Source organism: Capra hircus, chromosome 6 (assembly GCF_001704415.2).
Source record: "Capra hircus breed San Clemente chromosome 6, ASM170441v1, whole genome shotgun sequence".
Taxonomy (NCBI): domain Eukaryota; kingdom Metazoa; phylum Chordata; class Mammalia; order Artiodactyla; family Bovidae; genus Capra; species Capra hircus.
This window is the reverse complement of record NC_030813.1, coordinates 25,219,297-25,496,275: the sequence shown is the minus strand read 5'-3', so window position 1 is coordinate 25,496,275 and position 276,979 is coordinate 25,219,297. Positions and strand designations below refer to the sequence as shown.

Sequence of the window (276,979 nt, the reverse complement as noted above, 5' to 3'; positions counted from 1 at the left end):
ATGCAAACATCAGTCTATATCAGGTGCCCAGTCATGAAATAATCAGTATAAAACAGAGGGTTGAGGTTTAGCAGGTGTAGAGTTATACCATCTCTAAGTATGATGAAGTTGGAAAGTGGCAGTGGCAGAATCCTAGCCAAGTCTGTTCAATTCAGAAGCCTATATTTTCCCCACTACTTTATAAAAATAAAGCAGGGCTGAACAGGGTTTGAGTAAGATATTTATCTGTCCAAAAAGGTAGCCCCCACATTATATAAGGCCTGAGAAAGAATACTTTATCTAGCAAGGAGATTAGAAATCCAATTCAAATTCCTTATTTTATAGGCCAAATGACTTGGCAAAGCAATGCGGTCAATATTTACTTAAAAGATATTTGGAAAGGAAAAAGATAACAATACTTCTCATTATTGCATAAATAATCTAACAGCTTCAACTACTGTGGAGTTTGAACAGATAAAGAGAAAGATTAGTAACAGCCAAACATTAAAGTTGCTATGGCAATATGTTTAATCTGCTCAAATCCAATACCATAAATCAATTATTTACTTAATATTTTACTTTGACATTGAAGCCTAAGTTAGTGAAGGGGTTAAAGTTATCTCTTTTTCCCCCAAATTAGAAAATATTTTGGCAACTTTGACCCCTGACCATGACCTAAAAAAAATGTAGAGAATGTTTACAATATTTGTTTGTAGATCTTGTGAAAAGTGCTAGGAAATAATCTCAGAGAAGTGTTAAGGCAAAGCCATGCAGATTTTCTTGACAGTTTTCCCTGAGTTCCAAACTTGAATGATCTTAATATGTAGGTGTTTTAGTGAAATATTGTGGATCAGTGTGCTGAAATGCTATGTAAATATAATTTTTGAGATGATACAGACAAAAATATTAAGCAATGATTTTTGAAAAATTAAGTATAGTTGATTTACAATGTTGTGTTAATTTCAGGTATACAGCAAAGTGGCTCAGTTATATATATCTATCTATCTTTTCTTTTTCAGATTCTTTTCCCTTGTAAGTTATTACAAAATATTGCCTAGAGCTCCCTGCGCTATATAGTAGGTCCTTGTTGGTTACCTCTTTTATATATAATAGTGTGTATCTATTAATCCCAAACTCCTAATTTATCCCTTTCCCCATCCCCCTTTGGTAACCATGTTTATTTTCAATGTCTGTGGGTCTATTTCTGTTTCGTAAATAAGTTCATTTGTATCATGTTTTTAGATTCTGCATATAAGTGATATCATATAAAAATTTTAAAGCAATGCAAAATAGTATGAATTCCACACTTCAATAATATGAAAGTATGTACCAGGGGAAGATGTGATCTACACACTGAAAACAGTTGTTTAATGATGAAGAAGACTCTATGGTGATTTTCCACAGGATAGTATTTTTATTGATCATCACATTATATAACTAATAATAGCCAACTGTTATTGAGTGATTACTTTATTAGTGCTTTCTTTACATTGTTTGGTTTAATTTTTATTAACACAGTATTATCATACATCACCTTTTGTAGATAGGTAACTGAAGATACTAAATTTAAAAAAAAGATTGAGATAAGTCTCTAAGAAGTTTTCTCCAAAGGTATTTTTTTTATGTGTTTATTGAGTTTGTTACAGTATTTTTTCTGTTTTCTCTTTTGGGTTTTTGGCCAAGAGGCATGTGGGATCTTAGCTTCCCAACCGTGGATGGAAAGGGAACTCTTAATCCTCACCCCCAGCATTGGAAGGACCTCTAGCAAGTCCCCAAAGTTTTTAATAAAGAATAATAATGATAATACTAGTAGTTAACAATTATGTATGTTTTGTATATGCCAGGCACTATTCTAAGTGCTTTATATTTACTAAAAATTCTCAAATCAATCCTATGCAGTGCTGTGTTCCTTTTTACAGATGATGAAATGGAGGCCCAAAATCAAGTTCTTCAACCAGCATGGGGCAGAATCAGGATTTGAACAATTCAGCTCCAAAGTCCACACTCATCTGTTTACTGCTCTAGTCCCAGGACTTAGTGAAAGTAGCAAAGGATGAAAAGAGAAATTACAAAGGAAAAAGTAAAGTACATGTGATAAAATCTGAAAAACTCCAGTGTTCCAGTGCGAATATGTGGGAGAAAGTGGTTTTATTGACTAACAGGGGAAGTTGATTTGAACATGTTGAATTCTAGATAACCTTGAAATATTCTGAGAGGAATGTCCAGTTGGGAATGTAATAAGCAATATAAAATGACTCAGTGTATAGATTTAAAGAGTATGCAAAGAGAGGTCAGAGAACTTCTGGTTTTCAGTCTGTCATGCAAGAAGCTTGGAAGTCACCACACCATCCTAACAGCAAGTAAAATGTTGAACAAACTGAGAAATCAACTCTTCATAGATCCATAAGAGAAATAAGGTCTCAGGGCAGAACGGTTCGCCCCAAATTGGAGAAGTCAACAGGTGAGTACAAAGCATCACAACTTACAGGTGTAGCAACTTCTGCAGGAACCAGCATTGTGCAAGAAGACCTGAATTGTAACTGATGAATTGCTGAGGCTCAGTTAAAAACTGAGGAAGTTAAACAACTTCAGGGGGGATCCAGTCAGAAGGAGACCCCCAAACTTTTGTGAGTTTTGTCTCCTGGATCTTGACCAGATTCTCAGTTATAGGAGTAAAATCCACTCCTGCTTCCTACAAGGGGAGAAGAGCCTTTTTGAAATAGGCCAGTATATTTTGTTCTTCTTAACAGGCCTGTGATCTTTCCACTAGTCATGTATTGATGTGAGACCCAGACCATACAGAAGGCAGAGTGCCGAAGAATTATGCTTATGAACTGGTGCTGGAAAAGACTGTTGAGAATCCCTTGGACAGTTAGGAGATCAAACCCATCAGTCCTAAAGGAAACAAACTCTAAATACTCATTAGAAGGACTGATGCTGAAGCTGACTTTGGTCACCTGGTGCAAAAAGCCAACTCACTGGAAATGAGTTCAATACTTTGGCCACCTGATGTGAAGAACTGACTCATTGAAAAAGAGCTTGGTGCTGGAAAAGATTGAAGGCATGAGAAGGGCAACAGAGGATGAGATGATTGGATGGCATCACCAACTCAATGGACGTGAACTTGGGCAAACTCCAAGAGACAGTGAGGCATAGGGAAGCCTGGCATGCTGCAGTCCATGGGGTCGCAAAGAGACGACTTGGCAACTGAACAACAAGAACAATGCCTTCCCTCAGGAAAAGCTAGTTCACCAAAGCCTAACCTTCTGGGGTTGTCATGAGAGCCTAGATTACCTGGGCAAAGAGAAACACCCAACCCCAGCCAGCTCTAGCCATCTTGTCCCACCTAAGTGGGGGTTGAGAGGCGGGCTGAGAAGCCCTGATGAAGTGCACAGTGCAGAGGCCCAGGCTCACTGAAAGACTGTAGAACCATAGAGTCCTCCCCTCTCTCACACCTTACCACTGCATTCCTATTTTCAGCAATTCCTTTTTACCCAATATAACATGTCCAGATATCAAGAAAAAATTACAAAGTGTACTGAAAGCAACAGAGTAAGCCTCAAAAGCAGACTTAGATATGGCAAAGATACTGGACTTACTGGACTGGGAATTTAAAACAGCTATGCTGAAGATGCTAAGCTCTCTCCTGGATAAAGCAGACAGCATGCAAGAGCAGATGGGCAGTGACAGAGCAGATGCAGAGAGATGCCTTGTCCTTTCCTAGAGGGAAGTTGGGATGAGTGGAGCTTGGCATTAAATAGGTTTAAATGTTTTGTGTTGGGACCAGCCCAGCAACGAACCGACCTGAGGGAGTGGTGCTGCAAAAGAATAAAGAAAAATAAGACTCAGAAATAAAGTGGGGATCATGGGGCTGATGCCATTCACAGGCAAAAGCCCAGATCCTAATCCTAGCATGCCTTTTATTGTTAACATCTACTTTCTGTACATGCTCTAGAGATATCTGTTCTTTACAATCTTAGATCGGGGATAAAGATACACAATGCACAGTCCTCAGTGTCAAACCTTCAGGCCTTTCATAACTTTGTTTAGTCCTTCAGCTAGTGATGCCCTTTCTCAGCAACTCCCTCAAGACTCTGGCTATGGGAACAGTCACTAAGGGTTTTCCATCAGTCACATGAGTATTTCAACATCTTGTTTTCAAGACGTCTTTCCAAGATGTACTTTTTACTGCTCCTAGCTCTTTGCCTGGGGTTGATGAGAAAGTCATTCTTACTTTTCAAGGAAGCCGTGTTAATACAGGCCTGTGCATAGCATATTCCCTACAGTTTTGCTCTTAATATCGATCTGTTGTCATGGTTACACTTTCATAGTCTGCTGTGTGATGTTGGGACTGTGCCTTTGCAAATTCAGTTTCCCCAAGTCCCTTGATATGTAGCTTCCCTAAAGTTTCTGTCACAGAGATCTGAACACAGGAAAAGGGGAAGGAGACTTTCTTTCCAGTTCTCATTACTGTTATACGTGTCACACAGTTGGGTCCATTGGCCAGGTGCTTTTAGGCACTCGGGGCTCCAGGCTTGCTTCATGCCTCAGAGGCAGCAACGGCAGTAGCAGTTGAGCAGCTTTCTTGGCAGAGTGAGCGTGAGCTTTGACTTCTGAGCAACCACTGTGCTGCACCCTGTCTTCAGAGGCCTAAGTCACAATCCTGGGGGGCCCTTTTGCTCAGGTTTCCATTCTGGCTACCCTACCTCATTTTTTTTTTTTTTTCACTCTCCCAAACCTTCTGAGGCTTAATGATCTCAGTATGCCCTTGCAGGCTTCCGACAACCCTATAACCTATTTTCTGTCTTAAATTTATTTTATTCGAAATGTAGAGTTTTCTGCTTTCCTAACTGGACACATTGATACAGCTCTTGGCACCAGGATTGATTCCAGAAGCAGACCCTCAAACAAATATTAATGCCAATTGAGTTGATATCATGTTTATGGTCTTAATTTGTTGAAACAGAAAGCACTGGGATGAGTGTGTTTAAGGGATGTGAGAAGAAAGGCAAAGACCTAGAATTGTCAACAGAGAAGCCCCTAGAGATGACTAACAAGGCCCAGTTGCTCTTTCCCGTGACAGATTTCTATGGGCCTGACCTGCAATGTTCTGTGCACCCTCCATGTGTCTACAAGTAGAAGTTTTCCAGAACACTTCTGTCAGGGGAGTTTGTAGTTTATTTGGTTCTGTCTTGCAAGAGCAAAAATTTGAAGAAATGGATGGACCAGTGTTACAGCTCAGTTTTATTCGGCAAGCAAAGGAAAACACATCCTCCAGGTATGAGGGGTGGGGCTCCACCTCCCATCCAAAAAACACAAAGAGAAGAGGGGCCTGAGGCTCAATTTTGGCTCCTCTTTTTATATGTTTCTTCTCGTCCCCTTGAGCCTGCCCTATGTAAACTGGGCTAGCCAGAAGGGCTGTTTGCTTCATCTGAGGTTCTCACTCTGGTCCTTGGACCTTCCTTTGTTTATTTTCATGGGCTTTTCCCTGCTTTGCCGTTTAGCCACCACCATTCTGGACTTCCTTTTCCTATTCTAACTACCTGACATTCCCCCTTCAAGAGATGGGAGGTCTAATTCTTTGGGAATAAGGGTGTCGAGGTCTCTCTGGCTACTTCCTGCTGAACTCAGGTGGCAAGGGGCATTGGACCTCCCCCTCTTGCTAGTATCAGGCCTCAGAGCCCTTATAGTGGTGTCCCTCTAAGGGCGAGTGGTATTTTCTGTGGCTGGTTGTAGTCTTGTGTATCCTTGTTGAACCGGCACTGCATGTTGTAGCTTGCTGACAGGTATACTGAGTGTTTTCTTCTGTTTTCTTTCATGCTTTACTCATGAGTAGTGAACCCAGGAGTCATGTCCTGGTGCTTTGACTGCTGTGGGGGCAGAAAGTATTACAGGGTAAGGGCCCTTCCATGTGGGCTGGAGTTGAGCCTTTGGGGACCCATCTTTCCAGACTTTAGAGCCCCTGGAGCATATAGTGGTGACTCTTTAGAATCTTTTGAGTCCTGGTTGACATCCCATAAGCACATATCTTGTTTGAATTGCCCAATGGCCATGATGTAAGACCAGAGGGTCTGAGCCTCTAGATCTAGGAAGAGGTCATTGACATAAACAAAAGGTCTCCCATATAGCATCCCATAAGGACTAAGATGAACCTATTCTTTAGGGGCAATACGGGTGTGGAGGAGAGCTATTGGTAAAGCCTTCTTCCATCCCAGGGAGGTCTCCTGGGTTATCTTTTTTATCACTGATTTTAAGAATTGGTTGGCTCTCTCCGCTACTGCTAAGTTGCTTCAGTCGTGTCCGATTCTGTGCAACCCCAGACTCGGGGCAGCCCACCAGGCTCCCCCATCCCTGGGATTCTCCAGGCAAGAATACTGGAATGGGTTGCCATTTCCTTCTCCAATGCATGAAAGTGAAAAGTGAAAGTGAAGCTGCTCAGTCGTTTCCGACCCTCAGAGACCCCTTGGACTGCAGCCTTCCAGGCTCCTCCATCCATGGGATTTTCCAGGCAAGAGTACTGGAGTGGGGTGAGGTCTCCAGGCACAATGGAGGTAATAAATAATGCCCAAGGCTTTAGAGACCTCTTGGGTGAACTTAGAAGTAAATGATGTTCCATTGTCATTTTGTAATGACCTGGGCAGACCAAATCTCAGAATGATTTCATGGAGCTGGTTTTTTTGTTTTTTTTTTAACCACCTCCTCAGCCTTCTCAGTCCAGGTGGGAAAGCTTTTAATCCATCCTGTGAATGTATCTATCATGACTAATAGGTATTTATACCCTTGAGAAACTGGCATCTGGGTGAAGTCCATCTGCCAGCCTCTCCTAGGTATGTCCCATGTCGTTGGATGGGCTGGGCCAGCTGGGGTCTTTGAGTTCCTTGGGAGTTGTTTAATTGGAAAGTGGGACAAGAGAGGACCACTTGCCTTATAGTCATTTGGAGGCTTGTTCCTCTGAAGGACTTTTTTAGTAATCTTTGGAGGACCTTCTTCTCTAAATGGTGGCATGCAAAGAGTTAACCAACTTCCATTGGAGGTTCCCAGACAGAAAAAGGAGTCCCTCCTTTAGGAACCACCCCATTTGATCGTCCTGAAAGCCCTCACTCTTAGCTTTAAGAGTCTCACCTTCAGTATATGAAAGAATTTCTAGAAAATTAGTCTGTGGAACAAAGGTGGCAACCCCTATTAGGTCATTATTCTGTAATGCTGCTCTTAGCTGCCTGATCAGCTGCCTGGTACCCTCATGCCCCTTCCATGCTCAGTTTTTGGTGTGCTTTACAATGGGAGACTGAAACCTCAGTGGGCAGATGGACTGCCTCCAAAAGCCTAAGGATTTGATTGATTTGGGACCTTCAGGTGGTCAAGTGGCCTCTTTCTTTCCAAATAGCCATGTGCATGTAGCACCAGAAAGGCATACTTGGAGTCAGTGTAAGTGGTGACTCTTTTTCCTTTTCCCAGCTCCAAATCTCGAGTCAGGGCTATGATCTCAGCTAACTGAGCTGAAGTACCTAGGGGCAAAGTTTAGCCTCTAGGGTCTCCAAATTGGAGACTGCTGCATATCCAGCTCTTCTTTTCCCATCCAAGACAAAGCTGCCTCCATCAATGTACCAGATTTCCTCAGCATTGGTCAGAGGATCTTCTGACAATCCCCCTCTGGGTTTTGTCCAGTGGTCCAAAGTTTTTAGGCAAGATTAAAAGGAGAGAGAGTCCTTGGGGGTAGGCAGAGGGTGGCTGGGTTAAGAACCTCACAAGGAGATATGGTAAGGCCTGGATTTTCCATCAGCCCTACTTCTTATCTGAGGATTCTTTGATCAGACATCCATAAATGGCCTTTCCCATTCAGGAGTTGTTTCACTTGATGACTGGTAAAAAATAGTTTGCCCCTGAGAGAGTTTTAAACCGTCTTCTATCAGGACTGCAATAGCTGCAAGATTTCAAAGGCAGGTTGAGATCTCTTCCCAATAAGGGAGTAAGGCACTCAGAGGCCACCAGAAACTGGTGGGGAAATATTTGTTCATCCCAGCAACATAGAAGTACTCAGGTGAAACTTTTTGTAGTTTTTTTTTTTTTTTTCCTATAGCAAAATGGTACAGGTTTGGGAGAAGAAGCTTCCAGAGTAGAAAGTCAGGATAGAACAGGTAGCCCCTGTGTCAACCAAGAAATTCTCGGACCTACCTGCCACATCCAGTTGTACCCTTGGCTCCAGCCCTGTCAAGGTTATCTGTGACAGGCAGGCTGGCTGAAGCGGACTGCTTCAGTTCTGTTGAACCCATTGTGAGGGAAGGCTTGGTGCTTGACCTCAAGGCTTTTGGGTCCCAAGGGAAGAGTGCCATCCAATTTCCCAATTGATGGCATTTGAAGCAAGCCATTTTAGGAGACTTGTCACAGTTTGGACACTCTTTGGCCCAATGTCCTGCCTGTCTACATAGTAGGCATTTGCCTTGTGCCTTGTCCTTCAAGGAGTTGGGGTTTGTGATAGGGCTTTCCTGGAGGGCAGATAGCATCTGAGCATGCCTTGTCTCTTTTCTTTTCTCCCTTTCTTGGGCCTTGGCTTCCCTCTCCTGTTCTCTGTTATAAAAGGTATGGAAGGCTGTCTGGACCATCTCATCTAAAGAAGCAGCAAGGTCCTGCTGCTGTAGCTGTTGTAACTTTATCCTGATGTCTGATGCGCATTGGGACAGAAACTTGTCCTTTAAAATCACCTGTCCCTCATAAGATTTTAAGTCCAGATTGGTAAACTTGGGGAGGGCCTCTTTTAGCCTTTCCAGAAAGGCAGTGCGGTTCTCGTTGAATTGCAAAGCTATTGCTGAGACCAGGCACAGCCCAACAACCGACAGGCTTCCTTCTATTTCCATGGGTGGACTTCCTTAGGAGTGAGTTTTTCTGAAGCTTATCCTACCCAATACTGTTGCAACCTGAGAGCCAGGTGTCCTTGGGTCAGGATGCAGATTCCCAGGCAGGCTGAAGCATGACAGCCTCCTAGAGATCGACTCCCTGGGTAGGTTGAGGCAGGTAGGCCTCCCTTGAATTGGATCTCTGGGCAGGTTGAGGCATGTCGACCTCCTGGCCTCCCAGACTGGTGGATCCCTGAGCACGTTGAGGCATGATAACCTCCTAGGGACAAGATCCCTAGGCAGGTCAAGGCAGGTTGACCTCCTGGGACCCCCGGACTGGAGTTGAACATCCCCATGGTCTCCAGCAAGACTGGTGCTGGGTAGGATTAAGGGGTTGTAATCTTAACTCATTGCTGATTTGCCAACCACAGATGGGAATAGATATCATGATGTAAAGCAATCCAAGTCTGCTGAGATTGGGAACCTGGTGAAACACCCTTATTCTCTTATTGCTCTGAGGGAAAGCAAGTCACTGATTTCCTTCCAGGTCCTCCATAAGAACAGCTTAGGGTGTTTCCAATGGTAAACATTTCACTGTCATCAGTTCAGTTCAGTCACTCAGTCATGTCTGACTCTTTGTGACTCCATGAACTGCAGCATTCCATGCCTCCTTGTCCATCATAAACTCCTGGAGCTTACTCAAACTCATGTCCATTGAGTCAGTGATGCCATCCAACCATCTCATCCTCTGTCATCCACTTCTCTTCCCACCTGCAATCTTTCCCACCATCAGGGTCTTTTCAAATGAGTCAGTTCTTTGCATCAGGTCGCAAAAGTATTGGAGTTTCAGCTTCAACATCAGTCCTTCCAATGAATATTCAGGACTGATTTCATTTAGGATGGACCGGTTAGATCTCTTTGCAGTCCAAGGGGCTCTCAAGAGTCTTCTCCAATACCACAGTTCAAAAGCATCAATTCTTCAGCTCACTCAGCTTTCTTTATAGTCCAACTCTCACATCCATACATGATTACCGGAAAAACCATAGCTTTGACTAGAAGGACTTTGTTGGCAAAGTGATATCTCTACTTTTAAATAAGCTGTCTAGTTTGGTCATAACTTTCCTTCCAACGAGCAAGCATCTTTTAATTTCATGGCTGCCATCACCATCTGCAGTGATTTTGGAGCCCAAGAAAATAAAGTCTCACAGTTTCCACTGTTTCCCCATCTATTTGCCATGAAGTGATGGGACCAGATGCCATGACCTGAGTTTTTTGAACTCTGAGCTTTAAGCCAACCTTTTCACTCTCCACTTTTACTTTCACCAAGAGGCTTTTTAGTTCCTCTTCAATTTCTGCCATAAGGGTGGTGTCATCTGTATCTCTGAGGTTATTGATATTTCTCCTGGCAATCTTGATTCCAGCTTGTGCTTCATCCAGTCCAGCGTTCCTCATGATGTACTCTGCATATAAGTTAAATAAGCAGGGTGACAATATACAGCCTTGACATACTCCTTTCCTGATTCGGAACCATCCCGTTCCATGTCCAGTTCTACCTGTTGCTTCCTGACCTTCATACAGATTTCTCAGGAGGCTGGTAAGGTGGTCTGCTATTCCTGTCTCTTGAATTTTCCACAGTTTGTTGTGATCCACATAGTCAAAGGTTTTGGCATAATCAATAAAGCAGAAATAGATGATTTTCTGGAACTCTTTTGCTTTTTTGATGATCCAACAGATGTTGGCAATTTCATCTCTGGTTCCTCTGCCTTGTCTAAATCCAGCTTGAACATCTAGAAGATCATGGTTCATGTATTGTTGAAGTGTCATAGACCCACTCTATGTAATAACAGAAGTAATGACAAAGGAGTGGGCTATCTGGTCCTGTCAGGGGCATTAAGAGTATTTTAACAATAAGCAGGATGGAGCCACATTGCCTACCAAGTGGCAGCGTCCTGGTTGTAGGAGTTAGTAAATGGCTTAAGAACAAACTGATAAGAAGGAACAGATCAGATGTTCCATAAAAGTGGAGTGAAGATTTAATCTGGGGATATGTTGGTAACTTTAGGAGAAGGATGGCAAGAGTTTGTGCCCAAACAGCCTGCAGGGCTAACTCCTGCAGTGGCAAACATTATCCCTGGAAGCCCACTTGCCCTTGAAGGAGGCCACCAATAGATGGACTTCTAGCAGGAATTGTGTGCCTGTCATCTGCCCCAGGGGGTTCACTGAGAAATGCTATTGTTGCACATGTTGTAGGAAGCATGGAAGATGAAGGCCTGAATATCTAGAGAGATTGGAGTTTGCTTCTCTCTGAATCTGAACAAATCTACCTCTTACCTGTCACTATGTTTCTCACTGACTTTTTTTCAATGAGATATCAAGAGCCTGAGCTTCGCTACTTCCTAAAACCAGGCACCATGGGTTTTGGCCAGCTTCAAGACCCAGTTGGATACAACCAAGTGACTAAGCATAACACAGAGTTCCTGCCACATGGATTTGAGTCCCAGACTTAGGTAAATGATTTCAAGCACAACTTTCAGAAATGGAAAGATGATGACTTGACCAATACTTTGTAAGCAGTAGCATAGATGGAGAGAGGAGCTGAAGGATGGGAGGAAAAAGCAGTGGGAAAAATGTGCTGAGGAATCCCCTTCATAACCTGCCAGAAAATCTGCTAAATACCTGACCTGTGCTCACAGTTTTCATTAGCCTGATCCTTGGCACAAAGAAGATTAAGGACAGAAGAATCCCCGCCCACTTGGGCAACAGCTACTAAGGAACAGCAAATAGTAAAGCCTTTGGGACACCCTAGGCTAGGGCGCCCACTGCCACTTGCCTGTTTGCAGGGGGTTTGAGGAAAGAAAGAATGAGAGAGTGTAAGGAGTTAAGATTTTGTTAGACATATGTCCTTCCAGCCGCAGCAGCGAGGACTTCCTACCCCAACCAGAGGTTTTCTGGAATCTGAGACTGAGCTGTGTGAGCTTTCTACCTCTTTTGTGTTTGCTGTTCCAGTTTCCAGCACTCTGGGCTTCTTGTCACTTCCACTGCACTGGGTTTTCTTCGCATTCAGATTCCACCGTGGGAGCTTTTGCTGAGTTGGGCTTCTGCTGTGCTTGGCCTCTGCCTTGCAGGGGCATCGTGTGGTTGTTTCAGCCAAGCTAAATCTGACAAATGACACCATATATGTCAGGGGAGTTTGTAATTTCTTCAGTTCTGTCTCGCTGCAGTAAAAATTTGAAGCAACGGATAGACCAGTGTTACAGCTCAGTTTTATTTGGCAAGCAAAGGAAAATACATCCTCAAGGTGTAAGGGTGGGCCCCTATCCCCACCTCCAACCACCACCCAAAAGATGCGAAGAGAAGAGGGGCCCAAGGCTCAATTTTGGCTCCTCTTTTTATGTCATTTTTCTCCTCCCCTTGAGCCTGCTCTATGTAAACTGGGCTAGCCAGGAGGGCTGTTTGTTTCACCTGAGATTCTCACTCTGGTCCTCAGACCTTCCTTTGCCCTATTTTTGTGGGCTTTTCCCTTCTTTGGCTTTTAGCCACCACCATTCTGGACTCCTTTTTCCTGTTTTCACTACCCAGTCCTAGGTGTTCTTTAGAAGGAATGATGCTAAAGCTGAAACTCTAGTACTTTGGCCACCTCATGCAGAGTTAACTCATTGGAAAAGACTCTGATGCTGGGAGGGCTTGGGGGCAGGAGGAAAAGGGGACGACACAGGATGAGATGGCTGGATGTCACACAGACTCGATGGACATGAGTCTGAATGAATCCAGGAGATGGTGATGGACAGGGAGGCCTGGCATGCTGCAATTCATGGGGTTGTAAAGAGTCAGACACGACTGAGGGACTGAACTGAACTGAACTGAACACATCCAAGGTGTTGCAACATAGTACCTTCTGAATTCTTATGTGATCCAGTCACTAAAAACATAACATTCAGCTACATATATCTATTTTTGTACATGCTATGAAATTGGTTTTAAAACATTCATTTTATGCTTATGAATTTTGGAATGTAACCAATTCTTCCTGTCTTCATCATTTTTCCAGTTTTTTATTTTTATTTTACCAAAGTGATACAGGAATATACAAATGCAAAAATGTTTCCTGCAAAGCCTAACCACAGCATTCACTTTACCACTTCTTCCTACATTTATTCCCCCCTAGAAGCCACTGCTTTCAACTTTTGAAACTTACTATTTTGTGTTTTCTCTCTGCATATCTAAGTAGCATGCATACATTCCTAACTTGGTTCTTCTTTGGGCTTTTGTTGTTCCCATTTTGATGGATGAGGATTTGGGGCCATTATCACCACAAAAAGACTATACCTCCCCCCATTTCCCAACCAAGTAATAGATGTTAAGGTAATTTATATTATAATGGCTATGTAAAGGCTACTTACACATGAGCCATGTAGTCTGCACTGCCTTTTTTCTTTTCACCTGAACATTTTTGCTTTTCCCTAGGATTAAATACTGACTTAAAAAAAAAAAACTGTTTTGTTTTTGTCTTTATATTTAACTAATTCAAAGCTCAAAGCATCACCAGTTGTCTAATTCTCCACTCAAGACATATAGATGCATCAGGAATCCCATGAATTTTGTCTTGATGGGAAGTCTCTCCTGCAGTGGTTGACTTGCTCCAGGATGGCCTGGGTGTGCTCTGCATCTGGGGTCCATCTGTTGTGTTGCTTTCTTGCGGCTGCTGTAACAAATTATAGTGTGTGCGTGTGTGCTCAGTTGCTTCAGTCATGTCTGACTCTTTGTGGCCCTAGGGACCAGAGCCCACCAGGATCCTCTGTCCATGGGATTCTCTGGGCAAAAATACTGGAGTGGGTTGCCATGCCCTCATTTCCCTCTATTTCAGGTGCATTCAGTGACTACTAAAAATATGAAGATTAACTCCCTCAGTTCTATAACAGTCACTTATGTTGCTTTGTTAATGTTCTTCCCTCTCTGCCCCCTTTCACTCTGCTTTGTCTGTTCTTTCATTCTGAAACTCCTACTACTCAGACATTGAATGTCTTGATTTGGTACTCTAATTTTCTCTCTCCCTGCCCCTCTCTCCGTTTTTCTCTTTGTGTTTTCACTCCCTCTAGCTTCAAATCCCCTCTTAAAATGAAGGTGCAGGTGGCAGTGTCAAGATTTGCAGAGCATAGCACTATCTTCTTAAAGTTGGGGGTATTTACAAGCCTAATGCTGGCACTTGGTTCTTAGTTCTAGTGGTGAGGACACAAATGGGTTGGAACAGAGCCTTAGTAACGTCATGCAGTTGGGTACCAGCTCAGAGCACCCTCCTGGTCTCCAGCAATGACAAATTTGATTTCCAAGATCAAGAAATTCTATTGATTTCCTCCAAATTGTCACAACTTATATTCAAGGAAATAAGGGCCCTAATTTTTTGCTTACCATCCTAGCTAGTCCCCCAATAAATTGTGAATGATATTTATATGATGATTGATAAGTTTATGGTTCATTAAGACTTGTGCTACTGCTTGAACATTTATAGCTGGATAATAAAAGATCTCAGTTTGCCAGAGACGTTACTGTTGTCCCAGTGTTATTCTGACGGCTCACTTTTCACTTTCGGGAGTGTTCTAGTGTCATTGTACTTACACCTAGATATAACTTAGGCTTATTCAGTTACAAAAGGCTTCCTTGGGATAAAGAAAACTTTCCAAGTTTCAAGAGTTAGAGGCTCATGTTCATTATTTGAGCAATAGTTCCTGCAGTGGTGACCTGTTCCAGTAATACTGTAAAAATTGAAGAAAAAAAAGAGTAATGCAGAAGAACGCTTAACTAATTTTTACCATTTTATGAGTCATACAACTAAGTAGGATTAGAAAGAGCAAAGGTTAATGTAGCTTAAAAAATTAGATAGACTCATAAGGAAACTATTCTCAGAAGCTATGTTAGAATGAGTCAAAGTCTATATTAATTAACTACAAAACATTTAATTTTTATAGGAACTGATTATTACAAAACCTCTGTTAAATATTCACTGAAAGATTTGAGTCATGACTGTGTTGAAGTATGTCAATTTTATTTGTGTAAAACTTACAATAACCTGGAAATGGGCCATTGCATGAGAATAGATAAAATTATTGAAATGAGAACGTGTGAAAAGTACAATAGTTATATTGTAGCTTTATCAAATTGGTGTGTGAATTTGAGATTAACTCAATGAGATTAATGTTCTTATGAGTGGACTTGATTTTCTTTTTTTTAACTGACAGTCCACAGGATGTTCTGTGTGCTGCTGGTACACACAATCCTACAAAACCAGAACTTATTAGTCTGGTTTTGAATAAGCTTCATGCTAAGGGGAAATTTTAAAAATGTCCTAGCATGCACATATGTGTGAAATATTATCCAGGTAGGCTATTTAACACATTAATAATTGTCAGCAAATATTAAATGTTCTTTTCAATGAAAGCAAACCAGAAAAAGAACAAGATCTTTCTTATGTAAGCATTCTGTTTTTGTTCTACCACTCACCAGGAATTGCAGGTAACCTTGGTGGTATCCAATTACCTTAAGGTAGATCGCTGGAGTCTCAAAACAGAATTAGTACTTGTTTATTCTAATGTAAAAAAATAAATATTCTCCTAGAATGCTTTGTCTGGAATCTGAATTGCAGGGAGGGCAACCAAAGAATGTCAAAAATAACTTAAGGACTGGTTCTGCAGTCTAAATTCAGGCCCTGGGAAAGTAGAAGTTAAAAGAAAGCTAGAGTGAAGTCTATTCCTCTATTTATGAAAGAGAGTTAAAAGCAACTGCCCAGCCCCCATCAAAGTGCAAACAAAAGTAAATAGGAAGAAGGGTTTGGAGGAATCATGACGCACAGAACCTTCCTCTCTTATAGAGATATTCCAGGGTACACAATACTGAAGTCACTGATTATTTCCAAGTATGAGCATTTTTAAGCCATTTTTTAAAATTTATTTAATAATTTATCATGACATTAACTTTATTGATATCAACTTTATATGCAAAAAAATGCACCCATTTCAAGTTTACACATTGGTAGGTCTTGCCTAATTAATATTCCTCTAAATCTACCACCACAAACAAAGTATGGAAAATTTCCTTAAAAATTCCCTCATGCCCTTTTGCAGCCAGTCTACCTACACACACCCAGCCCCAGGTAACCACTGATCTTTCTCTCTTAGTATAGATTGTTTAGCTTGTTCTGTACCAGTATATACATAAAATCAAGCCAGGACAAACTCTCACACATTTAGCTTCTTTCTTCAGCATCATGTTTTTGAGATGTAAACATGTTCTGTATATTTGTACTCTGTTCCTTTTTATTGTGAGATAGTAGCTCACTGTATGGATTTACTGGATTTATTTACCCATCCACCAGGGGATGGACATTTCAGTTGCAATTTTGGCTAGTGTGGAAATAGCCACTATTAAACACTTGTAGACAAGTGTTTTTGAGGACATATGTTTTCTTTCTTTTGGATAAATATCCAGGATTGAAATCACTGTGTCATATGATGGAGAGATGTTGAATTTCATAAAGAAATAGCCACACTGTTTTCCAAAGTACATTTTACATTCCCACTAACCATGTACATGAATTCCAATTGTTCCACATCCTCACCAACACTTGCTATTGACAGTCTTTTAAATTTAAGCCAATCTAGTCAAGTGCAGTGTTATTCCAATGTAGTTTAAATTTTCACATACTTCAACATTAATTTTTTGAGCATTTTGTTCTTATTGACCGTTTGTATAATTTCTTTTGTGAATTGTTTAAATCTTTTAGTTATTTTTATTGGGCTATTTTCATCCTATTTGTTGGCAAGAGTTCTTTATATATTCTGGATACAAGCGCTTTGCCAGGTATGTGCTGAGAATATTTAATTTCATTCTTTGTCTTGCATTTTTGTTTCTTTAGTGGTGTTATTAGAGGAGTATAAATTTTTAATTTCACTAAACTCTTAGTTATTAATTTCCTCCTTTATAAGCAGTGTTTTTGTGTTCTAAGAAATATTTGCATGAGCCAACATGCAAAAATTTTTCCAATGTACTCTTCTAGAAATTATACAGTTTTACCTTTCACATTTATGCCTATGATCCAATTTAAGTGATTTTGTGTGTGTGTGTTTATCAGTTCAGTTCAGTTCAGTCACTCTGTAGTGTCCGACTCTTTGAGACCCCATGAATCTCAGCACGCCAGACCTCTCTGTCCACCACCAACTCCCAGAGTTTACTCAAACTCATGTCCATCAAGTCAGTGATGCCATCCAGCCATCTCATCCTCTGTCGTCCCCTTCTCCTCCTGCTCTCAATCCCTCCCTGCATCAGAGTCTTTTCCAATGAGTCAACTCTTCATATGAGGTGGCCAAAGTACTGGAGTTTCAGCTTTAGCATCATTCCTTCCAAAGAAATCCCAGGACTGACATCCTTTAGGATGGACTGGTTGGACCTTCTTGCAGGCCAAGTGACTCTCAAGAGTCTTCTCTAACACCACAGTTCAAAAGCATCAATTCTTTGGTGCTCAGCTTTCTTCACAGTCTAACTCTCACATCCATACATGACTACTGGAAAAACCATAGCCTTGACTAGATGGACCTTTGTTGGCAAAGTAATGTCTCTGCTTTTTAATATGCTATCTAGGTTGGTCATAACTTTCCTTCCAAGGAATAAGAATCTTTCAATTTCATGGCTGCAGTCACCATCTGCAGTGATTTTGGAGCCCCCCAAAATAAAGTCTGACACTGTTTCTACTGTTTCTCCATCTATTTCCCATGAAGTGATGGGCCCAGATTCCATGATCACAACTGAGATAATCACGATGGTGTGATCACTCACTTAGAGCCAGACATCCTGGAGTGTGAAGTCAAGTGGGCCTTAGAAAGCATCACTATGAACAAACCTAGTGGAGGTGATGGAATTCCAGTTGAGCTCTTTCAAATCCTGAAAGATGATGCTGTGAAAGTGCTGCACTCAATATGCCAGCAAATTTGGAAAACTCAGCAGTGGCCACAGGACTGCAAAAGGTCAGTTTTCATTCCAATCCCAAAGAAAGACAATGCCAAAGAATGCTCAAACTACCACAGAATTGTTCTCGTCTCACAAACTAGTAAAGTAATGCTCAAAATTCTCCAACCAGGCTTCAGCAATACATGAACCATGAATTTCCAGATGTTCAAGCTGGTTTTAGAAAAGGCAGAGGAACCAGAGATCAAATTGCCAACATCTGCTGGATCACGGAAAAAGCAAGAGAGTTCCAGAAAAACATCTATTTCTGCTTTATTTTTTGTGTATAGTGGGACATAAATGTTGAGGTTCATTTGTTTTCATAAGGATAGCTACTTATTCCCTCACCATTTCTTGAAAACCTCTCCTTTTATCTGTCACATTACTTTGGCACTTTTGCTTAAACACATGCACACACACACATGGGTCTATTATTTTTGGATTCTGGAATCTCTAATATGTTGTATGGCTATTTGTTTATTGGTGTGCTAATGCTGCACTATTTTGATTGCCATAGCCTTATGATAATTCATAAGTCATCCAACTACGTTCTTATTTTTCAAAACTGTTTTGGAGACTCTACGTCCTTTGAAACTTCATCAAAGTTTTAGAACTAGCTTGTTGTATTCTACAAAAAAAAGCCCACTGTGAGTTTGGTTGGAATTGTATTAACTCCATAAATCAATTTGGGGTCAAATTATATCATAACAAACTTGAGTTATCTAATCCATAAACATGGTATTATCTATCCTTTTAATATCATCAATAGTATCTGACAGCACTCTTCAGCATAGTTGAGGGTATAATGCTTATATATATGTTTTGGTCATTTTACCCCTGAGTATTTCGTATATTGAATGATATGTAAATGAAATTTATTTTCCAACATTTCATTGTTACCATATTAAAATATAATTGATTTTTGTATATTGACATACTTATTCACTAACCTTGCTAAATTCACTTCCTAAGCCTAGAAGCTTTTTGTGCATCCCTTTAAGATGTTTTCTGTATACAATCATGATATCTGTTAATATAAGCAGTTTTACTTCATCCTTTCAAATACTGAGGGTTTTTGTTTTTTTGGCCTTAAGAAACTTGTTTAGACCTTCAGGACAATGTTGAAATGGTGAGAATGGAATTCTTTGCCTTGGTTCCAAACATAGGTATACAGCCTTTAACTAAGTATGCTACTAGCTCTAGATGTTTTCATAGTTCACAGAGATTTTTCTTATCATGCATGGATGTTAGATATTGTCAAAGTTTTTCTTGCATCTGTTGAGATAATCATATGAGTTTTCTCCTTTACCCTGTTATGAATTATACTTATTCTGTGGTTAATTACATCAATATTTGCATATATTTTAAAAAATTAATTATTTTTGTTGTTGTTGTGCTGGGTCTTTGTTGCTGCATGTTGGCTTTTTCTAGCGATGAGTGGGGGCTACTTTTCATTGCAGCACTTAAGCTTCTAATTGTGATGCCTTTTCTTATTGTGGAGCACAAGCTCTAGGCATGTGGGCTCAGTAGTCATGGCTCTTGGGTTTTAAAGCACAGGATTTAGTTGCTGTGCAGCATGTGGAATCCTCCCAGAGCAGGGATCAAACCAGTGTCCCCTGCACTGCAAGGAAGATTCTTCTCCAATGCACCACCAAGGAAGTTCAACATTTGTATACTAAAGCATCTTTTCTTTCTTAGGACAAATCCCACTTGATTATGACATTATCATTTTTACATATTATTGATCTGCTAATATTTTGTTAAGGATTTTTGTGTCTGTGTTTATGAACTCTAGGTTTGCTGTAAAATGTTTGTCTGGCTTAGATATCAGAGTAATAGTGACAATAAAATGGGTCCCCTCTTCCTCTATTTTCTAAAGTTGTGGAGTAAATTGTTATTCTTCCTAAATATCTCTAGTTAGAAGTGGAGTTTACTTTGTGGGAAGAGTTCTAGTTAAGAATCCAATTTAAAAGATAGACAGGAAAGAGGTGCAGGATTAAGCAAAGTGCCTGAGCCCTTACTCATAATGTGAGTTTGTGAAACTTTCAAAAGTAATAGGTACTTGAAAAGAATAGAACATGAAAGTAATATTAGAAAGTAGAATTAAGCAAAGGATTATAGTGTTTTCTCTCTCTATCATGAACAAACTTTTGAACTTGTTCCCATATGTTTATTTATTCTGTAATCTCAGAACTGCATAATTAGTGACTCTGAATTTAATGTCAACATTATATAATATTCCATAAAGAATATGGTGAATTTAAAGTTCTGTGCTTCTTGATAATCTGAGCACCTCCACTCTATAAGGTCTTTCTGACTCTAAAACCTTGTAGGAAGAAGAAAGCTCTTATTTTACTTGAGATTTTGTCACATTCAATGGTTGGATGGGATCCTTTAGTTTAAATTATTTTTATATGATAAAATTGAAGGTCCTACATGAGATTATGCAATTTACTCAGGTCATGTAGAGTTTGTGAAACATCTGGAAGGGGAACTCCATGCATTTCTTAATATACCTCACTAATATCGGGGTCTAGGCATTGCATCCCTGTGTTCAGTTATAGGGTTAACATGACAGAAAGTAGCCATGCCTGCTACCCGTCCATACAACGAAGCCAACAAAGACTAAAAAAAAAAAAAAAAAGTCATCCAGAGTAGAAATGCGAAAGGCCTTAGTAGATTTCCTGTCAAGTCAGAGTAGATTTTATATCAAATCAGAGTAGATTTCCTATCAAATCAGAGTAGATTTCTTATTTGTATTAAGAAGTGTAGACTTTGAGACACACCTCATACTTTAGCCTTTGAACTATATTGTAACTTAACAGAGGAAATAAGAATGTATTTTGTTTTACCTCTCTTCTCTGTGATTTTTTTTTCAACTTGAAGGGCTGTACAGATGACTGGGAAAAGTGGCCATCCCTGAAGTATGAAGTGTTGACTTTGTCCATTATAATTATTCTACTGTGCTGGACAGGTCCTACAACATTACTGCCTCCCTTTCTCCACCCAGGCTTTTCCATAAATGCTATGTATGGAATGAAAGGGGTCTGGAAAAGGCACATGGCAACCTTAGGTGCTTAGTGACCCAAGGAAAAGAGTTGCAAATGTGGATAGAGTATGGGAAGAGCTCACAGAAAGGTCTAGTCCCATGCATAATATTGTTCAAACAGAAACTGCACTCTGTATGGTAGTTACATTGCTAGTCTACCTAAAATTAACTAGGAGCTAAGCACCTAAATTAGCTTTACCTACAGAATGAGACTAAGGTAAAGGTTGGAGTCCAAGTGGTATCTGAGTGAGTGGGAAACTTATACAATAAGCTATAGGTACAAGTTTAAAGAGCTTCCCTGGTGGCTCAGCAGTAAAGAATCTGCCTTCCAGCGCAGGAGATGCAAGAGACATAGGTTCAGTCCTTGGGTTGGGAAGATCCCCTGGAGGAGGGCACAGCAACCCACTACAGTACTCTTGTCTGGAGTATTCCATGGACAGAGGAGCCTGGTGAACTACAGTCCATAGGGTTTCAGAGCTGGATATGACTGAAGTGACTTAGCACACATGCACAAGTTTAAAATGGCGTCCCAGGTGGCACTAGTATAAAGAACCCACCTGCCAATGCAGGAGACGCTGGGGATGCACATTCTATCCTTGGGTTGGGAAGATCCCCTGGAGGAAGGAATGGCAACCCACTTCAGTATTCTTGCCAGGAATATTCAGTCATGTCCAACCCTCCTACTAACACACATGCACACAAGTTTAAAAATCCCCTCAAAATGGAAGCAGTAGAGAGTAGAATGGAGAAGGCAATGGCACCCCACTCCAGTACTCTTGCCTGGAAAATCCCATGTATGGAGGAGCCTGATAGGCTGCAGTCCATGGGGTCGCTAAGAGTGGGACACGACTGAGGGACTTCACTCTCACTTTTCACTCTCATGCATTGGAGAAGGAAATGGCAACCCACTCCAGTGTTCTTGCCTGGAGAATCCCAAGGGCGGCGGAGCCTGGTGGGCTGCCGTCTATGGGGTCGCACAAAGTCGGACACGACTAAAGCGACTTAGCAGCAGCAGCAGCAGAGAGTAGAACTGATACTCTTGACAGTAAGTCAGTAACCTAAAGAACAAACTTGAGACACTCATCAAGAAACCCTAGAGTGGGTTAAAAGAAACACAAAACTTCTTTAAACAAAATGATGGTTAAAAACAAAAGAATAAATAATAGGTAATAATGATTTATTCATTCAGTTAATTTTTATTGAGCATGCTCAGTCGCTCAGGCATGTTTGACTCTTTTGTGACCCCATGGACTGTAGCCTGCCAGGCTTCTTTGTCCGTGTGTTTTTCCTGGCAAGAGTACTAGAGTGGGTTGCCATTTCCTCTTCCAGGGTATCTTCCCAACCCAGGGATCAAGCCCATGTCTCCTGCTTAGCAGGCAGATTCTTTACCACTGCACCTCCTGGGAATCTCTTTTATTGAGCATCTGTTGTGTTTTAGGCATGTATTTGGCAAATTCAAACAAAGAGAAATCAAGATCTTTTCATAAATATCATATAGAGTTCAAAATGAAGAAGCATGAGACCAGATAAAGAGGATCATCTTGTATTGATAAGAGGAAAGCTGAACTGTCAAGAAATATCCTGGCGTTAAATAATATTATGTTTTATAAGTTTTATTGTAGAGAAAATTATAGAAGCAAACAATGAGAAGTTGGAAGTGCTAATCTGCTGTAAGAAAGAGGAACGCATACAGATTGAAACACTTTATCCATGAGAATTCTTGGGCTCCAAATTACAAAATACAAATGAACAATGACTTTAACTCCGGCCAACTAATGTGAGGTCTATGGACCAACAGCATGGGCATCACCAGGGAGTTTGTTAGAGATAAAGAATCTCAAGACCCGCCCCATACCTACTGCATCAGAATCTACATTTTAACAAGGTCCCCACATGATACAAACACATGTTGCTCATTAATATTCACACATATACTTGATATGTAAAGATTTGGAGTAATAAAATAATAATTTTATGTGCGCATAATAAAGTTACATGTGCTATATACTCCGCTTACAGAATTAGCCTCTTTTATTGAACATTTATGGAAGACATAAAAAATTCATCACTAGGCTGTAAACAAAATTCCTATTTGCGCCAAAGAGTAGAAATTGTGCAAAACATACAGTCTGAGAACTAGATTAAAATTTAACTATACTGACTTGAACAAAAATCAGTCAGCCAAACAATCACAAAACTCTATAACAACAAACAGAAACTCTCATTAGCTATTGTTTCAAAGAAGTAATTAAGATTATCTTCCAGTCCAAGTATGCGGTATATTTTCCGTCTGTTGAGTTGTCTTCAATTTCTTTCATCAGTATCTTATAGTTTTCAGAGTACAGGTCTTTTGCCCCACTAGGTAGATGTAGTCCTAGGTATTTTATTTTTGATGTAATGGTAAATGGGAATGTTTCCTTAATTTGTCTTTCTGATAGTCCATTGCTAGTATATAGAAATGCAATAGAGTGCTGTATATTAATTTCATATCCTCCAACTTTGCTGACTTCGTTGATAAGCTCTCGTAGTTTTCTGGTGGTGTCTTCAGGACTTTCTATGCATGGTGTCTTGTCATCTACACACGGTGACAATTTTACTACTGCCTTTCCAATTTGGGTTTCTTTTGTTTTTTTCTTCTCTGACTTCTATGGCTAGGATTTCCAAAACTAGGTTGGATAAAGTCATGAGAGTTGGCATCCTTGTCTTATTCTTGATTTTAGAGGAAATGCTTTCAGTTTTTCACCTTTGGTATGATGTTACCTGTGAAACCCACTGTCACATATGGCCTTATTACTTTGAGATACGTGAGATATGTTTCCTCTACTGCTGCTGCTAAGTTGCTTCAATCGTGTCCGACTCTGTGCGACCCTATGGACAGCAGCCCACCAGGCTCCTCTGTCCACGGGATTCTTTAAGCAAGAATATTGGAGTGGGTTGCCATTTCTATCTAGACATACTTTATTGAGAGTTTTTGAAAGTAATGAATGGATATTAAACTTTATCAAAAGCTTTTTCTCTGTCTATTGAGGTGATGATATAGTTTTATTCTTCAATTTGTTAATGTGCTATATTGCAATGATTGATTTGTGGATACTGAAAAATCCTTTCATCCCAGATAAATCCCACTTGATCAAGTTATATGATCCTTTCAGTGTGTCATTGGGTTTGGATTATGGACTTTTTAGAAAGCTACATACCAAGAAGTGTCAAATAGGCAAATATGCTTATGGGGTCAGAGTTCCAGAGAGAGGCCTGGGCTGGAAATGTAGACTTGAGGGCATTAGCATGTAGGATTTGAAACCAGGGAGTGAATGAAAGCACCATCAGGGGAGGGATGAGGACAAAAGTATATTAAGGAACAACATTAAAATAATATTTTAAAATTAAAACAACAGGAAGTCTTTAGGTCAAGTCTTTGGTCCAATATATTAATAAGATTGATATTATAATATATTAATAAAATTGATACCTAAGGAGTAGAAAAATTTTCTAGAAAAGGTATAAAACATCAGGATATGACTGGTTTAAAGATCTGTGACTTTAACTGTAGAGGCAATAGTGAAGTCAGTTTGTGTAGCAAAATTGGCAGTTTCCTTCTGTAAGGCAGGAGAATTTAATAGTCACCAAGGATGATACAGGAGCCAAGATATGATTGAATGTAAAGGTTCTTGCATCCTAGTGACCCTTTTGTTGGAGAGGGGTCAAAAGCTCTATTAGTTAGCAATGAGATTGCTATCTTTTCCTCTCTTGTCCTGTAGACATTGCTTGCTTTGCTTGCCTTTCTGGTTTCCTTAAAATCCCTGTTGGTTAATAACTCATGTACTCTTCCAGTGATATTTCTTTTCACCTTCAGTTTGTCACTAATCAACCCATGCCATCTTTAATCTAGGGGTTTGGGGTGAAATTGGAAGGTAGGAAGGGGAAGAGCATGAAAGTAGAGCTGGTAAAGACAAGAACAGGTCCAACTGACTTTGCCAGAGAGCATGTCTGTGTGGGATATAGTGGTCTGTGCAGGAAATGTTTAGGTTGGGAGCTGTGGTTCTCTTTCATTAAAGCTTGTAAAGAATCCTGAGTGGATGGGAAGGATCAAACATAAGAGGAAGACATCAACCTTTTCTTTAAAAAATTCAGTTCAGCCAACTCATTGCTCAATGGGAGACAGATGCAAAAATACCATGATGAACTAGATTCCTTAAGGAACTTAAAGGCCAGAAGATTGTGTAGGGAAAAGTTTAACAAATCCTGCATTAGAAGTATAAAAAGGAGTTATCAGATAAATCCATCCAGAGTGATTGGGAAAAGTCATGGAGATGACTTTTAACCAGGCCTTATATATTTTGACAAATACACACATGGAGGGAGTATAATTTGCAAAGGAGGAATGCCTTAAACAGGTTGGGACAATGTTGGGCATGTTTTGATTGGATGTAAAGTGTGTGAATGCATGAAGTTTAGAGAAGGAATATTGAAAAGTGTGCGTGTGTCTGTTAGTCACTCAGTCGCGTCCAGTGCTTTGCGGCCCCATGGACTGTAGCCTCCAGGTTCCTCTGTCCATGAGATTCTCCAGGCAAGAATACTGGAGTGGGTTGCTATTTCCTCCTCCAGGGGATCTTCCCAACCCAGGGATCAAACCCAAGTCTCCTGCATTGTAGGCAGATCTATTTCTGTCTGAGCTACCAGGAAAATCCATATTGAAAAGTAATAAAGTCTAATTATATATTACTTCAAATGCCATATTAGAGTTTGCATTTTCTTTTTCAAAGGAAGGATGTTTGAACATTCTCAGTTTTAAGTAAAAGGATCAAAATTATGTTTTTAGATAATCTCTTAGCCTTGTACAAGATTTTGAGGTATGTGTGTAGAGGGGAGGAAGGTAAGAGTTCTTCCAGTAGAAATAATTCTTTAGGGGTGTATGTGTGTGACTGTGTGTTAGTTGCTCAATCATGTCTGACTTTCACGATCCCATGGACTATATCCCACCAGGCTCCTCTGTCTATAGAATTTTCCAGGCAAGAATACTGGAGTGGGTAGCCATTCCCTTCTCCAGGGGATCTTCCTTACCCAGAGATTGAAGCTAGGTTTCCTACACTGCTGGCAGATTCTTTACCAACTGAGCCACCAGGGAAAGCCTTTAACTAACTTTTATATTTATACCTTACTTAAAAAAAAAAAAAAAACAGTCATTAAGCTCTCAGCTTTATTACCAAAGACTTCCTTTAGATAGGAAGATGTAGATATTCCAAATTAGAGTAGCAAAATTCAAATGGAAGAGACTGTACTCAAGCCCTTAATTATCAGTGCATGGTATTATTGAGGTACAGGTAGCAGCACTTTTCTATTTCTGGTGGAAGCAATGGATGGCCAGGAAAGGGAACTAAAGCTTGCTGAGCATTTTCCATGTGTCAGTCACTTTTAACAACTATCATCTCACTGAGTCCTCGTAACAACATTTTAAGGCAACTATGACTTTTTCCATTCTACAGTTAAATTGGGGTTCAGATAGATGAAGTAACTTTCCAGAAATCACATAGCTGGAAAAGAAGCAAAGCTGAGAGTCAAACCTAAATCTGCCTGCCTGAATTATTGTTACCATCATGCTAAAAATAGTAAAGTTTTCTTCAAAAGGAATTTTAAGAAATTTAAACAACAGATTGAGGAGATGGAGAAAAAGAACAAGGAGATCCAAGTATAGTTAATTCTAGGTTTACAATAATTTCCTGTGGATGTTAGTTTACAGGTGGTGCAATTTTTCTCTTTAATAATCAAATACAGGATTAGCTTTCTCACCATAGGCAGTATTGATGAAACAGACTATTGTAGTATAAGCCATTTCTTGTGAAAGAGCTGTGGAACCAGCCAAATGTTTGTCTAAGCAAATAGTTTACTGCTCATCTTAGCTTGGGCTACCCTAACAAAATACAACAGATGTGGTAGCTTAAATAACAGACATTTCCCACAGTGCTGGAGGCTGGCAAGTTTAAGATCAAGGTGCCTACTGATTGGTTCTAGCAGTGAGAGCCCTTTTCTTGACTGGCTGCTATTGCTGTTTAGTTGCTAAGTCGTTTCCAACTCTTTACACCCCCATGGGCTATAGCCAACCACATTCCTCTGACCATGGGTTTTCCCAGGCAAGAACACTGGAGCAGGTTGCCATTTCCTTCTACCTGATGCAGGAATCAAAGCCAAGTCTCCTGCTTGGGAGGCAAATTCTTTACCACTGGGCCACCTAGGATGTCCATTCTCCTGGCTTAGCTGGCCACTTTCTCTCTATGTCTTCACAAGGTGGTGAGAAAGAGTGAACTCTCCAGGGTTTCCTTTTATAAGAACACTAATCCTATCATTTAGGGCCCCATCTCTGTAAATTCATTTGTTATTACTTCCTTACTCCAAATACAATCACACGGGAGGTAAGAAATCAAAATGAATTCAGTTCAGTTCAGTTCAGTCACTCAGTCGTGTCCGACTCTTTACGATCCCATGAATCACAGCACTCCCGGAGTTCACTCAGACTCACATCCATCGAGTCGGTGATGCCATCCAGCCATCTCAAAATGAACTGGGGGCGCACAATTCAATCCATAGCAATAACTGTAACAATATTCAAAAAAGTATTATCTGTTAAGTTTCAGTTCAGTTCAATCACTCAGTAGTGTCTGACTCTTTGCAACCTCATGAACTGCAGCACACCAGGCTTCTCTGTCCCTCATCAAATCCCAGGCCTTGCTCAAACTCATGTCCATTGAGATGGTGATGCCATCCAACCATCTCATCCTCTGTCGTCCCCTTCTCCTGCCTTCAATCTTTCCCAGCATCAGGGTCTTTTCAAATGAGTCAGCTCTTCAGGTCCGGTGGCCAAAGTATTGGAGCTTCAGCTTCAGCATCAGTCCTTCCAATGAAAATTCAGGATTGATCTCCTTTAGGATTGACTGGTTTGATCTCCTTGCAGTCCAACAGACTCTCAAGAGTCTTCTCCAACATCACGGTTCAAAAGCATCAATTTTTCAATGATCCGCTTTCTTCACAGTCCAACTCTCACATCCATACATGACCACTGAAAAAACCATAGACTTCACTAGACTGACCTTTGTTGGCAAAGTAATGTCTCTGCTTTTTAATATGCTATCTAGGTTGGTCATAACTTTCCTTCCAAGGAGTAAGCGTCTTTTAATTTCATGGCTGCAATCACCATCTGCAGTGATTTTGGAGCCCCCCAAAATAAAATCTGACACTGTTTCCATTGTTTCCCCATTTATTTTCCATGAAGTGATGGGACCGGATGCCATGATCTTCGTTTTCTGAATGCTGAGTTTTAAGCCGGATTTTTCACTCTCCTCTTTAACTTTCATCAAAAGGCTCTTTAGTTCTTCTTCGCTTTCTACCATAAGGGTGGTGTCATCTGCATATCTGACGTGATTGATATTTCTCCCAACAATCTTGGTTCCAGCTTCTGCTTCATCCAGCCCAGCATTTCTCATGATGTACTCTGCATAGAAGTTAAATAAACAGGGTGACAATACACAACCTTGACATACTCCTTTTCCTATTGGAACCAGTCTGTTGTTCCATGTTCAGTTCTAACCGTTGCTTCCTGACCTGCATATAGGTTTCTCAAGAGGCAGGTCAGGTGGTCTGGTATTCCCATCTCTTTCAGAATTTCCCACAATTTATTGTGATCCACATAGTCAAAGGCTTTGCATAGGCAATAAAGCAGAAATAGATGTTTTTCTGGAACTCTCTTGCTTTTTCCATGATCCAGTGGATGTTGGCAATTTTATCTCTGGTTCCTCTGCTTTTTCTAAAACCAGTTTGAACATCAGGGAGTTCACGGTTCACGAATTGCTGAAGCCTGGCTTGGAGAATTTTGAGCATTACTTTAGTAGCATATGAGATTAGTGCAACTGCGCAGAAGTTTGAGCATTATTTGGTATTGCCTTCCATTGGGATGGGAATGAAAACTGACCTTTTCCAGTCCTGTGGCCACTGCCGAGTTTTCCAAATTTGCTGTCATATTGAGTGCAGCACTTTCACAGCATCATCTTTCAGGATTTGAAACAGCTCAACTGGAATTCCATCACCTCCACTAGCTTTATTCATAGCGATGCTTTCTAAGGCCCACTTGACTTCACATTCCAGGATGTCTGGCTCTAGGTGAGTGATCACACCATCGTGATTATCTTGGTCATGAAGATCTTTTTTGTACAGTTCTGTGTATTCTTGCCACCTCCTCTTAATATCGTCTGCTTCTGTTAGGTCCATACCATTTCTGTCCTTTATCAAGCCCATCTTTGCATGAAATGTTCCCTTGGTATCTCTAATTTTCTTGAAGAGATCTCTAGTCTTTCCCATTCTGTTGTTTTCCTCTATTTCTTTGCAATGATCGCTGAGGTAGGGTTTCTTATCTCTTCTTGCTATTCTTTGGAACTCTGCATTCAGATGCTTACATCTTTCCTTTTCTCCTCTGCTTTTCACTTTTCTTATTCACAGCTATTTGTAAGGCCTCCCCAGACAGCCATTTTGCTTTTTTGCATTTCTTTTCCATGGGGATGATCTTGATCCCTGTCTCTGTACATATCACGAAACTTCGTCCATAGTTCATCAGGCACTCTATCTATCAGATCTAGGCCCTTAAATCTATTTCTCACTTCCACTGTATAATCATAAGGGATTTGATTTAGGTCATACCTGAATGGTCTAATGGTTTTCCCTACTTTCTTCAGTTTAAGTCTGAATTTGGCAATAAGGGGTTCATGATCTGAGCCACAGTCAGCTCCTGGTCTTGTTTTTGTTGACTGTATAGAGCTTCTCCATCGTTGGCTGCAAAGAATATAATCAATCTGATTTCGGTGTTGACCATCCGGTGATGTCCATGTGTAGAGTCTTCTCTTGTGTTGTTGGAAGAGGGTGTTTGCTATGACCAGTACATTCTCTTGGCAAAACTCTATTAGCCTTTGCCCTGCTTCATTCAGTATTCCAAGGCCAAATTTGCCTATTACTCCAGGTATTTCTTGACTTCCTACTTTTGCATTCCAGTCCCCTATAATGAAAAGCACATCTCTTTTGGAAGGAAAGTTACACAGCTCAAAATAGCCTGGAGTTAAAACTCCCCTTGGGTCCTCCCCACCATTCTATGCAAAACAAAGAACTCTCTCACCCGAAGGGAAATAATGACATTAAGGTTGATTAAGCTGAGCACCTAGCTGGTCCCAGCCTCTGGGGATCTCCAGAATTCCTTGCCCCAGCTGTTTGAAGAGATAACTACTCCAAACAACCTTGGAGAACATGCCCCCATAAGACAGTAGATTTCCACATATATGACTATGTATACTTACTCTTTTCTTGGGTTAGTGCTGCAGCTCACTAATCTGACTGCTGCCTCCTCTCGCCTCATTAAAGATGATCTGTTCCTGTAAAGTGCCAGTCTCGCCTTCTCTACCTCCCTTACCCTACATGAACCTCACTCCAGTAGAGGCTACAGGTCCCCTGACCCACTGCACCAGATTTTGTGTCTTTTCTTTATTCTTATCGCTCGCTCCCAGGCCATTAGAGCAACAACTGGCGCCCAACCCGGGGCTGGAGGGAAAGACAGCTATGAGCGAAAGTGGAACTACAGCGACGCAGAACCTGGGACAGTTAAGAGGCCTCTGAAAATTCCTGCGTGTAAGTCCTTCAGGCATTTAATCAGGGTTAAAGTGGGAAATGTTGAGAGTACAGAACACTATCGCCCGTATATTTGTTTATTAAGACAGCTCTTGAAAGTGGGGGGAGCTTCTATTAGTGAAGGGTGATTATTAGAATTGTTGCAAGCAGTGGATAATTATTGCTGCTGGTTTCCGTCAATAGGGACATTAGGTCTGAAAGTCTGGGAAAAGGTTGGAGCCAGGTTAACGAAAGAACATGCAAAAAGAACTCCACTCCCTTTTTCTATTTGAAATACATGGGCATTAATTAAATCAGTACTGGAACTTTTGCAGACTTCTGATTCTTTTGAGGAAAGTGATGATGACTCTTTAGAAAGAATTTCAAAGTCCAGAATATATGGAGTCTGAGGGAAAGGGCAAGCCATATACAAAACCTGCCCCCTTGGCTCCCCAGGAGGATGATGAGGGATTTTTTCCCTCTGCCTCCTTCCCTATCCTCCACTCCTACAACTTGCTTTTGGAGAAAACATCTTTAGTCAAGAGTCTATGCTCACTCCTCCTCTTTCATCCATACAGAAAGGAATTTTACAAGCACAACGGGAAGGAAATTTAGAGGCTTTTTGTACTGCCTTTGGAAATGGCAACCCACTCCAGTATTCTTGCCTGAAGAATCCCATGGGCAGAGGAGCCTGAGCAGGCTACAGTCCACGGGGTCACAAAGAGTCGGACATGACTGAGTTACTTCACTTCACTTCCCATGGCTATTCATGAGAGGGTAACCCCTGGTGTGAATCCTAACAATCCTAATGGAGTCTATGAGGTTGTTTATGAAACTTTTCCCTTTAAAATCCTAAAGAAATTAAAACAAGCAGTACAATATTATGGTGTAAATTCCCCATTGATGGTGGGAATAGTTCAGGGTGTGGCAGAGGGCAATTGCCTCATTCCAGTAGATTGGTCGACATTAGCAAAAACAGTCTTAGCTGTGGTGACGAAAGGAGGAAAGAGCAGATAACCAAGGAGGGTCTTGGAACGCAGGAATGTAAAACCAGACGCTTATGTCCTTCCCTCCCCCGTGTTGTAACTATTAATGGAACAGTATAACCTGTCTCCCCTCCTACCTCATATGGAGGAGGTTATTTGCCTTACTCTTCCCCTCCCACCAAGTATACGTGCCTCATCCAATTAGCAAATGACCCACAAGACCCCTATCCCACTCCTTGTACCCTGGGTATAAGAGTGGACTAAGGACTCCCATTCATGTTGGTTCTCCCTTGACCTGGCCTGCTGTTCTAACAGCATCTCCCATTCTAATAAACTTTATTTCCCTCTCATTCTGTCTCATGTCTGGCAATTCTTTTCCAACCCGCACCCAGATCATGACATTAGCCCTGGGGGAATTTCTCCAATTTAGAACTTGATGGCAAGATGCTGAGACTTTGACTGCACATAATCAGACTCATAATATCCCTATTTTGTTGGAAAAACTTATGGGGATAGGTCCATGGAGGAGAGTGCAAGATCAAATATGTATGAATGATTAAGCCATAGAACAATTGCGAAGATGTTGCTTGAGGGCCTAGTTAAAAATAGAGTCAAAAAGCCAGACTTCTGTTTCCTTTCAAAAAATTGTCCAGGGTCCTAAGGAGCCCTATACTGAATTTATTGCCTGATAATGAGAGGCAAACTGCCAGCAAGTTACAAATGTTGAGGAGGTAGATGTCATATTACAATTGTTGGTTTATGATAATGCTAACACTGATTACAAGAAAGTAATGAACCCTTTCAAAGGAAAAGCCAGTTTGAATGATTATGTTAAACTATGTCAGGGAGTAAGAACTGTTATGTAGTTAGAATAGGAAAAAGGAGTCCAGAATGGTGGTGGCTAAAAGACAAAGAAGGGAAAAGCCTGCAGAAATGGAACAAAGGAAGGTCCTAGGACCTGAGTGTAGGCCTCAGGTAACACAAACACCCTTCTTGGCTAGCCCAATTTACAGAGGGCAGGGTCAGAGGAAGAAGAAAAAACACATAAAAAGAGGAGCCAAAATTGAGCTGGGGTGGGGGTGGGGTGGGGTGGGTGCCCAGGTGGTGGTGGTGGTGTGTGTGTAGGGTGGAGGGTGGGGGTGGGCAATGGGAGGGTGGTTCTCTTCTCTTTGCATCTTTTGGGTCGGCCCTCCGTCATGCCTCAAGGATGTATTTTCCTTTGCTTGCCAGTAAAACTGAGCTATAACACTGGTCCATCCATCGCTTCAAATTTTTGCTGCTGTGAGACAGAACCGAGGAAATTACAAACTTTCCCAACAGAACCAATTCCTTTAAAGCTGATTTATTAGCTCAGGCTATGGCTGGATTATGACTTCCTAAATTCTCCAACTCTTGTTTTAATTGTGGGAAACTTGGACATACTAGAGTTGAATGTAAGTTCAAAAAAGGGAGCTTTCAAAAGAGTAATTCACAAAAGGGAAATGTCCCTGGCTTCTGCCCAAAATGTAAAAAAAAAAAAGAAGCCATTGGGCAAATCAATGCCATTCTGAATTTCATAAGGATGGCCCCTTTTGGGAAATGGCCTTTGGGGCAATCTCCCAGCCCCAAGAAACAAGGGAGCCTATCCTGTTCAGACTCCACAAATGTCTTTCCCAACTACTCCTGCCAGGAACAACAACAGTCAGAATTACCATGCTGTGTCATGGAATTAAAAGGTGCTTACTCCTTGGAAGAAAAGTTATGACCAAACTAGATAGAATATTAAAAAGCAGAGACATTACTTTGCCAACATAGGCCTGTCTAGTCAAGGCTATGGTTTTTCCAGTGGTCATGTATAGATGTGAGAGTTGGACTATAAAGAAAGCTGAGTGCTGAAGAATTGATGCTTTTGAACTGTGGTGTTGGAGAAGACTCTTGAGAGTCCCTTGGACTGCAAGGAGATCCAACCAGTCCATCCTAAAGGAGATCAGTCTTGGGTGTTCATTGGAAGGACTGATGTTGAAGCTGAAACTCTAATACTTTGGCCACCTCATGTGAAGAGTTGACTCATTGGAAAAGACCCTGATGCTGGGAAGGATGGGGGGGCAGGAGGAGAAGGGGATGACAGAGGATGAGATGGCTGGATGGCATCACCAACTCGATGGACATGGGTTTGGGTAGACTCTGGGAGTTGGTGATGGACAGGGAGGCCTGGTGTGCTGTGATTCATGGGGTTGTGAAGAGTGGGACACGACTGAACTGAACTGAACTATGGGGGTATGGGACATTCAGACAAAAAGTGGGGCTCTGGGGGATTTGGAAGCACAGGCCAGGCTGGTATTTTTCTCACTGAAAAGATTTTGGAATCCAGATCCACTTGTCAAGTCAATATAAGTGGCAAAAACTTTCAAGGTTTAATAGACACTGGAGCCAATGTTTCTATCATCAGCTCTCAACATTGGCCTAAAACATGGCCAGTGAGGCCTGCTCCAATATCTGTTGCAGGTCTAAGACAGACACAAGGACTAAAACAGAGTGCTATGGTATTGTCTTTTTCAGGGCCTGATAAGCAGCCAGCCACTATCCAACCTTATATCGCTGATATACCTATCAATCTATGGGGTCATGATCTTTTAGAACAATGGCATGCTGAGATACATATTCCTCCAAATAAATATAGTCACCAAATTATGTTCAGTCAAGGTTATATACCAGAATTGGGACTGGGCAATAATCAACAAGAAAGACTTTATCCTTTGACTACTTGAGATTTCAAACCACCTCCTTTTCACTAGTGGCCACTTCTCATATTAATCTTCCTCCACTCACATCCATAGCTCTTAATTGGAAAACTGGTCAACCTGTGTGGATAGAACAGTGACCTCTAAAACGAGAAAAATTAGAGGTTGTACATAAATTAATGAACAACTTAACAAGGGACATATTATTGAGTCCTTTAACCCTTGGAATTCTCCAGTGTTTGTGATACAAAAGAAATCTGGTAAATGGAAAACGCTTACTGATGTGAGAGCTGTTATGCTGTTATTGTTCCAATAGATGCTTTGCAGCCTGGTCTACCTAATCCTAGTATGATTTCAAGAAACTGGCATTTGTTTGTTATTGATCTCAAAGATTGTTTTTTCATTATTGCTTTACATCCTGATGATCAACCTAGATTTGCCTTTTCAGTTCCTTCCATTAATTTAAAGGCACCACATTAAAAATTTCAATGGATGGTATTACTTTAAGGTATGCTTAACAGTCCCACTATTTGTCAAAATTTTGTAGCCAAGGCTTTACATCCAATGCTACAATTCCCTCAAGCATATATCATTCATTATATGGATGATATATTATGTGCCTTACCTGAAATTGATAGCCGGCAGGAATTGTTTTAAGAGCTAAAGGAATGCTTAGAATGTGCTGGCTTACATTTCACTCCTGATAAATTACAATACACTGAACTTTTTCAGTGCTTAGAAAAAGTTTGTAGTACTTCCATACTACAATCAAACAACAAAAGGGACAAATACACAGAGACTCAATTAAACCTCTAAATGACTGATGAAAATTACTAGAGATATTAACTAGATTCAGCCTAAGTTAGGGATTCCAACTTATTCTTTATCCCATTTATTCTCTCTATTAAAAGGAAATCCAGAGCTTAATAGCTCCCAACAACTACTCCTGAAGCTGGAAAAAACAAAACAAAACTAAGAATTATAAAAGAAACTGTACAAAACTGCCAAATAGACAAAATAGACCCTTTAGAGCCTCTCTAGTTATTTGTCTTTCCTACCCTTCCTTCCCCTACTGGGTTGATTATACAAACTCCTTTAATAGTTAAATGGATATTCTTAGCTAATTCACAAACAAAATCTATTACCCCTTATTTAGATATGATACCTACTATAATTCTAAAAGGAAGAGAGCGTGTTCAACAACTTACTGGACATGGTCCCTGCCTTATTTGCACTACACTAACCTCCCAAAAATTAAAACATTCTCTTCAAAATTCATCATCTTGGCAACTAGCTTTAGCTGCCTGCGTTGGACAAATTGACAACCAGTATCGTGATTTGCCTATCTTACACTTTTTGAAACAAACAAGATGGATTTTGCCTAAAATTACTAATGTCAACCCCATTCCCTCCACTCCTTTCACTTTTACAGATGACACTAGCCAAAGAAAAATAAGAAATATAGGCGCGTTTACGTTATTTATTGAAACACCTAGATATTCTACACAACAAACAAAAATTCCAGCTATTACACACACATTACAAAATATTCCCCAAACAATTAATATCTTATCTGATTCTCAATATTCTGTGTATATCACTGTATATATAGAAACAACAACTATTAAAGATACTATCGCATCCACATTATATACACTTTTTACAAATTTACAACAAGTGATTAGACACCGACAGTTTCCATTCTACATTACCCATATTTGGGCTCATACTAATTTACCAGAACCTTTAACAAGAAATAATGCTCAAGCCTTTTACTTCCAACCTTTACAGAGACGTCAACTTTTCATGATCTGACACATTGTAATTCAAAATATTTTAAAAACCAAGTTTCGTATCACTTGGACTCAAGCTAAACAGATTATATAGACTTGTTCTACATGTCAGACTGTTGTGATAACCACATCTACAACAAAAGCCAGGGAAATTAATCCCCATGGCCTAAAGCCAAATCAGATCTGGCAGATGGTTGTAACTCACATTCCATCCTTTGAAAAGTTTGTTTATATACCTGTCACAGTTGATACTAACTCTAAATTTATCTAGACAACTGCTTGCTCTAGAAAATCTACAAAACATGTGATTTCACATTTGCATAGCTGCTTTGCTACTATGGGCCTCCCACAAAATATTAAAACAGACAATGGCCCGGCTTACACTAGTACTGCTTTTAGAGATTTTTTTAAGTCTTGGTCTGCAAAACATCATGCAAAAATCCCCTATAATCCCCAAGGACAAGCTATTGTAAAATAAGCTAACAGATCTCTTAAAAAAATATTACAAAAACAAAAAGGGGGAGATGGAATGTCAGCAAAAGTTACATAAAGCATTATTTACTTAAAAATTTTTGCATCGAGATGATCTCACTGCAGCAGAATGACATTTTACAAAGGAACAAAAAGAAATTCACCCCAAACCATCTGTTAGATGGTATGATCCAGTAACACACTCGTGGCATAGGAGGGAATCTGATAACCTGGGGAAGGGGTTTCACTTGTGTTTCCCCAGGTGATTCAGAAACACTTATTTGTATTCCTTCACCACCATCTGAAACCGTATCATGAGTGAACTCCCACAGAAGAGACACTTTGCATGGGACAGAGAGCACCCAGTAAAGAGTTTCAAAGGCCTGAGTCTGAAACAAAGATAACGATTTCCCTCCCTTCGACACATCGGAACAAGATCCCCAATTGGGGACAGATTAAAAGATTAACACAGAAGTCAGAGGAGATCTTAGAAAGTGAAGGGAAAGCTGTCACTCCTGACAATCTGGCTGTTGCCATGTTTACCATTATCACCACCACAGTGAGTATACCCCTAGCAACAGCTGAATCTAAAAATTATACTGTTTGGGCATATATACCTAACCCCCCATTACTAAAACCCATTGATTGGGGGGATTCTATGATCCCTGTTTATGTTAATGATACTTCCTGGATACCAGGACCTGAAGATACACATCTTCCTCTTTTTAAACAAGAGGAAGGGACTCCCTTCAATGCTACTTATGGGTATGTATCCTGGCCAATTTGTGTAGGACCAGCTACAGAATGTCTTAAATTATCTACGCAAGCCTGGCTGTTCACTAATTCTCTAAATAGTAACTATGCTAAGGTTCAGTTACATCTTCTTTCTGGTCTGAGTTTTGCTTATAACAACTCAGAACCCAATAATGACACCAACTCAGGCAGACCTTTATACGAGCATCACAAGCTGTGGACTGAAAAACAAGATCGTATTCAGTGGGATCATTGCCATGGGACTGAGGGAGTAATTTTGATTAATGGTTCCTATGGAATTGTAAAGGACTGGTGCCCTATTGGGTATGCAGTCTCTAACTGCTCTCATCAAAATCAGCACTGCAATCCTCACAAAAGGCTGTGTTGGCAGGTGCATAAGGTCTTTAACCATACTAATATTACCACTCATTCAAATCATCCAATTATATGACATGGTAATGGCATGTCATCCCCGCTTTCCACAACTGGATCAAGAAAGAGGGCAAAGAGAGATTTGGAAATTGGCTTTAAGTCTTAACAAATTCCAAATTTGGAATGGACATTACTCCAATAAAACTAATTATTCATTAACATTTAATACCAGTTCAGTTCAGTTCAGTCACTCAGTCGTGTCCGACTCTTCAACCCCATGAATCGCAGCATGCCAGGCCTCCCTGTCCATCACCAACTCCCAGAGTTCACTCAGATTCATGTCCATCGAGTCAGTGATGCCATCCAGCCATCTCATCCTCTGTTGTCCCCTTCTCCTCCTTCCCCCAATCCCTCCCAGCATCAGGGTCTTTTCCAATGAGTCAACTCTTCACATGAAGTGGCCAAAGTATTAGAGTTTCAGCTTTAGCATCAGTCCTTCCAATGAACACCCAGGACTGATCTCCTTTAGGATGGACTGGTTGGATCTCCTTGCTGTCCAAGGGACTCTCAAGAGTCTTCTCCAACACCACAGTTCAAAAGCATCAATTCTTCGGCACTCAACTTTATTCACAGTCCAACTCTCGCATCCATACATGACCACTGGAAAAACCAAAGCCTTGTCTAGATGGATCTCTGTTGGCAAAGTAATGCCTCTGCTTTTTAATACGCTGTCTAGGTTGGTCATAACTTTCCTTGCAAGGTGTAAGCGTCTTTTAATTTCATGGCTACAATCACCATCTGCAATGATTTTGGAGCCCAAAAAAATAAAGCCTGACACTGTTTCCACTGTTTCCCCATCTATTTCCCATGAAGTGATGGGACTAGATGTCATGATCTTAATTTTTTGATGTTGAGCTTTAAGCCAACTTTTTCACTCTCCTCTTTCACTTTCATTCCTCTTCACTTTCTGCCATAAGGGTGGTGTCATTTGCATATCTGAGGTTATTGATATTTCTCCCGGCAATCTTGATTCCAGCTTGTGCTTCTTCCAGCCCAGCATTTCTCACGATGTACCCTGCATAGAAGTTAAATAAGCAGGGTGACAATACACAGCCTTGACATACTCCTTTTCCTATTTGGAACCAGTCTGTTGTTCCATGTCCAGTTCTAACTGTTGCTTCCTGACCTGCATACAGATTTCTCAAGAGGCAGGTCAGGTGGTCTGGTATTCCCATCTCTTTCAGAATTTTCCACAGTTTATTGTGATCCACACAGTCAAAGGCTTTGGCATAGGCAATAAAGAAGAAACAGATGTTTTTCTGGAACTTTCTTGCTTTTTCCATGATCCAGAGGATGTTGGCAATTTGATCTCTGCTTCCTCTGCCTTTTCTAAAACCAGCTTGAACATTTGGAAGTTCATGGTTCACATATTGCTAAAGCCTGGCTTGAAGAATTTTGAGCACTACTTACTAGTGTGTGAGATGAATGCAATTGTGCAGTAGTTTGAGCATTCTTTGGCATTGCCTTTCTTTGGGATTGGAATGAAAACTGACCTTTTCCAGTCCTGTGGCCACTGCTGAGTTTTCCAAATTTGCTGGCATATTGAGTGCAGCACTTTCACAGCATCATCTTCCAGGATTTGAAATAGCTCAACTGGAATTCCATCACCTCCACTAGCTTTGTTCAAAGTGATGCTTTCTAAGGCCCACTTAACTTCCCATTCCAGGATTTCTGGCTCTAGGTGAGTGATCACACCATCAGGATTTAATACCAGTACAAAATATTATTTTCAGGCTTGCATAAGAGATCCTTATGTACTCTTGAAAGGAACAATTTGTATCAATGAAAGTGTCCAAGAACTTTCTTGCCAAGACTGCAAATTATATACCTGTTTAAATTGGTCACTTTATAGTTCTAATCACTCATTTGTTATATTAAGAAGGAGATTGGGAATATGGCTTCCAGTAAATCAAACCAGACTTTGGGAAAACTCTCCTGAAACACATGGTCTTTTAAAGGTTATAAAGAAAGTACTGCAATGTTCCAAAAGGTTTATTGGGCTGCTTATAGCAGCTATTGTGGAAATTATTGCTATAGCCATGACTCCAGAAGTAACCGGGGTGGCACTGATCAAACTATGCAAACGACTACATTTACACAGCAGTGGCACCAAAGTGCAGATTCTGCCTGGGGAAGTCAAACCCACATAGACCAAGAAATTAATAAACGATTGATTTAGAAGATGTGGTTCTCCTACTAGGGGATGAAGTAAAAAAATTTAAATTACAAATTCATCTTAAGTATGATTGGAATATCTTCATTTTGTGTCACACCTTATAAGTATAATCACAGTGCATATACTTGGGATCAATTATCTGAACATCTGAGAGGATATGTTCATCATAATCTATCCTTAGATATTTCCCAATTACAGGCTGCTGTTTCTAATATGCAGATTGCACACTTACAATTACTCCCAGAAACTGATTCATTTGAAAAAATTGAGGAAAGCTTACATAAACTTAACCTCATGGTGTGGATTAAAACTTTAAGAAGAGGATTGCTTGGTACTATAATATCAGGATGTATATGTTTAATTGTTTTATGTCTAGTCCTCAGATACACAAGAGAAACCATCCGAGAATTGATGAAGAAAGAAGTTGTGTCAGATAGCATATCTATTCCTGCAAAAACAGAAAGGGGGATATGTAGTGGGAATTCCTAACAATGTACTTTCACAGCCTTGAGAAATTCCACAGAAATAACACCTGGAAAAACAGCATATATTGAGAAACTATGTTAATGATTATCCTTCTTGTTTTTCTTAAGAATAATTTCCTTGTTACAAACCCAAGGCCAGACCCAGAAGGGACTATGACTAGGATCATGAAAGCATGGACCTTGAAACACTGGGTCGGCATCAGGCACGAACGCTGCCTACACACTTGCTGATTGTTCCCGAGACTACCCCAGAAGGGAATGGCCAGTGGTAAAAACAAGGAGATCTGCACTGTGTCATTGTAGTCCCTGACATTTAGTGATACGTGATTAACACAACAGGTGTGTTGAGAAAGATAAGGCCAAAGAAACTCTTGTAGTCTGCAATTAGGAATAAAAGCTGGACTCAGAGTGAACTCTGCACCTCAGTCCAATAGAGGCTACAGGTCCCCTGACCCATTGCACCAGATTTCGTGTTCTGTCTTCATTCTCATCACTTGCTCCCAGACCATTAGAATAACAATATGGCACAACTATGCTATGGAAAACAGTGCGGCAATTCCTCAAAAAATTAAAATAGAACTATCATATGATCCAGCAATCTCATTTCTGGGTATATACCCAAAAGAATGTAAAGGATCAAAAGCACGATCTCAAAGAAAATCACACATCCATGTTTATAGGAGCACTATTTGCAGTAGCCAAGAGGTAGAAGCAATTCAAATGCCTATTGATAGATAAGCAGATAAACAAGTTGTGGTATATACATACTTGGAATACTATGTAGCTTTTAAAAGGAATGAAATTCTGTCACATACTACAACATAGATGAACCATGAGGATACTTTGCTAAGTTAAACAGTAACAAAAAGAGAAATGCCATTTGATTCCACTTATGTGAGGTATCTTAGTAATCAAATTCATATAAATAAAAAGTAAGGTGATAGTTATGGGGAGGGAGGAGTTGTTACTCAATGGGTATAGAGTTTCACATTTGCAAAGTGAAAGAGATCTGAACATCTGTTTTACAATAATGTGTATATACTTAACACTACTGACCAGTACATTTAAAAATGGTTAAAATGGTAAATTTTGTGATATGTGCTTTTTACCACAATGAAGAAGATACAGCTTTTTGTCCCATTGAACTTTTAGATGTCTGGGGTGAAAAATAAACTGGATGAGATTAACAACAGATTAGATGTTGCAGGAAAAAAAAAATTGGTGAATTTTTAAAAACCAGTAAATAAGAGAAACTATCCAAAATTAAAAACAGAAAAAAAATTAAGAAAGCATTAGTGATATGTGAGATAACTTCAGGAGTGCAATAATACAAGTGCAATTTTAGCTCTAGAGGGGAAAAAAAAACAGGGGAAGATATTATATTTGAAGACGTAGTTGGTTGACAATATTCTATATTTGGTGAAAATTATAAAACCACAGATCCAAGAAGTTCAGTAAACCTCAGCTACAAGATACATAAACTATGCCAAGGCAAATCAGTCACATTGCTCAAAACCGGTGATAAAGAGAAAATTTTAAAAAGAGCCAGAGAATAAAGACTGATGCACTGCTCTTTTTTGGGTTACAGATGTGTTTTTATCTTGACAGTAAACATATGTAAAGTGTATCAACTGTACATTTTATATTTGTGCAGTTTATTTTTTGTCAACTATAACTCAAAAGAACTTTAGAAAAAGTCAACTGGTTGATCACAGAAATCTGTCTTCATTACTTCTCTAATAGTTATTGGGCTGGTTTTATCTTTCTTTTATTGAGCTATGTTCATGGCCCCATAGTAGGGAAATATTATTTTAAAAAACTGAAACTTTAGATTGCAGTAGGAATGTCTTTGATTAAAGGCATAAAATCATAAATTCATTTTTTTAAAACATAAAATTAAACATTAAAAGACAATCTCTCCTATTTCCTTTACAAAGGAAAAAAATATTTACTTTCCCACATGAATATTTAAAATTTCCCTGGGAGAGGAATTTTTTAAAAAATTCTCTATTTTTTAAATTGAAGTATAGTTGATTTACAATGTTGTAGGATCTTACTGAACAGCAAAGTGACTCAGTTATATATACATGTATGTATGCATTCTTTTAAAACATTCTTTTCCATTATGGTTTATCTCAGGAGACTGGGTATAGTTGTATGCCATACCATAGGGCCTTGTTCTTTATCCATTCTAAATGTAACATTTGCATTTACACTCTAAACTCCCAGTCCATCCCTCTCTTTCTTCCTCCCTCCCTCTCGGCAACCATGAGTCTGTTCTCTATGTCTGTGAGTCTGTTTCTGTTTCCAAGATAGATTCAGTACTGTCATATTTTAGATTCCACGTATAGGAGATATCATATGGTATTTCTTTTTCTGACTTATTTCACTTAGTATGACAATCTCTAGTTGCATCCATGTTGCTGCAAATGGCATTATTTTATTCCTTTTATGGCTGAGTAGTATTTCATTGTATATACATACCACATCTTTCTTATCTATTCATCTGTCGATGACCTTTATCCATATTTTGGCTATTCTGAATAGTGCTGCTATGAACATACAGATGAAGGTGAAAGTTCAGTTGCTCAGTCGTGTCCGACTCTTTGCGACCCCATGGATTGTAAACTATCAGGCTCCTCTGTCCACGGGATTTTCCAGGCAAGAGTACTGGAGTGGGTTGCCATTGCCTTCTCCAGGGGATCTTCCCAACCCAGGGATGGAACCTGGGCCTCCCACATTGTAGGCAGACGCTTTACCGTCTGAGCCACCAGGGAAGTCATGCAGATACATGTATCTTTTTGAATTATAATTTTGTCTGGGTATTTGTCCAGGAGTGGCATTGCTGGATCATATGGCAACTCTATTGTAAGGAACCTCCATACTGTTTTCCACAGTGGCTGTACAAATTTACATTCCCACCAACCGTGTAGGAGGGTTCCCTTTTCTCCACGGTCTCTCTAGCATTTGTTGTTTGTAGATGTTTTAAAGATGGCTGTTCTGACTTCACTATAGCTTTGACTTACCTCTATCTGATAACTAGAGATGCTGATCATCTTTTAAGGCGTCTCCTGGCATCCGTATGTCCGCTTTGGAGAAATGTCCATCAAGGTCTTCTGCCCATTTTTTGATTGGGCTGTTTGTTTCTTTGTTGTTGAGTTGTACAAGCTGTTTATCTATTTTGGAGATTAAGCCCTTGTCATTCTCATCATTTTCAAATATTTTCTCCCATTCTGTAGGTTGTCTTTTTTTTTTTTTTTCAATGGTTCCCTTTGCTGTACAAAAGCTTGTAAGTTTGATGAAGTATCAATTTGTTTATTTTTGCCTTGGGAGACTGACCTAAAAAGAAAGCAGTCTGATTAATGTGGAGACATAAGTGACTGATATAAAACACTTTCTAAGAACAACTCTTTAAGGGAGGAGAGAGAGAGTGAAAATCTAAAGGCAGGGTGACTATATGTTTCAGTTTTTCTGGGACCCTATTGGTTTGTGCTTTTTGTCACAACATAATTAGTAATAATACTGCCATTTTTTTCTTAAGATGATATTAGTTTAAATAATAAATTATATGGTCATCTACCAAGTCTGGCTAAGATGTAGGAGATGGGAAAAAGGCAGAAGTACATGGAGAAGACAAGTTAAGTTTTTCTGCACCTCATAGTTGCCTAAATCCTCTGCTTCCATATCAACCTATCAAGAGGGCATGAATCAGTGGTAGGAATGGTACTAATCCAAGTACATGGAGAAAACCAGACTTTAGTAAGGGAAAAAGAAGTCAACACACAAATAGAAACAGATAAAATGACAAAAGGAAGTCTGGGCTGAGGCCAAATTCCATTCCTGACTTCCATTATTGCCAAGGGAGTCCAGCTGTCTTCATATCCTGTTTATTGCTTAATTGTTTATTCTTCTTTGGATTACATAAGTTAACACATTCTTAATTTGTCATGGACATCTGCTTTATTTAATCTGGAACATTCTGTTATTTCTTCTTCAGTTAAAAAAATTTTTTTGACTGCTCTGGGTCTTCATTGCTGCATGTGGGCTTTCTCTAGTTTTCAGGATTGGTGGCTACTCTCTCCTTGTGGTGAATGGGTTTCTCATTGCAGTGGCTTCTCTTGTTGCAGAGCACAGACTCAGTAGCTGTGAAAAATGGGCTTAGTGGTCCCACACCATGTGGAATCTTCCAGGACCAGGGATCAAACCCATGTCCCCTGCATTGGCAGGCAGATAATAACCACTGGATCACCAGGGAAATCCTCCATTATTTCTTCTTTTGAAGTTAAATCCTTTTTCCTTTGGGAATTACCCTTTCCTGACTCCATGTTTTTCCAGTGAAGCTGCCTCTGCAACATCCTTATTGTGGGGATAAGCACAAGGCCCAGACCAGGCCAATCATAGCATTTCACCCTTCCGACCAAAGACAGTGACCCTGGGATGGGCTCAGGAACCCTGCCCCACTTGTTTGAGCTTTTCTTTGGGATTTTTGAGTGAGGATCCTTAGGGAGGAAAGTTTTCTTTCTTCTGGGATTTCTAAGCTGGGATAACTTGAGTTCTGAGTGGTTCACAGAGAGAGTTGTCATGTGTAAACCAAAGTAAAAATGGACTCAATTAAAATTAAAGTAAACATTCAAATCAGCATCACTGATTTCATTTTTTTATCTCCTCTTGTAGCACCTGTGGAGGTTTTAGTTAAGGTTACGGAATGTGTGTTAGAATGATTTTACCACTTAGTGACACAGCCTGCAGCTGAGCCTGTGATCTCATTGAGGCTGCACTTTTATTGCAGAGGTTTTATTGGAGGGCTCTTCAGGTAAAGAGCTAAAGAAGGAAGTACCATCCATCTTAAAGTCCTTCTCCTCACAGCCTCCTAATAATGTCTCCGCAGTTCTCCTTTATCCTCTCGAGGGATTTATTGCCTGCTTTTGACCATAAGTTGTATCCACTGATTATCCTCTGTCACTTCACTGCATCCCACCATTACCTCAGCAAGGAGATGGGGTGGTGTTGGAGCTGTGACTAGCAGGTGAATTGGGAGCTTCCAGGGGGAGGCAACTCCCTTCCAGCAGTAGAGACAGTCACCTGCTCTGGTCTCCCCAGGTCTTTGCTAGGGAGCCTCCAAAATCTCAAGGGATGGGGCTCTGGGTTACTCCATGGGCATAGCAGCTGAGGGCAGGGTGTGATGAGGTCTCCTAGTGTGCATTTGTGCTTTGGAGGATTCTAAATCCTTCCAAAGGAGATGCTCTTCTATACCTAAAGGCTTTTTTATTTTGGTGGCTGTTCTTATGTTCATGTAGTTTAAAATATGCAGGATGGAACTAGAAATGCTTTACAGGTAGAACTGGGGTAAAGCTCTTTGAAATATTTATTCACCCAAAAGGGCCTCTTGAGGGCTGAATGCTCCATGGTCTATATCCTAAGCATACAATAAACAAGGCAGGTTCTCCTACCTTCTCTTGCCCCAGCTCCCAGGGCTGCACTGATCAGCCCTCACCTCATTCACACTAATAATGAACAAATACTGAGATCAGCCAGGATGCTGTCTCACTCTCTCTCTCCATTGCTACACAGGGGCATCAAAGTAAGAGGCATTCAAAAGCTCAAAGGCCAATGGAAAGGGTCCTTCACCCTGACACAGAGTTGTGTGTGTATCTCCTGTGTGCCCCTGTGTTCTCAGAATGCCTCCCCCAGTTCCCTCCTCCCCCATCCCAGGTAACTCTTCCTTACTTAATGAAATCGATGTTTTCATCCAGGAGAAGGCTAACTTGTTTGTTGTGTACAAGCCTATTCAAAAAAAAAAAAAAAAAAAAGAGGCCAATTTCGATTTTTATCACAGTCTCTTTTTGCCACATGGTAGGCAGCTGAAGCCAGAAAGGACCCAAGGCACCCATATACACAGTGAGCACGTGTCACTTTTCCACTGTGACCAAGCGAAGGGACCCCTTTGGCCCTCCCGAGACCAAGGCCACATCAATGGAGACTATTGCAGTCACTTCTAGGACACTTCTTTCACTGTTCCTGAACTATAACATGACTTCAGTTCTGTACAGTTGAAAGTAAAGCTGCTCTTAGGTTTTCTTGAATCCCACATACCCACTAGGGAATACTCGATCTACAGAGAAGGCCCTTCTTTCAAAGGATCTCTGACTGGCAGGCTTCAATTTTCCCTTTGGGAACACTTGCTAAAATTGAGCAAAGTTTGTCCTGGTGATTTCCACTGTATTTCTGAACTTTGGGTAGATGAAAGGTGAATGAATTATACATAGGATTAGCCATTAAAAGTTTATTGTTAATGAAGAGATAGAGAGCAAACTAGTGGTTACCAGTGGGGAGGGTGTAGGAAGGGAAATTTAGGGGTGGGGAAGAGGGAGGTACAAATTACTGGGTGTAAGATAGGATCAAAAATGTTTTGCACAACATGGAGAATATAGCCAATATTTTGTAATAAGTGTAAACAGATAGTGACCTTTAAAGTTATATAATGTTTTTTTAAAAGTTAATTGTTAATGATGACAATAATTATGTCCTTGATTCTCCCTGAAACTGGTTTTGGTTTCAAAGTTCAAGAGAGAACCCGGCCAATGCTAGCTCTGAAACAGATTGCAAACTCTGTTACTGTATCTTGAGCCTGTAATAGCTAAAGGACACTGATAACTGAGTGTAGTCTTTATATCTACCCAGAATTGCAAAAGTGTCTTATGTGAAAGAACTAGCCTGAGGCTGATACTAAAAGTAGTGCCGCTAAATATACATAGAATTCTAACCTTGGTTTTCAAAGAACAAGATTTTTATTCCCCTTACACAGAGAAAGAAACTGTTACATAAGACAGATCCACTGACACAATGAATGGTGGGGATGATTGCAGAAGCTGTGGAGGCAGATGTCCTGTTCAGAGAACTAACTGTGTTTCATAGATTAGTAGGTTAACATAGCAGAGAAAATGGATTCTTCTGTCCCAGTACTTTGTCTTGTCAAGACACAAATCTTCTTTTAAGCACTGCATTATTCTATACCTCTGAAAAAACTAAATTTATATATAGAAATACATCATATATTCATATCATAAAAGGGGAGGATGGTGGTCACAAAGTCAATTGCAGATTTCATGCTGGCTTTAATTTCTCCCCAGAACATCAGTTTATCAAATTTCAAGACAATCTATTGGCTCTCCATCTTAGAGATCCTGGAACTGTGAGAACGGATAATAGGGGCAAAGAGCTACTTAGGATATTAAACAAGCATACATCTTTTCTTGATAAGACTGCAAAGAGGTCAAATTGCTTTTCTTTCAGTTGGACTATGTAAACTCAGTGTGGTAACCTTAGATATCTTATGCTGATCCGAACCTGGTGACAATGTATGGGTTTTATTGATAATAACTGCTTTAAAATTATGTTTGGTAGACAAATTGTTGTAAAACCTCAAGTCCATGAGGGGGTTATAATAATGTAAGGGGAACAGCCGTGAATCATCAGAGACACACTAGAAATATGAAGGAGCACTATAGTCAAGTCATCCAAGTCTTTGGTTTCATCAGAAATTCTCAGTCACTTTTGGATCAGCTTAGGTTGTCTCTGAATAATTCCAGAAGGAGTCATTTATTTACTAAATATTTATTGGTGAAACCCTATGATACTTCCCTGCCATGTCCTCAGCCTGCCTTTTGTCTAAAAAATATTTAGCCAAGGAATAAGTTTAGTCAGAGATGTGGGAAAATGCAGAAATAAAGGGAAACAGTCCAACAAGACCTAATAACAATCGTTTACTCATTAAACATAGTTGAGGATCTCCTCAAGGGCTATAGATAATATTCTGAGCCATATCCTGTGACCTGTCTATTAGGTACTGAAACCTGCACCAGGTGGAAGAAGTTAGTTACATGATGACTAGACTATAGCCATGACATAAGCTGCCACACGTCCAAGAACTGGCCTCAAGAAAATGGGAAAAAGCTGACCAAGGAACTGAAGACTAACTCGACTTTAAGCAATTGAGATGATGCTGATCAGACCACTGATGACCAACTTCACAATGACTGTCGGAGATGACTGTGCTGTTTCTGAATGTAGCCCCTTCCCTCTGTCTATAAAAGCTCTTGCCCACTGGTTGGCAATAGAGGGGGAATCAGTCTTTGGATAGGAGTCTGCTTTCCCCTGTACCCCCCTGAAATAAAGCAAACTTTCCTTTCCACGAGCCTTGCTTCTTTATTGGGTTTTGAGTGGCAAGAAGCTAGACCCCACTTTCAGTTGCATTGAGACCTAAGTGACAAGCACTGTGCCAAGTACTGGGGAGAGAAAGAAGAGTGAGGTAGATGCCCTATGCTTGTGATACCCTGCCTGACCTTCAGATCATTCTCTGTCCTGTACTGTGCTCTCAAGAGGCTGATTCCAACAGCTGGAACAATAGGCCTCCCTGGCCTATGGATTCTGGCTAGGTCAAGTCAAAGAGGTTACCAGCAGATGATCAAGGGTGAAGGAGGGAAAGATTGGGGTGTTTCTTTCCTGTCTTCCTCACCACCCATCCTGGTTGGGCAGGGACTGTGTTTTCGGCTCTTGGCCACTGCTCCTGCCAGGCAGCCCCACTGCTATGTCTCCAGCTCTTGCTGGGTTCTGGTAGGTCTTCCCTGCCCTTGCCCTTCAGGCCTGGATGTGATAACAGTTTCCCACTGTAATAAGACTTTGAATACTTCATCACCCCTTGCTGGAATGACTCATACTGCCTACGGTTCTTAAAAGAAAAAGAAAAAAAAAAAAAACCCTTCCTAAACTTTATTCAGTTAAACTCTAATTTGATTAAGTTTACTGTCTCCTGCTAGGTTCCTGACTGAAATTGGTCCTGCCCTCAAGTTGATTACCAAACAAGTCAATAAGCAGGAGCTATTCAATGTGAACATGACTGTGATGAAAATTCTAGTTTCTGGCTTCCTGGGTTAGAAATTCATCAACCTGTGGAAGAAAGACCAGAATATAACATGAAAATTATAGCAACAACCAAGGTAAACACTTAGAGATCACTGAAAGAAACCATCATTTCAACCTACCTTATTGGTTTAGAACCTATCATAGGTGAGGAAATGTAGAGGTAGGAGGTTTGAAGAACATAAAATAGGAGAATGGGGTCAATTCAGTGGGATTAAAAGCTAATATTAATAAAAGTAAATAAAGTATAAAAGAAAGACATGGAGTCACAGTGGGCATATAAGCATTTCCCCAATAGCTTCCTCAGTTTTCAAAATCATTTGTAAACTGGAAAATTATTTATATAATGATTAACAAATCATTTTCTGTACATTCCCCCTTATTTGTGAAGCAATCCCTAAATCAGGCATGATAAACATGGAAAGATTGCTTTGTTCAGGTCACATGGTGATCCAGTATTTCATTTTGGTGTTTTCATCAGGCACAAAATATTCAGCTGTTGCTTCATTTTCCTCAACTCTACTGCAAGAGAGAAATGAACAAGGCAGTTGAAAAAGTGTCCCAAAGTACATGTAAAAGGGAACTGTGGTTTCTGCTTTTTCTTCCTATTTTAACTATGAACTTGCTCATAACCCTTTGGCCTAGCTAGACAGTGCCAATTTCAGCCTCTTTCCAAGTCCTGCAGAGGAAACCAGTCCTCAGGGGATCTTTTTTTATACTTTTATTTAAGAATCTGTATGCATTTATTTAAGAAACACTATTGTATATCTGTTCTTGTTGGCCTCTCCTTTGGCAGCTGGAGACAGGCACAGAGACTTGTGAGGGAACAAACACACACAGAATACGACAATCTAACATGGCACACACAACGACCAACTCACACTTAGGCTATTGAGACAGCAGAGAGGCCCTGATGTCAGAGGACGTATTCTTGAGAAGTGAAGACTAAAATGAATCCTAAAGGAGATGTAGGAATTTGCTAAGACGAGGGAGCAAATTGGGGGAATAGTCTAGGAATAGGAATCAGTTCAGTTCAGTTGCTCAGTCGTGTCTGACTCTTTGCGACCCCATGAATCGCAGCACGCCAGGCCTCCCTGTCCATCACCATCTCCCAGAGTTCACTCAGACTCACATCCATCGAGTCCATGATGCCATCCAGCCATCTCATCCTTGGTCGTCCCCTTCTCCTCCTGCCCCCAATCCCTCCCAGCATCAGAGTCTTTTCCAATGAGTCAACTCTTCGCATGAGGTGGCCAAAGTACTGGAGCTTCAGCTTTAGCATCATTCCTTACAAAGAAATCCCAGGGCTGATCTCCTTCAGAATGGACTGGTTGGATCTCCTTGCAGTCCAAGCAACTCTCAAGAGTCTTCTCCAACACCACAGTTCAAACGCCTCAATTCTTCAGCACTCAGCCTTCTTCACAGTCCAACTCTCACATCCATACATGACCACAGGAAAAACCATAGCCTTGACTAGACGGACCTTAGTCGGCAAAGTAATGTCTCTGCTTTTGAATATACTATCTAGGTTGGTCATAACTTTTCTTCCAAGGAGTAAGTGTCTTTTAATTTCATGGCTGCAGTCACCATCTGCAGTTATTTTGGAGCCCCCAGAAATAAAGTCTGACACTGTTTTTACTGTTTCCCCATCTATTTCCCATGGAGTGATGGGACTGGATGCCATGATCTTCATTTTCTGAATGTTGAGCTTTAAGCCAACTTTTTCACTCTCCTCTTTCACTTTCATCAAGAGGCTTTTTAGCTCCTCTTCACTTTCTGCCATCAGAGTGGTGTCATCTGCATATCTGAGGTTATTGATATTTCTTCTGGCAATCTTGATTCCAGTTTGTGTTTCTTCCAGTCCAGCGTTTCTCATGATGTACTCTGCATATAAGTTAAATAAGCAGGGTGACAATATACAACCTTGATGTACTCCTTTTCCTATTTGGAACCAGTCTGTTGCTCCATGTCCAGTTCTAACTGTTGATTCCTGACCTGCATACAGATTTCTCAAGAGGCAGGTTAGGTAGCCTGGTATTCCCATCTCTTTCAGAATTCCAAAGAATAGCAAGAAGAGATAAGAAAGCCTTCTTCAGTGATCAATGCAAAGAAATAGAGGAAAACAACAGAATGGGAAAGACTAGAGATCTCTTCAAGAAAATTAGAGATACCATGGGAATATTTCATGCAAAGATGGGCTCGATAAAGGACAGAAATGGTATGGACCTAACAGAAGCAGAAGATATTAAGAAGAGGTGGCAAGAATACACGGAAGAACTGTACAAAAAAGATCTTCACAACCAAGATAATCATGATGGTGTGATCACTAATCTAGAGCCAGACATATTGGAATGTGAAGTCAAGTGGGCCTTAGAAACATCACTACGAACAAAGCTAGTGGAGGTGATGGAATTCCAGTTGAGCTGTTTCAAATCCTGAAAGATGATGCTGTGAAAGTGCCGCACTCAATATGCCAGCAAATTTGGAAAACTCGGCAGTGGCCACAGCACTGGAAAAGGTCTGTTTTCATTCCAATCCCAAAGAAAGGCAATGCCAAGGAATGCTCAAACTACCGCACAATTGCACTCATCTCACATGCTAGTAAAGTAATGCTCAAAATTCTCCAAGCCACACTTCAGCAATTCGTGAACCGTGAACTCCCTGATGTTCAAGCTGGTTTTAGAAAAGGCAGAGGAACCAGAGAACAAATTACCAACATCCGCTGGATCATGGAAAAAGCAAGAGCATTCAGGAAAAACATCTATTTCTGCTTTATTGACTATGCCAAAGCCTTTGTGTGGATCACAAGGAATAGGAATAGCAAGAGAGAAAGTAAGCAGGAAAAAGACACCCAAACATGGTGAGTGCAGGAGAAACCCAAGCATTTTAGTGTTGCCAGAGTGTGGTGGGAGGGAGAGCCCTTCAGGAAGGGCCTTAGACTCATGTTCATGTCCAGGAAGCAAAGTGAAGTTCTGGAATCACTTGTAAATAAAGGAGCAGCTTGTTCAAATTTGCTCCTTGGCTGTCTCATTCTGGAGACTATGGGAAAGACAAGAGGCAGTATAGAGAATTTCCCAAAGCTCTCTCTGTAATTACCATAGAGGAAGATAATAGGATATCAAAACATTTCTCTTTAAGTAGGTAATTTCCCAAAGATTAGGGAAAATGAAGTTACACTGACTGTGTTTTGGTTGAGTACATTCATCCCTTGATATCCATGGGGAATTCGTTCTAGTACCCATTGTGGATGCTCAGATTCCATCATCTTCCTTCCATATCCACATGTTTGACATCCAAGGATATGGAGGGCTGACTCAGAAAACTTACACTTAAAAACTCAGTAAATCAGCAACTTCGCTGGTGGTCCAGTGGTTAAGACTTCACGTTCCAATGCTGGGTGCCAGGGACCTAAGATCCCACGTACCTCCTGGCCAAAAAAACCAAAAGCATAAAACAGAAATGGTATTAAATGGCTTACATCAAAATAACAACAACAAACCCAAACTCAGTAAATCTAACTAAAACAATGCCATGATTCCCAAAGCATCACTAAGCTTGTTTTTGGTAAAAGATAAAGCAGTTAAGTCCATGGTATTTAGACTCAGAATCCTCAATCTTGGTTTTCAGGGGAAATAAACCAGTGAAAGATATATCTACTTTTTAAGAGAAAGGGAGCAATAAGTTCTTGCTCTGATAGGAAGCTCTCACACCAGCGAGGTGTGTCAATCGAGTGCACCTGAGCTCGGCATTATCCCCTCCCTTTTCAGGTGATGTCCATTCCTCTCACACTCGCCTAACAGGAGTCAACCAGGGTGGAAGCCAAGCTGCTCCACAGTGAACAGGCCTTCAGTCTCCCTGCACTTCCTGTCCATGCGGAGGCTGTGAAATATCCTGCTCTGAGCCTCAGGTAAGAGAACGTAGTACAAGGAGGTTGGTGCCACTTCCAACTTTGCTCTCAAAAGGCTTTTTGGTATTTTAAAGAACAGAAAAAGAGTGCTCATTGTGAGCCTTCCTGTGGATGAACTTGAAGGATCTGGACAAGTCTGTTCAAAGCTGTACTGTAACAGGCAGGGACTCGTGTTGATGTTTGTTGTAGGAATTTGGGCAAGAGATGAGGGAATAAATCACAAACTGGGGAAACTTGGTAGTAGGGAAGAAAGCAAGGGAATTGATTGGTTCATGGTCTCGGAGGTAAAATCAAGAGGTCTTAATAAATCATTAGCTGTGGAAGCTGGTGGAGAGGGAAGATTCCAGCAAGGGGCCTGGCTTTTGAGTTTGAGTGGATGGTAGGGCCACAGACCAAAGTGAGAAGCCAGTAGGCAGATCAACTTTGGAGAAAATGAAGGGTTTAGTTTTGGCCGTGTTAGTTTGCATTGCCCATGGAGTAGTGAGGTGGTTATTCCAGGAGGTGGAGAGACAACCCATATGGGTGTGGTCAAAATGCCAGGCTAGTCTTGGGGTAAAGTAATCGGGATATAGACGCTCAGGGATATTTCCTTGTGTAAATTTTAAAAAAGAGAAAAATATTCTTGGTTAAAAGGGGAGAGACCTCATGTGGGAGGCCTCCTGAGTGCGGTGTGGAGACTTCTGGGGATGGTTAGGTGTTTTCTTTCAGGGCCTGTTGCTGTTCCTATAAGCACTGCCTGCTGCACTGACACCAAAGGAACGTGCTTGATCTCTTCTATGAAAGTCCTAAGTCTGGTGGCTGGGGGCCGGTTGATCCTCTGAAATATACTTCCAGTGTAGGGAAGTTGCCCAGTTTCTTCATTTTTACTCTGACTATAATTAGAGGAAATCATTTGGATGAACTGAGATATTCAAAGCAACGAGAAGAAAAAGATAGATATTAATATCCTTCACACAAGATAAACTGTAGAATTTGGGGAAATTGGCATTCTTACAAAATGACATGTTATGATGACCATTTGTTTCAAAGGGACAACAGCCCAGATTAGGCTAGAATTCTGCCATACCAAGCTTCTAGAAGCAGGTAGAGGTGAAATAGGGCCTCTTGGTACTGCCAGGGCTGAGTTCCTGATGAGAAAACTTTGTTCTCTCTTTCTCTGCGTAGTGTTCATTGGGCATAGAATGTTTTACTAGGTACTGTTTCAAGAAAAAAAAATTTTAGCACAGTTTCTATCTTCTAAAACTTTGCATGTATAGTGGGTTGAATTCTCAGAGAAAAGACATAATTCACTTCTCTGTAGCCTGTTGGGTGACTGGCAATATCAGAAGAGCGGTAGAACAGATTACAGGAATCTAAGGCTGATTGGTGAAGGGACTCCAGTTCTATAAGGGAGTCGGAAACAAGAAGATGAATGAAATAGATATGCAAGAAGGAGGTGACTATGGCAAGCTAGTTTATGAGGCCTCAGTCAGCTAACTGTTACAGAGGAATAGGAAAACTTTTTGATACAGAGAGGAGTGAGAAATAAAATGTTGATGGGAAGAATTTTGCAGGTTGGAGTTAAGGTCATGGGGGAAAGAGTATTCCTGGGAAAGCTATATCTATCTATCTATAGCCATTTTCTTCTTCTAAGTAAAAATCATTTAATGTTAATCTTGGTAATAGCTAAAGCACATTCTTTTCTGGACAAGTGCATATAAAAGCTGACTATTGAGATAAATATATAAAAGTCTTCATAAGGAATCAGCATTTAGAATATTATTAATGTTTTGAGGCCATTCTGACCTGTTCTCAGTTCCCAGTAGGAGATAGTCAATTTTTCCATATTACTGGCCTTTGGCTATGTGGTTCCTCCAACTGGGAGAATTCTGCCCCTCTCTTCATGGGGCCTGTTCCAGCTCATCCTTCAGAGGTGAGCTTAAATTGTACCTACTCAGAATGGCCTTCCAAGACACCTTATAGAAAGTTGGAAGATTCCCTCCTTCCATTTTTTTCCTCTAACACAGTGCTTTAGTCACTGCCCTACTTAACACGTCATGTGTTTCAGTGATATATTTGTATGTTTATTTGCTTTCTTATTGAGTGGGTGTCTTGCTACACTCTATGCTCTGTTAGGGCAGAGACCACATCTGTTTTACTCACCACCATGAGCTACATGTTTACCTAACTCATTGCTTGGTATGTGGTTGAAATGAAAAGAAAAATTGCATAATAAATTAATACCCTTCACTCATGATTTAAGTAGATAAAATCGTAAATTATTTTTTAAACAAGAAGTTGGATATTTATTTAACATTCTTATAGCTACTTCTTTAATCCTCTGATTTAACAGCCAAGAACTCAGTTTGATACTGCTTCATGGCTTTGTTGATTAGAAATGAAAAATACATAAAAACTATCCATTTCCTGATCTCTCCTTAGGACCAGCATTTTCTGTGATATGAAAAACTGCTCGTAGGCAGGTTTCCTTGGGAAGATTGAAGAAGGTCTTTCTGTTCACTGTTTGGTCATGGCGAGCTCAGAAGTGAGAAATGATTTCACAAAGTTTCATAATAAGCACTAAAAATATAAAATTGTGACATATACAACATTTTTTAAAATAAAATTTATAAGAAACTCTAGGCATAAAGTGGAGTTCATTTAAAAAGCTGGTCTGAGAGAGATAAAGTTTTATTCCTTTTTAGAATCATTTCTTCTGGTGTAACTATATTTGTATATAACTTTAGATATCCTTGTGTAACAAGTTTTCTCAAAATTTGAGGTAAGGGTCATAAACATTAATATACTTTATGTATTTTTCTGGTTAAAAATGCTTTTGGGGATCAATTTTCCTTCATTAGGTGTTTGGGTTGTAACTGTAGACATTGCTAATGGATGAGGGAAGTCTCTGAATGATTCTTAGGTGGAGAGTGTGTGTGTGTATATATATATATATATATATATATATGTATATATTTTCTAATATGTATATATTTTCTAATAAATTGTAACTATAAGTGCTTTGAGAAGTGCCATAGATGAACAGCTGATGATGAAGTTACTTCACAAAGGAATTTAATATACCTTTTAAGATATTTCTGCTGTTTTTTGTTTTGCTTTGTTTTTCAAACCTAGATTAAATGCAGATCAAGAAACTGGCAAAGGAAAGAAATTTTACTCCTTGGGTTTGCCAGGGTCCCTGGTGGATCCAGGGAATTCGAAGGGGAGATGGTGTCAGTGAGGAGAGATTTATTTATTTAGAAATATAAAGAGAGATTAGGAAAGAATAGTGTGGTAGGAAAATTAGTGGAGAAAAGAGGCTGAATAACTTGGTTTACACAGAGAACCAATAAAACTCTGAGACAAGGGGTTTGCAGCGTCTACGTAGGCCACCAGCACCTGTTTGAATAGCGGAGGGTGCCCCGCCTTGGGCTCCCTCTCGCATGGGTCTTAGAAGCCAGGGCAAATAAGTAGACACAGTGAGCCTCCATGCTCCAGATGGGAATTCAGCCAGAAAAGGGAGAAAAGAACGACATGGGGGAGCCAAGCATCGGTGCCAGAACCACAACTTTATTTTCAAAAGCAGCTTATATACCCCAAGTTGTACATAAAGAAATAATGGAATATACAGAGTTATGCAGGGGCAGAAGTCCTGACCCTTATTGAGACTAGGCTTTCTTTTTGCATATCTTCCCGTATACAAAAGGTCTTAGGTGGTTTTACATCATCTTCTGGCCAGGGGGCCTGTTAACATTTTTATGGCTCTTTTCCTAGATAAATGTCTATCAGCCAGAAAACTCTTTTTCCCTTGAAGTATTTTTTCTTTAATTTGCATTACCCTCAAAGTACTAAATAAAGTTACATTCCTGTAGAACAAAGGTGCAGTGGGTTATAACAAAGAAAGTACTTAACTCAAAGATCTAATGCTGCTAATACCAGGGCTACTACCTGTTTTTTCTATATACCAACTATATCAACAAATAAAAGATATGAAAACTTGGCAGCAAGTATTGGCTCAAAAAAATGAAACCCTTAATCAGTCCTATTCTAATGATTTTGACTCCTCAGAAGCCCCTACATTCCTAGGATGTTTTAAGCTTCCTGTGCCTCTGGTGGTCAGGAGGCTGCAAACAATCACATGCGCAGCTGTAAGAGTCAGGCAGGCAGGCTAGAAAGCCATCAGAGGGGTTTTTTGCATTGAAAACACTCTTATTATGCCCAGGAGACTTATTATCTAAAAGCTCTAAATTAACTTTTTCCAGAAAAAGGTGGTGGGGGACAGCCTGCTGTTAATGTCAGAAGAGTAGGTGGAAAGCATAACACAGTAAAGCAGGCAGACTCTGGTTTTGGGGATGGATGCTCGAGAAAATCCAGAGGGGACCCCTGAGGCCTGATTCTGCCTTTGCGTTTTGTCAGGCCCCCTTCCTCATGACCTTTCCCATGGGTGGGATTCCCCATGCTGGCTCCCGGCATGGGTTCAAGCCACTTTTCATTGGGAAATACACATCACGTAAAAGTAAATACTCTTAAGTACCTAGACTTTTGTGCAATCTCCCAAGGCAGGAATGCACAAGATGTATTATAACCTTATATTGAAAGCTCCAATTTCCATTGTACTCACATTACTTACTTTTCTTACAAAGTATTTCATATGTTTCATATAGGTGTCTTAATGCTTTACCCATAGAGAATAAAAGTTTTATAATAAATAAACTACCCTCTTAAAAAATCACCACAAAACATTTTATAAAATCTTTAAATTTTATTAAGAATTAAGTATATTGTATATATAGATACGGGGCTTCCCTAGTGGCTCTGAGGTAAAGAATCCACCTGCAATACAGGAGACGTGAGTTCAATCCCTGGGTCAAGAAGATCCCCTGGAGAAGGAAATGACAACCCATTCTTGCCTGGAGACATGGACAGAGAAGCCTCGTGGGCCATGGTGTCACAAACAGTTGGACACAACTTAGCAACTAGACAGCAAAAATGTAAATAGATATAGCAAGCTGTGCCAGTATAGATGTATACAATTAAAAACATTATTTTGTTAAATGGAGTCATTACTAAGCCAATCAGGACTAGGGACTGCTTTATTGAACTGACTATTAGGATATATATGTAATATATATATTACACTGTGATTGTAGCTGAACTTGTATGCTTAATAGTATCATCAGTTCAGTCTGACTCTTTGTAACCCCATGGACTGCAGCACACCAGGCCTCCCTGTTTATCGCCAGCTCCCGGGGTTTACTCAAACTCATGTCCATTGAGTCAGTAATGCCAGCCAACCAACTCATCCTCTGTCGTCCCCTTCTCCTCCTGCCTTCAATCTTTCCCAGCTTCAGGGTCTTTTCCAAGGAGTCAGTTCTTTGCATCAGGTCGCCAAAGTACTGGAGCTTCAGCTTCAACATCAGTCCTTCCAATGAATATTCAGGACTGATTTCCTATAGAATGGACTGGTCTAATCTCCTTGCAGTCCAAGGGACTCTCAAGAGTCTTCTCCAACACCACAGTTCAAAAGTATCAATTCTATGGCACTCAGCTTTCTTTATAGCCCAACTCTCACATCCACACGTGACTACTGAAAGAACAATAACTTTGACTAGATGGACCTTTGTTGGCAAAGTAATGTCTCTGCTTTTTAAAATGCTGTCTAGGTTGGTCATAACTTTCCTTCCAAGAAGCAAGCGTCTTTCAATTTCATGGTTGCAATAACCATCTGCAGTGATTTTGGAGCCGAAAATAAAGTCTGTCACTATTTCCACTGTTTCCCCATCTATTTGCTATGAAGTGATGGGACCAGATGCCATGATCTTCATTTTCTGAATGTTGAGCTTTAAGCCAACTTTTTCACTCTCCTCTTTCACTTTCATCAAGAAGCTCTTTAGTTCGTCTTCACTTTCTGCCATAAGGGTGGTGTCATCTGCATATCTGAGGTTATTGATATTTCTCCCAGCAATCCTGATTCCAGCTTGTGCTTCATCCAGCCCAGCATTTCTCATGATGTACTCTGCATAGACGTTAAATAAGCAGGGTGACAATATACAGCCTTGACATATTCCTTTCCCAATTTGGAAATAGTATTATGAAAAGACATATTTTCCTGAAATATTCATGTATGCTGACAAATCTCTTATACTATGCTTTTCAGTTTCATCTAGTTATAGAATGATTCTTAAAGCTAATCACTTAAAATGTGCTCCTCCCTTGTATCCTCCCTTTCACTATTTCTTTCCTAATCAAGTAACTTACACTATGCAATGATCTGTTTTCAAAACCTAATTCAACTTATTTTGTAACAAGTGCTTTTTAAAAATATTTACATTTGAATCCAAAAAGAATGGTTACAATGTATTAAAGGCTATCCATAAAATTAATATTAGTGTAGGAAATACATGTGTCATATCTTTATGGCTAAATCTGCAGGGTAAAATTCTTTTAAAAAGTCTTTATTGCAACATAAAAATCCAAGTATATATATATATATATGTACTTGATGTATATTATATATGTACTTATATGTATGTTATATATTACATATATACAATCTTAAGATATATAATTTTGGCTTTAGAACATGTAAGTTAAAATTTTTAATATTGTTGACCCAAGAACCCTGCTAATTCCCAGGTGCTCATAAGACACTGAATGTTTATTTCATGAAGACTATACATCTTCATATATATATCTGTCTTCATTCTTGTGCTTCTGCTTGTATTTATGAAACAGATCCATGGTCACAGCAGAGGAACTGTAAAAAGGGAAGGTCCAGGTCACCGTCATACAACACAGACCTTCTGTCACCTAGAACCTCAAAATGTCAGGACAGTTTGAATGCTGAAATGTAAAATGACAGTCTTTAGTGATTTGTTTCCATACCTTCTAAACAAAAACATTTCATGCAAGTGTCCTTCCTGCCTGATTTAGGAAACTTCAGGTCAGTTCTGCTATTGGAAATCCTTCTGGGCCTGAGGTCTCCACCATTCATTTTCTTTCTGTGGGTCTCTGATATGAGTATCTAAGCTGATTCTTGAAGCATCAGTACAACTGCAAAAGCTAACAAGAGTAAAGGGATTTCCTGAAGGGAAAGTCTGAAGGAAAAGGATGAATAAGGCTATGAAGCTGTGAACAGGAAGGGTCATCCAGTGAGCTTAGACTTCTGGGTGTCTAGGAGAAAAGTAGGTGAGTGCTACTCCCTGGCTTTATCCCCAGAGCCTAGCACAGAGGCTGTGATAGGGTGGGTGCTAAATTCTTAGATGTTAAATGACTCGATATATTGGCAAATAAAAGTAGGTTGTGGTTTAATAGTAAAGGCTTTCAAAACCATGCTAAGGCATTGATATTTTGGGGCAACTTGAGTTTTAGCCGTTTAGTGAAGTTCTGGCCAATATGGTAAAATATAGTAGGCAGGAGACCTATTATCACACAACTGTGTTAACATGGTCAGTGAGAGATAACTGAATTTAACTAAGGTAACAACTGTGCAAAATGAGAGCGAGCACGCCCGTGTTCACTGCAGCACTGTTTACAATAGCCAAGGAGAGGAAACAACCTGTGTCCATGAATGGATGAATGAAGTGTGCATGTGTGTATAGTGGGATATTCAGTCATAAAAGAATTAAACTCTGCCATTTACAACAAAACAGATGGCCTCAAGGGCATTATGCTAAGTGAAATGAGTCAGTCAAAGACAAATGCTATATGATCTCACTTGTATGTGGAATGTGGAATCTAAAATAACAAGAACAACTTCATAGATACAGAGAACAGATTCAGTTCAGTTCAGTCGCTCAGTCTGAACTGTCCGACTCTTTGTGACCCCATGAATTGCAGCACACCAGGCCTCCCTGTCCATTACCAGCTCCCGGAGTTCACTCAGACTCACGTCCATCAAGTCAGTGATGCCATCCAGCCATCTCATCCTCTGTCGTCCCCTTCTCCTCCTGCCCCCAATCCCTCCCAGCATCAGTCTTTTCCAATGAGTCAACTCTTCGCATGAGGTGGCCAAAGTATTGGAGTTTCAGCTTTAGCATCATTCCTTCCAAAGAACACCCAGGACTGATCTCCTTTAGAATGGATTAGTGGTTGCCATAAGCAGGAGTATGGCATGGTAGAAAAAGGTGAAGGGAATCAAAAGTTAAAAAAACAAGTAAGGAAACAAAATCTAATCTTCAAGGATCAGAAGAAAACACACTTTAGAAAGCACTTTAAAAACTATAAAGTAAGGAAATTTTGTGGCAATATTTGAAGAAGTGAGGGGGTTTGTGATGAAATAGAAATACCTAAGATGAAATCAATCTATTAAAAAATCAAAGTACAGAGGTTTTAAAAATTGGTTCTATAGGACAATGACACAATAAGTCTATGAAAAAGACTTATTCTTTTTGTAAGTCTACAAATCTTGCTACATAAGATAATATAAAATGTGAAGGAAACATACATTTATAAATATTAAAATTTAAAAGTAGCCTATGAGAAGAAGACAAGATAACCATAAAAAAGCAAGTACCTTTGTCCTGAGTTGAGCAGTTCAAATCTTTTATTGATTTTTTTTTTAAAAGCTAAATCATGTGTTATCAATTGGTCCAGGTCAAATTTCTTTTCCAGGAAATCAGTCACTAGTTTTGGAACATAATCTTTGCTTTCCCAACCTGTAAATAAGCACACGTGCTCTCTTTAGACTTTACTAAATGATTTTTATATTTTATTCTCTTAGATTTGTTCCTTCTCTCTTTTGCACTGTTACCTTTACCCTGGATGACACTATTCTCAGCAGCACACAACGGAGCTGCGTGTCTCCCTTCTTAAGAAACAAAGGCAGACACTCCATGAAAAACCTTTCTTGCCCCCACATCTTCTAGCTACCCCATATCTCTTCTCCTTTTACAGAAAAACTACTCTACAGGAAGAATTTTCTCCAGTTCAGTGTTCTCAGTTCCACTTCCTTTTCTCTTATTTTCTCTTGAGCCCACTCAGTACCTGGCTGCTATAGCTCTTGCCAAGGTCACCAGAGATATAGACTATGGTCAGTGTGAGGCCAAGTCTTTTCTCTTTCCGCAGTACCTGGGATACAAAAAATGAGAGGCCAGTTGGTACAGATGAGATTCTTCAGAGAGGGCTCCTTAGAGAAAATAAGACTAGTTGAGAGATAAACAATAAGAGATATAAGTTGAGCTTCCTCACTTTGACTATTTGTGTGATGTGGGTAGTATGGATTATTGACAAATTAGAAGTAGAATTCACATATTCACTGAGTGTCTTTTGAGTATATGCTAAGTACCAGGGGGCTTCCCTGATGGCTCAGATGGTAAAGAATCCACCTGCAATGTAGGAGACGTGGGTTCAATCCCTTGGTCGGGAAGATAACCTGGAGAAGAAAATGGTAACCCACTCCAGTATTCTTCCCTGGAGAATCCCATGGACAGAGAAGCCTGGCAGGCTACAGTCCATGGGGTTGCAAAGAGTTGGGCATGACTGAGTGACTAACAGTTTCACTTTAAGTACCAGGTACCATTTCAGAGATGGGAACAAGATGGAGGCAAAAAATGCCCTGTCCCTGGTCTCAGGAAGAACAGGAAGCCCAAGAATCCTCTCCCTTTAGCTCAGGGAGACTGACAGTAAACAAATATTGCAGAGCTCATCATCAATGACAAGAACGAAGGAGAAAAATAGAGTAGGGGCAGTAGGTTGTGCAGAGGCCGAGGTTATGCAGGTGGGGAGGGAATGTGATTTTTTAAGGCTTAGGGAAGTCCAGTCTGATAGGGTGACATCTGAACAAAAACATAAAGGACAGGAACTATCCAGAAATCTTGGGGTAAAGTAGTTCAGGGAGAAGGCAGAGTAATTATATAGGTGTTGAGGTGAAGTGTTGGCCAATGAGAACAGTGAGGAGGCCAGTGTGTCAAGAATAGAGGGACAGCAGTGATAGCAGTGGGGTCAGAGGGCCGGATCATAGGGGGGCTTTCGGCCATTGCATGTTTGAGATTTTATTCTGAGTGAGAAAGGAAGTCATTAGAGGTGTTTGGGAGAAGGGTGACCTGATCGGATTTCCCTTTTAATAGTCTCATTCTCTGGCTGCTCTGTAGGGAATACTCTAGGAGACAAAGGGCAAAAGCAGGGAGGCCGTTGACCAAGCAAGTCATTGATGTCACGCAGGAAGAGGTGATGGTGACTTGGACGAGTGATGGTGCTGGTGAGAAATGACCAATCCTGGGTATACTTTGAAGGTAGAGACAACAGGCTTTGCTGAAATACTCATGGTACAAGAGAAAGAGCATAACCCGGGGTTTGAGGCCTGATTAACAGGAATGATGGAGTCGTCATTTATTGAGATGGGAAGGCTGGGAGGCAGGAGTGGTTTGGGGCAGGTAAAGTTCACATGTCTACCAGCTATCCAAGTGGACATGCCAGGTAGGCAACCTTTATATCTTCAGGTCTAGGCTGAAGATATAAAGTTAAGTGTTATGGGTAGAGTGTATTTAAAGTCTTGAGACCACAGAAGATCACTGTGGAAGGAAGTGTAAATAAAGAGGAGGAGAGGACTGAACACTGAACCTTAGGACACACCAAAGTTAGAATCTTAAGGATGTAGGGGAACCCAGCAAAGATTCCTGGAAGGAGTGACCAGTGAGGAAGGAAGAGGAGGAAGGGAGGAGGAAGAACAATAGCAGCAACAACAAAGTAATATCTAGAAGTGAGGTGAAAGGAGTGTTTGAGAAAAAGGGAGCCACCAGCTATATAAAATCCTGCTGATAGTTCATTTAAGACCGGGACTTACACTGTTGGTGGGAATGCAAACTAGTATAGCCACTGTGGAGAACAGTGTAGAGATTCCTTAAAAAACTGGAAATAGAACTGCCTTATGACCCAGCAATCCCACTGCTGGGCATACACACTGAGGAAACCAGAATTGAAAGAGACACGTGTACCCCAATGTTCATCACAGCACTGTTTATAATAGCCAGGACATGGAAGAAACCTAGATGTCCATCAGCAGATGAATGGATAAGAAAGCTGTGGTACATATACACAATGGAGTATTACTCAGCCATTAAAAGGAACACATTTGAATCCGTTCTAATGAGGTGGATGAAACTGGAGCCCATTATACAGAGTGAAGTAAGCCAGAAAGAAAAACACCAATACCGTATACTAACGCATATATATGGAATTTAGAAAGATGGTAATGATAACCTTGTATGCAAGACAGCAAACGAGACACAGATGTATAGAACAGTCTTTTGGACTCTGTGGGAGAGGGTGAAGGCAGGATGATATGGGAGAATGGCATTGAAACATGTATAATATCATATAAGAAATGAATCGCCAGTCCAGGTTCGATGCAGGATACAGGATGTTTGGGGCTGGTGCACTGGGATGACCCAGAGGGATGGTACAGGGAGGAAGGGGGGTTCAGAATGGGGAACACGTGTACACCCTTGGCGATTCATGTTGATGTATGGCAAAACCAATACAGTATTGTAAAGTAATTAGCCTCCAATTAAAATAAATAAATTTATAAAAATTAAAAATAAAAAGGTATATGATTAAAAAAAAACCAGGACTGAGTTGACCATGGTCTGTGTCAGTCTTTCCGTGTTATTTTCAATCATCCCCATAAAATGGGACAATCCCTTTCATTTTGGCTTTAGATCCAGAACTTTCTGTCGATGCTATTTAGTGAATCAAATAAACTCTATTTTTCATATACATTCTCGTGTATGTTGAAAATAATAGGTTAAATCAGAAATTTCTGTTCCATAAAATCATCCCAACAGGGAGTGCTGGAGCCTCTCATTCAGGCCTTAGTATTGCAGATGCGAATACTAAAAATATACCACCAATACTAGCACTAAATCAGAGTAGGGGGATCATCTTTTGTATCATCATGGCCACAGTCTCATTTTAGATCACTTCATATCCATTCTTGGAAGAAAGACTTTTCAGGGAGGATATGATGAGAAAACAGACTTCTCTCATTGTCAACAGGGCTAAAGCCACACTCTCAGGCTGGAGGCTCTGTTCTTACCTTCAAAAATGCATCCCTTCCACATGCATCCAGTGAAGAGCAGCGCTGGGTGTAAGTGAGCCTCTTGGCTGATGGAGGGGCCCCTACCGCCACGCTGACCACTTAGTTCTTATTGCAGATGCAAAGGCATCAATTCAAGTTTAGAATGAAGGAGAATGTTTATTTCTCATCTCATGTTATGGACTCAGAAATACCCTACGTACATTGTGGTTCTAATAGTTGATTTATTTTCCAAGTCATGAAGTAAAATTAGGCCCACATGCCTTTTGCTTTATGCTTACTTTAAAAAATTCTCAACACAATTTTAGTCACAACTTAAACTTGTTCATACATTTGACTTTTAAGGCAGAAAGTAGAAATTAATGTGGTCAGTGTTCATGGCATTTTCAGTTTACCATGGACCAAAATGCAGGGGGAAATTTCTTCCATTTTCAGAACAATATCACCACTTGAGAAGGTTTAGAAAGCCATTTGAACTAAACTAAATCAAATTACCTATACTGAATCAATTGACCCAGTTTTTTTTATTAACCTTTAATATGAAAATTAAATCAAATGGTAAAATGTAGGAAAAAGGAATCCCTTTCTTGGTTGCATCTCTGAGACTAATCCCACATTTGCTGGTCATCTGCCCATTAACTATTTGTTAATAGTTTTTCTGAATACTTGATAGTGAGAGGGTAACAGGCAGGAAGGCCAGGGGTCTCCAAACGGACAAAATAGCCTGCAAGTGTCAGACATTTTATCTCTCTTAAGCAGCAGGAGGAAACAAACTAGCGATATTTTTTCCTTCTCTATACAAATTTAAAAGGAGGTTTTTCTTAAAATTCTGTGTTGCCATGACACCTGGTTTCACCTGAAGCTAACCAATGCCTTTTTCTTGTGGAAATGTTTATCTTAAGCTATGCTAATGTACTATGCATTTACCCCAAACTCTGCCTTCAAGTCGGTTCTGCCTTTCGGCTCAGAACCTACTTGACAAACCAGTATGTTATACTCAGATATTGTTCCTCTAATCTATGTAAATGAAACTATTTGTATGGTGATCTGCCCTTTTTCAAGATTCAAGTTAATCATTTTATGGCCCAAGGTGAACCATTTGGTGCCAAGATTATCACAAAATGCATTTTATGGGTGAAGGGCCTGGTGCCATTCTGAGTTTTAAGATATTCCTTTATTTCATTAACAGACTGCTAGTGACTATATAACATCCAGCTAAAGACTAGCAGAGGGGCACTCTTTCTGCCCCCTTCTGATGTCTATGTCAGAAGCTTTCTCCATCTCCTTTATACTTTAACAAAACTTTTATTACACGAAAGCTCTGAGTGATCAAGCCTCCTCTCTGGCCCCAGATTGAATTCTTCTTCTCCGGGGTCCAAGAATCCCGGCATCGTGATTCAACAACAACCTTTCAGTAGGTTGTAGCAATAGATGTTATTTATTAGAGACCCATGTTCGTTAAAGTATCATCTGGAAATCAATAGAACCTAACAATATCCAATGTTGCATATTGACTGTGTAAACGTGGTATTGGTTGCTATGTAATAATTCTAAGTGACATCAGGGAAGGGGAATGACAACAGCGGTAAAGACTACTTTTTCCTAAGGTACCAAAAATATTAGAGTGAATTTAGGCTACTGCTCAATAGGGAGCAGAATTGATTGTGTCCCATATTGTCCCATATTGCAGTTCTCCTTTCCTACCCTAGCACAGCCTGGGGCTTTCTAGTCCAGGAGACCTGACCTCAGATCTAAGCAGAAGTCTGGTGCTACTGACTGCCACAAGGGAGGCATATTTTAGAGAATTGAGGGCTTCTATTTTGAGAGAATTCAGATAAGAGACGGAGAAGGCACTGGCAACCCACTCCAGTACTGTCGCCTGGAAAATCTCATGGACAGGGGAGCCTGGTGGGCTGCAGTCCATGGGGTTGCTAAGAGTCAGACATGACTGAACGACTTCACTTTCACTTTCCACTTTCATGCACTGGAGAAGGAAATGGCAACCCACTCCAGTATTCTTGCCTGGAGAATCCCAGGGACGGGGGAGCCTGGTGGGCTGCCGACTGTGGGGTCGCATAGAGTCGGACACGACTGAAGCGACTTAGCAGCAGCAGCAGCAGCAGATACGAGGAAGCAAAGCTCAGGTATAGAGTGAGAAATTGGCTACACCATGGTTTTGAGGGAAGATGGCCAAATTTGGAATAGCCCCTCCACCCATGCCTTTTGTTCCTGCTCTCTCCCCAAAGAGTCACTTTAGGCTATTTGGCTTACTAATGTTCAAGAGATGTAATCATTGTTGCAAAAAAAAAAAAAAAAAAAAAAAAGCCATATATACAAAGCAGATTAATACTTGAGCAATTTGCCCTGATGGTTGACTTCCTCGCAGTCTGGTCACATGAGAGTGGTATGATGTGAAACTTAACTTTACATGGAAGACCTGCACGTAAGTTTTTGTATGGCTTTAAGCACAACTGCTTCACGATTACCAGGTATTTTGCCTAATAGGTAGTTCCTATTAGTAAAGCTATGGAAAATGAGTTTCCCTTTGTGCAATCAAGGTAGCTTGTGTATTGTACGGCTCCCGTTATCCTGGCTCTTACCATAGTTTCAACATGCCCAATAACTTCAAAACGGTAGCCCATAGTGTCACCTGTCATTTCTGACAGCACCTCACTGACGGGCTTGGTGAAGTCCTTGGGGTTGATGCACTCAGCGGCTCCTACAGCCACAGCCTTTTCAAATTTGTCTTTGCTGAGGTCAGCCCCAACGATCCTGGATGCACCAGCTGACTTACAGCCCATGATGACCGAAAGGCCAACCCCTCCCAGGCCAAAGACCACACATATTGAGCCAGGGGTGACCTGTGGGAAGACAAGTCCTGTAAATGCTAGACCTAGGGTAAAAAGGTAGAACCTGCAAAGCATCTCTAATCATAGAACATGAAATTGAGAAGATCACTTTGATGAGTTACTAGGACTGAATGACTCATTCTCATGACAGTGCCACAAAGAGAACCAGAAACAGCACAAACCCTTGCCAAATTTGTTTTAGATTTGGTTTAACCAGCATGTTCTTAGTGATCATAACTGAGTCTTTTGTAAATAAATTGAAAGTTGAGCCTCCATGTTGCAATAGATTATCGATCTTTCTTCAGGAAGAAAATGTAGTTAAATCAGTTGGGGGATTTTTACCCGTACTATGTGTTATTAGGGTTTCCCTGGTGGCTCATATGGTAAAGAATCTGCCTGTCATGCAGGGGACTCAGGGTCAATCCCTGGGTTGGGAAGATCCCTTGGAGAAGGGAATGGCTGATTCCAGTATTGTTGCCTGGAGAATTCCAGTGGACTATGCAACCAACACATAGTCCCTGGGTTGCAAAAAGTCAGATGTGACTGAGCAACTAACACTTTTACTTCATGCTATATTAAAGAAGATTCTAGCCAAAATTCATCTCCTAGATGAACACTCTTAATCCTATTACACAGCAGGGAGCAAGGAAACCTGAAAACAGAAAGACCTGTATCTATATATGCATGTGTTTTGAAATGTCTAAACTTATAAGCAGAGATTTCTGTGGGTACAGAGGTGCCATACCCATTCTCCATGAGCTGTAATTTCAGCTGTGGCCTCCCAAGCTCTCAGTTCAGTTCCTGAACTTGGAGCTTTGAAATCCGTGTGGCCATTCTCTCAAATATCATTAATCATCCACTCATCCGACAACACATTTTATTGATGAGTTCTTTGTGGTCAGAAACTAAACTGGGCATGTTCTGCCTTTTCTTGCAATTTCTCTGGTAGTTTTACTAGCACAGTAAAAAAGTAGAATACTAATTTAAACTATATCCAATGTCCCGTCTCTCATCTCTTTCTTGGAATAAATCTGTTTCAACAGCCATATGTATATTTTCCACAAACTCCTTACCTTTTTAGTCTTCCACATATTTGGACATCCCTTTCCTTTATTCATTCATACTTTTCCAAGTATTATTTATTGAGTCGTTACTATGTCCAGGCTCCTTGCTAAGCAGTGCAGGGAACAGAGACTTGGTCCACACCTTCCTGGAGCTTGTGGGCTAACGAAAATTAAAGGCACGAGAATTTGAGATTTGGGACCATACTATTAATGAACCAGTCATGTTACCTTGAATAAAAGAAAGAGATTCCTGCTTAGATGTAGTGAATAGAAAGAAATAAAGAACTTTTTTGAGCAAGCAGGTGATTTTTTTTTTTTTCTGAGAAACCATTACAGCTCAGTTCAGTTCAGTCGCTCAGTCGTGTCTGACTCTTTGCGACCCCATGAATTTCAGCACGCCAGGTCTCCCTGTCCATCACCAACTCCTGGAGTTCACTCAGACTCACATCCATCGAGTCAGTGATGCCATCCAGCCATCTCATCCTCTGTTGTCCCCTTTTCCTCCTGCCCCCAATCCCTCCCAGCATCAGTCTTTTCCAATAAGTCAATTCTTTGCATGAGGTGGCGCAAGTACTGGAGTTTCAACTTTAGCATCAGTCCTTCCAAAGAACAGCCAGGACCCACCTCTTTTAGAATGGACTGGTTGGATCTCCTTGCAGCCCAAGGGACTCTCAAGAGTATTCTCCAACACCACAGTTCAAAAGCATCAATTCTTCAGTGCTCAGCTTTCTTCACAGTGCAACTCTCATATCCATACACGACCACTGGAAAAACCATAGCCTTTGACTACCTTTGTTGGCAAAGTAACATCTCTGCTTTTCAATATGCTGTCTAGGTTGGTCATAACTTTCCTTCCAAGGAGTGTCCTTTAATTTCATGGCTGCAATCACCACCTGCAGTGATTTTGGAGCCCCCAAAAATAAAGTCTGACACTGTTTCCACTGTTTCCCCATCTATTTCCCATGAAGTGATGGGACCAGATGCCATGATCTTAGTTTTCTGAATGTTGAGCTTTCAGCCAACTTCTCACTCTCCTCCAGAGAAACCATTTATTTCTCCTTAATTTTTAGATTAGATTTTACTGGGATGCAAATCTAAGTTGGTAGTCTTTCTGTTTCTTCCCTGGTGGCTCAGTGGTAAAGAATTTGCCTGCAATGCAGGAGACCTGGATTCAATTTCTAGCTCAGGAAGAACCCCTGGAGACAGGAATGGCTACCCAGGAATGGCCATCCAGTATTCTTGCCAAGAGAATCCCATGGACAGAGGAGCCTGGCAGTCTACAGTCCATGGGTTTGCAAAGAGTCAGGCACGACTGAGCGACTAACACTTTCACTTTTCTGTTTCTTCCAGTATTGTAACTTTTCCCAACAGGTGATCTTTATTTCTTATTTATTTTTTTTTAATTTAAATTTTTATTTTTACTTTATTTTACTTTACAATACTGTATTGGTTTTGGCAAGTGACCTTTAAACTGAGAATAATGTTAAGGAAGCAGCCACGTAAGGGCTCAGTAGATGAGCATTCCAGACAATCAGAATACCTTGTGTAAATATTTTCATGCAAGACAAGGACAGCTCAGCAGGCTTATACATCTCATGAGAGGCGAGTGTGAGTGGATCATAGTGGGTTAGATGAGATTGTTCCAAGAATGGAAGCTATTGAAGGGTTTTTAGCAAAGATGTAATGCAGACCAATTTATGTTTTATAAAATTACTCTGATTTGTAAATGGAGAATTACTGGAGATGGAGAGGAGTAATGAAAACCATAAAAGGAAGGCCATTGCATCCAATGAAGATATGATGATGGTAGTGAGACGAAGAAAATGGAAAGATTTGAAATATACCAGAATTGAAAGAGACACGTGTACCCCAATATTCATCTCAGCACTGTTTATAATAGCCAGGACATGGAAGAAACCTAGATGTCCATCAGCAGACGAATGGATAAGAAAGCTGTGGTACATATACACAATGGAGTATTACTCAGCCATTAAAAAGAATACATTTGAATCAATTCTAATGAGGTGGAAGAAACTGGAGCCGATTATACAGAGCAAAGTAAGCCAGAAAGAAAAACACCAATACAGTATACTAACGCATATATATGGAATTTAGAAAGATGGTAATGATAACCCTGTATGCAAGACAGCAAAAGAGACACAGAGGTAAAGAACAGACTTTTGGACTCTGTGGGAGAGGGAGAGGGTGGGATGATTTGGGAGAATGGCACTGAAACATGTACACTATCAGGTAAGAAACGAATCTCTAGTCTAGATTCGATACAGGATACAGGATGCTTGGGGCTGGTGCACTGGGATGACCCAGAGAGATGATATGGGGGTGGGGGTTCAGGGTTGGGAACTCATGTACACCTGTGGTGGATTCATGTCAATGTACGGCAAAACCAATACAGTATTGTAAAGTAAAATAATAAAAATAATAAAATAAAATATACCTTGTAGGTAAAGTTAGCAGGACTTGCTGCTGGATTGTATATAAGGGGATGGAGCGGGAAGATCAAAGATGAAGAAAATTAGAGTGGGCATAAATATGTCTGGGTGACATGGAAGAAGAAAATTAAGAATTCCATATGATACATACTCATTTTGAGATACCTGTGAGATTCTTAAAGGGAGATGTCAGGTATGGCATTGGATGAAAGAATTTGGGGTTCAGAGAAAGTACTGGAGATAGAAATTTCAACTCAACTAACATATGGACAATTTTTAAGACTTCAGAGTTGGATGAGACCACCACATACGGGATTGTTTGGGGAATGGTTTTAGTAGTTATGAATTGTGTGTTATTTTACCCACTTCTTCTGCTTATTAAGAGTGACACAGAGAGTCAGTTTAGTTGCTCAGTTGTGTCTGACTCTTCGCAACCCCATGTACTGCAGCATGCAGGGCTTCCCTGTCCATCACCAACACCTGGAGCCTGCTCAAACTCCTGTCCATTGAATTGGTCATGCCGTCCAACCATCTCATCCTCTGTCATCTTCTTCTCCTCCTGTCTTCAATCTTTCCCAGCTTCAGGGTCTTTTCCAGTGAGTTAGTTCTTTGCATCAAGTGGCCAAAGTACTGGAGCTTCAGCTTCAGCGTCAGTCCTTCTAATGAATATTCAGGACTAATTTCCTTTAGAATTGACTAGTTTGATCTCCTTGCAGTCCAAGAGACTCTCAAGAGTCTTCTCCAACACCACAGTTCAAAAGCATCAATTCTTCAGCACTCAGCCTTCTTTATGGTCCACATCCATACATGACTACTGGAAAAACCATAGCTTTGACTCTATAGATGGACCTTTGTAGGCAAAGTGATGTCTCTGCTTTTTACTATGCTGTCTAGATTGATCATAGGTTTTCTTCGAAGAAGCAAGTGTCTCTTAGTTTCATGGCTGCAGTCAGCAACTGCAGTGATTTTGGAGCCCAAGAAAATAAAAGTCTGTCACTGTTTCCATTGCTTCCCTATCTATTTGCCATGAAGTGATGGGGCCAGATGCCATGATCATTAGTTTTTTGAATGCTGAGTTTTAAGCCATCTTTTTCACTCTCCTTTTTCATTTTCATCAAGAGGCTCCTCACTTCCTCTGCCATAAGCTGAGTCAAAATAATCACTCTTAAATTTTCACTTTTTCATACTATATGCTAGCCATTAGAGGTTGCATTTTGTCCCCCCACCTAACTACTTATTCATACATTGAAGTCTTCAACTCCCAGTACCTCAGAATGTGATCTCATTTGGAGATAGGGTTTTTGCAGAAGTAATAAACTTAAGGTAATTCAGTTCAGTTTAGTTCAGTCGCTCAGTCAAATAAGGTAATTAGATGGGTTCTAATCCAGTATGATTGATGTCCTTATAAAAAGGGAAAATTTGGATAAAAAGACTGGCATAGAAGGAAGGTGATATGAAGAGACATTGGGAGAAGACAGCCAAGGAGAGAGCCCTGGAACAGATCTTTCATTCACAGCTCTTAGAAGAAACCAGTCCTGCCAACACTTTGATTTGGGATTCCTAGTTTCCAGAATGTGAGACAATAAGTTTCTGTTGTTTAAGCCACCAAGTCTGTGGCAGTTTGCTACAACAGCCCTAGCAAGTTAACACACCAGCATTAATAGTTATTTTGTGAAAAAGATTAATTTTAGATGTGGATCCAAATTTTAGAAAAGAACCTGAAGGAAATACAGAGGAAACAAAATTAAATCTAGAGATTTTATTTTCACTTATTCAGAAATAAAATTTTGAATCTGAATATTTCATTTTCTTCCAATTGATTTGGCATTGTGTAGAAACAGCCTGCATATGAGATGCTTTCAAAAGTTTTGTTTTATTAAAAAAACTTCAGTTTTCCTTAAAAAAAAAAAGCATTTAAAAAATAAAATAGGAACTAGCCCACCCTGCTTCTTACCTTGTCAATCTTAATAGTGGCCCTGTATCCAGTGGAAAATCCACATCCAGTTAAACAGACCTTCTCAGGAGGAGCTGCATCAACAGTCTTAGCGATGGAAGTTTCATCCACCGCCGTGTACTCAGTGAATGTACTGGTGCTCAAGAAGTAATAGACTGGCTTGCCCTTGCATGTACATCTGGTGCTGTCATCAGCCAGGACTCCATGACCAGTGATGCTGTTTGATACAGCAAATACTCAGGTTAGTTCAATTCAAAAAATTAGCACAGGAACAATTAAATGGCATTGCAGAAAAGTGACTGAAACCTACTCTGTCCCTATACAAAGGTTGCCATCTGGGTTGTGACAAGCATTGCATTCTCTACACTGAGGCAGAAAGTGGGGGATGACTTTGTCATCCAGAGAGAAAACATGATGTACTGTGTTGGTCATTAACATTAAAGGATGAAATAGACAAATGTGAATTGAGCCCATGCCATATGCAAGAAGCTAAAGAGTAGAGGCATGCCTTAGAGATATCACAGGTTCAGTTCTAGACCATTGTTGTAAAGTGAGTCACGCAAATTTTTTGGTTTCCCAGTGCATAAAAAAATCATGCTTATACTATCCTGTAGCCTATTATGTATGCCAAAACATTGTGTAAAATAGCAGTGTATATATCTTAATTTAAAATTTTGCTATTGGAAAAATGGCACTGATAGAATTGCTTGAGGCACAGTTGCCTCAAACTTTCAATTTGCCAAAAAAAAAAAAAAATGCATTTCCTTAGAAATATAATAAAGCAAAGTGCAATAAAACAAGGTATGCCTGTATTCTAAAGTTTATAACCACATCAAATTGGTTTGTTAAAGGTTGAGACTTTGCCAAATTAAATTTCACTCTATACAACCCATTTTCCTTGTGTTCTCTTATCCTCCTAAATTCATTAAGGCTCCTCTAATAACTCCTAGTTGCACTATTTCCTTTGATAGGATAGACAGCCCTGCTTATCTCTGACTTGTGGCTCAACATTTGCACACCTAGTTTCATTGTAGTGACTCCTTCTCCAATGCTGTCTACAACCCCAAGGGCTTCAATCACTGAAAACTTAGACATTATTGCTCCTTTTCATCACATGGGCATCTGTTTGACAGATTCCCATTGCCAACACCTGGGTTCAAAGGAAAGAACATTCACCAACCAGCAAAGGGGTTGTTCTACAGTTGGGAAGACATTTATCTCTTCCTTGAAAAGACCATAAATATTTATGCTGGATGACTGCCCAATATAATAGTGTTGATTCTCAAATTCTGAGCTGAGGATCAACCATCAAACCAAAATCTCTCTCTTTAGGGAATTTATAGTACTGCTGCCTCTGGCTGTATTTTTGAATTTCAGTCTTTTTGAAGTAAACTGATGCTCCTGTGAGGGAACTAGAATGCAGTTTGTTACCCAGCACAGAAGTAGATTTTTACAGGTAGTTCCTCCTCTTGATGAAAGATGGAGGGAATGGGAATGGTGTGCAGAAGAGAAGTGAGCAAAATTGTATGTTACCACAGTGCTCAGATAACAAGAGATGGTCAAAGAAAGATGGCAGCAATGACTATTCAATAATCTGGTGATCAAAACAATGGTTAGGCTCTGTCCAAAGGAGTGGGGGGAATGTTCCAGGAAGCTGTCAATTCTCCAGGCACAAATGAGTTCCTTATTTTTTGTGAAAAGTAATCTCAACGTTATTTGATACCCAGAAGATTTAAAAAATATTCTTTAGTCATAATGATTAACCATTTTTATCACTGTGTCAATAAAAATTCAACAAATGAAAGTTATACAGAGCAGATTAGTAGAACTGTTTTTTAATCAATAACTAAGTCATTAATTTTATACCCACTATGGCCTTATCAATTTAAAAATAAAACAGAATGAGAGTTAGTAACTGAAAATTGGGGAACCATTTCCTTATTTAAGGACCCAACCTCACAATAATATATACTCAAAGTAGGGGTGATAAAATTTTAGGCTTATATGCACTCTCAGGTTACTTTAATACGGACTTCTTTCGCCTTTGGTGGAGCAACTTCTATCTCCTCAATGGAGAAGAGTTTCTTCTGTTCCCATAGCACAGCCACTTTACGTTTAATAACCTAAGAAATTGGCGAGAGTTATAAACAGGCTCCAAGTTTGTCTTTACAGTTAAAGACTCTCCAAACGATACACATCTGGACAGAGCACTTTGTAATCCTTAGAGATCATCTTATGTGCACCTGTAATATATGAGGAGTGCAGCCCAGAGGTACTAACAACTGGACCTGTGCTCACAGAGCGTGTGGGAAGCAGGGCTGGACCAGATCCTGAGGTGCACCCTTCCCAGCCCTTTGCCTTTTCTCTGCCTGTGCTCACGTAATATTTTACTAAACTAGGTTCTGTTACTACCACTTCAAAGCAACAAAATGTCACCTGTGAATCACTTATTCACAAGAGCAGATTTATAAAACAGAAAATGTTGTTGATATATCTTCAAGAATCTAAGCCAGTATTTAATAGCTGTATAATCATGTAGCAATGGTGAGGACATTAGGAAATTAGCTTGTTTAGAGATGAAGGGAACCATGAACATCATGATGCATATAGACTGCGAATTCCTGGATGACTGTGTCTTTGCATCTCCTAATCCCTTTTTGTACCCAGCCCAGTTCTTGCATCTCATGGGTCTAGATAGGTGAGGTAAAGCTTCTCATCTCTGCTGCTGCTAAGTTGCTTCAGTCGTGTCCAACCCTGTGCGACCCCATGGACATCAGACCACCAGGCTCCTCCCCTCACAGAAGTGGAAATTAAAGAGTGGAGCATCTCAATGAAGAGCCTTCAGCTGTTCAAGTGGTTTGGGTAGTTATTTAATTAAAGAATTTTGCTGACATTATTGAAATCAGAGAAGGGGGGAGAGAGAGATTGTTTTCTTGATTTCCCATCCTCAAATCTGTTTAGGAATCCAATTCATTTGTTCAGACACCAAATGAGTTATCAGTTATCTTTCATCTTTCTTGTCAACTAATACACCATTTCTAAGATCTGCTTTAGATGGATAGTTACTACAAGAGATTTTGAGAAATGATATGCTGGAAACAGTTGGGACGCTGAAAGCCATCAGTGATTTTAACATTCACCCTCTGCCTCTCTGAGGCAAATGTCATGGGGCGCAGTGTTGCTGACTCTATTGTTTTATTCCTGTCCTCTTTGTTGTCGTTGTTCAGTCACTCAGTCATGGCTGACTCTTTGTGACCCCATGGACTGCAGCATACCAGGCTTCCCTGTCCTTCACCATCTCCTGGAGCTTGCTTAAACTCATGTCCATTGAGTCAGTGATGCCATCCAACCATCTCATCCTCCGTCGTCCCCTTCTCCATCTGCCTTCTATCTTTTCTACCGCTGTCAGCAAGTAATGTCTCTGCTTTTTAATACACTGTCTAGGTTTGTCATAGTTTTTCTTCTAAGGAGCAAGTGTCTTTTAATTTCACAGCTCCAGTCACCGTCTGCAGTGATGACCCCATATGAAAAGGGTTACAGTGCAATGTGGTCCAATCTTGATGCTAGAAATTTCGCACCACAATTCCACACTAATTCTTGCTGGATTAATAGTTGAGATTTAAAGTCAAACTATAAATATAAACTACGTGGAGCACTGAGGAGTTTTTGTGCTTGAGAATGACAGAAAAAAGTCATACTGGAAACATCTAAGAATGAACATTTTGTGTCTTGAGAAGTAGTGAATAGCAGTATGTGTCATTGAAAGTCAATTTATGGAAACATTCTGCTTACCAGAACAATTGCCCAGCTATCCTGAAATTCAGTGATTAATAATGTCAATAGAAGCCACATTTTTCCATTTTTCTTGCTGAAAAAGCTCCCATATGCTGTTTTATCCTGTTTCTACTGGCATTCTCTGAAATCCTAACCCATTGCTCTCCCTCATCCCCCAGGGTATGCTTGCTCAACAGACATTTAATTCCCCAAGAAATATCCCCAAGTATTCAATTATGTTAAGATATTCAAGTTCTAACAACCAGACCCACATTATTGGATCGTGAGGATACAGAAATGTTCTGCTCACATTCCCAGCGGTGCCCATTCTGTCATTCTTTTTGTGCTGTGTTTCAGTAAACAGACTTTTTCTGCCTGTTGTTTAGCTCAGTTTGCTGTAAATAACAGCATCTTGCGCCCTCAGATAAATGGTCTGGCTCAAAAGTTCTGCCTTGAGTGATATGGCTCATGTCTTCAAGACTTCCAATGGGCCATAACCCTCACCCTTGGCAGTCAATTTTGAAAAGAAATATGGTAACCTGCAATGATCAAACCATGAGTAGAGCTCTAACAAAGACAAGATGGTCAATCCTATTGAAAATGACTGAAAGCTTTCTTATCCATCTTATTTCTGGGGATATAAAAACATATCAAGTTAGTTCAGCTCAACATAACTCAGTAAAAAATGGATTGTGTGCTTCTTTAGCTGCTCTGCAAAGCACAGCTGAGTTTAGGGATGTGTGTGTATTTATTGATGTATATTGTATTTATTGATATTCTAGTAATACTTCACAACACAGAGACTTGATGTAGTTTGTGGAAAACATGTAATTAAACATAAATGAAAGCAAGGCCAAGAAAATGTAAAAGATTGGAATAAAAGGTCAAAATTAGAAAAGAGGAGTCAAGGATATATAGAACATGGGTATGGATAACTGTGGTTTCTAGATACTTGAGGGAATGAAAGATGTGTAAAATTTGTTAGCTCTGCATGTGGACGGATTATGGACTGAACCCAAATCACCATTACACACAGCTGTCTCGTACAGTTGTATAAGTTGTACATGGCACAGAGGCATACAGTGCAGAGGAGAAAGGGAGCTGAAGTCCAGCCTGTATCTGGCTCTCAAATGTTAAGGGTTTTCATTTACTTGGCAAGTGTTTCACTCTTCTGAAGTAGTTGTTTAACTACTTCAAGGGACTTTTTCTGAAGATAAGATACAATGGAGCTGGAATCTTTGGGATTTCCTGACTATTGATAGGAGAACAGGCAGGATGGATTTTATTTTTCACACTATTTGGGAGTGCACTGGCAAATTCGCTTCCAAGTAAATTCATTTTACACAAAGGAGATTTTATTCTTGTGGAATCAGTCAGTAGGGCAAGTTTTCCAAGTCTATAAAGCTGTTCAGATCATGAAATATACGTTTAGACAACAGATACGAGCAAAATTTTCTTTTAAAAATCTGGCATAAGCTTTGCCCACAGATACCTCTCTCAGTGTAATATATTAAATGTTGTAGGTCCACCTTAAAATCTACATACCTAATTCAGGATTATGAACTAAAAGGACCTTGTTTATCCATCCTATATGTAGCACTTACGTCTGCTAACTCCTGTCTCCCACTTCGACTCTCAATCTCTGTCCCAGTCAGCCATCACGAGTCTGTTCTCCATGTCTGTGGGTCTGTTTCCGTTTTGTGGTTAGATTCATTTGTGCCAATTTAAGGTTTCACATAGAAGTGATATGGTATTCTCTTTCATTTTGCTTCACTTAGTACGATAATCTCTAGATGTATCCATGTTGCTGCAAGCATCATTAGTTCGCCCTTTTTTATGTCTGAGTAGTATTCCATTGTATATGTGTACCACACTGTTGGGAGCCAGCGTGAGGAACTCCGCCCATGGCACAGGCCATGAGGAAGGAAGCTTGGCATACGCAAAGGCGTGATCAAGCCTCAGGAAACCCCCTGCTCCCGAGCATCTACCCCCAAAACCAGAGTACTTTACGGGGAGCTCTCCCCCATAACCATTTCTCTCATAGAAGGAGTTAACTTACAGCTCCAGTTAATAAAAATTCCTGGGCGTGATAAGAGTGTTTCAACTTACTAACTCTGAAGTTTCTCTGGCCTGCCTGATCAGGCTCGTCCAGCTGCATGTGATTGTTTACAGCCTCCCAACTGTGAGAGGCACGGGATGTTTTAAAACTTTCTAAATACAGACTCTTTTGAGAAGTTAGAAGATCATTAGTATAGTATTAGTAGGATGGTTAGGAATTATATTGGTGAAGGGTTTTTTCATTTGTCCTGCCAATAATTACTGCTAATTCCCTGCCCTGGGTGTGACAAGGATGCCTCAGGTCAAACCTCTCTGCCTGCAGACTAGCTTGTGTGACAACCTCTCAACCATAAACAGCACAGAGAGTTTGGAGTATTAGTGTAGGGCTTTCTTCATTGATGAGTCAATGATTGCCATCAGGCCTCCATATCCTTAGGCACCTGGGAATATATTAATCAATGTATCTGGAATATAAAAAAGGGAATATAGTAGTTTTTGATGTTAGCAATACTAGACTTTTGAGTTAATGAATCTTCTCTTTTGTTATAGATCACTGTACTTTGTTATAAATCACTATAAATCACTATGCTATGTAACTTTATCACTATCTTAAGACAAAATATATCTTAAGGGGAACACTGGTGAAGGGTTTACATTTGTTGAGCCAATACTTGCTGCTAAATCTCCATATTCCTGTCCTTTTAATGAATATAACTAGCATATAGGAGAAATAAGTATTAACCTTTAAGATTAATCATGTTAAACCTTAGGTTAAGTAAATTCCTTTCTTGATTGTAACTCACTACACCCTCACCCTATAGAAATGCAACTTTATTTGGAGGGTGGCGCCTGATTTAAGAAAAAATCACCCCTGGAAAAATAAGTTTTCTGGTTAACTGACAGGTATCAGAAAGGGCCATAAAATGTCAGCAGACCTCATGGCTAAAAGATGATGAAGCTCATAAGACCTTTGTATAATTTTTTATGAAGCACCTGATTGTGACAAGGGTCAGATCTGCTGACCCCCACGTGACTCTGTATTCATCCCTATGTATAACAAAAAGGTACATAAACAAACCTGAAAAATAAAGAAATCGGATCAGTTTCTGGAAAGACTGATTCCCCCATGTCATTTCTTTCTCACTCTCCGCTTTCCTGGCTGAATTCCCATCTGAAATGTGGGTACTCACCAAGCCTGCTAATTCTGCCTGGGCTTCTGAGATTGGACTAGGGGAGGCCTCAGTGCCTCCTCTCCTTTGGGAGAATGGAAAGACGCCTGTGGCCTACGTAGGTGGTGATTAGTATTCCATGTAAACCAGTTATTCAGCCTCTTTTCTCCACTAATTCTCCTACTACACTATCTGTTTCTAATCTCCCTCTATATCTGTAATTATATAAGTGTTTTCCAGGACGCCGACTCCGTCCGCACTTTCGAATCACCCTGGATCCACCGGGGCTGGACCCCGGCACCACACCTTTGTCCATTCATCTGCCAATATACCTTTAGGTTGCTTCCATGTCTTGGTGATTGTGAATAGTGCTGCTGTGAATACAGGGGTGCATGTATCTTTTTGAATTATACTTTTGTCCAGAATATGCCCAGGAATGAGATTGCTAATATATTTTTTTTAAAAAAAGAAGAAAGTACATGAAAGAAAAAAAATTATCAATTAAAATTAGTCATGCTAACTCACTGGCCAAATTAAATCCACAGATAAAAGCATTACCAGTCAATCAGCCTTGACTGGGAGCACCATTTTCTTAGCAGCCAAACACTGAAGAAACTTAGCATGCCTCACAGGTATTACCAGACAGAGTTAAGAGTTAAGTGAACCAAACGTCTATTCTGAGTCTTAATCTTCAAATCAAAGATGGCAAAGTTTATGTCAGCAACAAAAAGTTGTTTACTTATGAACAAAGACAAAAGAGTACCAGTATGCGAGGTGCCAGCACAAATATGGAAGTCCTCACTTGGTAAACTCCCTCATGTGAAGTTCGCTCAGTCATGTCCAACTCTTGGTGAGTCATCCTGGTTTCCAGGATTGAGGGTGTTCCCAGGACACTGGAGTCTTAGTGTTAAAGCCAGGACAGTCCCAGGCAGCTGAGTTGGTCACCCCTGTGCACCAGCATCATCACACAGTCTGTGTATGTGGTGGGCAGAGTCACATGAGCTTCAGGGTGTCAGCTGTCCTCTCTGAGTCCTGGTTCTTCCCCTCCATCCTCCGTCGTGGACCTCAGTCAGGAGTCAGATCACCTAGTCTCACATTGACAGCAGGGGAGTCATACTCGTTAGTGGGGTCAGGAGAACTAGGTCTGAGTATCAGCTCTAGCAGTGACTTGTAAGTGCTCGTGACAAGACACTAAATGCTCTGAACTTCCCAGTGAAAGGAAATTATCTGACTTCAGGGCTTGTCATGAAGCTGAAGTGAGGTACTGTGTGTGGAAGTGCCCATCAAACTGTGGAACACTCAGTGTATGAAAAGTACACTAAATGATATCCCTAAGGTTAAAAAAGTAGGAAAGAGGCCTTCGTGTCCACAGGGAAATGGACTTCTGTTTATTGCTGAATCATTCTTAATAAGCAGAAATAGTTACACAATTGGAATATTCCAAGGCATTAAAAAATCTGCTAATAACTTGAGCCACAGTGACTTGTGTTCTGCCTTAGCAAGCCAAACCTGAAGGTGGAATTTCACTGTGGCCTCTGCGGCTTAAATTTTCAAACAGTCCAAACTCAGGTGGTAAGTCAAACAACCAGCTGCAAGCTGAAACTTATCCTTTAATCCTTGAGCTATGCCAAGCCAGGAGAGGATGAGGAAAAGCTGGAAAGGGGGGTTGAGATGGGCTTTCTGCAGCTTTACCCTGACAGGCGAAGATTTTGCTAATCCTTTTTCAGGTACGCAGTGACAGCTCTCAGAACTGCAGTGTGAGATTATGCTTGGCAGTTTCAGAAAATTTTCTTCTGCACACAGAACCTGAGCAGGGAAAGAATCCTGAGAAGATATTTCATGATAATGCCAGGGCTTCACATCACTCCAGCACATCTCCATTGTGCTCAGCTCGCCAGCCCAGTGTGCGGGTTGATGAGAATTTCCATTTAAAGAGGTCAGGAATTGTGGGAAAGATATAAATCCAAGTTGTTTTGTCCTCCTGTTGAGCTTCCCTTAAGAATAAAACAAAGCAGATAGGGAAATTAGTTTTGCTATGTGTCAGGCTGAGGACTAGTTGAAAATAATTCTAGAGCACCAAGGCCTGGCAGTGTTTCATTACAGACATGGCCTATGGATTGCTTCTATTTCTAGAGTTCCTTTCAGGGCTTGTCTGGATAAAACATGGAGTAAGAGTCCAGACTATTAGCACCAGAAGTACCCACAGACCACTCCTCTATTACAAAAGCCCACTCCATATTCAGAAGGAACTCTGCCTGGCACAAGAAGAATTTGGCTCTCATAGTCAATCAGCTTTTTCTGCAGTTCCACCCAGGCTCTCCTTGTGTTTTAAATTATCATTAAGATGGTTAGAGGGTAGATCCAGGGGAATGTTGAATCCCATCTCCATGGGTTCTGTGGCCTAGGAACTTCTCAGCTTTGCAAGTTCAACAACTTGATTCTCTTAGTATGCCTAAGTTTGATTAGATTCTGAAGGCTGATTCACATGAACCACACTCATGACGAATTGATAAACTATATACCAATTCATCATTTATTAATTTACGATACTAACCACTATAACCTTTGAACAGATTCTGCACAAGGAACATAATAGACAGATGTAATATTCAAAATATTTATCAGACCTGAAAGGCATGAGCGCCAATTAATCAGAATGGGTCCACAATTCATTATAATAGATGCCAGCTGGCCCTGGAAATAGAGGCAAGAGTTAATATTTAAGTAACCCACTACCTGCTAGATACTAATATGTGATCAATTCACTTGGATTTTTGAAGTCAAAACCTTACAATGATCCTTTGAGGAAGGCATTAAAAAACTGACTATAGAAGGTCTCAGACAATCTGTCGTTGGTCCCACAGGTAGTTAGATAATCTGGGTTTACATGCAGGTGCCTGGTGGGCTGCCGTCTCTGGGGTCGCAAGAGGACACGACTGAAGTGACTTAGCAGCAGCAGCAGCGTGTGTATCATACTGCAAAAGTAAATCCACCTCACCCCATCCCCCTAATACATTCATGCTGGAAGCAAATTTAGATCATATGGTCAGCTAGTATTGTTATTATAATAGGAAAGGGATTAAAGGAATTCTTTAAATTCTTAAGGTTTTCCTTAAGAATGCCAAGATTGTCTCACAAAAAAAAAAAAAAAAGAGTTAGACTTATTTTACTTTGGCTCGGTTTGCTTAGAAAAGCTAATCTCTCTGGACCTGCATGGTTATCCTGCATAGGACAGAGTTGACTGTGTGTCCATGCTTGGCAAGAATGAGGCTAAAATAAAAGTAAAGCATTTAACTCTGGAGCAATGGGCTAAGTACCAGTGCTGAGAGTATTTAGAAAACTTTATAGCAACTTGACAGAATAAGTATATATCTATTGAATCTAATAATTAAAAAAATACAGGCTAGTATTTTTATATCTTTGTTTTTTTATTTCATTTTTCTGGTAATTCATTTATATTATATTGTACAAGAGGATCAGTCCATGATGGAGTGGGGGAGGGAAGGTAAGGGTTTTTCACCATAGATGGTTTTGAAAGCATAGCTCGAAACCATCTCTTTGGATAACCTTGGGTATGTATTAGTTGCTCAGTCATATACGACTCTGTGACCCATGGACTGTAGCCCACCAGGCTCCTCTGTCCATGGAATTCTCCAGGCAAGAATACTGGAGTGAGTAGCTGTTCCTTTCTCCAGGGGGGTCTTCCTGACCTGGGGATCAAACCCAGGTCTCCTGCATTGCAGGCAGGATTGAACCCATGTCCCTTGTACTGGCAGGTGGATTCATATCCACTGCACCACCAGGGAAGTCCTAGACTTTACTTTACTGTCTGAGCCACCAGGGAAGCCCTTGGATTGCCTTACGTCATGCTAAAGGCCACACTTTGAGGGAGATTCTGCCTGTAACTGCTGCCCTTCTGAGGCTGTCATTGGATCCTTTACCATCTTTGGTTTCATTATCGGGGTCAAACGTAACATCCTCAAGGGTTGGCTTATCTTTGCCAGTTTTTCTCAGAGGACACGGTTGCAGCACTCTTTCACTTCTATAATATACCTGGAAAAAATGGCAATATATAAGTATAAAACATGAATCTCCACTAAGTGGTAAAAGAAAAAGGCAGGGCTCAGTTGTGCTTGGAGATTAGCAGTGGGTGCCTGGATGTCTAAGGCTGACTTGGAGGCTCCTCAGCCAGCTGCACTTCTGGGGGGAAGAGCCCAGGGCATTGCTGACGATCTATGCTTTTCTTTTCTGGTCTGAGGAATGATGGTATGTGACAGGATGGAGCTGTATGGCAGTTCTCACTGAGGACAAGACCCAGGGTTGCATAACATGGGAGAGCCAGTGGCTAAATGAGGTCTGAGCCATCCTGTAGGGGAGGACTAAACTGTGAATAACTCTGCAGCTTGTCCTGGATCATTCAAATCAAGAAACTTCTGACTTAAAAATAAAAGTTTTAATTATGCCCCCAATATAGTGAATTTTCTTTTCCTAATTAAAAAAAATCAACAGAGTCTAGGACTTCCCTGGTCGTGCAGTGGATATGAATTCACCTGCCAGTACAAGAGACATGGGTTCAATCCTCGGTCTGTGAAGAGTCCACATGCTGCGGAGCAGCTAAGCCCATGGCCCACAGTTGCTGAGCCTGAATGCTGCAGTTACTGAGGCCCATGTGCCTTGAGCCTGTGCTCGGCAAGAAGAGAAGCTGCTGCAGTGAGAAGCGCAAGCCCCACTACAAAGAGTAGCCTCTGCTCATCACAACTAGAGAAAGCCCACACACAGCAACAAAGACTCAGAGCAACCAAAAATAAACAAATAAAAATTAAAAAAATAATAATAACAAATAATTGTTCTTAATATAAAAAAATCAAAACAGTCTAACTAAGGGTTTGGTTTTTATGTTGGGGCTTCCCAGGTGGCCCTACTTGTAAAGAATCCACCTGCCAATGCAGAAGACATAAGAGACATGGGTTTAATCCCTGGGTCAGGAAGATACCCTGGAGGAGGAAATGGCAACCCACTCCAGTATTCTTGCCTGGGAAATCCCATGGACCGAGGATTCTGGCAGGCTATCATACACAGGGTCACAAAGAGTTGGATACAACTGAAGCAACGTAGCAAGCAAGCAAGATATTACTTCCTTTAATCCTTGAGATCTCATCTTGGAAGTATAATTTTGACACACATAATAATTTTCTGAGACATTTTAGTGCATAAAGCACTAAGAAAGGACAGAAAAAGAGAGTATTTTATATCAGAATATGCTTGAAAATAAGAGATATGACCACATTTCTGCCAACATGATCTCTGATTCCTCTGCCTTTTCTTAAGCTAGCTTGAACCTCTGGAAGTTCTTGGTTCACGTGCTGTTGAAGCCTCACTTGGAGAATTTGGAGTATTACTTTGCTAGCGTGTGAAATGAGTGCAATTGTGCAGTGGTTTGAACATTCAAAGCTATGGTTTTTCCAGTAGTCTTGTATGGATGTGAGAATTGGACCATAAAGAAGGCTGAGAGCCGAAGAATTGATGCTATTGAGCTGTGGTGTTGGAGAAGACTCCTGAGAGTCCCTTGGACTGCAAGGAGATCAAACGAGTCAATCCTCAAGGAAATCAGTCCTGAATATTCATTGGAAGGACTGATGCTGAGGGTGAAGCTCCAATACTTTGGCCACCTGATGGGAAGAGCCGACTTACTGGAAAGGACCCCGATGCTGGGAAAGATTGAAGGTAGGAGGAGAAGGGGATGACAGAGGATCTGGTGGTTTGATGGCATCACTGACTCAATGGACATGAGTTTGAGTAGACTCTGGGAGATAGTGAAAGACAGGAAAGCTTGGTGTGCTACAATCCATGGGGTTGCAAAGAGTCGGACATGACTTAGTGACTGAACAACAACTTCGGTCACATCTGTTTCTTTCTCTTTTTAACTGAATATTCTTTCAATTAATGATAGCGAATATTTATTATCTCATTAATTCATTATCTCATTTAATATTCATAAACTTCCTCCAAGGAAAATGGTATTACTATGTTGTTTATCAGTTTTATACATAGTAGTGTATATCTGTTAATCCCAAATTCCAAGTTGATCCCCACCCCACCCCCTACCCCCCAAACTCTTTCTCCTTTGGTAACCGTAAGTTTGTTTTCTATGTCTGTGAATCTATTTGTTTTGTAAATAAGTTCATTTCTATCATTTGTTTAGATTCTACTTATAAGTGATATCATATGATATTTATCTTTGTCTGACTTACTGCACTTAGTATGATAATCTCTAGGTCCATCCATGTTGCTGCAAATGGCATTATTTCATTCTTTTTTGTGGCTGGGTAACATTCCATTGTGTGTGTATATATATATCACGTCTTCTTTATTCATCTGTTGATGGAAATTTGGATTGCTTCTGTGTCTTGGCTGCTGAAATAGTGTTGCTGTGAACATTGGGGTGCATATATCTTTTCAAATTAATTTTTGTCTTCCAGAATTATGCCCAGGACTGGGATTGGTAGATCATTTGTAACTTTTTAGTTTTTAAGAGAGCTCCATACTATTTTCCCATAGTGGCTGCACCAGTTTATATTCCCACTAACAGTTTAGGAAGGTTCCCTTTTCTCCATACCCTCTCCAGCATTTATTATTTGTAGACTTTCTGATGATGGCCATTCTAACAGGCGGGAAGTAATACCTCATTGTGGTTTTGATTACTATTTCTCTAATAATTAGCAACATGGAGCATCTTTTAATATGCCTATTGGCCATCTCTATCTTTTCTTTAGAGAAATGTCTGCTTAGTTTTTCTGCCTATTTTTCGATCAGGTTTTTTTTTCTGTTGTTGTTGACATTGAGTTGTATGAGCTGTTTGTATATTTAGAGATTAAGCCCTGTTGGTTGTATTATTTGCAAATATTTTCTCCCATTCCATAGATTATCTTTTCATTTTGTTTATGGTTTCATTTGCTGTACAGAAGCTTGTAAGTTTGATTAGGTCCAATTTATTTTTGCTTTTATTTATAGTGCCCAGGGAGACTGACTTAAGAAAAATTGCTATGATTTATGTCAGAAATGTTTTACCTGTGTTCTCTTCTAGGAATTTTGTGGTGCTGTCTGTCTTGTCTTATGTTTAAGTCTTTAAGCCATTTTGAGTTGAGTTTTGTGTATGGTGTGACAGAGTGTTCTGACTTCAGTGACTTGCATGTAGCTCTGTCCAGCTTCCTCAATACCACTTGCTGCGGAGGCTTTTCTCCATTGTATATTTGTGCCTCCTTAGTTAAAGATTAATTGACCATGGATGTGTGGGATTACTAAACCCGTTTTAGAGATGAGGAATATAAATTAAATAAACCTCAAAGGTAATCTCAAAGGGGAAACGACGTACTACTTGAGTGACATGAAAACTAAGTGTGGGTTATGGAAGTGTTTCTAGGACAGCTGAACAAAGGTAAGAAGATGAGGAGGAGAAAAGGGAACGAAAAAGAGCTGGAAGACAAGAAGTCTGAGTTCTAAAATCAAGTTCTACATTGAGCCGTCATTCACAGCGTGAAGAACCCTGTACAATAGTCTGAGTGGTCCTAAATCTGAGGAGCAGAGAGCAGCATGAAGCCCTTGTTGGCTTGCTCACCCACACACAGAGTCAGCCTCAGGGAGGGAGGAAGCGCTCTTGAATACAAACTACCAGGCACACCCAGGCTAGGGTAAACACACCCAGGTCATCATCTGTGGTTCTACCTCATTTTTTTAAAATCGTCTCTATTCTCAAAGAGTTAGCCACCCTCTTTTCCCCATTGCTTTCATCACTGGGCACTATAGAGCCTAAATAGCTAGTCAAGTGCTGTATAAAGAATTTAGATGCAAGCAAAACAGATTTCAGCAGGTTTGCATTTCAGACTTACTGGCTAGGAAACTTCAGGCAGTTGATGTAATTTCTTATACCCACATTTTGCTTATCTGCTAAATGGAGGAGCTAATGTCTGTCTTCTAGGGAGACTGCATTGAACAGTGCTTAAGAGCTCGGTCTCTGGACTCTGACATCCATTTGAGAATGCCTCTACCTTTGATAAATTACCTGATTTCTTCAAGCCTTAATTTCTTCATCTATAAAATAAGAATAACACTAAAAGCACCTATTTCACAGAATGGTTATGAGAATTGAATGAGATACCACATACTTTACACATTCCCTGAGAAATGGTTAATGATCAACACATATTAGCTTTTATCATTATTACTGAAGATCACACACTGTTTAGATCTGTCCAATGCATGATAACTACCCTTAATAGGATTCACATGGTGAGATTTGAGTTTTCTCTTTTGGCTGCATTCGATCTTGATCGCAGCATTCAGGATCTTTGTTGCAGAGTGCTGGATCTTTAGTTGCAGCTTGTGGGCTCTCGTTCCCTGACCAGGGATCGAACCTGGGCCCGCTGCATTGGGAGCTCAGAGTCTTAACTGCTTAACTGTCAGACCACCAGGGAAGTCTCAGCTTTGAGTGATTTTTATGCACGTTATTTTCTCTGAACAGCCATTCTTGTTAATACATGTGTATTTGATGATGAAAGGCTGGTTTTCTAGATCTCTTCTCTTTAGATATGTAAGCCTTCACACAGATATAGGCTCAAGGTGTGGCGAAAGTCTTAAGCAAGCTTGAATACCGCTCTATACACCTGGGAGGTCTAGCTCGGAAGAAAGCAGTGGGTTGAATATTCTCTTAACATTCATGTCCACCAGAACCTCAGAATACAATCTTGTCTGAAAGTAGGGTCTTTGTGATGTAAATAATTGAGGTCATGCTATGTGTGCTAAGTCGCTCAGTCATGTCCAACTCTTTGCAACACTTTGGACTGTAGCCCATCAGGCTCATCTGTCCATGGGGTTCTCCAGGCAAGAATACTGGAGTGGGTTGTGATGCCCTCTTCCAGGGGGTCTTCCATACCCTGGCTGGTGGGTTCTTTACCACTAGCACCACCTGGGAAGCCCAAATCTAATGCTGCTGCTGCTGCTGCTAAGTCGCTTCAGTCGTGTCCGACTCTGTGTGACCCCATAGACGGCAGCCCACCAGGCTCCCCTGTCCCTGAGATTCTCCAGGCAAGAACACTGGAGTGGATTGCCATTTCCTTCTCCAATGCATGAAAGTGAAAAGTGAAAGGGAAGTCGCTCAGTCGTGTCCGACTCTGTGTGACCCCATAGACGGCAGCCCACCAGGCTCCCCCGTCCCCGAGATTCCAGGCAAGAACACTGGAGTGGGTTGTCATTGCCTTCTCCAAATCTAAGGCCATAAAAAGGTCATGTGAAGATACAAAGGGGGAGACGCAGACAAGAATGTGCTGTGACTACAGCAACAGAGATCAGAGCCACGCAAGTACAAGCCAAGGGTGCCAAACAGTGCTGACGGCCGCCGAGATCTAGAAGGGAGGTTGGGTCAACGGTCCAGCAGGCAAGGCTGTGGTGTTCCCAGTGGTCATGTATGGATGTGAGAGTTGGTCTATAAAGAAAGCTGAGCGCTGAAGAATTGATGCTTTTGAACTGTGGTATTAGAAAAGACTCTTGAGAGTCCCTTGGACTGCAAGGAGATCCAACCAGTCCATCCTAAAGGAGATCGGGCCTGGACCGATGTTGAAGCTGAAACTCCAATACTTTGGTCACATGATGCGAAGAGCTGACTCATTGGAAAAGACCCCGATGCTGGGAAAGATTGAAGGCAGGAGGAGAAGGGGATGACAGAGGCTGAGATGGTTGGGTGGCATCACTGACTCAATGGACATGAGTTTGAGCAAACTCTGGGAGATGGTGGAGGCCAGAGGAGCCTGGTGTGCCTCAGTCCATGGGCTCACAGAGAGCTGGACATGACTGAGTGACTGAACAACAACAACGACCAGAGGGCAGGTGTGTGTTCTCTCAGTGGCCTGTTGGGTGTCTGGGGGTGGTGTTGTGGCATGAGGAGCTGAGCTCCAGGGAGGAAGGGGCAGTGAATTGTGATCACACTGAAAGGGACAGATGAGCTGAAATTTGGCCACTGAAGTTCTCCAGGGTGACCCACCACACAGATTCAGGGGCTGCGACACACTCGGAAACACTCACTCACAAACGAATCCTTTTAAGTATAAAGCCGAAAGCTGACTACCTTCTTATGCTGCAACAACAGCACTGACATTCAACTACTGTATTAAAACAAGTTCTATCAGCCAGTTTTCAATTTAATGCTAACAAATTTTAACCCAGAGACAGCCTGTTAACAAAACAACTAAAAAAAGAATTTTTTAAATGAAAGCTTTTTCTGCTTTAGATATCCCAGGGCTCAGGATGGGGACTGTCCTGAGTTGTCTTACCAAGACTTCATTTTAACACCTCCTAAGAAACCTTTCTTGCCAAATTCAAACAGGGGAATCTATTCAAAAAGTAGCAAATCAAACAAGCATTCAGAAAGAGCTAAGTCATGGTAAGAGTGGAACCTCCCTCCAGCAGCTAGAAGAACACGAAGGACGTAAGTGCTTGACTAGTTTTACAATCAGGATGGCTTGACTGGGCAGCTGAGAAACGAAAGAACTAAATCAAATCGGAGTCTTGGAAACTCAGGTCAGCCAAATCTCCTTTTTAAGTCACAAATGTCACCAGTATAAATAGCCATTCAGTTATCCCAGCACTCAGTGAATCTTCCACACATCCAGTGAGGTTTTGTTGGTTTCTACTACGGTATAGGTGCTGGGATATTGGTGGAGGGTACTGAAGTGATTAAGAGGTACTCTCTGTTCCAAGAAACTTAGAATAGAATAGGTTATCAATAATTTTTTTTGTCTCATCTGAATAACCCTAAATTTTTTTAAAGAATAAATAGGGTGACAAAGCCCAGCCACTCCAGAAGATGTACACACGCATATATATGCACACACACTAAGAACATTGCTCAAATCACAAAAATGACCAAACATTCTACTTTCCTACTTTGGTTATTTAAAAAGCATGTCCACACGTTTTTGGATACACTTCCCTTGAGGAGGTGGAGCTTCCCCTCTCCCTGAGTAAGTTGGACATAGTGATTTGATTGGGCTTCCCCCATAACTCAGTCAGTGAAGAGTCTGCCTGCAATGCAGGAGACCTGGGTTCGATCCCTGGGTCAGGAAGATCCCCTGGAGAAGGAAATGGCAACCCACTCCACCATTCTTGCCTGCAAAATCCCATGGACAGAGGAGCCTGCTGGGCTACAGTCTATGGAGTCACAAGAGCTGGACACGACTGAGCAACTAAGCACGTAAGTCAGTGACTTGATTCTAAGGAATAGGCTGAGGTGGAGGTGATGAAGTGTAGTTCTGAGACTAAACCATAAAAGTCATTGGAATATATTCCTTCCATGCTCTCTGTCTTGGGTCACAAGGGAAGACCTGTACTGAACAGCCTCAGGAGAGGACCTGAAGCTCCCTGCCAGGAGCCGTGCATGTGAGACTGGAAGCTGGACTTTGACCCTGGTCAAGTCTTCAGGGACTGCAACCCCAGCTGACAGTTTGAAGAAGACCCCAAGAGAGACCCTGAGCCAGAACCACCAAGCTAAGCCTTCCTGGATTCCAGATCCTCAGAAACTGCTGTCATTGTTTAAAGTCGTGTCCAACTGTTTTACAAACCCATGTACTGTAGCCCGCCAGGCTCCTCTGTCCATGGGATTTTGCAGGCAAGAATACTGGAGTGGGCTGCCATTTCCTTCTCCATTTTCTTTCTCCTGCCTTTACTAACTCCAGGGGATCTTACCAACCTAGAGACTGAATTCACGTCTCCTGTGTTGGCAGGTGGATTCTTTCGTGTGAGGTCATAAAGGGTTGTTCTTTAAGCTGCTAAAATTGGGGACGACTTGTTGCACAGGAAAGGCAACTAAAGCAGCTGGTTGAAATGGATACTGCTCCCTTACCAATTACAGCAGATTCATTCCTGTTGCCTCCTTGATGAGTGTTGTCTTGATAGATGTTATTCCTGATAAATGTTTTTGAAATGCTCAGTCAGAATTGTTTCTGTTTCCTGACAGCATTCAATCCAGGACAAAGCTCCACTTCCTGACACCCTCCTGAGACTCACCTAACAGAAGCCCAAATCTCAGAAATTTTTTCTAGCATCCTCTTGTTAAGATGGCTCATGTTCCTGATGACACACTATCTCTTACCACAACAGGCAGATAAATCCAAACCTTTGTTACAGTGCATTCCTGGTGGACTTGGACTAAAGGTGTCACAACAGTGTGGAGCTGTGCTGGGCAGCAAACTTCCCGTACTGTGCATGGATAAAAATCAATTCAGGCTGTTAATAGATACAATTATAAAAATATTAGCTAACATTTACTGAATGCTCACTGTATGCCAGATATAGTGCTAAGTGCTTTGCATGCATTATATTAGTTTAGTAAAATAACTTTATGTAGTGGCTGACATTATTATCCCCATATTAGAAACGAGTCAATTGAGGTGTTGAGAGGTTAGGAACTGACCTAATGTCACACAGCTAGGAAGCAGTGGAATTTAAATCCAAACTTTCTCCAGACCACCATTTCTAACCATCAGTGGATTATCCCCCATCAATGTATATTATAATATTCACTTAAAATCAGATAGCCAGTGATCCCATAGTACCTCCTTCAGCCTGGTTGCAACCTACCCCACTAACTGGCAGTATGTCTGGAGTGCTACCTTTTCTAATCATCTAAAAGCAGATTTAAAATGTTTTTTATTAAGTTCTCAGCAGAAGAAAAGAGTGGGGAGGGTTCAATGGCTAAAGAAAGTTTGAAAGCCATGAATCTAACCTTCTCTTCTATAATCATCATGCATCTGGACTCCAAATACCCTACAGACTCTTGTTCTTAGGAGATTTAAATATAAAAATCCTTTCTTGGAAATAAAATATGATTTCTGTTTTTTTCCAACCCAGTAAGTAATTGAAGTAATAATAAACACACTAAGAAACTTCCTAAGCAGTTAATCTAATTTCCCATTTGCTTCTCAATTATCACATCTCATAAAAAATAATGTTCTTGCAGAGTTAGAAAAATAAAGTATGAGAGACTTGGGGCAGTGTTGGCATGACAACCAAGGAAGAGAAGAGCCTTGGGATAAAGGACAGTGATTGAGGAAGAGGAATTTCTTCTGAGGAGCAGGCTCTGAGAGAAGAGTTACATGCATTTAAGCCAGAAGAATAAAACCAGAAAGCTGGAGTTGGCTGATGAACAATCATGCTGTGAAGTGAAACATGATCACTGCTTCAGACTCCCCTTCACACCTCTTCCCACTCTGCCCGTGTCTGCAAAGATGCTTCATCATCCCTTCATTCCACTCATTCATTTAGATATTCATTCTCATCACACTACATGCAAAATAAAAGACATGTAAAGTATGGTCAAAAAAAAAAAAGGCATAGTCACATAAAAAATGTAGTAAGAATGTTAAACAAGGAGTGTTGCATTAATTCAGAGGACAGGGGCACAGTTTAACACAGCCTCAGAGACAAGCAATCCCACAGAATGGTTTTTGCCTATGGCTACTCCCAGATACAATTATTCAGATTTATTCACATATCTCCTCCATTTCATCAGTCTTTGCCTTGTCTCCCCATTAATTGCATCATACAACTTGGGTACCCCAAGTAGAGTTCCCTTCTTTACATGTTTTGGGGTCTGAGGCTTTCCTACATCCAACTCCCCAGACAAATTCTCTTCCTTCCTGCCTGTCTTTGTTCTGTGCAAGGTCAGGACTCACCAACCCATCTAAGAAATGAATTTAGGTGCAGGAATTAAAGGAAATGTGCTGGCTCCAGATTTCTTCTACTACTTGATACCTTTCAAAAAGGTAATCAAGTTTGGGGATAGCCTGAATCATGCCATAGTCACACCATATTCTGCCTTTTTTGTTTTTTGTTTTTGTTTTTGTTTTAAATCTTGGCTTCCAGAAGCCCAACCTGAGTTCACACTCTATGTGGTCCACTGGAGAAGGGAATGGCAAGCCACTTCAGTATTCTTGCCTTGAGAACCCCATGAACAGTATGAAAAGGCAAAATGATAGGATACTGAAAGAGGAACTCCCCAGGTCATTAGGTACCCAGTATGCTTCTGGAGATCAGTGGAGAAATAACTCCAGAAAGAATGAAGGGATGGAGCCAAAGCAAAAACAATACCCAGTTGTGGATGTGACTGGTGATAGAAGCAAGGTCCAATACTGTAAAGAGCAATATTGCATAGGAACCTGGAATGTCAGGTCCATGAATCAAGGCAAATTGGAAGTGGTCAAACAAGAGATAGCAAGGGTGAACGCTGACATTCTAGGAATCAGCGAGCTAAAATGGACTGGAATGGGTGAATTTACCTCAGATGACCATTGTATCTACTACTATGGGCAGGAATCCCTCAGAAGAAATGGAGTAGCCATCATGGTCAACAAAAGAGTCTGAAATGCAGTACTTGGATGCAATCTCAAAAATGACAGAAGGATCTCTGTTCGTTTCCAAGGCAAACCATTCAATATCACAGTAATCCAAGTCTATGCCCCCACCAGTAACGCTAAAGAAGCTGAAGTTGAACAGTTTTATGAAGACCTACAAGACCTTTTATAACTAACACCCAGAAGAGATGTCCTTTTCATTATAGGGGACTGAAATGCAAAAGTAGGAAGTCAAGAAACCCCTGGAGTAACAGGCAGATTTGGCCTTGGAATACGGAATGAAGCAGGGCAAAGGCTAATAGAGTTTTGCCAAGAAAATGCACTGGTCACAGCAAACACCCTCTTCCAACAACACAAGACAAGACTCTACACATGGACATCACCAGATGGTCAACACCAAAATCAGATTGATTATATTCTTTGCAGCCACAGATGGAGAAGCTCTATACAGTCAACAAAAACATGACCAGGAGCTGACTGTGGCTCAGATCATGAGCTCCTTATTACCAAATTCAGACTCAAATTGAAGAAAGTAGGGAAAACAGCTAGACCATTCAGGTATGACCTAAATCAAATCCCTTATGATTATACAGTGAAAGTGAGAAATAGATCTAAGGGACTAGATCTGATAGATAGAGTGCCTGATGAACTATGGAATGAGATTCATGACATTGTACAGGAGACAGGGAGCAAGACCATCCCCATGGAAAAGAAATGTAAAACAGCAAAATGGCTGTCTGGGAGGCCTTAAAAATAACTGTGAAAAGAAGAGAGGCAAAAAGCAAAGGAGAAAAGGAAAGATGTAAGCATCTGAATGCAGAGTTCCAAAGAATAGCAAGAAGAGGTAAGAAAGCCTTCCTCAGCGATCAATGCAAAGAAATGGAGGAAAACAACAGAATGGGAAAGACGAGAGATCTCTTCAAGAAAATTAGAGATACCAAGGGAACATTTCATGCAAAGATGGGCTTGATAAAGGACAGAAATGGTATGGACCTAACAGAAGCAGAAGATATTAAGAAGAGGTGGCAAGAATACACAGAAGAACTGTACAAAAAATATCTTCATGACCCAGATAATCATGATGATGTCATCACTAATCTAGAGCCAGACATCCTGGAATGTGAAGTCAAGTGGGCCTTAGAAAGCATCAATATGAACAAAGCTAGTGGAGGTGATGGAATTCCAGTTGAGCTGTTTCAAATCCTGAAAGATGATGCTGTGAAAGTGCTGCACTCAATATGCCAGCAAATTTGGAAAACTCAGCAGTGGCCACAGGACTGGAAAAGGTCAGTTTTCATTCCAATCCCAAAGAAAGGCAATGCCAAAGAATGCTCAAACTACCGCACAATTGCACTCATCTCATATGCTAGTAAAGCAATGCTCAAAATTCTCCAAGCCAGGCTTCAGCAATATGTGAACCATGAACTTCCAGATGTTCAAGCTGGTTTTAGAAAAGGCAGAGGAACCAGAGATCAAATTGCCAACATCCGCTGGACCATGGAATAAGCAAGAGAGTTCCAGAAAAACATCTATTTCTGCTTTATTGACTATGCCAAATCCTTTGACTGTGTGGATCACAATAAACTGTGGAAAATTCTGAAAGAGATGGGAATACCAGACCACCTAACCTGACTCTTGAGAAATATGTATGCAGGTCAGGAAGCAACAGTTAGACCTGGACATGGAACAACAGACTGGTTCCAAATAGGAAAAGGAGTCCGTCAAGGCTGTATATTGTCACCCTGCTTATTTAACTTATATGCAGAGTACATCATGAGAAACGCTGGACTGGAAGAAACACAAGCTGGAATCAAGATTGTTGGAAGAAATATCAATAACCTCAGATATGCAGATGACACCACCCTTCCGGCAGAAAGTGAAGAGGAGCTAAAAAGCCTCTTGACGAAAGTGAAAGAGGAGAGTGAAAAAGTTGTCTTAAAGCTAAACATTCAGAAAACGAAGATCATGGCATCCAGTCCCATCACTTCATTGGAAATAGATGAGGAAACAGTGGAAACAGTGGCAGACTTTATTTTTGGGGGCTCCAAAATAACTGCAGATGGTGACTGCAGCCATGAAATTAAAAGACACTTACTCCTTGGAAGAAAAGTTATGACCAACCTAGATAGTATATTCAAAAGCAGAGACATTACTTTGCCGACTAAGGTCCGTCTAGTCAAGGCTATGGTTTTTCCTGTGGTCATGTATGGATGTGAGAGCTGGACTGTGAAGAAGGCTGAGCATCAAAGAATTGGTGCTTTTGAACTGTGGCTTTGGAGAAGACTCTTAAGAGCCCCTTGGACTGCAAGGAGATCTCCAATCAGTCCATTCTGAAGGAGATCAGCCCTGGGATTTCTTTGGAAGGAATGATGCTAAAGCTGAAACTCCAGTGCTTTGGCCACCTCATGCGAAGAGTTGACTCATTGGAAAAGATTGTGATGCTGGGAAGGATTGGGGGCAGGAGGAGAAGGGGACGACCGAGGATGAGATGGCTGGATGGCATCACTGACTGATGGATGTGAGTCTGAGTGAACTCCGGGAGTTGGTGATGGATAGGGAGGCCTGGCGTGCTGCGATTCGAGGGGTCGCAGAGTCGGACACGACTGAGCGACTGAACTGAACTGGGCACAGCCACCATGAAAATGCAGATTCTGCTCCTCCCCTCTCCATGCACCCCAGTAGAAATGTGAAAGTCAACAAAACAAATTAGGTGATATAAGATTATTCATCAGGATAAACAAATTATCAACTTTTTCAAGTGCACCATGAAGTTGGAATAGTTCCTTTAAAAGAGAAAAATGGAATTAGACTAAGCAACATAAATTACTTTTATATTTGAATGCAAGTGTGCTAAGTCGCTTCAGTTGTGTCTGACTCTGCAACCCTATGGACTGTAGCCTGCCAGGCTCCTCTGTCCATGGGATTCTCCAGGTAAGAATACTGGAGTGGGTTGTCATGCTCTCTTCCAGGGGAATCTTTCCAACCTGGGGATTGAACCTGTGTATCTTAGGTCTCCCCCATTGGCAGGTGAGTTCTTTACCCCTAGTGCCACATGGGAAGCCATATATTTCAATGATCCATTCTAAAAACGTAAGAATTCATCTGAAAATATTAACTATATTTCCTTCCTCCTATCCTTTTTGTTGTTCAGTTGCTCAGTTATGTCTGACTTTGTGATCCCATGGACTGCAGCACAACAGGCTTCCCTGTCCTTCACCCTCTCTATGAGTTTGCTAAAACTCATGTCCATTGAACCATCTCATCTTCTCTTGTCTCCTTCTCCTCTTGCCTTCTCTCTTTCTTAGCATTAAGGTCTTTTCCAATGAGTCAGTTCTTCACATCAGGAGACCAAATTATTGGAGCTTCTGCTTCAGCATCAGTCCTTCCAGTGAATACTGAGTACTGATTTCCTTTAGGATTGACTGGTTGGATCTCCTTGGAGTCCAAGGGACATTCAAGAGTCTTCTCCAAAACCACAGTTCAAAAGCATCAATTCTTTGGTGTTCAGCTTTCTTTATAGTCCAACTCTCACATCCATACATGACTAATGGAAAAACCATAGCCTTGACTAGATGGTCCTTTGTCGGCAAAGCGATGTCTCTGCTTTTTAATATGCTGTCTAGGTTGGTCATAGCTTTTCTTCCAAGGAGTAAGCATCTTTTAATTTCATGGCTGCAGTCACCATCCTCAGTGATTTTGGAGCCCCCCAAAATAAAGTCTGACACTGTTTCCATGGTTTCCCCATCTATTTGCCATGAAGTTATGGGACCAGATTCCATGATCTTAGTCTTCTGAATGTTGAGTTTTAAGCCAACTTTTTCACTCTTCTCTTTCATCAAGAGGCTGTTTAGTTCTTAGCTTTCTGCCATAAGGGTGGTGTCATCTGCATATCTGAGGTGATTGATATTTCTCTCATCAATCTTGATTCCAGCTTGTGCTTCATCCAGCCCAGTGTTTCAGAAGATATACTCTGCATATAAGTTAAATAAGCAGGGTGACAATATACAGCCTTGATGTACTCCTTTCCCTATTTGGAAGCAGTCTATTGTTCCATGTCCAGTTCTAACTGCTGCTTCTTAAGTGCGTACAGATATCTCAGGAGGCAGGTAAGGTGGTCTGGTATTCTCATCTCTTGAAGAATTTTCCACAGTTTGTTGTGATCCACACAGTCAAAGCCTTTGACATAGTCAATAAAGCAGAAATAGATGTTTTTCTGGAACTCTCTTGCTTTATCAATGATTCAGTGGATGCTGGCAATTTGATCTCTGGTTCCTCTGCCTTTTCTAAATCCAGCTTGAACATCTGGAAGTTCATGGTTCACAAACTGTTGAAGCCTTGCTTGGAGAATTTTGAGCATTACTTTACTAGCATGTGAGATGAGTGCAATTGTGTGGTAGTTTGAACATCCTTTGGCATTGCAATGAAAACTGACCTTTTCCAGCCCTGTGGCCATTCCTGAGTTTTCCAAATTTTCTGACATATTGAGTGCAGCACTTTCACAGCATCATCTTTTAGGATTTGAAATAGCTCAACTGGAATTCCATCACCTCCACTAGTTTTATTTGCAGTGATGCTTCCTAAGGCCCACTTTACCTCACATTCCAGGATGTCTGGGTCTAGGTGAATGATCACACGATTATAGTTTTCTGGGTCATGAAGATCTTTTTTATATAGTTCTTCTGTGTATTCTTGCCACCTCTTCCTGATATCTTCTGCTTCTGTTAGGTCCATACCATTTCTGTCCTTTATTGTGCCCATCTTTCATGAAATGTTTCCTTGGTATCACTAATTTTCTTGACAAGATCTCTAGTCTTTCTCATTCTATTCTTTCCCTCTGTTTCTTTGCATTGATCACTGAGGAAGGCTTTCTTATCTTTCCTTGCTAGTCTTCAGAACTCTGCATTCAAATGGATATATCTTTTCTTTTCTCCTTTACCTTTTGCTTCTCTTCTTTTCTCAGCTATTTGTAAGGCCTCCTCAGACAATCATTTTGCCTTTTTGCATTTCTTTTTCTTGGGGATGGTTTTGATATCTACCTGCTGTACAATGTTACGAACCTCCATCCATAGTTCTTCAGTCACTCTGTCTGTCAGATCTAATCCCTTGAATCTATTTGTTACTTCCACTGTATAATCATAAGGGGTTTGATTTAGGTCATACCTGAATGGTCTAGTGGTTTTACCTTCTTTCTGTAATTTAAGCCTGAATTTTGCAATAAGGTGTTCATGGTCTGAGCCACAGTCAGCTCCCAGTCTTGTTTTTGTGACTGTACAAAGCTTCTCCATCTTTGACTGCAAAGAATATAATCAATCTGATTTTGGTATTGACTACCTGGTGATGTCCATGTGTAGAGTCTTCTCTTGTGTTGTTGGAAGAGAGTGTTAGTTATGACCAGTGCGTTCTCTTGGCAAAACTCTGTTAGCCCTTGCCCTGCTTCATTCCATATTCCAAGGCCAAATTTGCCTGTTATTCCAGGTATCTCTTGACTTCCTACTTTTGCATTCCAGTTCCCTATAGTGAAAAGGACAACTTTTTTGGGTATTAGTTCTAGAAGGTCTTGTAGGGATTCATAGAACCATTCAACTTCAGCTCCTTCAGCATTACTGATCAGGGCACAGACTTGAATTACTGTGATATTGAATGGTTTGCCTTGGAAACAAACAGAGATCATTCTGTTGTTTTTGATACTGCACCTAAGTACTGAATTTTGGACTCTTTTGTTGACCATGATGGCTACTCCATTTCTTCTAAGGGATTCTTGCCCACAGTAGTAGATATAATGGTCATCTAAGTTAAATTCACCCATTCCAGTCCATTTTAGTTCCCTGAGTCCTAAAATGTCAATGTTCACTTTTGGCTTCTCCTGTTTGACCACTTCCTATTTACTTTGATTCGTGGACCTAACATTTCAGGTTCCTGTGCGATATTGTTCTTTACAGCATCAGACTTTACTTCCATCAGCAGTCACATCAACAACTGGGCATTGTATTCACTCTGGTTTCATCTCTTCATTCTTTCTGGTGTTATTTCTCCAGTCTTCTCCAGTAACATGCTGGGCACTTACTGATCTGGAGAGTTCATCTTTTGTGTCTTATCTTTTTGCCTTTTCATACTGTTCATGGGAGTCTAAAGGCAAGAATGCTGAAGTGGTTTGCCATTGCCTTCTCCATTTTCAGTTTGGTTCATTTTCAGTGTTTTAGAGGGAAAAGCAAATCATAGCTTTGGGATTAGTGACTGAGCTTGGCTGGGTACTAGCCATAAACCTTGACCTAGTTACCACAGTTTTCCGAGCTCCAGGAAATGAGGCATGTCTTGAAGGAGTGTTTTAAAGATAATGCAATTAATATGTACCTTGTAATAGGTAGTTATTAGGGTAGTTCTGTTTATTTTTGATTGCTAATCATTATTTTGGAGTGTAATACTTATTTGTCAACTGACTGCCTACAGACATAGTTTAAGTGCATACAAATCTTCCAGGTATAAACTGTTTACTCTCCAAGGTTCCCCCTCCTCCTGCTCTGTCCTCAGGGAAGGCTCACTAGCTGGTTTAGTTGAAGGACTCTCTTGCCCTCTGGTTGGGATTTGGCCAAGTGGGGATCATAAGCAGAAGAAAGGCAGAGTAGGTTGAGGGTTTATCTCCCAGGTGCCTCCCTGTGGGTCCTGCTACCAAAGGCCAGAGCTATAGTTGGGAAGCCCCTCTGTGTAGCCACCCCTCTCTCTTTCTCAGTTCCATAAACATTCCCCATCTCTTCCCCCTACTAACTTCAGAGTACTAGACCACTTCTTGTTTGCTGCTTGAAAAAAAAAAAAAATGCTGTCTGCAACTTTATAATCTATTGAAGTCTTCTCAGTAATTCAGCTTGGAGATAGCATCTGTTTCCTGCTGGTGTGCATATGTGCATACTAACTTGATTTTGCAGTCTCTGATTCTTTGTGACCACACGGACTGTGGCTCTCCACAGGATTCTCTAGGCAAGAATACTGGAGTGGGTTGCCATGATCCAAGATCCTCTGGGGGATCTTCTAATCCAGGGATCAAACCCACATCTCTTATGTCTCCTGCATTGGTAGCCGGTTCTTTACCATTAGTGCCACCTGGGAAGCTCATTTCCTGCTAGAGCTAGAAATAATACAAGGGTTATTACACTCCCACTATTATTACTTCCAAATTTCATTAGATTTTGTTTAATGTGTGTGTATAGTTATAGTCATCAATCAGGTTCTTCCATGAGGCCTTCCATCATAGCTAACAGAAACGCATTATGAAGGTTTGGCTGGACAGAAGCTTTGGTTTTAAACAACTGGGTTCTGGTCATGATTCTGCATTTCTGAACTCTGTAGTGTATCCCAGACTTCTGTCTAAACCTCAGTTCTTTCATCTGTGAAATAGGGATAATAGTAGTTCCTATCTCATGGGATGGTTAGAATACATGTAACTGTTCAATTAATGTCAAGTGTTATGTTACCATTATTATGCCAAAAATAAGAAAAGAATATCCAGCTGGTCATGAATCAGCAGTGGAACTGTCAAGTCTGTCTTCAATATTGTAACATTTCAGGCCAAGGTGGAGGTGCTTAAAACTCAGGACTTGTGTGAACCCAGTGTGAACAGGAACCAGGTGGCTGGAAGAACAGTTAGCACCCTCTGGCTACTGAACAAGTCTTGTAGGAAGCCTGGCTCCACTGCTATTTTTTTTTTTTCCAACCTAGACTGTGTATCAACCTACCAGGAAAGGTTTTTTAAAACAAACTGTAGGCTGTATTACAGAGCTTTAGAATTTTCACAAAGCTATTCAAGTGCTTCTGATATTCAGCCTGGGCTATCAGCCTCACCTCAAGGAGCAAGGTATTACCCTGAGTAGAGGTCCCCCCCCCGCCCTGCTGTACTCTGTGACTCTCCTCTGCTCCATAGCCACACAGGGACCAATCGTATCAGTCTTCAAAGAAAGCAAATAGTTAGACAATTTTAGGGCTATGATTTACCCTAGGATTTCTGAAGGAGATCAGCCCTGGGATTTCTTTGGAAGGAATGATGCTAAAGCTGTAACTCCAGTACTCTGGCCACCTCATGTGAAGAGTTGACTCATTGGAAAAGACTCTGATGCTGGGAGGGATTGGGGGCAGGAAGAGAAGGGGACGACAGAGGATGAGATGGCTGGATGGCATCACGGACTCGATGGACGTGAATCTGAGTGAACTCCGGGAGTTGGTGATGGACAGGGAGGCCTGGTGTGCTGCAATTCATGGGGTCGCAAAGAGTTGGACACGACTGAGTAACTGAACTGAACTGAACTGAACCAGCCATAGACTATAAGTGGGAGTTGTTTCTTCAATTCCGATATAGAGTCCTAGTGCCAGATATTAATAAACTCAGTATTCTCTGGTGGGGGAGAGGGGAGTCTCAGCCTACTGACTTCTTTTTTTGAATGTGTTTTTTCAGCCTACTGACTTCTGACATGGTCAGTTAGGCCAAGATGTAGAAGGTCAGTTTTGCTAGTGGAAGCAATCTATTGCAAATGTTCCAATTTATCAAGAGTATCTTATCGAAAGGGCTATACATAAGTCTTCACTGAGTTTTACCCTTCTAAATGGTTTATTAGTTTAGGAAATAGAATGGCCACAGCAGTTTCCTCTTTCTGAAGGCTTCCATTCCAGCTCTTCCTGCCCTAGCTGACCGGAGCATGGGCAAGTCTGTGAATAGCATGTTGCCGCCACCTAGTGGTGAATGTGGCACTTTAACTTTGTGACGGGAATAAAAATCTCTTTAGAGGAAAATTGGGTTTCCCGGGTGGCTCAGCTGGTAAAGAATCCGCCTGCGATGTGGGAGACCTGGGTTTGATCCCTGGGTTGGGAAGATCCCCTGGAGAAGGGAAAGGCTACCCTCTCCAGTATTCTGGCCTGGAGAATCCCATGGACTATATGGGGTCGCAAAGAGTTTATAAGACTGAGCAACTTTCACTTCATTTCACTTCTCTTTTTAGGAGAGAATTGGGAGAACTGGATTAGCAACATCATTTTTAAAACAATGTTGAATCCTCTATTACCTTCCAATAAATAAATAAAACCCACCCAATATATCCCTTTGACAAATTTAGATATTCTATAACTAGCTGTCTTTAAAAAAAAAAAAAAAGCTATAATCATTTCCCCTCTTTTCTCTATTCACACACTATAGTAATTTTTCCTTAATTAAAAAAATCAGGAATAAACTATCACCCTAACTTATTAATATTTGTAAAATATCTAATGTGGATATACCAGTGACAGACAATGCTCTTTCAACCTTTTTAATGAACACTTAAATATCGAATGCATAGCACTTCTGATGAATGAAATGTCTCTTCTCAGAGCCAGGAGAGCAGTTGAGAAGCACTTGGTTTTGAGTTCTAACAGAGATCTCACCTTCAGAGAGATCACTTGATAGGAATTGATAGTAATTAGATTTACAAACTGGAAGAAGTCATGGTATCACCTCCCCTTTGCTATTTTGTTGGTTGGTGATCTGATATAAGCTCGTCCATCCTGAATTTCCCCAAGGAACTCAGAAAACATTTCTCATTTTTTTTCTCTCTTACTCAGATGAGGGACTAGAAGTGTGAGAGAGAAATCGCTCACGCATCCAAGTCTGACTTTTGTGGCGCTGTCAGCATTCTCAGGCTGATGCGGCTCTTCGCTCAGTTCTTCTCAACGTGGTACCGGTTTTGCTGCCGGCTGTCTGTGTGATCCTGGGGAACTTGTGCATATCAGCTGCATTTCAGCTGGACACACTAGAGGAAGAATGTTTTCCAGGTAACTATATTGGGGGTGAGATGGGAAGTCTGGAATCCAGAACAGAATCACTGTGAGATCCTTAGGCTGATTTTTAATTTCATTACTGTATTTCTTATTTAAAAATTCATTTGCTTGCTTTATCTTCTAAATTCCACATATAAGTGGTAACATGCAGTACTTTTCTTTCTCTGCCTGATGTATTTCACTTGACATAATACCCTCCAGGTCCAACATGTCCCTGCAGTATCTTTTGGCTGTTTGAAATGGATGAGCCTCAGAGCAGGGTAGGGAACTGGATTTCAGGGCTGGCGCTAAGCTCTCCTCTCCCAGCCATGACCAGCACGTTCAGAGCTTGTGCGCGGCACTTTGTGCTTTGAGCAAAGCCTCTTGAGAAACCTGTATGCAGGTTAGGAAGCAACAGTTAGAACTGGACATGGAATAACAGACTGGTTCCAAATAGGAAAAGAAGTACGTCAAGGCTATATATTGTCACCCTGCTTATTTAACTTATATGCAGAGTACATCATGAGAAACACTGGGCTGGAGGAAGCACAAGCTGGAATCAAGATTACTGGGAGAAATATCGATAACCTCAGATATGCAGATGACACCACCCTTATGGCAGAAAGTGAAGAGGAACTAAAAAGCCTCTTGATGAAAGTGAAAGAGGAGAGTGAAAGAGTTGGCGTAAAGCTCAACATTCAGAAAACGAAGATCATGGCATCTGGTCCCATCACTTCACTTCATGGTAAATAGATGGGGAAACAGTGGAAACAGTGGCAGACTTTATTTTGGGGGGCTCCAAAATCACTGCAGATTGTGATTGCAGCCATGAAATTAAAAGACACTTACTCCTTGGAAGGAAAGTTATGACCAACCTAGATAGCATATTCAAAAGCAGAGACATTACTTTGCCACCAAAGTCCATCTACTCAAGGCTATGGTTTTTCCAGTGGTCATGTATGGATATGAGAGTTGGACTGGGAAGAAAGCTGAGTGCCAAAGAATTGATGTTTTTGAACTGTGGTGTTGGAGAAGACTCTTGAGAGTCCTTTGGACTGCAAGGAGATCCAACCAGTCCATTCTAAAGGAGATCAGCCCTGGGTGTTCTTTGGAAGGACTGATGCTAAAGCTGAAACTCCAGTACTCTGGCCACCTCATGTGAACAGTTGACTCATTGGAAAAAACTCTGATGCTGGCGGGGTGGGGGTGGGGGATTAGGGGCAGGAGGAAAAGGGGATGACAGAAGATGAGATGGCTGGATGGCATCACTGACTCGATGGGCGTGAGTCTGAGTGAACTCCAGGTGTTGGTGATGGATAGAGAGGCCTGGCGTGCTGCAGTTCATGGGGTCGCAAAGAGTCGAACATGACTGAGGGACTGAACTGAACTGAAAGTACTCTTCCGTGTTTACAAAAAAAACACAAAAAACAATTCTAGCATGTTTGCCATGTTCCAGACGTTGTGCATGATCACATTCCATTCTAAAGATTTCTGAGGCTGAGAGTTTTATTGTGTACAATGAACAGATAAGGAGACTGAAGCCTGGGCAGTGAAGTAAACTGACCCGGAATCACACAGGGAGTATTGAAGCTGAAACATAAGCCTATTTTGACCCAGGCTCAAAATCATTTGGTTTTACAATCTGTCTGCTGCATAAATTAGCACCTAAGAAATCTTTTATAGAAAGCCACTTGCTTTTAAACCAAGAATGTGCTGTCCCTATGTGCTACCTTATAAGAAAGAAGTAACTTGGTTCAGAGGAGGCACAGTACACACTCAATAAATGTTTGTTGAATTAATGAATAATTAGTTTATAATTGCATATCTTGCAGTGTGATATAGCTGAAAACTTCAGCTGCATATTAATAATTTTACATCTCCAGATTTTAGAATTCTTCCTTAATGACTTATAAAGAACTCTACTCTTAAGACAGAGATCAGAAGCCATGTAGAAAATAAATTATAGACAGCCAAAATGAATATGCTTAATCTGTGAGATACATTTCTTTTTTCCATCTTTCCTCTCTTCACAAATTTTCACGTTTATTGTCATTTTCTGAATGCTGCAAAGAAATGTGTAATGTCCTACAACTACAGGTATTAATAGCATGATACAATTCAACAAATAATTTTATTTAGTGAACTCAATTAAAATGTATTATTTTTCAGAGTAAACACTAGCTAGAGATGTCATGCAGATAAAAAAATCTAAGGGTAATCAAGTTTGGAGAAATATTGCAATCTGAAGCTGCCAGTGATTGGAGAAAATTTTTGGATGTGGTAAATATGGCATTGAGGGATGTGGCTACACATGGGCTCAGATTAAGTAGAAAGTTTGTAAGGTCAGGATGCAGCTAACAATTTGAGTTGTCTTGACTCCTACTGAGAATAGTTCAGATTTGGTTAAATGGAAGAATAGGAAAAAAAATTATAGTTGGAAAACAAAGCCACAATGATTCAAACATTCCAGATTTTTCCTTTTGTAAAAATTGTGATGATTTCATATCACCACATGCTTTCTTTTCCCCAGAAAGGAACTCGTGACATAATGGGACCATTATGGGCCTCCATTCAGGAAATTTAATGACATAGCAGGCATAAAGTTTATTATTTGCGGGGCACTTTCTATGTATACCACAATGAAAGCATTTTCTAGTCATTATTGTAAAACATTTTTTAATTGTGGTAAAATACATATAACAAAATTTACTACCTTAACCATTTTGAAATATACAATTTAGTGGCATTTAATAGTTCACATCACACAACCATCACCATGATAGCTTATGGTGAAAGGTGTTGGATTTGTGATCTGTAAGGAAGAAGATTTAGCTTCAGGACCAAAGACTTGATCACTCAAGAGCTTTTGTGTAGCAGAGTTTCATTAAAGTGAAAAGGGACAGAGAAAGATTCTGACATAGACATCAGAAGGGGGATGGAGAATGCCTCCTTGCTAGTCTTTAGCAAGCTATTTTATGTCTGTTAGACCGTTATTGATCAGATAAGAGTGACACCTCAAGGCTGAGGGAGTTTCACCAGGCCCCTCACCCACAAAATGCATTTTTTAGATAGGATGGCAGGAGGTGTGTCATCCCCCAACCATAAAACAATTGATATGAATACTGGTTTGTTGAGCGACTATCAGCCAAAAGTTAGTCTTAGGTGGAACCATTTTGAAGAAAGGTAAGTTCCAAAGCAAATATATAATTTCATTAACATAGCTTAAGAAAACTATTTCCATTAAAAAAATCAATTGGTCAGCTCAAGGTTTAAGAAAAGTTAAGTTCAGGTGGAACCAGGTGTTGTCATAGCAACACAGAATTTTAAGAGAAAAAGATCGGACACTTGTAGTTTGTTTCCTCCTGCTGCTTAGTTCAGTTCAGTCACTCAGTTCTGTCTGACTCTTTGTGACCCCATGGACGGCAGCACGCCAGGCCTCCCTGTCCATCACCAACTCCCGGAGTCCACCCAAACCCATGTCCATTGAGTCGGTGATGCCATCCAACCATCTCATCCTGTGTCGTCCCCTTCTCCTCCCGCTTTCAATCTTTCTCAGCATCAGGGTCTTTTCTAATGAGGCAGTTCTTCACATCATGTGGCCAAAGAGTTGGAGTTTCAGCTTTAGCATCAGTCCTTCCAATGAATATTCAGGACTGATTTCCTTTAGGATGGACTGGTTGGATCTCCTTGCAGTCCAAGGGACTCTCAAGAGTCTTCTCCAACACCACAGTTCAAAAGCATCAATTCTTCAGTTCTCAGCTTTCTTCACAGTCCAACTCTCACATCCATACAAGACCACTGAAAACCACAGCCTTGACTAGACAGACCTTATTAAAATAATATTTCAGATACTTATAAAATCATCCAGTCCATTTTGAAGGATATCAACCCTGGGATTTCTTTGGAGGGAATGATGCTAAAGCTGAAACTCCAGTACTTTGGCCATCTCATGTGAAGAGTTGACTCATTAGAAAAGACTCTGATGCTGGGAGGGATTGGAGGCAGGAAGAGAAGGGGACGACAGAGGATGAGATGGCTAATGGCATCACGGACTCGATGGACGTGAATCTGAGTGAACTCCGGGAGTTCCTGATGGACAGGGAGGCCTGGCGTGCTGCGATTCAAGGGGTCGCAAAGGGTCGGACATGACTGAGTGACTGAACTGAACTGAACATTTATTGTTCTTAATCACTTTATCTTTTCATAGCATTTTTAAATGTTTATATTTGTATGTCTGTGGGTCATATACACATACATATACCCATCCCTCAACACACATAATTAATTGATCATTATTTATGCATTGGAGCAGGACCAAAGGAGAATTCTGGCTTCTGTTATTTCCATGAGTCTCTTCAATTCAGAGATGCAGTCGCTGGCTGTATGAACGTGAGTACCTTGTAACTTGGGCCCCTGTGGGTCCACCCAAGACAGGCGGGTCATGGTGGAGAGGTCTAACAGAATGTGGTCCACTGGAGAAGGGAATGGCAAACCACTTCAGTATTCTTGCCTTGAGAACCCCATGAACAGTATGAAAAGGCAAAATGAGGATACCGAAAGAGGAACTCCCCAGGTCATTAGGTGCCCAATATGCTACTGGAGATCAGTGCAGAAATAACTCCAGAAAGAATGAAGGGATGGAGCCAAAGCAAAAACAATACCCAGTTGTGGATGTGACTGGGGATAGAAGCAAGGTCCGATGCTGGAAAGAGCAATATTGCATAGGAACCTGGAATGTTAGGTCCATGAGTCAAGGCAAATTGGAAGTGGTCAAACAGGAGATAGCAAGAGTGAACATCGACATTCTAAGAATCAGCAAACTAAAATAGACTGGAATGGGTGAATTTAACTCAGATGACCATTATATCTACTACTGTGGGCAAGAATCCCTTAGAAAAAATGGAGTAGCCATCATGGTCAACAAAAGAGTCTAAAATGCAGTACTTGGATGCAATCTCAAAAATGACAGAATGATCTCTGTTCATTTCCAAGGCAAACCATTCAATATCACAGTAATCCAAGTCTATGCCCCAGCCAGTAACACTGAAGAAGCTGAAGTTGAACGGTTCTATGAAGACCTACAAGACCTTTTAGAACTAAGACCCAAAAAGATGTCCTTTTCATTATAGGGACTGGAATGCAAAAGTAGGAAGTCAAGAAACACCTGGAGTAATAGGCAAATTTGGCCTTGGAATAGGGAAGGAAGCAGGCCAAAAGCTAATACCCTCTTCCAACAACACAAGAGAAGACCCTACATATGGACATCACCAGATGGTCAACACTGAAATCAGATTGATTATATTCTTTGCAGCCAAAGATGGAGAAGCTCTAGACAGTCAACAAAAACAAGACCGGGAGCTGACTGTGGCTCAGATCACAAACTCCTTATTGCCAAATTCAGAATTAAATTGAAGAAAGTAGGGAAAACAGCTAGACCATTCAGGTATGACCTAAATCAAATCCCTTATGATTATACAGTGGAAGTGAGAAATAGATTTAAGGGACTAGATCTGATAGATAGAGTGCCTGATGAACTATGGAATGAGGTTCATGACATTGTACAGGAGACAGGGAGCAAGACCATCCCCATGGAAAAGAAATGCCAAAAAGCAAAATGGCTATCTGGGGAGGCCTTACAAATAGCTTTGAAAAGAAGAGACGCGAAAAGCAGAGGAGAAAAGGAAAGATAGACGCATCTGAATGCAGAGTTCAAGAGAATAGCAAGAAGAGATAAGAAAGCCTTCTTCAGCAATCAATGCAAAGAAATAGAGGAAAACAACAGAATGGGAAAGACAAGAGATTTCTTCAAGAAAATTAGAGATACCAAGGGAACATTTCATGCAAAGATGGGCTCGATAAAGGACAGAAATGGTATGGACCTAACAGAAGCAGAAGATATTAAGAGGTGGCAAGAATACACAGAAGAACTGTACAAAAAAAGATCTTTACAACCAAGATAATCACGATGGTGTGATCACTCACCTAGAGCCAGACATCCTGGAGTGTGAAGTCAAGTGGGCCTTAGAAAGCATCGCTATGAATAAAGCTAGTGGAGGTGATGGAATTCCAGTTGAGCTCTTTCAAATCCTGAAAGATGATGCTGTGCAAGTGCTGCACTCAATATGCCAGCAAATTTGGAAAACTCAGCAGTGGCCACAGGACTGGAAAAGGTCAGTTTTCATTCCAATCCTGAAGAAAGGCAATGCCAAAGAATGCGCAAACTTCTGTACAATTGCACTCATCTCACATGCTAGTAAAGTAATGCTCAAAATTCTCCAAGCCAGGCTTCAGCAATACGTGAACCGTGAACTTCCAGATGTTCAAGCTGGTTTTAGAAAAGGCAGAGGAACCAGAGATCAAATTGACAACATCAGTTGGATCATTGAAAAAGCAAGAGAGTTCCAGAAAAACATCTATTTCTGCTTTATTCACTATGCCAAAGCCTTTGACTGTGTGGATCACAATAAACTGTGGAAAATTCTGAAAGAGATGGGAATACCAGACCACCTGACCTGCCTCTTGAGAAAACTATATGCAGGTCAGGAAGCAACAGTTAGAACTGGACATGGAACAACAGACTGGTTCCAAATAGGAAAAGAAGTACATCAAGGCTGTATATTGTCACCCTGCTTATTTAACTTCTATGCAGGGTACATCGTGAGAAACACTGGGCTGGAAGAAATTCAAGCTGGAATCAAGATTGCCGGGAGAAATATTGATAACCTCAGATATGCAGATGACACCACCCTTATGGCAGAAAGTGAAGAGGAACTAAAAAGTCTCCTGATGAAAGTGAAAGAGGAGAGTGAAAAAGTTGGCGTAAAGCTCAACATTCAGAAAACGAAGATCATGGCATCTGGTCCCATCACTTCATGGCAAATAGATGGGGAAACGGTGGAAACAGGTGCAGATTTTATTTTTCTGGGCTCCAAAATCACTGCAGATGGTGATTGCTGCCATGAAATTAAAAGACACTTACTCCTTGGAAGGAAAGTTATGACCAACCTAGATAGCATATTCAAAAGCAGAGGCATTACTTTGCCAACAAAGGTCCCTCTAGTCAAAGGTCATGTATGGATGTGAGAGTTGGACTGTGAAGAAAGCTGAGTGCCAAATAATTGATGCTTTTGACCTGTGGTGTTGGAGAAGACTCTTGAGAGTCCCTTGGACTGCAAGGAGATCCAACCAGTCCATTCTAAAGGAGATCAGTCCTGGGTGTTCTTTGAAAGGACTGATGCTAAAGCTAAAACTGTTAGTACTTTGGCCAGCTCATGCGAAGAGTTGACTCATTGGAAAAGACTCTGATGCTGGGGGGTGGGGGGCGGCGTGTTGGGGGGTACTGGGGCAGGAGGAGAAGGGGATTACAGAGGATGAGATGGCTGGATGGCATCACTGACTCGATGGATGTGAGTCTGAGTGAACTCCACGAGATGGTGATGGACAGGGAGGCCTGACGCGCTGCAATTCATGGGGTTGCAGAGTCAGACACGACTGAGCAACTGAACTGAACTGAACTGAACCTTGTAACTCTCTAGCTTTCACACTGAGATATGCATCCTGGATCTGCTTGTCTGTCTTCACTGCATGTCGTCCTCCCATGTAACTGCAACCAAGTCAGAATAAGCGGAAAAATCTCAAGGTAGAAATAAATACAGATTTTCCATGTCTTACTTTATAATACTTTTCTTGGCTGCTACGATTCTTTGTGACCCATGGACTGTAACCTGCCAGGCTCTTCTGTCCATGGAATTTCCCAGGCAAGAATAGTGGAGTGGGTTGTCACTTCCTTTTCCAGGGGATGTTCCTGACCCAGAGATCAAACCGGGGTCTCCACCTTTGCAGGCAAATTCTTTACTTTCTGAGCCACTAGGGAAGCCCCAAGACTATTACAGTAATTGCAAAACTAATAGTTCCTGTGTTTAAGAACTGAAATGGGTACTGACTCCTCTTCTTTGACCCTCCTCCTCTCCCAGCACTCATCACTCAAAAGAGCTTTGAAGGTGTTCTTACATGTCAGATCAGCTATGGAAAGTTTCAAAATGGGTTCTCTTAAGTTTAAATGCAGATTAAAAATCTTTGGAGCTATGGTTCAGAAGATTTGCCTAGACATGAGAACTTATCTGCATTCTAATTACTTTTTTTCTGTCTGGTTAAGAGAACTATGAAGGGATCATCTGAAGGCACCAAAGAAGTGAGTGATTAGAAGAGTGCAATCACTGCTTATATAATTTTATGCTGCATGTGGTGAAGACATATATATTCACCTGAAGATTTATTAGTCTGGACCCCCTCATTTGAACATTCTGTATCAGGAATACATAAATCTATAGGAAAGAAAAATGTTTTATTTTTGTATAAAATGGGAATAAAACAAGCTATTGTGATCATTTATAATAGAGGTCATCTAAGAAAGTAACACTGATATATATTGTTACTTCAATTTTAGTTCAAATTGAAGCCCCCCTTTCTTTGTTGGTGGAGAGCATTATATTAACACTCAGCTCTTTCCTGAATGATGCTAGTCAATTCCTTCCTGAATTTGTTCTCTGTGCAACACATGAGTTATTAATGATCCATATTAATCATTTTTTGGCCATAAAATCAGACACAAATTTAAAGCCATATCTCTGCTCCTGAAACCTGAAACAAATGAAATCAAAACATGTGCCACAATCTGGGACTTTTTGTTGGGTTGCATTTTTATGTTACCGGGAAGACTAGTTACTAGCAAGGCTATTAATAAGATGTTTTTGATTTTATAAACACTTAAGTTAGAAAAATAATTTGAATTACATTTCTGCCTTTGTTTTATTTTTTTTTTTAGTTTTTTATTTTTTAAATTTTATAGTTATATGCTGTTTTTGTTTAGTCACCCAGTCATGTCTGACTCTTTTTTTTTTTTTTTCTTACAATTCTGCCTTTGTTTTAAAGGTTTCTAGACAAGTGGCTCTCAGGTGTCACAAGGCATTAAAATTGCCTGGGATTGGGGATCCTGCCTAAAATTCAATATCTAAGTTCTCTTCCCAGGAATTTTAACTCAATAAGTCTAAGGGGTGGAACCCAGGAAACTACATGTTAAAAAACTTTTAATAGAGTGTGAGTTGGTGATGGACAGGGAGGCCTGGCGTGCTGTGGTTCATGGGGTTGCAAAGAGTCGGACACGACTGAGCGACTGAACTGAACTGAATATCCCATCAGCAGGGTGTCCACATCATTGGTGGGGAGCTCAGTGACTTCTCACAAACTGAACCCACACATGTAACCAGCACCCAGTTCCAGAAACAGAATCTCCTGGCACCTAGAGCCTTCCTGTGCTCTGTCCTCTCACTCTCCCATCACAAGGAGGACATGACGCGCACTAGGACTCCAGAGGTTCGTTTCGTCTGTTTCTGTATTTCATGGAAACAGGATTGTGCACTTGATACTCTTCGATTCTGTCTTCTCTCATTCAACACTATGTTTATGAGGTTGGTCAGTATTGTTGTGTGTAATCAGATCATTCATTCTCACTGCCACGTGGTATTCCATTGTGTGGCTACACCCCAATTTATGTATTCACTTGATTTTTGTTGGGCATTTGGGTCGCTTCCCATTGGGCTATTAAACTGGTCCTGCTGTAAACACTGCTGCTTGAACAACCAGGGAAAGGGGAGCCCTGTAATCAAAGTTCATAAAAGAAAGTCTCAGGACCTATAAGAATAGTGCCTTATGGAATTTAGAAAGATGGCAGTGATGACCCTGTATGCAAGACAGCAAAAGAGACACAGATGTGTAGAGCGGACTTTTGGACTCAGAGGGAGAGGGAGAGGGTGGGATGATTTGGGAGAATGGCATTGAAACATGTATACTATCATGTAAGAAACGAATCGCCTGTTTATGTCCAATGCAGGATACAGCATGCTTGGGACTGGTGCACGGGGATGACCCAGAGAGATGTTATGGGGAGGGAGGTGGGAGGGGGGTTCATGTTTGGGAATGCATGTACACCCGTGGTGGATTCATGTCAATGTATGGCAAAACCAATACAGTACTGTAAAGTAAAATAAAGTAAAAATTAAAATTAAAAAAAAAAAGAATAGTGCCTTAAAGCTAAAGGGGAAAATAATAATGTCAGACTTGTTTTCTGAAAAAAAGTGCTAAGAGCAAATAATAAGGCTTTTAATGGTATGCCTTAAACAAGACTAGAGGGAAAGAGCAGATAAAGAAAGCAGAATTACTTGAATTTTCCCATGTCTTTTCAATAAGGAAAACACTGGCAGGTAAACAATGGGTAGAGAGTGCATGGTTAAGACAGAGCTGAGTCCCAGCATAGGCTAGAAGGTGGTGAGTTAGTAAGCGGCAAAGTCAAATGCTAGCAAATACATCCCTTAAATTTTTTTTTTTATTTTTTAATTGAAGGATAATTGCTTTACAGAATTTTGTTGTTTTCTTCCAAACATCAACATGAATCAGCCACAGATATACATATATACCCTCTCCCTCTTGAACCTCCCCTCCCATCTCCCTCCCCATCCCACCCCTCTAGGTTGTTACAGAGCCCCTATTTGACCTCCCTAAGTCATACAGCAAATTGCCATAGGCTATCTGTTTTACATATGGTAATGTAAGTTTTCGTGTTACTCTCTCCATACACCTCACCCTCTCCTTCCTCCCTTGCCAGTCATGTCCATAAATCTGTTCTCTATGTCTGTGTCTCCAGTGCTGCCCTGAAAATTTCACCAGTACCATCTGTATAGATTCCATATATATGTGTAAGCATACAATATTTTTCTTTCCCTTTTTGACTTACTTCACTCTGTATAATAGGTTCCAGGTTCATCTACCTCATTAAAACTGAGAGATGTGTTCCTTTTTATGGCCATGCAATACTCCATTGTGTATATGTACCACAGCTTCTTTATCCATTCATCTGTCGATGGACATCTAGTTTGCTTCCATGTTCTAGCTATTGTAAATAGTGCTGCAATGAACACTGGGGTACATGTGTCTTTTTCAATTTTGGTTTCCTCAGGGTATATGCCTAGGAGTGGGATTGCTGGGTCACATGGTGGTTTAATCCTAGTTTTTAAAGGAATCTCCATATTGTCTTCCATTGTAGCTGTATCAATTTACATTCCCACCAACAGTGCAAGAGGGTTCCTTTTTCTCCATACCCTCTCCAGCATTTACTGTTTGTAGACTTTTTTATGATAGCCATTCTGACTGGTGTGGGATTATATTTCACTGTAGTTTCGATTTGCATTTCTCTAATAGTGAACAATGTTGAGCATCTTTTCATGTTTGTTAGCCATCTGTATATTTTCTTTGGAGAAATTTCTGTTTAGGTCTTTTTCCCACTTTTGATTGCACTGATTGTTTTTCTGGTATTGAGTCATATGAACTGCTTGTATGTTTTTGAAATTAATCCTATGTCAGTTGTTTCACTTGCTATTATTTTCTCCATTGGAGGGTTGTCTTTTCACCTTGTTTATAGTTTCCTTTGCTGTGCAAAAGCTTTTAAGTTTTATTAGGTCCCACTTGTTTATTTTCATTTTTATTTCCATTATTCTAGAAGGTGGGTCATAGAAGATCTTGTTTTGATATATGTCATTGAGAGTTCTGCCTATGTTTTCCTCTAAGAGTTTTATAGTTTCTGGTCTTACATGTAGGTCTTTAATCCATTTTGAGTTTATCTTTGTGTATGGTGTTAGCAAGGGTTCTAATCTCATTTTTTAACAAGCAGCTGTCCAGTTTTCCCAGCACCACTTATTGAAGAGGCTATCTTTGCTCTGTTGTATATTCTTACCTCCTTTGTCAAAAATAAGGTACCCATGGGTTTATTTCTGGGCTTTCTATCTTGTTCCATTGGTCTTTATGTCTGTTTTCATGCCAGTATCATATACTGTCTTGCTAACGGTAGCTTTGTAAGTATAGTCTGAATTCAGGAAGGTTGATTCCTCCAGCTCTATTCTTCTTTCTCAAGATTGCTCTGGTTATTTGGGGTCTTTGTGTTTTAGCAAATGCATTCTTATCAAAAGAACTTGTACTTGTGATTCTTACAGCCTGAGAAGAGTCCAGACCCCTGGCCTGCCAGCAACTCAGTGCTCACTAGTCACAGGTAAAAGCCCTGGATTCAGGGTCTGACAGATATTGGTTTAACACATTTCTTGTTACCTCACAGTGGGTGGGGAGTGTGGGCATGGCTTAACTTGAGCTGGATCTCCAGATCAGGGTCTCATAAGACTGCAACCCAGGGGCCAGCTGGGGCTGGGCTTTCAGCTGTGGCTTGGGGTCCTCTTCAAGCTCTTGTGGTTGTTGGCTGACTTACTTCCTGGCAGCTGTAGACCTCATGACTGCTTGCTTCTTTAAGGCCAGCAGGTGAGCTGTCTGTTCTTGTGTGTACATGCTTAGTCGCTCAGTCATGTCCAACTCTTTGTGACCCCATGGACTGCAGCCTGCCAGGCTCCTCTGTCCACGGGGATTCTCCAGGCAAGAATACTGGAGTGGGTTGCCATGCCCTCCTCCAGGGAATCTTCTTGACCTAGGAGTCGAACCAGGGTCTCCTGCGTTGCAGGCGGATTCTTTACCAGCTGAGCTACCTCAACCTGCTAAGTCACTTCAGTCGTGTCCGACTCTGTGTGACCCCATAGACGGCAGCCCACCAAGGCTCCCCCGTCCCTGGGATTCTCCAGGCAAGAACACTGGAGTGGGTTGCCATTTCCTTCTCCAATGCATGAAAGTGAAAAGTGAAAGGGAAGTCGCTCAGTCATGTCCAACCCTCAGCGACCCCATGGACTGCAGCCTACCAAGCTCCTCCGCCCAAGGGATTTTCCAGGCAAGAGTACTGGAGTGGGGTGCCATTGCCTTCTCTGTACCTCAACCTAAATATCTTTTAAAGGGCTCACCTGATTAGGTCAGAACCATCCCAAATAATCTCCTTTTGATGAACAGAATTTAATAAACTCTAAGTAATTTTGATTTTGGAGAAGGAAATGGCAGCCCACTCCAATGTTCTTGCCTGGAGAATCCCAGGGACGGTGGGCTGCCGTCTATGGGGTCACACAGAGTCGGACATGACTGAAGCAACTTAGCAATTCTGATTTTAGATCTTAATTGTATCTTCTAAATCTCATCTAGCTCATAGAATATAATCACAGGAGTGACCTTCATTCTATTCACAGGTGCTCCCACAGTCAAGCAAAGGAGATTCCACAGGGTATGGACACCAGGGAGAGAGAATTTGGGGGCCAGTTTATAGACACTTGCATATGTACTATTTTCTGGGATTGCAGATACTTGATGCAGATTGTGTTGAATCAGTGCTTTCAAAATGGACAGAAGAGAGTACTGGATGGGTAAGACACCAGATGAAATTTTTATTTTTGTATTGTTTTAAATGAGCATTTTTGCCTTTCATAAATTATTTGCATTACATTCTTATAAGTTAATCAGACACTGATGATATTTTTATAGTAAATGCAAAATGAGGATAAAAATGAATAGGCCTGATCCATTCATAGCTCCAGGATGCGGCCACTTGGAACTTGCACATGGAGAAAATGGACCTAAGAGTTACCTACATATTCACACCTGTGTGAATCTGCTATGGCTGCCATAACGTAATGTCACTGACATTATGTGGCTTAAACAACAGAAGTTTATTTTTTCAGCATTGTAGTGGCTGGAAGTCTAAGATTAGGTTGCTGGCTGGGTTGGTTCCTGGTTAAACCACGGTTCCTGATGAGTAGATGGATGCCTCCTTGCCGTGTCCTCACATGACTTTTCTTCTGTATGTGCAGAGAGAAAAAGAGAGAGTGCTCTGGTGTTTCTTTCTTCTCTTCTAAGGATGCCAGTCCTAGCTGTTTAGGACCCACTCTTATGACCTCATGTAACTTTACCTCCTTCTAGGTCCTGTCTCCACACACAGTCATGCTGGGGGTGAGTGCTTCAACATAGGAATCTGGGGGCCACACACCACAGCAATACTCAAAAGTATCCGTGGACAATGAACAACCTGTGGAGTTTCCTGCTGTTGATTACCTGTGTTTTAGAAATTACTATTCACCATTCATAGATTCATGCATATATCCCAAGAAATCTCTCCATCTGTTTTCTACCTTTGCTGAAAATAACAGTGTCTTGGACTGGTCGTCTGTTACCAAGGCAACAAGGAAACACCAGCTGCCCTGAACAGTGCCTCAGAGCCATCTCAGTCCATGGTTCTGACAGAATTACTGCAAACTGTGCCCAGCCCAGTGAGATGTATCATTTTTTCTGGTAATGAGAGAAGAGAGGTCCTCATAAAGGGAATACAGCAGAATTATGGTCACATGCCAGAAGTATATCTTCTTCTAATGGATGATGCTTGTCTCTCTCTAAGGAAAGGTGTAAACCACAAGAATATAAACACCTCTCACACATGGGTTAGGTATGGCAGGCTCTGTGGTAGAGATTACTGCTTATAAACCTAAAGTATGTTTTCTAAGCCTCTGTTTTAGAAAGGGGTGGGAATGTACTCTGTGAGGAAGCTACATTTTCTGTGCCCCCCACCTCCCCCTTCTCCCCCCCCCTCTTGCTCCAGCTACAAGTGATCAGCACATCCAGATTATTGCCTGGGATTCACGGAAAGGCTCTTACAGGAGGGGCACATGGCTAGCTCATGCCCCTGTCTGTCCTTCCCCACCCTCTGCCTTTCCTCTTTTCTTCCTGGATTATTGATGTGATGTCTGGCAACAGAGTAGCCATTTGGATGGTTAGAACTTCAGGCACCATCTGGGATAAGAGTTAAACTCCAGAAGAGAAGCCTCACGATAAGCAAGATGGACCTAAATGTGGAACAAGCCTAGGTCCATAATAACACTATAGAACTGCTGTTATCAACCACGGAACCCTTTCACATGAGGGAGAAATAATCTCTGCTACTAGCTGCATAAAGCCAATTCCTAACTGGTAGAAAGTAAGTCTCAAAATGAAAAAATTACCTTGGAAAATCCTTTAAACCCCCCATAAATAATATGTAAATCCTGAATGGGTTATAGGTGCAGAGAGATGCTGAGCCTTTAGTTCTTGGGGCCAGTCAAGAAAACAAGATTGTATTAAATTCTATCTATCCTTGTATTGTTGTAAATTAAGTGTTTGTCCTTCAGGAATTAGCTACATTGCTTTCAGAGACAGTAATTCAGCTATCAAAAGTCATGTGTGGTCTGAAAAGAAAAATACTGGGAAGCACCAGTATATATAATCCCGACAGTTGACAGCAACATATATGTTTGTACATTTGTGTGTGTGCATAGTAATTCCATCTTTAATTTTCATAGAGAACTTTATGACTTTAACTGTATTACTTAATATATCTTTATGATTTTTAATTAACATTTCAATTCTTTTTCAAGGCTGTTGAACAGTCATCGGCATGGTCATCCTGATTATTCGAGCAGGATGACTGGGATTCTTTAGTCATTCAGACTTTCTCCCTACATGGTTTTTGATGAGCTAAGATTGATTACATCTGCACGGTACAAGTTCTTTAAGCAAAATTCTGCAGAGAATTATCTACATGATTGAAATTCTTCCCCCACTCTCTGTTGTTCTTTCTCTTGCATTTGATTCAGCTCTATTTTACATTCAAAGATGAGAAAAGTCACCGCTGCCAAGTGGCTCTGTCAAGCTGTGGGCAGGTAGAACTCTAAGAAGAATGATAAGTGGAGAGGTTCTGGAACTCAGATTTCCCCAAGGAATGTTACCTACCAGGTTGCTAAGCTATATAGAGTATCTTAACAACCAGGGAGCCACACAGGGCTCCTTGGAGCAAGAGTGGGAGAAACCGGAGGGAGACAGTGACATTCATTTGGAAGCCTTGGACGTTAGGCTGTCTCTGCCAATTAAGGATTCCCAGCTCAAGTACATAGATTTCAGGAAATCAATGACAACTCAAGATAGACCCATTACAAGGCTTGAAGGGTATCACAAGCCTTGAGTTCCTGTCAGCCAGATCACCTTCCTTTAAAATTGACCTCAGGTATAATTTTAAATTCATCATTAAAATAATTTTTTAAAGTTTTAGGTTTGATTTAGTTGATAGACCACAGTTGACCCGACCTTTTCAAGACTACATAAAAGCCAATTAAGTCTGTTTTGAGGAAATGGGGCATTACCTTTTAAAGTAAACCACCTATTTTTGAGAGATCAACAAATAAAAATGCTGAATTTGTGGGATAAGAACATTTATTCTTTGAAAAGGTTTACTTAATAAATATTTATTGAGCATAAACTATGTGACAGGTCGAAAATTGGACTAGATCACTGCCTGCTTGATACATCCTATTGAGAGAAGCAAAAAATAAACACAGAAATGTAAAAAAAAAAGTCAGAGTGACATACATTATGAGTTATGAAGACAGTTTAAAGAGGGTTGAGGGAAAGAGAATGGGATAATGGTAGAAACGACTTTGGAGAGGGGTAGGAAGCCCTCAGAGAAGGAAATGGCAACCCACTCCAGTATTCTTGCCTGGAAAATTCCACGGACAAAGGAGCCTGATGGGCTGCAGTCCATGGGGTTGCAAAGAGTTGGACATGACTGAGCACACAGACATACGCAGAAAGCCTTTTGGAGAAAGTCTTATCCAGACAAAGCCATGAACAAGGTGAGGGAGGAAGCGATGGGAAGACCTGGGTGGCCAGGGGCTCTGCAAATGTAAAATGGTTCTGCATTCATCACCTAAATAACAGTCTTCACATCTCAAGGAATTCAGAGCAATTTAGCTGCTCATTAATCAGCTATTGTCTGCTTTTGTAAGCATGCATTTTGCATATGTGCTATTTTGGACTAAATTAAATCTGTATTTAATACACATCTGCATGGTATTTTCCAAGTAAATGGCCAGGACTAGATTGATTAATAATGTTTTTAAAACTACCTATTCTGAGGATTTTGTGTCATGTGGTCTAGATAAAATTCAATAATTTACTAATATATGGGTAGATTTTAGAGGCTTTAGAAAAGGAAATATTTTTACCAGTACTTACATGATTCTGAGTGGTGAATGGTAATTTTAATTAGATTTTCCCACAGAGTTACCTGTATACAGGTTTTTCTTCTGTTCTTCAGGATGAAGGCACAGTTTTAGCATCACAATTAAAATGGAATTATAAACAGAACTTGGCTACTTTGACTCAGAAAATCTTTTGGATGTTTCCTCTTAAGACATTTCAGCCTAGGTTTTATAGTAAGGCAATTAGGCTAGTGGTGATGGAATTCCAGTTGAGGTGAAGGAAGTCCAGTTGAGCTGTTTCAAATCCTAAATGATGATGCTGTGAAAGTGCTGCACTCAATATGCCAGCAAATTTGGAAAACTCAGCAGTTGCCACAGGACTGGAAAAGGTCAGTTTTCATTCCAATCCCAAAGAAAGGCAATGCCAAAGAATGCTCAAACTACTGCACAATTGCACTCATCTCACACACTAGTAACTTCACTTCAGTTCAGTTCAGTCGCTCAGTTGTGTCCAACTTTCCACGACCCCATGAACCACAGCATGCCAGGCCTCCCTGTCCATCACCAACTCCCGGAGTTCACCGAAACTCATGTCCATTGAGTCAGTCATGCCATCCAACCATCTCATCCTCTGTTGTCCCCTTCTCCTCCTGCCCTCAATCCTTCCCAGCATCAGGGTCTTTTCCAATGAGTCAACTCTTCACATGAAGTAGCCAAAGTATTGGAGTTTCAGCTTTAGCATCAGTCCTTCCAATGAACACCCAGGACTGATCTCCTTCAGAATGGACTGGTTGGATCTCCTTGCAGTCCAAGGGACTCTCAAGAGTCTTCTCCAACACCACAGTTCAAAAGCATCAATTCTTCGGCACTCAGCTTTCTTCGCAGTCCAACTATCACATCCATACATGACTACTGGAAAAACCATAGCCTTGATTAGATGGACCTTTGTTGGCAAAGAAATGTCTCTGCTTTTGAATACGCTATCTAGGTTGGTCATAACTTTCCTTCCAAGGAGTAAGCGTCTTTTAATTTCATGGCTGCAATCACCATCTGCAGTGATTTTGGAGCCCAAAAAAATAAAGTCTGCCACTGTTTCCACTGTTTCCCCATCTATTTGCCATGAAGTGATGGGACCAGATGCCATGATCTTCATTTTCTGAATGTTGAGTTTTAAGCCAACTTTTTCACTCTCCTCTTTCACTTTCATCAAGAGGCTTTTTAGTTCCTCTTCACTTTCTGCCATCAGAGTGGTGTTATCTGCATATCTCAGATTATTGCTATTTCTCCCAGCAATCTTGATTCCAGCTTGTGCTTCTTCCAGCCCAGCATTTCTCATGATGTACTCTGCATATAAGTTAAATAAGCAGGGTGACAATATACAGCCTTGACGTACTCCTTTTCCTATTTGGAACCAGTCTGTTGTTCCATGCCCAGTTCTAACTGTTGCTTCCTGATTGGCACACACTAGTAAAGTAATGCTCAAAATTCTCCAAGCCAGACTTCAACAGTATGTGAACCATGAACTTCCAGATGTTCAAGCTGGTTTTAGAAAAGGCAGAGGAACCAGAGATAAAATTGCCAACAACCACTGGATCATTGAAAAAGCAAGAGAGTTCCAGAAAAACATCTACTTCTGCTTTATTGACTATGCCAAACCCATTGACTGTGTGGATCACAATAAACTGTGGAAAATTCTTAAAGAGATGGGGATACCATACCACCTTACCTGCATCTTGAGAAATCTGTATGCAGGTCAGGAAGCAACAGTTAGAACTGGACATGGAACAACAGACTGGTTCAAAGTTGGGAAAGGAGTATGTCAAGGCTATATATTGTCACCCTGCTTATTTAACTTATATGCAGAGTACATCATGAGAAATGCTGGACTGGGTGAAGCACAAGCTGGAATCAAGATTCCCGGGAGAAATAGCAGTAACCTCTGATATGCAGATGACACCACTCATGGCAGAAATTAAAGAAGAACTAAAGAACCTCTTGATGAAAGTGAAAGAGGAGAGTGAAAAAGTTGGCTTAAAAACTCAACATTCAGAAAATGAAGATCATTGCATCTGGTCCCATCACTTCATGGCAAATAGATGGGGAAACTGTGGAAGCAGTGACAGACTTTATTTTGGGGGGCTCCAAAATCACTGCAGATGGTGACTGCAGCCATGAAATTAAAAGATGCTTACTCCCTGGAAGGAAAGTTATGACCAACCTAGACAGCATATTAAAGCAGAGACACACTTTGCTAACAAAGGTCTGTCTAGTCAAGGCTATGGATTTTCCAGTAGTCATGTATGGATGTGAGAGTTGGACTATAAAGAAAGCTGAGCACCGAAGAATTGATGCTTTTGAACTGTGGTGTTGCAGAAGACTCTTGAGAGTCCCTTGGACTGCAGGAAGATCCAACCAGTCCATCCTAAAGGAAATCAGTCCTAAATATTCATTGGAAGGACTGATGCTAAAGCTCAAATTCCAGTACTTTGGCTACCTGATGTGAAGAACTGACCCGTTTGAAAAGACCCTGATGCTGGGAACGATTGAAGATGGAAGGAGAAGGGGACGACAAAGGATGAGATGGTTGGGTGGCATCACCTACTCAATGGACATGAGTTTGAGTAACTTCCGGGAGTTGGTGATTGACAGGGAGGCCTGGCATGCTGCAGTCCATGGGGTCACAAAGAGTCAGACATGACTGAGCAAAGTGACTGAACTGAACTGAGTCAGGCAAGACCCAGGATATTTAGTAACAATAGTTAAAATGTTCACATTTGCAAATTGTTTAGTTTTTAAAAGAGATTAATATAAAGAAGGGTAAGTTTCCTACCACTATCACTGGCATTTAGTTGCAATGTCCTATTCTTACCTGAGTGGAAAGCTTGGAGTTCGAGCCTATTTATACAGCTCTGCTGAGCAGCAGTTACTGACACCCACAGTTAGGTGAGTAAAACATGTTTCTAGTACTTTGTTTCCCACAATTTTGGGATGTGGTCTTTAAAATCTGAACATGTGATGGGAATGTGTCTTCCACGTGAACATTACTGTCACGTGTAGCATGGTGGGGAAGAGGCTGACAACTCCTACTGTCTATTATATAGCAAATACCTATGAAGCTAGACTAATAGAAAGTGTGTTTCCCCCACCCCCATCTTGTGTTGTTTTTTAAACTGTTTTGGCTTTTAAAATATGTCTACTATTTATCATATAACTGTATTTGAAAGTGAAAGTCACTCAGTTGTGTCTGACTCTCTGCAACCCCATGGACTATACAGTCCATGGAATTCTCCAGGCCAGAATACTGGAGTGAGTAGCCTTTCCCTTCTCCATGGGATCTTCCCAACCCAGGGATCAAACCCCAGGTTTCCTGCATTGCAGGCAGATTCTTTACCAGCTGAGCCACAAGGGAAGCCCAAGAATACTGGAATGGGTAGCCTATCCCTTCTCCAGCAGGAGTTTGGTCCCTAGTAAATAATCCATGGAAAATTTGTAGAAGTAACTATAGCTGATTTAGTCCACTGAATCCATCCATCGTATATATGTGTTTTCCCTTGATGGATTTCTCTAATATTGGTTTAGAGAAACTTTTAGTCACTTCATTAAAAAATCAGTTTCTCTAATAAAGATAATAAAGAATAAGTAAGTTATATATTTCCTTGTCTCTACTTCTATTAATTCCTTACTTTAGTAATATGTTCTCTTTTTTCTCTTATTTTGCGAGGAAAAAAATCCACCCTTTATGAGAATGAATGATCATTTCATTTCTTCTGGATTTGTGTCTTAAAAAGTTACAGTCCAAAATCAATTCTTGTTATAAAGAGAAATCTTTAATAGCTAAATATTATTCCAAGCCAATTAATGGACTTGAAAGCTTTCCATTAAAATCACTGAGCAATTAATTATCAGTCAGTTAAAAAGTGCTGAAATCAACACAGGCAATAGGAAGGAGAGTAAATGTGGGCCATTATTAATAGCAACAAAATGTTGCTAGTTTGAGGTGGTGGTGGTTTAGTCACTAAGTCTGTCTGATTGTGAGTGACCCTGTGGCCTGTAGCCTGCCAGGCTCCTCTGTTCATGGAAATCTCCAGGCAAGCGTACTGGAGTGGGTTGCTTTTTCCTTCTTCAGGGGACCTTCCTGACTCAGGGATTGAACCTGCATCTCTGGGGTCTCCTGCACTGCAGGCAGATTCTTTATGGACTGATCCACCAGGGAAGCTCTAGTGAGGTAGTTGTTTTTCAATTGCTAATATTTTTAGAGCAGTTTTTAAGCTTATGGAAAAACTGAGCAGAAAGTACAAGGAGTTCCATATCCCTCTGCCCAGCTTCTCCTATTATTAATCTTGCAGTAGTGTGGTACATTTGCTACAACTGATGAACCAATACTATACATTATTAACTAAAGTCTATAGTTTACATTAGAGTTCACTCTCTGTTGTATAGTTCTATGGGTTTTGACAAAATGCATAATGTCATGTATCCATTATCATGGTATTGAACAGTGTAGAGGTTTCACTGCCCCTCAAATCCCCTACACTCTACCTATTCATTACTCCTCCACTCCCCCTGGAAACTGCTGATCTTTTAATAATCTCTAGTTTTCCTTTCTCTGGAATGTAACATATTTAAAATTACACAGTATGTAGCATTTTCAAATTGATCTCACTTAGCAATATGTGCTTGCTGTGCTGTGCTTAGTAGCTCAGTCATGTCCAACTCTCTGAGACTCCATGGACAGTAGTCCACCAGGGTCTTCTGTCCATGGGGATTCTCCAGGAAAGAATACTGGAGTCGGTAGGCTAGCCCTCCTCCAGGAGAACTTCCCAATCCAGAAATTGAACCGGGGTCTCCTGCATTATAGGTGGATTCTTTACCAGCTGAGCTACCTGGGAAGCCTGTTTAAGTTTCCTTAAACCTGTCTTTTCAGGGCTTGAAAACTCATTTCTTTTTAGCACTGAACAGTATTCCAGTGTATGGAGGTACACACTTTGTTTATCCATTCCTACTGAAGGACACCTTGATTACTTCTAATTTTTGGCAATTATGAATAAACATTATTTGTAGGTTTCTGTGTGGATGTATTTTCAACTCTCTTTGAGTAAACTTGGAATGCAATTGCTGGATCCTGTGATGAGTATATTTAGCTTTGTAAGAAACTTATAAACTGTTGTCTAAAGTGGCTGTATCATTTTGCATTCCCATCAGTGATGAATGGGCATTCCTGTTGCTCTACATCCTCACCAGAATTTGGTGGTGTCAGTGTTTTGGATTCTAGCCATTTTTAACAGGTGTAGCAGTATCATATTGTTTCAATTTGCAATTCTCTAATGACAAATGAGGTTGAATGTCTTTTCATATGAATGCTTATTTGCCATCTGATAATCTTCTTTGATGGGCTTCCCTGGTGGCTCAGATGGTAAAGAATCTGCATGCAGTGAAGGAGACCTAGGTTTGATCCCCGGATCGGGAAGACCCCTGAAGAAAGGAATGGCAACCCACTCTGGTATCCTTGCCTGGAGAATCCCATGGGCAGAATCTTCTTTGATGAGGTGTTCAGATCTTTTGCCCAGTTTTTAATTGGGCTATTTCTTTATCTTTTACCTCTTAGGCCTACAACTGCTAAGTCGCTTCAGTCGTGTCCGACTCTGTGCGACCCCGTGGACTGCAGCCTACCAGGCTCCTCCATCCATGGGCCTATGACACTGGGTCTAATAAACAACTGTTGAGTGGCTGAAGAAAAACCATTAAATATTACTGAACACTGCAAATAACAAAACTCTCCAGTTTATTATCTGTAGATGCAATATCATTCTTTTGCTATTGGATTTTTTTTCTCCTTCAAGTTTTACCATCCTTTCAGAAGATACAAATTTATGATGTTGGTTTTCTTAAGAGTACAATATGAAAAGTCCTCATTTACAGTAAACTGAATGTAAAGCACATTTGTGGGTATTGTATTTTAAAGCTAACATTTTATTATATCAAAATTGATTGATAACCATGTCATATATTTTATGTTTGTAATGTTTTACGTTTCTCACAAGTGCTTCGATTTTTCCAGGGAAAAATTTTTATCTGTTCCACTTATGTCTATCTTGATTTTAATGTTTACAAAAATTTGGTCTTAAAGTAAAATTAGCCTCACATTAACAAATTCTTATTTGTTGTCTCTCTTCTGACATGAGAGACTACTCAGGGCAAACAAAGATGATGGAGAAATGTTTGATGTGCAAGAAAATGTCTAGAACCCCTGGTCTGAACGATTGTCATGCTGTGATTTCAGGGTGTGAGCTCCTCTGGAAGTGAGGTTAACAAGGTTCTCTCCAAGACCTTGTGTGGCAAGAGTGGAGAGGAGGAAACCAACACTCTGTGAACATGAGCCTCAAATCCCCGATATCTGCTCCTCGGTTTGAAAGCAAAGGCAGCTACATTTCAGCTAGAAATGGAAGCTGTTTTCTAGTCAGGCACACTCCTCATCCCAGAAGGGTCTGCCACATCAAAGGTGAGGTAATTCAGAGTCCTAGAATGTCTCTCTCTCTTCTACATTCGGACTGCTTGATGATTCTAGTGGGTAAACACGGGGGTGTTATTCAAAATACTGAACCACTGGTGAGGCACAGGCACTGACTGTTGGGACCAGAGGCCAGCACTGGAGCTAGGGCAGAAGAGACCTGCAGATAACTCCTGTGCAGGCACGTACCCCTGGATTACTTGGTTGATAGGAAAGGGACCTGGAGAGGTGCCAAAGGGGCCACTCAGGAAGCTCAGGGCAGCAACTGACCCAGTGGTATGAAAGCATCTCAGTTTTTGACAACATGTACAGTCATGATAATGTCTGCATGTTAAATACCAGCCTGGAGAACCATGCATGTCACTCTCATTTTCTCTCAATCCTTTCTTTTTTCTCCTCTCCCTCCCTTTCCCCCTTTCCTTCCTCTCTCCACCTTTCCCTCTCTTTCTTCATCATTTTGAAAATTTAGCTTCAGTCACACCATATACTCCTAAAAATTTTTGCCTATTCCTGTAGTTTCTGGTTTTTTTTTTTTTTAATTCTGCAGTAAATGTTGGAATCCCTTCACAGGTAAGTCCTTGGCCATTTTCTCTTTATAGTCTATACCATAATCCTAGTCAAACTTACTAATTCCCACTGCAAAACATTATCCAGAAGCTTCTTGTGCAATTTCTTGGGAAACAAAGCAGCCATCTATTACTGTCTCTCATAATTCACTTATTAACAGAGCTGTGTCCTGCACACGTACGCTTCCTAAGCTGCCCAGTTTTATATAACACAGCATTGATACTAAAAAGAGGGCCTGGATATAATTCAATATTTGAGCCAAAAGCAAATAGCTATTATAGGAGAATGAAGGAACCCAGAAGGCTCTGAGGAAGGAAGTTCCTTTTTTTCCAGGTTTTCCTTCCCTCCTTCCCACACAACTTACCTTGTCCTGCCTCCTGTTCCTCACTCTAATGACTCTCTTCTGCCAGCACAGAAGAGCCAATGTATGTCTTTTATGGGGCCTTGTTAAGTTCTGGATGCTTTCAGAAATCTAAATCTGATATTCCTGAAGAGGGCTAACATAGTCCCTCTTAGTCATTATTAAGACATGGGAAATGAGAGGTCTGTCTGGGATAGCAGCAAATCTACTCCACTTAACTCCCAGACCAAAGATCAAAGATGTGGGCCTTGGTTCTCAAAGCTGACAAGATGGCAGGACATTTTAAGAAGGGATGTGTTGCAAACATAATTTGATATACTGACTTTTAAAGATTGTCCACCCAGCACTGGTTCATAAAATCTGAAGTCTGACATCTTTACATACATTTTATAATATCTGGTTGGAAAACGGCTGGGCATTCAAAGAAAACCTGCCAAAAACCTAATCTGGTGGTTTGTTCTTCTTATCCGTACTCACTTAGGTTTGAATAACATTCCAATCTGTAATGTGAATGATGATGAGAACTCATTCAGAACATTGTGGGGTGTTGGCCAGTCCCACCACTCACAGAAAGATGAGATACCATATGCCAGATGCAGCTACCCACCCAGTGCTGTGGCCACGGAGAGCCCTGTCTCGCCAGCCCTTAATGGGGTCAAAGTGCCCCCACGGCCTCATTCTGGTGAGTCCCTCTCAATTCATGAAATCTTTCCTGAGGCTTCCTGCCAACTATCAGGAGGGAAAATATCTATATAATTGCTCACATAGCTGCAGTCATTTTAAAATAGTCATGAAATTTTCCCACTGTGAAATAGTTATTCATTATAAAAATTTCCACGCACCTAATCTCAATTCAGTTCAATACTGTTAATAAATATGATTTAAAAATATGATTATTATTAATTGTGCCCAAGCCAAATTTGGCATGGTTCTAGTCTCTAAGCCCTACAAAAGTAGCTGAAAAAGACCAAAAACGAATGTTAGCCAACATTGGTAGAGAAACTACTCCAGACCAAAACTGAGTCAGGGAAATGCAGTAAGGATGTAATGTCATGTTTACCTTTTCCTCACTGGACGGTCACTCCTTAAAGTCAGGGCCCAGTTTTACTGTTCTCCCAGGTCTTGGAACAGGACCTGATCTTTAGCAAACATTTAATTCAATTAATTCATGCTTACTAAGTTAAATTTAAAATGATTACTCAAAAGTACAGCATGATGACTGTAGTTAGTAATACTATATCATATATTTGAAAGTTAACACAGTAGATTTTTAAATTTCTCATTACAAGAAAAAACACGGAACAATTGGTGATGGATGTTAACTAAACTGATAATCATTTTACAATATACATATATTAAATCATTATGTCATACAAGGAGTTCTAGATGGTAGAAAGTATATCCAGTACTTTTCCCTCTGCCCTTTATAATTACAAACTATTACTAACACTTTCAGGGCACATGAAAATTATTTTGGTATAATGTGGTAAAACACATCTATCTTCTAAAAGGTAACAGTAAGAGGAATAGATTCTATTCTAGAGTCTTCACATGAGTTATTTCATCCTTTTGACCAGTAATTAAGAATTAAAACCCACTTATTCCACCATCTTTCTAGTGTCCCTTCTTATATTGTAGAACCTAGAAACCTATAAATTACTTTTGCAAGAGTCCCTTGATGAGAATGAGGAGTTGCCATCTGGTAAGACTTATACCCTCAATAAACTGTGGAAAATTCTGAAAGAGATGGGAATACCAGACCACCTGACCTGCCTCTTGAGAAATCTTGCAGGCCAGGAAACAACAGTTAGAACTGGACATGGAACAACAGACTGGTTCCAAATAGGAAAAGGAGTATGTCAAGGCTGTATATTGTCACCCTGCTTATTTAACTTATATGCAGAGTACATCATAAGAAACGCTGGACTGGAAGAAATACAAGCTGGAATCAAGATTGCCGGGAGAAATATCAATAAGCTCAGATATGCAGATGACACCACCCTTATGGCAGAAAGTGAAGAGGAACTAAAAAGCCTCCTGATGAAAATGAAAGAGGAGAGTGAAAAAGTTGGCTTAAAGCTCAACATTCAGAAAACGAAGATAATGGCATCCGGTTCCATCACTCCATGGGAAATAGATGGGAAAACAGTGGAAACAGTGTCTGACTTTATTTTTTGGTGCTCCAAAATCACTGCAGATGGTGATTGCAGCCATGAAATTAAAAGACGCTTGCTCCTTGGAAGGAAAGTTATGAGCAACCTAGATAGCATATTCAAAAGCAGAGACATTACTTTGCCGACTAAGGTCCGTCTAGTCAAGTCTATGGTTTTTCCAGTAGTCATGTATGGATGTGAGAGTTGGACTGTGAAGAAGGCTGAGCGCCAAAGAATTGATGCTTTTGAAGTGTGGTGTTGGAGAAGACTCTTGAGAGTCCCTTGGACTGCAAGGAGATCCAACCAGTCCATTCTGAAGGAGATCAGCCCTGGGATTTCTTTGGAAGGACTGATGCTAAAGCTGAAACTCCAGTACTTTGGCCACCTCATGCGAAGAGTTGACTCATTGGAAAAGACTTTGATGCTGGGAGGGATTGGGGGCAGGAGGAGAAGGGGACCGAGGATGAGATGGCTGGATGGCATCACTGACTCAATGGACGTGAGTCTGAGTGAACTCCGGGAGTTGGTGCTGGACAGAGGCCTGGCGTGCTGCGATTCATGGGCTCGCAAAGAGTCAGACACGACTGAGTGACTGAACTGAACTGAACTGAAGACTTATACTGCAGACGTAGGGCTAAAGTCATCTTTTTTGCTGCTGTTTGCTATCAAGTGTGGCTGGAGACATGGAGTTTTCCTAAGACAGCATCTCAGTGTTCAGATACTGGATTTATGAGTGTTAAAAGGCAAAGTCAGCAGATGTGGTGATCTTCTGACTGCAACAGTGATCCAATGCCTAAGATTTAGCCTCATGGACATTGTGACAGCAGTTGACATGGCCATGGCCTCCCGAGTCTCCTTCCTCCAATTGTGATAAAGGCTGTGCCCGCATAGGTGGGTCAGGCACATGGTGGTGTTCTTGAAATGATTTGTGAAGATCAAGACAGAGTTCACTCTCACCTTCCCCCACTATGTCCATAAGTCTATTCTCTACTAGAATTGATATATATACACTATCATGTGTAAAATAGATAGTGAGAAGTTGCTATATAACACAGGGAACCCAGCCTGGTGCTTTGTGATGTCCTAGAGGGGTGGGGAGAGGGGAGGGGAGGGAGGCTCAACAGGAAGGGGATATACATATATAATAATTTATATATATATATTATAATAATGTATATATATTAATGACAATTCATGCTGTTGTGACTATACAGGGGATATATATATTTATATAAAAGGGGATATATATAATTTTTATATATTCAATAATTTATATACATACGACAGTTCACATTGTTGTACAGCAGAAACCAACACAACATTGTAAAGCAATTTTCCACCAATTAAGAAAAATCTATATAAAAAGAGTTCACTGCTCCAACTCTTCTAATGATATTACAAAGAGCTAAATTCTATGTATTATTTACATTTTTGCTTAAAATAGATGAGAAGTTTCTGTTTCCCACAAGTGGACACTAAGCAGAATCACTACCCATAACTTCCTTCTCATTATTTGGAGAGAGGTAACTTTATACTTGAAAATAAAAAAATCTTTCCTCAGCTAGAACTAATGAATTGTTACTACTGTGTATATGCATAAAATCTTTTCAGCTTTGAAAAAATTATTTTGTTAACTATGGCTTCAGTGGGGGGAAAAAAAACAGCATCACACAGAATGTATCTTTAAATGAATGCAAAGGGAAATTAAGCAAATTTTTAAGAGTAATTAAGTGTAATTTAATTAGATGGCCATGTGAAATTGGCAGGGTTGCAAGACAGATGAAGTACGTAGAATAAAGGATGTAATTATAACTCAACACATCTCTTTTTGTCTACAGGGCAAAGAGTACACATGTAATCTCTTTAGTTAGAGAAAGTGACAATCATATGGACAGAAAACATGTCTTATACTGAAATACATACTTTTTAAGAACCATTTTACCCACATCAAGGAAGTTCTTGTAGTATTTCTTTATCACTTTTTCATGGGCCTAGAATTTGTTTTATAAATATACTGTGATTATGTTGTTGACAATTCTACCTCCAGGTTTTCTAGTATTTATAAACAGATCCCTGGGTTGACTTTAATTGAAATTCAGATGTACTCTCATTCATTTCAGCAAGTGATGGATGTATCATGTGGTAGAAATTATTTTTCAGTTTGATCTAAATAAATATATTTTTCCTGTCATTTCAGAGCCCTGTCGAAAAGTCAAGGAGTGCTTCAAAACCTCCAGTGATAATCCCTTAGTAATTAAAAAGGTAAAGAAACAACTATTTATAGTTACCTATTTGGTTTTGACTTCTATCATTTCCTCTCCTTTTCTTCACATATCTTTCTGGAAAAGAGTTTTTCACAATATTTTTTTCTACAGCTTTAAGTATAATTAACATGATATAAGATGCACATTTTTAAAGAGTTCAGCTTGAGGAATTTTGACATACATATTAACAGACTGAAATCAAGAAAATAAAAACTCCCCGAAGTTTTCTCACGACCCTGGCCTTCCCACAGGCAAACATTTATCTGCTGTCACTAAAGATTATCATGCATTTTTTAGGATTTTAGGTAAATGAATTTACAGTGATCTTTAAAAAAATCTGGTTTCTTTAACTCAGCATGTTTAAGACTCATCTTGTTATATGTATCATTCCTTTTTATATTGCTGAGTAGTATTCAATTAAATTGGTATCTCACAATTTTTTAATATGTTCACCTGTTGATGGACTTATGTTGTTTCCAGTTTTTAACAAAGCTGATATGAACATTGTGTACAAATCTTTGTATGGATATATATTTTCTTTTCTCTTGGGTACATAAGTAGGAGTGGAATGACTGGGTCTCACAGTAGTGTGTGTGTTAGTCATTCAGTCGTGTCTGACTCTTTGCAACCTTATGGACTGTAGTCTGCCAGGCTCCTCTGTCGACAGGATTCTCCAGGCAAGAATACTGGAGTGGATTGCCATTTCCTCCTCCAGGGGATCTTCCCAACCCAGGGATCAAACCTGGGTCTCCTGCATTGCAGGCAGATTCTTTACTGTCTGAACTACCAGGGAGGCCAGGTCTTACAGCAAATGTGTTTAAATTTTTAAGAAACTGCTAAAGTTTCCAAAGTGGTTTTAGGATTTTACATTCTCACCAGTTATATATAATGGTTTCCTTTCCTGCATATCCTGTTAAAACTTCAGTTCAGTTCAGTTCAGTCGCTCAGTCGTGTCCAACTCTTTGCAACCCCATGAATCGCAGCACACCAGGCCTCCCTGTCCCTCACCAACTCCCGGAGTTCACTCAGATTCATGTCCATCGAGTCAGTGATGCCATCCAGCCATCTCATCCTCGGTCGTCCCCTTCTCCTCCTGCCCCCAATCCCTCCCAGCATCAGAGTCTTTTCCAATGAGTCAACTCTTCGCATGAGGTGGCCAAAGTACTGGAGTTTTAGCTTTAGCATCATTCCTTCCAAAGAAATCCCAGGGCTGATCTCCTTTAGAATGGACTGGTTGGATCTCCTTGCAGTCCAAGGGACTTAATATGACCAATATTTTTATGTGGCCAATCTAGTGGGTTTGCAACGGTATCTCAGTGTGGTCTTGATTTACATTTGTCCAATGACATGTTTTCATGTTCTTACTTGCCATCCATGTATTTTTTTTAATGTAAAGTATATGTTCAAATATTTTGTCAGTTTTTTTAACTGGGGTGTTGGTTTCTTTATCATAAAGTTTTAAACATTTGTTATATATTCTAGATAATTATTTTGTCACACATACAATTAGCAAATATTTTCTTTCAATTGAGGCTTTTTTTTTGGTAATAGTGTCTTTTGAAGAATCAAAATGTGCAATTTTTATAAATCCCAAATTGAAAATCTTTCTCCTATGGTTTCAAATTCACATGCTGTTTATCTGTTTCTTCTGCCTTACCGCAATGGCTAACCTCTAGTACAATGTTGAATTAAAGTGAGGACAACAGACATTCTTGCCTTGTACCTAATCACAGGGGGGAAACATTCAGACTTTTGCCATTGTATTAGTTTACTTCATCCAGAGGTGCCCTTTACATGGCTGAAGAAGTTTCTATTTCTAGTGTTCTGAGAGTTTTTTTCCAGAAATGGAGATAGGATTTTGCCAAATGCTTTTTCGGCATCTATTTGAAACGATCATGTGATTTTTCTTTTTTAGTCTGTTAATAATGGTGAATTGCATTGGTTAACCAAATGTTAAACTAGACTGCACTGCTGCGAGAAATCTCCACTTGATTATGATGTATTATTCTTTTTATATATTTAATTTCATAAAACAGTGTTTAGCATTTTTGTGTCTATGTTTGTAAGGGATATTTGTAGTTTACTGGTAATGAATGTCTTTCCTAGTTTTGGTAAATGGCTTCATAAAATCAGTTGGAAACTCTTTTTTAATAGTCTAGACAATTTTATGTATAATTAGTATTATTTTTTATTTAAAAATTTAGTAGAATTCTTCAGTGAAACCATCTGAACCTGGAGTTTCCTTTAAATCAAGATTTTGGTTATGTTTTTCAAAAGATGTGTCTATTTCATCTAAGTTGTTGAATTTACTGATAAGTCATTCATAAAATATTCTTTAAATTATTATAGAATCTGCAGATGTTGTGTCTCTCAATTCTTGATATCAGTACATAACTTGTCTTTTTTTTCCTGATGCTCCTAATTAGAGGTTTATTAGTTTTATTGATTCTTAAAGAATCAGCTTTTCATTTCATTGATGATCTCTATTTTTTGTTTCTATTTCACTGACTTTGATTCATGTCTTTATATAAGGTGAAAACTTATGTGTTGAACTGAGACATTTTCCTTTTCTAATATAGGCATCAGTTCAGTTCAGTTGTTCAGTCGACCCCATGAATTGCAGCACGCCAGGCCTCCCTGTCCATCACCAACTCCCGGAGTTCACTCAGACTCACATCCATCGAGTCCGTGATGCCATCCAGCCATCTCATCCTTGGTCATCCCCTTCTCCTCCTGCCCCCAATCCTTCCCAGCTTTAGAGTCTTCCTATAATTTTTCTACAAACACTGCTTTGGCTGCATCCTCCAAATTTTACTTGCTGAGTTTTCCTTTTCATTCTGCTCAACATACTACCTACTTTCTTTTAAACCTCTTGTCTCATGGGTTACTCAAAATTACATTAATTTCCAAATATTTGGGGATTTTAAAGTTATATTTATGTGACTGATTTCCAATTTAACTCCATTATGGTCAGAGAACATCCTTTACTTTGAAACTTTTTATTTATTGAGATGTTATATGCCCAACCTTGATAAATTTTGCCCAACCTTGATAAATTTTCCATACGTCTATAAAAAGAAGGTTCACATTGGTTCTTGGGAGAGTGCTATATAAATATCAATTAGGTCAAGTTGGTTAATAATGTCATTCAAGTCTTCGATAACCTTACTGATTTTTTTTCCATCACATTATGGTTTTTATTTTTTAAATTTACTTCTTAATTGGAGTATAATTCCTTTACAATGTTATTTTCTGCTGTAAAACAACATGAATCAGCTATAAGTATAATATCTTCACCCTCTTAACCCTTCCTCCCATCAAGCCCCTCACTCCTCCCCCCCTACACACACAATCCCACCCTCCTAGGTTGTCTTTTTCTATCAGTTATTGCTTTTTTCCCTGGGTCCTGGTGCACACTAGACCTTGTATGCACCCTCCAAGAATAGATTTTCTGTTTCCTCCAGTCCTGTGGAATTTCTGCAATCAAATACCACTGGCCTTCCAAGCCAGATTCTCTGGAGCCTTCTCCTACTGTTGCCAGACCACCAGGCTGGGAATACTGACGTAGGGCTCAGGACTTTCACTCCTGTGGTATAATTATTTTTCAGTTTGTGGATCATCCACCTTGTGGATATGAGATTTGATTTTATCACACGTGTCCCTCCTACTGTCTTGTTGTGGTTTCTTCTTTATCTTTGTGTACAGGGTATTTTTTCTGGTATACCCTACATTTTTTTTTTTTTTTTGATGGTTGTTTGGCAGTTATGATTCTGGTGTTTTTGTAAGGAGCCATCTTGATGACAAGTCCTTTTTCTAATTCACATTATAATTTCTTCTTTGACTAATGATTTAATTATTAGACATAATGTATGAAAAATCATTTGTAGGAATCTGAAGATCATGATAAATGCACTTTCTTCCAGAGAATTGGTGTTTGCTTCTGTAGGAACCCTGAGGCCCTACCAGCCTCAACCAATTTACCCAAGTTCAAGCCTTGATCTAACGCTATATTTCTTCAAGGATTTTGCATTTCTAGGTCACCTTGACCTTGAGGGTGTATACCTTTTTTGGCCTTTATTTGGGTCCTGTCTTTCAGGAACTTTAAGACTGTCAAAAGGAAAGTTTTCATTTTCTGGAGTAAGACAATGATCTCAGGGAAAAAATGGCTACTGTACACCCTACACCTCAAGTGTCTCATTTCTATTTTATTTTTTGACCCATTAATTCCTAAGTTATTCATGCCTCAACAGTTTAAACTTAAAAAATATTTTAATCTACCATTTTAGCTGTGTTCAGTGCAGGGTTGAACATAAATATATACATGCACATACACATATATATATATATTATGTAAATATGTGTGTATATATATACATACATACATATATATATAAATATAATGTTGCTATTCCCCTAAACAAGAAGTCTGCGTAATAAACCTTAACAGAAGAGTGCATATACAATATGTATATACAATATAGCTTTATTTTCTCTTGTGTTGTTTACTTGCTCAATCATGTCCAACTCTTTTGTGACCCCATGGACTATAGCCCACCAGGTTCCTCTGTCCATGGGATTTCCCAGGCAAGAATACTGGAATGGGTTGCCATTTCCTTCTTCAAGGGATCTTCCCAACTCAGGGATCAAACCCATGTCTCCTGCTTGGCAGACAGATTCTTTACCACTGAGCCACCTGGGAAGCCCTTATTTTCATTAAACATCAACAATTGAACACTGCTCTAGAGATTGTAATCACTGCAGTCCCTAGCTGACACATTCAGCTACCAGCTTCTGTGTACCTTTATGTATTGCTCACTTCTGAAGATGAAAAAGCCTCTCTTGGAATAGACAATAGTTTTTTTAAAAAACTGCAAACAATATATTCACCTCCCAGAACAAAAAAATAGCCTTTCTATTTCCTTTTCCACCTAACCGAGGGAAGTAACTGAGTTTACTCCTCCAATTCTCCAGCTCTCAGCTGTCATTTAGCAGAGCCAGGAAGCAGTGGTTCATACCATGTAGTTTCTTCACAGAGAGCATAAAAACTCTTGGCTGACTTTCCAGTCATAAAAGAACAATCTCAATAGAAAATCTCGTGTTGTGAGTTGGCTGTTACCAGAAGCAGCAAGATAAATGATGGCTGCACATTAAACATTACAGAATTAGCTTTTAAACCAAAGGTTTAAAATGGTTTTATAAAAAGTAAATAACATATCACTAATTTGTTCCATCTTCAAATGTAAATATTTGATAATGAGCTTTTTAAGGGAGCATTAAAACTAACGTCTTCTTACTTTCATGTATGTGTCTCAGTTACAACATTTCTCATTCATTTTACATTCAATTTGCATAGAAAATATAAGTGGATGCAGATGCATATTGATTATATTATACCTATGATTTAGGATGAAATGAAGGTAAAAAATCCACCATTGACTCCAAAGCCATGTTCTACTGCTAGTTCTTCTTCTTCAGAGGTGACGAGTACCAAGACTGCCATCAAAGAGAACACCATCTGCATACCAAACTATCTGGATCAGGAAATCAAAGTAAGAGGCAGGTTTATTAAATCCATAACTTGGGAACACCATGAATATACAAAAAAATCACATCACTAGCATCCTTAAAACTCTTTCATGGTTCCCATTGACAACTGAATTGAGTTAAAACTACTCAGCCTGAAATCCAAGGCCGGCTCTTGTTTTTTACTTGCAGATTTCTTCCTGGGACACATTCCTAAATCATGGCACAGAGAAGTGGAGGCCAAAAAGGGAGTAAGAGCTTCACTAGGTAGAGAAAAGAGTTGAGTTTGGGGATGTAAGATACTGAAGAAGTACTTGTGCAAAGAATGAGCTTCAGAAATCTGTACAAGATTGCCTGAGTCTTTAGCCCAATACAGACTGCACCTGCATAGGATGGGAGTCTGAGACATGGCAGAAGAGAGCTAATGGGAGGGAACGTGCTGCTTAAAGATACTGGAGTTGTGATCTGCTAGACTGGAGAGACCTTGCTTAACACACCAAGGATACAGCTGAGACACCAGAAAGGTCACACCTTAGAAAAAGAATAGGGGGCTCTGGCCCACATTTGTGGCTAATCTAGATCTACACTCTCAAATTCTAAAATCAAATTTCAGTAGATCAAACTCACCCACTTTATTTATCACCACTTATTATAACTGCTTTCCAGAATAAAAATGAAGAGAAAGCAGGGTTCTGAGGAAGACATCTATTTTCTTTCACTGAAATGATTAATTACATTCTTTCAGAGCTGATCAATAAATGACCTATGAGTTAGAAGCAGCCAGGGGTGACGTCCAATCACTATATTGATGATAAAACCGTGAGAGGCAGAGTGGCCTGGAGAATACCACAGGGCTATTCTTCTACTTTTGCCATTTTCACTGATTTGCCATGAAATTAGAAACAAATTTAACTTGTTTTCTTCTAGGATAAGGCATCAAAGCCAGGAATCTTAATTAAAAAACAAAGGTGAATACAGGACAGCGGATTTTTCTGCCCTTGAAATTCTGTATTTCCAGCACCTAAATCAATGATACACACAAATATTGATATCTGTTGAATTAATAGTATTTTAATAAAAGTTTTCAGGCAGAAAGTCTAGGAAAAAAATGTTTCAGTAGCTCAAGCAAGAATTGATGGTTTACACTGTGTCAAGCAAGGCTGTGGGGATAAAGAGAAATGGAGATTTGAGACATATTTACAAGAAAGAATTTACTGAACTTGTTTGGCAGTGTGACATAGAAAAGGACAAGGGAGTCATCTAGGGTGAATCCCAGGGTCTTTCTTGGACATATATTCAAAGTATGCAGGTGCCATTCACTGAGATGGGGAACCAGAAGGGACAGCAAGTTTGGAGCAGGTTTTATAAAGAAAAAGATGGGTGGAGTTTTAGGTATTTGGGGTTCAAATTACCTATAGTATGTCTATGGTTGCAGATGGACTGAAGTTCAGGACACAGGTTTAAATTTCAGGTCTGTCTAAATTCCAAAAGCAGATACAATTTAGGGTAAATCTGGAAACATTACATATGCTTAATATTTTGAACTTTTTATAGTCCATTTTTATTATTTCCTCTATCACCAACACAGCAGTTAGCTTCCAAATGAAAAAGAAGTCAATGAAGGATTCTGATTGACTAAAGAGAATTATATTCCTATCCGATCGGGCCAATCACTGTGTTCTGGGGCCTGAGGAACAATGATGAATCCAGCTAGGTTCACTCACTAGAGAGAGGAGCAAAACTGATGGGGCAGTTCTGTGACCAGAGAATCCCATGGTGCAGTAGTAAAGGGTCAGTTCCCAAAGAGAAGAAAAGTGAATCACTCCTCCATAAGATGTTGGTCCTGAACAGACAAAACAAGAGAAAACTGCATGGCTTAACCTAAACTATTACAGTTGACCCTTGAACAATATGAGGTTGAACTGCATGGGTCCACTTATACATGGATTTTTTTCAGTAGTAAATACGACAGTGCTATATGATCCATGGTTGGCTGCATCTATGGATGCGGAATTTAGAATATGGAGGAGCCACCTATACAGAGGGCTGACTCTAAGTTATAGCTAGATTTTTGACTGCCTGGAGGGTTGGCAGTAGACTAACCTTGCCTTCCTCAAGAGTCAACTGTATTTGTACTGAAGATGTTTTTTTCCTATTTGAAATCTGGCTTCCAAGTTAAAATCCCAATTGACTTTAATACTGTGTACAGAGTGACATTTGGGAAGACAAGATTGTGGAGAGAGTAAAGGAAACCTTATACACTTTGCTCACTATGTAACCCTAATATTCTCTGTCAGATTCTGGAAAAGCTCTGTAACAGTTTACGCACTGATTCTCTGGCAGAAGTTCTTCAGTGGCTGCTCCATGCAAGTCCAAAAGGTGAGATTATGTATTTGTGAACACTGAGCTCAATTTATGGCCAGAAACTAGGAAATGTGCCAAAGTCTGAAGTTTTCTACCTTGGATTTGCAAAGACAATGCTGCAATTTTATTTCCCTAGTGTTCAGCATCAGAGTCCTGTATATGCAACTGCACACAAGCTGGTCATGCCCCAAACTGAACTTCTGTGGGTGACGTGAAACACTTGTGTCCAGAGCTGGTTTGTGCTTCTCCCCCAGGCCCATGCACCCAGGCTCTCCCTGAGCATATCTCTGGCCTGCTGGGAGCCCTCAACACAGCCTGTTTCTCCTCTTCAATGTGGATGGCAGGAGCACAGCCTTTCAAGTTCCAGATTCTAACACCTCTGCCAGTTCCTCACCAAAACCATCAAGTCAGTCATCTCCCAGCCTCCTTTAGGCTCTTTCTGGCCTGTTCCATGAAAAATATATGCCAGTCCCAAGTGGGATAACCATAAATAACACAGAGCAGCTAACACAGAGCAGCTATCCCCAAACCTAGCCAGTCATCTGACTGACTGAGGCAAAACTTCTGAGGTGGGTGGGGCCTGAGAATATGCATTTCTAACAAGTTCCCAAGTGATGCTGATAAGCCTGGTCTGGGGAGCACCCTTTGAAAATCAGTGTAGTACTCAGAGTTAGGAGATACCCATGTGTTAGGGACAGATTAATAATTTTAAATGGAATTAGAGGCATATGGAATACCTTACCTCAGGAATTCAAGATTACTTGGCAGGCAACTGAGAAGTATTTGGGGGTAAGGAGTTTTTACGTTTTTTTTTTTTTTCCTTTTTAAGAATATAACTTTTAAAAATTTATACAAATAATGAGTGCTTACTGTTGGGCAAAAAAAAAAAGGTGAGCCAGACCAAAAAAAAAGAAGAAAAATAAAATTATCACAGACACCATTTTAGTAATGCTTTGATATGTATCTTTTCAGAGATGCTTATAACTATTATTTAAAATATTAGTTTTAATTTTCATGAGCTCATCCTGTACTTAGTATTTTTTATAGGTATCTTTGTTTTTATCTGGCAGTGGCCTGTAAGGCTGGATTCTGTACTCAGTATTTAAAATCTATTCCACTGCCACTCAGGGACAAGTACCCCCATTAAGTTAACTATTCTGAGTAGTCTGTTATATCACAGGTGGAGAGAAACTAGGCTGATGTAAAACACCTTTTCTACACAAACCTTAACTCACACAAAGGTGCCTACCCAGAAAACAGGCTACCTTTCACACTGGAGTGCTGGGTAAAAGAACTAATCCTGTGTTTCTAGCCAACGTGGTAAGTATAACCTTCATGACCCCTCTCTTTTTTAAATCAGAAAAGGAGTGGGTCTCAGCTTTGATTCATGCTGAACTGGCTGAGAGAAATTTGTTAACTCGTCTCAGAAGAAACACCTCAGATGAACCAGCAGCAGAGACTGGGAGGCCACCCAAAGTCAAGTCACCCTCAAATTCATCAGCAAAATCGAAGGTGCTAACCAGTTCTAGGGAAGGACATCAACAGAGGAGGTAATCAGGCTTGATGGCCAGTTAAGGGGCATGTGGTTCATACAGGCTTTAAATTCCCTTTTGGTTATCTTTCAAAACACTAAAATTGCTGAAGTTTTAATATCCTCCTTATTCAGTAAATGACAACAACGTACTTGTTTTTTCATATTACATTTATGAAAATGAAAGAAATCATTCTAAATTCTACTATTTAGAGCATGTTGGCAGAGGCCATGTCTTCCTTACTCAACAATCTATCTTTTTGAGAAAAGTTCCCTTTCCACTCAGACGAGCCACCCAGAAATCTAAGAAAATGTAGTTCTCAGTTTACTGAAAACAGAAGTAATAAAGAAAACCAAAACTTCATTGTTACTGTATACTTTGCAAGAATGCATATCATAGAGGTATCACTTTTTCTTTCTGTCTAGAACAATGCAGGATTAAAATATATTGCTTAAACTAATTTCCCCTGACATATGCCTGGGGGCTACCAGAGGGAAAAATAACTATTTAGGGAATTAGGAATTATTTCAGGAAACTTTTCTCAAGCCTTATAATTTTAATGACAGAAGAAAATACATATTTATGTGTAACATCATAGTGAAAGAATGTGGTAAGAAGTTATTTAAGCTGGGAGAGAAAATAATTTTGCTTTAAAAGCAAAAGTTGGGTAAATCTTAAATTTGGGGAAGATAAATATTCAAAACAAGTAATATGTCTCTTTAAAAAGCATTAAGATGGAGGAGAATTTTACATTGGAGACTGGGAGATAGGGTCAATTTCTCTACCCTAGTGAGTAATATCTGATGTACTGTTCATATGTTTACTCCAAGTCAGAAGAATTTTTCATCAGAAAGTACATTTAATGCTATCTGCATCAAAAAAGAGATGTTTATTTAAGAAACATACATTTCTTAGCTTGATGATGATGGTTCAGTCTATAGAAAATATTTGTATCTGTGAATTTCATTTTGTTTCTCCAATTGATTTAGAGCGTCAAGTCAAGGATCTGAAGAAAATAAGGAAGTACTGAAAGGTTAAGTACAGTTTGTGATAATTACTGAATTGATATAAGGAAACCAGTAAGTATCTAATTAGTTGGGAGACACAGGTATTATGGATCTATGGTTTTAAAGGGAGTATAATGCAGTAGTGATTTACAGCTACTCTTAAGGGACAGCATCTGCTGAATTTCTCGTAGAGGTAAATCTGATCTGTTTTTGACTTTGTTTTGAAAGGCAAAGTGCCTCATCACACTATTTGAGAAGCAAGACAGCAGGAACTCAGTTTGGTCATTTCAATCCAGTGACTGGAGAAGACCTGCACTGACCTAACAAAAAAAAACAGTGATATCAGTTTGGGTTTTTCACAGCTTAACTGTCATTGAACTAAATGATCTTCACTTGAAACAAAGTCAGCCAGAGAAAACAGTAACATTTTGGCAACCAGCCACAACATGTGCCCGAGACATAGCTTGAATACAGTAGCAGCAGAGCAGCAGCTTTGTGTCCCTGTCAGAAGCCCAGCCCCAGCCTGCAGTCAGGACCAAGACATATCAAGAATTGTGGAAAGCCCTAGTTTGGTCCCAAACAGCCCAATCGAAATATCCCTGTGGGTTCCGCCAACTCCTAGCTTTAAAACAAACAAAGCAACAGTGACTACAGAGCAGCCACTATGAAGCATGTCTACAAGCCTCAAATTGTCTTACAAGAAGTCCCTCTTACATCAGGAATGATACAACAATCTATTAAGAGATCCAAGAGGTCACTCTAGACCCCAGCAGTTTCTGTTGGGGTTAATCAAACCCCAAAGAAGTGCTATTTGCTAATATGAGGCAATAATAAGTATAGTTTAGAAATTAGAAAACATTTGCTTACTCTGACACTCCAAGGATGGTTTATTGTATCTGACTCTTCCTAACAAATTCTTTACCCTAGGACCATAAAATCCTGACAGTGATGACTTCTATTATTCATGTCTTATCTGTAGGTCTCAAATATATTTTACCGTGTCTAGATACTTATATACAACCCCCCAAATCATACCCCTTAAAGTCTTTGGTATAGGTATTCAGTTCAGTCGCTCAGTCATGTCCGATTCTTTGCAACCCCGTGAACTGCAGTATGCCAGGCCTCCCTGTCCATCACCAAATCCCAGAGTTTACCAGAGATCATGTCCATTGATGGTGATGCCATCCAACCATCTCTTCATATGTCGTCCCCTTCTCTTGCCTTCAGTCTTTCCCAGCATCATGGTCTTTTCAAATGAGTCAGCTTTTCACATCAGGTGGCCAAAGTATTGGAGTTTCAGCTTCAGTACTTCCAATGAATATTTAGGAGTGATTTCCTCTAGGATGGACTGGTGGATCTCCCTGCAGTCCAAGGGACTCTCATGAGTCTTCTCCAACACCACAGTTCAAAAGCATCAATTCTTCGATGCTCAGCTTTCTTTATAGTCCAACTCTCACATCCATACATGACCACTGGAAAAACCACAGCCTTGACTAGACGGACCTTTGTTGACAAAGTAATGTCTCTGCTTTTTAATAAGCTGTTTAGGTTGGGCCTAACTTTTCTTCCAAGGAGTAAACGTCTTTTAATTTCATGGCTGCAATCACCATCTGCAGTGATTTTGGAGCCCCCCAAAATAACGTCAGCCACTATTTCCACCACTGTTTCCGCATCTATTTGCCATGAAGTGATGGGTCCAGATGCCATGACCTTAGTTTTCTGAATGTTGAGTTTTAAGCCAACTTTTTCACTCTCCTCTTTCACTTTCATCAAGAGGCTCTTTAATTCTTCTTCACTGTCTGCCATAAGGGTGGTGTCATCTGCATATCTGAGGTTATTGGTATTTCTCCCGGCAATCTTGATTCCAGCTTGTGCTTCATCTAGTCCAGCGTTTCTCATGATGTACTCTGCATATAAGTTAAGTAAGCAAGGTGACAATATACGGCCTTGACGTACTCCTTTCCCAATCTGGTATTTAGTGTCTCCCCAAACCCTCCTTTCTGCTTGGATGTAGGCCTTGGGAAGGCCTTATCAGTGCAGTTGTTTTAACCTGCTTGTCTGCTTTGTTTTTTTGTCTGTCAGGACTGTAGATACTTCACCTTTCTCTCACTGGCCCCATCCTTTGCCCATCACCAGCTCTAAATGGTTCCTACCAAAATAATGTTTGATTCTAACTGAAAGAACATATCCTGCATGTTGTAGTACAGATAGCTCATTAAAGATGAGCAGGTGGTAATAAAGATGAGAATAAATAATTTTATGAAATTTGGGTATATCTGAATCACCTAAACTTCATTTTTTTTTTTTTTGTATGTCATTTGCTACTAAGATATGACAGAAGTTACTATATTTGGATGTCTCAATTATGGTCTTATTGAAACTTTTTCTATTTCAGAGGGCAAGCCTCCATTGTTTATAAGAAGAAATCAGACGAAAATACCTGTTGCAGAATATTTCAGCAAGCCAAAATCTCTTCCCAGGCCTAAAACTCAGGAGAGCACATTAACAAAGCCAGTGTCAGCAAGGAGTATACAACAAGAATACAATCCCTCTGCCCAAAGAGCATTTTATCCTATAACATACCAAAGGTAGAAATGTTAGACTGGGCTAAACCTTTCAGAAACACGAGTTTCACTTTGTTATGACATCAATTATGAAAAACACATTTTTGCTATGGAGGAATCAATAGCTCCTCTATATGGTGGTACATGTAAATCTCATAGCAACTGTATATAAAGCTACTAAATAAATATTAACGGAAAAATTTCTATTTGTAGTTAATTAGTACCTTGTGTAAAAGATGTTTGTTTATATACTACATTTCTAGTCTTGGGCTACTATTAATATTAATACATAAGCATTGGACTCTGATACTAGAAAAATCATCCATAATCAGAATTTAGGCAATTTCAATTCAACACTACCCCAAACTCTGATAGAAAATCAACAACAATAATAAACAAACTGAATTTTAACATCTGAGCTACTTCTTGCAATGTACTGTGTTCAATAATATAGGACTATTGAAAAAACCATTTGTTAAACAAATGTCATAAGTTAGGAATAATTTTTCTTTTTATGAGGAGGTGAGCCTTTTTCTAATAGTCCAACTTATGAGTCAGAAAGGAACTACTGCTGCTAGTTCCTTTCTATTCACTGCTAATTGTGAATCATATTAACAACGTTTCCTAATGTTGAACTTTTGGTATTTTTAAAATAAACCACTCTAGGGCCATGCTGACCTGCCTCTTGAGAAATCTATATGCAGGTCAGGAAGCAATAGTCAGAACTGGACATGGAACAACTGACTGGTTCCAAATAGGAAAAGGAGTACGTCAAGGCTGTGTATTGTCACCCTGCTTATTTAACTTCTACGCAGAGTACATCATGAGAAACGCTGGGCTGGAAGAAGCACAAGCTGGAATCAAGACTGCTGGGAGAAATATCAATAGCCTCAGATATGCAGATGACACCACCCTTATGGCAGAAAGTGAAGAAGAACTAAAGAGCCTCTTGATGAAAGTGAAAGGAGAGTTGAAAAAGTTGGCTTAAAACTCAACATTCAGAAAATGAAGATCATGGCATCTGGACCCATCACTTCATGGCAAACAGATGGGGAACTAGTGGTGGAAATAGTGGCTGACTTTATTTTTTGGTGCTCCAAAATCACTGCAGATGGTGATTGAGGCCATGAAATTAAAAGACACTCCTTGGAAGGAAAGTTATGACCAACCTAGACAGCATATTCAAAACCACAGACATTACTTTGTCAACAAAGGTCCGTCTTGTCAAGGCTATGGTTTTTCCAGTGGTCATGTATGGATGTGAGAGTTGGACTATAAAGAAAGCTGAGCACTGAAGAATTGATGCTTTTGAACTGTGGTATTGGAGAAGACTCTTGAGAGTCCCTTGGACTGCAAGGAGCTCCAACCAGTCCATCCTAAAGGAGATCAGTCCTGAGTGTTCACTGGAAGGAATGATGTTGAAGCTGAAACTCCAATACTTTGGCCACCTGATGTGAAGAGCTGACTCATTTGAAAAGATCCTGATGCTGGGAAAGATTGAGGGCAGGAGGAGAAGGGGATGACAGAGGATTAGATGGTTGGATGGAATTACTAACTCAATGGACATGATCTTGGGTAAATTCTGGGAGTTGGTGATGGACAGGGAGGCCTGGCGTGCTGCAGTTCATGGGGTCGCAGAGAGTCAGACGTGACTGAGTGACTGAACTGAACTGAAGGCCATGCTATATTCTTCTTCCAGTGTATTGCTGAATTCTACCTAGCAATTAGCCAATCTTTGGTTTAGAATGTTTGCTGTGATATTCAAAACAAAAAATATTCTTATAAATTTGTGTGTGTATGCATGCATGCACACAATACTAACACATACCACACTTACTGTGTGTCAGGAATCATTCTAAACACTTCAGTTATAGTAACTTATTTAATTTTCACAGTAACTACTTGAGGTAGCTATTATTGATATCCTCCCCTTTTTTTTTTTTCCTGAGGTAGATATTGATATCCTTCCTTTTTTTTTTTTTTAAATAAGAAAACTAAGACTCTGGGAGTTGTACTCACTGGAATGAGACAGAACAGTTGTAACAAATGTCATCATTCAAATACAACAGAGGTTTCTTCTGCATGTAAGTGTCTGAAGTGTGTGTTTTCAACCAGCAGATGACTTCACTTCACTTGGTGATTCACAGGCCCTTGATCCTTCCATCTTGTGGCTCTACCATCGTCGAGGTTTCACTGTTAACTTCACCTTCCTGGAAAGAGAGGAAAAAGTAAAAGTGGAAGAAAGTATTAACTTCCAATAGCTGCTATAGTAAATGACCACAAACTTAACTGGCTTAAGCCAACACATATTTAAATTCTTAAAATTCCAGGGCTGAGGTCCAAAATAGATCTCCTTGGGCTAAAACCAAGGTGTTGGCAGGGCTTTACTTCTTTGGAGGCTTTAGGGGGGAATCTGTTTCCTTGCTTTTTCCAACCTCTAGGGGGTACCCACACTCCCTGGCTCATGACTCCCTCTGTCTTTAAAGCCAGCAGGGGCTGGTTGAGTCTCTCTTATAACATCACCGATACTGACTCTTCAGCTTCCCCCTCTTCCACTGTTAAGGATCCTATGGTTACACAGAACCTGTCTGCTACCCAGGTTATCCAAGATAATCTTAAGATCAATTGATTAGCAATTTAATTCCCCTTTACCATGTAACACCATAGGTTCCAGGAATTAGGATCTCTGGGGGAACATTATTCTGCTTCCACAGGGAGGGGGCATCTACTTCAAGTCTTGGTCTTGAAATGGGAATTGTCACTTCTAGTCACCTTCAATGGTTGAGAATTAGTCTAGCTGAAAGGAGGCTGAGAAAATCATTAAGCAGGAATCGTATTTCCAGCTACAGCTATATTCTGTGGTGGACAGTTAACTCTGACACAAAAGTGACTGGTTTAAAGTGTAGCTGGAATCTATTTGCTTAACCACTAGGCACTACTAATATGTATCAAGACTATGCTCCTTCATTAAATTCATTTCAAAGCTTGCTCGCTCTCTCTCTTTTTCCTGTCAGGGAGAGGTTGCAATAGCATTGTAGATTCCTTTTCCCTGCAAACTTAAGTAAAATTTGGGCTTCCCTGGTGGCTCAGAGGGTAAAGAATCTGCCTGCAGTGTAGGAGATGTGGGTTCGATCCCTTGGTCAGGAAGATCCTCTGGAGGAGGAAATGGCAACCCACTACAGTATTCTTGCCTGGAGAATTCCATGGACAGAAGAGCCTGGTGGGCTATAGCCCAAGGGGTCACAAAGAGTCAGACACAACTTAGTGAGTAATACTTTCACACTTTAGTAAAATTCACCTATCAGACCATGTTGGTTTGGTGTCTTGGGAGTGGTAGTCCTTTGACAATTTTATTTCTTCTGTGATAACTGGTCAGTTTATATTTTCTGTATTTCGGAGAATCAATGTAATACAGCACATTAACAAAAGCAAGGACAAAAAGCACACCATTATTTCAATCAATGCAGAAAAAATTTAACAAAATTCAACACCTTTTCATGATCAAAACATTCAACAAGCAAGGTATTCACGGAAAGCTACCTCAACATAACAGAAGCCATGTGTGAAAAGCCCATAGCTAACATGGAATTCAACAAGGGAAAGACTGACAGCTTTTCCTTGAAGATCAGGACCAAGGCGAAGATGTCCATTCTCACTACTTCTATTCAACACAGTCCTGGAAATTCTAACCAGAGCAATCCAGACAAGAAATAAAAGGCATACAAATTGGAAAAGAATAAAGGGACAAATATAATTAAAATGATTTATTTGCAGTAGATATGATCTTATATGTAAAAAACCTTAAAGATTCCACATACAAAAAAAATCCCCATTAGAACTAACAAATTCAGCAAAGTTGAAGATGCAAAATCAACACTTAAAAATCAGTTGCATTCTGATACACTACAATGACCAAATCAAAAAGAAAATTAAGGGGAAAAAAATCCCACATCCTATAGCATTAGAAAGGATAAAGTACTTAGAAAAAAAATTAACCAAGGAAGTGAAAGACTTATACACTGAAAGCTAAAAGACAATGCTAGAAGAGATTAAAGAAGAAAGGAAAAAATGGAAAGACATTCCACATGCACTGACTGAAAGACAATAATGTTAAACTGTCTGTACTACTCAAAGAGACCAACAGATTCAGTGCAATCTCTATCAAACTCTCAATGACACTACTTATAGGAATAGAAGAAAAACTGTAAAATTCATATGGAATTTTAAAGGACCCTGAATAACCAGAACAATCTTAAAAAAAAAAAAAAAAGGCAGCTAGCAAGCCTCGCAGTCTTTGATTTCAAAACATATTACAAAGCAACAACAGTTAAGACAGAGTAATACTGGCATAAAGATAGGCATACAGACCAATAGAAAAGAATAGAGGGCCCAGAAACAAACTCTTGCATACATGGCCAAATGATTTTCAACAAAGGTGCTGAGACTGCAATGGGAAGAGGACAGTCTGTTCAACAAATGATGCTGGGAAAACCAGATATTCACATGCAAAGGTATGAAGTTACCTTATACTTTATAAAAAATTAACTCATTTGATTAAAGACCTAAATGTGAGACCTAAAACTATTAAGCTCCTAGAAGAAAACAGGGGAAAAAGTATATTCAATTCAGCAGTGATTTCTTGGATATGATACCTAAAACACAGGCAATAAAATTAAAGATAAATGGGACTCCATCAAATTTTAGAACTCCATGGCACAAGAAACAACACAGTGAAAACGCAACCTATGGGGTGAAAGAAAATATTTCCAAATCATGTATTTGATAAGGGATTAATATCTAGAAAATGTAAGGAAATTTTATAACTCAATGATAGAAAACAAACCAATTTTAAAATAAGCAAAGGACTTGATTAGACATTTCTCCAAATAAAATTTTACAAATGGCCAATAAATGTGTGAAAAAATGTTCAACATCACTAATCATTAGAGATGATCACCATGAGATATCCCTTCATACCCATCAGGATGGCCACTATCAGAAGAACAGAAAATAAGTTTTGGTGAGATACAGAGAAGTTGGAATGCTCACACATTGTTGATGGGAATGTAAAATGGTATGCCTATCATGGAAAACAGTATAGATTCCTCAAAAAATGGAATTAACATACAATTCACTAATCCCATTTGTGGGCATATATGGAAAATAAATGAAAGCAGGATTTAAAGAGACAGATGTACACTCATGTTCATCACAGCATTATTCAAAATAGCCAAGAGGTGGAAGCAATCCAAATATTCATGAACAGATGAATGATAAATAAAATGTATTACAATGGAATACTGTGCAGCCCAAGAAAGAAATTCTGTCACATACTATAACTTGCATGAACCTTGAGGACATTATGCTAAGTGAAGTAACCAGTCATAAAAGGACAATATTGTATGACTCTACCATATGAAGTACCTAAAGTAGTCAAATAATAGAAAGATAGTTACCAAGGACTGGTTGGAAGGAGGAAGGGAAATTAGTGAGTATAGAGTTTCAGTGTTGCATGATGAATATGTTCTAGAAAGCTGTTCCCGAACAATGTGACTGTACTGGGTTGGCCAAAAAGCTCACTAGGGTTTTTCTATATAATCTCACTAAACTGTACTCTTAAATTCGATGTTATGTGTTTATCATAACAAAAACCTAAAGTGGAAAATATATGACTTGAACAGCATAGTTAACAAACTTCATAAATTGAGTGTTCCCTCATTTTTAGTTCTCGACAAAGAATCTGTGTAAAATAAGTATTTGCTTTTGGTGTGTCTCACAGATACGCCCATAAAACATTTGGTCCTAGATTTTATAATACTAAATCAAATTACTTAGAATTATAAAATTCTTTAGGGTACTAAATATTTTTTGGTGATTTTAATTTTTGTAAGCCGTTTCACATAAACGTTCATATGTACTGACACAAAGTAATTTATAATTCCCATTTGTTTACAATTTAATATCTCCATCATTTCTATATTGTCTTGTCTCCTTAAAGTTTTCTTCTTTAAAAGACCATTATTTTTTTAAAAGAATTGTTGCCTTCAGCCTCTTAACTATATGTTTGCTTTACTTTTAATGCTGATTTTATCTTCATTGTTTCCCTCTTTCAACTTTGAATTTTATTCTGTTCTTTTATAACTTCAATTAAATGCATGGCTCAATAATGCTAGTCCTTCTTTTCCTAAGTTAATGGGCTATAAATTGTCCTCTAAACCGTTTTACTAAATTCCACAAGTTTTAATACACATTGTTTCATTAAATTTACTTCTAAATATTTTCTAATTTTTTCTTCTGCAACCCATAAGCTGTTTTGATATGCCTTTTCAAAAAAAATTTCCCCAACATATGCTTTTTAAACTTGTTGTATTTTTTAATGATTTATAATTTAATTGCATTGTAATCAAATAATATGATAGGCAAAAATGATCCACAAAAATTTTCTTGTGGGTAGCTTTGAGGGTTAGCATATGGTCAATTTTATAAATGTTCCATATGACTTGAAAATAATGTGAATTTTTAAGTTGTTACACACACAGGTATATCCATTAAACCAAGCTTGTTAATTGTGTTGTTCAAATCTTACATATCCCATCTAATTTTTCTCTTCATGCTTATTTTCTAACTATTATGGTAGATGATGTAGTTCTGTGGTCTTTGTGATTTTGTTCACTTTGATTCATGTATTTTGAAATGATGTGTAAATGTAGCGTAGAATTTTACAATTAAGTTATAAGAAACTATCTCCAATATTGTTTTTTATGGTTCTAGGTTGCAAGCCTTTCCTCTTGTCCCACAAGTTTATTTTCTACTTTTATTGTTATTAGAGAAGTTGCCTATATTATTTTTACTTTTGAAATTACTTTCCTTTGTGATTTAACTGATACTTTTATGAATGTCCCTTATGCACTGGAAAACTTTTCACCTATAGAACTGGATATATATCAATTATATCTCCTATTAATTCCAGCATTTACAGCTTTGTAAATTTATCCTTTGACCACCTGAGCTATCATGTATTGAAACGAATGAATTAACTTCTCCTTAGACTACTGCATTTCTTAATATTTCATATAATTCTCAGACTTCTTTCAATGAATTTGAATATTATGCTACCTGGTGCACAGATATTCATAACTATGATATCTTCACTAAGGATTACATTCTTGAACACTACAACATGCCTTTCTTTTGCCTCTTTCACTGCAAAGTGTTGAATCTTCCCCCAATGTTAAAGCTGTGACTTTTGTCTTCCTTTTTATTATTAGCCTGATATGCTTCTATTTTAACATTGCTGAGTAAACTTACTTAAATACAGCATAAGTTTAGGTTTTGAGTTTTTAAAATCTAATCTGAGTGACTTTAGACTCTATCTGGTGATAGGACAGACAGATATTGTCTTGTGTGGTCCCTGTTTTATGTTAGTACTGTTTTTTCAATGTTTCCTAAAGGAATTCTGATTTCCATACTTGGATAAATGTTCGTTCTAATAATTTAGAAAGTTTGAATATTTAGAATCTTACCTAATTCACAATCCTTAAAGCAAAGCCTAAAACAAAGGGTTATACATTATTCCTTTTGGGGGCCAGGCAATGCCAAAAAGGAAGAGAGAGAAATGAAGAAAATGAGACAAGAAATGAAGGGATGTCAATATGAGAAGGTATTATCAAGTTAGCTGCTGTTTGGTTTCAAACCAGTTGACTGCTCAACCCTAAGGGATAGGCTAAATGATCATAACATTCCCATTTTACAAATGAGGAGTCTTGAGACCTAGAAAGGTTAAATAACTTGCCCAGAGTCACGCAACTATCATGTGGCAGTGGGGAGATTTGAACCAACTCCTTCCACTAACTGCGCTATCTCTTGATTCTGTCACTGGTTCTCCCCTTCCTATTTGAGTGCCTACTATATGTGTCTAGCAAGCAGCCAAGAAACCAGAGATAAACATCTCTATGCTAACTGCAAGAAACTTCAATGAGCATTCTAGAACACTGCTGTCATTAATTCTAATCCCTGCCATTCTTTTTTCTTATTAATTCCCTTTTTACAACAGTTGTCTGTACTATTCTTGGCACTGTATGGACAATTCTTGCCTTCTATCTATATCATCTCAGTGACCTTTCCCAGCTACAAGGTGAAATAATATATCATTTTACCTTCTGATTATAATTGGTGGGTTTCATAATTGTTCATTCACCTCCTAAAGTATTCCTAAAAAGAATCTTCAGAATTGCTTCCTTTTGGCTTTCCCAAGTATTTTAAAATTCTCCACAGTGCAAACACTCTGATCTCTGGAGAAACAGTCTCAACAATGTCCTTCCCCTTAAAAAGGAGCTTGCTTTATAAAGATCATGCATTTTTAAAGAAATGAAATGAGAAAGCAGCCACGATGGCAGAGTAGAAAGACCCTGAGTTCACCTCTTTTTAGGAGCACACCAAAATCACATCTGCAGAACAATCACTGATGAAAAAGACTGGAAGTTACCAGAACTAAAAACATCAAGAAGGAACCACAAGAGGAGCAGGAGGGGCAGATTCACAATATAATCAAATCCCATACCCCCCAGGTGGGTGACCCACAAACTGGGGAATAATTAGGCTGTAGAAGTTCTCGCACAGGACAGTTCTGAGCCCCATATCAGACTCCTCAGCCTGGAGTCCGGCACTGGGATGATGAGTTCCCTGAACGTCTGGCTTTGAAGAATGGACAGGGCATACAGTCAAGAGCCCTGTAGGACTGGGGGAAATAGAGACTTTACTCCTAAAAGGCACATACAAAGTCTTAAGCACACAGGGACCCAGAGGAAAAGCAGCAATTGACGGGAGCCTGGGCCAGACCAACCTGCTGGTTTCGGACAGCCTCCTGGAGAGGCAGGGGTGGCTGTGGCTCACACTGGGGGCACAGACACTGTTGATGGACATGCTGGGGAACATCCAGCCTGGTGAACACTCTTGCTGTTGACACTTAACATCTTATTAGCACCAAGACCATCAGACCTATCCAATAGCCTGTGGACTTCAGGTCAAACAACAAACTGTGCAGGGACACAGCCCCACCCATCACACATAGGCTGCCTAGAGAACAGTGAGCTCAAGCCTCTAGACTCACCTCTAGACGCTGCCCAGCCCACCAGAGGGCCAAGACAAATCAAAATCAAACAAACAAAAAAACCCAATCAAAAATGTACATATTATATAAATAAACACGTCTCCAAAGAAGATATACAATGGCCAATAGGCATGTGAAGAGATGTTCACATTGCTAATTATTAGAGAAAAGCAAATTAAAACTACAATAAGTTATCACCTCACATCAGGCAAAATGGCCATCATCAAAAAGTCAACAAACAGTGGAGAGCATGTAGAGAAAAGAGAACCCTTCTACACTGTAGCTGGGAATGTAAACTGGTGCAGCCCACTATGGAGAACAGTATGCAGGCTTCTTAAAAAACTAAAAAGAGTTACCTTAGAACTCACCAATCACACTCCTGGGCACATTTCCAGAAAAGATGAAAACTCTTAATTCAAAAAGATACATGCACTCCAGTGTTTGCTGCAGCACTATTTACAATAGCCGAGACACGCAAGCAACCTAAATGACCACTGACAAATGAACAGATAAAGAAAATGTGGTGTGTATGTGTATACATATATACACACACAATGGAATGTTAAAGAATGAAATAATGCCATTTCTAACAACACTGATGGACCCAGAGATTACCATACTAAGTCAAGTAAATCAGATAAAGACACGTATCACATCACTTATATGTGAAATCTAAAAAAAGTTATACAAATGAATTTATTTACGAAACAGAAACAGACACACAGACACAGAAAGCAAACTTAAAGTTACCAAAGGGCAAAGTGGAGGATGAGATACATTAGGAATTTGAGATTAACAGATACACACTACTGCATACAAAATAGATAAACAAGGACTTACTATGTAGCATAGGGAACAATATTCAATATCTTCTAATCACCTATAGTGGAAAAGAACCTAAAAAAGAATAAATATATATTTTATAAATATAGTGTGTATGCATAACCAGATCACCTTGTGATACACCCAAAATCTTGTAAATCAACTAAACTTCAATAAAAATAAACTTTTAAAAATTAAAAAAAAAGAATGAGAGAAAATCCTACTATTTCAGCAGACATATCTCCTTTTGATGCATTTAAGTACTAACTAAATTCCCCACCTTTACTATGTTCCAATACAAGTGACTTTAATATTACTTAAGTTTTTAAATAAAGTACCTCAGATAAACTAAAACAATTTTGAGAACACAGTAAAATAAGAAAAAATTATAATTATTTAAAGAAAAACAAAATTTTAAATACCTCAGAAATTAGTCATTTCTAATTGTCATCTTCGCCTTCTTGTCATCAGCAATCGAAATTAGATATGGACTTGGAGTGAACAGAATTGTATCTACCCCAAAGATATGTTCAAGTCCTAATATGTGGTACCTGTGGATGTGAACTTATTTGAAATCAGTTTTTGTAGATAAAATCAAGCTAAAATGAAGTCACAGTGGATAATGGTGAACCCTAATCCAATCACTGGTATCCTTAAAAGGACACAACACAAGCACAAAAGAGAGAGGGCAGAAGTCCATGTGAGGACAAAGATTTAGGTGATGCAGTTTTAAGCCAAGGAACGCCAAGGATTGCTGGCAAGCACCGACAGCTAGAAGCAGCCAGGAAGGAATCTTACTCTGAGGGAGTATGAGCCAACCAACACCCTGATTCTGGACTATCAGTCTCCAGAACTATAAAGAGTACATTTCTTTTGTTTTGAGAATAAACTTCTGTTGTTTTAAATAAACTACTGTTGTTTTTAAATAAACTACTCTTGTTTGCAGCCCTGGAAATAACATAGGACTTATATAATTAGTGAAAATTAAACTACATGGTGCTTGTAATGACCTTTCCCCACTTTTCAGTATCAAACTGAGCCTTATTCCATACGGAATGATTTAAATTATAAGCCTAACATTTCATGCTACTAACCATACTTACTCAGAAAAACCTGTAACTTTGAAAAACACAACTTAAGACACAAGCTCTGTTCTTCTACAACTGTGGGGGCTTTTCTTTATTTACTTACATTTCTCAGAGACCTTTAAATGGGTTACTGTAATAGAGTACTGAGAATAAAGCAACAAGAGTCAGTGGACGTCAATATTAAATTCAGTGAATTTTCGATCAAATATGTATATAATCTGAGATGCCAATAAGTAAAAAAAAACCAGAAACTTAATTTATCCAAACTTAGTTAACTAAGGCTTCTGAATGTTACTTTAGCTGTGACAAAGAATAATCACGTTAAATATAACTGCTCTACATTTACTGGCAGGAACTAAAACATCAACTAGCTCCACCATCTCTTGCCAATGCCCTCATATAAATGTTTAGTTATAGATATTTACATTTTATGAAATTTAAATTCCTTAGTGTTTTTCAGCACATTCACACAAATAATATAGATATGGCAACTCAATCCTATCATCAATAACAGAATTATATATGATGTGGACAGATATATATACAATTATATGCATATTTTCATACATGCTTATATTATTTACAGAAACATACTTACATTAGCTTAAATATTATTATACGATAGACAGATGCACATATAAAGTTAACTTTATTCGCTTAAGAACCAACATTATTTTAAAGAAGCATATATGGAAAGAAAAGGATAGCTGCTAAGGGCTACTTTTTTAAGAGCGGTTTCTTTTTAAATTTGGGTAATGACAAAAATGGACCCATCTATGCCTTTTCTAAAAGTAAGTTTATGTATTTATATTCGATTGGGCTGGGTCTTCACCACTACGTGCGGGCTTTCTCTAGTTGCTGTGCATGGGTTTCTCCTCGCAGCGGCTCCTCTTCTGGAGCACGGGCTCTAGAGCACGGGGGCTTCAGCAGCTGCAGCTGAGGGCTCTGGAGCACAGGCACAGTCGTTACAGCGCATGTGCTTAGTTACCCCACGGCATGTGGAATTTTCTCAGACCAGAGATGGAACCCATGTCCCCTGCACTGGAAGGTGGATTCTTAAGCACTGGACCACCAGGGAAATCCATCAACAGCTTTTTAAAATAATCTAGCCTGAAAAACAGGTTTCCCTGGTGGCTGAAAAATTAATTTTGTAATCAAAATAATTTACCATCATTATTTAAATTAAGAAAATATATTAAAGTCTTAAGTCCTCAGTGCTTGCCTTAGAACCACAAAGGGCATCTCACACACACACAAAAGGATAGAGATGGATCCACATTCCAAAAGACATCAATGTTTGAATTTATCAATCGAATCCAGGAATTCTGGAATGGGTTGTCTTTTCCTTCTCCAGAGGATCTTCCTGACCCAGGGACTGAACTCATGTCTTCTGCATTGGCAGGTGGATTCTTTACCACTGAGCCACCACAGAAGCCCCTTATAAATCCAATACTTCTTTTTTCCTAAAATCACTATATTCCTTTGAAATAATTTAAGTGAATATAAAAGCTGCAAATAGAAGGTAACTTCCCATTCAGAAAATTCTGTCAGATTTAAAGGAGATTTAGGATACTTGCCTCCACAAATAAGCAGGCAATAAATCAGAAAGACACTGATATAAACATATAGTAATAAAACTGGAAGGTCAGAAGGCACATTCTGAAGAACACAATCTTGTAAATAAAAGAATATAGATTTACTAATAGGGTAATATTCTCAAGTAATGCTTCTTTGAGGCTTAGAAAATTATTTTTTATTTTACATATTTAACTCTTATGCAAAAACAAAAAAATGCTTTCTTATGAGTACTTATCAATTCAAAAAGTTTTTAAAAATTCACAACAGAAATAAAATGAAATTTCCTTCCAATTCAAATATTCTATGAAACATCTCACTTTCTCCTGATTTTTCCTTAAACCTAAGGAAAAAAAATTTAAAAAAGATGATATTAGTGTGGCACAGAGTTCACTGTAGATTCAGTGCTATTTTCTTTATCCTGCTTTTCCTCTTCATGTGTTGAATCTAGTTCATGCCTATTTTCCTCCTCACTGGAATCACTGTTTAATCCACCTTCAACTCTGGCGAATTTCTTGTCATGTGAACAACTTTCACAGGCTTGGTCTGTGGGAACAGCTCCTTTCCTCTGGGGTAAAATAGTGAAAAATGCTTCTTGCCAGTCTCTTGTCTCCAGGTATTCCAGAATAATCTCAAACACTGCAACAAAGACAAACTCTGTATGTTTCTTAGTCTAGCTCATCACAGTGCTGTATACTTTAAAATACATTGCTTTTGTGTTAAGAGTGCTAGTATGTCCTAGTAACTACTTTGTTCTTATTACTTTCTTCTCTTGTATTAGCTGTCAGAGCTAATATGTCCCAAGGCTCTCAAGGCTGCTACTTTGTAGCTTTTCCTAATATCCTTTCTTAAGCCCTCAGAAGTTTACCATTTTCCATTGTCAATTATAATTACTAGACAAAGGACCCCTCTTTTGTTTCCTTCTTATTCTTTATTCCTTCCGTATCTTTATCCTTTATATGCTAACAACCCCCCCTAAAAAAAAAGTTGGGGGGGGCTACCATTAATCCAAATTTCTTCTAGCTTTCCACTCACTCTGGGGAGTGTCTTGCCTTCTTTTTTTTTTTTTTTTAAAATACTGTCCCTCCAAGTTCCTCTCACTTTAACACATTGATGAAAGGGTAAATTTGCATTACTTTATGATAGAAAAGGAATTCCATTATGTATCAAAAGTCTTGGAAGAGGTTCATTCCTTGAATCAATAAATTCATTTCTATAACTCCCTAGAGCCTGCTACAGAGAAATTTAAAAAACCCAATTAATAGTTGTGTACTAACAAAAATCTCTACTGAAAAAAACTTCAAAAAGCAAAACTCCAGGCAAAGACTTAAGTCTGAGGATATCTATTATAATATTTACAATAGTAAAAAGAAAAACATGTCAACAACTGAAGAATGGCTGTATTATTGTATTGATATATTCAGATGAAGAAAAAATTACACAGCCATTAACAATGATTCAATAAATATAAATGGAGGGAAAACACCCCACATTTATAACATTTTATGTAATAGAGTAAGAATTCAATTATATAATAAAGGATATGTATGCATAGAAAAAGAACTTGGAGAAACACCAAAAAGTTACTATGAAGTATTTCAGGGTAGTGAATAACATCTACTTATTTTTCTTTACACTTTTTTATACCTTCAGAACTTTCTAAAATATACATGTATCAGTCAAACAAATCATAAATGATTACATTTTAATTTTCCAAAGGTATATATTTTCTATTTTTACAAAATGTAAAAAGAAGGTTATTTTTTCACAATGTTCACTCAGGTAAATTTTTAGCTTATAAGCTTATAGCTTACCATGATTAACTGCCAAAACTTTTCTACTATTCATCTTCACAAAATTCCCAAGGGGAAGCTGTGCATGATCAATTCCATGATCTGATGCTTGTTTATACGTGAGTCCCTAAAACAAAGACATCATCACCTGGACTAGAACATTACATTATTTAAAGTTAAACTCTATGATAGAATAGATAATTTTTAGGAAAGACTTTAGTTCAGAGAATATAATCTGAATTTGTGTGTGTATATTTAACAGCTAATTTGAAAACATTCTCTTGATAATAAACATAGTCAGAATGTTGCTGGTATTTATTTTAACCAAACGAGGAAACCAAAGACATTATGCTGTCTATCCTGTCACAAAGTTTGTCAGTGGCAGAATCAAAGGAAAAACCTGGCTCATGCCTCCTGACTCAAGCAGCTTCTCATCACTCCACACTGCCTTTTTCTCAGCTTAAAGTATTCAAACTGAATTCTTATAGAAGCATCATCACTCTTCTTGTGAATCTGAAAGAGAACTGTTTCAATTATATAGCACTAAGAGGCACAAGTGGCAAAAACTGATGAGATAAAAACCTGAATGAAAAAAATTTCTTATTGTCTATAAATTCTATTTTTTCATTTCTGTCAATTAAAAGAATGCTGAATTATGAAAAAACAAAAAACAAAAAACAAAAAACCCCAAACCCAACCTTAGCATGGTAGCATGGTAGAATAAAAAGCTTTAGAAAGGAAATTAACTTAAATCCTGTCTTAGGACTTTGTTTTAATGAAATGTAAATATTTTAGAAATTCTATTAATGTTGCACTTAATTTATGTGTGAGAAACACAAAAGTAAGCAAATAATATAACTTTCAGTGGAATAATACTTATTGGATGCATGAATTTTAACTTAAAAAAAAAAAGAATGCTGAGTATGAATTTTCTTCTCAAAATTAAAATCCTTAAAGCCTGGGTCTAATCAGGACTAAAAGAGCTCAAAGACATAACACAGGAGGAAAAAGAGCTAAATTTCTCAACTAACAATTTTCATTTTCAAAAAATAATTATTCATTTATTGGCCACTCCATGTTGCACAGCTTGTGGGATCTGATAGTTCCCCAAACACAGATTAAACCCAGGCCCTCGGAAGCAAGAGCACAGAGTCCTAACCACAGGATTGCCAGAAAATTACCAATAGTCTGCATATTTTAGAGGCCAATATTTGATAACAGATCAAGTCAGGTCTTTTTGAAAACAAAATTGTTTTAGTTCAGAGAAACATACAACATCAAAGAAAAAAACTAGTTCTACAGAAATAAGAAAATAGATTTTTTCTAAGAAAAAAATAAAAAGGCTAAAGATCATTCTGATAAAATTCCCTACGATGCTATAGAGCTGTACTGTCCAACTGTAGCCACATGTGACTACCTAAACTTATTATACTTTTTAAAAACTCAATTTCTCAATCATACTATGTACAACTCCTGCTCAGCCAGCTAATGGGTTACCATACTGCAACATGATGATATAAATACTGCCAACAATGCATAAAATTTTCCTGCACAGTGGTGCTATATGAGAATAATGAATTACTGTGTATTATTCAGCTGACATTTTAGCAGATACTTAACTAAGTAAGTTGAGCACAATGCAACATAGCTGGAAAAATACAAAATAATGTTTTCTTTTAGAAATTGTATTTCTGTAATTTTTCATTTGAATGAGGGTAAGGAGGTGGGAAGAGACAAAAGTACAAATTAAAGAGGACAGATAACACATCCCATATAATCACATATTTGAAAATGGGCATAAGTTTACCAATTTGGATATAAATTTTGGTATAAATTAATATAAATTTTACCAGCAGCCTAGAAATTGATTAGCAAAAGCAGCATTTATCAATACAGAAAATCATTTAAGCACATGGGCTCCAGAGCAATCTGGAGTTTCAAGTGTCTACTAACTATTATTACTGATTTTAGATTTAATTTTTATGTGCCTCTGGTTCCTCATCTGTAGACTGTGCATACTAACAGCACTGACTTCACCGGGTTGCCATAAGGATGAAGCAAGCTAACATATGTGAAATGCTTGGCTTGGATAGAAAGGTGACTGAAATACCGCTGTACTCAGTAAACACAAGCTCTCAGTATTTACTATCAAGAAAATTAACATTACTATCAAGAACACTGGTACAGTAATTTTTATCAAGTATGAGCAAAAGCAAAAATAAAAACTTAATAGTATGTACCTTGTGATGGTTGTGATCTACTAATCCTCCAATCACATAGGCCTTTGATTCATCTAATTCCTTTAATACATTAGGTGAATCTGATGTAAGATAAATCAGGTCTTCTTTCTGTATGAATTCACTATAGTGCTCTGGTTTGATATGGATATCCTTTAAAACACAAGAGAAAGATGCTATTAATTAATAGGATTTTGTGAAAATTGGCTAAAAATGATCATTTTCTTTTCCCTAGACAAACCCACCCAAAAAACACACGACAGGAAGTCTGAAAGAATATTATAACAATGTATTATTTAGAACCTATCACTCCAACATCTTTTCACCTCACATCTCAATTATTTAAGTAACCTCCTGATGCTATTTCCACCTCTAGCCTCAGATCCCTCCAATTTACTTCCTCACATGGCTGGGGGAATCGTTTTCTGAAAACACTACTCTCGATGTTTCATATTTATCTGTAGGTTAAAATTCAAGCTCCTTAACTTAGTAACTCTCACCTCAATATAGCACCAATCTATCTTGCTAACTTCCTGTTCCAACAAAACAAATGCATTTTTGTTATATATTTGCTCACATTGTTCTCCAGCCAAAGAATGCCTTCTCCAATTACTTCCTTCTCCATTTATACGAATCATCAAAAAGAAAGGGCTTACAGATTTAATAATTTTCATGTATCTACTTCCACAAAAATAGACATTTGAAATCTTCTTTACCAAAACTATCAGGTCAGAGGTACAAGGCTGAACAACAGTAGGCAGAATTTTGCAAACTACACCAAAAGAAAAAAGGAAGATACATCACAAGGTTTAGATGGCACTTCTCAATAATTTTTGTGGAAATAAAAAAATGAAGCAGGAGACCTCTCACCTGAGTGTATATAGCCTATTGATTAATAAGCAGCCATTTTCTGGAAAATGATATACGACAAATATGATGCCTATGCTTAATAAAGGCCCCAACAGGAATGTGCATAATTAGAAACTTGTGAACTCATATGTCTCTGGAAAACTGGTGGTATAAAATAATAAATTCTATAAGCCATAAAATAACTGAAAGTATGCCTATTCTAACTCATTACAGTATTTCTTAGGAAAACAGGCATGAACATAAAACTTGGTAAATATACTATACTTCAGAACTTAAAAAGACTTTTGAAAATGTTTTATACTATAAACTTAATAAAATAAAAAAAATGCAATCATTACAGGATTAATGAGTGAGACAGGGAAAGTCTGTCACAGTGAGAACTGGCTTGGAGAAAGGGGAAAAGTATAAGAATAACCCACCATTTCTCTGAGTAGAATAGGATTAAGGTTCCTTAGGGATTGGTACTAAAGCCCACCTATTAGTTATCTTTGCAAATGACAGAGTAGTTTAGTTCAACAGAAAAAAAAAAAAAAGTGAGCCACATACGTAATTTGAATCCTTCTAGTGGCCACATTAAAAAACAAATGACAAGCGGCTTCCCTGGTGGTCCCGTGGTTAGAAACCACCCTGCAATGCAGGGTGCGTAAGTTTGATCCTGGTCTGGGAAGATCCCACACGCTATGGAACAGCTAAGCCCATGCACCATGACTACTGAGCCCCAAAGCTGCAACTACTGAAGCCCTAGTGCCAAGCGCCTGCCCTCTGCAACAGGAGAAGCCACTGCAATGAGAAGCCTGCACACTGCAGCTAGAGAGTAGCCCCCGCACCACAACCAGAGAAAGCCCGGGCATGCAACGAAGACCCAGCACAACCAAAAATAAACAAATAAGACAATTTAAAAAGTGACAAGAAATGCATGAAATTAATTTTAACAATACATTGTATTCAACACAATAGACCTTAAATGTTACCATTTCAACTTATAATAAATGTGGTTTCTTTTCATTTCAAGCGGGTATTTTACATTGTTTCTCTTTTTTGTACTATCTTTAAAATCCAATGTTTATTTGACATTTATAGTACATCTCAAATCAGACCAGTCACACTTCAAGAGTTCAACAGCCATGTGTAGAGAGTGGACACCAGAGGGTATAGAACCGACTTAGAAGAAAACAAGCACATTTCCAAATTTTAGAGTGACTTCACTCTTATAAATAATGTATAGCCAGTTTGCTGGGTTGAGATTGCATATAGGCTTTTAAATTCTTTCCTTTTTTAAAATATGTTTTAAAGTTGGCAGTAAAATAGCAAGTGAGATTTCATGAAAGAAGATACAAACTATATCTCAAGTCTCTTAGCTTCTCTCCTTGGTAAACTTAGACTTAAGTACAGTGATACACAGGGTTTGGAGCTGCTGACTCATATTTGTTAGCACTATGTAGAACTCAGGTAAAAAATGTAGACCTTTAAGCCTAAAAATACTTTGTATTATATGAGTTAATCGATTTTAGTTACCTTCCAGTTGACCCATCCTTTGTCATTTTCATCCATGTTCTTTTTCAGCTGGCCTCCATGACTTGTCAAATAAAACTGATAAAGAGATTGGCAGGCATAGACAAAGAGACTGAAAGACTATTAAAGTCAATATTTTATTTCCTCACACACTAATTTGAATATCAATGAAACAATATTTTCATTCTGGAAAAAATTTATGACATTAACTTAAAAATTAATTTATGGCTTTAAACATGACAAGATTTATCTTTGATAGAAATGTGTATTTTTGTGCATCTCCTAACCCACTAACTTCTGTATTCCACCTACATTTTCATTCCGTTTTCTAAGCAGTTATAATCTGCCTCTTGGTTAATGATCACTTTTCTATAAAATTCCTGCTTCCATGTCAAGTTTCCCTTCCCCTTCTTTTGCCGCTACTGTTATTTTTTACTAGTCCAAAGTCTTCATAATTTTGCTTTGACTTTAAACCCTGAAACCTATTTGAAATCTAATCAAGGGTGAAAGTAGTCTAAAATATGAAAATATAATATTACTATCACTTGATAAAAAGAAAATATGTAACCAAAATTTTAACAAGATTTTCTAGTTTTTAACATCAGTGAGCCAGAGTTAATTTTTAGCTCACTTAGAATTAAAACAATAAGGAAAATGACTCTGCTCTTACGAGCAGTCAATTAGTCTCACATATCACTCCCTCAATCCTTCAAAATTATCAGTGACTCAAAATCCTTTTAAGTAGAGAAAATTTGGCCAACAGGCACAATGGCATGTATCAGCCAGGGGCAGTTCCCCTACTCCCCAGAAAGGAAGGACTGAGAGCTGAGAAACTGGTATGAAAATATGCGTGTGTCCTTTAATGATGATGTTCAACTACACAACAATGAACAGGTCAAGGTGTATAGGACTGATGATGACTGGATACAGTGTGTCTGAAAATAATGTATGAAAAACATTTAAAATATTCAATTTTTGTAGAAAAATAGAACATTTTCCCAAAGAGACATTTAGCTCATTAAAAAATATTACCTGTAAGACTCATTCTTGTAAAGGCAATCAGGATTATCTGTGCCTTTTCTGAAGGAAGATATAAAAGGAAATTGGAAGTTTTAAATTCCTCAGACATACCTGCACAGGATGCAGTGCTCGTCGATTTTCTGCATAACATCGTTGAATCTGCTTATGAAGTTTTTTAATGTCCTATAAAAGAGTGCAATTTTTAAAGTAATATTTTCAAAATTACCTGTGGCCGTTTCATAATCCGAGTGGAACAGAATAAGGAAGGATAGCTAGATAGGTACATTTCTTCTTTGGAAATAAAAGTCCTTTCTGATTAATTTCCATTCAATTTCCTAACATATTATTTAAATGATTAATATAAGTCAATACTCTGAAAGTGACCCATAATTTCATATTTTGTATCCACTTAAAATATTAAGTTCATGAAAACTTTCACTCTTCTTAGGAGACAACAAAAGAAAAAAATAAAACTCTAAGAGCCATAGTATTAAAATTTTCACAAGTTACAAAAGTTTGGAAAGTAATTAAAACAGTAGCATTGTTTAAACAACCAAATTTCTCAAACTATTAATTAATCCTCTTAAGCCAATCATATTTTTCCCCCTCCTTTCAGTTAGGATTAATAACAAAACCCCCCACAGCTCTTTACGATTAGTATACAGTTACTGAGTTTCATAACCTATTATAGTACCTGTCTTTCCCTCTGTCTATACATATACATATAAATAAAAGCAACTTATTAGCTATTTAATACTTTAATATAGGGCCACAGATTTTGAAAAGCTTAATTTAGGAAGCATTTTTTAAGGAAAAATTTAAAAAAACATTTTCTTTTTTAATCTAAAAGTTATTATTTTTTTCTGGCCACTCTGCAGCATGTGGGATCTTAGCTCCCGAGCAGGGATCAAACCTGTGCCCCCCACATTGGAAGTGAGGCATTTTAACTACTGGACCACCAGGCAAGTCCCAACTTAGGATGCATTAAAAGCTGGTTTGGTGGTGCTGACTTCTCTTAGCTTTTGCTTGTCTGTAAAGCTTTTGATTTCTCTGCTGAATCTGAATGAGAGCCTTACTGGGTGGAATACACATTCCTATACTCTAACAACAGAAGATGAGAAAGAGAAATCAAGGAAACAGTCCCATTTACCATCTCATCAAAAACAATAAAATACCAGGAATCAACCTACCCAAGGAGGGAAAAGACCTGGATGCAGAAAATGAGAAGATACTGATGACTGAAATCAAAGATGTGTGACACAAACAGATGGAGAGATAATATACTGTGTTCTTTGACTGGAAGAATCCATACTGTGAAAATGACTACACTCCCCAAAGTAATCTACAAATTCAATGCAATCCCTATTGAATTATCAATGGCATTTGCCACAGAATTAGAACCAAAAAATTTTACAGTTTGCATGGAAAAACAAAAGATCCTGGAGAGCCAAAACAATCTTGAGAAGGAAAAACAGAGCTGGTGGAATCAGGCTCCCTGACTTCAGGTTATACTACAAAGCTACAGTCATCAAAACAGTATGGCACTGGCACATAGACAGACATAGTGATCAATGGAACGGGACAGAAAGCCCAGAAATAAACCCATACACCTATCATCAACTCATCTATGACGAAGGAAGCAAGAGTGCATGATGGAGAGAAGACAATCCCTTCCATATGTGGTGCTGGGAAAACTGAATAGCTACAAGAAAAAGAATGAAATAAAACACTTCCTAAAAACATACACAAAAATAAACTCAAAATGGATTAAAGAGCTAAATGTAAGGCTAGGTAGTATAAAACTCCTAGAGGAAAATATTGACAGAACACTCTTTGACATAAATCACAGCAAGATCTTTTCCAATCCACCTCCTAAAGTAATGAAAATAGAAACAAAAATAAACAAACAGGACCTAATTAAGCTTAAACGCTTTTGCACAGCAAAGGAAACCATAAACAAAAAAGGCAGCCCTCAGAATGGGAGAAAATATTTGCAAAAGAAGCAATTGACAAGGGATTAATCTCCAAAAAAACAGAACAGCTCTTGCAGCTCAATATCAAAACAAACTACTCAAAAGATGGGCATAAGATCTAAACAGACATTTCTCCAAAGAAGACATATAGATGGCAAAAAAACACATGAAAAGATGCTCAACATCACTAATTATTAGAGAAATGCAAATCAAAACTACAATGAGGTATCATCTCACACCTGTCAGAATGGCCATCATCAAAAAATCTACAAACAATAAACGCTGAAGAGGATGTAGAGAAAAAGAAATCCTCCTACACTGTTGGTGGGAACATAAACTGGAATAGCTACTATGGAGAACAGTATGGAGGTTCCTTAAAAAACTAAAAATAGAATTACCATATGATCCAGCAATCCCACTCCTGGGCATACATTCAGAGAAAACCATAATTCAAAAATATACATATATCCCAATGTTCACTGCAGCACTATTTACAATTTACAATAGGACATGCGAGCAACAGAAATATACATCAACGGATGAATGAATAAAGATGTGGTACATACATACAATGGAATGTTACTCAGCCATAAAAGGAAAGAAATTGGGTCTTTTGTAGTGATGTGGATGAACCTAGAGTCTGTCATACAGAGTGAAGTAAGAAAAAGAGAAAAACAAGTATTACATATTAATGCATATATAAGGAATCTAGAAAAATGGCACTGGTGAACCTATTTGCAGGGCAGGAATAGAAGACACAGATATGAAAAACGGACTTGTGGACACAGCGGGAAGGAGAGGGTGAAATAGAGAGTGGCACTGACATACATACACGACCACGTGTGAAACGGGTATCTGGTGGGACGCTGTCGTGTAAACACAAGGGGCTCAGCCCGGTGTTCTGTGATGACCTAGACAGGCAGATGGACGGTTCAAGAGGGAGGGGATACACATATACATATAGCTGACTCACACTGCTGTACACTAGAAACTAATACAACATTTTAAAGCAATTATACTCCAGTTAAGAAAAAAAAGAAGACACAGTATATTTATATAATGGAATACTACTCAGCCATAAAAAAGAAAATAATGCTATTTACAGCAGCATGGATAGACTTAGACTATCATACTAAGTGAAGTGAGTCAGACAGAAAGACAAATGCGTGTCGCTTCCATGTGAATCTAAAAATATGACATAAATGGACTTGTCCACAAAACAGAAACAGACTGACAGAGAATAGACTTGTGCCTGGCAAGGGGTGAGAGAAGAGATAACTGGGAATCTGGGATTTAGCAGATGCAAACTACTACACACAGAATGGATAACAACAAGGTACAACTGTATAGCACAGCTAACTACTATATTCAGTATCTTGTAATAAATCATAATGGGAAAGAATATGAGAAAGGATAAATGTGTATATATATACATATATATATAAATGCATAACTGAGTCACTTTACAATAGAAACTAACACAACATTGTAAATCAACTATACTTCAATAAAATAGTTTAAAAAGCACACACACAAGAAACCAACAAAATAGCCTAGAGATGGAAGCAACATAAATGTCCACTGACAACAGATGAATGAATAAGCAAAAAGTGGTTTATATATACACTAAAATAGTATTCAACCTTAAAACATAAGGGAATTCTGACACACACAATGCAGGGGCTTCCTAAGTGGCACAGTGGTAAAGAATCCACCAGTCAACATGGGAGACATGGGCTCCATCCTTGGGTCAGGAAGATCCCCTGGAGTAAGAAATGGCCACCCACTCCGTTATTCTTGCCTGAGAAATCCCATGGACAGAGGAGCCCGGTGGGCTACAGTCCAGGGGTTACAGAGAGTTAGACATGAATGAACAACTGAGCACAGCACAGTGAAGACATAATGCTCAGTGAGAAAAAATCTGTCACAAAAGTAGTATTCCACTTATATAAGATACACAGAGTGGACAAAATCATAGAGACAGAAAGTAGAATGGCCATGCCAAGGGATGGGGGAAGGGGAATGGAAATGGTTGTTCAATGGGTATAGAGTTTTAGTTTTACAAGATGAAAAAGAGTTCTGGAGATTGGCTGCACAACGTAAGTGTACTTAGCACTACTGAACTGTACATTTAAAAGTGGTTAAGATGGTAAACTTTGTTATGTACATTAAAAACCACAATTAAAAAGAAAAAATATGCATTTTAGTACATAAATTATATCAAAGTAATATTACATATTAAAGCAAGAGTTATTCAACCTAGTTCAGCTACAGGATTTTTCTGACAATGATTCATGATACCTTTAATACCATCAAGCTGTCAAAACTGCAGTCAATGATAAGGCGGAGTGGGCTGTGAACAACATCTCTTCGAATACGTTTTCTGTCACTTCCATCTGAATTCGACTCAGGTTGACACTGTCGTTCTAATTGCTTTCTCTTGCGTTTTTCCTTCCGCTTTTGTCTAAAATTAGTAATTGAAAGCAACTTTTTATTATTTGGATATTTACAAAACTCTTCTAAACAAAGAAAAAATTATTTTTAAATCAGTAGGCTAAATCATAAAAAACTGCCACTTCTGTGGATCAAAAATTGTCAAATACCAGAAATTTTAGATAGTCTAAAAGTTTTACATAATAAATGAGTCTGCAAAAGCAAAAATTTTTTTACACAGATCTGAACTATAAGTTCATTTATTATTGGTAGCACGTTATATGGGGCTTCCCTGGTAACTCAGCTGGTAAAGAATCCACCTGCAATGCGGGAGACCTGGGTTCAAGGTTCGATCCCTGGGTTGGGAAGATCCCCTGAAGAAGAGGGCATGGCAACCCACTCTAGTATTCTTGTCTGGAAAATTCCAATGTCAGAGGAGCCTGGTGGGCTACAGTTCATGGGTTCACAAAAAGTCAGATACAAACTGAGTGACTAAGTACAGCACAGCGCACAGCCCATTATATGTACTTAGAAAACTTTTAAAATACTGAGTTTGAGAGTTATAAAACATTTTACTTTTATCATTTCCCTACATGATTTTCAAGCAACAATTATAATCATATATAAAAAAAGTAAAATTGTTATTCAACATAGATTCAGACATCCTAGCCACAGCAGGCAGAAAGAAAAAGAAATAAAATGAATCCAAATTGGAAATGTAAACTGTCATTGCAGATAACACAATGTTGTATACAAAAAATCCTAAGGATGCTAAAAGAAAATAACTGGAGCTCAACAATGAATTTGGTAAAGTTGTAGGATACAAAATTAATACATAGAAACCGATTGCATTTCTACACAACAAAACATCAAAAAGAGAAATTAAGGAAACAGTCCCATTTTACCATCTCATCAAAAGAATAAAATGCCAGGAATAAACCAACCTAAGGAGACAAAAGACCTAAACTCTGAAAACTATAAAACACTGATGAAAGAAATTGAAGATTACACAAACAGATACAAAGATATACCATGTTCTTGGATTAGAAGAATTAATATTGTGAAAATGACCATATTATGCAAGCAATCTATAGATTCGGTGCAATTCCTATCAAAATATCAATGGCATTTCTCACAGAACTAGAACAAAATTTTTTGAATCTTGTATGGAAACACAGAAGACCCTGAATACCCAAATTAATCCTGAGAAAAAAGAATGAAGCTGGAGGAATCATCTTCCCTGACTTCAGACTATACTACAAAGCTATAGTCATCAAAACAGCATCACACTGGCACAAAAATAGAGACACATACATCAATGAAACAGACAGAAAGCCTAGGAACATATCAATTAATATCAATTAATCTATGACAAAGGAAGAAGAGAGTACAGGAAGAAAGACAGTCTCTTCAGTAAGTGGTCTTGGGAAAACAGAATAGCTACAAGGAAAACAATGAAACTAGAACACTCCCTAACACCACACACAAAAATAAACTCAAAATGGATTAAAGACCTAAATGTAAGGCCAGATACTATAAAAAATATAGGCAGAATACTCTGACATACATCACAGCAAAATCTTTTCTGATCCATCTCCTAGAGTAACAAAAGTAAAAACAAAAATAAACTTAAAAGCTTTTGCACAGGAAAAGAAACCATCAACAAAATTAAAATACAACATATGGGCAGGGAGTAAATATTTGCAAATGATATAACTAACAAGCATTTGCTTCCAAAATAAACAAAAAGCTCATACAGCTTAATATTAAAACAAAACAACCCAAATAAAAATTGAGCAGAAGACCTAAACAGACATTTCTCCAAAGAAAACATACAGATGGCCAATAGGCACATGAAAAGGAGCTCAATGTTGCTTTGGAGAAATGCAAATCAAAACTACAATGAACTATCATATCACCTCATACCAGTCAGTATGGCCATCATCAAAATGTCTATGAATAACAACTGCTGGAGAGGATGAAGAGAAAAGCAAGCCCTCCTACATTGTTGTTGAGAATGTGAATTTGTGCAGCCACTACAGAAAACAGTATAGAGATTCCTTAAAAAACTGAAAATAGAGTTACCATATGGTCCAGCAATCCCACTCCTGGGCATATAGCCAGAGAAAACTCTAATTAAAAAAGATACATACACCCCCAACAGTCATAGAAGCACTGTTTACAAAAACCAACACACAGAAGGATCTAAATGTTCGCTGACAAATGAATGGAGAAAGAAGATGTGGTATATATACACAATGCAATGTTACTAAGCTATAAGCAAGAATGAAATGCCATTTGCAGCAGCATGGATGGATCTAGAGATTATCATAATAAGTGAAGTAACTCAGACAAATATGATATCACTTACATGTGGAATCTAAAAAAAGTGATATAAATAAAGTTATTTACAAAACAGCAGTAGACACACAGACACAGAAAAGAAACTTATGGTTACAAGAGTGGATAGTAAGGGAGTGGGAAGATAGGAGTTTGGGATTAACATACACATTCTGTGCTCAGTCACTTTAGTTGTGTCCAACTCACTGCAACCCTAAAGACTATAGTCTGCCAGGCTCCTCTGTCCATGGGATTCTCCAGGCAAGAATACTGGAGTGGGTTGCCATGTCCTTCTCCAGGAGATCTTCCCAACCCAGGGATCAAACCCGTGTCTTTCACATGTTCTGCACTGGGAGGCGGGTTCTTTACCACTAGCACCACCAACAAGGACCTACTGTATCACACAAGGAACTATATTCAATGTTTTATAATCATCTATAATGGAAAAGAATCTGAAAAAGTATGTATGTATATGCATATATGGGGCTTCCCCGGTGGCTCAGATGGTAAAGAATCTGCCTGCAATATGGGAGACCCAAGTTTGACCCCTGGGTCGGGAAGATTTCCTGGAGAAGGAAACGGCAACTCGCTCCAGTACTCTCACCTGGAGAATTCCATGGACAGAGGAGCATGGTGGACTACAGTCCATGGGGTGGCACAGTTGGATACAACTGAGCAACTAATATTTTCACTTTCATATATATATATAAATATATATGACTGAGTCACTTTCCTGTACACCTAAAACTAACACAACATTGTGAATTAACTATGAAAAATAAAGTGTTAGTTGCTCAGTCATGTCTGACTCTTTGTGACCCCACAGACTGCAGTGCGCCAGGCTCCTCTGTCTGTGGAATTCCTCCAGTCAAGAATAGTAGAATGGGTAGCCATTCCCTTCTCCAAGGGATCTTCCTAACCCAGGGATCAAGCCCAGGTTTCCTGCATTGCAGGCGGGTTCTTTACCCTCTGAGCTACCAGGGAAGCCCATAAAAATAAAATGAAGAAAAAAGTGTTAGTCACTCAGTAGTGCCTGACTCTTTGCAACCCCAAGGACTGCAGTCCACCAGGCTCCTCTGTCCATGGAATTCTCCAGGCAAGAACACGAGTGGGAGCCAATCCCTTCTCCAGGGAATCTTCCCAACCCAGGGATCAAACCCAGGTCTCTCACATTGCAGGCAGATTCTTTATCACCTGGGCCACCAGGGAAGCCCTTCAATAAAAATAAAAGTTCTTTTTTAAGAAAAAGCTGCTCCCATTTTTTTTAAAGTAAAATTATGAAAAAAAAAAAAAAAAAACCCTCAGGTTTTTCTCTCATCTACATCAACAACTGATTTTCTAATAAATTTTGTCCTTCTACAATAACACCTTAAGCCTAACTGCTCTTACCAAAACCTGTAATAGTTCTAGCAAAATCAATGTTAGGGCCAAATTTGAGCTTTCTGAGATGATTATTTTTGTTCCATATCTAGGACATGGATGCTAACTATACCCTTTTTATAAACTGGTTACATTAGAAATTGGGGTGCTACTCACGATAGGTGTGGGTGAGAAAAGTGTATTCTGTAAATTCAGCAACACTGCTAAAAAAAAAAACTTAAAACAGTTTTAGTAGCCAACTGACAAAGTGAGCTAACAATATGTACAGTCCCAATTTAATTAACATAATTACTACTGCATAATTATGTAACTGCATAATTACTATACTGAAGGTCCAACATTCCATATCTCTAAATAGGGGTAGAATATATGCATTTTGATACATACTTGCGGAGTTCTCGTTGTTCTTCCCATTGTTTCTGTTTCATTAGCTTCTTCATTTGCCGTTTAGATATTGGTTGAAACCTTTCACTTAATCCTGGCTTCTGATTTTCCTCTCCATCTTCACTTAAGTTTTGCTGTCTTTCAACATTACAAGTCTCACTAAATGCTGGCAACATTTCAGATGACATTATTTGATGCCTCTGAAAAATTGAAAAGCAACTCTGACATGAACAGATGATTTACAACCAAAAAAAAAAAAAAAAGACCAAAGGATGTGATTAAAATGAAACCATATTAGTAACGAAAAAAGTGCAAATTTAGGCAATCATCGTCATTTACTGGCAAAGATCATTTGATGAAATTGGATATTTTCATACACTATTGGCAGCATAGCACAATTTTTTCAGGCTATGTTTGAAGAGATTTAAAATGCTGATACTCTTTCTTACAATAATTTATTTCCTTAGAATTCCTATAAATTAATTAGAAATATAAACAAAATTAATGAAAAAGAATACATGTATTACTGCTATTTTTAACAATAAAAAGTTAGAATGTCACCAAATGGGGACTAAATATAAATTACAGTTCACCTATAACACTGGATTGGAATACTAAGCAGCCAAGAAAAATGTTTCTCAATATTATTTAGCAATAAAGGGAAATAATTGTTAAATAAGAAAATCAAAACAAAAAATGCTCAATTTTGTTTATATACACACACACACACACACATATATACACACATTTTATTCTGACCCACCCATGACTTTTTGCATTTTTCAAATTTTATATAATGAAAATATAGTTTTATAAAAGAAAAATGTATTATTTTTTTAAAGAGATGGAAAGCACATTTTTGTACTTGTCTTTAATACTGTCACACAGGAAAAATGCTAAGTTCACTATCTGGGTGGACACTCAACAATTGGTTTTTGACAAAAGGTATGCTATACATTTCTAAATTTTGAACAGTATAGAAAATAAATTGAGTTGCCCCCCAACATATTTCATTATAAATATGTAATTATAAATTTTTCACTTAAGTCACAGCTGAAAAACAAAATATGTAAACTGACTCTGTAATCAGCTGTGGAATACTCAGGGCCATCTAAAACATCTTACTTAGATTTAACCACCCACATCTTTAAGGGTCTTCTCTGGTAGTTCAGTTGGTATAGAATCTACCTGCAGTGTAGGAGACCCAGGTTTGATCTGTGTGTCGGGAAGAGCCCCTGGAGAAGGAAATGGCAACCCACTCCAGAATTCTTGCCTGGAAACTAAAGTCCCACGGACAGAGGATTCTGGCAGGCCACAGTCCATGGGGGCGCAAGAGTCAGACATGACTTAGCAACTAAACCACAACCCACATCTTTACATTCACTGTCTAGAGCTAAACTTGCCTTTAGAGCAGGGAAAATGATAAAAATACTGAAATATCTTTTCTCTTTAATTACTAACACCATAGCTTAAGAATGTGTTCTTTATCCCTATCAAAGACTAAGCATGAAGTCTGCAAATATTCTATCAGTCTTACACAAAAATGGGTAATTCTTCCTTTCACAGAGATAGCTAACAAGTCTGTGCAGAGAAGCCAACATCTAAAAGGAAAAAGAACAACCGCCACAATTCAGAGACTGGAAAGAAAAAAGCTTCACAGAACATAATTTGAGCAGCGGTTTTATTATATGGTTCTTGCCTTCTTTAAACATGCAATGATGTAATAGGACATATGGGGTGCCTAAGAAAAGTTAGAAAGTTTACCAAATTTTGACTGCAAGACAAGAAATTTTAAGATGCATGATTTAGGGGCCAGAGCAAGCCCTGACATTTTACTACACTGCAAAATTACTAAGAGGGGAAAGAATCATCTAGGAATACAAGTAAGAGTTCACAAGTTCTCTTTATGCCACCAACCAAACACTTCTTTTTTCCGCTGGATCATAGAAAAAACAAGAGAGTTCCAGAAAAACATCTATTTCTGCTTTATTGACTATGCCAAAGCCTTTGACTGTGTGGATCACAATAAACTGTGGAAAATTCTGAAAGAGATGGGAATACCAGACCACCTGACCTGCCTCTTGAGAAACCTGTATGCAGGTCAGGAAGCAGCAGTTAGAAATGGACATGGAACAACAGACTGGTTCCAAATAGGAAAAGGAGTATGTCAAGGCTGTATACTCTCACCCTGGTTATTTAACTTCTGTGCAGAGTACATCATGAGAAACACTGGGCTGGAGGAAGCACAAGCTGGAATCAAGATTGCCGGGAGAAATATCAATAACCTCAGATATGCAGATGATACCACCCTTATGGCAGAAAGTAAAGAAGAACTAAAAAGCCTCTTGATGAAAGTGAAAGAGGAGAGTGAAAAAGTTGGCTTAAAGCTCAACATTCAGAAAATGAAGATCATGGGCAGCCGGCCCCATCACTTCATGGCAAATAGATGGGGAAACAATAGCTGACTTTATTTTTCTGGGCTCCAAAAATCACTGCAAATGGTGACTGGAGCCATGAAATTAAAAGATGCTTACTCCTTGGAAGGAAAGTTATGACCAATCTAGATAGCAGAGACATTACTTTGCCAACAAAGGTCCATCTAGTCAAGGCTATGGTTTTTCCAGTGGTCATGTATGGATGTGAGAGTTGGACTATAAAGAAAGCTGAGTGCCGAAGAATTGATGCTTTTGAAGTGTGGTGTTGGAGAAGACTCTTGAGAGTCCCTTGGACTGCAAGGAGATCCAACCAGTCCATCCTAAAGGAGATCAGTCCTGGGTGTTCATTGGAAGGACTGATGCTAAAGCTGAAACTCCAATACTTTGGCCACCTGATGCGAAGAACTGACTCATTGGAAAAGACTTTGATGCTGGGAAAGACTGAGGGCAGGAGGAGAGGGGGATGACAGAGGATGAGATGGTTGGATGGCATCACTGATTCAATGGACATGGGTTTGGGTGAACTCCGGGAGTTGGTGATGGACAAGGAGGCCTGGTGTGCTGCAGTTCATGGGGTCACAAAGAGTTGGACACAACTGAGCGAGTGAACTGAACCGAAACATTTCTTTTAAGGGAGATCATCTCCTAGAAATGACAACTCAACTTTGACTCTCCACTGGAAACTCCACTCGGCAGGGCTAGCTAACATCTGCTTTTGCCCAACATTACATTGGCAACACTAACATAGTGCCGAGCACTTAGTAGATGCTTATTATGTATAGGGAGCACAAATAAATGAGTGAATGTGATATTATAAAGGACTTCTAAGAGTAATGAAAATTGTAACATCAAACATTTATTCACTCTTACTATACTTAATACAAAAGTTATCATCTAATTTACTCTTAAAAAGCCCTACGGGGTAGTCATCTATGCCTACTTTGCAGAGGAAGAGGTACAAAGATTACTTGCCCAAAGTTACAAAGCTATTATACAATTCCTAAGAAACAAAGGCACCTACAGCAAACGTTGCACAAAACAGGTCCTCAAAATGCTCGTTGAATGAAACAATGGAGCAAAGATTCAAGCCCACATCCAACTCTACTGTCTTCTAGAAATCCAAAGTCTTATTTAGAAAATGGGAATTTCCAAACAATATTAAAGACCTGTGTTGCTTTCACCCACCTGCTGTTGAAAGGCTCGGAGAAGACCTGTGTCACCAAAAGATAACGGACGGGAAAAACCCTTTGGTTCTACTTGTATACCAATGCACCAAAAGAAAAAAAAAAAAAAAATTGGGAAACTTCCTAGAGATCACTGCTGAAAGTCTATGTCTGTGACATCCTGCCTTCCAAGCTTGCAACACATGACAATGGCAGATAAAATATTAAAAGGGGAAACAAAAAAAGTATAGCCTTTCTCAAAATCAAAATTAAGAACAAGGTCTGCTGTGTAAAGACAGCTAACAGTTTTCCTATCTTTAAAGAGAAAAATAATAATACAAGACAGAGGATGGGAGACAGATGGGAGGCAATTTAAGATGAACCCTTAAACTGGTGTTAGGGGTGAGTTTCCTCTTTCCAAGAAAAAAGCCTAACAACAGGTAAAATTAAAGATAGCTTATACAAAGTTGAATACTTGGGGGAAACAGACACCAGCCTCTTGGCTACAACCTGGGCCCAGCTACGAGGTGACATATGAATGTACAATAATATGACTGAAATTCTCAACCACATAAATAGGCTCTGCTATTGGCCTGAAGCACTGAAAAGGGTCATGGGGTGGAAGAAACCACAAAATCAGTAGTAGACAGAGGCAGTTTGGAAAGGAAAGCTATAATTCCATTCCAAATGAGTCTGCAACGCAAAATTATAAAAGGACAGGAAATGAGGGGAAAAAAAGAGTTAATGAAGAATAATAACCATAAAAACAAAAATTGAGAAATTGATACACAAAAACGGGCATAAAAATAGCAAAACAAGAATTCATTAAAAAAAAGAAAAAAAGCCAATTTGGAAACCAGGAAGTGAAGTCATAAAAATTTCAACATATGAGGCAAACTCCAGATTACGCGGAGTCCAAGATGTAATTGATGAATTAGAAGACAACCTCACAATCTGATTCAGAGTTCAGACAGAAAAATAAAACGAAAAAAATCGTACGTCTGAGCATTTAAAAAATGTGAGTAACAGCTTGAGAGAAACATAGGCTAAAAAGGTAACTGGAGGTAAATGTAGAACCTTGAGTGCATTCATTAACTTGTTTTAATCTAGAAAATAAGGTTACTATTCAATTTAAGAAACAGGAGACAGAGGGAACACAGTAAGCCTGAAAAGATAAGAAAAATTTTAAACATACATTGTGATTCCTAGGATCACTTTTATTTCCTTTCCAAAAATAAACACATGAATAAAAATTAGCAATGAATATATCCAACACAATATAGAAAACATAAGCTAAACCTGCCCATTAAGCTAAATGTGCGGGCTTCCCAGGTGGCGCTAGTGGTTAAAAAACAAAACAAAACAAAAAAAAAAACACCTGCCGGCCAATGCACGTGGGTTCCAGCCCTGGGTCAGGAAGATTCCTTGGAGGAGTGCATGGTAACCTACTCCAGTATCCTTGCCTGGAGAATCCTCGCACAGAGGAAACTGGGCTAGTTCACAGGGTCGCAAACTGTTGGACACAATTGAAGCGACTTGGCATGGAGAACACAAGCCAAACGTGCGGCCTTTAAGGCACAATTAAAAATCAGAGGAAACAAATTGCTTTCTTCATGGAATTGATTAATATTGTAGGAGAGAGTATTTCTATCATCAGTGGCATCGTTTTTCACTAGTTTCCTACGATGGTCAAAAGAGCAAGTGTTGATTGGCTCTAGACTGAAAATTTTTAATATAACAAAGTACAGCAAAGTTTTACAACTCATGCACACCAGGGGGAGCTTGCGCCTTTCCCAAGAAGTCCAAGTTAAATTTAATTTGCTTATCATTGCATACTAATATTTTTTAAAAGCCTATCAAATACAAAGGTCATGAGCTTGTCAAAATCATCACTGCTATTTTAAAAGTTATTTCCAATTAAGAAAAAGGAATGTAGTAAAAGAAAAATTTTTAAAGCTCTGAATAAGCTAGATACATTGCAGGGAATGATGCAATGATCAAGCATCAAATGATGCTAGATTGAGATCCTTTCATTATTGCTTTCAACACACTTTACAAACACACGGGCCAACTCCTACTGCCTGTAACATACAGTAAGCATTTAACTATGCACTAGTGTGTTCAGATTAACCTGTTAAGTAAAATATAAACACCATGGCAGATTTGCATTCGTCCCTCACATGCAGGGCTATTCACAGCACATTTTAATTCATTCACCAGGTTCAGCCAACTTTGTAGCAATTACAGAAATAATTGTGCCAAATTTAGTTTACTTGAGCACTGAATTGCTTTAAATGGTTTAGTTAGATATAGATTATCTAGTGGTTTTATGAAACTATGGATAAAGATAACTAAGGCAATTTTGTGTGGGATAGATAGATTAAAAAAATTGTATCTCTATTATCCTTGTATTTCCACTTCTTAGCACAACTCCTGGCAGGAAGAATACACATCATGAGTTGTGACTGGCCGAAAGTTAAAAAAAAAAAAAACAAAAAAAAACTCACAGCTTTATTGATTGGGCTAAAGTCTTAATAATTTATAACATAGTCTCCTTTTCAGAAATATCCAAAGGAATGTCGAAATAACCGGAGAACGGAATTAAATGACCTAACGGTGGTAAAGAAGGAATACCTTTTTAAAACGCGCGGGCCAGATTTGCAATAACGACTCAGTTCAGCTGTGAGGTCCCTTAGGCAGAGGCCTGGGCCATGATGGGGAAAGGCGGAGGATTTATAACAAAAAAAGCGAGAAATATGCCGTTGCTATCCTCTGTGTATCTCTAGAAAAATTCCTGAATTTAAACACAAAATGTTTCAGGGAAATTCGGTAACACCTCGGACTTCTTAAAACAGTCCTCAGCTCACCACGGTGGGGCCTACCAGCACCTGCGGCAACTTTCCCCTGGCCTCTTCCCACATTTCACAGCGCTCAGAGACATCAGCCCTCGTAGGAAAAATGAGGAAAATGAGGGAAAACGAGGTTTAAAGACGAAAAGCGACTTGCCCACGGTCTCTTGCCAATAAGTGGCACAACCACAACTCGTTTTCCGGCCTTTCAGAGTCCAGATTTCCCTCTCCTTTCATTCTTGGGTAGCGAACACACTTCACATACTAGGACCCGTATCTTGACCCCCAAACAGAAGTCGACAGCAAGAGGTCCTATACTAGTGAGCAGAGCCGAGCCCAACTCTCGCCTCCATGTCACACACGCGCGGACGCACTCCAGAGGCGGGGTTAACTTGCAGCCGACGAATCAGAAAGCTGTTTGGCGAGCCGAAGGGGCGCGCTCTCTCTGACGTCACTTCCTTCCGGAGCTGGTCTTTGCTACCATTTTCCATTATCCCACTTACCTCTTCCCCGGAAGCCCTATTGCTAGTGGAAGGCGGGATCGGCACGCGCTCCTTTTGCTCCCGGATTATATCAAAAGGTAGACGAGCGCAAGCCTCCGCGCCAAGAAACTTACCGAACAGAGGAGTTGTCGGGGAATCTGATAACCTCTCAGAAAGCTTTTTCTAGTGGTATTTACCACTCTAGAAGGTCCTCTGTCGGAAACTTCAACTCCCAGAGGCAGAGCCGGTAGCTACACGTAGAAGGCTACGGAGGTTACGTCTTTCGTCAGCCCACTGCGCCAATTCCGGACCCGCAGTGGGAGAAAGGGGCGGGGTTTGTGTGGGGCGGGGTCTGGGGTTAGGATTTCTGGAGTGGGAGGTGTTTGAGTAATAATACCTGTTTTTCCAATTCAAGGCAGGCATACACCTGCAGGCATTTATTCATATGTCCTCGTGGGCGTGGCGAGGGATGTTAAAACATTCCTACTCTTAAAAATGGCCAACACTAATAAAGGGCTTATAATTCTTCCATGTTTGAGATGAGAGGAAAGCATCTCTTGCCTGAATTATTTGTATTTATAATACAGGAGGTTTTCAGTATCACATAATTTTACACAACTCAAGTGGAAAATTAGATTTTAAAAGTGAATCAAACTCCCAATAAGAGGTAATTAAATCTAGAATGTTTACGCCTTTTCTTCCATATAGCCATAAGTCTTACTCTCCATTCATTCCTTGAGCTGTTTTTCATATACTGTTTTGTAAGACATCGGGTGACGTTTCATTGTTTATAATGCCTGACTTTACTATGTAACCTTTTTGATATATATATGGATCAAGTCACCTAAGGGAGAGCTGTAACATAATCCGGTTGATGGTCATTTTCTATATAGTTTTTGATTTGGTCCTACTTCTAATAAGTGATTATTGCAGAATTCGAAGATAAGAGTGATGTTTGAATCAGTGAATAGAAGACTGCCGTCTCAGTATGGAAAGAACTCTGGAGTGATTTATACTTGATATTTGAAAACATTCTAACATGTTTAAAGGTTTCTGTGAATAGGAAATTCCAGACTTAACTTTTCTGAAAGAATTAAAATGTCTGTAAATTTAGTTACAAAACTGAAGTCACTCTTGCTTTAAACAGTCAAATTTTACTTGAAAAACTGTCACTGCAACATGGTTGTAGGCCACTGTCTGTTTCCTCATTATGTCAAGTCCAAAAGATCTTTTAACTAAGAATTGGCAAAGAAGTCTGGATCCATTTCTGATCTGTTAGTAGGGCATCTTTTTTCAGCTACCTCCATATCAGGCCAAAGAGTAGCTGAAGGAGGATTAGTAATTGGATATTTAGCCCTTCACATGTAGGTCATTAAGCTCAGGCTGGCATAGTGATGTGCCAGAACTTTCAACAGCTGTTCAGTTGCCCCTCAGGGATCTGTTTTGTGAATAATAATATATTTTTCAGAGCTAATACCTGATACCCTTATTAAAACAAAAATTTTAAGTTACTTAAAAAACCCTCTTATGTTTTCTTTTGACATAGCCATTTAACTTTATAGTCATAGGGTGTGAAATTTAAAATGGTTCTAGTATCATCCAAAGAAAGCACTAGCAAAAAATGGACAATTTAACCAAAGATATAGAAAGCATATAGAAAATACAGGAAGGCAAAAACCACAATATGAAACAGTATTATTTTCATTAATTTGTAAAACTCATTTATTTATTTATTTGACATACTTGTTGAGTCCCATGGTTTTTTTTTTTTTGTCTTAGTATTGTTGATACAAAGATAACTAAATTGTGATCTTTGTTCTTGAGGAATCCTTAGTCTAATGGGAGAGCTGGTGTTAAATATCATACAATATAATGTACTTGAGATGCCTGTACATGGAAAGAAGCAACTAAGTGTTCCTGGAGGTGAGTGACATAGTTTCAGAAATTGAATAATTTGTTCTGTCTTGGAAAGTAAATAGATCTTCAGATATCAAGATGGAAAAAGTATTTTAAATATTGGCAACAGTGAAAGCAAAGACATGTCATAGTTTGGTACATGACTGATAAGCTGTGGTTAGGATGAGAAAGGAGGAGGAAAGACTGACCCTAAGGGTTTTTCTAATTTAGACAACTGTGTTAGCCCCTCAGTCATGTCTGACTTTTTGTGACCCCAGGGACTGCAGCCTGCCAGGATCCTCTGCCCTTGGGATTTTCCAGGAAATAATACTGGTGGGTTGCCATTTCATTTTCCAGGGGATCTTCCCAATGCAGGGATTAAACCTGGGTCTCCTGCATTGCGGGCAGTTTCTTTACCATCTGAGTTCTAATTTGGACAACTGCTACTACTGCTGCTAAGTCGCTTCAGTCGTGTCCGACTCTGTGCGACCCCATAGACAGCAGCCCATCAGGCTCCACTGTCCCTGGAATTCTCCTGGCAAGAACACTGGAGCGGGTTGCCATTTCCTTCTCCAATGCATGAGAGTGAAAAGTCAAAGTGAAGTCACTCAGTCGTATCCGACTCTTAGCGACTCCATGGACTGCAGCCTACCAGGCTCCTCCGTCCATGGGATTTTCCAGGCAAGAGTATTGGAGTGGGGTGCCATTGCCTTCTCCAATTTGGACAACTGTAGGAATGTAATTCTGTTAACTGGATCATTTGGCAAATAGTGGAAGAAAATTAGGCTTTTAAAAAATTAGTTTGGTTTTGAATATATGGCTTCTGGGGAGTCTGCAGAACATCTAAGTAGAAACAGATCTAGAAATTATCAGCACATATTTGGTATTTTAAGCCAACATCAGAGGTTGAAATCAGAGATGCTAGACCATAGGTTACAAACCTATAATGTCTATTATGACTGGAAGGTAAATGGCACAAGCTCTCTAGAAGAAAAGTGCCACAAACCTGACAGCATGGTCTGTGTTTAATCAGGGAACAAGTTTCAAGTAGTGGGCCTAATGCCATCAGAGCTCAATTTTTTAAGAGCAGCCAGAGGTCTGGTTTTCTATGTGAAATCTGATTTTTAAGTGTTTGTAACTTATTTTGTTTGTTTTTAAGTACTAAGCAAAGCATATCTTGGACCACATTTAGACAGCAGCCAGTTTGTTAAATTGGACTGTAGATCACGGGTCCCTAACCCTCAGGGCCGTGGACCGGTTAGGAACCAGGCCGCACAGCAGGAGGTGAACTGTGGTAGCAAGCAAAGCTTCATGTGTGGCTCCCAATGGCTCACATTACCACCTGAACCAATTCCCCCTCGGCCCCTCTCCCACCACCACCATCCATGGAAAAATGGTCTTCCACAAAGCTGGTCTTTGGTGCCAAATAGGTTGGAGACTGCTGCTGTAGATTGTAGAGAAGAGGGCTACAGGTAAAATCAGAATGTTAGAACACAAATATGGTAATAAATAAAGTGATGAGCTCCTCCAAAATGCTTGGCCTGAAAACATAGGGCAGTCATCACAAATTATTTTAAGCCTAGTTCTGATGTTTTATATGTATGAGAGTACTCTTCAGCAGGTTGGGGAGGTATGGGAATAGAGTTACACTTGTAGGTATATTAATTTGAGGCTAAGCAAAAAAAAAAGCCTAATTTATTTTAAATGACATGAAAGGTATCTAAAAGGCAGAATCAACCTATCATCTGTAATCATTTTCAACTTGCATTTGGATTGCCTTCAAAAATATAGAAAAAGCTTGTAAAAATGTTTTTAAAAATACCTTATCCCCCACCATCCTGAGTAACATGAATATTGAAGACTCTAGGAAGATGACTGGAGACAGTGTAGTCTGAATTTCCTCATAAAACATCTAGGACAGTAATTCCAAGAACAAATCATGGCTACAACAAGAAAGAATCCTTTTAAAGTTCAAAATGTGAACAGGTGGGAGCAAACCTCCAATTTAATATCAGAATCTGCGTAAGAGGAAATAGTGGGAAGACAACAGGGTATCTAAAGGCCATGAGAACCTCTGACTGCCAACAGGTATTCACTAACAAGCAAGGGAGATCAATATGAAATTAGCAGCAGAACTGACAGACTCTAATTTAAGAGTGAATACAGACGGATGAGCAGGAAGTTCTGAAGGTGCTCATGGGATGTGGCGGGGGGGGGGGGCGGTCTATGAATTCTCAAAAGTTAATGAACCTGAGCTCCCTTCTTGGAAAAGAGCCCAACACTAAGGGGAAACTTCTGGGAGTAGAATTCCAAATTAGACAGATTAGAGACAATATAAGCAGAGGAAAAAAGGTCCAGATGACAGTGGGAGAAGAGAAGACAGAGCTAAGAAATGACCAGGGTATGAAAGTGTCATTTTATGAAAACATCAGAAAAGGAAGCTCTGGAAGCTAGAAAATCTATTCTACACACACCTGTCTCTTTAAAGTATAGAATAGCTTATTTAAACTAAAAGTGTGCCATGAAAAGAATTATAATTCTATGTAAAGCTGTTATAATAAAAATATGAAACAGCAAAAAAGATGAAAACTGTAACCCTATATTTCAAAACAAGGGAAATTGTTTAAATGGTAGAAGATAGAACAACATAAACCAGAAAAACTCAGAAATAATGTGACTGGAGAAAAGATTTGAAGGGGAGTAACAGAACTCAGAAAATATGAAATATAAAAAGTACATAACATACTGAAAGTGCATGCAAACATAGGAAGAAAAGGAAATAGAAGTAAAACTATTCTCAGGTGACATGATTGTCTATGAAAAACATCCCCAAAAAACAAAAACTACTCATGGAATTAATAATTGATTATAGCAAGGTCACAAGTGACAAGTTAGGAAAGTTCCTGTCTACCATCGATGAACAATTGGAACTTAAAATTCAAGAAAACATTAACACCAAAAACAAAGGTATGCATCTAACAAAATATACAGGATCTATATGAGTGAAACTACAAAACTCTGATGAAAGAAAGATCTAAATAAATATAAGATTCTGAGTACATGGATTAAAAGATGGTATTGTAGGGACAAGCTCAGGTCTTGCTTTCACATACCATTTTTCAATAAAAGGGACCAGAGCTCCTTGGAGAAAGGGCTGACTCTAGGATTGGGGTAAAAACATACAAGATGAGCCTGGAGCATTTTGTAAGACCAGAAATGAAGGAAATGCTTGAACACACACACACATAACAAAGATGGGATATGTCAAAGGAACGTAGAAGCCAACTGAATGAGCTCCTGATGGCTAAAGCTGGAACAATTGTAGAAATAAATTTAAAAGTCATATTGGATTATAACCCCACATATAAAATATATATTTGTGCTTATGCTGCTATAAATCATAAATAAATAGGGAAGAAGAGATAAATCTCTCATGCAGAGAAACTCCAAATAATTTATAAAGATACTCCATCCTCAAAGAGGAGGAATATAACTCCTTAATCTTTAGGTGTGAGCTGCCCATAGCACTTCCTTCCAGAAAGTACAGTATGGAAGAGGTTTAAAAAAGGTAACTTTACAGTGAAGAAGTTTGACATTTGTCAGCCAGGTGACCAAGGTCAACATCAACAGTGATAAATCATTCCTTTGATATAGTGTGATGAAAATGGCACCTCTGTGGTTTTCCTCCAAACCTAGAAGCCCACTCGTCATAAGAAAAAATATTCCATAAAACTAATAAAGGAGCATTTTATAAAACACCTGGCCTGATCCTGCAAAACACGTCAAAGCTGTCAATGCCATCAAAAATGGGGAAAATCATTATATGTGGAATCTAAAAAAGGAAGGGGACAAAGGAACTTACCTATAAAATAGAAAGAGTTACAGATATAGAAAACAAATGTATGGTTACTAGGGGGTGAGGGGGACAGGGATAAACTGGAGGATTGGGATTGATATACACACTACTATATATAAAATAGGTAACTAACAAGGACCAGCTGTGTAGCACAGGGACCTCAACTCAGCACTCTGTAATGGTCTATTTGGGAAGAGAATCTGAAAAAGAGTGGATATATGTGTAACAGACTCACTTTGCTATGCACTGGAAACTAACACAACATTGTAAATACTATAGGCCCATAAATTTTTATTTAACTGAAGAAAATTAGAGAAACTAATAGCTAAGAAACGCCTAAAGGTACATGACAACTAATTTTAATGTAACCTGGATAGAATCTTGGAATAGAAAAAAGCATTAGATTGGAAATCTGAATACAGTATGGATTTCAGTTACTATGTCAATTATTAATAAATATACCACATTAGTGTAAGATATTAATCATGACAACTGGGTACCGTGTATATGGGAAATCTCTGGAATGTCTTAGTAAATAAAATTATTCTGATCAAAATTTAAGCTTTGTTTTCTTTACAATAGTTCATTGAAAGAAAGCCATCAGTTTTCTTCCTAAATGCTAGAAATTCAGTTTTGTGCCACCAAAAATAAAGTTAGACTCCTCTTAGTGTGAGTATTATGACCCACAAGGAGTTTTTGGTTGTTGTCAAATACATGTGTGTGGAGGTGGGGGAGGTAGAGGTAAAGTTTGTTTAATAACTCCCATTATGCAAAAATGATTATCCTTTTTTGCAGGTCTTAGATTCCATATATTTCAAACCTGTCTTGTTTATTCTTTTTAAGGAAAAGCATTTTCCTTAGTGCATTTTTCTTTTATTAAAGAGAATTCTTAAACAATACCTTTAAAAATAGTATATGTATTCTCATATAATTTTTGCTTAGTATAAAAGAGAGCATTACTTTATGAGAATACAGTCTCTAAATTAGGACTGGAATTGACATAGACACATTACTATATGTAAAATAGTTAGCTAATAAGGACCTACTGTATAGAACAGAGAATTCTACTCAATAATCCGTAAAGGTCTATATGGGAGAAAGATCTAAAAAAGAGTAGATATGTGTATATGTGTAACTGATTCACTTTGATGTACACCTGAAATTAACACAACATTGTAAATCAACTCTGCTCCAATAAAAATTAAAAAACAGACAAATTGAGAAAGTGTTAACTGACAAAAGTCAAAGACAAAAACTACAGTCCTGTCTCAGTATCTGTGTGGGATTGGTTCCAGGATCCCCACGGTCAGCAAACTCTGTAGATGTTCAAGTCCCTTACAGTTGTCCCTCCTGGGTATCCCCTGGTTCCTCATCTGCTGATGAAAAGGGTGGACTGTATTCCTTACCTATCAAAAATATTTTTTGCAGGATTCCTTGAGAATGCTAATTTCCTCATTGAATTGAAAATACTAGTAGAATTTATTATGACCGCTTAGGGATAACTTGAAGAGTCCCTCTAAAAAGTTTTTCATTAGTGTCTTGCTTCTTTCTAGGACAGAGTAAAGTGTTGTGACATCACAATGCCTTTCTTCCCTCCATAGATAGCTATCATACATATTGACTTAACTATGTCTAGAAGAGTAATACATTTCCTTCCAGCCTTTAGTGGGGTAAAGTTCATTCATCTTCTAATCTAGGAAATGAGTTAACTCCTAGCAACCTCTGACACTTAATAGAAACACAACTGTACTTTGGAATTAGTCCAGTTCAGTTAAGTTCAGTTGCTCAGTCGTGTCTGACTCTTTGTGACCCCATGAATCACAGCACGCCAGGCCTCCCTGTCCATTACCAACTCCTAGAGATCACTCAAACTCACGTCCATCGAGTCAGTGATGCCATCCAGCCATCTCATCCTCTGTCGTCCCCTTCTCCTCCTGCCCCCAATCCCTCCCAGCATCAGAGTCTTTTCCAATGAGTCAACTCTTCGCATGAGGTGGCCAAAGTTACTGGAGTTTCAGCTTTAGCATCATTCCTTCCAAAGAACGCCCAGGGCTGATCACCTGTAGAATGGACTGGTTGGATCTCTTTGCAATCCAAGGGACTCTCAAGAGTCTTCTCCAACACCACAGTTCAAAAGCATCAATTCTTCGGCCGTCTTTATTTCGTAGTCTCTTATTATCACTACCAAATAGAATAGCAAATATTCCATAGTGCCATGTACTTACCAATGGATTTAATTGCAATGCTGCTGCTGCTGCTGCTAAGCTGCTTCAGTCGTGTCCGACTCTGTGCGACCCCATAGACGGCAGCCCACCAGGTTCCGCCGTCCCTGGGATTCTCCAGGCAAGAACACTGGAGTGGGTTGCCATTTCCTTCTCCAATGCGGGAAAGTGGAAAGTGAAAAGTGAAAGTGAAGTCGCTCTATTACTTGATTGTGACCTGACTAGCACAGATCAGTTTTTTTCCTGGGACCATCTGTTCAGCCTGGAAATTCTAACCACAGCAATTAAGCTACCTGTTAGCCTCCACACAAAAGTGTGATGGACTTATTAAAAGACAGTCTGAATTGATAATTCTTTGTCATACCTAATAAATCAATTTTCTACCTCCTATCTCTAATATTATTTAAGTAAAGTAGGATATTGGATCTAGGTTTCAATGTTTGTTTTTCTATGATCCTTAAATCATTTTACTAAATTAACCTAAATGTCATTTTGCTAACATGTGAAATAATGGTTGTTAGGTTATACTACAAAACGTTCAGTGCTTGGCATAGTGTATTAACCTAGTAATTGTACCATAGATGGCAAGCTCTTATTTTTGTATCGTGCTGTGCTTTTCTGTATTGCTTCACATGCTGTGTAAATAGCTGATTTACACGTGATAAGATTTGGAGGTATTTCCCACATTATTGTAAAATGTCACTTTGCTTGGTCAACAGGGTAACCAAGGAGAATGCCTCTCCTTTGGTACACAGAATTCACTGGATATGAAAACGCTTTGGCATTCTTATTTCATCTCTGAAACTATCTTAAGAAGTCTTTCAAATATCTTTGTAAAAAGTTAAGGATGATGGTGGTTATTACCAACAGAAGTAGCCTTATTTGAACATCCTATATTTAAATGACTACTTAATACAGAGACTCATAGGTGCTTTCTAGTGGAAAGCAAATGCTCAAATGAAACAGATTTTGTTAGGCAATAGTGATATGCTTTTTATTGGTTAGACTCTGGTAAACACCTGACGACGAATAGTACTTTAACCAAATAGACACGTATCGTGTACCACATAGTCAAACCACAAGCATGTAGCTGTAAACCTCAAATGAAAACAAAAGGCAGTTCTCATAGAATTTAAAATAGTCCTTAATCTAAGCAAAAAAATATGTAAAGTTTAAGTGACTATAGTGGCTTCATATCACTATGTATGCAATAAAGAAATTGTGGGACTACATTGAAATCTATTCAAATGTAAAGCAATAAAGCACTTTCATGTTATCTTGTATTTATAATACCTAACATTCATAAAAACTTATATTTCTTCAACAGTTATTTTTCTAAGAGGACAACTTATTATTTTCTATTTACCCCAGGACAACTTATTATTTATAACTTTAAAGTGAAAATAATAACCAAATATTTTATTTTTGTATAGGTACTTTAGCCATAATTTATATATAAAACATGATAGCAAATGAAGTTTTAATCTCAATAGAGGATAAAGACAAATGATTTTCACATTTCAGTTCTTTGTAAAAAATATACATATTTCAAAAGGAAGTATGCTTAACTTTGAGATTTTATATTTTAGATTTCATCTTGTGGCCCTGTTTATCAAGTTGACTATCTCTTACCTGTGTTGTCTAGAAGATTTAAGGTTAGGATTCTAGAAAAGGGTTTGGAGAGAGATGGGGTTAGATATAAGAACCCGTTATGCTTAAACATGGCCATACTGCTGCTGTTTAGTTGCTAAGTCATGTCTGATTCTGTGACCCTATAGACTGTAGCCCATCAGGCTCCTCTGTCCATGAAATTTCCCAGGCAAGAATGGGTTGCCATTTCCTTCTCCAGGGGATCTTTCTGACCCAGGTCTCCGGCTTGGCCAAGAGGTGAATTCTTTACCAGTGAGCCAGCAGGGAAGCCCCAAACATGGCCATGAGTATTTTCAATTTTCTTTGAAAAATCCCTTTACCAACACATTTGCCAAAGCATCCCCACATGGTTTGCAAATAGCCTCATTTTAGTAGGTTTTATTCATAGCAAGTTTCTCTTGCAGAAGTTTATAAGAGCAGAGCTGGTTTAGTTAGTGTGGTTTTAGCCATTCTAGGGTATTCACTTTAATTCTAGAGAAGTGCCCTAATTAATTTTCTGTTGCAAAAGTAGTAAGGACTGGAATCCCTTTTCTGAATTTCTGCCTAGAACTGGGATTCAGAAAGCACAGGGAACTCCAGCCAGCCAGTCTGAGGATCCAGACAATTGTTTATTGTCATAGCTATAGCTAGAGGTCTGCTATGATAAACTCAGTTGCCTGCTAGTGTGTTAATGGCAGACAATGCTGATTCACACATAAGAAGAATCATCTAGTTTTCGGAAATGAATGTTGTATCTAGTCTAACATTATTTTGAAGTGATTGGTGGTGGTACAAGTTAAAATTTTTAAATTTAAATTCTAAAATTCAGAGTGATTTTTTAATAATAGCATACACATGGTATAAAAAATTTCAGATAACCATACAAGAGAATAAAATTCCATCAAGTTTACCTGAGTTCTCAAATCCTCACCACCCTCTCACATCAAATGGTAAATGTGAAGACAGGCATTTAATGGTATGGACATGTTGATGGTTATGTGCTGAGCAGAAAAGTATCCTCCTCAGTTTTCCTTGATTGCCCCTCTATACTTCTGAATTTACAAGATGGTAATTGCTTTAGTTTAGCTCTCAAAAGTGAAAATTTTCTTGATTTTTCTTATTGAGTAAAAAAGTAAAAGAGTGAGAGACTGGAAACTATAGCCCCCCTGAGTTTAATCATTAATAGTGAGCCCTTCTGTGAACTTAGGTCCTGATTTTGGAGTTTGGAGTCTGACCTTTCTCCCAAAGATAAACATTGTTGCAGGTTCTGAGAAGGGTCACTCCCTGGCTGCCATTGAAAGAGTCCACTTCTCAGTGACTTCTAGTTGGGAACTGAATGCATTAAAGGATAGCTTAACCAATATGATTCTGCTTGCTGTGCTTTTTCTCTGCTTCATTTCCTCATATTCAGCTTCTGTTAAAGGTAAGTTTGTGTTGCCTTCTGCTAAACTTTAATTTTAATCGTTGAGGGGGAAAAAGTGTTTGTATGTGTAATGAAAGAATTCTTAACTAAGTGATCTTCAAATCCATGTAACTTTAGAATGCTGGTGAAGGCATGACTGGATTGGAATGAAAACTAAATTCGAATTCCTACATACATTAAGAAAACAGAGGCTCCTTTTAGTTTCAGTCCTTCAGACTAGCATGCTTCTTGCTTCATTCTCTCATTCATGGTTTATTTTTAAAAGGGAGAAAAGAGATGCCAGCTATTGTTACCTGGTGCTGCTGGTCACTCAATGAATACAGCTATTTCATTTGAATTGTAAAAGTAGATTTTAAAAAAAGAGTTCTTAAATTTCCTTCTAGTTGCCTAGCAATGTGACATCAAAAAGAATTAGACCCAATGAAAAAGGCATTTGATTTATCAAAGGATTATGAATGAAATGGTAAAGCCTGTATTTAATTCTATCATCATTCAAAAAAGATAAGATTATCATAGTTGATGGATTATAGAAAATAAAACTACATGACATAGATTTAAGAGATAACATTTATCCTTGGAAAAATAGTGTTGCTCATTATAGTTTCTATTTTAAGATAATATTGATTTAAAAACATACAAATTGCTAACTTTCAGAGCAAACAAACTTTTGAGTAATGATTTCAAAAAGCTGTATGAAATATATTAATATGTAATCTTGTTTTAAATCAGCTAATTTATGCATGCCTTGAATTTCTAAATATTGCACCTGTAAAATGATCGCTTTCTAGAATCTCTTAAGAGGACTCTCCATCAAAGTCAGTTAACCTATTATAAAACATCATGATAGTGTCCAATTTTAATAACTGTGTATGCTAAGCAATTGATATAAAACAATTCACTTGTAAGCTTCTAAAATCCTCTTGAGATAACTGTGACTTTTTTTTAATACGGTAAAGTTTGTCTCAAAATTTTTTGTATGGAAAATTTCCACATGAGGAAAAGAGACAATTTTTGCTATTGGAACAATAAATGTGGGGGGGGGGCCTAAATTATTTCACCTAAGCAAATTGCACTTCAGATTCTTAAACTAAAGATTATACATATATTTATATGCCTGTATATGTATTACCATTTTCTAAAATGTTTGGTAAAGATATAGCCCTTACTTGCATGAAAGAAAATTTTAAAGAGAAGAAATAAAGGTTTGTAAATTATATCTGACAGAGAATTGTGAAACAGCTTGCATTTTATCTGTCAAATACTGCTAAATATTCATAATATGACCAATTTATGCACCATGAGATCAAACCTAATACCATGATTATTTTGAGAAAAATGATTGAGCTATTGTGGGCTTCTCTTTTTTCCTTTTCCTACATGGAATATTGGATAACTTGATGTTTTCAAATATATGCATTTGTAAAGATTTAAATACACACATATGCACATACAGAAATGACATACAGGAAAATATGACTGAGAACATAATAGATAGCTACAGTTTGTTGTAAGTTCAGTGACAAATCCAGAAGTTTAGAAACTGAAGCTTATACAATTTAGGCTCCATTTTTGAGGAAAAAAAATCTACATTTTCACAAAAAATATTTTACTTTCACAAATATCACTGAAAAAAGATATGACATGCATGCATAACGCTAGGGTCCCCTTCTAAGATCTTGGAAAAGGCCTGGGCAAGTGGGGGCTTCAAAGCTTAAGTGTTATTACTGTTGTGATATAACCTACTTGTGCCAAATATCGTGAATAAAAAATATAGGACTTGGCAACTTTCTCTTTCCCAGATGGGGTAACTTCTTATATTATGGTGCTTTGTTCACTCAGTTGTGTCCGATTCTTTGCTACCCCATAGACTGTAGCTCACCAGGCACCTCTGTCCATGGGATTTCCCAGGCAAGGATACTGGAGTGGGGTGCCATTACCTTTTCCAGGAGGTCTTCCCAGCCTAGGAATTGAACTCTAGGCTCTCGTACCTCCTGCACTGGCAGGTGGATTTTTTACCAGTAGCGCCACCTGGGAAGCCGTGTATTACAGTATATTGGTTTAATCATAGATTCCTTGTCCTTTGAAATGATTGACATTTAATAAGCAAACTAGTTGTGAAGAGTTTACTTTAAAATCAGGCCATTATAAATTTGGGATGTTATGCATCACTTCAAAACTCATCTCAGAGTTAATTATCAATGCAATTATTTAGCAAATCTCCAGATCTGGGTGGATGTTGAGAGCAGATTGGACTGTAAAGAGAATGGAGAAGGAGTTAGTATAGAGAAGAGATATGCTGACTCAATGTTTGGGAGACTCACGTATCCTCTACTTTTTCTAAATCATATTTTGTAATGGCGGGTCTATTCTCACTGCCTTCTGTGGGTTTTCTTCATAATGCTTTTCCTTTCAATAATCCACCCATACGTACACTTTCTTCTTAATCTTGTTACCTCCAAACCTGAACTGTTCCTTCACACCAGTCTTTCTTTCATTTCCTGGCCTGACTGTACTTTTCAGTCCATTCACAACAACCATCTTCCATTTTTTCCCTCCCTTATCCTTCATCCTACTCTTTTCCTTCCAGCCTTCTGGGTTTCTGTTGGATTCCTAAGTCCCCTTATCTTTCATCCTTATCATCACTGCAGGTCTCTTCAAGCCTCACCTTTACTAGCTTATTTCCACTTTGTCTTTTTGCTTAAGTCAATTAACTATTATATTGATCTGAGTTTAATAAAAGAATACTTTATGATATTTTTTTTAAAGTTCAAAATTAAAAGCTTTTTTCCTTTTGTGGTAGTAAAAAAAAATCCCTCAAAGGAACACATTGAAACGGTACAGACTCCTTTGGGAGCTAAACATTGATTTGCTCATTTAATCTACCATCAAGTCCTGTTGCCCTTCTGCATACTCTACAGAGCAACACCCAAAGACAGAAATTTAGTCCAGATATATTAATGGAACATGCCCCCACTTGCTGGTATTGCCAGATCTCTGAGTAACATAAACAAAGAAAAACTTATCAAAGAGGAAAGGACAGCTGGGACAACACTTCAGCATCATCCACTTATTTAAAGGATGTGTCTTTAAATCCTTTTTAGGATGTATCTCCTATTGAAAGAGGTAGGAAAAGTTGTAGAACAAAGCCATTCTTTCCTCTACTTTATCACTTCCAAGTCATCATCGGGAACTGAAATATATTGTCCCTTTTCACATTCTTTTGACCAGTCAAGTAAAAACAAACAAACAAAAAAACCCAACATGATAGTTTGGAAGGCTTTGGCATTAAAGAGAAACTTGTCCTAGTTATTTTCATCAGAAGCCACTTCAGGTTGCCACAAAACTTGAATTTTAGTATATTCCGACATCAAATTCTGCATTGTATCTGCTACGTTGAATTAAATGTGGAGTCAGCTTTTCTCAACTGCCCTATATTGCTTACCTATCAGAATTGCTGTGAGGGTTAGATAAGGCAACAAGTATTTCCTTTTTGCCCTTTGTGGAGTTTGATAGGTGTCATAAAAAAGGCCTCTTTGACCAAAATATCTTCCTGGTCAGACAGCTGGTGTTTGAACTTGCTGCAGTATCCCCAGTTTGGGGAGGCTGGAGGGACTTACAGACTTTGTCTCCTTCAAGGTTTTTCCTGCCTTTGTCTGCTTCCTTATTTCATACCTGAGGTTCTGCCTGACTTGTTGTTTGGACACAGCGTGTTATCATGTACGCGTTTGGGTAACCACTCCATTGCTTCCTTCTGGTTTTTCTGTTAAAGATTTTCCTGTTAAAATCCTCATCCCCTTTCATTGAAGTTTTGTCAGATCGTGTAACTTCACCACCCAAAACTTTTCAATAGTTTTTCATCTCACTCAGTCGAATTCTGCTGCTGCTAAGTCGCTTCAGTCGTGTCTGACTCTGTGCGACCCCATAGACGGCAGCCCACCAGGCTCCGCCGTCCCTGGGATTCTCCAGGCAAGAACACTGGAGTGGGTTGCCATTTCCTTCTCCAGTGCATGAAAGTGAAAAGTGAAAGTGAAGTCGCTCAGTCGTGTCGACTCTTAGTGACCCCATGGACTGCAGCCCACCAGGCTTCTCCATCCATGGGATTATCCATGCAAGACTACTGGAGTGGGGTGCCATTGCCTTCTCCGAGTCGAATTCTAAGTCTATGCAAATACCTTCCCCCTTCACCTACCATCTCCCAGCCACTCATGGGTGCCTATTTGACCTCATCTTTTCCAGCTTTTTCTTTTACCCAATCCCAGAGTCTTTGGCCTCTGTTATTCCTCCATTACCCCTCTGGGAACTCTCCTCAGGGTCTTTGAACTTGTTCTCCCTTGTGTGGTGGTGAGAAATGGGAGGAAGGAGGGGTGGGGAGTGCCCTCTCTGCAGATATCCAACTGACTAGCCTAAAGTCCTTGCCCAGAATATTACCTTCTCAATAAAGATTTTCCCCTCAGTTCAGTCAGTTCAGTTCAGTTCAGTCACTCAGTCGTGTCCGACTCTTTGCGACCCCATGAATCGCAGCACGCCAGGCCTGCATCCTCATTTCCTTTCCTATTTCATTTTTCTTCATTTGCACTTCTAATATTCTTTATAATTTACTTATGTACTTGCTTTTTTTATTGCCCATCCCCCCTCATTTAAATGTAAATACCACAAAGGTAGACATGTTGTCTGTTTGTTAACTGGTATAGCCCCAAAACCTAGAAAAGTGTTGACTACCCATTAGGTGTTCAGTACATCCTTGTTGAATGAATGAATGAATTCCTAGCTCACTCCCCAGAAATGGAAGAGGTCAACCTAAAGGTTTATATGTGTATAGTGTAGGCAGAACATGGTCTCTGGATCCAGACAGGGTGTTAGAGGCTTCACCACTAATTTCCTGAGTGATCTTAGATAAATTGTATAATCTCTGTGTCTCTTGATTTCCTCATCTATAAAATCAGTCTAATAATAGTACCTACCCCATTAGATTTTTGTGAGGATTAAATAATACGTATGAAAGACTTAGAACAGATAGTAAGGAGATTTTCTTAGTTTTTGACTTTTCAAGTAATTTTACTTCCTTTCTCAGTTGCCTCCCTTCTCTCCTAGTCATCTTGGCCTCCTTTTCTGTCCCTTCCCCGTATGCATATTTCTTGTGGGGGAAAAAGAGACATGGTTGCCTGTTATAGTTAACTAGTCAATTCTGCCCTGTTAACCCTGAGGAAAAATGCCTATTGGAATCTTTTTTTAACTCTCTCCTGAGAGCTATGAATAGAAGATATATTAAAAGACTTTATATGACTTCAGCTCATCTTTGGGAAAGACTGGATGCTACTATTTTATGTTTTCTTTGGGTTAAGATATACCAACTGGAAAGTATATGAACTCTTCCATATATCTTTTTTTTTTTTTTGGTTATGATGCTGACTTGTATACTATTTGACATTAAACTTTAAATTGTCCCTTCCAAATTAAAACCTGTGCTGGATTTTATGTAGGAAAACATCATTTTATTCAGGAACAGCTAATTTAAATTTACGTATGTGTTGCCTGGAAATGTACTTTCATACTGAAAATTTGCTACTTTAATTAATAGGATAAATTACCTTGAAGGGATATTGTTCAAATGTTCAAAATATCCAATGTAAGGGACTACCATCTAACTACTAAAATTTCTTTGGCTTTGACCTGTTGTATTTTAAATATGTTAATTGCAAATTATCAAGCAATCTCTGGCTGAACTTCTACTTGAAATCAAATTTTATTATTTTATTTAAAGAAAGCTGGGCAGGGAGAGGGGAAGAAATAATCTACATATAAGTTAAAGCAATACAATGATATTTATTTTAAAATATTCTACCAAGGCAGTTCAACCAAGGCAGTATTTAGATAATCGGATTATTATTTAAAGATACAAATTAAGTTTTCTCAAATGGAAGCTTATTTCTTTGTTAGTTGTTGTTTTTGTTGTTTAACCAATAATTTCAGCAGATGAAGAAGTAGAATCATGTTTCACTTAGCAAAGATTTACTCCCGCTAACAAATATAAGCTCCCACTGGGTACCACTGTGCTGGAGAAGGAATGCATTGATGGCAAGACAGCGTAGTCCCTGGCCTGCTGGGCGCCTTACAACTAAGACTTGACTTGCATCACGGTCTTTTTTACAGGTCACACAACTGGTCTCTCATTAAATAATGACCGACTATACAAACTCACATACTCCAGTGAAGTTTTTCTCGATCGGGGCAAAGGAAACCTCCAAGACAGTGTGGGCTACCGAATTTCATCCAATGTGGATGTCGTCTTACTGTGGAGGAGTCCTGATGGTGATGATAACCAGCTGATCCAAATTACAGTGGGTATTTTCTACCAGAGAGATGCAAAGATTAGATGTTAGCAAAGTCTTTGAGAAGTGTACCATTCAATAGCACTTGTTTGTGCTGTTGGCCATATGTTCATTGAATATTATCCATCACTAAAATAAGTAGATATACAGTTTTGAAGTTTTTGCTTATCAAAAATTATCTGATCTTTCCAAATTATTGAAGCAGGCAAATGAAGGTGTCTACTGATAACTGAAGTATTATGTTCAGTTCTATATGTCATTTTTGTTGTTGTTCAGTAGCTCAGTTGTGTCTGACTGTGATCCCATGGACTGCAGCATGCCAGGCTGTTAATATGTCATGTTAATAGGTACAATAAATTAGAATCCATTTGAAATGTTCTGCATGTAAGGAGTGTAGAATCCATGTCATATGAAAAGCAATTGAGACCACTAGTCGTGTCTGACTCTGTGCAACCTCATAGACGGCAGCCCACCAGGCTCCCCCGTCCCTGGGATTCTCCAGGCAAGAACACTGGAGTGGGTTGCCATTTCCTTCTCCAATGTGTGAAAGTGAAGTCGTGTCCAACTCTTAGCAACCCCATTGACTGCAGCCTACCAGGCTCCTCTGCCCATGGGATTTTCCAGGCAAGAGTACTGATCTAGCTTTCCTGAGTTCCTTGATCTGACAGGTGGAATCACTAATGAGGGAGTAACATATTCTGCTTTCTTCCTGAGGACAGAACCAGGTGCTTCCCTGAATGGCAGTGTTTGGTCAGTTATGATGCTTTAGATTTATGTGTTGACAAAGAAGGTCAAATTAGATGGCCTTTGGAGTCTCTTTGGACTTTAATATATGATTCCACATTTGCTTTTCAAGGACCTAAAAGCAATAGATTTCTTTAGTAAAGTCAGTTCTCCTTCTACATGTCAGGGTGAAGCAGGCACCAGGACCAAGATTTTCCTCATTGTAACTGATAAGTAGTTGGCAATATACTTTATAATGAGGTATCGTTGCAATACATTTATCAAGTGATCTTTGCTTCTTTGGTTGTCTCCAACAGCTGTGTGTATTTTCCGAGTTGGATCAAAACTTTATCATCCACCTCCCCATTTCTCAGTAGAACAGTATTCTGCAGAAAACATTCTGTACCTCTTTGTTCAGCAATCAGATTGTTAATGCTTAATTTTGTATGTATAGATGAGGTACAACGGGGCAGGATACCTTTCAAACAAATGGTACAGAAAGTGAAGAGAGCAGGCAGACAGCAACAGTTCAAAACAAATGAAGAGAGTGAAAACGACATTAAAGAGCCATATTCCAGGCACAGTGACTATAAACCTGAAGTCACGGATTCCTTTAATGTCAGTATTTTTACCTAATTCAAAAACCTAGTTTTTGAATACTTTCTCCTTTCTTTTAAAGATGATGGCTAGGTACTGTGACTCGTGTGTTGAATGACAGAAGAAATTATGGCCAACTCTGTTTATTGCTTTACCATGTTATTTTCTAGGAAGCTCTGATGGAAACAGGTACAGGAAGTTTTTCTAATAGGTTTCTTTCCGTGATTCCAGATGAAAGATGTAAATGTTGAAAATGTGAATCAACAGAGAGGAGAGAAGAGCATTTTCAAAGGAAAAAAGTCATCTCAAATCATAAGAAAGGAAAACTTGGAAGCAATGCAAAGACCTGTGCTCCTTCATCTAGTTCACGGAAAGGTAAAAGAGATTTTTGGAGTTCCATGTCTTTTTTTCCCCCAACTTCATCTTTTTCTTCCTTAGGTAGATATTAATATCATTTTAGGTGATCATGGTGTCACTACTTTTGTGAAAAATGGAGTTTTTTTTTTTTTTAAAGAACTAAGAAATGGAAGTCACAAATTAAATGTTTCATAAGTAAATCAAAGCACTGGATTCACTTATATTACCTAGCCATTTATGTTCCCTATTTTTATGAAAAATCTTTATAGTAGCATCAAGTATTTGTTTATTGATGAGAGGCAGTATTAAAAGGTACATTCCTTATTAAATTAGAAAGGATTAAAAAGCTACTATAACACAATCGGTCATCATAGATGAATGGATAAATTCAGGAAAGTAGGCAAATTATAAAAATGAAAGGATCTAAATTAGATAAGTGATATGCATTTGTCATAAGAGCATCAATAACTGGCTTGAGTACAAAACTGCGGCTTTTGAAGGGACATGGCATTTCTAAGATAGAGTTGATTAAAAAAAATCACTTAGAGATTAAAGTTATGACTTTGAAAAGCATTTTATATACTAAAGTAACGAATGAGCACTATATGTTGGAAATTTGCTCTGAAAATTCTGTAAATATGATTACTTACAATTTGAATCTCATCTCTTAAAACTGTCTTTTGGATGTTTGGAATTGAAACACAATTGTGATCTGTGAATTTTCAGGCATTAAATATATGGGTTTGTGAACAGTATAGATGTTATACTGATATGTTAAAACATACTATAGTAGTAAAGATGAAAGCTTACTTTCAGGAATTATTGTAGAAAAAAAGAAAGGGATCAGTAAAATTTCAAATCTCTAAAATTTCTCTAGATCAAAAATTTCCAGATTCAAACTAAAAATGAAAACAAATACGTTAAAATACAAATTTAAGACATGTAATATGTTGCTATTCCTGATGCTCATTTTTAGTAAAGTACTAAAAAAGGGATTCTCAAGAAGGCTTATTGTATCATCACTCTCTTACAACCAAATATGAATCACCATTTCAGGAATGCTTCTCTCCCTTCTCTACTCGTGAAAATATTAATACTTATTATGCTTCAAGCTTTGCTTACAGGCCTTTTCTTTTGTAACATTCACACCCTTTTAACCAGCTGGAAATAACTATCCCTCTTTAGAATCTTCTTAGCACATTATAGCTCACTCATAACCCTTATCACTTTCCTTTTGGCCATTTGTGTTCATTGCTACATGAACATTTGTGTTCATTGCTAGGTTTTGGTGAAAAAAATTGTTCTTCCTCTTTATATTCCAGCCCTTCTACTCTCTTCCTGAGCAAAGCAGTCAGAACCAAGTCTTGCACTGACTGATTCGGTGTTCTGGAAGCCTTTCCCAAAAGCTGTGCTTCCCTGAGCCTACCCAGGTATTGCTAGTGCTAAAGAACCTACCTGTCAATGCAGGAGACATAAGAGATGTGGGTTCGATCCCTGTGTCGGGAAGATCCTCTGGAGGAGGGCATGGCAATCCACTACAGAATTCTTGCGTGGGCAATTTCATGGACAGAGGAGCCTGACAGGCTACAGTCCATGGGGGTCACAAAAGAGTCAGATACAATTTAGCTAAAACATATTTAATGCTTAATACCTGCACTGACCGAAGGTATTACGTGAATTCTCTCTTTTATCTCCATAGCAGCCCTGGGAAGCAGGTGCTGCTTTTTCATCCTCTTGTAATAGATGAGGAAATCAAAGTTAAGAGAAGGAAAGAAACTTGCCTAGGGTCACACAATTAGCAGGTGGTGGAGCTGGGATTTAAAAGAGAGGGTCTGTGTGGAAACTTCTATGTTTTTACTGTCTTTTCTAGCTGGAAAGTATTTGGGGGAAAAAACATGTCTCTGGTTGCCTTGTAGTCTTCTTGTCATTCTTCACCGTATGTATTAACTCAGTTGATTTTCATGTGGCCCAACTATGTAAACAACAGGAAATACTGTTATTTTTTTCTTTGGCATTCCATTGTGGCAACATGCTTGAGCCATAACATATTAATTGCATTTATAATCTAAGTGTGAAATGTTAGTCACTCAGTTGTGTCCAATTCTTTGTGACCCCATGGATTGTAGCCCACCAGGCTCCTCTGTCAATGGAATTATCCAGGCAAGAATCCTGGAGTGGGTAATCATTCCCTTCTCAAGGGGTTCTTCTCAATCCAGGGATCAAACCCAAGACTTCCACTTTGCAGGTGATTCTCTACCATCTGAGCCACCAGGGAAGCCCAAATCAGTCAGTGCTAAAGGAAATCAACCTTTCCTTTCATTGAAAGGAAATCCTCCTTTCATTGAAAGGGTGCTGAAGCTGAAGCTCCAATACTTTGGCTAAACCACAGCCAATCATTTTATAGCCCTGTGGGCGGCAGTTGAGTACAAAGTCTTTGGTTACACATAGAGGAGGACTCAGTGCCTCCCTGTACAAAGGCTGGGATGGAGCTGCCACATCATTATTTCAGTGACCCCAACGTGTCGTTTCTGCAGGAGCTGTTTCTTATGATGATTTACTGTAGTCACAAGTTAAAGTACATTGTGGTATCTTTCATTTATATGATAAAGTACTTGTTGGAAAAAACATGACCCTGGAGATAAAGAAGCCACGTGGAATTTTTAGCCACTTCACTGTCAGAAATATCATTATTTTAACTATCACATCATCTTACTATGGGAGAAATTATGAAAGGAAAGTCTGTACTGCTGATTAGCAGTTTTCTCAGAGAGTATTTTCTATCCCAGATTCAATTTAAGTTTTACTCCCTGAAATTTCTGTGATCTCAAGGTTTCTCACCAGCATGTATTTTTGTTTCTCAGAGTCCAAATTTACATTATAAAAGATATCCCATGAAAATACTTGGATGCATGTTTATTGCACATATGTTTTTTTCATCTCCCCCTACTTAAATGTTTGGGTATGACTCTAATTTATGTACAAATTAAGTTGGAAACATGACAGTTTTCTACTTAAGATTGACATGCAAAAGATGCCTCGTTACCACATGGATTTTTTTTTGGCCTGAAATGCTAATCCAATTAACTGGAATATTACCAGATTTCTATTTCTGGTTTTCATTCAGTATTGACTGAATTAATCATGTGGCTGCTGAGTCTGCCCTTCAATTTTGTTGTCCCTAGGCATTGATTAAAAGACGCTTACTCCTTGGAAGAAAAGTTATGACCAATCTAGAAAGCATATTCAAAAGCAGGGACATTACTTTGCTGGCTAAGGTCTGTCTAGTCAAGGCTATGGTTTTTCCTGTGGTCATGTATGGATGTGAGAGTTGGACTGTGAAGAAGGCTGAGCACCGAAGAATTGATGCTTTTGAACTGTGGTGTTGGCGAAGACTCTTGAGAGTCCTTTGGACTCCAAGGGGATCCAACCAGTCCATTCTAAAGGAGATCAACCCTGGGATTTCTTTGGAGGAAATGATGCTGAAGCTGAAACTCTAGTACTTTGGCCAGCTCATGCGAAGAGTTGACTCATTGGAAAAGGCTCTGATGCTGGGAGGGATTGGGGGCAGGAGGAGAAGGGGACGACCAAGGATGAGATGGCTGGATGGCATCACGGACTCGATGGACATGAGTCTGAGTGAACTCCGGGAGATGGTGATGGACAGGGAGGCCTGGCGTGCTGCAGTTCACGGGGTTGCAAAGAGTCGGACATGACTGAGCTACTGAACTGAACTGAACTCAACTGAGGCATTGATTTGCTCTCTGAATCTGGCAGCGTGGCTCCTGTGAAAATGAAAGTGAAAGTGAAGTCACTCAGTCGTGTCCGACTCTTTGCGACCCCATGGATAGTAGCCTGCACCAAGCTCCTCCATCCATGGGATTTTCAAGGGAAGAAGTACTGGAGTGGGTTGCCATTTCCTTCTCCAGGGAATCTTCCCAACCCAGGGATCGAACCCAAGTCTCTCACATTGTAGACAGACACTTTACCATCTGAGCCCCAACCTCCAAAAGAAAAATGACACCTTGAAAGCCTGCTAACTCTTTGTGTATTTCTTCACTTGTCCGTTTTACAGGGCACCGTTTCCTAGCTATGCTCTTTCTTAGGTACATATGAAAGAGACATACATAGCTTCAGCTAAGCAGACCAAAGAAAGTGACTAATCTCTGTTTGCTGTGATCCTTTTTGTTTAGTTTTGCTCTTTGGCTGGTTAATGAAGTTTTGCTTTCTCTTTTTCGTAATGAATGTATAAATTGAAGGAATGTATAGAAGCATTTTTTTCTGACTTCTAGGGGAAATTGGCCCTCAAAATTTGGCCAGAAGAAGCACTGCACCTCCTTCGTCACAACCCACCCTTATTGCTCTGTGTTTAGTTTCCTTGGATTGACGGCTTACTTTGTGACTATGCCGCTCAGGGACTGTGAATTTAGATAAGAGTCCTGTGCTCTTGGATATTCAGAGCTCATTTCAGAACTGAATGAAGTAATCAGATTTATGGCCTGAGTATAATAAAACTCACTCAGTTCCTGTTGTGAAATAATGAATTTAAGATTGTGTCAGCCTCGTGGATTAAACTTCAAAGTTCTGACTTTATTATTTCTTAATTACCAAAAGTCCACTTTATTCTGACAGTTTTTACATTTAGCTAGCAGGGACACAAGTGCTGTCTTCCTGCTGGGTCTCAGTGGTCTGCATGGGCCTCAGTGGTCTGCAACTGAAGGGAGGGAATTTAGGTCCCAAAGGTTAGCAGGCATACAAAAGGAAAAAGAGGCTTGTCATCTTTTCTAGTTCTATGGAGACAATAAAAACTAATAGGAGGAATGAAAAAGAACTTTCTGTCTCACACTTTGTGTTGCTCAGCCTGCCAGGAAAAAGTCTGTCATATCATTTTCTTAGGGATATGGCAGTCAAGATCAGACGGAGGAGTAGGAGGAGAGTATTTAACCTTATATATGAAGATTAAATCTGTCAACTGGGTTTCTGAAATTTTAGAGAAAACTTTATAAGCAATTCAGGCATATTTTATAGCTTGGAAGCAAACTGAGGACACTGATCTGATGGTAGTACAAGTATTTTTCCTACTTAATGGATCCTCTCACTTTCTGAGGTATTTAAGGCTCAGGCCAAAAACGTCCCAGATCGTAGGCATGTGCGTATTGCTAACAGTGAGCCCTTCTGACTGTGTATGGGCTCAAGAAATCCAGTTAGGATCCTTTAATAGTCCTGATATTTGGAGATTAAGTTCTCCCAAATATTTGCAAGGAAAGTTACACTCTAATTCCTCAAAGGTAAGAAAACCTAGTTTACAAAATAGAACATCAGAAACTCAAACTTGGTTCTGAGAAATTGTCAGTGATTTGTTTGAGAATATGATACCGTGGATTTCCAGACGTTGAGGTCACTATTCCAGTTCCCTTTTAACCTGGACAAACACAATCCCAACATTTATAGGTTCATCCAGTGTAATGACTAAAATTGATTGCCAGATAAAGTACCCAGTAAATCTGTCCCTAGGCCGAATAATATGTATAAAATAAAAATAGAAACTTTGAGGTACTTGTTTGAATTATCAGGCAAAGTATTTTCATCTAAGGTATGGGGGAGTTTTCATGTACACTAAATTGTTCAGATTGGTATTAATTGAGTTTATTGCATAATGACTAAGCTTTCAGTTTTACTTGAGAAGTCATGGTTGGTTTTAAAGAGAAATAGGAAGGCATTCAGGATATTTCTGGTAGACATGCATCTATAATTACCATAAACCTTGGGAATTTTTATAGGGAAGCTATATCCATCCTCTCCATTTCTAAATCATGTGATGTGTTTGAAGTCAGGGTAAAAAATGACAGCCTGCTTTCCAGAAAATTCTTTGTATTTTTATCCTTGTGTCTTAAACGTGAGCTAAATGGTCGAAATGGTATGAGACAGTTATCGTCTCTGTGCCTGTAAATGTCAAGGATGAAACAAAGCTAAGATAAGCCGTTTACTATTGCAGCCAAATCACAGTCCCCTTCCTCATTCTAGCCTTTTCCCTGCTTTCTGAAGAGAAACTCAAAGCAGTGCCTGTGGCAGGCCATGCTGTGTTAGCACCGTAAACCTCAAATCTTCCCACCTTCTGTGTCTCCTCATACCCAAGGCCAACAGGAATGCTCTGGAGGGCCAAAGAACATCAGCCTTGTGGAATTTTGTCCATGGGCATTTTGGCCACGTGTGGGCCCTTATCATAGCCCTTAGAGGCCGTGCTGTCTCCGGATTCTCAAGCATGGTGATTGCCATTCTCTACAAGAATCTATTTTTGTGATGTTACTTTGAAACTTGATTAGTTTTTTTAAAATTCTGTTTATACGTTTTTGACTGTGATGAAGACTTGATTTTTGTCTTCGCTGCGCTGAATGGGAATTCTCTAGCTCCAGGGGCTGCTCTTCCCTGAGGTGCAGGTTCCTCATTGTGGCGGCTTCTCTTGTTGCGGAGCATGGGCTTTAAGCGCATAGCTTTCAATAGTTGTCTCGTGTGAGCTCAGTAGTTGTGGCACTCCAGCTTAGTTATTCTGCGGTATGTGGGATCTTCTTGGACCAGGAATCAAACCCATGTCCCCTGCGTTGGCAGGCAGGTTCTTAACCACTGGACCACCAGGGAAGTCCAAACATTGGTTAATTTTTGTTCCAAGCAGAATTACAGGTAGGGAATATGTTGACATGCTTGAAGAGAATGTTCCTGATTTCTCTTTCTTGGGCAATCCCTGTTTTCACAGAAACCCCATCCTGTATCAGTACTTTTTTTCCTTTTATTCCCATCATAGCCAAAGCCTTCATTATCAGCCTCCTGAAATGTCATATCTTGGTGGTCTAGCTTTTTGAAATGTAAATGGCTTCTTTTCACAAAAAAAGAAGTCCCAGCTTTGAACTAACAGATCTCTTTCTCCCAGGATTGATGGGGCGAGAATCTAACCTTTCCTGCTATTTATTTCACCAAGTCTCGTAAATGACCCATTTCTGCTCTATTTATGTTTGTTCTTTTTTCACCTAGATCAAAGAGTTCTACTCATATCAAAATGAACCAGCAGCTATAGAAAATCTCAAGAGAGGCCTGGCTAGCCTATTTCAGATGCAGTTAAGCTCTGGAACTACCAATGAGGTACTCAGTAATATTATTAAGCATCTAGAATCTTATTTGTTAACATAGTTACTAAAATTGTTTATATGGGTTTCTATTTGGAGAAATTCAGTAAAAAAAAAAAAATTTACTCCTATGGTAATGATTAGAAAAGGTGAGTTGGATAGTTGTCTCATTTACGTATGAAACAAATCATCCTTTACCCTAATTTGTATTTGAATACAGGGGAAAGGAAATTAGAATCACCTATACTAAGGAGACCTATAGAATGACTGAATGATCAGTTCAGTTCAGTTCAGTCGCTCAGTCATTTCTGACTCTTTGTGACCCCATGGACTGCAGCACACCAGGCTTCCCTGTCCATCACCAACTCCTGGAGCTTACTCAAACTCATGCCCGTTAAGTTGGTGATGCCATCCAACCATCTCATCCTCTGTCATCCCCTTCTCCTCCTGCCTTCAATCTTTCCCAGCATCAGGGTCTTTTCAAATGGTCCGTTCTTCGCATCAAGTTGCCAAAGTATTGCAGTTTCAGCATCAGCGTCAGTCCTTCCAATGAATATTCAGGACTGATTTCCTTTAGGATGGACTGGTTGGATCTCCTTGCAGTCCAAGGGACTCTCAAGAGTCTTCTCTGACACCACACTTCAAAAGCATCAAATCTTCGGTGCTCAGCTTTCTTTATAGTCCAACTCTCACATCCATACATGACTACTGGAAAAGCCTTAGGTCTGAGTAGACAGACCTTTGTTGGCAAAGTAGTGTCTCTGCTTTTTAATATGCTGTCTAGATTGGTCATAACTTTTCTTCCAAGGAACGAGTGTCTTTTAATTTCATTGCTGAATTATAGGGACCCCAAAAACCTTGGAGAACATTCCAGTGACCTCACTGTGCATCCCTTTGCCATAGGAAGGTTATAAAAATAAAGACTCCCTGGATTCACTGCAGAGATTCTGGTTCAGTAGATTAGCATCTGTATTTTAATAATTTTCTCAGCTAATGTAGGTACAGTCAGTTTGAGAAACTACTAGTCTATATGAACCCTTCCATTTAATAGATGAAAACAAAAGCCAAACGACAGAAGTTTAGTGGCTCCCCAAGTATTATATCTAAAGCAGAGCTGAGTCCAAGTTTTCTTGTCTAAATTCAGCCAGTTCATGAGCTGGTAAGAAAATCTGGTGGCAAGGCTGGGCCAAGAGAATGCTGGTTAGCTTGCTGAAAAGACTGAGTGTAGAAAGACTGGCTTGTAGAGCCCAAAATGATGCCTCAGAGAAGCTATACAGAGTCAATATTGAGATGTATACTGTGATGTGCCTTATGGTAGGCTGAATTAATGCTGCAGGTTTTAAAGGACTTAGCTCATCAAAGCATGTGTGTGTTTGCATGTATACACACACACACACACACACACACACACACACACACAGCCTACACATAGTATTAAAAGTCAGCTCCCCTCACCCCATAATTATCCATCTGAGTGATTTTGACTGTGACTAGGTCATTTTTGGGGGTTCCAAAATCACTGTAGATGGTGACTGCAGCCATGAAATTAAAAGACTTTTGCTCCTTGGAAGAGAAGTTATGACCAATCTAGACAGCATGTTAAAAAGCAGAGATATCACTTTGCCCACAGGGTCTGCCTAGTCAAAGCGATGATTTTTCCAGTAGTCATGTATGGATGTGAGAGTTGGGCTATAAAGAAAGCTGAGCGTCAAAGAATTGATGCTTTCGAACTGTGGAGTTGGAGAAGACTCTTGAGAGTCCCTTGGACTGAAAGGAGATCCAACCAGTCCATCCTAAAGGAAATCAGTCCTGAATATTCATTGGAAGGACTGATGCTGATGCTGAAACTGCAATACTTTGGCTTGATGTGAGGAACTGACTCATTTGAAAAAACCCTGATGCTGGGAAAGATTGAAGGCAGGAGGAGAAGGGGATGACTGAGGATGAGCTGGTTGGATGGCATCACCAACTCAATGGACATGAGTCTGAGTAAGCTCCAGGAATTGGTGATGGACAGGGAAGCCTGGTGTACTGCAGTCCGTGGGGTTGCAAAGAGTTGAACGTGACTGAGCAACTGAACTGAACTGAACTGAAGCCATTTGTCCAATTCCTATTAGACATTAGACAGAAGTAGGAAATCATTTATTATTCCTGGGGCAATAAGAATGTGCTCATAAGACTCAAAGAGGATGGAAAGGAATCCACATGCTGTGGGAAACACTGAATTCTTCTGTCTTCCTATCTTGTCAGAGAAAGGAGTCCTGCATGACGTATTAGAACCCCAATTTTTAAGCTACTTGCCACTGGAATTCAAATGGTTCATGTGAGAATCCCATCTGAAACATTGTATTTTGGCTTTTCCTTTTAGGCAGACATCTCTGGAGATTGTAAAGTGACCTACCAGGCTCACCAAGACAAAGTGACCAAAATTAAGGCTTTGGATTCATGCAAAATAGAGAGGGCTGGATTTACGACCCCACATCAGGTATGCTCGCTATCACTTTATTTGAGGCAACCAAGTTCTTTTTTAGAGATGATTCAGCAATAATAGGTGAATAAAGCAGCAATATAATTTGGGAACACTTGTAATTTTTAGTTTAGGGTATAGTATTATATAATATCAAATGAATGGATTTATTTTAATATACTGTAGGTTTGTGTGTTGAAGGAGTATGAAGGGAGCGTTCTTGTGAAGATGAAAAGATAATTTGCTATTTGGCTTCATTCAAAGATAAAAAGCTAATTGCTTGTTACAACCACATTGATTTATTTAGGTCTTGGGTGTCACTTCGAAAGCCACATCTGTCACTACCTATAAGATAGAAGACAGCTTTGTTGTAGCTGTGCTCTCAGAAGAGATACATGCTTTGAGGCTGAATTTTCTACAATCAATAGCAGGCAAAATAGTATCAAGGTAAGATAATGCTTAAATTTTCTTTACTGTTCTTTAATGTATTATTAAAATTTTAAAATATATATGCATATATATATACATGCACATGAATTAATATATTTATTGCTTCCTCATTTTGACTGTGAGCTCCTTTAGAACAATGATTATGTCTTGTTCTTCTTTATTTTTCATATTATCTATAATAGTATGTGGCATGAAATAAATACTTAATATTTTAAAATAGGACTTCATTAAAAATAGTTTATTAAATAGAATTTAAATTTTAAAAAGGCAAACACTTTGATTCATTCTTATTTATTTTCTGATTTCTCTGTCAAATGCTTTTAATGTTTAGATTTAAAAGTGGCATTTGTGTGTTCTCTCCTCAAGATTATTTTTTTGTCATTATTGTTAATAAACACAAAAATGTTCCATTGTAAAGTGATATGACAGAATTTTTGCTGCGATTTATAGTACTTACATATTCAAAACTGTTATTTCAATTTGAGAAAATTTCTCTGGTCAGAATAGTTCTCACAGGCTAAAGGACTAGAATTTCAAATCTAAGAGTGTGTCTTACTTTCAGATTTTAATTTAGAATAACACATCCTAGCATTAAATGTAAGTTATATCCTCTGCTATTATTTCTCAAATATTTCTTCTGAAGTAACCCTAATGTCAGAGGTAAATGGTTAAAATCTTGGTAGAAATGCCTCAAACCACAAATGCTTGAAATTTTATTGAAGTCTCCTCTGGATTAGAACCTTGCATTCTACTTTGTACTACATCCATCTTGTTTTCATATAAAACTAATATTTTAAATTTAGGTTTATCAGGATTCCATTGTTCTATAACACACCACTCCAAACTCAGTAGTATAAAAAGCAGCAATCACTCTATTATTTTCTCTCATAATCATGATGCTTGCCTTGATCCTGCTAGGCATGCCTTGCTTGGTGTGTGCTGTGCAGTTGCAGAGCTGGTTCACAGGCTGCTCCCTCACCTATCTAGAGTCTGGGCTGGAGATTCACATTAGGCTCCTCATGCATCTCTCTTTATCTCCATGTGGCCTCTCAACATGGTAGCTTCAGTAGCCAGACTTCTTACACAGTATGTGCTGCTAGCATGCCAGATGGAAGCTGAATTCCCTTTTGTGACTTATTGTTGGTCAGCCACCCTGTCGTGTCTGACTTTTTGTGACCCCATTGATTGCAGCCACCCAGTCGTGTCTGACTCTTTGTGACCCCATTGATTGCAGTACGCCAGGCCTCTCTGTCCCTCACCATCTCCTGAAGTTTGCCCAAGTTCATGTCCATTGCATCAGTGATGCCATTCAGCCATCTCATCCTCTGATGCCCTCTTCGCCTTCTGCCCTCAATCTTTTGCAGCATCAGGGACTTTAGTGATGAGTCAGCTGTTCACATCAGATGACAAAAATACTGGAGTTTCAGCTTCAGCATCTATCTTTCCAATGAGTATTTCGGGTTGATTTCTCTTAAGACTGACTGGTTTGGTCTTGCAATCCAAGGGACTCTCAAGAGTCTTCTCCAACATAAAAGGACTTAGCCTTACAAGCCATATATTGAAACTTCTACTGTTCTCCACAAGTCCTGGCAGTCACAGAGTCCTGCCCAGCTTTAAGGAGCGGGATGTAGACTCCACCTTTTGAAGGGAGAGAAGCAAGCTACTGAAAGAGCATATCAGATTATTGAGGCCATATTTGGAAAACAAGATTTCCTAATTGTCTTAGTAAGTGACGTGTGGTTGTCCTGAAGATATCATTTTTCAGAGAGCTGGGCTAAAGCCCAAAGAGGTGACATCATATATTTTGCTCAGCATCCAGGCAATTTTTCTTTCCTGTAGTCTCTTGTCATAATATTTTGAAATCCCAGGCTTAAACTTTCAAAGCTTTGAATAAAATTGTTGCTCCAGAAAAGTTTTGTAATTATCTTGAGATTTCTGTTACTGCTGGAGATCTCTCAGTTTGAAAGACATGGCCTTATAGAATTTGAATACATTAGTATCTTGTTTGCCAAAAGAATGACAATTAATCACTTGTTCACTCAAAAGGAGGCCGCTGATGTAATATTTCTCTTCCTTGGTTATGCAGGCAGAAACTAGAGCTGAAAACCACGGAAGCAAGCCCGGGACTGAAGCCGGGAAAGCAGGTTGCAGCCATCATTAAAGCAGTTGATTCGAAGTACACGGCCATTCCCATTGTGGGCCAGGTCTTCCAGAGCAAGTGCAAAGGATGCCCTTCTGTAAGTGTGAGCCACAGCACTATGTGGCCAAATCATGCAATAATCATGGCCTACAATTCTGTTTTCCCTTTGTCTCCAATGGAAGCTTCAGTTAATTTATAAGGAAAGTTTACAGAACTTCCAGCCACCACTGAGTTATAATGGCAGTAGCCTAATAATATGCCATAATAAACAAATGATTACCACGTCCACTTAGTTCAAATAAAAAATGTTATGACTTGAAGGCAGCTTCCTCAAAGCAGACCTCAGAATGCAGTGGGGATAAGCCTGATGAAGTTAGGAGAAGCGTACAGCATTGAGAGCATAGACAGTGGCCTGAATCCTGAAAGTTCTGCCTCTCGGGAGTAATATGTCCAGACTTCCCAGGTGGCTCAGTGGGTAAAGAATCCACCTGCAATACAGAAGATGCAAGAGATATGAGTTGGATCACTGGGTCAGGAAGATCCCCTGGACGAAGACATGGCAACCTACTCCAGTATTCATGCCTGGGAAATCCCATGGACAGAGAAGCCTGGTGGACAAAAGTCCATGGGGTTGCAAAGAGTAGGACACAACTGAAATAACTGAGCACACACACAGTACTATGTCCACAAGTGAAATGTTTTACTGAGCTCAGTGTTCTGAGAGCTGCTAGGAGGACTAGAAATGGATACCAAGCTCTTCACCTAAATCAGGAATACTTATTTACCACACACCCCCACCTTCACTACTGTTACAGCCAGAAATGAGCACACCCCCAAGGCTAAGTGTGTGAGTGTGTGCGTCTGTCTGTGTGCAGGTGTGAGTGTATCCATATGTATTTGTAAGTGTGTGTGTAATATTTTTAATCTAATAAAGAATAATTTCTTTTGTTGCATAAATCAGTTGTGATGTATGGCCACAGATATGACTCTGGCTTCCAGCATTTCCTAATACTTAACCCTTGGCTTCAGGCTCTGTTTGTAGCTACCATAAGATGCTTTTCCCTTGGCCATTATTAGTGTTCAAAAAAGTGGAATCATCAAGAGCTAATACCAGAATTTGCTTAAAGTGTAAGGCACCAATTCCTTATTAGTTTCTCAAATATATCAAAATTGAGTGAAGGGGAAAACAAAATGAGACAAAACTAATTGTTCTCAAACCTTGTTTCTTCTTTTTTCCCCACAAATTATCTAATGTTCCAGTGTCATTTTCTGATGTCATATGAGATGGAAATTATTTAGAAAGGTGACTAATGAAACCAGTGATCTTTTCTTATTCTGTTAATTTCTCTCCCCATAGTTATCAAATATTATGAGCCATCTAAGATGTCTCAAAACTATTTCTCCATTATTATAGGAGAGGTTTATGTCTTTGGTTTGCTTATTCAATGTCAGTATAATGTCACCATTGCAACTCTTTAAAGAAAAAAATTCTGACTTAACACTTAACACTGATGTGATCTCTGCCCTCAGAAACAACGCAGTAAATCTAGCTAAGTACAACTGGACCATTTTTTTTACTATCCTCTTAATATTAGATAACCAAAAGGGATTTGAAAAGAGCAAAATATGTATCTGTTGTTATTGGAAGGAATGAATAATTTAAAAACTGGTAGCATGTAGATTATGCAGAGTTAACAGTTCAGTTCAGTTCAGTTCAGTCGCTCAGTCATGTCCGACTCTTTGCAACCTCATGAATCGCAGCACGCCAGGCCTCCCTGTCCATCACCAACTCCCGGAGTTCACTCAGACTCACATCCATCGAGTCAGTGATGCCATCCAGCCATCTCATCCTCTGGCGTCCCCTTCTCCGGTCACTAATGGGATTTAATGCATTTTTTTTTACAACTAGGGGAGAAGTGGTAAACTATGAAAAATAAGGTTTTGAACTTTTTTCTAAGCCAAAAGATGTTATTGATTAGAACTATTTACTATTTTTAAAACCACAGCGGCATAACAGTACTGTATATGAGGATTACCTTTATCTAAATGCCACTCTACTTAACACGGAAATATGAAATGAACAGTTCAGATCTCAGCAAGATGTTTTGCTATTACTAGTATTTCATCCAAACCACAAAATAAAGAGAATAGGGAGATCAAATTATTATAAAAACTGGTTTCCAATAAGGTTTCAGTTAATAAGAAATATGACACAATTCTTCAGCAGTTCTGATGATTTTTCCCAACAAAATAGCCTGTTGTTAATGAAAATTCGACATAATTTCACTGTGGTAGTCAAAGCCTGGCCTCAGATGTAATTCCCTTGTGTAACCATGGAATGACCTATATGCCCGGAATCTTGAGGTCATTTGAGCTAAGTTCTAATTGACAGAAAGCATCCTCTTGAGAGGACTTGTGCACTGGTCAGCAGGCCTCTGTATTTGCCTCTGAGAGTCACAGCAATGTGACAGGGGCAGGGGCAATCAGATATATGGAGGTGAGATATAAAGAGCTTCTTTTGCTTGTCAGATACAAGGAAAAATTTATTTCTGGAGAGAACATTCTTTATAAACACAGATGTTCAGAATTATGAGTGTGGTCTGGGCCTGCGGCCGTGTTTTGCAGCTCTCAGAGCATTGGCAGTCCATCAGAAAACACCTGCAGCCTGACAACCTCTCCAAGGCTGAGGCTGTCAGAAGCTTCCTGGCCTTCATCAAGCACCTCAGGATGGCAAAGAAAGAAGAGATCCTCCAAATTCTAAAGGCAGAAAACAAGGAAGTACTGTAAGTTCCCTGAACATTTCCTGGGGTTGTCTATAAGAAACTGTTTCTGGATTGCTGTTTAGTAAGCAGGTAAAGATCCCTGTTTAATCGGCTGCCTCACCTTCAAATCAGTTGTTTTGCTATTTCACATTTGCATTGAACAGTTATACCTCAGTACAGTAACTCAATGGTTAATTGGCCAGAAATGCAAGTTTTCAGCAGTGACTCAGAGTGAACATTTTATTTTGAACATTTTGTTCATGAGTGTAAATCAGGTCTAGATTGGTACATAGATAGGGGGAGGGTAGAACTTTGATGTGATACCACAGTGCAGGCGCTGCCACACTCTGCTGAAATTGTGTTCCAAGAGCTATTAATTGACACTCAGAAAGAGTTCAGAATTGATTATGAAAACAAACAGAAAACAGTATGATTTTTTCTATTAAAAATGATCTTTCATTAAAGACACAGTGATGATCCTCATAGAAGCCTTGTTTTGAAGAGAAAATTGAGAACTGAGATAAATAGCCAAAAGAATCCAGAGAAAAGAAATATGTATATCATTTGAGTATACAGTGGAAGAGTGCCTTATTTTGCATCCACAATAAAAAGAGTTGACAATTCTCAAACTTACGTTGTAAATACCAATACAAATACACTTTCTAAATAGAAGTGTTTTGGTCTGTAAAACAAAAATTATCTGCAACTACAAATTCAACTGTTTAACACTAATTATCCTAATTGATGATATAGAACATGGCTCAGTTAGTTTGACAAACAGTGGAAACTAGCCATTAATAGTCAAAAGTATAAAATGGCCAAGTTACACCCCTTCCCACAAACACACAACACACACAGCAACAGTCAGTGGTCACTGAGTTCAAAGGACTTGATTACTGAAGAATAAGAAAATTTAGCTTTTTTCCTGAGAAGATTGCTTATTCTTGATTGTAATGTTATTGACTTGACTTAGGGGATTAAAATATTGATATGAATTCCATATGACTACTAGTTAGTTGGATACTGTCTTCAAAAATAAACATTTAAACTGAGTTAAATATATGCAAAATTATAAATTCTCAGACTCTGTTTTAATCATAGAACTAAAGGATATATTTTAGAGTGACTTATCTTTTTGTCAAAAAAAAATTACTGACAAAAACAGTGCAAAATTTGGCTGTTAACTTAGAACAGAGATTACACTAAACCTTAGACTTATTTGTATCCTAAAAATCTTATGCTGGCAATAATTTGTAAGATTGTATGATGTATTTTCTGAACCAGGTTATTTACCTAATATTTTCAATATTGTATATATCATAGAAATAGACATGTAACATTGTATAGTAGAAAAGATATTCTGTTCAGTTCAGTTAAGTTGCTCAGTCCTGTCTGACTCTTTGCGACCCCATGAATCTCAGCATGCCAGGCCTCCCTGTCCATCACCAACTCCCAGAGTTCACTCAAACTCGTGTCTATCGAGTTGGTGCTGCTATCCAGCCATCTCATCCTCTGTCGTCCCCTTATCCTCCTGCCCCCAATCCTTCCCAGCATCAGAGTCTTTTCCAATGAGTCAACTCTGCTCATGAGGTGTCCAAAGTACTGGAGTTTCAGCTTTAACATCAGTCCTTCCAGTGAACACCCAGGACTGATCTTCTTTAGGATGGTTGGACCTCCTTGCAGTCCAAGGGACTCTCAAGAGTCTTTTCCAACACCACAGCTCAAAAGCATCAATTCTTTGGCGCTCAGCTTTCTTCACAGTCCAACTCTCACATCCATACATGACCACTGGAAAAACTATATAGCCTTGACTAGACAGACATTTGTCGGCAAAGTAATGTCCCTGCTTTTTAATATGCTATCTAGGTTGGTCATAACTTTTCTTCCAAGGAGTAAGCATCTTTTAATTTAATGGCAGCAGGAACCATCTGCAGTAATTTTGGAGCCCTCTGTCTAGTAAAGGCTATGGTTTTTCCTGTGATCATATACGGATGTGAGAGTTGGACTGTGAAGAAGGCTGAGTGCAGAAGAATTGATGCTTTTGAACTGTGGTGTTGGAGAAGACTCTTGATAGTCCCTTGGACTGCAAGGAGATCCAACCAGTCCATTCGAAAGGAGATCAGTCCTGGGTGTTCTTTGGAAGGACTGATGCCAAAGCTGAAGCTCCAGTACTTTGGCCACCTCATGCGAAAAGTTGACTCATTGGAAAAGACTCTGATGCTGGGAGGGATTGGGGGCAGGAGGAGAAGGGGATGACCAAGGATGAGATGGCTGGATGGCATCACGGACTTGATGGACGTGAGTCTCAGTGTACTCCGGGAGTTGGTGATGGACAGGGAGGCCTGGCGTGCTGCGATTCATGGGGTCGCAAAGAGTCGGACACGACTGAGTGACTGAACTGACTGACTGACTGACACTGTTTCCACTGTTTCCCCATCTATTTCCCATGAAGTGATGGGACCGGATGCCATGATCTTCGTTTTCTGAATGTTGAACTTTAAGCCAACTTTTTCACTCTCCTCTTTCACTTTTATCAAGAGGCTTTTTAGTTCCTCTTCACTTTCTTACATACTGGTTGTGTCATCTGCATATCTGAGATGATTGATATTTCACCCAGCAATCTTGAAAAGATATTCAGTTCAGTCACTCAGTCACGTTTGACTCTTTGTGACCCCGTGAATTGCAGCATGACAGGCCTCCCTGTCCATTACCAACTCCCAGAGTTCACTCAAACTCATGTCCATCGAGTCGGTGATGCCATTCAGCCATCTCATCCTCTGTCATCCCCTTCTTCTCCTGCCCCCAATCCCTCCCAGCATCAGAGTCTTTTCCAATGAGTCAACTCTTTGCATGAGGTGGCCAAAGTACTGGAGCTTCAGCTTAGCATCAGTCTTTCCAAAGAACACCCAGGACTGATCTCCTGTAGAATGGACTGGTTGGATCTCCTTGCAGTCCAAGGGACTCTCAAGAGTCTTGTCCAACACCACAGTTCAGAAGCATCAATTCTTCGGCACTCAGCTTTCTTCACAGTCCAACTCTCACATCCATATATGACCACTGGAAAAACCATAGCCTTGACTAGACGGACCTTTGTTGGCAATATTACATATAAGTTTCCTTAAATATATTCCAAACTTACATGACCTTGAAAATCCCTCTTCTTAAAGCATTTTGTAGGATTAGTGTTACATGAAAACACTTTAGAAAACACTGTAATTAAGACCCATGTATTCCAGAGTCAGAAAAAACTGAGTTCCAATCCTATCTCTATTTTTACCAACTATGGAACCTTGAACAAATGATTTGATATCTCTGAGTTTGTTTCCTTATGTATAGGGAGAATATTAGTATTAAACTGACAGAGATGTTAGGTGAGCTGATGGTATTAATAACAGCATATATTTATTGAGCATTTACAATGTGCCAAGCACTATTCTAAGTGTTTTACATAGATCATGTGATTTAATCCTCTTGACAACCCTAAAATAACTGCTCTTTATAGCCCCATGTTACAGATGAAGAAGTTGAAGCAAAAAGAGGTTCCATTCAATTCAGTCACTCAGTCGTGTCCAACTCTTTGTGACCCCATGGACTGCTGCATGCCAGGCTTCCCTGTCGTTTGCTAACTACCAGAGCTTGCTCAAACTCGTATCCATTGAGTTGGTGATGCCATCAACCATCCAACCATCTCATTCTCTATCATCCCCTTCTCTTCCTGCCTTCAATCTTTCCCAGCATCAGGGTCTTTTCCATTGAGTCAGTTCTTCGCATCAGGTGGCCAAATTATTGGAGTTTCAGTTTCAGCATCAGTCCTTCCAATGAATATTCAGGAGTGATTTCTTTAGGATGGACTGGTTGGATCTCCTTGCAGTCCAAGGAACTCTCAGGAGTCTTCTCCAATGCCACAGTTCAAAAGCATCAGTTCTTTGGTTCTCAGCTTTCTTTATGGTCCAACTCTCACATACGTACATGACTACTGGAAAAGCCATAGCTTTGACTAGATGGACCTTTGTTGGCAAATTAATGTCTCTACTTTTTAATATGCTATTTAGATTGGTCATAGCTTTTCTTCCAAGGAGCAAGCGTCTTTTAATTTCATGGCTGCAGTCACCATCTGCAGTGATTTTGGAGCCCAAGAAAATAAAATCTGTCACTTTTTCCACTGCTTCCCCATCTGTTTGCCATGAAGTGATGGGGCCGGATGCCATGATCTCAGTTTTTTGAATGTTGAGTTTTAAGCCAACTTTTTCCGCTCTCCTCTTTCACTTTCATCAAGAGGCTCTTTAGTTCTTCTTCACTGTCTGCCATAAGAGTAGTGTCATCTGCATATCTGAGGTTATTGATATTTCTCCCAGCAATCTTGATTCCAGCTTGTGCTTCCTCCAGCCCAGCATTTCTCATGATGTACTCTGCATATAAGTTAAATAAGCAGGGTGACAATATACAGCCTTGATGTACTCCTTTCCCAGTTTGGAAAAGAGGTTGCATACCTCAAATAGCTAGTAGAGTGTTTGCAATAATAACACTTAAGAAGTATTATCTCTCTCTCAGTCTGCTCCATTCCATGAGGTTTTGTTAAGGCCAAAATGGTATAGTACAAGAATATCTTTTTAAAAATATGTATGTATATATATATATAATGCATTAAATACATGTATGTATTTGTTATGTAGATGTGGAATGAAATATATACAGACATCTTATGTTCATTAGTATAGCAACTAGTTTCAGAAATATTATCATCCCAAGACTCAACCAGAGATTCTTGATGAGTAGACTATGTACCCAGCACTTTCCTGTAGAAGTTTCACTCTACTCACAACTAACTGTTGTGATTGAACTTGAACTATGCTTGTGTGCACGCTAAATTGCTCGTTATGTCTGATGCTTTGTGATTCTGTGGACCATAGCCCACCAGACTCCTCTGTCCATGGGATTCTCCAGGCAGGAATACTAGGGTGGGTTGCCATGCCCTCCTCCAGAGGATCTTCCTGACCCAAGGGTCAAACCCGCCTCTCTTACCTCTCCTGCATTGGCAGGCAGCTTCTTTAGCACTAGCACCACCTGGGAAGTCCGAACTTGAACTGTACCATGGTACTTTTTATTTTTTTTAAAAATGAGCAGAAATTTCTCTCTTGGATATAAATGAAAGTTAAAAGAATGTCCCATCTTTCCACTGAATGATACTACCTTAGTTATGCATTTAAGAAATGTATATAGTTGCAAAGCTAATTAGAAAAAGAATTGATTTGGGAGACCATAGCTTTTATATAGTAAGTATGGAGAAAAGAATTTTAACATAATTTGTGATATTATTTATATAATTTTATTTACAAACCTCCAAATTATATTTGGCTTAGGGTAAAACAGTAAAATTAATCTGTATATTCTGAGGGTACATTGAGTGAGAAAGAAGGGAGTTAAGAGAGAGGCTTAAAATAAAATGGGGTAGTGTCTTTCAGAGAAAGCCATCACTTTTATTGTTTAAATAAAAAATTTTCACTTCTTTAGGAAACTCAAACCAATGGGGTCTATGAATGGTAGCAATTCAAAATAATTTATTAAGCACCCTAAAGACTGATATCTATGACTGTGTTTTCTGTTGTAGACCCCAGCTGGTGGATGCTGTCACCTCTGCTCAGACACCAGACTCATTAGATGCCATTTTGGACTTTCTGGATTTCAAAAGTGCTGAGAGCGTTATCCTCCAGGAAAGGTTTCTCTATGCTTGTGCATTTGCCTCACATCCCGATGAAGAACTCCTGAGAGCCCTCATTGTAAGTCAGAGGGACCTTGCCAAAATTAAAGCTCTCAGCTGATCTTCAGAATCTAAGCAGTAACTAAAAGTTGCCAGCATCAAAATAAAGGCTGAAACTAGATCTTCTGATTATTCATATTCAAATTCTATTAGACTGTTTTCTTTCATTAATCATTAATTGTACAGTAGATTATTTCACAAAGTAGAATATTTCACATAGTGTCTTCTTTGCAATTCCTCTAGATAACTTAAGCTATGTTTTATGGAAATTTAAAGATTATATTCACCTATCATGTAAAGTGACATAGGACAAAATTTCAATTTCTGTCTTGGTTATACTTCACAATTTGACTTTAAAAGATTTATTTTGACTTCAAAAATCTTCATGCTATTTAATGTACAGTACATTATATAACATATAATCATTATATGTTATGTATTGGGTTGGCCAAAAAGTTCCTTTGGGATTTTCAATACATTTTTACTGAAAAACCCCAATGAACCTTCACCAACCCAATACATATAATTCTTCTGATACTGAAAAATTATATTGGAAGCAAAAGCTAGAGTTCTCTTGGACCCAAGGTTTAAAAACATACAGTGTACTTATTCACTTATGATTTAGGGGAATAATTCATAATCTTTTTGGAAAATAGGCTTGTTTGAAAATCTGATAGCATTAGTGAAGTCCCTCATTACCCACACATCAGTTTTACAGACCATTTTTTTGATTTACTGATGCAATGAATATAATCCATAAACCTCTCAGGAATTCACAGATCTATGTTAAAAATACCTGGAAAGACTTTACCAACTCTTCAGTTCAAAGCTAGATAGTGAATTTATGTGTCCCCAAAGCAAAATTCAGAGTTCGCAATCTAGAAATATGGAAACAGTTTCTTCAGGCTTTGGCTACTTTTGTTTCTTACTGAAAAATATTCCATGAAAATGTTTAAATGTTTTGGTAATCTGTTTTATCCCTGTTTGGCTAATAGAGTAAGTTCAAAGGTTCTTTTGGAAGCAATGACATCAGAGAATCTGTTATGATCATCATCGGGGCCCTTGTCAGGAAGCTGTGTCAGAATGAAGGCTGCAAACTGAAAGTAAGTGCAAATCCAATCTCAGTCACTGTATACATAGCTCCAAATCATCCTATTTAACACTTGAGTGCTCACAACTGGTGTTCCTAATTCCTCTCACCCTACTCTGTTTTCACTACTTGCATGGCAATTATTGCTGTTGAACATACTTTATAATTCAGTTAATTATTACATGGATTATTTATTCTGTCTCCCACTGAAATATAAGTTCACTGAAGAAATGGATCTTTGTTTATTCCTCACCAATTGCTTAAAATGGTGCCTGGTACATAGGTAAAGTTCAATAAATGCTCGCTGAAAGTGAATAGTCCAAGAATCCCCCATCAAGAAATATTTATTGTGTACTCACTGTGTACTGTACTCAACTTTGAATGATGTATATACGTATATATGGTAGAGTTCTTGTTCTTCGATAGTAGACTCTAAAGCTACCTCCTTGAGCAGACTATTATCTATAGTAAGTATGGTTTGCAGTTTTTGAGTTTTTATGGGAGAAATTTAGTTACTTCTAACTACTTTAGAACTTTGTATTTTATTTTTAATTTAATTTCCTCAAAGCTTCTCCACTTGCCTGAGTGGACTATCAATTTTAACATCTTCCTCATTAAATTATGATAAAACACTCACTTTTAAGCACAACTAAATATGGAAAATCTAAATGAATTAATATCGAACTCAACTCATCTTTCTGTAAGGCAAACAGGTTAAAGATGTTAAACATATACAAATATAATCTTTTTTCCATCCATGTTTATTATATAACCAGCTTTCAGTCAGCATTTTACTTTTATTTCTGTTTCCTATTAATATGTGTTTTTGCTTACATTTTGATCTCACTGCATCCTAATTTCTTTTCTCCCCCAAATTTATATTTGGAAAAAAATTCAGACCTATGGAAAAGTTGTGAGACTAGCACAATTCCATGAATGTTTGTATACCTGATTCATCTAAATTTGACAGTTGTTAATGTATTATCCTATTTGAATTATCTTATTTCATTTTATATTATTTTGGTTGAGAGTAAGTTGCATGCATCTGACATTTTACCCCTAAAGACTTTTACTTCTCATTACTTGAAAGCCATTGCATCTAGGCTTTTTCAATGGACAAAATACATGTATTTATATTTATTAAATTGTGAGTTCATACTGCTACCTCTAATTCTAATCCAGTTCTACAGGGTTCTTTCTCTCCTTCCATCATTCCATAATTATGTCTTCCTTCTCCCACATTGAGAACCTTGGTTCTCAAGAACATTGATACTGTGATTCATTTGCTCAGTCCTAAAGCATGCACAAAATAGCTTTGGAATTGTTACACGAATATCACTACAAAAAACAAACTATCTTAAGTAAAGTTCAAGACTTCACAATCTTTTTGTCTTTAGAATATATTACACGAAAGGTATATAATCAGAGTACTATGCTCAAACATTACTTGGGTTAATTCTTTTTTATTCTCTTTCATTCAGTTATTTTATTAATCTGATATTTATTCATGTTCATTAGATTTTGTTTCAATTCAATTTTAGCATCCTTACATCTTATTTCATCTGTAACTTCATCTTATTTCTTGAATATATGAAATAGGAACATGATTTGAAAGTCAAAACTTGATTTTAAAAATGTTCTCAAAGAGGTCTCATTCCCTTTCCTACCCTTCCACCCATTCTTACCTACTTTTTCTACGTAAGTGATATAATTAGTTTTGTGTGCTCTTTCCTGTTTCTTTTTGCAACAGTAAGCAGGTGTACACACACATTCTTATTCTTTTTTTCTTACACAAACTATAAACTTCTGTATATCTTATTGTTTCCACTTAACATATTCTGGAAATCAACCCATACTGGTTCACAGAGATCTTCCTCCTTCCTTTTACAGCTGCCTAGTACTCCGTTGTGTGTTAAACTGAGGCACCACGGTTTATTCTCCCATGTATGGTCATTAGGTGATGTCCACTGTTTTTGCTCTTTACAAATAATATTTAAATGGATAATCTTGGGCACATTTTCTCTTATTTTTGGAGCTATAGCTTCAGGGCTAGGGTACTGGATCAAAATGCAGATCTGTTAGATTTTTCCAAATATCTTCCATGGGAATTGTAACATTTTAGGTTCCCACTAGGATGCCTATTTCCCAATAGGCTCAATAACAATGTATGTTATCAAACTTTTGGGTTTTTAGAGTTCTGTCTGATAGTTGAGAAATAGGACTTCTTTATTACATTTAAACTTCAGCATCTTCATTCTATTTGAGGGTCACTACCCCCCATCTCTCCCGTGTATGTGTGTGTGTGTGTGTGTGTGTGTGTGTGTGTGTACCTGAAGCCTACAGATGACACTGAAGCCCCTAAAACATACTTAGTAACAAAGGTAAAATAGAGCCTATTTCTAATTTACTTTTCCATTAAACTATTAACTTATTAGTTAATAGTTTCTAGGCCAGAAAACAAAAGGCCTTTCCTGATTAAAGAATATGTTTGCAAAGTACCTGCTACACAGAAGGCATTCCAGAAAGGTTTTTTGAACAGTATGTCAGCATTAATGAAATTTGGAATTGAGTGGAAATGAGCACTCTTTAAATAGTTAGAACAAGACCTTACAGTTGAGTCCTAGGTGCTTTCACCATAGTTAATACAAAAGAAAAGGTGAATGCCACCAGTTAGGCACCTTCTAACCATTATTTTAGAATTTCAATGAATGGGCAATTCTAGGAATAATCGATTACAAGGGAATTTAAAAAATGATCTTATACATTCAGGATGTGTTTAAAAGTAAATATGCCTATTGTTAATTATACTCATTGCTTCTTGCAGATATGTTAATGTATGTATTTAAAAAATAACAACAATACCTTTATCAAGCTGTACTTTTTCATTTTCATTGTATGCCTCAGTCAAGCAACCAGTGCAAAAGCTATAAAACTTGAGGCTGTTGTCTTGGACACAAGAGTGAAGCCAGTCTTACCCAACCTTTGTTTCATGTGTGGTTACACATATGTCTGACGCAGGATGTGTTCTTTTAGGGAGTGGTAGAAGCCAAGAAGTTAATCTTGGCAGGACTTGAAAAAGCAGGGAAAAAAGAGGACATCATGATGTACCTGCTGGCTCTGAAAAATGCCCGGCTTCCAGAAGGCATCCCGCTCCTTCTAAAGTACACAGAGACAGGAGAAGGGCCCATCAGCCACCTTGCCGCCACCGCACTCCAGAGATACGATGTCCCTTTCATAACTGATGAGGTAAGTTCTCCAAGAATATTTGTAACCTTCACAAAAGGGAAACAAAAGCATGCCTAATCATGCTGCTGCTGCTGCTGCTGCTAAGTCGCTTCAGTCATGTCCGACTCTGTGTGACCCCATAGATGGCAGCCTACCAGGCTCCCCCATCCCTGGGATTCAACTGGCAAGAACACTGGAGTGGGCTGCAAACTTCTCTGAAGTCACCCTATTTCCTGCCCCAAACTAAGAATCTCTTTTTCCTGTTTAGAAATAACTTCAATTGGATTTAAGTCAGTTCTGAAGTAGCCTCACATTTTGAGTAGATATTGTCCTATATCCTGAAGCATAAATATTGAAGCACCTTCTTTTACTTTAAGAAACAAATTCTTCTCTGAAATATCTTTATTTCCCTGGTGGCTCAGATGGTAAAGAATCTGCCTGCAATGCAGGAGACCCAGGTTTGATCCCTGGGTAGGGAAGATCCCCCTGGAGAAGGAAATGGCTAACCACTCCAGTATTGTTGCCTGGGAAATCTCGCAGACAAGAGGAACCTGATGGGTTACAGTCCATGGGGTCGCAGAATCAGACATGACTGAGCAATTAACACACATAGACACACACACAAGTTTTAAGATGCTCTTAAATTGTTTGACATGGGAATAACCTGCTTAAGTGTGACCATTCAGGAAGCCATCCAAATTAAAAATTTTTTTAGGACAGAGAATGTTTACAAAGTATGAGATAAACTACCTGCTCAGAATGATGTTCTAAGTTTGCAGCTACGTTGTTGATAGGCTGTGAAGTGTGATAATTAGGGTCATGAGTGTTTGAGACAGACAGACTTAGAGAGAGATTCTGGCTCAGTCTCTTCTTAGTTGTTTTTGTTTTGATGAGTTTCTTAATTCCTATGTATTTGAGAATAAGGTCAACATTTGAGAGAGAGAACAAGGCAGAGGGGAGTAGAATTGAAAGAAATATTTATAAATACCTAGTATAGAACCCCTATTGTTAGGTGATGCTAGTGGCTAATGAAATTAGTTGTTGCCACAGGATGTAATTATTTTGATGAATTTTCTTCAGTATTAACATTTTGTAAAAAAGATTAAAAAAAAAAGAAGAAAATCCCCTATTATAACCTATGGCGTTTGGATGATAATGATGTATCAGTGTCAGTTCAGTTCAGTTCAGTTCAGTCGCTCAGTCGTGTTCGACTCTTTGCGACCCCATGAATCGCAGCACGCCAGGCCTCCCTGGTTCATCAAATGTAATACACATACCACTAAGATGCAGGATGTTGACAGAGGGGAGGTTGTATGGAAGGGGGAGTGGGAAGGGATGGAGATCAGGAGGTATATAGGAACACTATACCTGCAGCTCTGGAGAAGGCAATGGCACCCCACTCCAGTACTCTTGCCTGGAAAATCCCATGGATGGAGGAACCTGGTGGGCTGCAGTCCCTGGGGTCGCTAAGAGTCAGGCACGACTAAGCGACTTCACTTTCACTTTTCACTTTCATGCATTGGAGAAGGAAATGGCAACCCACTCCAGTATTCTTGCCTGGAGAATCCCAGGGACGGGGGAGCCTGGCGGGCTGCCATCTATGGGGTCACACAGAGTCGGACACGACTGAAGCGACTTAGCAGCAGCAGCAGCAGCATATCTGCAGCTCAGTTTTTCTGTGAACCTAAGATTTCTCTAAAAAAATAGTCTATTAATTTTAAAAAGATGGAAAATTCTGAGGCACTTCATTGTAAGGAATATAGGTTCATCTAGTCCATCTCTTTCCAGAGGCCCTTTGCCGTATAGCAGTAGTACCTTTGAAAAATCTGTGTTTTTTAGGTAATACTATAATATGCTGCATAGCAATCAAGACTCAGAAATCTCAGTTTCTCACATCTCAGCTTCTCATTAGCTGTGGCTAGTCCATGCTAAGGGAAAATGTGGCCATGAACTCACTATAGTAGTAGACTAAAGAGCGGGATAAGATATATCAGCTCTTAACTGCCTCAGCCCAGAAGTCACCTACAGAAATTCTGCTTACGGTCTGTTAGCCAGAACTATGGCCCCACCCTAAGTGCAAAGAAATGTGGGAAATGTAGAGGCACGTGTCTATTTTTATGAGCATGAACTCTTCCGGCCACGGTATCAATTCATGAAATGAGATGTGAGCTAACCAAGCTTGAACATCTTGTCTACAGGTAAAGAAGACTATGAACAGGATATACCACCAGAATCGTAAAATACATGAAAAAACTGTGCGTACTACTGCAGCTGCCATCATTTTAAAAAACAATCCATCCTACATGGAAGTAAAAAACATCCTGCTCTCTATTGGGGAACTTCCCAAAGAAATGAATAAATACATGCTCTCCATTGTCCAAGACATCCTACGTTTTGAAATGCCTGCAAGGTAGGGAACAGCGCCCGTCTCTCTGCTATTCTGAGCTTGCTTGTATAATGATGTGATACACATGTGGCTGATAACAATGGTGTGGTCTTTATGCTGGGTTATGTTGCGTAAAACCAAAGAGTTTGCCAAATTTCCCATAAGAGAAGTGTTTAGCAGGCCAGATTAAACTTTGCCTTGGCACTATGATTTGGAACTCTGGATATAGTTTTTTTCACTCTAGGTATTCTGTTCGGTCTGGTAATATCATATTGCCAAATGTTAGTGATGTTTTAAAATCCAACTGTATTTTCAGTAGGACTGAAATCTCTCAGCCTGACTTCATCCCTGGAGCAAAGCAGAAGAGAGCTAATCACTCACTCATATGCAGTCCCTGTGAATATTTGAGGACTGCTCTTTACCTTTTCTTCTCTATGCTAAAATCATACCACCTAGTGATTCTGGGGTGAACCCTGTAAGGAAACATTCTTCTTCTTCCTCTCAGTAATGTTCTACATCAGACCTAGGTATGGATTTCTTTGGTAGATTATTTTCTTTTTTTGCTGTGCTGTTTAAATTTTATTATTACTGATGCAATTAATGTTAAGTAGTCAGGAATGTCACTATCTCAACACTAATTAGATAAGTAAATAAGATAGAGAAAAAAAAAAAGTAAAAGTCTCTTGGTCGTATCCAACTCTTTGGGACCCCATGTACTATACAGTCCGTGGAATTCTCCAGGCCAGAATACTAGAGTGGGTAGCCTTTGCCTTCTCCAGGGGATCTTCCCAACCCAGGGATTAAACCCAGGTATCCCAGGTCTCCCATATTGCAGGCAGATTCTTTACCAGCTGAGCTACCAGGAAGCCCAAGGATACTGAAGTCCATAGCCTCTCCCTTAGAAAGGTAAGGCTTACTTAGAAAGAGACGCTCAGGCTTCCCAGAGGGCGCTAGTGGTAAAGAACCTGCCTGCCAATGCAGATGAAAGAGACATGGTTTCAGTCCCTGGATTGGGAAAATCCCCTGGAAAAGGGCATGGCAACCCACTCCAGTGTTCTTGCCTGCAGAATTCCATGGACAGAGGAACCTGGTGTGCTATAGTCCATAGGGTTGCAAAGAGTCAGACACGACTGAAGTAACTTGGCACACACATTGCATTTTACTGAGATGTTTCTTTTCTTTTTTATGGCCATGCTGAGTGGTTTGTGAGATCTTAGTTTCCTGACCAGGGATTGAACCCATGTCCCTTATGGTGGAAGCTCGTGAAGTCCTAACTGTTGCACCACCAGAGAAGTCCCTTGTGAAGTCCCTTTAATTGAACATTAGACAACACTAGAGGGTATAGGAAAACATTTAAAGAAAGATTGGGCAGCCTCTCCAGTTTGGTACAATTTTCCTTAAAAGTATATACTATTTGACAATAGAACCACAGTGATTCAAAGAACCTGTTGTTTTCCACTTCTGAGTTGTGTCCATCACTCAGCTTCAACTATATCATAGTTGGGTGTCCTCACCTTGCTGTCATTTTGATACCAAACTAAACTTCAGATATCTGAGGAATGAAGGGGAAAACCCTCATCCTGATGCTGACACTCCAGCTGGCACCTCCCAAGTCTTGGAGTGGCACGAGGAAAATTTGGCCCCTTCTTTTTTCCACTGAGGATTTGGGTTCCTTCCAAATCTGACTTGGGAAACAGCCACCACAATGCAGCTTTTTCCTTTTTTGTGTTACAGCAAAATGGTCCGTCAAGTTCTGAAGGAAATGGTTGCTCATAATTATGATCGTTTCTCCAAGAGTGGGTCCTCCTCTGCATATACTGGCTATGTAGAACGTACGTAACCCAGAAAGGGGCTCTCCCTCCCTGCCCCATGCCCTGCTCAGTGTTGCTGTGACTGTTGTTAAATTTGCGGATTTTTTTTGTTGGTGTCATTAGGGACTTCCCATTCGGCATCTACTTACAGCCTTGACATTCTTTACTCTGGTTCTGGCATTCTAAGGAGAAGTAACCTGAACATCTTTCAGTATATTGAGAAAATGCCTCTTCATGGTATCCAGGTATCCCATTTTTCATTAATTTTGCTTATTTGACTATGTAAGCAGTTAGTGTGAAGTAGGATAAAATATATACTAATGATAACACTGCTGCTGCTGCTGCTGCTGCTGCTGCTGCTGCTGCTGCTGCTGCTGCTGCTGCTGCTAAGTCGCGTCAGTCGTGTCCGACTCTGTGCGACCCCATAGACGGCAGCCCACCAGGCTCCCCCGTCCCTGGGATTCTCCAGGCAAGAACGCTGGAGTGGGTATGATAACACTATAGAATGTGTAAATTAATCATGGACCTATCATGTCATCCTGATTCCATCATCTGCAAGAGGCTGTGTGGTTTATGGTCCCAGAGAGTTTCAAATATGCAAACATCCATATTTTTTCAAAGGTACACATGTTCACAAAATTGAAATCATGCCAGTATTTCTCACATATGTTTTGCAAAAATATTTTATTTTTACTCATAGATATATATATTCCTTGGAGCTCCAGATATTTAATTCTAGAATGTATTTCCTTCTCTTGGTGTTTCTATGGAGAGACTGATTCCTCATAATGAAAGCTCTCATAATAGAATATGGTTCTCCAAAGAGTTGATCTAATTTTTCTAATACTTCTAAGACAGAAAAGAATAAAGTGTAGGCATTTGACAACTGGCTTACTTCCATCCCTTTAGTTTTACCCCAAATTTGGTGACAATCTTTAAAGGCTTCCTAATTTCAAAATATACTCTCTTTTTACTTTTTATGCATATCAAAACTATAATCTTCTAAATAAGCTAATTTTATCTTTAGAAATGATTCAGTGTTCTATAAACTTGAGTTCTTATCAATATTGTGTTACTACACTGTTTAACAAGACTCTAGTCAGAAACCATGCCTCTGTCCTGAGGAATCACCATCTGTTTTCTGATATGCGCTCTGAAATGCCAAATACCCATGGCTAGGGCCCTGGGTGTGGAAGACAGAGAATATGTAGAATTCCTGTGTCTGGTAGAGCTCAGGGTGTGAGCCTGCTCTCGATGTTCAACGTCTCTTCTTTTACTGGAAAAGGTTTTATGTGGAAGGTTGTGAGTCATGGCTTAGAGAGTTGCACACCCTCTCATAGCACAGACTTGGGCCAACTGTGCCAACATCTCTCCGCTTCGTTTTTAGGGGCTCCCTGAGACAGGCAATCCACTATGTACGACAATTCTGCAGAGACTCTGTCTCTAGGATGATGCCAATAAATGGAAAGTTCATGCTTTGCAGTCAGACAGAAGAGGTTTGAGACCTATCTCTACCATCTGAGTGTTTTTTCAGGCTTCATCTACAAACTGGATACAATCACGTGTACCTCCAAGTGTGGCTGTGAGAATTAAATGAAGAAAACAAAGAAGAAAGAAGAAAACAAACTCATACTCAGGCACAGAGCTGTTTTTGTTTTATTTTTTGTTTACTTTTTGCAGATGCAGACAACTTTTGGAACCCCAGGAAAGTTGTAGGTGTAGCTCACCCTCTAGTACAGAACGGGCAGGGAACTAATGTCATGAATGCTATATCCGTTTTCCCTAGGTGGTCATTGAAGCCCAAGGACTGGAGGCATTAATTGCAGCCACTCCTGATGAGGGGGAAGAGAACCTTGACTCCTATGCTGGCTTGTCAGCTCTCCTCTTTGATGTTCAGCTCAGACCTGTCACTTTTTTCAACGGATACAGTGATTTGATGTCCAAAATGCTGTCAGCCTCTAGTGACCCTATGAGTGTGGTGAAAGGACTTCTTCTGCTAATAGATCATTCCCAGGTAATTCAGTCTGCACGTGGAGTACTGAATATACTAGTCACATTTTATACACATGGAGGATACAAGATAAAGTTCCACTCACCTTGGAGCTAACATTCTAAGCATCCGACCCTCTTGACATTATTGTCCTTTCTCCTTACCTACAGGAAAATAGGTTTTCTTTTGCCTGTATTATCTGATTAAGATGTCTTCTCACTGTTGAGGCAAAAGAGGAACTACTCAACGTGAGCGTAATATAATGTCATTATATCTCAGTAAAACTAAAAGCGGGGGAAGGAAACTGATGTGAACAGAAAAAACTATGGAGAAAATAACTTAGGATTCAACAGGGGACAGGTGGCCTTATTTCTTTCACTTGGCTTTCTTGGGTACTAAGATGATATTTTTTTGTGAACACAAGCACTGAACTACAAGCTTCATAAGTTGCTGATGACATTTAACATGATAACATTAGTAAAGATTCAAGTAGTGCATCCTCCCTACCATATCAGTAGAGGCACAAGCAAGCACTGACACCAACCACATGCTTAATGGACACTCTTTGCCCCACATTCTCATGTTCACAGAACCTTACAAAGGTCCATTCACTGTTAAAGAATAAGAGTACTTTCATTCACTTGACCTGCATTCTTCAGAATAGTTTTCAATTTTCTTCACTCCTAAATCTTACATTACTATACTAAGATATGACAATAGTATATTCCGTGTGATAAGATTTAGGTGATGAGGTTACTGTAGGGTGGGAGTGGTCTGCCTCATGGAATTTTCTCAGAAACAGAAGAGGGTTAATCTGAATAACCTTTGAGTTTGACTGTGTTTGTTGTTTAATTTTTTTTTCTTTAATGACTTGACATTTCCTGTCTTACTAAGCATAGCAATATAAAAATGGAATATTTGCTAAAAAGAGGATCTTATGAAAAATCCTTAAAGTGATCACTTGCACTCTAACTTGTATTTTTGAGTTGAAGAAGTATGAGGAGATTGGATTAAAATGTACAGACTATAGGACTTGCTGGGGAAGTTTGCTTTTGTGGTTTATTCAGAAGTAATAGCCTAGGTTTGACTTTTGCCTCCACTAGTTACCTTCTGGAATGGGTAAATTTAACTCAGATAATCATTATATCTACTACTGTGGGCGAGAATCCCTTAGAAGATATGGAGTAGCCATCATAGTCAACAAGAGTCCAAAATGCAGTACTTGGATGCAATCTCAAAAACGACAGAATGATCTCTCTGTTCATTTCCAAGGCAAACCATTCAATATCACAGTAATCCAAGTCTATGCCCTGACCAGTACTGCTGAAGAAGTTGAGGTTGAATGGTTCTATGAAGACCTACAAGAGCTTCTAGAACTAACACCCCAAAAAGATGTCCTTTTCATTATAGGGGACTGGAATGCAAAACTATGAAGTCAAGAGATACCTGGAGTAACAGGCAAATTTGGCCTTGGAATGCAGAATGAAGCAGGGCAAAGGCTAATAGAGTTTTGCCAAGAGAATGCACTGGTCATAGCAAACACCCTCTTCCAACAACACAAGAGAAAACTACATGTGGATATCACCAGATGGTCAATACCAAAATCATATTGATTATATTCTTTGCAGCCAAAGATGGAGAAGCTCTATACAGTCAGCAAAAGCAAGACAGGGAGCTGACTGTGGCTCAGATCATGAGCTCCTTATTGCCAAATTCAGGCTTAAATTGAAAACAGTAGGGAAAACGACTAGACCACTCAGGTATGACCTAAATCAAATCCGTTACAATTATACAGTGGAAGTGAGAAATAGATTTAGGGGACTAGATCTGATAGAGTGTCTGATGAACTATGGATGGAGGTTCGTGACATTGTACAGGAGACAGGGATCAAGACCACCCCTAAGAAAAAGATATGCAAAAAAGCAAAATGGCTATCTGAGGAGGCCTTACAAATAGCTGTGAAAAGAAGAGAAGCAAAAAGCAAAGGAGAAGAGGAAAGATATACCCATTTGAATGCAGAGTTCCAAAGAACAGCAAGGAGAGATAAGCAAGCCTTCCTCAATGATCAGTGCAAAGAAATAGAGGAAAACAATAGAGTGGGAAAAACTGGAGATCTCTTCAAGAAAATTAGAGATACCAAGGGAACATTTCATGCAAAGATGTACACAATAAAGGACAAAAATTGTATGGATCTAACAGAAGCAGAAGATATTAAGAAGAGGTGGCAAGAATACACAGAAGAACTGTACAAAAAGATTTTCATGACCCAGATAATCACGATGGTGTGATCACTCACCTAGAGCCAGATATTCTGGAATGTCAAGTCAAGTGGGCCTTAGGAAGCATCACTACAAACAAAGCTAGTGGAGGTGATGGAATTCCAGTCGAGCTGCTTCAAATCCTGAAAGATGATGCTGTGTAAGTGCTGCACTCAATATGCCAGCAAATTTGGAAAACTCAGCAGTGGCCTCAGGACTGGAAAAGGTCCATTTTCATGGCAATGCCAAAGAAGGTTCAAACTACCGCACAATTGCACTCATCTTGCATGCTAGTAAAGTAATGCTCAAAATTCTCCAAGCCAGGCTTCAGCAATACATGAACTGTGAACTTCCACATGTTCAAGCTGGTTTTAAAAAAGGCAGAGGAACCAGAGATCAAATTGCCAACATCCACTGGATCATGGAAAAAGCAAGAGAGTTCCAGAAAAACATCTATTTCTGCTTTATTGACTATGCCAAAGCCTTTGACTGTGTGGATCCCAATAAACTGGAAAATTCTGAAAGAGATGGGAATACCAGACCACCTGATCTGCCTCCTGAGAAATCTGTATGCAGGTCAAGAAGCAAAAGTTAAAACTGGACATGGAACAACAGACTGGTTCCAAATAGGGAAAGGAGTACGTCAAGGCTGTATATTGTCACCCGGGTTATTTAACTTATATGCAGAGTACATCATGAGAAACGCTGGGCTAGATGAAGCACAAACTGGAATCAGATTTCTGGGAGAAATATCAATAACCTCAGATATGCATATGACACCACCCTTATGGCAGACAGTGAAGAAGAGCTAAAGGGCCTCTTGATGAAATTGAAAGAGAAGAGTGAAAAAGTTGGCCTAAAGCTCAACATTCAGAAAACTAAGATCATGGCATCTGGTCCCATCACTTCATGGGAAATTGTTGGGGAAGCAGTGGAAACAGTGACAGACTTTAATTTTAGGGGCAAAATAAAGTCAAAATCACTGCAGATGGTGACTACAGCTATGAAATAAAAAGATGCTTACTCCTTGGAAGGAAAGTTGTGACCAACCTAGACAGCATATTAAAGAGCAGAGACATTACTTTGCCAACAAAGGTCCATGTAGTCAAAGCTATGGTTTTTCCAGTAGTCATGTATGGGTGTAAGTGTTAGACTATAAAGAAAGCTGAGCACTGGAGAATTGATGCTTTTGAAGTGTGGTGTTGGAGAAGACTCTTGAGAGTCCCTTAGACAAGCAGTCCATCCTAAAGGAAATCAGACCTGAATATTCATTGGAAGGACTAATGCTAAAGCTGAAACTCCAATTCTTTCTTCACCTGATGTGAAGAACTGACTCATTTGAAAAGACCCTGATACTCTGAAAGATTGGAGGTGGGAGGAGAGGGGATGACAGAGGATGAGATGGTTGGATGGCATCACTGACTCAATGGACATGAGTTTGAGTAAACTCCCAGAGTTGGAGATGGAGAGGGAAGCCTGGTGTGCTGCATTCCATGGGGGTGCAAAGAGTTGGACACGACTGAGCGGCTGAACTGAACTGAACTGAATTGAACTGTTACCTCCTGTGTACTCTTGGGAAGTTACTTCATAGCTTTATATCAGGAATTCCTACACATAAAGTGAGATATTTGGAACAGATGATTCAATTTGTTATTAGTTTTGTTCTTTGGCGGATAACTCGAGGATTTTGATATGTTGGGTTTTGCTTATGAAATCAAAGACTTTAAGATCTGTAAGTGACCTGAAGTATCAGATTTCCTAAAAATCCACCCAAACGTCATTGGTTGCAACTAGAAATTAATTCCCTTTCTTTATTATTCTTCATAACAGTTCAGGATAGCTATATATAACAACAACAAAAAACCTTAATTTAGGGTAGTTTGACCAAATAGTTTGATTTTTATCATGTAAAAGATATTTATAAGTAGATAATACAGGGTTGATATGGCAACCCTAGGTATTATTAGGTTTCAGGCTCTTTTTCCATCTTTACTTGTGGCTTTTAACCTCATCTTGCCACCTCAAGATTCTCAGATGGCTGTTGTACTTCCAGCACTAATTTCTCATTCCAGGAAGGAAGAGGGAAGGGTAAGGGGCAGCAGAGTCTGACTCTTTTCAAGAACTATCCTACAAGCCTTATCTATTTCTAAAAAAGAAAACCATCTGCAAATGGAAGTCCTTTGTTGTGACCAAAACTGTGTCATATGGCTCTCTCTAGCTGCAAGAGAAGCTGGTAAAAATAGTTTTTTTGGTGGTTGTACTGACACTCTGAACAAAACTGTGTTTCTGTTACTATGAATGAAAAGAAGGAAACCAGCAATGCCTCTAATACCCCTTAATTCTCAAAATCACACATGAAAAATTGTTCCCAAATTAATCAGAGAACTGCACATCATTACACTGCATATTTCCATTGAAGTACTACCTGTGGGAGATAATCTCTTATTTTAGTTGGAGGGCTGTGGTGGGTCTTCGTTGCTGCACATGGGCTTTCTCTAGGTATGCAGGCTTCTCACTGCGGTGGCTTCTCTTGTTGTGGAGTGCAGCAAAACTAGGCACACAGACTTCAACAGTTGCAGCACGTGGGCTCAGTAGTTGTGGCTCATGGGCTTAGTTGCTCCACAATGTGTGGGATTTTCCCAGACCAGAGATCAAACCAGTGTCCCCAGCATTGCAAGGTAGATTCTTAACCCCTGGACCACCAGGGAAGTGCTGGGGAAATGCATTCATAATGAAAGAATCTCTGAAGAAGTCCTGAGAGTGCTGAGAAAGTAGTTCACAATTTAAGATGCAGGAATAATAACAGTTCAATATCATCTATACGTACTCACCTTCCCATCAGCAATGCTTAATGTCTAAATCAGATATTAAACTTGATGCAAACATAAATAGTAATCTAGACCAGGGTTGGGAAACAATTTATATAAATGGGAAAAAGTAAATAGTTCAGGCTCTGAACATATGGTCTCTGCCATTGTAGAGTGACAATAGCTATAAATGATATATTAACATATGAGTGCATCAGTGTTCCAATAAAATTTTATTTACAAAAGTTGTCAGTGGGCCAGGTCTACCTGCAGTCCATCGTTTGCCAACCCCTGTTCTAGATTATCTTTATGGTTTTTCTTTTTTAAAAACAATTTTTTAATTGAAGTATAGTTGATTTAAAATGTTGTGTAAGTTTCTACCAAACAGCAAAGTGATTAAGTTATTATTTTTATTTTTATTAATTAAGCTAGGGCACCACAAACCTATTCTAAGAGAAAGATCTTCACTTAGCTATTAAACATAGCATAGTGACAGTGTATTTTAAATTGAAGTATTTTGCAGATCTCAATTTATTATAGAAATGAGCTGTTTGAGTCCCTGGCTCTGCAGAGCACTCCAGTAATGCAATTCCAGCTTGAGAGGCACATACCACTCTAGGTCAAGTGCTGACATTGAAGGAAATTTTGGCAGTTGAGGGATGTCACAGCCACCAGGGCAGATGGAATTACTCTGTACTCTCTCTCTCTGTTTTGGCTAATTGGATTACTCTTCAGAGAAGGATGTTTGATAAAGTCAGATTAATAGGGGGATCCTCTTTAGCCAGCAAAGAACATACTTTCCTGAATGGAAGCAATGGGATGAGTTATCAAAACATGGGTGTCTGAGCTATAAGAAACACCTTTAATACCAAAAGTAAAAGATCAAAGGGGTCCTATTAGCTACAAATACAAAGCTCCAGTATCTTGTTCTTCTAGTTCATGGACAAGAATTAAATATGCACTCTGAGTCAAACAGGACGTAAACCTATTGCTGTTTAGTCACTAAATCATGTCCGGCTCTTTTGTGATGCCATGGTCTATAGCCCACCAGGCTCCTCAGTCCACAGGGTTTCCCAGGCAAGAATACTGGAGTGGTTTGTCATTGCCTACTCCAAGGGATCTTCCTGACCTGGAGATTGAACCCAAGTCTCCTGCCTTGGCAGGTGGGTGCTCTACTGCTGAGCCACCAGGGAAGCCCATACATCTGTACTTTATCTTTTTTTGCCATATTTCTTAGAACAGGCCTCCTTGCACAGTAGGAGACAAGTGAGAGTTATGATTTTGTGATAGTCATGTATGGTAGTAGAAAAGTCTTCCCACTAGAGACCATCTGGATATTCAGTCTAGCTCCACAGGTAGCCTTCAAGCCTCATTTTTCTTTTCAATCTTCAGATGTAATGCCAACCATGGAAGATTTGTATGGAAATGAAATGAGATATGAAATATAGAGCTTCAAGGGGCACAACAGATACTCAAAAACCATTCAGTTCAGTTCAGTTCAGTCGCTCAGTCGTGTCCGACTCTTTGCAACCCCATGAATCGCAGCACGCCAGGCCTCCCTGTCCATCACCAACTCCCGGAGTTCACTCAGGTTCAAGTTCATCGAGTCAGTGATGCCATCCAGCCATCTCATCCTCTTTCGTCCCCTTCTCCTCCTGCCCCCAATCCCTCCCAGCATCAAAGTCTTTTCCAATGAGTCAACTCTTCACATGAGGTGGCCAAAGTACTGGAGTTTCAGCTTCAGCATCATTCCTTCCCAAGAAATCCCAGGGCTGATCTCCTTCAGAATGGACTGGTTAGATCTCCTTGTAGTCCAAGGGACTCTCAAGAGTCTTCTCCAACACCACAGTTCAAAAGCATCAATTTTTCAGCGCTCAGCCTTCTTCACAGTCCAACTCTCACATCCATACGTGACTACTGGAAAAACCATAGCCTTGACTAGATGGACCTTAGTCGGCAAAGTAATGTCTCCGGTTTTGAATATACTATCTAGGTTGGTCATAACTTTCCTTCCAAGGAGTAAGCGTCTTTTAATTTCATGGCTGCAGTCACCATCTGCAGTGATTTTGGAGCCCCCAAAAATAAAGTCTGACACTGTTTCTACTGTTTCCCCATCTATTTCCCATGAAGTGATGGGACCAGATGCCATGATCTTCGTTTCTGAATGTTGAGTTTTAAGTCAACTTTTTCACTCTTCTCTTTCACTTTCATCAAGAGGCTTTTTAGTTCCTCTTCACTGTCTGCCATAAGGGTGGTGTCATCTGCATATCTGAGGTTATTGATATGTCTCCCGGCAATCTTGATTCCAGCTTGTGTTAGTTCTACTCATTTTACATCCCTCAAAAATTAGAACCACTGTGTTGTGTGATTTAGTCCCTTTCATGAAGAAAAGAGTGGTTTGTTCTTCTACTGGTGTCAGTGGTCTATCCTGAACATATTCGTCTGTGATTATATGTAAGAATTTTTCTTTGATCCCTTTGTGTGAGAGATGGAATCTTCCCAGCAATCCAAGGCTCTCCTCAAAACCCACACTGCAGTGGAAATGCTCTCTCCCCACAAAAGGCAGATTGTCTAATAGCCGTGAAATGTTCTTTCCCATGGTGCATGGTGTGTTTTGAGATCCACGTAATGTATGGTCAGTGGGAAAACCAAAGTCTACATCATAGACCTCTGCTGAGTTGGGTGGACTAACAAGATTATAGCTTTCAAATTGGAAATATAGAATATGATGCAAAGAAAGAAATACTTCTGAGGCAGGGCACACAATAGGGCCCATTTGGAAGCAGACACCATCATGGTACAAATGCAGAATTTGTATCTTGGTTCTGTAGTTCATAGGCATGGGTTACAATTTGAACATGATTATTTGGGTTTTTTCAGGATAATTTGTGTTCCTTCATACTAGTTATGATGCCCGAGACAACCTCTGCATCCTTCCCACAATGCCATTTTGTTCTAGACTTAATGCGGCAGTAGATATCCTTAGGGCTGTCTCCTAATGTGTCCCGAGCTCTGTGTCAAGAATCTCAAGTTTTCATCTGAATGTCTTTCAGACCAAAGGTAGTTTCATGCCACAATCAGACTTTTTTTTAGTAAACCTAGTTCTATGACTGAGATTCTTGCCACTCTTTTTGGAAAGTTGGAGAAAACCCAGGGAGATCAATGACCAACACAATCCTCTCTAGAAATTAAAATTGCAGCATTAATAGTTGATGAAAGCGTGGTTTGTTTGGTCTGAGTAGGGCAGCTACCTAAAGAAGTTAGTCATGCTGCCAGTTGCCATGAACCTAAGATCTTTGGAGGAATATAAAAATTAAGAGTACTGAGCCTTTTTTGAAGAACTGTGGTCATTTCCAACATTGTCCCCGGGCAATCTGATTCCAACCCAGCTGAAGAAGTTTTCAGCAAACATCACCCCGTCTAGTGTACGCAGAAATTGCAAGGCTTAAAAGGTATATGCTGGCAATCAGTATAAAACAACGGGCTTCAGACAACTACAAAGTTGCTGAGGATGGACTATGTTTGTACATGATTACTGTCACTCTGGAATATGCTGTGGGGTTCATGTTGATCTTTTTTGTTATATTGATGTCATTCCAAACATCAAACAATAGGCTATTAAGGCTTAGTTAAGTTACCCTGCCTTTCCTTCCCAGCTTTCCTTTCCTAGGCAATTCGTGGAATTTGTATACTGCACCAGCAGTTTTTATCTTTCCTTACATTTGCCAGCAAGATGCAGTTTACTTTATTTGACACAGCATGTAACTACAGAAGTGCTAAAGGACTTCTGGAAATCATTTATCCCAGCCCTCATCCCCACCCCAAAGCCAATGCTGGATTTCCGATGGAGATGGCTTCATTTTTCCTAGTCTGGTGGCTCTCAAATTTGGCTACATCAGAATCACATGAGGGCTTGTTAAAACATAGATCCCTGGGCACCACCCTCAGAGTTTCTAATTCAGTAGATAGGGAGCTTGCATTCCTAACATGTTCCATAGATGCTCCTGCTACTCATCAGAGAACCACACTTTGAGAACCATATTCCTCCCAAAGTGAGGCAACGATTGAGAGAAAGCACCCTTCTCAACTGACACTTTACTTCTTTATTATTTTAGTTGATTACCCAATGTAGCATTATCAGTAATCTACTTCCAGTGATCAAAATTAGAATGTGTTTCCCAGCCTAGAGAAAGACTTCAACAGTAACTCAACTCCAGTGGCATTGCAGGAGGAATGTGCTATTAGAAAAGGGCTGGCTGAATTGTGCTGCCGCTTCTCCTCCCCTCTCCCTTCACCCTCCCCTTTCCCCTCCTCCTCCTTCCCTTTCTCCTTCTAACTACTATTGCATATTTTTGTTTCTAGGAGCTTCAGCTGCAATCTGGACTTAAGGCCAATATGGATGTTCAGGGTGGTCTAGCTATTGATATTACAGGTGCCATGGAGTTTAGTCTGTGGTATCGTGAATCTAAAACCCGAGTGAAAAACCGGTAAGCATATGTACAGTACTCTATGAAAAGAACCACAGATATTTCTTTTTTAATTTTATTGAAGTATAGTTGATTTACAATGTGAATTTCTGCTGTATAGAAAAATGATTCGGTTTTACTAAACATATATATGTTCTTTTTCATATTCTTTTCCATTATGGTTTATCATGGAATATTGAATATAGTTCCCTGTGCTATATAGTGGGACCTGGTTAGTTATCCATTCTATATATAATAATTTGCCACTTCTCATAGCAAACTCCCGGTCCTTCCCTTCCCCATCCCACTCTCCCTTGGCAACCGTGAGTCTGTTCTCTATATGCAGAGATATAGTTTTGAAATTCTTTAACCTTCCAACCCCTCGAAATCTATGCTTTCTATTTGTAATCATTAAATCATAGAGTAGGAAGTAACCACGGGAATCAACCTTACCATAGATCCTTATGAGCAGGTAGGTATATAATACAACTTAGAGAAGGATCTTCTTGCTTTTAAAGACATCCATGGACAGCTTGCCCAGTGGGTGAGACATCCATCTTCTCTTGGTATTCCACTTTCAGTTCAGTTCAGTTGCTCAGTCGTGTCCAACTCCTTACGATCCCATGGACTGCAGCACGCCAGGCTTCCCTGTCCACCACCAACTCCTGGAGCTTGCTCAAACTCATGTCCATCGAGTTGGTGATGCCATCCAACCATCTCATTCTCTGTCATCCCCTTCTCCTGCCTTCAGGCTTTCCAAGAATCAGGGTCTTTTCCAAGGAGTCAGTTCTTCGCATAAGGGGGACAAAGTATTGGAGCTCGAGCATCAGTCCTTCCAATGAATATTCAGGACTGATTTCCTTTAGGATTGACTGGTTTGATCTCCTTGCAGTCCAAGGGACTCTCAAGAGTCTTCTCCAACACCACAGTTTAAAAGCATCCATTCTTCAGTGCTCAGCTTTCTTTATGGTCCAACTCTCACATCCATACGTGACTACTGGAAAAACCATAGCTTTAACTAGACAGACCTTTGTTTTGCTTTTTAGTATGCTGTCTAGGTTGGTCATAGCTTTTCTTCCAAGGAGCAAGTGTCTTTTAATTTCATGGCTGCAGTCATAAAATAAGCAGGGTAACAAAATATTCCACTTTAGTAGTTGACAATGCTGTCAGAAAACTTTACTTTTAAGCAAATTATTTTAGCTTATCCCTCTAGTTGAGATTTAAAATCTTTCTTCTTTTGCTGTCTTCAGTGGAGAAAAATAAAAAGATGATCACTTTTGTGAAAAATCTAAGTCTTAAATATTCTGAGTCCTTTAAATGTATTTATCAGTGTTCATTTTTCTAAATAGAATTTTCTCAGGTCCTTTAACTTTTTTAATTGACCCATCAGATCAAATGAAAGCATTTTATTTTGACCTTAAAGCATCTTTGAACTAGCATTATAATCAAAATAATTTTTCTTCTGTTTGTTATAGCATTGAAGAAAAGAAAATGAAATTGATTTTTACATTTTTGGATATTTAAAAATACAGTGGGGCAGAAGCGAGATAGGAGTGCTAAAATTAGATTTTTTAAATTTATTTTGAACGATGGGTGAAAGAATTGAGAAAAATCAAAAGGTAGCACACTTAGCATGAAAGATGAGCCTCAGGGTTACTGAAAGGAACCAAAGCATGAGAAATGGGAGAAGCTTTCAGAGGGATAAGCAATGTAATTTAGGGCTTCCCACCAAATCAGTCATTTTTCTTATCTTTCTGATGTATTTTCTGGATAGAAGTTTCCCCAAATTAAGCTGAGTTGAATTATTTGCAGAAGAAAGTCAACAATGGCAATGCCAAAAAAAAAAAAAAAGCTGGCTTTTTGAAAGGGACACAATATCCCTAATTGTCTGCCAGTGTCCACATTATAGCCAATTCATCTTCAGTTTACCATTTGCTCATTTAAAGATGATCTAAGCCTTTGTTGAGTGTAAGATACGAGAAGCTATGGTAAAGGGTTCAGGGATTTAAATGCTACCACCTCTGACCTACTTTTCACTGGCAATGGCAGCAAGTGTGCTGTGAGTAGGACAGCAAGCATTAGTAGGTGTATCAAAAGAGTGTAGCGTACAACTCAGATTTCATCTGAAGTCTGCAATTAAATTAGAGTGGTCCCAGAGGTAAGCCTTCTACTAGAATTGCTTATCCTCTTCATTTTCCTCCAAGACTTTATCCTACTCAGTCCAGTCTGTCTAGGTGATCATTGGAGAACCTATGATATCTGTCCTTTCTGAGCCATGCAATGTACATGCTATAGGAATTGTTCTTCATGATACTATATATTTTTTAAAAAATATCTTGGCAACCATAGACTTCTGTCACCAAAGACCTTTTAGAGAAAGTAATGAAATGAATTAAAATAACTACATAGAAGCCAAAAGAGAGATCGGTACCAAGAAAATTGTTGTAAACATCAGCTGTCTTCTGGGTGAGCTTAGATTTTAAGATAATCAGGTATTTCTAACTTTCTGAAAGGACCAGATCCCAGGCATCTTTTCCTCTTGGCTCTTGGTATGCCCTTATCAAACATTAATGTCAGATAGACATTTCATTTCCACATTTAGAACTGAAGGCTGGGAGAGGACTCAGAGGTAAGGCAAATTTTCACTGGGCAGTTCCTAGAACTATCCAGGCTCTGGTACCAACAGAATTCTAAGCAAATTTAGGTCACCTTTCCAGTTATCAATGTCAGAAATTCAGACCCCATGGTCTGTTAGTTCAGCTCAGTTAAATGTGATTCATGGATTATTTTGCTCAATTTTTAGGGTAAGTGTGTTAATAACTGGAGACATCACGGTGGACTCCTCTTTTGTGAAAGCTGGCTTGGAAATTGGTGCAGAAACAGAAGCAGGCTTGGAGTTTATCTCCACGGTACAGTTTTCTCAGTACCCATTTTTAGTTTGTCTGCAGATGGACAAGGAAGATGTTCCATACAGGTAAGAAACAGGACTTATGGAATGTTCCAGGGACATCAAGAGTTCACCAGGAACTTGCACCCAATTTTTAGCATTCCACAGAAATTAAAGGAAAATGGTAAAACCCAGTGAGACATGAATTTTCTTTAAATGAGTAAAGAATAATTGATAAAACTAAAAAAAAAAAATGTCAGTTTCTAGCATGCCAAGAAACTATAATGACAAGTTCATTTGATTCTGGAGATAATATCATATTCTAGCCCAGAAATAATTTATCAAGGTAACAAAGAGATTTGATTTAGTGTAGGTTCCCACATAGTTTCAGCAAAAACACTCGATGCATGTTTACTATCAGCTGTTTTCACAGTTTTCTCTTGGATAGAAAGCTCAAAACAGAACATCTGACAATCATTTACCATGGCTTAAAAGCCTGAATGAATTCACAAGTTTTATGTAATCCATATAACAGCAACTTGACCTGGCTTAAGTTTTGGCTCAAGCTTAAGTGTTGGGGATTTTGAATTTTAAAAAACATGCTTTCATTAGAGTACTTGTGTGTGCATGCCCAGTCTTTCAGTCATGTCCAACTCTTTGTGACCCCATGAACTATAGCCTGCCAGGCTCCTCTGTCCATGGAATTCTTCAGGCAAGAACACTGGAATGGGTAGACATTGCATTCTCCTAAGGATCTTCCCAACCCAGGGATCAAATGCAGGTCTTTTACATTACAGGCAGATTCTTTACCATCTGAGCCACCAGGGAAGCTTCCCTGAGGCTATAAAGCAGTTACTAATTTATGTTAACTTATGTCTAGAATGGACTTCCCTGGTGGCTCAGATGATAAAGAATCCGCCTGCCAATGCAGTAGACCTGGGTTCATTCCTTGGGTCAGGAAGAGCCCCTGGAGAAGGGAAAGGCTACCCTCTCTAGTATTCTTGCCTAGAAAATCCAATGGTCAGAGGAGCCTGGCAGGCTACAGTCCGTGGGCTCACAAAGAGTTGGACGTGAATGAGCGACTTACACACACACACACGTCTAGAATAAACCTCCATTAACACATTAAAAAGAAAATCAACCTTCCAGTGGTCAAAATGCAGTGACCAGAAGCCCAGGCACAAGGCTAACTGATCCGGTTCCACATTTCACTTGGCCCAGAGCTCTGGGGGTGTTTCCCTCTCAGCATTGTTGGCTTAAACCCAGGTGGATTTGCTCCTTACTAAAAGGGGTGTACCCCAAAGGCAGGGCCCCTGGAATGAGGGATGGGGGACATAGCAAGGCCTAGAAAGCTTAGCAGCATCTCCAAAACTCTGAGAGGCATTTGGTCCTTCATGCCAGAAAAATGAGTGGCAGGACCCTCATATCCCAGGCCTGTGAAGTGTATCTGTTGGTGGGCAACGAAATGGGAAGAAAAAAGTCACCCCACTCATGGGAATGAAAGCTTTGGTACTGTCATCCTTTCTCAAATGGCTTTGACTCAGAAGTTTGAAGTGTTCATTCAATAACTGGGCTCTGATGGGTGTGGTGTGACTCTAATATGTGTGTGATTTTGTTATTGTTGTTTTTATGCAGGCAATTTGAGACAAAATATGAAAGGCTGTCCACAGGCAGAGGTTATGTTTCTCGGAAGAGAAAAGAAAGCCTAATAGGAGGATGTGAATTCCCGCTGCACCAAGAGAACTCTGACATGTGCAAGGTGGTGTTTGCTCCTCAACCAGAGAGTAGTTCCAGTGGTTGGTTTTAAAACTGATGGGGGCTGTTTCACTAGACGCCATCTCGCCGGAAGGGATACGATGTGACATGCCTAAGTATTGCTCTCAGAGCACAGTGTTTACATATTTACCTGTATTTAAGAGTTTTGTAAAACGTGATGAAAAACCTCACATAATTAAGTTTGGGCCTGAATCATTCGATACTACCTACGGTGTCATTCTGAGCCAATCTATGTGATACTTTTAGTAGCATTCTGAGTTTCCCTGCATCTCTCTCAAATTACATTTACTATTGTGAAGCTAGTTCTGCCCTAAAAAGAAACTATTTAAAAAAAAAAAGACATACACACACTCGGGGGAGCACAATTTTGTTTCAAAAATGTTCAATCAGTGTATGAAGTCCTTGGTAAAATCTTACATGGCTTGTCTCTACCAAACATGCCCAATCAGGAAAGTAGAGCTTTTTGTTGCTGTTGTTAGGGGGCATGAGGGAAAAGGGACATGACTTTTAAAGGCTTCTGTCAACCATGTTCAAGAGTTAATATTTATCTCTTCTATTGTTAGTTTTATTGAGCATTGAGGTAGGAGGCACACAGAATTGGCACGTATCATCTCACCTCTCTGCGGGCCACATAGATTGCTAGAAGAAAGCCTGTCAGTCCTCTGCCTTCTGCCTTACAAAAATGTCAGACTGAGCTTGCCAGAATTAGAAATATTAACTTCAGGAACTCCATTTGACGTTTTTTGTGCTGCGTCTCTTTGAGACTTCAGTATGGTCCACTGTCCTTTATAAGGAAGATCCTCAAGTGTTCGTCATTTTTTTATCTTTCGATCAATTGTTTTGTGGTGGGAGTTCCAATCTGTTGGACTACCATCTACAAAAGCTGGGAGAACTTTATAATACTTTAAGAAACCGATGGATTTGGATTCTAAAATATGAAATCAAGAAAAGAATGTCTCTATCTGTACAAATTAAAAGAAACATTAAAAGAGACATCTCTTATGCCTCCTGTATTGGCAGGTGGGTTCTTTACTACCAGCAATCAGTACTTTACTCTTTTTACTGTTGAATAATATCCCATTATATAAATATGCCATTTATCAGTTGATGGACATTTGGATAGTTTTCACCTTTTCATATGTTAACCATTTTCAAGTATTTATTAATAAAACAGATGCATGTATTAGTGACAGGCTCCAAACAGATAACAGGTGCTTACTTGTACATGAAACACACACACACAAAATGGAAGTTTAAGCAGCCCACCATTAGTTGTAAATTTAAGATGAAATGTGATGAAATAAATATGTGGAATTCCTACTGAATTACTTTTGTCTTCTATTACTTAGTTGTTGTTCAATCGCTAAGTCATATCCAACTCTTTGCAACCCCATGGACTGCAGCACACCAGGCTTCCCTGTCTTTACTATCTCCAGGAGTTTGTTCGGACTAGTGTCCGTTGAGTCAGTGATGCCATCCAGCCATCCATTACTTTGAGCACCATATTCGTCTGTTACCGTCACTTTCTGAGCACAGATACACATACAACTGAGCCTCTACAGCTCTGCAGAATAGGCCAGGTGCTCTAATGAGTGGTCAGAAAATACACTGCTAAAAACAGCAGCAGTCAGAAGCTCTTAAAAACAAGCTCTAAGCCCAGTTTTTTAAAACTTTGGACCAGCACACTTATTGTGGTACTGAGAAAAGAAAAAAGACTAAAAACCAGGAGGGTTTGGGGGGATACTGGTAGTGGTGGTAGCATTGACCTTGGAGGAAACATTCTATAGAGATACTGTTGTTGCAGCTAAAGCAAGTTGATGCAAGATGTTGTGAGCTAAGAAACCTCGGCCATGTGAGGCTTGGCCCATCCCAGCTACTTCTGTGATAACAGCCTGTGTGGTGTGTGTGTGTGCGGGCTCAGTCTTATGCAACTCTGCGATCCCATGTACGGTAGCCCGCCAGGTTCCTCTGTCCGTGGGATTTTTCAGGCAAAAATACTGGAGTGGGTTGCCATGACCTCCTCCAGGGGATCTTCCGGATCCTGGGATTGAACCCACGTCTCTTACCTCTCCTACACTGGCAGGCGGGTTCTTTAGCACTAGTGACCAGTATTTGACTCTTTTTATGGTTGAATAATATTCCATTATATAAATATACCATTTAACAGTTGATGTTCATTTGGGTAGTTTTCACCTTTAGTTATTATGAGTAATTCTGTTATGAACTTTTGTGTACAAATTTTTGTGTGAGCATATGTTTTTATTTCTCTTGGGTATATGCCTCATAGTAGAATTGCTGGGTCAAATAGCAATTCTGTGTTCAGACTTTTAAGAATTGCCAAATTGTTTTTCATGTGACTACACCATTTTACATTTCCACCAGCAGTGTATAAGGTTTCTGATATTTCCCTATCTTCAACAACAGTCTTACTGCCCTTTTAAAATTATAGCCATCCTAGTGGATGTGAAGTGGTACTTCACTATTGGTTTGATTTGTGTTTCCCTAATGACTAATGATGTTGAGCATTCTTCAGTGCACTTTCTAGCCACTGCATATTATTATGTTCTTTGGAGATATGTTTATTCAGATCCTTTGCCTTTTAAAAAATTTGATTATTTGTCTTTATTATTGAGTGGTAAGAATTCCTTGTATATTTGGGGTGTAAGTCCCTTGTCAGATAAATAATTTCTGGATATTTTTTCCATTCTGTGTGATGTCTTTTCGCTCTCTTGATAATGTTCTTTGAAACACAAGAGTTTTTAATTGTAGTGAAACGCAAGTAATCTATTTTTTCTTTTGTTGCTTGTACTTTTGGTCACATCCAGGAAACCACTGGAAGTCCAAGGTCACAAAGATTTACCCCTATGTTTTCTTCTAAGAGTTTCATAGTTAGCTCTAAATTAAATATTTGATCTAGTTTGAATTGATCTTTATATATGATGTGCAGTAGGGGGTCCAAATTCATTCTTTTGTATGTGGACACCTGGTTGTCCCAACAGCATTTGTTGAAAGTATTTTTTTTCCCCACTAAATTGTCTTCTTTGTTGAAAATCAATTGACTATAAGTGTAATGGCTCACTTCTGGATTGTCAGTTTTATTCTATTAATCTGCATATTATCCTTATTCCAGTAGGATAGTCTTTTGATTATTGTTGCTTTATAGTAAGTTTTGAAATTGTGACCTGTGAGTCCACCTACTTTGTTCTTTCTCAAGATTGTTGTGGCTATCTGGAGTCCCTTGAGTTTCCATATGAATTTTAGGATTTAGCTTGTCAATTTCCACAGACACAGCTGGGATTCTGATAAGGATTATATTGAATCTGTGCATCAGTTCAAGAAGTATTACCATCTTAACAATATTATATCTCCTGATCCATGAATGTGAGACACCTTTCCACTTACTGAAATCTTTTAAAATTACTTTCAATGATGTTTTGTAATTTTCAGAGTATAAGTTTTACACTTTTGTCAAATTTATTCCAAGTGTTCTATTATTTTTGATGCTATTGTGAATGGAATTGTTTTCTTACTTTCATTTTCAAATTTTTCATTGCAAGTGTATAAAAATGCAATTTTTTGTATTCGATCATGTATCCTGCAACCCTGCTGAACTCACTTGTTAGTTCTAATATCTTATGATAGATTCCTAAAGATTTTCTATATAAAAGAGCATATCATCTGTAAATAAAGACTGTTTTGCTTCTTCCTTTCCAATATAAATTGCTTTAATTTTCTTATTGCTTAAATGCTCTGGCTAGAACTTGGAGCCTGAACATTGAATGGAAGTAGCGAGTGTGGACATAGCAAAGATGGTGGTGCTAGCGATGATGGTGGTGGGGGTGAGAGCAATGAGAGATGATAACCCCAGAATGTGGAAGGAGGGCTCAAATCACTTGGTAAAGCTCCAGTTCTATTTTCACTAATTAATTTACTTTAAAATTCATAAAAACTTATTTGAAAGCTTAAAACATATTAAAAATAGTCTAAATGTGCTCCTGTACAGGGGAGGAGGGACAGAGTTCAAGATGTCTATCCTGCCATTGGGCTTCCCATGTGTTTCAGCTGGGAAGTTGAAAGTTAAGAGTCCGTTCTGGACTCAGGTTGATCAAATATTCACTGCACTTTCTGCATTAATTTAGTTGTCAGTTGAGACAGTGGGGACAGCAGATGGGTGGAACCAGCAGGTTGTGACTTGAAATTCCAGGTCTACAATCTGTTGGTTGAATGATTTGGGGCATATGACTCTATTTGTCCTCTTTAGAATAGGTATGATAATCCTATTTCACTGGGTGGTTTGAAGAATTCCTTGAGATAATGAATGTATATAGTGCTGAGCACACAGTGCTGTGCTTAGTCACTCAGTCGTGTCCGACTCTTTGCAACCCCATGGACTGTAGTCCACCAGGCTCCTCTGTCCATGGGATTTCCCAAGCAGGAATACTGGAGTGGATTGCCATTTCCTTCTCCAGGGGATCTTCCCAACCCAGGGATCAAACCCAGGTCTCCCACATTGCAGGCGGATCCTTTACCGACTGCGCCACCAGAGTACACAGTAGCATCTGATAAATGTAATTTTCCACTTTACTTAATACTGTTTTTAGTATTAGAGATGTCATGAGCAATGTTCTTAGTCATCAAGGATCAGTTTCAACAAAATGATATTTGTTTATACTTTCTACCTCTGCCTTCCAACTAGTGAGATAACACAGTGGTCACACTTCTCTAACTCAATGGCCGGGATATCTGAGCCTCTCATGTGCGGCATCCAGGAGAGAGGGAAGCAGGGAGGGTGGTTTGGAATAAGACCACATGATTTCTTTTCCTTTCTTCAGCTACTGCTTAACCAGGATTGGCTTCTCAGACTCCTTTACTATCCAGGACTTCTAAACCCCCAAGACGGAATCAGGTCTGTTTGCAGCTTAAGTGTGCAGACAAGCAGTTCACACTCACAGAGCCTACTGCATGATTGCATATTCTATTTGATGAGGTTATAGAGGAGCATAAAAGTTGATATCAATAAAAAGTCCACCATTGGAGGTACATTAACTAATCATTTACCTTCCATAGTGGGATTAACATTAATCTAGGATGAGTTAGTAATCCTTTGCTACTCTCCTATTAATAAGAGTTTAATTTGTTCACAGTTGACTTGGAACGTCACATAAACCTGTATGCTATTTTCATCCTTCTATTTTTACTAAAAAGATTCCTGCCATAATCTTCTAGGATTACATGTAAAAGTTTGGACCTTCTCTTTCCAGAATAGGCTTTAGATTATATTACCTGATTCCTTTGTTAGTGAAAGTGAGTCACCTCCATTCTGTTTTGGGTTACCTATCCCCACTTTTTTAAACTTCTCCCACTTAATTTGCTTGAAGATCAACCATGTAAACACAGTCAAAAGTAAGATTTCTGTGTGAGATGAATTAAATTATTGAGATACGAAGGGATGTTTGTGAGTGAAGATGTTCTAATATATTCCCCAATTATGGAAGAAGACATCAGCTTTCCAATAAAATCTGAGAGGACCTTGGTGAAGCCAAAGCACTTATGGGATGATCAGACAGTTCCCAAGACTTAATTATTTGTACTTCACCAAAGTCTTCCACAGTCTCCCAGTTACCCTCATGATTCATCATTTTATACAGAACCTCTTAGGCACCATGCACTGCTCTAGGCACTTCGTAGGTGGCCTATAATTTCATCCTCAAAATGATCCTATATGGTAGAAACTGTAATTATACACCTTTTCTGTATGGAGAACTGAAGCACAGAGAGACTCGGCCTTGTGTAAGATCTCATAACCAGTAGAGAACACAGGATTAATCCAGGAGTCTCCCTCTAGCGTTCAGGCATGTAATCATTGTCCTCTGCTACCTACCCAGGATTCAATCTGAGCTCCTAAGTCTGGAAGTGAGTTTCCTCTCCACACTCAAATTCAACATTTCATTCCAGCTTCAACCACATGACTCTTCACAAGCAGCACCCCTCATGTTCCTGCCACATATACTCTCCAAACACACCAACATCCAGCTGTTCAGTTCCTCGTCTCTCACCCTTCCTTCTGCCCAAACGAATCTCCCCAAGCACAGCTTCCATCATACTTCCTGTGCGTAGAAGCTGCCAATGACTGAGCCACCTGCTTGCAGGTACACTTGGTACGTCTGCCACCCACCTGGGAATTAGAAAGGGTGAGCTTCTCAAGCTTAGATCCACACTTGGAGAGCCTTGCCCTAGAAAAAAAAGAAGATATTTAAAGTCATAAGAAGACTCCCAGTCTCTTCTAAAGTTTGCAAACTGTGTGTGTGTGTGTGTGTTTAGAAAGTGGAGTTGTTGGGTGGGGGAAGGGTTGAAAGCAAGTGTTTGTATTTTAGCAGTGAATATGTATTTCAGCAAATCACAAGGCACTTCTCATCCCTCAGTCTTCAGGATAATTTTATACAAGTGAAGTGCTAAAATATGAAGTTTCTAAATAAGGTGTTTGCATGTTTTGGGGTAGATGATAGGGAGATATCTGTGTCAAAAGTGTTAAGATTATTCATGACCTTTTATTAGAGGACTTTGTCTCAAGGAAATCATCAGACATGCTTGGAAAGATTTGTGTTCAAAGATGTTCATAGCAGCATTATTTTCACAGTCCCAAACCATAAGAACTAAGTGCTTAAAATATGAGATTAAGTAAACATGAAATAAGAAATAAGATATAGATGTTAAAAAACATTCCTTTAAAAATATTGGAAGTTAAGGAGGTAGGTTTATAAATGTATGGAAAAAATAGACTACAAAATAGCATGTAAAGTATCAAAGACACTTGTAAGTAATAATATTTGTTTCTGGAGGTATTTTGCTTAGTGATTAAGAATTTTCCTGCTTTTTAGTTTTTAGATTATTTTTACATTTCTAAATTTCCTTCAAAGAACATGTACTATTTTTGTAAACAGAAGATATCCCAGTAAGTGGTTTGAGCATTTTTAAGCAAACTGTATAGGAGTGAACTTGAATTTTTCAGTAGCAAATGTGCTATAATTAAGAGGTATATTGTAGTAGTTTATATTTCTTTTTTTTGTTAGTAGTTAATATTTCTTGAATGCAACTATAGGCTAGGAGTAATATGCATTATCTCACAATTCTGTCTTTATAATAATAATATGCCACATATTATATGTATATTATAATGTTATCCTATAATGCTCTATCTAGGGTTTGTTTGTTTGTGGAATATACATACATGTATAATAAAACCTGTTTTCACTCGCTATCCAGTGGTACTGAAGGTATATAAGCCTTCAGGGATGATTGCACTCAAGGGGCAATCTGTTGATTGGGGCAGAAAATGATATATGTAAGTTTTTGCTGTGTCTTTGATGACTATCTTTTCACACCACTTCTGTGTGAATAAACTTCCTGTCAAAGGGCTTGGGCCATGCTACTGCCCGACATGCTCCTCTCCTTACTGCCCTTCAACAGCTCCCTGCCCTCTGCACAACTAAACTGCTGCTTCACTTTCAGTCTCTTGCTATTGCGCTGGTTTTCTGCTTCTCTTCACACCTAGCCCTCTTTGCGCCATGCCTGCCCCATGCTGGGTTGCTGGCATGGATCTCCTCTTTGCAGCCCTTGGCCAGTTTCCTCTTTCAATCTCCATGCCTTCGACAAGGCTTAGACTAAAGAGCTTCATCAGCGTATCAGGCATTCTCACCATGTTTAAAGGCTTCCTGAAATCCTAACCTCTTCGTGAGTCAGAATGCCTGGCATATAGCAGACATTCATTCATTCCTAAAGAACATTAATTCCCTCCATGCTAGAAATACACTAGTGAGATTTTACCCTCCGAGATTCCAGCATATGCTCAATGCATACATAAGGCACACCCAACAAATCTCTTTTTTGTTTATTGGAGTATAATTGCTTTCCAATGTTCTGTTAGTTTCTGCTGTACAACAGTGTGAATCAGCTATACGTATACATATATCCCTCTTGAACCTCCCTCCCCTCCACATCCTACCCCTCTAGGTCATGGCAGAGCAGTGACCCGAGCTCCTTGTGCTATACAGCAGCTTCTCACTAGCTAGCTACTTTACACATGATGGTGTATGGTGTATACATGTCAATGAACAAATCTTTATAGACCATTCTCATTCTAGATTTTTTCTAGAATCTTTGACCTAACCTACACTAGTCTAAGAACTAGCTTTAAAATTCCTTCTTTAAAAAGTATCTGTTTAAAGGAAAGGAAAATGAACGTGAAGTCGCTCAGTCGTGTCCGACTCTTTGCAACCCCGTGGACTGTAGCCTACCAAGCTCCTTTGTCCATGGAATTTTCCACGCAATAGTACTGGAGTGGATTGCCGTTTCCTTCTCCAGCGGATCTTCCCAACCCAGGGATTGAACCCAGGTCTCTCGCATTTACTGTCTGATCCACCAGGGAAGGCCAAAGCACTCCTTATTTAGGATGGTGGTTAAAACAAGTCCCTGAATTATTTGACACTCTTTCCATTGAGAGATGGGACTATGTTTCTGCCCACTGAAATCCGGGCTATGTGAATGCTTGTCAGATAGAGTAAAAGTGATGCTGTCTCACTCTGAACTAGGCCTTGAGAAATGGGCAGGGTCTGTTCCTGTCTCATTGGATACTTATTTTTGGAACCCAGCCACCATGTTTTGAGGAAGCCCAAGCAGTCCAGGGTTCAATCCCTGGGTTTGGAAGATCCCCTGGAGAAGGAAAAAGCTACCCACTCCAGTATTCTGGCCTAGAGAATTCCATGGACTGTATAGTCCATGGGGTTGCAAAGAGTCAGACACGACAGAGCAATTTTCACTTTCTGATCACTTTTCAAGCTGTCCATGGAGAGGCCCAGCTGAAGAGGAACCGAGGCTCTTGACTGGCTCCAACTGAACTCCCAGCTGACAGCTATTATCAGCTTTCTAGTCATAGGAATGGGCCGTTGTGGAAGTAGATTCTCCCTAGAAGTTGAGCTGCTATGAAAAGCAGAGCCAAACCTTCCATGCTGAGCTCTGCCCAAATTGTAGACTCACAAGTTAAACACATGAGTTTTGTATTTTTAAGCCACTAAGTTTTAGGGTGGATTGTTATTCAGCAATACACAATGAGAACAATGGTTCTGGACATATGCAGTGAATCTGCTTTAGGAGGGCTTTGCTAGATGGTTAAATTGCTCTGCATAAGAAATAATAGGAAAATAAGAGGATTCTGAGCCAGCAAGCTAAGGAGCAGAGGATGAAGAGAGGCAGAGGGCTCCAGCCATACAGAGGATGGGTAAAGCATAAATGAACTCAACATCTAGCAAAATGATCTAGTGCCTATTCGGAACAGGGGTGCTAGTGCTCAGGTTAAAGGTGTTTGCTGACACATCTGGCTGCAGGCATGGGGCACCTGCCAATCTCTGTGCCATTACCGTAAGCATTCAACATAACCCTGCCACATGTATACATTCTCGAGTCTGGAATATTCAGGACAGGATGGGTACACTGCAATGAAGCTTGGTGGAATAACACAATGCAATTATTAAGGTTTATAGTAACTTCAGTGTTAGAGCTGATCCTTCCTGCCCTGTCTCCAACTGTGTGCCTCATTTATTTTGGTTTTGAAGGGGATGACCACAGATACTTTCCTGGGCCTCAGTGTGAACCCTTGGGGACATTCGTTGTCTAGGTTGCTCTTTGGTGTCAGTGGAGCATCCCATACCTTGGTAGGTGCCCCTCACAATGTTACTTAATAATGAGAGCATGTAGATGCCTTAGATACCTTGATTAAGTGAAATACTCTAGGTCCAAGGAAAGACCATATCAGACTCTGACGTCAAGAACCATAAAATAATAAACTCATGTTGTCTGAAGCCACTATTTTCAGTGGCTTAAGCCACTAAGTTTGTGGTTACCACAAGAGAAAAGTAACAAAACCTGGATGTGAAACATTACAATAGAGTGTTTTAAGTTAAAGGAAAGATTTGTTAGAAGACAGAAAAAAAGGAAAATGTCCAAAGCTTGTTTCTTGAGTTAAAAGAAAGACAAAGCAATGCACATTTTCTTTGCATTTACTTTTACTGGAAAAAAGAAAAAACAACAAAACATTTATTTTCAAAAGAATCAAAAGACCATTACACAAGATTGCACAATCACTTACAAATACTGTCAATTAAAGGTAAGTAGGCTAGTCTCTCAGAGTCCTTGTCTAAGTAGTTTTCTCCGTATGCAATACACTGACAAAGAAATTCTCAGAGCTGTTGGGCTGGATTCACAGTCCCGCTGGGCACGCTCGCTGCATTCCATAATTGAATCACATCAGATCTCAAGTAGGAACTCTTCCACCAAGATTTCTATCATGAGAGCAGTTTAAACAATCACCTTCTTTCCATTTCCCACTGGCTTTTTTCGTAGTCAGAGGTATAGTTCAGCGTTATCCAATGTCTTTCTCCATTTACCACACAATTTACTCTCCTTTGTTTGGGACCTAACTTCCTCAGTCTTCACATTCTTTTCAACCACCACTGTCTTTACTGTACAATAAGCTGAGTTCAGTGTAAATATAGAAACCAACATCTTCAAAGGGGGAGAAAAAGAAAGGACCACCTGCTAGAAAAAGGATACAAGGATGATAGGTAATTTCAGGAAGCCCTGGAAAGGACTTTTTGCCATTAACATTACCTTGTAAAAAGCAAGTATGAAACTTAAAAAAAGAAATCAAATTTGATGTGTGTGTGTTTTATTTTGCACCATTATGAATCAAATACAAATACAACTAATAATATGCTCTAAGTTGCAACAGGAAACAAGAATGGTAACAGCTTACAAATGCTGTGAACGTTCAGTTCTCTTCTGAGACATGGGGTATATCAATACTCCAGTTTTCAGAATCCTCCCCTGGGCCTTGTAATCACACGTGCCACAGATGGACCTGTGTTTTTATTTTCCCCCCAGAGGACTGGAGTCTGCAATTCTTATTAGATTCAAACTCAAGGTACAACTTAGCAAATGCTACATGCTTTATTAATGATTTTATGCACCTGTGAGGTCTACTTAGGACCCAGAAATTAATTAAGAATATAGAAACAATCTCTTGAAAATATATATCATATCTCTACATATACCTCTTTAGGAATTATGTAAAAGCCTAACATATTCTGTGAATTTGATTTTTATAAGTAGTTTTCTAAAACAAACCTACACATAATTTTTCCCCTCAACAGTACTGATAAAATACAGGGCACCTTTTTCTTTCAAGTATTTGGGTAAAATAGCATACCCTGAGAATTTGGGGTGCAAACCTACACCTTGTAAACTGTAGAATGAAACTCCTCAAGCACCACATAGGAAAATGTGTACCGTGATGGTTTTAAAACACAGAGACTATTACTGAATGTGTCTTCTCACGCACATATAATATATACTTATCATGAGATTATAGTCAGTCTACTTAAGAATCAACACTGTCCTGCAGTCCAAAGTATTATTTCAGGTAGCATGAGCATTCAATTTGTAACAAACACAGACTTCCATTTCTATGAAATATGAAAATAATTTAAATGCATTGAATCTCTTTAAGAGGCAAGAATGATGAAATCAAATCTGAAATTAAAAAGATTTATATAGCTATGTATTTCTGAGTGACATAGGATGGTTTTGAAGTGCATGTTAACATTTAAGATTCATCACAAAGATGTCAAAATGTAATTTGTATTAGCTTATTTGTTCAATCATATCCAGAGAGCCATACACATACAGACATAACAGATGCAGACAAACATACAGAGAGCCAATATGTTAGGTCACTAACTGCATATTTGGGCTTCATTTCATCCTGAGGGCAATCTCAGAGAGTGTTTTTCAAGAAAATACATTCTGGTGAATTAAACTGTTGTACTGGTTACAAGTTTGTTCAGTTGTCCAACAACAATTCAAAAGGAGCATATTTCAACCTGACCATCTGACCAACAGGGAAAAAGGGAAAATGGGTCAAGATTTCTACACAAAATACCCTGTGGTTCATCTGGAAAACTACATTTTCACATGTAACCCCAAGAAGAGATGGCCAAAGGCAGACTCTGCAATTCTAATTAGATTCAAGCTCCAGGAACCCTATAGGAAATGCTACATGCTTTATTAATGGTTTTGTATATTTAAACCATAAAAAGGTAGCTTCGTAGCTGAAAGGACACTGTTAGGGTGATGGTTTTATGGGCCAGAAGGTTTCATATACTGGCTTTTTCTACTTAGCTTTGGTTGAATAAAGAAGGACTCAACTACTTCATTCAAATATCAACACAACCTCAAGAAATAAAACAATGAAAAGTGAGGATTTAGATTTACCTCATGTTTTTAAACATGTTCCCCTCTATCATTTGAGGTGGTAAATGGCCTAGCAGCTTTGCTTCTTATGGCTTGATGAAATAGAGAACCATGAAATTATCACAGATGATATAGCATTCATAGAACACTACTTTAAAATCCCTTATTTTAACCACTTGGACATTTACTACAACCAAAGCAGCTTCTCAGAGGACGTGGCCTCTCTGATAGGGCCAAAAAATGAAAAGTTCTTTACCTCATTGTGAAAATTTGAGGCTCAGATCTGTTAGGGGAAAATAATGATAAATAGTGATAAGTAGCTTATGGGATCCCCAGACCCTTGGTAGGTAAGACTCCATCACATTCTCTGGGAAAGGAGAGGTCTCTCTTTTTGGAGACCTGGAAGTAGTTGACTACTTAACACGAGCACTGGGTTTTCCTAAAAGTCACATGTAGTTTTGAAATAGTCTTGTCAATTCTGGTTCTATCTATGAAATTGTATCTGAGTTTCACAGGATGTGTTCAATACTTGAGATTTCGGTGTTCTGAAAGCATTATAAGTTATTTGAGTACTATGTTTGAGATCTTTAACAGATTCTACATTCTTGTTTCAGTATTAAGTGACCAAGACCCAGAGCATCTCTACTGAATATAAGGAACGGCTGATGCTGTGAGAGACACTTCCTAGTAATGAAAAATTAAGTTCTGGGGTGAATCTATTGATGGAGTTGAGTAAGATGACTTCTATAACAAAGGAATAACACTTCCCCCAATTATGGCACAAGGACATCTTTTCCAAATACAGAGACTATTTCATATTTCATGCTCTGTATCTCATAGAGGCAACCTCCTCATTTCATAGCTCATCAGCACAATGATTGGTTGAATTGTGACCAGAGCTGACTATTCCTGTCTCAAACCCTTCCTTTTACCCAAAAGAACTTCTTTTCAGAATAAGATCCCTTTAAGGAAAGCCCTGAATATGAAATTGAAGTTTTTTTAAAAGAGTACAACTGAGATGGAAGCATAAAACATATCTTCAGTCATGAGCAGTATAAAGTTCTGTGGTTTCAAGATGTAATTTTAAGCAAAAATCAATATTGATGATCATTAAAATAAAAATAAGGCTTTAAAATTTACCAGAATGCTTTATCTTTTAAAAAATAAGTAAATAAGAGGAGATTCCTTTTTGAAAAGCCCAGGAGAACCTTCAAGTTATTCTTTTTAAAAGTAAGAAATATTTCAATGTAACATTTGTTGAATATATAATATATTAACTCACTTATAAATTATGATGAGCTAAATATTTAACTGTTCAATCAGCTCTTCAAAACTTACCATGAACACTCACTAAAATAACCTTCAGAAGTGGGCTACAACTGAGGCAGTATTGAATGTCAATGAAAGATTCTATGATTTGGATTCTCGACATCTCTTAAAGCTATAGGGAGCAAGTGATATAAACCTAGATCACTGCTATTGGTATGGTGAGGGCTGAAGAGAATCGGAGCCACCAAATCAGAGTTCACTTTCTGCTCCATTACCCCAAACAGGTCACACTTCAGACTCCAAACAATCTGTGAGAGAGAGGAGTATGCAACTATGGAGAGAATCATTAAAGAAGAATATAATCCTCCACACTCATAGCAAAGCTTGGATTCTAGAGGGAAATAGATTATTTTATACCTTTCTGAAACTAAGACCTTAATCTTAAACGCAACCACTGGCTCTCCAGTCTTTCAAACCATTCTATTTTAAGGCAACAAATGGTGTCATGGTATTGTACCGATGGGAAAGTTAAAACAAGGCACAAAAGTTAAAACCACTGTTTTTCACAATAACATTTGAAATCATGCTAAACCCAATAAAAGGACATGTAAAACATAACCAAGAGAATGACTAGGCGTGGCTGGTCTATGATTCAAAATACAGACCCATCATATTTAAACCCAGACAAATGCTACAACTCTGCCCGCCAGTGCTGATATATTGTAAGAATCTGTAGGGAGATTTGTGACCCAAACGACTGTTTTGTTGTTGGTTTACAACAAAACCAATCTTATTCTGTTGTGTGTTTTGACTGAACTACAAGAACATGTACGAGATGGTTTGCCTAGTCACAAATGCAGGAAGGAAAGATGAAGGGAAAGCTTATGTTAAAGTACAAAAGGAAATAGTTTTACATAGGAAAAAAACGCAACCATTCAATCAGCAATAACACAAAGTGTCTTAACAGGGTTATTCAGAAAAATATGGAAACTTACACACTTGTTTATAAGAAGCAAAAACTAAGAATAACGTATATAGGGGAAGTTTTCCCGGTGGTTCTTAGTGTTGTTACAATGAAGCCTTCAGATTTAAGAAGGTTTGTCCATCTTTCTGTCTTGCTCCTATAAACAAACATAGTCAGAGAAAAGACTGTTAGTTCTAAAAGTAAATCTCAGTCTTGACGAAGCAAGAAAAATGCCAAGATACATTTTATTTAACTATTTGGCTAATTTCTGTGTGAATAATGCTGAAGTTCACATTTTAAAATTGGAGAATGTGTTTCTGAACCTACTAGACATCCTACTGACTTCACGAAATTGCCCCAAATGGAACATCTTTTTGAAACTTGAATTAAATACAGTCAGTCCATTCAAAGAGTTAAATATTTAGTTTTACTGAAATTATCCATAACAGAAAATAGTATAACAGATATGTTCTTAAAACATGCAAAAATGATATTTAAATTGAAACATTTGAAATTAACATGAGATATTAATTTAGTTAAATGAATAAACTCTATACTCTAAAGTGAACGGTCACCACCTAAATTGTGTGGAATTTCATACTAAATTGTGTGCATTTTGTTTGAAATGAGATATACTGGTTAGAGTCTATAACTTATTTCAATCCATTCTAAAACAAGCACTGATGTGTTCAAAATCTTACTGAAAATTAGCCCTTTCTTTCTGTCAATCTCTCTATATAATGCATATCTAATAGAACTTTGCCTAAAGAACTTTTTAAAATTAACCTTTGGGGGTTGAAATTTGAACATAATACTATGAAGACAAAAATAGAGTGGCCTACAGGTAATATTTTTTTAGGGATTAGACGACTCTATCATGTGAAAAACAACCTTCAAGTATCAAATAACAGCTATCTAATCAATTATATGCAATCAGAGTAGAGCGGCAAAGGATATTTTAATCCTGCCATCTAGAAACTGACCTGTGTTAAATATATGCTTAAGGAAAAAGAAGTCTATAAGATTAATTATAGGTTTAGAGCTCATATGTATACATTTCAAGTTTGTTGATTTTACCCTTCTGTACTTGATATCAAGAAATGACTTTCAAGAGAAAAGGGACTATTGTGGGTCTGGAAACTTCTCATTTGCTAAAGGTTTTCTACCTTAGGACACACAGAACAGGAAAAGAAAGCATAATTACAAGGGGAGGAGAAAATAGGAGACCAAGAAGAAAAATGTCAACGTGGATCTAAGGACAACTCAGGCTGAGTCCTGTCGTGAAGCAAAGTTTGCAAGGACTCCTTGAGCAGAGAGGGGAGAGAGACAGAGAGAAACAGTGTGAGAGAGAGAGAGAGCGGGAACACCCCAGGATGGGGAGAGCAAGCTGAGGAATGGAGGAGAAATCTGTTTCTACCAATTGCTGGGATCATTTTCAGGGACTTGTCTAGATAACATCTTTTCACTCATTTGTGGGATATTGCTTCTGCTAATTGGAGAAGGAAATGGCACCCCATTCCAGTATTCTTGCCTGGAAAATTCAATGGACGGAGGAGCCCTGTATGTTAACTTTAGAGGAACTGTGTTTAAAATCTTGAAAGTAATAAAGTTGCTCCAGTTCCTATTAAAGCTGAAATAATGATTGCCAGTTGAACCTGGCAGAGGGTCATGACGAAGTCAGGGAAGGGAGGGAGTGACTGTACTGTCACCAGGCAGTCTGGCCTGGATGACTTCCCATGATTTTAGGACGGAACCCATGACAGAGTTCAGCCGGGATGTTGGGTCAGACTCTCCCTTGCTCCACATGGGCCTGCACCCAGAGAGAGGGGAAAACCACCACATGCAGCTGGCACCCTATGCCAGGAGCTGTATAACATGCTGAAAAGCGTGGGGATACTAGAGAACCCTGACCACAGCCAACACCTGCCCCAGGGGGCCAGGCAGCATGCAGAGCTGTGAGCATGACCTCCGGTTTAAAGAAATACTAAAAAATCCTGCATACCAGCCCCTGGTGCTTCCCTGAGAGTATGCAGGAAAAAGGGCTGACTTTCTGTCTTGGTGGAGGCCCCAGAGAGATGAGGGGCATCTAGTCTCCAAGGAAGACTGAACTCTTATGACAGGGCATGGACTGTGTGCCATGTCCTTTGCAGTGATTTTATGATTCAGTCTTCACAATGCTCCTGCAAGGTATCCCCACTTTACCCTTGAGGAAATTGAGGTCCAGAGAGGGTGAATCATTTGTCTGGGGGAAGACTTTGAGTCCGGGTGCCTGACTTCAAGGCACACATACCTGGGTTTTAGTCAAAGCCACACAGCTTCCTTTGGACTGAAATGCATGTCCCCATTGGCATTTAGCAGACCCTGCTTTCAAGTGACATTCCATACCTGCTCCCCACCCCCCCGAGTTACCTGTCCTCCCTGCCAACACAGATTACCTCACCCCATCCCATCCACACAAACACTGACAGCCACAGCCCCTAGAAGTGCTGAAACTATTTCTCTTTGGGATGTACAGTGTTCTAATGACTAATGAGAGCTAATTTTTTAATCAAAAGAGAAACACACATGGAGGCTTAATATATGCTAGACATTGCCAGATTCAGGATCAGTTTCTTACCTTATTCTCTCCCTTTTTCCCAGTTAAGAAAGAGGGACAATTCACAAGGAACTGAGATGTGCAGGGCAGAGAGGGAGAAAGTGGGCAACACATGGCCACTGAGCTCAAAGGGCCTGGATTTCAGCTGGTCTCTTGATCTGGGACAAATTATTTTTTCATTTGTCAAATGGGGATAAGAAAGTACCCACTGGCTTAAAGACAAGCAGCATGATGTTAAATCTTGATATATAATAAATGAATACACATTAGCTATTAATTTTCCTTTCTTATTAATTTTATAGAGGTTTGAGGAAAATATAATGACCAAAAAAATGAAAACCTGTAGAGAAAAGCACAAAATAATAAGAATGAGGAAAGTTACAATCCCAGGAAAGAGAAAGAGAGAAAAGAAATACAAAAAGAAAAAGAAAAAGGAAGATAATACAACAGCAGCTATATATACTCATCAGGAGAGGAAGCCACAATCAAGGTAGGAAAAAACAGATATAAACGAATTGATTCAGGAATGTGATCATGGGATGAGCTGAAAATGAAACGTCGAGCGTGTTGCCTGCAGCCCGCCCTCTGACCTCGTGCGCAAGGCTGCCAAGAACACAGGTGAGGGAGCCGCCACAAAGAAATGATAAAAAAAAAAAAAAAAAAAGAAAGAAAGAAAATTCTCAAACAAATGGAAGGGGAAGAAAAGAGGGAAAGTAAGGTGTGGGCCCGACCCCAGGATGGAGGAGCAGAAGGAAGAGTGGGAGAAAAAGAGAAGGGGACTGGGCAGCATTAAGAAAGAAGAAAATGGAAACAGACTCTGGTCTGGGATACTTCAGTTCTGAGTCCCAGTTCTGCCCTAGATGGACACTATGACTTCAGAGGGGTTAGCCTGAATTTTCTCCTGCCATCTTTACACAAGGGGACAGGGTTTGATGATCTAAGGACCCCATGGGGCCCCTTTAGAGAACCCTATGAAAATAGTTTCCCCTGAATCTGCTCCTCAGTTGCTGATGTCTGGGGCTCTACTCAGGAGGTAGAAATAACTCTGAAGAAGTGAGGAGAAAAAGAAAGAACAATGACACAGGAACAGTATATAGCACACTCAGAAATGAAGAAGCAAATGGGTCAAGTATTAAAGAAAGAAAAGACGTTCAAAGGAAACAAAATAATTGCAGTCCCCACTGGGTGGCAGGCATGGTGCCAATGAAAGTTTTCTGTTGTTATTATTACCTGTTTATCTTTATGCCCTTGTAAATGGTATTTAGTATCAAGTCTCAGATACAATTTTAAAGCAAAAATACAGCATGTAAGTGGGTGGGCAGGAGCAAGCAGGCGACTGAACATGTTAGGGAAGGAAAAATATAGCTACATGCCTCAAATGACAGAAATCTAAAATAAAAATAATCTCATCAGAAAAGGCATCAAAGATACTGTGGAGAAGGGACTTCCAAAACGAAACATAACAAACAACAAAGGCCTAAAACAGAAGAGGCCTAACAAAAAAGGAGAGAGCTAGGACGTTTTGAACTGGTATGCCCAGCACACTGGTGTGTTCCAGTGGGTTTCTGTTGTAACTCTCTGGCCACCAGCTGGGAACAATTTGGTCCATTTGTCACACTGTGTGATGTCATTGCTAAATACGAATAAAATACATAATATTACTACTTAGCTTCTGAGATGGGTTGTGACCAGGCAAAGATTGAGGAACACTGCAATTTTATTCACAGGAAGAAGAGAAATAGTAAAGACACACCTATGAAAGCGAAATGAGAGGAAAATTCATACCAGAATAATCCAAGAGGAGCAGCAGCTGGGTATACTCAAATCTATACGGGGGAGAAAGTAAGGCTCCTGGTTACAACGTGCAGCTAAAAATAGATGATGAAATACTTATTATTTGAGCTGGAAGGAATCTTAAAGGTTAAGACAGGATTTGAACACTGGTTTTGCGGTTCTGTGTGTTCAGCTTATGTCTTCCAGCTGGAGTGCAGGCTCCTGGCTTGTATTAATAGGATGGTCACATGTGGGTTCATAGCCTCACCACAGAGTTCACCGTGGCTGATGGAGTGTAAACATGTAATTCATGCTTGTGGAATGAATGAAGGAGTTAGTGCGTTTTATTAAACATTCATTTTACAAAAGTCAAGAGAATCAGAGCAGGTCCGAGGTGTCCTGGCTGCCAGTCCTGGGCTCATTAGGCTCCTCTGCCATCCTTTTTTTGTTTCATGACTCCTACCAACAAACAAACAGCATACTGCGTGGTCCAAGAGCCAGGAGCCAGCCCCTTGGGTCCTGGCTCTCTCCCTCTCTGGGGACCTCAGCAAAACCACTTCTTTCTAAAGCCCCAGTTTTCTTCTCTATGCAATGCTGTGTTTGGATCAAGTCATTTATGTGACTTCTTAGTTGAGAGGGGCACATAAAACCCTACTCTACCTCAAGAAAATACTCTGGAATAAGTCTAGTTTTCAAAGGAAATCTTAAACTGAAACTAGCTTCCAGGCCTTCTCACACTGACTGCCCGTACGAACACCAACAGATGAAGGGGGGGGGTGTACCATGTAATTCTTGCTGTATCTGAACCATGTTTAAATTTTTTCACACAAGGAAAAAAACTATACATTTCCTTTTTTTTAAACCTGACTTTTTTTCTTTGGCAAGTGGCATAGAACTTTCAGGATGCTGAGTCTTGAAGGATTTTAGTTATCATCTGAATCTGGGTAATTAGATTTTCACCTATACACAGAAAGCTAATAATTAACTCTCTGTGTGTGCATGTATTTGTGTGAGTATGTGTATTAATTGCTCAGTTGTGTCTGACTCTGTGAAACCCCATGGACTGTAGTCCACCAGGCTCCTCTGTCGATGGAGTTCTCCAGGCAAGAATCCTGGAGTCAGTTGCCATTCCCTTCTCTAGGGGATCTTCTCGACCCAGGTCGCTGCATTGCAGGTAGATTCTTTACCTTCTGAGCCACCAGGGAAGCCCCAGTTATTTCCCTGACTAGCCTTAAATCTTAAAGCCAGCTTTTGCCTTTCTGTCTATCTTTAGGGTTGTGGAGTAAAATAAATGTTAAAGAAATAAAAAGCTTTCAAAGAAATCACTGTTCAAATCTCTAGTGCAAAAAACCTGGGTTTGTATTTGTGTCTGATGGAAACCACGCCGGCCTAATCTCTCCAGACTCAGCAGACGGGAGAAGGGCCAGAGGCAGCTGCTACAGGACACGGAGCTAGCCTGTGCCACTTCCTCCCTCCTCGGGGCCCTGTCCTCCTTTCCCCTTGCCCTGCGCCTCCACAACTCACACAAAGGCCTCCCAGGATTAGCTGCTCCCAAACAGCCTTAGGTAAACATCCCACCTGTCCAGAAGATGAAAACACTTTGGTCTAGAGGCTACTTCTTTTCTTCTGCAAAGCTGTCTCTAAATTGGGGCCTCTTCTACATGCATATTTCTTTATTTTCTACATTGAACAACAGTGGCATTATTTATCTTTAATCTTTCCCTCCTTTATTTGTGTTCATTACATATGGCCCGTTGCAAATTCTTGGAAAGGAAGCATTCGAATCATCTATTTCTAGATTAGAAGTGAAATGAGGGTTGTGCTTTTACCTGAATTTTTAGAGGAAGATCCAAGGATTATTGAACAGTGGTCTATTGTTTATTTTTCAGCCTAGTAAATATAACACATAGTAAAATCCCTTAATTTGGAAAACTTTTATATTTTGCAACAACTGTTACATGATCTGACATTCACACAAATGTTGAGCAGTAGAAATCATTGACACACAGTTGTCATGAGTCCTAGAGAGTTTGCATGCCCCAGAAAACACAATTGGTGAAAAGATGCTGGCACTCTGATCCTACATCCTAATTTAACGCTTTTTCATTTCAGAAAGAAACAATGTTCCTCTCTTTCTTTTCAATACAGAGAAGACAGGAATGGCTTATTTTTTCCATGTGAGCATAGAAAGGGTTCCTCCCCTCTTCCTCTCCTTTCTTAGTTCAGTATGCTCTTAGCAAGGTATGAAACCCCTTAGAAGCATTTATGCTGTCAACCCTTCCTCATGTGGAGACAACAGGAGAAGGAGAGGGCAAATCTGTCTGCCCAGTGCCAGCAGCTTCCTGCTGTATCTGAAGGATGTGTGTGTGTGTTTAGCTTCTCAGTCATGTCCATCTCTTACGACCCCATGGACTGTAGCCCGCCAGGCTCCTCTGTCCATGGAATTCTCCAGGCAAGAATACTGCAGTGGGTGGCCATTTCCTTCTCCAGGGGATCTTTCCAAACCAGGGATTGAACCTGCATCTCCCTTTCACCACTGGGCCACCAGGGAAGCCTGTCTGAAGGTTGCCCCTGCCTTATGTGCTTGACCTAAAGTGTCCTGGTTCAGAAAAATCTGGCTCCCCTTCCTATCAAGTTCCTGGACTGTCAGAATCCATATCTACTTCTTTTAGAGAGGGGAACAAGGGGGAGTTGATTCTTTTCTGATGGGAGAGAATGTAGATAGGAAAGGGTGCCTTGTAGGCATTCCCAGCAGAGCACAGTGGATTCACTCTGAACAAACTGGATCAAACACAGCAGCTTCATCCCAGGAGCCACTGCAGCTTGGGAATCTTCCATCCCATAGGGGTCAAGCCGTGTTTGTGCATGCGTGTGTGTGTGTGTATGTGTGTGTGTGTGTGTGTGTGTGTGTGTGTAAAATACCTTAAAGTCTTTGTAAAGACTTTGGACTTGCCTAAACAAAGTATTCTGATTGTCTGAAAGCAAAAACGAGACCTTAAAAATAGGCTCTTTGTATAAGAAACTTCAAGAGAAAGATATGGGGGATGGATAGAAGCCATTCTGCAGATTTTAGAAAACCTCTTAACAAGAAAATGTCAGCCTTCGACTCTCCTTATTCTGAGGAGCAACCAGAGTAATGGTGTTTCCAAAGATGTCCTGTGCCTCTGTCACTTTGGGCTGCAAGGAATAAGGCTCACTCCACAAAATCCAGACCAGGTTTTCACTTCTTCCCCCTGCCAATCTTCACCCAAGGCTAATCCTGATAGATCCCTCCTACTCACTGTGGGAAAAACACTCAGGCAATTTGAAAAGGTCAAAGGGAAAAGGCCAGACATGGGGCTGAGGAGTGGGGAGAGAAGGACACTTGGCAGGAAAATTAGCTCCCTAATAATTAGAATGGGGTTCTATTCTTACGAAAATACCTCCTCTGCTATAAACCTGCCACTTCAAACACAAAGCATTAGGACTCCTCTTAATCGCTCAAACCTGATTATCAAAGTGATGGTCACTCACCAGCAGCTGCTCCCTTCGGCTTTCTGGTGACCACTCATCATCTGTGTTCCACCACGAAGCTCATGGTGGTGCCGTCAAAGGAGGGGGGTGCGATGATCCGCGGCCCCAGGGGCTGTGAGGTGATGCTGATGACAGGCTTGCCATGCAGGTGGGCAAAGCCCTTGGCCCCCACGAGCTGGGAGGTGGCTGCTGGGGCAGAGGAGGAAGAGGAGGCGGGAGACTGACCAGAGGCCATGAAGTAGGGGGCCTCAGTGAATGCTGCAGCTGCCTCTTTGCTGGGGGGCTCTGCTGCCAGTGGGGAGAGCTCACCGCCCCCTGGAGTGCGAGCAATTGGTGTGGGCTGCAGGGCGTTGGCGGGCAGCACCGTGGGCAGAAACCCGGGGTAGATCATGTAAGTGGGTCCATAGGCCCCAGGACTCAGGGCCAGAGGAGGCACAGGGAGGGACATGGGAGCCACTGCCTGCTGCTGGGAGGTCATTGGCACGTCCACATACTGCCCCGTCTCAGGGTCAAACAGTCTCCGGGTCATGGGCTGTACTGGTGTGTCCACCAGATAGTACTGGCCGGTGGTCACATCCAGGAGCATCTTGCGCTGGGTCTGCTGAGGTGGGGGCTGCTGGAAGGGGTCTGTGGGGACAGGAGCTGGGCCGGCAGGTGCCGGGGCTGGCATGCCTGGAGGGGAGAAGCAGAGGACCTGGGGCTGGGCACTCTGTAGGGTGAAGGGCAGTGGCTGCTGGTGGTAGATGGCGGTGGGGGGATGCTCAGGGCTCTGGGGCCCCGCAGGGGCAGCTACTGTCTCCCGGGGGTGGTCAGGTTTGGTGCGCCAAGCTGGTCGGCTGGTTCCACTGACCTGAGAGCCCTTGGGACTAGTGGGGACCTGACTGCGGGCACTCAGGGGGGGCAAGCTGCAGAGAGTGGCCGTGGCTGAAGAAGCTGGGGGTCCCTCCCTCCCTACCCCAGGCCTGCCTGGAAGCTCTCCAGCTGCAGAGCTTCCTTTAAGAGGGATGGTCAGGTAATTCTCACAGTCACTATTGCTCTTTTCCAAATTGCTGCCGATTTTCCTGTTGGTCACCTCTTCCAGAGGTGCCCGGGTGGCCGGAGAGATCTTGAGGGACCGCAGTCCCTGCGATTTGATGCCCTTGGCGGCCGCCGAGGGACTATCCGGAGAAGGGCCTTGCGGGAACTTGCCAGCGACTCCCCCAGTTTTCTGGGTGCTGCTGGCACTCACAGTGAAGACGTTCCGTTGGCTGGGGAGTGGGGGCAGGGGCTGGGTTCTGTCCACATCCTTGTGCACTGGCGGAATATAGAGGGACCGGGGCCGCTCCCTGGCCAAGTTCTCAAAGGCAGCCGCGCGGGCAGACACGCTCTCGGTGCTGGGGTTGGAGTTTCTCCGCTGTAGACGCTCTGGGCCCCCTCTCAGGATCACCCCGCCTTTGTTCCCGATGCCCCGTGGCTCCTCCGCCTCACCCAGCCGTCTGGCCAACTTGTCGGGGTCAGCGGCCCCGGCCCCTTCCCTCTCCTCGCTGGCGATGAGCGACAGGACGTGGCTGTCGGTCAGCAGAGGCAAGGGGTCACTTTTCCGCTTCCACTCGTTCCTGTTGAAGCTGTACAGCTCTTCCATGGACCTGACGGCCGCCGTCAGCTTCTCCAGGGCATTCCGGGATGTCTTGGGGCCTTTCCCTTCCTCCTTGACCTCCTCCTCCTTGACCTTCTCTGGGGTCCTCTGAGCCTTGGAGACGATCTTGAGCACAGGCAGGTAGGAGCCCTGCTCAGGCTTGTTGGGGGCGATGGTGGCCACCGGCAGCCTGCCAGATGCCCTGTGCACCAAAACTGTCCCTTCTGGCGAGGAGGAGTTCAGGACCCGGCCGCCTCCCTTGCCCGCATTCTCCCTGGGCTCTCGCTCGGTGCTGTCCTCCCTGGGGTTCACCACAGCCTGGCACGTGATCACCATGGGGGACAAGGATCCGGACCCCCCAGTGGCAGGCGCCAGCTGCTTGGGCTTGGGCCCAGTCAGCCCCTGCTCTGGGGTAACGCTGCCCTTGTCACTGCTGTCCCCTGACCCCTTGATTAGTTTCCGAACGTCTCTCACCTGATGGAGGGGGCCTTGGGCCTTGGACTTGTCCCTGACGTCTCTCACCTGGAACTGGGGCACTTTTTCCAGGTTGTCCCCCCGGAAGAGCTTCTGCTGGGCCCTGCTGTTGTCCTCAACGGTCTTGAAGAGGTTGGAGGCACTGCCGCTGGCCAGTTTGGGCGTGAGCAACTTGGCAATGTTGAAGTCGGAGCTCGGCTGCTGCACGCTCCCCAGGCGGATCTTGATTTCGGGAGCCTTGGGGCGGATCGCTGCAGTGGAGGTGGCCTGAGCAGCAGGGTACTTGGTGGCCTGCTTCCCCGGCTGCTTATCCCTGGGCGTCTGCTGGATGTTGGGGACAAAGAGGCGAGACATGATGGTGGACTTGCTGGCAGAGATCTCCCCCAGGTCGGCCCTCCAGTCACCCCCCTTGGGGAGTTTCAGCTTCCCAACGGGGGCTCTTTCTTCTCGCTTCTCAGCCTCTTTCTCCTTCCAGGACCGGAATGCACTGTTCTGACTGCGGAGGAAGATGCCCTTGACAGTCTCTGAGGCACTCTTTTTAATTTCACACACTTCTGGGAGTCCATCGGCAAAATGACGGCCGGAGCCTGCGTGGCTCTCCCGAGGGGCGCTGGCTTTGAAGATGGGGGATTTAGACCCAGCTACGGCCCCCTCCCCACCGGCATCAGACACGCTGACCACCGTGTACTCGGAGCCGGCCTCCGAGTGGCGAGAACTCTGCCTTTGCAGGCCCCTCTCGCGCTGCTTCTCAGCCCCGGGCGGAGGGCCCTCCGTCTCCTTGGAGGTGCTGGAGAGGTGATGGTGGGATGTGTCACTGAGTTCTCCCCTCTCCATTTTGAACTCGTGTTCCCTCTGCATCTTCTTGGAGATGACATTTTTGAGCAGGCTGGAAGCAAACTTGGACTTCTGGGGGCCATCAGCGCGGGAGGCCGGCTTGCCGCTCTCGGAGGTCTCTGAGCCATCATCCGTGTACACCGACCCGGGGCCCTTGCTGGGGCCTTTGGTGGCCTTGCAGGGCCCCGCGGCCAAGCTGGCTTTGCTCTCACTGCGTAAATTCAGAGGCTCGAGAAGGGTGACCACGCGGGGACCAGACTGGACCTGCTTCTGGAAACACAGAGGTGTTTCCACGTGTTTGATCTCGCCCTCGACTTTGCTGACCACGAACTCCAAGGCCTTGGTCTGGGACTTCTTGGATTGGATGTAGAGCTGGTCTGCCGTGGTTCTGGCCCCACCGCCCTTCCTCAGCCCTGCAGCCACTGAGGCCGCGCTGCTCCTCAGGAGGCTCTGTTCCACCCTGGCTCCAACACCTCCACATTTTAAGTCCAGGAAGGTCGACCAGCGCCCAAAGCCGACTTCGGAGAGCACGGAGGACTCCCGGGAGCTGATGTTCAGAGCCTCAAAGTAGGGGTAAGCGAGGCTCCGGAAGGCCCGGGAGGTCAGATTACGCACCTCTTTGTCCGCATCGTCCAGCTCGCTCACGGCACTGGAGGCTCCACTGGAGTAGTCCACCAGCTCCTTCGCCCGGATGGCCCCGCACCGGGTCTGCAGGCGAGCAGGGACGGCGATGAATTTCTTTGCATGGTCCTGAGCCACGGCTGCAGCCGGGTCTTGCTTCAGCGAACTGGAATTGTGGTCAGCAGCTGTAGAGACGCGGAGGCTCATGTCGCCTTCATGCTTGGCAGCATAAATAATGTTTTGCTTTGCACACACGTTGCTAGGCTCATTTATAGCCCGGGAAGTCGGTTTGATTGATAGGAGGATCTGGCTTGCTGCGTTCCCACAGCTGCTGGCGGCGGTGGCTGCTGCTGCCCCTGAAGCCGCCTCCGGGGGCTCGGGCAAGGGCTCCCGCGGGGTGGCCGTGCCAGGCCCCGTGGGTGGGGGAGTGGGGTCACCGTCCGAGGGGCCGCTGCCCACTTCCGTGCTGCTGGTGTCGCCGCCGCCACCGCCGCCGCTGCCCGCGCTGGGCCGGGTGGGGTCGCTGCTGGTGGGGCTGGGTGTCCGGGTGGCGTTGGTGCTGGGAGTGGTGCTAAGGTAGCAGCTGTTGTCGTCGTCCTCTTCGGTCAGGGTGGTGACATCCTCTGGGGTCTCGTCGCTGCCACCGAAGGAAGCGTAGTCCACAAATGAGTAGATCACGTTGTTGTCCTCGAAATCCCAGCGGGAGGCCAGGCCCACGTCGAAGTCCATGTCCTGCTCCACCTCGCTCAGCTGGATCTCGTGGGTGGTGATGTAATGGGCCTCCTGATTTCTGGGGGGGTCCCGGCTGCCCTGAGACTTGGCAATAATGTCTCTGCACTCTGTGGCATCTGCTTCCCCACATCGCCCTCTTCCTCCCCCTCCTCGTCCTCCTGCTTTTTCCCCTTCTTCTCCCTTGAGCTGGCAGCTCAGCACATTCTCACCACTGTCACTCTCGAAGCCTAAGGATGAGGAGGAGGTGGCCAGAGCCCCTGTGGACGTGGTGGTGCCATCCATCTTGGACAGGCCACCTTCTTCTGCTCCATCCACCGGGGAGGAGGAAGAGGAGGAAGAGAAGGGGTTGCTGCCCTCATCGGTACCGGAGTGCTGGGATCTGGAGAGTTCCAAGGGGCCAGAATTCTTCAGTGGGGCTGGAGCTTCACGCTCTTGACTGCTGACTTCGTCTTGGGCTTTCTCCTGGGGACTATTCGAGCCCCTCTGATCCCCCTGGCGCTGCTCCCGAGTGAGTCTCATGGTCCGGGGACTGTCCCTTGGGACTCCAGCTGAAGCGCACATCTCCACATATTTTGCTTCTCGCAGGGAGGAGGCTGATGGCTTGGGAAGTGGCTGCAGCTGCTGCTTTAGCTCCTGGCTATCTTGAGCTCCGCTCACCCCGTCCCCCACCTCCTTGGATCTGGCCTGCAGATTCAGTTCAGGAGGGGTGCCTTCCATTCTGAGCCCTCGCCTAGGTGTCAGCGACAGGAAGAGACAGTGGTGAGCGACAGGACTGTCCTGGGTCCCTCCCTGGCCCTGGAGGGGCTGCAGAGTAGCCCGAAGCAGGGTCCCACGTGCCTGGACTGGCCCCAAGGCTGCAGGCACCCTCGCCACTGCCGTCACCACCTCCCAGTTCTTCAGCCCCTGTGGCGGGGCCCAGGCCAACCTGAGGGAGGTAGGAAGGCTCCTGGGTGGGGTGGCAGAGGTGGTCTGTGGCCAGGGGGCTGCTGCTCTGGCCGAGACTGTGGCCAGCTTCCAGCAGCCAAGCTGTTCTGTCCAGTTGTTGGCCTGACGCTGCTGTCGGCAGCTAGGAGTCTGAATGCCATCGACCACGGAAGAAGCAGCATCTGTAGGTCGACTCCGGGACTTCCAGAAATGAAAGGAAAGCATGTGCTGTTTCTTGTGGAGCCTTGTCCCTTTCCTGGATGGGGTAAGAGTGGGTCACGTCATTCCAGAAATATTTTTAGTGTCCATTCCCCAGTCATACTGAAACCACACTTGAGGGAAGAGAGAAGAGGCTCTGAGATAAAGAGAGAATGTGGGAGGTAGAGAAGACGTGTGGGTTCTAGTTGAAATCAACCAAATGTCCTATGTAATCTATTACGGGGATGTCTAGCAAGTAAGAAATTATTCTTTACTCGCTGCCGTCTTTCATTCCCAAGTCTGATTAAATGTGTCCCCCCCCCCCCACCTTGTTCTTAAATAAATCTGAATTCAGCAGTGCATTTCAAATCAATTCAGGGCAGCCCAGAAAGACTTCAAAATCTCCTTTGGACATATGGCAGCTTTATGTTTGCCTGAAAATCTATGCCTTTTCTTCCTCTTTCATCTTAAATCAGTTGAGTTCTGGTAATACCACCTTTGGTAGGAATAAAACACTCTATCCCTCCTTCCCCAAAGCTCCACTTTATGAAACATAATCTGTTTGTTTAAAAATAGGAAGAACTCCTCCAGTCCTTACTGTTGACTAAAGTGTAAAAGGGCATTTTCAGAGACTTGAAACTTAACACTTGAAATAAACTTTTAATTAGAGTCACTAAAAAGCACCACGTGGTTCCAAAATGACACTACTTCAAATCCCTACAATCTCAAAAAGTTCCCTAAACTTCCAAAACCATGGCAAGACAATAAACCTCCAATTATATATATAGCCTGAGCCGCAGCCTCACGATTCAGTTACACTGGCTGGATTCCAGACCTGCAGGGCACTGACTGAGAAGGCACGGGAGAACAGCGAATACACTTACCCTTCACGAGTGCAGTGCGGCTGGCAGGGAGGCCCAGAGAGGAAATGCGGCCCACGGGCATGCCCCATGGCACCGAAGCCAGAAGCCTAGGTCGCTGGCTCTGAGATCCTTTCATCTCAAACAATCCAGGAGTTGTGCCAGTGTATTTGCCAGGCAACCCCAGATGGCAGTTCTGTGCTGGCCATCCTCAGAGCAGATCCCTTGGGTCTATCAGTGGAGAACCACAACTCTTGGTTTGGTGAGATCTGGCTCCCATCACCTGCCAGGCCCAGTTCCACCACTATACATAGTCTATGTGTCACTTATGCCGATTGAATAAAGCACTATTTTAAACATTCACATTTGTGGGAAACAAAAATAACACCATCAACCATCCCCTTCCAACATGAAGGCCACCCCCGCACTGAAAAATGCTCCTTCCTCTGGCTGGGCGTGGGGGGAGGTATGGAGTGGGAGCCCCTAGCAACTGAGGCATCCACCTTCTCATCCTTGGGATGTGGAAAGTGCAGCCCTGCCATTCTCCCGGGACAAGCCTCTCCTGCCCACATCACTGCCATTGAAAACACGACATAGGGAAGGCTGGAAATATCAAGTATCACAATGTGGATAGAGAGCCAGAATGCTAGAGGCAGAGAGTAGAAGAGAAAAGGAAATAGAAGCAGAGAGGGAGAGAATGAAGGAACAAAAAAGTGAGAGAGAAAGCAGGGACTTGCTAAATTTGTAATCAAATTTTTGATTATGGAGAGCCAGGTGTAATGGCACAAAATCCTAGATTCTTAATGATAAAAAAATTGCGAATCGCAATAGTTATAACTAAGAGTTACATGGTGTTTACTGTGTGTGAGGCATTATCTGAAGCACTTTTGGATGTGTCTGTATTTATTTATTTGATTCTCATTACAGCTTGGTAAGTTAGGTACAATAATTGTAGTGAATTTACAGGCGGAAAAGCTGAAGCACAGAGATGTTAAGAAATTATAGCGAAGTTGCTCGGTCGTGTCCAACTCTTTGCAACCCTATGGACTGTAGCCTACCAGGCTTCTCAGTCCATGGAATTTTTCAGGCTAAGAGTACTGGAGTGGGGTTGCCATTTCCTTCTCCAGGGGGTCTTCCCGACCCAGGGATCGAACCCCGGTCTCCAGCATTGTAAGCAGACGCTTTACCCTCTGAGCCACCAGGGAAGCCCAAGAAATTATAGAGCAGAATTCAAACCCAGGCTGTCTGGTTCTAGAGCTCGCCCCTTCCCCATGTTGCTACACTGCCTTGCTGACTTCCTTACTCAAATACTCTCTGCTACACACAGACGCCCAATTAGACTGGAGCAGGACGTCCTAGGCTACTTCATCTGAATGACCACAAAATAAGCCATGTAACCATTTCTTGGTTTTATTTTGTTTATATCATCAGCCTGCGTTCACATTATGTATTCAGGGATTAAGGAACATGAGCCTATAAATAATTATATTTGTCTCCTCCAGGTAAGCAGAATACTTCCAAAGCCCCATTTTAATTTTGCTTTGAAGCCTGGGATGAGAAACCCCAAATACTACCTCAAACACTGTGGGCCATACACACTCCTCAGCTGATTAGAAAACAGAGTTTCTGCCCATCAAGGCAATTATACTTCAAGAAGAAATGTTTCCAGCACTTTCCATATGGCCCTGTCTGTCATGACAACTCAACAGATTTTACCAGTTTTGCCTTGCAGTTGGCAAAGCACAGAATTTAAAGGTCAGATGCCCTGGATGTAGGTTAAGCATAATTATTCAATGTACTGAGTTCTAGAAGCTTACTTCCAGAGTTTTGCTTCTTCCAGAGAGTAAACCCTAGCCCAAACTCCCCACAAAGAGGGAAGATTAACTTAAAATAGGCACTTACCTCCAAATACCTGTGTGGCTCCTTTTCTCTGTTCTAAGTCAATACCAGCATAGGAAAAAAATTTGTAGAAA

The 276,979-nt window shown here is 39.9% G+C and overlaps 5 protein-coding genes and 1 long non-coding RNA gene across 13 annotated transcripts; 2 read left to right on the top strand and 4 right to left on the bottom strand.

The window, feature by feature from the left end:
- C6H4orf17 (chromosome 6 C4orf17 homolog) lies at positions 52,969–147,118 on the top strand. Of its 5 annotated transcripts, XM_018049278.1 has the most exons (14): positions 52,970–53,128; positions 104,438–104,647; positions 108,945–109,021; positions 116,674–116,729; positions 117,793–117,827; positions 117,904–117,966; positions 127,883–128,101; positions 129,520–129,720; positions 133,389–133,453; positions 138,861–139,004; positions 141,276–141,357; positions 142,703–142,892; positions 143,864–143,907; positions 146,277–146,637. In XM_018049278.1, exons 7-14 carry the CDS (start codon positions 127,975–127,977, stop codon positions 146,471–146,473), a joined length of 1,050 nt encoding a protein of 349 aa, XP_017904767.1. In that variant the 5' UTR covers positions 52,970–53,128; positions 104,438–104,647; positions 108,945–109,021; positions 116,674–116,729; positions 117,793–117,827; positions 117,904–117,966; positions 127,883–127,974; the 3' UTR covers positions 146,474–146,637. The 5 variants fall into 5 exon arrangements, with proteins under 5 accessions (XP_017904771.1, XP_017904767.1, XP_017904769.1 ...); XM_018049282.1 differs by lacking the exon at positions 129,520–129,720 and having other exon boundaries at positions 52,969–53,128; positions 146,277–147,118; XM_018049280.1 differs by lacking the exon at positions 108,945–109,021.
- Positions 59,926–77,560, bottom strand: ADH7 (alcohol dehydrogenase 7 (class IV), mu or sigma polypeptide). The gene is given in 12 exon segments (XM_018049283.1): positions 59,926–59,950; positions 61,623–61,764; positions 65,142–65,192; positions 65,195–65,249; positions 66,343–66,363; positions 67,736–68,002; positions 73,459–73,675; positions 73,769–73,855; positions 74,477–74,565; positions 74,567–74,608; positions 75,480–75,581; positions 77,543–77,560. Coding segments are annotated over 12 exon segments (1,116 nt in total).
- Positions 148,367–156,424, bottom strand: LOC106502179. Its single transcript, XR_001295769.2, has 2 exons — positions 156,395–156,424; positions 148,367–148,655 (listed from the first exon to the last, which is right to left on the bottom strand). It is a non-coding gene; the product is annotated as an uncharacterized LOC106502179 (long non-coding RNA).
- Positions 156,467–182,213, bottom strand: TRMT10A (tRNA methyltransferase 10A). Of its 4 annotated transcripts, none has more exons than XM_018049277.1 (8): positions 182,045–182,213; positions 174,985–175,189; positions 170,746–170,908; positions 166,583–166,654; positions 165,455–165,529; positions 163,073–163,222; positions 160,854–160,959; positions 156,467–159,678 (listed from the first exon to the last, which is right to left on the bottom strand). In XM_018049277.1, the coding sequence occupies exons 2-8, from the start codon at positions 175,167–175,169 to the stop codon at positions 159,413–159,415; spliced, it is 1,017 nt and encodes a 338-aa protein (XP_017904766.1). In that variant the 5' UTR covers positions 175,170–175,189; positions 182,045–182,213; the 3' UTR covers positions 156,467–159,412. The 4 variants fall into 4 exon arrangements, with proteins under 4 accessions (XP_017904766.1, XP_005681437.1, XP_005681439.1 ...); XM_005681380.3 differs by having other exon boundaries at positions 174,985–175,181; positions 182,045–182,154; XM_005681382.3 differs by lacking the exon at positions 182,045–182,213 and adding an exon at positions 181,214–181,972 and having other exon boundaries at positions 174,985–175,181.
- On the top strand, positions 192,799–247,652 carry MTTP (microsomal triglyceride transfer protein). The gene is made up of 18 exons (XM_005681379.2): positions 192,799–192,936; positions 199,087–199,274; positions 200,817–200,960; positions 207,966–208,073; positions 210,426–210,542; positions 210,832–210,971; positions 213,061–213,211; positions 215,740–215,897; positions 221,485–221,653; positions 222,630–222,737; positions 225,758–225,970; positions 228,148–228,359; positions 230,070–230,167; positions 230,270–230,391; positions 231,933–232,160; positions 241,564–241,688; positions 244,471–244,641; positions 246,190–247,652. The coding sequence occupies exons 1-18, from the start codon at positions 192,876–192,878 to the stop codon at positions 246,359–246,361; spliced, it is 2,685 nt and encodes an 894-aa protein (XP_005681436.2). The 5' UTR covers positions 192,799–192,875; the 3' UTR covers positions 246,362–247,652.
- On the bottom strand, positions 256,367–274,422 carry LOC102179365. The gene is made up of 2 exons (XM_018049276.1): positions 268,749–274,422; positions 256,367–261,023 (listed from the first exon to the last, which is right to left on the bottom strand). The coding sequence occupies exon 1, from the start codon at positions 274,171–274,173 to the stop codon at positions 268,786–268,788; it is 5,388 nt and encodes a 1,795-aa protein (XP_017904765.1). The 5' UTR covers positions 274,174–274,422; the 3' UTR covers positions 256,367–261,023; positions 268,749–268,785.

Excerpts from the sequence above, each read along its gene's own strand:
- TRMT10A (XM_018049277.1), bottom strand. The coding sequence starts at position 175,169 with ATGTCATCTGAAATGTTGCCAGCATTTAGTGAGACTTGTAATGTTGAA. Across the intron at positions 170,909-174,984 it reads GAACAACGAGAACTCCGCAA|ACAAAAGCGGAAGGAAAAAC; the intron begins GTATGTATCAAA and ends TACTAATTTTAG. Across the intron at positions 165,530-166,582 it reads GAGCACTGCATCCTGTGCAG|TTTTATTTGACAAGTCATGG; the intron begins GTATGTCTGAGG and ends TCTCTTTATCAG.
- MTTP (XM_005681379.2), top strand. The coding sequence starts at position 192,876 with ATGATTCTGCTTGCTGTGCTTTTTCTCTGCTTCATTTCCTCATATTCA. Across the intron at positions 192,937-199,086 it reads ATATTCAGCTTCTGTTAAAG|GTCACACAACTGGTCTCTCA; the intron begins GTAAGTTTGTGT and ends TCTTTTTTACAG. Across the intron at positions 213,212-215,739 it reads AGTGCAAAGGATGCCCTTCT|CTCTCAGAGCATTGGCAGTC; the intron begins GTAAGTGTGAGC and ends CGTGTTTTGCAG.
- C6H4orf17 (XM_018049280.1), top strand. The coding sequence starts at position 127,975 with ATGAGCCTCAAATCCCCGATATCTGCTCCTCGGTTTGAAAGCAAAGGC. Across the intron at positions 128,102-129,519 it reads AAGGGTCTGCCACATCAAAG|GTTTGAATAACATTCCAATC; the intron begins GTGAGGTAATTC and ends GTACTCACTTAG. Across the intron at positions 142,893-143,863 it reads GAAGGACATCAACAGAGGAG|AGCGTCAAGTCAAGGATCTG; the intron begins GTAATCAGGCTT and ends CAATTGATTTAG.
- LOC102179365 (XM_018049276.1), bottom strand. The coding sequence starts at position 274,173 with ATGCTTTCCTTTCATTTCTGGAAGTCCCGGAGTCGACCTACAGATGCT.